Source organism: Choloepus didactylus, chromosome 9 (genome assembly GCF_015220235.1).
Source record: "Choloepus didactylus isolate mChoDid1 chromosome 9, mChoDid1.pri, whole genome shotgun sequence".
NCBI classification, from domain to species: Eukaryota; Metazoa; Chordata; class Mammalia; order Pilosa; family Megalonychidae; genus Choloepus; species Choloepus didactylus.
In genome coordinates, this window is record NC_051315.1 from 81689802 (window position 1) to 81978159 (window position 288358).

Here is a 288358-nt window from a genome sequence, read left to right on the forward strand (position 1 = left end):
ATCCAATTTTTAGTGGCTGGGCTGGACACAGATGGAGAATTATAGAGCATGTGTGAAAAGAAGTGAGAAGGCAACAAGGCAAAAGAAGTGAGAAGGCAACAAGGCAGGGGTGGGAGAAATAGGGGATATCATATCAGCAGGAATAGCTTCCCTAGGATATATAATGAGCCCCCCTTTCTGTACCTTCTCCCTTCACCTCTCTTTCCCTCTCCCCTAACATTCAAGAGAACCAAAACTGTGAGACAAAGTATCTCACAGTTTGGGGGCTTGGCTCAGTTCCATGTTGTGCATGATTATAGACAGCAGTGATGGTCACAGAAAACTCAAGTGCTAATAGTGACTATCCAGGTGGTAGTAAAGGAAAAGGCTACAGGACTCCCCTTAAATCATAACACATATCCATACACTAAGCCTGTCCCTTGGGTCCATCTCCAGGTATCTGACCTTTCTGGGGATTCTCTTTTACCAGCTTAAAGTAGGCAGGAGGGGTCTTCCCATGACCATGTTCCAAAAGAAACAGTCACACTCCTGGGGCACATGGGGAGAACCATCATTGACTGACCACTCCAGCCCTCACAGAGCTGCTTCATTTCCAAACTCCTACTACACCTACTGGTATGGCCTAGCCCTAATAGCTAGCATCTTGGATCACCATTCTGTTTTCATTAGGTATCATGGTTGAACTCCTGAGGGTAAGGGCCATATCTAATGCTTCCCTTCAGAGCTCTTAGGACAATATAGAGCTTACAGTAAAACCCTGATATAGTCTCTTACTCTTTGGTTAACTGGGAGGAGGGGAAACTCAATTATCACATTTTAAAGATTTCTTCTTTTACATCTATTCTCATGTTTCCCTTTCATACTACCTTTTCTTTCCTGTACCCCATCCCTCTTTCACAGGGCATTGTCTTCCAAAGGTCCTAATTACCCAGCTCAGCCAGAGGCACCATGTTAAGTGAAGTTTAGTGTAGCATGAGACAGATAGACAGAAACCTGCCCTGGAGAGACTGTGACACTGAGTGGACCCATGGTCAGAGAACAAAGAGATGAACGGAAGCAATAAACATAAATCCAGTCAGAGCTGTTATGGTCATAAAGTATGTTGTAACCACCCTCCAAATCAAGAGGAGCCCAGAACTAACAGAAACTCTGTGATTAACACCATAACCTTTACTTCCTAATTCCAGACATGAACAGCATAATCCTTCCCTGTCTGTCCTTTGGCCTAGTAAGAAATAAGAAAGGCAACTTAACCCTATTTCAGATTAAAATTGCTATTTTTCATGTTTACAAGTTTCATTTTACTGAGTTGTCAGTTGCTCAGGCTGAGAGAGTTTCAGACAAGCTGTTCTTTCAGCATCAACATGTGAAGCACATGTGGGGTCCAAGGAGTATGGATGAAGTCCCAGGTGATGAAGAATGTGATCTAAGAGCTGCAGCTAAGTGGTTATTCTGGGGAAATTGATCTGTCTGGTAGGACTATAAGCAAGAGAGGATTTCAGCAATTCTGGTCCCCATCTCAGAAAATGGCATCTTGTGTGTGTATGTGTGTGTTTTGTTTGTTTGTTTTTGGTGGGTTCAAGCCAAAACCTTGCAGAAAATTTGTTTCTCCTGTTACAACTAACATCCAATCCATCTGCACATCTTGCTGGTTTCATTGCAATTCCTCCAAAACATACCCAGTGGCTCCACTTACCACCACTCTGGTAACTCTCGCCTAGTCTCCGTCACCAGCAGCACCATTGGAGCTACAGCAACAGCCTCCCAACTGGTCTCCTTACTTCAACCCTTGCTGTCATCCCCTCGGTCTATTCTGCACACAGCAGCCAGAGTTATCATGGTAAAATCTAAGTCATGTCACTTGTATGATTTAAGGCAAAAGTATCTACTTTAATAATGACTTCCCCAAATTTGAGTAACATAAATTTTATTTCTCCCTCACCTCATAGTCCCATATAGGGATTCCTTATCAGTGCCAAGTGAGGACAGGGCAAAGTTCAGCCAACTTCCGTACATGGAGTCAGCATATAGCTGGTAGAGGTGGAAGAGAGAGGGAAGCAGGCCATTGAGTTCCTTCAATACCCCTGGTCAAAAGTGGTGCACAAATCACTTCTGCTCACATTCCAATGCTGAAAATTTATCTACAACTCCTTGGTGGCAATTGCCATCTGTTGAAATGTAAGGCAGACCTTACCCCTTGTCTGCTTTCCATCAACTGTCTAAGAGCTTTCCATCTAATTAAAGGAAAATCCAAAGTCTTATATCCTCATAATCTGGCCCCTTCTACCTCTCTAGTCTCACTATACTCTAGCTTCACTGGAAGGATCTTTCTGATCCTTGAACATCCAGGCTTATTCCCACCTCCACTGGATCTTCAAGTAACTAATTCCCTTTCATCATTCAAAGAGATATGGGTAGGACCTAGGAATCTGCACATTAATTGGGCACCCCAGATGACCCTAAGCAGACATCCATGGACCATACTTCAAGAAGCACCAAAATACTGAGTAATAGCATAGACTTTGGGAGCAGAGACACCTGATTTTAAATTCCATGAGGCACCAACTCAGTGTAAACCCTGGGCAACTTACTTGCCCTCTCAAAGGCTCAATTTCCTCATTCATGAAATAGGGATAATCACAGCAACTTCTTCATATGGCTGTTAGGTAAATGAGGTTGAATTATACTGATCATGCAGTCTGGCACAGGGACTGACTGAGTATAGGTGTGTCCTGCTGCTTTAGAAAAAGCAGGAATAGAACTGGACAAAATAGGACTTGAGCAAGTTAATCTTGAATGAGAAAATGATGTAACTCTTGGCAAACAGGTGGATGTGCTCCATGGGTTTATGGAGTGCCTCCACAGAGTTAAGGAGTGGGGTGGTATGTTGGATGAGTGGTTTTGAGATACTAGTGCTTGCAGTTAGAGAGTTAGTGGCCTCTCTCTCTAAGCCAACACTGCAGGTAAACTCGCTGCCCTCCCCGTATGTGTAACATGACTCACAGGGGTGTAAATCTCCCTGGCAACGTGGGACACGACTCCCAGGGATGAGCCTGGACCTGGCATTGTGGGATTGAGAAAGCCTTCTTGACCAAAAGGGGGAAGAGAAATGAAGCAAAATAAAGTTTCAGTGGCTGAGAGATCTCAAATAGAGTCAAGAGGTCATTCTGGAGGTTATTCTTATGCGTTATAGAGACATCCCTTTGTAGTTTTTACTGTATTGGAGTAGTTAGAAGGAAATACCTGAAACTATTGAACTGCAACCTAGTAGCTTTGATTCTTGAAGACGATTGTATAACTATATAGCTTACATGATGTGACTGTGTGATTGTGAAAACCTTGTGACTTCCACTCCTTTTATATAGTGTATGGACAGATGAGTAGAAAAATGGGGACAAAAATTAAATGAGTAATAGGGAGGGATGGGATGTCTTGGGTGTTCTTTTTACTTTAATTTTTATCCTTTTTTTTTTTGGAGTAATGAAAATTTTCAGAATTGATTGTGGTGATGAGTGCACAACTCTCATATGATGCTACTGTAAACAATTGACTGTACACTTTGGGTGATTGTATGGTATGTGAATATATCTCAATAAAGTTGAATTTTAAAAAAAGGAAGGTAAGTTTTGAAAGACGGACCCCTGACCATGAACACTCCAGATGAAAGAGGATTCCATTGTATGGAATGAACAGCAAGATGGACTATAGGAAAAAGAAAGCAGAAAGTTGTGCACATTGAAGTCTACACTATGACAATAGACAGAGGAGGAAAGTTTGAAAGGAAATATGTGTTATCTTATTATAGGCTGGACCTGACCTAATTGGACAGCACCGATTCCCAGATTATACCTAGGAGACAGATGACTAAGGCACCCCAAGAGACACAGAAAAAATAGTAAAATGAATCTCCAAAGCATACAATTCCATAGAAACCAGAGTTAGGAAGCCAACCTTTCTGAGGAAGTCACGGTAGTCATAACTGAAGGGAAAATGGATGAACTGATGATACATCAAGTCAAAGTCTGCAAATATAACATTAGAAATTGTCCTTTGTATTTTCCATGAAGTTGTCATTAATATCCTGTTTGAGGGTAGCAGCTTCTAGGATGTGTTTCAGTTTCCTGAGCTGCCAAAAAAATTTGCAATGGTTCAGCTTAAACAATGGGTATTTATTTGCTCATGGTTTTGAGGTTAGGAAAAATTCCAAATCAAGGTGTCATCAAGGCAATGCTTTCTTCCTGAAGCCTATGGAGTTCTGGAGCTGGCTGCTGGCAATCCTTGGTCCTTAGCTTGTCATATGGCAAAGCAAATGGTGGCATCTCCTGGTCTTTCCCTTCTCTTCTGGGTTCTGTTGATGCTCAGCTTCTGACTGCTCTCTCTGACTTTCTCTCTGTGTCTGTCTCAATTTCATTCTCTTATAAAGGATGCCATAATAGGATCAAAACCCGCCCTGATTGATGTGAGCCATACCCTCACTGAAATAACCTCATCAAAAAAGTCCTATATACAATGGGTTCACACACACAGGAATGGATTAAGTTTAAGAACATGTTTTTTTTTTTCCCCCCTGGGGTGCATCACTCTAAACCATCATAGGATGGGAGGTAGATAAGGGGGAAGGGAACAAAGTAAATTAAAGAGAGTCAAAGCTATAGGTGTGGTTAAGAGGTTGTGTGAAACAGCTACTCCAGCAAAAGACACTGTCTTAATCATAATCCACATTCCTGTGGGTATGACCCCATTTGTAAATAGGACTTTTAAAGATATTATTATTATGGTGGTCAAATTGAATCAGGGTGGGTCTTAATTTGTATTACTGGAAACCTTATAAAGAGAGGAAATTGAAACACAGTCAATCAGTAGAAACCCAAAGAAGCCAGATGCCATAGAATCCAGAACTCAGAGAAAGCCACTGAAGGAGACCATTTGATGGAGGCAAAGATCCAAGCCAAGGAACCCAAGGATTGGGGCAAGCCAGCACCAGAAAGCTACAGACCACGGGGAGAATGCATGGCCTATCAAGACCTTGATGTTGGACCTTAAAACCAGGAGACAATAAATGCTGTTGTTTAAGCCAACCCACTGTGAGGTGTTTGTCATAACAGCTCTGGCAAACCAAGACAGAGGTAGATACATCTAATATAAAGTGTGTGTTCCAGAAATGTGAATATGAAAAAAAGAAATGGAGCAAAATTTAGAGTGGCAAAGGATCAAGTTTGATTCCTTGATGTCCATTGGCTGATAGAAAGGAGTCATTCTTTCATCCACAGATAACATATACACATGTGCTGTTTTTCTCTCATGCACCAATTTCCTGTGTGTTCCCAAAGTCACATCTATGCCCTCACACCAAAGCCACCCATGCCACCGACACTTTAAACTGACTGCTGAAAAATAAAATAAAATAAAATAAAATAAAACAAAATAAAATAAAATAAAAATAAAAAAATAAACTGACTGCTGAGCTAGACTGGATGTAATTAGAATTCCATGGAGGTAGGGGTGGATCCAGGTTTTATGGTGGCTAACATTATTTAGTTGATCCTTTTTAAGGGAAGGAATATAAAATTACAAATATAAAATGAGGTACAAGAAGGACAATTTATTAAAGATAAGAAAATAAATTACAATAAATTACCAGAGCCTTTACAGTCCAGATCCCTCTCTTCTGACATCTCACTAGGCAATTTGCCAGAAATGCTGACATAGAAATGTAATCTGATTTTTCTTCCCACTTATAACATTCTACAACTTTCAGCAACTCCCAATGCTCACTGAAGCTCATACAAGTGTACAGCTCATAAACATAAGCTTCAATTGCTTCACAGTTGATCTGCCTCTCTGTTTAGGTGTTTCTTTCCTGTATTCAGCTTGTACCCTCAGCAACCTGGTTAAGTAAAGGTCTCATAACATGTCCTCCTTTTTGCAAAATCACTATGCACTGTCCCTGAAGGAAGGGACATCAGTAAAAAGCACTGTTGAGGGCTGTGATCTTGGCAGGCATGGGCTCAGAGCAGCTAGCAGATGGTTGAATCTTTTGCTTTCTTCCAGGATATCTAGCCTCATTCCCAATAGTAAAAATACTTCTTGAGTACCAATTGTACCATAGGGAGAAAAAATGTGATTTCTGTGGTATCTTCTATTAGCTCCTCCAGATTCTCTCTCCTGCTCCACCCTGCACCATGCCCAAGGAGGCTGCCCCATATAGGCATCAGCTGGCTCCCTTCATGTCCAACTTATGGTCAAGGTTGGCCATTGGGAGGCACCAGTGGGAGGAGAGTGAGGTTGGCTTATTTCTTCCCTTGGTTCTCTTGCTAGGCATTGGCTTTTACCCCTCCTAAAGGCCACAGCTCCTGTGTGCTAGTCCTCTCCATACAACCACTGCCTCCAGGCTCTGGAAACAGCTCCATTCTCTTAATCCTTCAGGCCTGGGGTGCTAATGGTCCCCTCAAGTCCTGGGGGACTTTTCCGTCCCATGCTGGTTTCCTTAAATATGGCCCTCACCTTTGTGAACAGTCTCTTTATTAAACTCTCCTTAAATTATCCACTTTCAGTGTTTGTCTATTTCCTGCTGGGACCCTAATTGATATCACATTATAATTAACAAAGAGGAAAGGACTTCTGGAAATTTTTGCTTGGGGGCCCAGAATTAATGATGATTGAGAAGTAGAAAGTGGTAGCTGACACCAAACATGCCAGCCAATGGATTGTGACAAAAGGATGCTCATAACCAATATGTCTGGCTTCCTTTCCTACTCCTGGCAGGGGGGCTGCCTGGAAAGCAGCCCTGGGATAAAAGGTCAGAGTGCACTATCATGGCTGTTATGATTGGAGCGCACTGTCTGGAAATCAAAGATTCCTCCAGCCAGAAATGACCTTACAAAGTGAAAGAAACCTACCAGTCAGTCAGGTTATTGAAATTCTCTGCTTCAGTACTTCGAAAGATAGGAAGAGCATTGCTTCACAACAGCTCATCCTGTTACAGAGGCATGTCTAATTTTTAGAATATTATACAGAGCAAAATCTGCCTCCCTCTAACTTTCCATGGGTCTATTTTTTTATTTTGAAAAATATAATCTTTCTTTCTTATGGAGGACCTACAGATATCTAAGGAAGGCTGTCACATCTCCGTAATTCTCTGTGCAGGTACAAATGACACACATGCCACCCTAGTGTCCTGAATGACCTCTGGTTCATCAATGTCCTTGTGAAAGTACGGTGTCAAAACGGGACATGATACCCCAAGTGAACTCTTCCTTGAAATAACCATATGACATTTAACCAGGTTTGCCTCACAATTCCTCCCTCACCCCTCAAAAAATATTTCTCTTAGTTCTGGGACATATTTAAAATGAGTTCTTTCCCTTCACGCCCATAGCTGCTACCTCCTTTAACTATACTAAAATTATCTTCTCCTCTCACATTTCCTATTTCAAATGCTCCCTTTGTTGCTACCCACGGATTTTTCTGTAAGATTCAAGTTTTTTGATTTTATTGTTATCACCTGACCCCAATCATTATTTTCACTGCTTCCTCAGTTTCTTCTTCTCCTTTCTGTTCTACAACTTGGTTCCCTGTCACCTCCACTGAATATACTACTGATTTCACAGTGAACTTTATGTTTGAAATATTCAGCCCATTTTCATCCTTTCCCCTTTTAGAAGTGCCTTTTATATAATCCTCTTGTGTTTGAAACTTAGAGAGAGGAAACTCAAAAACAAACAAAAAAATACAAATGATCTTCCCATCTTCAAAGTACACAAACATCCTTATTTCAGTGCCTTGATCACATTCTCTGAAATAGATACTGGTGTCAAGGATAAGCTGTTAAAATCAAAGTCATATCTTCCAATGGTTCATGAAAATGTGAAGCCCTTTATAATTATGCAAAACAGACAGAACTTGAAATAACATAAAAATAATACTTTGACATAGTATTGGTTGACAATTATTTCACCAAAAGATGCATCATATCAATCACACAAATTATATATAAACTCTCCTCATAATATTTGTCAGACGGAATTCACCTATATTTAGCTTTACTTCTCATTGTGAGGGAAGCCCACAGTTCAGGTCCCTGAGCTTTGGTGAAAATTTACCCCATGCCCTTGTTTTGAAGGATAGGATTGAACTACATACTTAGTACTGAGCAGTTTCTATATTTCCCTGTGTGTGCCTCTGTACACAAGCCAAGTTAAAAACCATCTAAACGGAGATACAAGAACTGATATACATCACAATGTTTGTCTACCAAAATTCCTTTGGGTATAATTGTACAACATTTTTATTGAAGGAGCTCAAAGTCCTCCAAAGATAGTATCTTTATAATCCTCATAACAGTCTCTTTAAGCAAGTAGAAACCAGAAGGTTTCTACTTTTTTGAAGAGCAACCCTTAAGTGGAGGCAGCAGGGTCTTACCCCTGGGGTCAATGTCCTTGACAGATTTATAACTTGCCTTGGGTCAAGGTCACACCTTAAGGTACTTCTGTGCTAAGAATAAATTCCTAGTTTAATGATCCACCTACAAGAGCTAGCTGACTTCCGTATGCACGAAGTTAGCCTTAAAACATACGCTTTGTCTATAAAAACTCACTGAGTTTTCTATGGAAATGTTCTGGAGGAAGAATCAAAACACAGAATGGTATATGAACGTTAGTAACATAGTAATGACCCCCAGGTCCCATCCTTTTTTGATCTCAAAATAGAGGACTACCTTCACCAGTAAACCCTGATGGATTTGCTCCCTTGTCCCAATCTACTTTTCAGTTCCTGCCCCAGATCCTGGCTCCGTTTTCATTGTTCCTAATAGGCAATTAGTTAGCCTGCTCCTATACTTCTCCTAGAATTAATGAGAAGTCATCAAATGTGCACACTAATAAACCTCTTATGTCCCACAAATCACTGTGGTTTGGAAACAGCCATGTTAGGCTATAATCTTATTGAGGAGCAGCCTTCCCCACCTACCCTGTTACTGCTGTGGGGAGGCTAAGCCACCTCTCTGGCAACTTCTGCCATGGGTTTCTGTGCACCAAGATCACAGGTACCCGAGAAGGGGTACTTTCCTTCTATGCATCATCTAACTGATGCTTCTTCCATTTCTATTTTTACCCATTTTTTAGTACCTAGGATCTAAGTCTTCCTCTTCATCTTCCTTCCTGTCCTGTTTCCATACAGATCCCTTTTTGCATGACTCCTCTACCTTTTCAGCTCTGGATTTCTTAATATGCCTTCCCATCTTTCCATCCCACAGACCTTGGAATTAGCCTCTCCTGGTCCTGTTATGGAGGGAACAGAGTAACCCAAATGCACATATTGGGGAATCTGTATGTCAGTGCCAGTCTACCAGACGTCAGTCTGAAAAGCTGAATCAAGTAAATCCTCTTTGATTTGCCCTCTTTGCCGGTTTGAATGTATTATGTATTATGTCCTGCAAAGCTCCATGTTCTTTAATGCAGTCTTGTGGAGACAGACGTATTAGTGTTGATTAAGTTGGAATCTTTGGATTAGGTTGTTTCCATGGAGATGGGACCCACCCAACTGTGGGTGATACCTTTGATTAGATTATTTCCATTGAGGTGTGGCTCTGACCATTCAGCCTGGGTCTTGATTAGTTTACCAGAATCCTATAAAAGCTCAGATAGAAAGACCTCAGTGCTGCTGCAGTTTAGAGAGACATTTTGAAGATGGCCGTTGAAAACTGATGCTGACATTTTGGAGAACACCATTTTGAAATGCAACCTGGGAACAAGCAGACGCCAGCCACATGTCTTCCTAGCTAACAGAGGTTTTCCAGATGCCATTGGCCTTTCTCCAGTGAAAGTCTACTCATGTTTATGTCTTGGTTTGGACATTTTCATGGCCTTCAGGCTGTGAATTTGTAACCAATTAAACCCCCTTTATAAAAGCAAATCCATTTCTGGTATTTTGCATTCTGGCAGCATTAGCAAACCAGAACACCCTCCAAGAACTTGCTCTGCAGGAAGAAGCAGTTTTCAGACACCTAAAGCAGTGTAAGAAACAATTAAATCAAAGTAGTCTAGGACAAGGGATTATCTGCTTTGTTTGTTTACTGACTTACAATAGAGGCCTAGAATGGAGAGAAGTCTCTTTCATAGGGAATAGAGGGGATATTTGATTCCTGTAAATGGAGGGATTCCTAAGACCATGAACAAAAGCCCAGGACAAGATAAAGGCTCAGAAAGGATGGAGAGGACCTTGAACTTTCATCTACAGCTGACATTTTGGTTGGAAGCCTAAATTCTGAAGAAGAGCACCAGCTAGCGCAGAGCCAATTTGCAGAGATTGTAAAAGGTGTCTTTTTGAGTTATTTTGTCTGTTTTTGTTAGATCCTGACACTCAAAAAAATCTCTGTCATATCACTAGCTGGACACACACTTAAGGAACAGACAGCTCAAGGACTACATGCCAGAGTTAATACATTAAAATATTAAAATGTAAAGTGTAAAACAAAAGACAACAAGTCAAAGAAATGGGAAATGACGATCCATTCAAAATTCAGAAAACACTAACAAAGAAGACTAAACTTTGTGGCTATACTAAAAGCTTTAAAAAATAATATTCCATATGCTCAAAGCATGTAGCACTTGAGAAAGAATATATATATTCTGCTCTTGTTGGATGGAGTGTTCAGGTCTGGTTGGTTTATGGGTTTTTCATGCCTTCTACTTCCTTACTGATCATCTGCCTACTTGTTCTATTTATCATTGAAAGTGGAGTACTGAAGTCTCTGTTTTAGTTTGGTAAAACTGACAAAATGCAGTATACCAGAAATAGGTTGGCTTTTACAATGGGGATTTATTAACTTACAAGTTTACAGTTCTGGGGCTTTGAAAAATGTCCAAATCAAGGCATCAACAGGACAATGCCTTCTTCCTGAAGAAAGGCTGCTGGCGATCCAGAACTCTTCTGTCACGTGGGAAGCCACATACCGGTGTCTGCTGGTCCTTTTCTCCCAGGTTTTGTTGCTTTCTCAGCTTCTGGCTATTCTGCCTCTCAGCTCTCTGGCTTTTCTCTCTCAGCTTCTCTGTGCCCTTTCTTTGTCTTCTTTTTCTCTTAGCTTCTCTTACAAAGGACTCTACTAAGAGGATTAAGAGCCATGCTGAATGAGGTGGGTCACATCCTAACTTAAGATCTTATTCATCAAAAGATCCTGCTTACAATGGGTCCACACCCACAAAAATGGATTAACTTTAAGAACATGATCTTTTCCGGTGTACATGCAGCTTCAAACCATCACAGTCTCCAACTCTTGTCGAATTGACTATTTCTCCCTTCAATTCTGCCAGTTTTTGGTCATATATTTTGGGACTCCATTATTAGATTCATATATATTTATAGTTGTTACAGCTTCCTGATGGACTGACACTTTTATCATTATAAAAAGTCTCTCTTTATATCCAGTAATATTTTTTGTTTTAAGGTCCATTCTGTCTGATATTAGAATAGGCACTCCAGCTCTCTTAATGGCAGCTGTTTACATGGTATATCTTTTTCTATGTTTCAGCTTATTTATATAATTGGATCTAAAACACTTCTCCTATAGACAGCATATAGTTGGGTTTTGTTTCTTCATCCAGGCTGATAATCTCTGCCTTTTAATTGGATTGTTTAATTCATGCACATTTAATAATATTATTGATATGTTTGGATTTACATCTGCCATTTTGCTTTTTCTTTTATTTCTCACATCTTTCTGTTTCTCTCTTCCTTCCTCTGCCTTCTTTGGTATTTAGTATATATTTTCTAGTGCAACATTTTAATTCCTTTTTTGATTTTTAAATTATATTTTTGAGTTTATTTTCTTAATGGTTGTTCTAGGGCTTACAATATATTTCTTAACTTAAAAAAACTACTTTAATTTATACTAACTTAATTCCAGTGAAATATGGAAACTTATTCCTATATACTTTCATACCCTCCCCCGTTTTTGTGCTATTGTTGCTGCATCTATATATGTCGCAAACCCAACAATACATTGTTCTAATTATTACTTAATATAATCTTATGTCTTTTAAAGAAACTGATAGAAGAAAGCAAGTATATATTTATAGAATTTGTTATATATAAACCTCCATTTTTTCCCCTGGATTTGAGTTACCATCTGGTGTCATTTCCTTACACCAATACAGCTTTGTTTCTGCTCACCAACTTTGTGCCATCATTGTCAAATACTTTATATCTCCATAAATTGAAGGCCCAACAATACTATTATGTGTGTATGTGTATATATATGTATCTTCAGGTATATTGATTTTTAAATCATTTGCCTTCTGACCTCCATTGTTTTGGTAAGAAGTCAGCTGTTAATCTTATTAGGGTTCTTTTCTATATGATGAGGGGTTTTTTTTGTTTGTTTGTTTTCTTACTTATTGCTTTCAAGATGTTCTCTTTATCTTTGACTTTCAACATTTTGATTATGATGTGTCTAGGTGTGGCTCTCTTTGCTTTTATCCTAATTGGAGTTTGTTGTGCTTCTTGGATGTGTAATGTTTTGTTTTGTTTTCAAATCAAATTTGGAAGTTTTCAACTAATTTCTTTCAATATTTTTCTGCCCCTTTCTCTCTCTCTCCTCTTCTTCTGGTACTCTTATTACACATATGTTAGTGCGCTTAATGGTATTCCACATTCCTCTGAATCTATGTTCACTTCCTTCATTCTTTTTTCTCTCTGTTCTTTAGATAGTATAATCTCTATTGATGTATGTTTATGTTCACTGTTTTGTGTTTCTGCCAACTCAAATCTACTGTTGGGATTTTCAGTTATTGTACTTTACAAAGCCAGAATTTACCATATTAACCTTTTCAAAGTGCACTATTCAGTAGGTTTTAGTACATTCCCAATTTTGTGCAACCAGTCTATGGATTTGCCTATTCTGGCCATCTCATATAAACGGAATCATGCAATATGTGGCTTTTTGTGTCTGGCTCTTTCACTTGATAGTGTAAGATTAAAAGGGATGTTCTCCCCCACCTTACCACAGACAACAACATAGGTGTGGCCCCCCAAGAGAAAGAGACTCTGGTGGGATGATGCAGAAGCAATGGTGTTGACTCATGGCGGAGGCAGCAGTTCCTGGAAGAGGAAAAGTAAGACCGGTGGATGTTATAGGTTACAGTTATAGGATGTTACAGGTAATAGGCTACAGTTACACCATGTTATTTACCTCCTTCCAGCTATTCCAACACCCCAGCATCTTTCATATTGAATATGAAAGTTTCAATATTCATAAACCTTTGTTAGGTCTTATCTATTTTGTTGCTATCCCTTCCTCTCACTTAATCTCCTTCTACATCTTCATGGGTGGCTAGGCAGGGACCACCCTAACTTGTTCATATTGAAAGGGTGTGTAGAGAGAATGGGGAAGGGGGTTACATATGATTATTGTTCTTAAAGAGGCTGTTGCCTCTGGGTTTTAGGACTTGTCTGGCATAGGAACCCTCTGGTGGATTTAAGTTTCTTAGAGATAAAACTTAGACAGTGAATCTTTTATAGAATCTCAGGTAGGACCTAGGTATCTGGGGACTATTTGGTAAAGGCATGGCATACTGTGGCCATTTGGGATGTCTAGCTGGAGCATGCATAAAAGAAGCCTCCAGGATAGCCTCTCGACTCTATTTGGGCTCTCTCAGCCACAGTGACCTCAGCTTGTTGCCTTGTCTGTAAAATGAAAGTGCTAGAATAGATAATCTCAAATGTCACTTTCAGCTCTAATATTATTTTGTTCTTTTTATCTAAATGCTGAATTTATTTTATTCAAGCCATATCATTTCTTCTCCAGTAATAAAACAAGACTGTTACTTCAAATGAATAAGAGAGTGGTTATATAACCCTGGAAAGAGGGCAGCAGTCCCTTAGCAAATGATAGTTTAGGGAGATATACTGTATCTTCTCCTACATTTGCTTTGTCCTTCTATTCTTTTATTGTGGCTGCTCCAGAGGCTGACATGATAACAGCCTCAGTCAAAGAGTTTCATGTATTAAGTTCATGGCACCAAACATAAACCAAGTCTGACTTCTAGAGAAATGGAAAAAGTTGCCTGATAGAGATTTCAGGATTTTCCTGAAGCCTTGGGAAGGTTTTGAGGGAAGAAGAGTGGAGAAGACTTAGGAGAGACAAAATAGCTAGCTGTTTGTAAGAATCCGTAGGAAACAGACATAATCTTTGCTGAAGTAAAGAATTAAGGCCAGTGGGTGGAATTTAGAGGCAGGCAGGTTTTAGGTCAATATAAAGAAGTGCTCTCTAAAATCAAAACTGTCCTGAATGGAACAGGCTGCTCCATTGTGAGACTGACAGCTCCCATCCCTGGAAAGGTCCCCATTGAAGCTGGCTGACCAGCCTTTGGGAATGCTGTGGATGGGACTCCTGTGTTGGTCAGAGGTGGGCCTAAGGAATACCTAAGACTCCCTCCATGCTTAGAGACCTGGGAGTCATCTTCGCCTTCTTCCTTATCATTAAACTCTACCTGCCACTCTACCTCCTCAACATCTCATACTGGATCCATTCCCATTTTTAGCTCCACTGCCACTGCCATGTTTAGGCCTTCCTCATCTCTTGTCATACTATTGCAGAGATAACCCATGCCTGAGTAATTTTTCTAAACTATGATTGTGCCATCTGCTTAAAGCCTTTCAGTGGCCCTGAAGCATTGAAGGGAACACAGAAGCAATGTTCTGAGTGTTAGAATGACTTAGAAGGCCCTCTGTCACTCTGTCATCCCCTGCTTACTTGGGTGCATTTTGCTTAGTGGTTAAGAGCTCCAGCCCTGGAGGCCTAGATGGGTTGGAATTTGCCAAGAGACCTTGGGCAAATTATTTAACTTGTCTAAGCCTTAGTTTGCTCTTCTGTAAAACAGGGATAATAGTAGTACCTGCCTCAAAGGCTTGTTCTGAGGATTAAATGAGATAATCAATGTAAAGCAAATAGCCCAGTACCTGGTACCTGCTAAATAATACATGGTAGTAAATTTTATTATCATTCTCCAGTCTCATCTCCTATCAATCCTCCATATAAACTCCATGCTTGAGGAAAATATATTTGAGTCATGTTACTGCTTCCTCCCTCCTTGTGAATTCCATTATTTCTCAACACAGCTCAAAATCTCCTCCTCAGGGAAGCCTTTCCTCACCCAGTCAACACAATCTTTCACTATCTTCTTTAACAAAACCTTGTACATACTTCCTTCCATAAAGCACTTACACTACATTGCAATTTTGTGTTTACACATCTGGCTCTCCTACTAGATGATAACGTCCTTCAGGGCAAAGATCATGCCTTAATCTTTATGTCACAGCACCTAGAAGAGTATTTCCTGTAGAAGTAACTCAGTAAATATTTAATAAGTAAATAAATCAATGAATGAGTCATTGGGGTCCTATATTTATATTAAGAGTTCTTACAAGTGCATGACACTTTTGGGGATGAGAATGGAGTGTTTTGGTGACTATGGCTGGGAATTTTATTTCTAAAGTAGTATTTCTCAGCTATTAAATTTTTCATTCCCCACCACTCCCCAAGGTGGTGAGTTTGCCATGGAATGACTAAAAGGAAGTATTGATTACAACAGTAAAGATGTAAAAATTATTGCAATGGGCTTTGGGCTCCCACAATGCCCTATGGATCTCATCCTATTGATGAGGAACAGAAGAAATCAGAAAGTAGAAAGGACATCTTTTGAAGGATGGAGGAAGAAGAGAGAAGCAGATGAAGAACACATAGGTGGAGGATTCAATCATCAGGGGACAGACAGAATGAGCTACAACGTTGGATTATACATACCAGTGCCATTTTCATGACACACTGATTAGGTGGCCCTACATAGAGGCCCCAACTGGAGCACAAAGGGGCATGGCACTGTTCATGGGAAGCTTTTGCGAAGATTGCACAGATGAAGATTAGCCTAGGGATGTGTGCTAAAGAAGGATGCCTTACTCCTTTTGTATCTGTGTCATGGGAGATAAATTTTGATTCACTTGGCAAGGATCAACCTGAGGGAAATTTGGGAAGTTGACAAAATTTAACATTTCTCCATTCCCTTTTTATAGCACCCCATTTCCTCCTCTTTACAGCCACTGCTATCATCTCTAGTTTTCCCTAATTCCCCACTGCTCCTGAATTTCACCTGATTATTCAGCCCTTTCCCCCATCTGTGGCATCCCACCAGGGCACACCAGCATTTCATTCTCTGAGTATTATTCTCTCCTAACACCCCCCCTGGTACCTCCCTGTGGTCTTCGCACCATGTCCATTCCCTGTGGCAAATCTGCTTGACCAATCTGTTTTAAATTGTTAATGACTGATAATGGCTTTTGTTTCTAGTGTGCTATTCTTCCCATAAATGCCTTCTGTCAGGGAATTTCAGCAGTTTAATTAAAAGATAGGGTAAATATCAAAAAATAAATAAAGGAAATCATTTGAAAAGCTGACCTATTTAAAATGGAGGTCTCACCCTTAAGGAGCTTGAGATCCTTATGAAATAGGTTTCATATATCATATTTCATTAGAATGAACAGGACACTTGGTACTTGAGATTTTCTTTTCACTCTAATGATTTTGACAGCAGCTGTTGTTATTTGGGAGGAGAATATTTGTCAAAGAAGTTAATCATCCTGTATTTTTAAAAAATTGGAATGTAAAGGAAATTTGGAAATCTGCCCAGCATGCTTTTTTGAGAATTGAATGACAATGGTTGACATTTCTGTTTAGTGCCTCTTCCTGACTGTCCCTCATGGGAACAAACCTTTTCTATTTTCAGGGGGAATCTAAAGACAGATTGTTGTCTCATTCTTTATTGACACAGGAATGTGTTGTCTCCAAACTACATTGAAGGAGAATCAAATGAGGCAGCCATACATTTTTAACTGCTGCTTTTATGAACCTGCTCCTCAAAAATGTAAGTGGTTACTTTTAATAGTGCCTGGAAACACTTTCTTTCTGTTGGGTGTGGGGGTGGGGCGGCGGGGGGAGACAAGAGGAAGAGAGGAAACGAGGGAGGGGTAAAAGGAGTGAAAGAAGACCCCAGCTCCTTCTGCTAAAGAATTCTGTATCTTTGAGATGTCAGCATTTTGAAATGGAAACTTCTTGGAAACCTTGTTTAGCAACACTTGTTCACTTTATTTCTCATATATATTATAATAGTTACTTACGTATTTCCATGTGGAGGCATCTGAAATATTTAAGGCAACTGTTTTTCCTCTCTCTTAGGACAGCTCCAATTCTTTTTTTGCCCTTACATACATTCTTTTGGCATTATTTTTAAAAACCAAACCTGATGGTGGATTTTGATGGGAATGAGCTGCAGAAATTGCTTAGTATTCAGCCCATGAACCAAATACAACCTGCTGTCTGGTTTTAAGTTGTATTGGAACACAGTCACGCCTATTTATTTACATACTGTCTATGGCTGCTTCTGTCTCCAATAGCAAAGTTGAATGGTTCTAACAGAGACTGTGTGGCTTGCAAAGCCAAAAATGTTTGCTATCTGGCCCTTTACAGAAAAAGATTTGCTGACCCCTAAGCCTTAGGTCATTGCTGCTGATAGCGTGGTTCACAGACTGCAGCTGGTCTAGGAACTATTTATTACCAGTTTGCAATGATGGGAGGAGCTTGCACCAGAACATAAATCAAGCAAGTCACAATGTTCAATAATTCAGCCAACATCTTTTTGCAGCAATACTTTTTTAAAAAAAAAATTCAGTTTTGAGATATATTCACATGCCATACAATCATCCACAGTGTACAATTAATTGTTCACAGTACCATCATATAGTTGTGCATTCATCACCAAAATCAATTTCTAAACATTTTCATTGCTCCAAAAAAAGATAAAAATGAGAATTAAAAAAAAGTATAAAAGAGCACTCAAAACATTCCATCCTCCATCCACCTCTATTTTTCATTTAACTTTTGTCCCCATCTGTCCATACACTGGATAAAGGAAGTGTAAGCCACAAGTTTTTCACAATCACAAAGTTGCACCATGTAAGCTACATAGTTATACAATTGTCTTCAAGAATCAAGGTTACTGGGCTGCAGTTCAACAGTTTCAGGTATTTCCTTCTAGCTATTCTGATACATTAAATACTAAAAAGGGATATCTATATATAGCACCTAAGAATAACCTCCAGAGTAACCTCTCAACTCCATTTGAAGTCTCTCAGCCACTGAAACTTTATTTTGTTTCATTTTCTCTTCCCCATTTTGGTCAAGAAGATTTTCTCAATCCCACAATGCCAGGTCCCGGCTTATCCCAGAGAGTCATGTCCCACATTGCCAGGGAGTTTTGCATGCCTGGGAGTCATGTCCAATGTAGCGGGGAGGGCAGTGAGTTTACGTGTCGAGTTGGCTTAGAGAGAGAAGCCACATCTGAGCAACAAAGAGGTTCTCTGGGGGTGACTCAGGCACAATTATAAGTAGGCTTAGGCTTTCCTTGCAGCAATACTTTCTTGATGAAGGAAGCAATGTGTAGATTTACATTCTGGTGCAAGCTCTTCGTCCCTCCATAGATGAGCACTTTAAGGAGCACTGGCTTAGGTAACATTATAAAACTTTAACTTACTTTGAGGAAAGTACTTACCTTATAACTTTTCTGGGGATACGTGTAGCTATCAGCTAGCTTCTGCTGTTTAGTAAACAACCTCCAAACTTTGTGACTTAAAAACTTATAGCTTGCTGGTTTGGGTCTGGACCAGGCTGAGCTGATCTTTCAGCTGGGTTTGCTTATGTATCTGTGGTCAGTTGGCAGGTCAGCTGGGGCTGGTTGGTCTGAGATGCTTCAACCAGAAGAGCTTTCTCCTGCACCTGGTCTCTCTTAATACTCGGGCTATCCCAGGCTGGAGTCATAAGAGCAGAAAGACAGGAAAAACTGTAAGGCCTCTTGAGGCCCTGCTTCAAAAACTCACAAAATGTGACTTCCATCATATTCTTGGCCAAAGCAAGTTACAAGAGCACCCTAGCTATTCCTGAAGGTTGAAGAAATAGACCCCACTTCTTGAGGGGAAGAGCTGCGACATCTCACAGCCATTTTTGCAATCTACCACAGGCAGGGAAGGAGAAGATTATTGGAGACAGAATATTGCTCCTCTTCACTCCCTCTTCTTTTCCAGACTTTGGTCAAGTTTCACTACATAAGTGACCGTTACAGTGCTATTCAATTAGCTGGACCCAGTTTCAGAGTTGTTGGTGAATTTTATGAAAGTTTCTTGTGTTCATACCTTTGATTTATAACAAGAGCAACAGAAACACAGCTGAGGTCTAGGAGTCTAGGCCCCTCTGCCACAGAATTTAGGCTTTATAGTACCTAAGGTTATGGCATTCTAAATTTCATACTAAACATTTCTATAGTTGCATCACCTTTAGCAGACTGACAGGGCTTATTAATCAATTAATCTATATACCCCCCAGTGTAGTTGCCTGCACATGGTGGAAGCACCAAACTTTAATGACATGAATCAAAAATGCTAAATAATTAATAGTATTCCTTTGGTGGTTCAATGAGTATCCTAGTCCTATAACCTGGGTAATGCCCTTTGCTTCGTGTTTATGATTGTATTTTTGTCTGTGGTATATTGGTTTCTGTGGTAATACTTGTTTGGGTATGTCAGTATTCTCACAAACCTTTGTTTAGGAGGAAGAAAAGAATTTTCAAGGGTTAGAGACTGTATATCTTAGCTTTTCTCATTTCTTTCGTACTTGGAAATCTCTTCATATCTCATCTGCATCAATGCAGCAAAATTTTTAGGGCTCCAGTGGGCAAGGACATGCTGGGATTTTTCCCCTCAAAATAAAGGACAAATTGCTGAATCTTGCATACTTTACCACAAAGTGGAAAGCATAGAGCTGGTAGGCCTCTTTGCCTGCTAGAGACAACACATTCAACACCTGGGAATATTGCTCTGGTGACATGAAATGTTGCCAGCATTGACTGGGATCCGGAGCAGAAAAGGGCTCTAATTGAGGTCCAGGCTGAGATGCAAGCCACCATGCTTCCTGGCCCATATGATCTGGCAAACCCTTTGATGTTGGATGTGGCAATGGGGGGGAGGGGTGTGCAATATGGCATTTATGGCAAGTCCCAATGGGAATATCACAATGTAGAACTCTGGGGTCATGGAGCCAGACCCTCATGTTGATTACCACAACTGCATCAGTCCCTTTTCCTCAGCTGCACCATATGATATGGAAGGTTTTGACTGACTAGCTGAAAGAGGAGGGAGAAGTCTGAGTTTGCCTAAGGTTGGGTTGGCTTGACACGTGAGAGCAAGCTGATAATAAATCAATGACAGCATTACAGCCACATTTGAAGTGGACCTGAAAAGCAGTGAAGAGGGAAATTTTTCCCAGTGGGCAGAGCTGTGAGCAGTGCACCTGACATCTGCTTGGTGTGGAATAAGAAGTGTCCCAAGGTAGAGATATATACAAATTCCTGACCAGTGGTTAATGGCCTGGTTTTCTGATCAGGGGTCTAGAAGGAAAAGCGTTGGAAGCTTAGAGATAAAGGGGTATGGAATGGAGGCATGTGAGCAAAAAAGTGGGAGTGGGTATGAAATCTGAAGATTTTTTGTATTGTACATTAATGCCCATCAAAAAGTATCTGCCATGAAGAAGTACTGAACAAAATGACTGAACAAAAAGTAGACAGCATAACTCAGCTAGCTTTTTGTGACTGTCACAATGGGTCCATGAATCAAGTAGCCATGGTGGCAGATACGGAGGCTATATATGGGACAAACAGCATGGACTGCCACATATCAAAGTTTATGTAGCTACTGCTATCTCTGAATGTCCTGCTTATCCAGAAACAGAGACCAATGCTGAGTCCCCAATAAGGCACTGTTCCTCAAGGAGAACAGTTGGGCACTTGGTGGGCTTGGTGGTAACTTGGCTGCATTAGGCCCCTTTCATCTTGGAAGGGCCAGTGGTTCATTCTTGTTGGGTAGATATCTATTCTAGGTTTGAGCTTGCCTTTCTTGCCCATGAAGCCTCAGCCAGAACCTCTATCTGGAGAAGAGGAAAAATGAGTGCCAGTTGCAGTGCTGGGATCTCCTGCAGCAATAGGGGCTGTAGTTTATCTTACTAACTTCTCTTCTTAGTTTCCCCCTAGGAAGAGAGGCCCGTGGTAATTATGGAGTTACCTGTATGGAAAAATGAATCTGTGTGTAGCAAAGTGGTAGACTGTAAAAGCCATGAAAATTTGCCTCTCATATCTCTAGCTTCAGAAAGCATAATTGACTGACAGCCCCAGCTGCTGTGCTCTGAAACCTAGTACTGCCTCTCCACTGAGATCACACTTCCCACGGGCTGTTCCCAGTCAATGACCAGGTGAGGCTGGTCCCAGAAGGCATGAGGTCACTCTGACAGGTGACTTTGGTTCAATGACTCCTGACAGTTTTGTGTAACTTAGAACCTCACACCACAGTCCAAGATGCTTCTACCTAAACTTCCTTCTTTCTCTTGCTTATTTATCTGGGGTCAGAACTTATTTATGGTCTGATGGCTCTTCTGGCCTTTTGTATCTCCCTCCGTAGCTTCCCTTTTAGGTTTTTCCTTTAATAAATTTAGTCATCTAATCTCATCATGTTATCTGCTTCTTAGAGGACATGACCTAATATACCTTCTATTGTTCAATCAGATTGCATTTAGAAGAACACATACACACACTCAGCTGAGCCAATAAGAAAAATTATATGAACAAGTCTTTCTTCACGCTACCTCTAATCCCCATAGGCTCTCAGCACAAAAGTGGACCCAGGTTCAAAAAAAAAAGGTGTTAATAAAAGTTCATTAAGACAAAGTAATCCAAGATGTAGAGTTGAGGACTTTAAAAGTGTCAAATCCAAAGTTCTCTTTCCCCTTTGTCCCTGCCTTCCATAAGGTATGTGTCACACCTTTTGTGAGATGGGAGCAGGTCAGAGGTGAGCTCATTGAAAAGTGCCAACCCCTGTTAGCTGCCTCATCCAGTCTTGAATGATTCAATATGCTAGCGGGAAGAAGAAAAAAAAATACCAAGAATTTCACACAGGGTTATTCACTTCAAGAAAAAATAACAAAGATAAAATATGGGCATTGCTTTTGAAAGAAGTGAAAAAATTAAACCAATAGGCCATTAAAGAATCCTAAAGCACAAGAAAAAAATTAAACCAAGTATAGAAAGATTAGGTTCTTAGGGAGTCAAAAGAAGAAGCTATGGCAGCAGCCACTGTGGCCTGAATGAATGAATGACTGAAAATACAAAAGAAGCTGCTATATGATCTAGCAATCCGGTTACTAGGTATATACTTGGAAGAACTGAAAGCAGGGACATGAATAGACATTTGCACACTGGTGTTTATGGTAGCCTTATTCACAATTGCCAAGTGATGGAGGTGGCCCAAGGGTACAATGAGTGAAAGGGCAAACTGTGTTGTATACATACAATGGAATATTGTGCAGCTGCAGAAAGGAATGAAGTTGTGAGGCATGCAATAAACTGAATGAAACTTGAGGACATTATGTTGAGTGAAATAAGCCAGAAATGAAATGACAAATATTGTATGGTCTCACTAATATAAACTAACTATAATGAGCAAACTCTGAGAATTAAATTCGAGACCATTGGTTATCAGGAGATAGAAAGTGAGCTGAGATTGAGCAATTGATGATTAAGGAGTGTAGGGTGTTCAATAAGGCTCATTGTAAAGTTTCCTAGATTGTAAGCTCTTACAGCAGCCACATTTATTCCTGAGTTTTAACTGTTATTTCTAAATTCTGAGATGCTGGGCTCTTTGTGTATAATCTACCAGATTCCCTGGAACTTTGAGTATCTGTGTGCCATGACACCTGAGACTCAGAGTTAGAGTTCTGCAGTTCTGAAAGTCAGCATTACTCCATACAGCAGCTGCTAAAGAAGCTGAATAAGAGATCAGGCTTCATTTAGAGATATGAATGAAGCTCATCTGGTTAAGACTAAGGTAAATAAGAATACAAGGTAAAGGCTGATATTGTCTGACTTTTAAAACTTTGAATTCTGTGTGAGACCGAAAGAAGAGATGTTTGTTTTGTCCAAAATCTAACTTTTTTGTAGCACACTATCTAATTTAACCTGTCTGGTCCATTTATTTAAACAACATAATTACATGGAACCTAGAAGAGGGAATGAGATATTGTTATTCTGTACAGGTTATTGTAAAATCATGATACATTCCAAAATATATTGGGCAGAAAATAAAGAAGTATTTTTTTCAAAGTCCCTTGAGGGACTAGAGAAAAATGCTGAACTATTAAACTTCCCCACCTGGGAAATTCCTGATATTCTCTCAAGCATTAGAGGCTCCCAATTTAATAAGCCAAAACCTCAATCTTGAGTCTTGCCCTTATGAAACTTATTTCTGCAATGACAAAGCTAAGCCTACTTGTGATTATGCCTAAGAGTCACCACCAGAGAACCTCTTTTTTTTTGCTCAGATGTGGCCTCTCTCTCTAAGCCAAACTCTGCAAATAAACTCACTATCCTCCCCACTACATGGGACACGACTCCAAGAGGTATAATTCTCTCTGGCAATGTGGGACATGACTCCCAGGGATGAGCCTGGCCCTGGCATCATGGGATTGACAATGCCTTCTTGACCAAAAAGGGGAAAAGAAATGAAACAAAATAAAGTTTCTGTGGCTCAAAGATTTCAGATAGAGTTGAGAGGTCATTCTGGAAGTTACTCTTAGGCAAGCTGCAGCCAGATATTACAAATTGCCACAGTATACCAAGTCCCAATCAACGGTATTCCTGAAAACCCTAAAGAATACCCTGAGCTCTAACTAGGACTCTATAAAAGTTTTACCTATTAAGTTTATTTTTTCAGAAACTTAAAGCCTCCAGATGACTCCTATGCCAGATAAGCCCTGAAACCCAGAGTTATCAATCTCTCCTAGAACATCAACCAGTTTCATTTCTGTATGCCGCAGTGTTGACGCCCCTTTTCAGAATGAAGAAGTTAGAATGGTCATTGCCCAGATATCTCTGAAGATTGAGAGAATGACCAAATGAAAAGGAGAAGTTATAATGGAGAAGTTAGGATGCAACAAACTATTGTGACTACTGACTCATTATATAGCTATTTCTTCTCAGTTTCTAGTATATTAGAATAGCCAGAAGGAAATATCTGACTGTTCAACTGTATTCCGGTAGCCTTGATCTTTGATAATGACTGTACAACTATATAGCTTTCATCTTGTGACTATGTGATTGTAAAATCCTTGTGACTGATACTCCCTTTATCCAGTGAATGGGTAGATGAGTATTAAAATAAATACATGCATGAAAAAAATAATAATAGGTTGGGAATATGGGGAAAAAATACCCCTAGGTAAACTATGGACAATGGTTAATAGCACTACTTTAATAATCTTTCATCAATAGTAACAAATGTAACTACTGTTAAAAATTAGTAGAATTACAAAAAAGAGTGCTATCATCAATTGTAATGAATTTTCCTCACCAATGCAAGTGTTGTTGGTGGGGAGGTGTATGGGAATCCTGTATTTTATGGATGGTTGTTCTGTAAACCCACAACTTCTCAAATAAAAATTTTTTTAGTAAAAAAAGAAGCTGCTGTAGAAAGAAAGCCATCTTTCAAAAAATGAGAAGTTTGCCTATCACAGAAGTGTGGGTGTGAAACGTATCAACTGACATTTAGTTGTCAAAAAAAAAAAAAGAATTCAAAAAGCACACTCAAGTATGTTGAGGGACTGAGAAGTCAATACTGAGTCTTTAAAATCACTAAATGGTAGAATCCAGTTTAAAATATTAAGCACAAAATTAATTAATGTCTTGCTTTAGTAAGAGATTAGGGAGATTCCCAAGTTCAAATTTTCATCTGAACAAAAAATATAGAGCTATTAGAGCAAAATTTTAATAGCACTTAGAACTTCTACAACTAGTAAACCATTTGTAGGATAAACTCTCTAAAAGCAGAAGTTTTTCCAAGATTCCATCCCTGCCTTTGAACCTCTTACCCAGAGCCAAAGCTAGCTCTTAGGGATCCTTTGTGAGAATTAGAAAAATGTGTCAACTCTGGAATTTCAACTTCCACTCATCTCTTTGCCTGGGACCCTCGTGAAAGGCACAGTTTTATTTCACTTACACATTCCCTTGGTAGATAAACTTATCATTTACCTCACATTGAAAACTGAGAAAAAGAGTTGTCCTCTACCTCAGATTTACCTTTCATCTTTGCACATTTGCACATTTCTCCTGTCTGCGGAAATACTCTTTCCAAGCTTACCCCTTCCTTTTGTACTTTCTCTTCTCCCCTTATCCTCCAGGTTCAGTTATACCTCATTTACATTCTCACATCTCTAGCCCTATGCTTTTTATGGTTTGTTTTCCTCAGCCTTCAAGTGGGCTCAAGTCTCCTTATTTAAAGAACAAAAACTTTTCTTCACTCATTTCCCCTCCAATGCCAAACTTTTTGAAAGAGCCCTATAAATATCCTCATTCTTCATCTCTTATTTGCTTCTCAGCTGTCTGCACTGTTGCATCTCAACTCACTGCTCCAGTCAGACATTCAAAAAGGTCACTCTTGACTCTTTAAACCATAATAATTTCTTTTTTTGTTTTTAGACATCACTGCATCATATGACTCTTGTCCTTGAAACTTTCTCCTCCAGTGGCTTCTTGGAGACTTCTACCCTCTGACTTCTCTTTCTCAGCTCAATATTCTTTTCTTGATTTTAAAAAAGGGGGGTGGGGACAGTCTAATCTCCATCTAAGCTTTATTTATAGAACCTACCATAAAGTATGAGATCATTAAGGGCTTACACAAACTCAACATATTGATAGAAAATATATTTCATTTCACTAAGGGGATATCATATCCAATTAATGTATTAGATTTGAAAGCAAAATTAAATATCTTGGTGAGAGCATAATAATTGTATTAATTTTTAGAAGTCTTTGATAAAATTCTGTACTAAAAACATTAAAACAAAAATCACCACGGGAAAACATTTTTGATAAAGAACTGCTTTAAAAGCACTAAACAAAGGGTATATGGCCACTTGCATGTGTAATCAGAGCACTGGACAAGCACAAACTTGTGATATAATCACAAAAAACTTTATTTTTCTTTCACATTGCCTGTTTAAATTTATTCAGTGGGTGTGGTTCTTCTTCTTTCCCTGGCTTTCTGTAAAAACTGAATTTTTCTTCTCACTCATACATAATGAGTTCATTCTGTTGGTTCACTTTAAGACTCCTGATCTGAGATCAAGGGGGAGATAGCACTCACTTCACAGCTCTGTCAAGAAAAATCAACTTTTCACACGCTTGATTTAAGATTATTGTAACCATTTTATTCATGTCAACTCTAAAATTCATAAATTCACAATTCACTTAAGTACCTGATCTCTTCCACTTTAGGATCTCAGCTGAAACTTCTACCTTAACATTCCATTACGCCTGAATAAAGAAAACTAAACAGCCGGTTAGACCAAGGATTGGCTCTAAGGCATTCTTATGAAACAGTTTGGTAAATGATTCAGAGGTAAGCATGTGCACACAACTTCCAAAGTGGCATCTGAGATGAAACTAGTTAGTAAAATGCCAAGTTAATAGGATAAACTGCAGGGAGATGACACCATGCTGGGTGAGTGGGCAGATAAGTGGCAGAAGAGTGTTCAAGGATGATACAGCAGATGATTTCAAGACAAAAAATCCAAACACCTTTCTCAGGAAAATGGTCTCCAGAAATGTCCAGGAAGCTGAAATTCCATTAGTCATGACCCTCTGGAAAAGATGGGCTTCAGAAATGAAGGTCTACACAAAACAAGTTTCCTATTTACGGTTCTCATGTCACTGGAGTCTTGCGCATGTTTGAACTAAGGTTCTTCACCTTCATTAAAGTCATTCCTCTTTTCAGGCAAAGACAGAGTACCTGAATTTCAAAGCACATCACAAATTTCAGGACTGCATTTTATATTAGTCCTTTACCTTTTGTCAATATGTCCATACATGTTTGTAATTGAGATATTTTTATACCTAAATTTACTATTTCACAAGGAACTACTTAGGAGGTCTTTATGATGAATGTGCTAATTTATTTTCCTTTTTGTTTCTATAAAGAAGTGTGCGCAAACAGTGAACCCTATTGAAAATGATGGACTATAGTTAATAGTTAATATTCTTTCATGAATTGTAACAAATGTAACACACTAATGCAAGGTGTTAATAATAGAGTGGTATATGGGAACTGTGTTTCATGCATGATTTTTCTGTAAACCTACAACTTCTCTAATAAAAAGCAAAGATGTGTGTTAATGTGCATGCACATTTGGCAATACAAATATGTAATTACTTGAGTTACGAATAAAAGTCTTCAGGAGATTCTCTCAAGATCTTTTTTTTCCCCCCATGGAGAAAGGGAGGCATCAGCAGACAGCTAGTACAATTTCTACTAATAAAAATGAATGCCCTTCAGACAGGACTTAGATAAGCAGCTTGTTTCTGCAAAAGTTGAACTGCGGCCAGTCTTATACAAACTCATTTCATAAATATTTCTCTCTTCAAAAAAATTGAAGAGATGGATGGATTCAAAATTTTCCAGGAAGGTACTGAGAATTCTGCTCACGATGATTTCAGGGGGCGCTTCCATCTGTTCTCTCAAATAGTTTCACTTCCTCTTCTTTGTTCTGTTTCTTAATCAGGACTTTGAAGTTTCTGCATGAGATCAATTATTTTCTCATTTCCCCCTTTTATTAAAATACCATATTTCTTTGAAGGATGATTGCCCTGCTATATTGCTTACAGTACTATTATAGGGTACAGAAAATATTTTGTCACACAGAAAGAAAGATATCAAGACATTTATATCTAATGTTTAAATATTTATATTTAAACATCTTGATTGACACTTTTTAAATTTTGGATGGTCTCAGTCTCCTATGATTTCTCTGCCTCTCTGATAAGCCTTTTTCAATCCCTGCCTACCTTCCTATTTAATCCTGCTCCCTGGCCCATGAAAGTCACCTTCAAAATAATATTACCTTTATGTAATGATCAAACTCAAAGCCTAACCATCACCTAAATGATTTCAATATGAAGCATGACAATAAATCAATGTGAGTGATTTTCAAGTGAACAGGCTTTGAAGACAGTTCAAGGAGAGGAACTCCAAAAGTCTTTTGAAGAATAGCAATAGCATTGGAATGAGTACATAACCTTTTCCAGTTCTGTTGAATATATAAGTGCTATGATATTTATTTACAAAATTGATCAAACTGTTTATAGTCTCATCTCATGCTTGGTATTAATATTCTATACAGTGTATTCTCTTAAATAAAACACTTTCTCACTTTAAAATTTATAGTAATACTCTCATAACAAAAGTGAGTAGATTTTGATTTTTAGTAATGCCTAGTTTTTTTCATTATATCTTCACATTTAAATATGAAAGATATGAAAGTAAATGTCTAGAAACTTACTTTATAAGGTTTTTTAATTAGAGGAATTTATTATATTTGTTTAAAAAAATTCTGGTATGGTAATTCATAGTTTTAAATTATTTGTTTGGAACGTTATGGACTTTTCCACTGCTTCAGTCTCTCATTTAAAATAAGATAAAGGAAGCAGAATGCATATAAAGGCATTCTCTACCCCCGGGTGAAAAGTGATATTTGGTAATAATTCTTTTTTGAAGGACCCTGTAATTTTCCATCACAAATTAGTATTCAAGCTCTTTCAAGCAGTCACATCTTTCATATGCTCCAAATACAGTGTTGACCTTGGGTGAGAATGGAAAGTAGCCCAAGTCACACTGTGCTCTCCCATTTCCTACTCCATTTTTATACGGTAACATAGGGTTAATCACCTTAAAGAAGAGAATGAGGAAGTACAAAAAAGCCACACCTAGCGAGGGGGGCCGGAAGTACAGAGGAGAGGAGCCAGTTCTACATGCCTGCCTTATCACCAAGGAGATGGCAGAAAGTGGACACACTGTATGCATGTCGAAACCCCTCCACCCCTGCGGGAGTTTGCTGAAGACATTGAAACCTTACAGCCCCCAGAGGTAGGTAAGATCATTATCTCCATTTGTTACAGATAAGAAAACTGTGTTTCAGGTCTTTTTTAGCACCAGTTAGGGAATTGGCCAACTGCCTCAGTGAGTCATGGGTCCAGATGCTCAATTCTGCAGCCATAGAGCTCATGACAATTACCCCATGTTTTTGACACTCTTTGTTTTAAGTGTGCCCAGTTCACACCCTGAATATTTGATTATATATGCTTAAAAAATAACTCCATGTTGTACCAATACCCATACAAATATCTGTGTGAATATATACTTTCAGTATTTGAATCACCAATTCTCTGGGCTGATTTCCATTTTGGCCATTTGTGCCAATACAGGAAAGCACTGGCCTGGATATTGGAAGTGGGCAATGTGCCCACCCAGCAGGACCATGTGCCTCACACAAATAAGCCAAACACCAAAATTTGCTATCGCCTTATCTCTTAAGATTAAAGCTAGACTTGAGGAAAGCTACCATCAGGGGGCAATAAATATCTTATCACATGGTCAGAACCAGAGATCACAAGTTGGTGACCAGCAGACATGTTTTGTTTGGTTCAAATGGTCTGTTGGCTACTTTGTTTTAAATTTGAGCCAACATTTAATAATCATAAGGGTAAATATAAAAATATGGATTTCCAGTTTTTCCTGAAAAATCAGAAGGTCTAACCATTACAAAATGAAGATCTCTACATTTCCTCAAGGCAACAGTTTGTTGTAGCTGAATGCCAGCTTCCCCATATGGATGGCCAGGTGCTCCAGCTCGTCATCATTCAAATAATACATGCCCAAGCACTTTTGCCCAAACTTCTTCAGGTTACCTGCCTGGTCTCTGCAGCATTTGAGTTTGAGAACCCTTCATCTAAGCAATCAGGCCATGGTAGGAAGTATGGTTACAAGCAAGATTATATTCATTAGCTTTCTAGACTTTTTAAGTAAAACTGTAGCTTTGTTATTAAAAAGCACCATCAAGGAATACAATACAGAGATCAAGATTTTTAAAAATAACCACATTTTAAGAATACTCTGATACATTTTTCACTAATGCTTAACTCCTTTATATCAGCTTGTTCTAACTCTGGTCTTGTTCTCTGAGCAAATTAGAAATTCGGAGTTTTCATCCTGAACCCACATTCTGGAGGAGCTGGGGTCCTCCTGGATATGCTAAATAATTTGTTACATCAAACAGATTTGCCAACTGGTCATTCCCTTAGTTGCAGGTAAGAGCAAGAATCCTCCAGCAGTCATAAGGAGCTTGCTTAGACAGCAGTTTCTTATCTTCTTACCTATCTCATTCTCTGCCTAGCAGGTGTAAGAAACTGCTGGAGGAGTTAATATAGAGCATCCTTTTCTTATTTTCCTTATCCTTGCCCTTCTGTGGGTTCACTCATAATCAGCAGGTGGAGAGAGCAAGTGATGATCTTCATAGTCCAGGATGGACTTTGCAGTGAGGATGATTCTCTCACAAGACTCCAAGACTGTCCTCACTGTTTCGGGTCAAACAACTTTCAGGTTTTATAGGGAAGTTACTGTTGGAATATAAAGGCAGTTTGGGATAGTTGACAGACTCTAGCTTTGAGTCAGAAGAGCTTGATTTGACTTAGTACTCTATAACTCCCCTACAAGTAACTTACCTATTCTGAAGCTCAATTTCCTTAATGGGGATAATACTATTTGTTCTTACTACTACCCCCATGTGATTGTAAAGAATCAAATTAAATAATATATATGATGAACATGAAATGCAGAGCACCGTATAAATATAAGATGTTATAATTTGTTATAATTTGGAAAATGCCTCAGAGGCAAGCTGGCCTGAGATGGACCCTTTTCTGGTCCTGAGGGTTTAGTAATTAGGATGCAAGTGAACCGGATGCTTATAGTGAAAGAGACTTTTATAGAAGAGTTAATAAGTCCCTAAAATTCTGCTAATTATCTGACTTAACTTTGTAGAAGGAAATAGACTCTGAGATGCACCAGCCCATAGGACTTCCTTGCCATATGGAATGTTTCACTGACCGGTAATTGAGTAAGCAAATTAAACCTTAGAAATATGGACTTATTTAAATACACTCTCCATGTGCTCAACCATAACTGGACTTGAAACTTGCATGTTGTATAGTGAAAGTGAATGTTTTATAATTATAAAAACTGGATAATAATCAGTTTTTCATGTTCAGAATACTTCTTAGTTAAAATTTTGATTCAATATAGCTTCTCTTGCATTGTATTTACCATGTCATCAGCAATTTAGGGATTTCAAAATAAAACCATAGCCCAACACTTTTTTTGTTGGCATTGTTGGGAATCACTTATCCACCCTCACATCCAACTACCTCCTTTTAAAAACATAAGGAATCTGAGCTACACCATCTCATAATTAGGTAAAATATGATGATGTGTCATAAACAAGCCACGATTGCAAAGACTGGTATCCGAAAGTTATTGCTGAGATATTTCGATACTGGTTTTTAGAATCTAGGAAGACTGCCAGCTTCTAAGAAAATGTATAAATTTAAATGGAAAGAATTAGGGAATAATATCTTTTTGGGAAAATCAAAATGTTAAAAAACTCTTTCATTGCAGTGAGGTATGGAAATGAGATAGGTGAACCAGTGGGTTGGAGGATTTGTCCCTATCTCTCTGGATCTGGCTTCTTCCTTGGAGCCAGCAAGGACTGAGTATAGGAGGGTCTGTCTTGCTCCATAGGCTTCACTGCAGGATGTCTAATTTAGTGCAGCCTTTTCTACCCTGCTTGAAATTGTCTCCTAGGGGATTACTCCTGTATAATAAATGGAATATAACATTTTGGCATTTAAAATGTGATTCATCTTTCTAATAGAACTATTTGAAACTATTAGAAACTATGAAACTGTTGTTTCATTAGTTGATCAAGTCTTTGAAATTGATTTGGATTTTTTCATTTATATTGTTCACCTTGATTCTTCCTTTCCCCCCATGCCTCATATCCAATCTTTTGGCAAGTCCTGGCTAAAGCTTCAAAATGTATCCAAGTCTGTCCACCTCTCACCATTTCCACCACTGACACTCTAGCCCAATCTACCATCATCTCTAGCCTGGACTTCTAACTAGTGTCCCTGATTCCACTTCCTGTCCTCCACTATGCTTTCTCCACCCAGCAGTCCCATGAGATCACATGACTGCACTTCTGAAAATTCTCCCTTTCATGACTCCTTACAGTGGCCTCTGCCTCTCTCTTCCTTGCTCACCATGCTCTGACCACACTGTCTTATTTCTGCTGAAATATGCAGAGTTTGTGATTGTCTTTTCACTTGCTATTCCCTTGCCTGGAGTGCTCTTTCTATGGGATGTCTTTCTGATATGTCATTCTAGGATTCACTTTAATGTTGCCATGTCAAAGAAACCTCTAGTTTCTCTCCAACATAATACTCCATACTCTACAACCCTAGTCACTCTCTCCCATCTCATGTTTGATTTTCTTCATTGTACTTACCATTCTCTGAAATTACTTTGTACATTTCTGTTTGCGTGTTTATGGATATTTCTTCCTCTGTGTGGCATGTGAGTGAGATATTTCTGTCTTTTCTATGGCTATTATTCCAGCACATAGGACAGTGCTGAACACCGTAGGGATTAACAATCATTTGTAGAATGAATAAATGAAAACCAAATTTTATTCTTTGGACAGGATTCCACTCTGTTTTCTACATGGATTATCTCTCAATTTCATCCAAAACTTGAAGGCCCAATGCCCCTAACTTCTCACTTTGTTCTATCAACCTTAGTTTAGATTTTTTTTTTAAAGCATTTTATGTTTCAAATTCTCTCTCCGGCCTGAGTTCCCAGTCCCAGGCTCTGCATAAATTTCTAAGCAACCGTCTTTTCTCCCTTTTTATTTTCAAACCTATAAAAAAAAGTTAAAAGAGAAATACAAGGAGTACCCATATAATCTTGACCTAGAGTCAACAACTGTTAACATTTTGCCACTTTTGCTTTCCCTCTCTCCCTCTTTCTCTTTCTCTCTCTCCACACACATACTTTTCTATATCAATTATTATAATAATCACTATAAAATGATAATTCTGTGTTTCTATCATTCCTCCTGTATTTATTAGCTGACTTTATTCATAACCAAGCACTTTTGGACTCTGGGGTATTTAGATGCACATTTGTATTAACAGTGAAGTAGATTCTGCAAAAAATATTGTAGTGATCCTTATAAATATCTGATTCAACCTCATTTGTACAGCCTCCAAACAGAAAAAAATTATGTTGGCCTCAAAGCCCTGAATATTGGCATTTGCCATTGTCAGAAAAATGAAATTCTGAAAGTCATGTCTCTTCTTTCAGTATAACAAATATAAAAGTTTCCCTACATTTTTGCTGTTGTTTATATCATTGGCCAATCTGGTCCTGTGTTTTAATACTTATCTTGTACAAAGTAAAAGCATGAAACTTTAAAAAAATATGATTTGGTAGAACAATGCCAATGCATAGCCATTAAGTTTTGAAGATGAGAAATAAATCATAGACTGTGGTAGACTAGGAGGCAAAATGAAAAATTGGGAACTTTTTGGGCACTCAAAGAATAACATAGATAGAGGAATGTTTAATTTTCCAGAAACAGTTGTAAGTTTTAATTACACTACAAAGGAAAGACATTGATGTGTTTGAGACACAAGAACATTTAAACTTTGACAAACTTTAAATTTAAATTTGTAAAACATTTGTAAATGGCCCAACAGAATTGGAGAGGAAAATTCAAGGTTAACATTTTATTATTGGCACTAATGCAATGAGGCAATAGCCCAGATATTCCCAACAGGCAGATAATTCTGATGTAATTTCTTTAGTTTTACAATATTAAGTAGTTATATTTTTTCACAGGTCAGTATTGAAGGGAGGTTGAAGTGTGGTTGGAAGGATCTCCAGGAGCAGTCAACATGGAATTTGAAATCTGCTACAAGTAATCTACAAGAAAAATAGTATAAAAATGACTACTTTCAGGCTTCATTACTGGCATTGCCACTAATCAAATGTTGTGAACTTGGATTGGCTTAACCAGAGATAATCTTGGAGTTCTAATAGTTCTAAAATGAATTTATCCATTCATAAAACATAAGTGGAGTTCCTCTACATGCCAGCTACTGACTAGAAATATGGGAATGCTAGGGTGAAATACCATGGTCCTGCCATTAAGTGGCCATCATTCCCCTCTGGCTCTAAAGCTGGATGGGGTGGAAGTGGGACAGTAAATCAGGATAGAAAGAGGGCAGAAAAAAGAATAGAAATGAGTCAAGGAGTGTAGGAAAATAAAAGGATTGACAGAGAATGCAGACTGACCATAACAGTGAGAAATATTGGACTATGAGATCCACAGACAGCTTTTTCAGTCTGAGCATTTGCAGTCTCCTGACTGAGCAGACAGGGAGACTGAAAGTAGAACCAAATTTCACTGATCAGATTCGTGCCCTGAGGGTAACTTTATCTGCCTCTACTAACAGGCATATTTTTCTAATTTGCAGTAAGGCACTGCATGGGCTATCTGTAGCCCTGGATCCAAGGAAGGTGTGCTTTTTTTTAAAATTCAATTTTATTGAGATTGTTCACATACCATACAATCATTCAAAGTGTACAATCAGTTGTTCACGGTACCATTATATAGTTGTGCATTCATCACCGCAGTAAATATTTTTTTCAATTTTTAGAACATTTTCATTACTCCAGAAAAGAAATAAAAACAAAAAAGAAAACGCAAATCCTCCCATACCCCTTACCACCCCCCTCCATTATTGATTCATAGTTTTGGTGTAGTACATTTGTTACTGTTGATAAATGAATATGGAAAATACTGCTAACTGTAGTACATAGTTTGCAACAGGTATATTTTTTCCCTGTATACCCCTCTATTATTAACTTCTAGTTATAGTATCACACATTTGTTCTAGTTTCACCCATCAGCCAGAAGACCTAGTCTTCTGGGCTTCCATTCCCAGGACACAGGCGTTTTCTGGCTCTCTAAGGTCAGCCATCTCTAAAAGCCTCTGTATTTTTTTATTTTATTTTATTTTTTTCCCTTCAGCCCCACCTCCTCTCCACTGGGAGAGACCTCCGGGTACCTTGCTGCTTGTTAGCAGTTTGTCTATGTTTGTTGCTTGTATTCAGCTCCACATTTGTTAATTAAAACCCCCGTTGGAGCTAGACTGAGTTATATTCACTTGCTCTGGGAATGCTGCTTCCTCCCACAGCGAGGTCCTGCAGCTCAGCCTGCCATGGTGGGAGGGGGCTCCTGGCACAGTTCCACAGTTTTTACTTACAGCTTTTATGCTGCAATCTCAGACATTCCACCCATTCCAGGTTGGTGTATGATATGTGAATGGTCACGGTTGTTCCCCAGCAGTTGTTCCAGATTATTTACTAGTTGTTCCTGGTTGTTCATTAGTTGCTCCAGGGGACTAACTAAATTCCACACCTCTGTATGCTGTCATCTTGGAAGGTGTGCTTTTAAAACTGAAAATAAATTTAGGGAGAGTGGCAGTTGATGGTACCAGTACTCTACACTCAACCAAGGGTCTTCTTAACAATTTTCAAGAATATATTACAAAATTCAAGAATATATTTCTAAGACTTCCAGGTGTATGTCTTGCATCTTATAATAACACTATAATAATAGGTTTTTAACATGTTGCTCAAGTTCTTTAGCTACTTTAATAGCTCAATATTTTGGATGTAATAAAACAACAAAATACCCTTGTCTGGTTTACTTTCGCATTTTATTAAGAATCACCTTGTTATTACTATTATATTATTTGAAAAAAACACTAAGTTCCAGTGTGTGCTGGTTTGAATGCATTATGTCCCCCAGAAAAAGCCATATTCTTTGATGCAATCTTGTGGGGCAGATGTATTAGTGGGGATTAAGTTGGAATGTTTGGATTAGGTTGTTTGCATGGAAATGTGCCCCACCCAACTGTAGGTGATAACTCTGATGAGATATTTCCATGGAGGCGTGGCCCCGCCCATTCAGGGTGGGCCTTGATCAGTGGAGCCATATTAATGAACTGACAAACAGAAGGAACTCAGTGCAGCTGTGAGTGATGTTTTGAAGAGGGGCTACAGCCAAGAGGGACACTTTGAAGAAAGCACAGGAGCCACAGATGAGAGACAGTTTGAAGACGGCTGTTGAAAGCAGACTCTTACTCCGGAGAAGCTGAGAAAGGACAAATATCCCAAGTGCAACTAAGAGTGACATTTTTGAGGAACTGCAGCCTAGAGAGGAACGTCCTGGGAGAAAGCCATTTTGAAACCAGAACTTTGGAGCAGACACCAACCGCGTGCCTTCCCAGCTAACAGGTTTTCCAGACACCATTGGCCATCTTCCAGTGAAGGTACTCGAAAGCTAATGTGTTACCTTGGACACTTTATGGCCTTAAGACTGTAACTGTGTAACCAAATAAACCCCCTTTTATAAAAGCCAATCCATCTCTGGTGTTTTGCATTCTGGCAGCATTAGCAAACTAGAACACAGTGTAATCCACAGTCATTTATTATTTGAACTAGATTTTTTTAATTCATGTTACTTTGAAACTTTAAATTTGTGGTACTTCATAAAATAGAGAAAATAGCCTAATCTTTTCAAATATAGAGTGCTGATTTGGAGTTTAAAGTCCATTACAGTTTTATCCAGTTTGAATTTCCTCTTAAACACCTGGAAGCATTTCTCAGGCTAAAGAAAACAGCTTGTGTGCTTGTGTTCACAAAATTTTACTGTGAACCTAAAATATTAAACAAACATTGTGTGGGTATGTATTTTATAAAACCTAGAATTGGGTAGCTTTTTGGAAACTGATCTAAGATACAGTATTTTGTAATTTTTAACAGTCAAAATTTATTGTGTTACAACAAAAAGACAAACAACCTAATTAAAAAATAGGCAGAAGACTTGAATAGACATTTCTTTAAAGAAGATATACAAATGGGCAAAAAGCACATGAAATGATACCAATATCGTTAGCCATTAAGGAAATGCAAATCAAAACCACAATGAGATACCATTTCACACCCACTAGAACGGCTGCTATTAAAAACAAAGAAAATAACAAGTATTGGAGAGGATGTGGAGAAATAGGGACACCTGTTCACTATTGGTAGGAATGTAAAATGGTACAGCCACTATAGAAACCAGTTTGGCAGTTCCTCAGAAACTGAAGTATAGAATTACCATATGATCTGGCAATCTACTTCTAGGGGGGAATTGAACACAGGGACTTTCACTGATATTTGCACACCAGTGTTCATAGTGATATCATTCACAATTGCCAAAAGATGGAAGCAACCCAAGTGTCCATCAATAGAAGAATGGATAAACAAAATGCAGTACATACAAACAGTGGAATATTATTCAGCCCTAGAAAGCAGTAGAAAGGAATGAAATTCTGACACATGTGACAACATGGTTGAACCTTGAAGACATCATATTGAGTGAAATAAGGCAGATCCAAAAGAACAGATATTGTATGATCTCACTGATATGAAATAATTAGAATAAGAAATTCATAGAGACAGAAACTAGAATACAAGTTATCAGGAGCCAAGGTGGGGGTAGGGAATGAGGAGTTAATGCTTAATTGGTATACAATTTCAGTTTGGGGTTGTGGAAAAGTTTTGGTAATGAATGCTGGTGATTGTAGCACAACATTGTGAATGTAACAATACCACTGAATTATTATGGTTGAATGTGGTTAAAAGGGGAAATATTAGGTTATATATGTTACTAGAATAAAAATTAAAAAGAACAACCATAACACTGAATAACCCAGTGAACCCTTCTATAAACTATGGACTATAGTTAATAGTACAATTATGATAACATTCTTTCATCAGTTATGACAAAGTTACCACACTAATGCAAGGTATTAACTTAGAGGGGAGTATATGGGAACTCTGTGTTTTCTGCATGATTTTTCTGTAAACCTAAAATTTCTCTAATAAAAAAATATTTTAAAAAACTATAGGAAGAAATCTTCTAAATAGAAAATGTATAAACTGATTTCATCAAAATAACAAATTTTGAGAGCAATATTCTTTTTTAATGCATTTTTAAATTGTGAGCAATATTCTTTTTAATGCAATGAACAGAAAAGCTCAGCCAGGATTTGTTAACCCAGGAGCTATGGAAATATTAAGTCAAATGTTCAATGTCTTTTTCCAGATTCTCGAATAGTTCCTTTACTCAGAAAAGCTTAAAACTCAAGTGATGCCATGTAGAGACACCAAACCACTGAGTTTAAATTGAAAACAAAATATGTCTGAAGATCCAAATACATTTACCACCCTGGAGGTGAGAGATGGAGGTGCCCGGAGTGGGGGTCAGAACACAAGGGTTCAAGTCCAACTTTGACCAAGGCAACTGGCTTCCCACATTAACTTTGCTGCAATTTCAGTTGCTTTATCTTGTAAGGGGTAATGTCAGAGATCACTAACAGTTCTAAAATTCTAGAATTTCATCAGAGGAATTAAAAACTTTCTAGGCAAAATCAGTTCAATGGAGGAAGGATAGCCCTTTCAACAAATGTTGCTGGATTAACTGGGTATCAATAGGCAAAAGAAAAATGAACCTCTACCTTAAGCTCATACCTTACACAAAAATAAGTCAAACTGGATCAGAATTTAAATGTGAAGTGTAAAACTACAAAAACTAAGACAAAATCTTCTGGACTTTAGGCATAGTGAAAAGCTTTTAGACATGACACCAAAAACATGATCAATCAAAGAAAAAATGGATAAATTGGACTTATCGAAATTTAAAGCTTTTGTTCTGTGAAAGACTCTGTTAGAAGAATGTAATGACAGACTGGGAGAAAATATTTGCAAACCACATATTACCTGGTATTTAGAGTATATAAGTACATTTAAAACTCAACATTAAAAACAAAACAAAACAAATCCATTTGGAAAACTTGCAAAATACGTGAGGTGACATTTCAATGAAGATGATATACCAATAAGCACATAAAAAGATGTTTAATATTACTAGCCATTAGGGAAATGCAAATGAAGACCATGATGAGCTAGCACTACATACTTATCAGAATAGCTAAAATAAAAAGTAGTGACACCACCAAATGCTGATGAAGACATGGAGAAACTGGATCTCTCATACAATGCTGATGGGCATGAAACTGGACTAGCCATTTTGAAAAATAGTTTGGCAGTTTCTTAAACACACTAAACACATCCTTATCATCTGACCCAGCAATTGCACTCCTGAGAATTTGTCCCAGAGAAACAAAACTTATATCCACACAAAAACTTGTACACAACCAAAATGTCCCTAAGTAGGTAAATGGTCCAACTGTGGTACATCCATACCTTGGAATGCTACTCCACGTTAAAAAGGAAAGGACTATTGATACATGCAACTTGGAGGATTTCAAGGGCATCATGATGAGTGAAAAAAAGACAATCTCAAAAGGTCATATACTGTATGATTCCATTTATATAGCATATGACAAAATTGCAGAGATGGAGAGCAGATAAGTGTTTGCCAGGGATTAAGGATGGTGGTGGTGATGGGTGGATTCTATAAAGGAATAACAGGAGAGAACTTTTGTGTTGATGGGATTGTTCTGTTTTTTGATTGTGGGGGCAGATACAAAAAAGTACACATGATAAAATAATATAGAACTATACATACACTGTATCAATGTCAGATTCCTGGTTTTGGTAGAGTATATAATTATGTATATTGAAACCATTGGGGGACCTCTCTACTATCTTTCTGATTTCTATGGAACTAAAACTATTTCAAAATAAAATGTTAAAAATTTATTGAGTGTTCATTGTGCAAAGTATTGTGGAATTAAACAGGTGAAAGAAAAAATACCGTTTCTGCCTTCAAAAGGATAAGTTTATTTTGACATTGAATTTTTTTCCAGAATGATTATAGCAGTGACTATATTGGTAGAATACGGGCAATATTGTGTGGCTCTCTTGTGTTTTGGTATCTTTTTTAGGAACCCACTAGCCTATCCTGACTGCTCAATGTCCCTCATGGCTCACCTCCAGAAGCTTTCCCCACTCCAATTCCTTTTTTCATTTAACCTTACATCAAAATCACTTGTTTGTAAACTACTTTTGGGGGGGACTGGTTGTCAGCATGACAGCTAGCTAATCTAGTTAATCAACCCAGGCTAAGGTACATTCTTGTTTTATCCCTTCAAATAGCATATTTATGTTTTAACTATCTTTTTAGAGACAAATCTTAATTCATAAGAGTGATTCTAATGGTGGGAAGTTACACATGTATGATGGGACTTTTGGTTTCTCTCAAATACATCATTTGAGGGGCTGCCAACTTTGTCTCCCTGTCCTGAAGTCTTAGCAGAAAAGAAATGGACTAAGTCTTTGCATCGCTCACCAAAACCCAAGAGGGACAGATGGATCCATCCATACCTTTCTAGAATCCTTTGCTTCAACCAGTCCAGCCCAGTTTTTTACAATTCCTACAGAGGAAAATATATCTCCTAATAAAGGTGTATTTATTGCCTTACCAAATGGCATCATAAAATGGCAGCGAATTTTAACATCCCTGGTCTCAACCCTCTAAATTCCAGTAGCATCTCCCCATCCCCATCCCACCTGCCCAGTCCTTGTGAGCACCTATCCCACCTACCCCAGCCACCCAACATGCCTTAAACACATTCTAAATGACCACAGAACAACCCTAGGTGAAAACTGCCACCAGATAACCCTTTCACAGCTTTCCCACGGGAAGCGCAACATACCCCATCAGTTATACCCTCAGTGGGTTTGAGTGGCCTTGGACCTCCAGTGATCATGTCTCAGTTCAGGAGTACAGTGTAGCGTGGGAGAAGGCAGACATGAAACTTCCCCTTCAGCATCCTTGAAATAGTTCCAGTTTACTGTTTTACCATGAGTCAGAAATTCAGGCTAATAGAAAGGGAAATTTTTCTGAAAGTGAAAGCTTTCTTTGGATGGTGGCTTAATGAGGAACAATTTGGTGGATTGACATTGATCTTTGTAATATTGTGACAGCCTCCCTTAAGGAAACTTTTCCCTTTGTGGGGAACATAACGTCAAATTTTTTCTAACTGAAGTTGGAGAGTCATGTTCTGGCTCATTCTTAAGATCATTTTTTAAAGGATCAGCGCAGGAAAAATTAGAATGGAAGAACCATGCCTCAAATGACATGTTAACACACTAAATTATTGGTTTTTTAAAATTGCTTGCTTGATATGATTTTTAGTGAGTCAATTTATATTAATTTTACCAATTTTTCACAGTCCTTGGATTAAATGTTTTAAAGATATGGGTAAGAATAAGAACTACATATCATCATCTTATAACAAAATGCGTTTCCAGTTTATAGTGGGTAAATCAAAGTTTCAGGTGCCATGAAGAGTTTCACTGGGGGAGTAAAGTCCTTTTGTTTTCTGTATGTAAGATATACATGTAGATGTCTTGTGAATTTCAATAATGCTGTTTTATTAAATATGTATTAGTTAGGATTCTCTAGGGAAACAGAATCAACAAGAGATATCTATAAATATAGGATTTATAAAAGTGTCTCACACAACTGCGGGTATGCATGAGTCCAAATTCTGTAGGGCAGGCAGCAAATTGGCAACTCCAATGAACGTATTTGATGAAATCCTCAGGAAACGCTTCTCTGGTCAGCCGAGGAAGAAGTGAAGGTCCTCTATCTGTCTCATTTAAAAGTCTTCAACTGATTGGATTAAATCCAGCCCATTGCATTCTCTCATTGTGGAAGATACGCCCTTCGTTGAGTCGTCAGTCACAGCTGCAGCCAATTGACTGATGATTTAATAAACCAGCCACAAATGTCCTTGCAGTAATGGTTAGGCCAGTGCTTGCTTGACCAGACACCTGGGTACCATCACCTGGCCAAGTTGACACATGAACCTAACCATCACAGAGTATAATGATGCTGATTTTATATGATATGGGTGGTTAAATTGCTAGTTATGTTGATAAGGAAGTAAATTATATCCTTCCCTAATGATCCATATGTTGATCAGATGAAAATGTAGGAAAAATCTCACTCTATAGTGAGTTCAGGAATGCAGGGTCCATTTTGATATTGCTCTCTCTATCCCCAATGCCCCAGGAGAGTGACGAACATGTAGCTGGCCTTCAAAGGCTTCTGGAGGGTGGAGTTGAAAAATACTTCTTTCTTCTAGTGTGACAATTACTGCCCTCGGTAATTCTCTCATACCCAACACAGCAAACTGTGATTGCTATTAATAACATCTCTTGTCATTGTACATTTATTTTGTGCCAGGCACATGATGACATTATTTCATTTAATTGTTAAATCAACCTCTTGGCATAAGTATTATTATCAACATTTTCAGATGAAGAAACTGAGTCTTAGGGAGATCAGTAACTTTCTCAGGATCACACACCATCAAAATGCAAATCTAGATCTCTAAGACCTCCATCTACTTATTGAGTGCCTATTATGAGCAGGATGCTGTGCTAGAGTGTGGGGTTAGAGACTTCCATAAGTCATATTTCTGCCAGGGAGAGCTCCATGTAAGCAAGTCATTCCATTCACTATTAAATGGATTATCATAGAGGAAGTAAAAGCACAGCAAGTAGCAGAACTTAAAGGAGGAGGGAGCAATTACCTGAATTTGGAGTTATTACTAATCCTATGAAGATAGAAAAATGATAGGATTTATATGTTGTTCTCTCTGGATTCCCAGAGGCAGGCAAGTTATACAGGGTGAGCAAAACATCTCATCTGGACGCCAAACAATCCTGTGCCTGGGTCCTAGCTCTTTTCAGGCAACTTTGCACTGCTCTGGTTCAGTGCTCTGCACTGTTCAATGCTGCTGAGCATCAAATATAATGCTTGTATGATAGCTGTACTTTGCACATCACTCCCACAGACTTGAAAGGTATCTCCCTGTTATTTCTAAGAGTCATGGAAGGGATCCTCGCATGCAGAGTCAAACCAAGCCCTTCCTCTCCCACTTGGGTTCTCTCTTACTGATGTCCACTGCCATTGAAGTTTCCTTAAGTATCTTACTGCCACCACTGATAAGGATGAGTCATCAGGCAGTCCATTATCCATTCCAAGGACGCCCACTTCTAATTCTGCCTAAGCTGCCCATACCCAGCAGAGCCGCAGTAGATGGTAAAAAAGCTCCCCTTTGCAGTCAACTGGGCTCTGAGACTTCACTGTTAGTACCCGATGTCTCAATAAACAGACTTTCCTCCCCGCTTTAAGCAAAAACTTTGCCAACAGGAATAAGAAGCAACAGTTTTCTGTGTGTTCCATCCCATTTATATATATACCCAAGAAAAATGTTTTCCTTCCCTACTGTTAAAATACAAGTAAACACACATACACACACTCACAAAACAGACTTGGGGACAGAAGTCTGGTTCAAGAGCTATGTTATGCGATCAGATATTTCCATTACCAAACCAGAATGCTTAGTACCTCATTCAGGTTACCAGTACTAGCCTCATATTTGCGTAACTGAAAGAAACCATTGTCGTGTTTTTTCCTAAAACAAAGAAACAGTTTACGTAAAAGTTGAATGAATATTTACTTGTAGAGACCAAAAACACATGCAAAAAAGTTCACAAGTTTTAAAGTTCAGTCTCAGTCAAGACACCCTTTTCACACAAGCAAAGAAACCAAAAGTCGGGAAGTTTAAGTTCCGAGATTAATATCCTACAGGTAGTAGCAGAGCCAGGGTTAGAATCTAGGTTTCCTGATTTCCAATCTAATGCTCTTTCTCTGGGTAGGGGCTGGGGAGATGTAGGGTGGAGACGGGTCAAGAGAGGTGTAGTTCAACACTTTTCCCCTCTGGGAAAAAGGAGAATGGATTTCTCTGTCCTGCTGTGGTGGTTTTTTGGTCATTTTCTAGGTACGTGCCATTTCTGGCACTTGCATTTTGAACACAGCATACTCCTGTACTGAGCTCAGCGTCTCTGTGGTTTTCTGGAATGTTCAAAATGAGCCTCATTCAAGGGGAGAGTTGGCTGCCTAAGCATGTGTGATGCTTTCTTCATTCCTAAAAATATGCTCTATGTTTTGGGTGAAATGGTTAAATTATTAAGGCTTATTTCAGTATCTGAATTCCTTTCATTGTTTTCCTTTTCAACGTCCTGCATTCTGGTCCATCTTTCCAACTTTATGTTTTTATCTTTGAACAGACTGACGATTATATGCTCCACATAGCTAGAATTATTTACTTATGCTCCCTAATAAATCAGTTTCTTCAGATTGGCATTTATGTTCAAATCTTTTCCCTGAGTGTGGTTGCCCAGCTATACTGCCAGAGAGCCTGGAATATGATTTCACCAGGGCCGAACGCAGGATTAATATTGTGCTTGTGCTCCCTCTCCCTGGTCCAGGAGTGGCTCCTTTTCTTCATCTTCATCAGGAACCAGAAACCTATGCATTTGCCAGCTTCAGAAATGCTCTTGGCCACTGCTTTGTGATGTAAATTAAAAAAAAAAAAATGTTGGGGGTAGGTCCAAAGCAGCTGTTTTACCACATTCCTGTGAAAATTCCTGCAAGCACAGACTGATCCTCTCAAGCGCAAAAAGGCCTTCTTCTGCTCTGGTAACTCTGGGGAGGAATTCCACCCATCTCCTTGGCTAGTTCCTGTTAGAAGGCAGGGTCTCAGGCTGATTAGTGCACATAAGAACCACCTGGGGATGCAGATCCCTGGAAAGCACTCCCAGGCCTTAGGATTCTCTCTATCCAGGGCAGAGCCCAAGGCCACTTTTGTAATTCTGATACTGGCTCTTGGCAGACTATTCTTTGAAAAATTCTGAAAAGGGTTTTAGAATTAAGCTCATTACCCTCTAAAAAATCTTTTTCTTAAAATTGTGCCTAGACGGCCAGTTTTGAAGAATGTTATGGAGGGGATAATCAAACAGATGGAAAAGTAGACCATTTTTCTCAAGTCCCTTTCTTTCCGTCTTGAAGATTCTGATTCTACACTTTTCTGGATTATATATAGTACGTCTGAATTCATGGAACTCAGGCTCGGTCTGGAGAGATTTCTTGGCATCTTTCTCTCCCTACTGAAGTTCCTGCAACATGAAGGATTATGCTAAAAATTAGAAAATGTAAGTATAGAAGCTTTGGTATTTTTATGGAGTTATTCTTTGTTAACTAAACAAAACCACAGTCTGCAGTCTCTGGTCCTTCCCCGTTCTTACCTTCCTGCACAGTTTGCTTGGTTTTACAAGATTAGGGCTGAAATGGGTAGTTTCTATAAATAGGGGAAGAGGAGGAATGTGCCCTGAGAATTGAGGTGAACCTTAGAACCAGAAGGGAAGGGTTTGGAACATCAGGACAGGGCAGTTCTCACTTATGGGTGGAGGAGGTAGATCTTGTGTAGTGTGACTTTATGGGAGACAAGGAGATTTTGTATGAAATTCCTTTACCTTAAAGTCTCCAGGAGAAGCGACAAATCCTCACTCTGTAAACATAAAACTTTAAAGATATGTGCCTGGAAGGTGGTTTCTTAAATTCACACTATTATGGGTAAAGGACTTCCATAAAAATTCCCAGTAAGCTGTTTTTAAAGGGGAGCAGGAATACTGCCATAGAAAGTAGGAGGGGGTGGTGGGATAATGCGAATAATCTAGGGAATATAAAAGTAGGCCTTTGGCACCATGATTGTACTTGTTATGTTTATCTTATTCGGGAAGTAAGATACACAATAGAATACTGGAGAAAAATACCTGAATATATAGTAACTTCATGTATACGGAGGGAGAGAAATTCTGAACAAGCTAAAAGCACAAGGCCTCAGCCGTGCCAAAACAGATGTTTCTATGTTATACTTCGGAGGGAGAACCTTGGGTCTGGCTGTGAAATGGCAAATACATGTTTAAACACAGACATGGAAAGCTCTCCAAAAACTTTCTTATGAGTTATCTTTCCATGTTTATAGAAATTGTGGACTTCTGAATGGGGGATATTTTAAAGAAGAATGTGAGAGCAGGTTAAAGAGAGGAACCTTTAAGAAAATCAAAGCCAGGTAGGAAGGAAGACTAGAAGTGGATAAGAAAATTCAGAAGAGACTCTAAAACTAGACATTCTACAAAGGCCAGACAGTGCAAAAGGAGTTGCACATAGCGCAGTGTAGGGACATTCCATAATAACTCATGGAAGGAAAGGAGGAAGGACAGGATTTCCTTGTAACAGTTTCCTAGGTTGTTGGAAAAGGGGTCTATCAAGTGAGCACTGTTGTGAACCTAGACCCCAAATAGAGATCCTTCAGAGACCAATGCTGAAGCATGACTAAGGCAGGTGGCTTAGCCCATCAATAAGCAACCCAAAGGCACATGTGAGATAGACTAGAAGCATGGCCCGAAGAAAAACCTGTCAGGATGCTTCCATTGAGAGCACAGGTAACTGAATGTCTTGATGCTGTACTTGTGGTTCATCTCTTTTGCTCATAGCTAGCTCCTCCTCACTGTACCCTTTCTCTTTAAATCCCTCTTTCCAGGTAAAGATTAGTTTTGCTCCAGAACCACCTGTATATGCTGAAGTGTAGTGGACAGGGTAGAAGAAAGGGAGTTAAAGAGGAAGCAGGAAAAGATCAGGATACAAAGGCAGTCTTTGATGGAGGCATTTTCTTTCTCCTTGGCTCTTAGACGTTGGTTTAAGATGGACCCTGTGAGTTTTTCATCATATTGGCTGGAGTAATAATCTCCAATTTTTCACAGGGGGTGAGGGCAGATCTTTTTCTATACCTTTGGGTGGACTTTATTGGTTAGTAAATCTTGAACTCCCGTGACAAACATTTCCTCAAGGCCTTCCCGATGCCAGAGGCAGCCACACTTTCCTTGTCCTTATGAAAATTCCAGCCCAGTTGGGAAGACAGACTCTAAATAAATAGCCACACAGGATTACTCACTGGCTTGGAAGGAAAGGATCGGGTGCTATGAGAGTTTGTAGCAAGAAAACATATTTGAAGTGCTGACATTTAAGCTAAGACCTGAAGAGTGAAGAAGAATTTTCCAGTAAACAGCATGTGCAAAAGCAGCAACAGTTACCAAAATTACAATTTAGGAGGGGCTTAAAAGCAAGAAACTGACTCTAAGTAGTGGAATAAAAGCTGTTTTTGCATAGTATGTTAAACCAGATTTATGAAATAACAATTACACATATTAAAGAAAGAATGGACTTGACGCATATTATAAGATGGGAGATGAAGCCTCCCAAATCTCCCCTTGTGCTGCTACCATGAGGAAGGCATAGGATAGGTCTGGCATATCTGGAGAACCGAAAGAAGGCAATTGTGGCTGGAGCATAGAATTTCAGTGGAAGAACAGCTGAAGAGGTAGCCAGAATTTAGGTAGAGCCAGATGGAGTCTAGGCAGTCATATTACAATTTTTAAAAAAAATTGTATCCTAAGTGTAATGGGAAGCCATGAAGGGTTTTAAGCTGGAGAATAGCATGATCCAACTTACAGTTTTAAGAAGATCACTCTGGCTCCGGATAGAAAAGGATTGCAAGGGACAAGGAGCTGACATCTGTTGTGCCTGTCCCTGAATGATACACATGCATTACTTCATTTAATTCTCATGATACCACTGAGAAGTGGGTACTATTACCCTCACTTTACAAGTGAGGAAACTGAGGCCCTTTGAGGTTATATAAACTGCTCCGTGTCTCACAGAGAGAAGCAAAGAAACAAGTACAGTTCCTTTTTCAGTATGCAATTAATGCAGGGGACATACTATGCATGCAAGAAAATCTCAGGGGCTGTGTTGTAAAATTCTGTAGGTAGGTGATGGTCATACACAGAATGCAATGACCAGGGAAGAGTTAATACATATTTTTGCAGCAAGGAAGCTCATGATCCTGGCTGCTCATCTGAGAGCTACTGGATATAGCCATGTATGATTGAAATTATTACAGGATTTTGCTCTTAAAACCTCTCTTATCATTGTTTGAAAGACGTCTTTTCACTGTTTTGATCTTTCTATCAGGCTGTTTTCCAGAAAGTGGTTGCTAGGAGTGAAAAGAATTTAATCATTTAGAGATAAGTGGAGCCTAGATACCCCATCCCCTTAAAAAGTACAAAACAAACAAGCAAACAAAACTATAGTAATTGACTTAAAAATTATTTTTGCAATACCATTAGCACCTGCTTTCTATTTACTTGCAGTTATCTCCATTCTCTAATGTCTCTCTGAAAGCATACACTAAGGTTTGCACCTAAACACTGTCTTGGAGACTGTCCGAGGAGTATGACTGCTAGGGCTTTCAGAGCTAACAGCTGTCTCTAATGACAGGGAGCACGTGCACTTTCAGTGACTACAGAGTCCCCTGTCATGCAGCCAGTGACTGCACACCAAATGAATTACCCTCAGATATAGCTGCCTTTATAGCTTGTTAATGTCTATCACTAGGGGGAAAATCCCACTGATGGTGGCAGATTGAAGTTGTGCCAACCAGGCTATAGAGACATTGTTCCACACTCTGGGACAAGTTCCTACCCAAGCCCTGAGGTTGTTGATGGTGATGGGCCCCTTGGCTGGGTACCGTTTTGCCCTTTCTCATAACAGTCCCTAAGAGAATCTTAGGTATTTACCATAAAAGTGTGTATACCCTTTATTGCTCTTGCAAAACTACCATATGCTAGGCTATTTATAGCTTTTGTCTTGTCTCTGCACTTAAAACATTCCAAAACATTCCTTAACTTTGTTTGGTATCTACAACGTGTCACCTGCAATTCCCATGGTATTTATTGGAAAAAAAAGAGACATGAGATTTCATCAGTAAGTGTCCAATAATCGCCATATCAAAGCTACGACTTCATGTAACCAGTGCCCAGAATCACAATCCAGACCTGGGTGGCACCTTTGAGATGTTCTAGGCCAGCTTGCATTTGTATAGACATGGGAACTGAGATATTAACGATCAAGGGACTTGCCCAGGTCAACCAATGAGGTAATGGCCAGGTGGAGCTAGAACTCTAGTCTTCTGAGTCCCCGTTAAAAAAGATTTTATGGAACTATATACAATATTAAGCATTTTAGTTAATAGAAATCTCCTCTTCAAAATTGGACTTAAAGATTATTTATTGGATTTCTCACTATATAAGGACTTGATTTTCCTCTTGGCATTCAGACAGACCCTAGCAAGTGCACATGCTTGAGACACTTCTCTTGGCCCACTCCACATATTTTCAAGGCAGTATGAAGGAGACCAAATTTGTCTCCAGAATTTCCAATTTCCATCTTTGTTACTAGTGCTCTCTTCTTTCTTGGATGTTCCTGATGTCTTAAGATATGCACCTTAATCTGTCCATAGGCCCTTGACCTTATGCATTTACACTTTAGGGCAACACTTATGCCTAGACCTTTCCCTCTCTCATTTCCTCCTCCACCTACATAGACTATCTACCCTGTATACAGTATCCTCTTAACTTCTACTCTCAGAATGTTAGCAAAGCTCATGTGCTAATCAACGTAAATGTCTCCCGTAATTGCCTATCATGGGATGTCATGTTCTTACTATTTCAGTCACTGTCTTAGAGTAAGACACTATTTCTAGAAACCCCTGTGAAAATACAATCAATATTAGCTGTGGGATAAAATCTTTAAAGGCAGTATTTTGTTAAGGCACCATTTCCTGCTGGAATTCAAATCTAAACCTGTCCTACTCCAAATTGTAAACATTTCCTTTATATTATACCTTCTGCAGTAAAACTGTAATAGCATCCTGTGTTCAATGCCAAGTCCAGCTAACATCCACAGAGTCTGCAGAAGCCTCTGGATACTTTTACTCGGTCTGGAACACATAGGTCAGTGACCATCATCACTGTCAGGTTAAATAAAGGGTGGACCATGAAGAAATCTTCTTGTTCTTAACTCAAATTACATTTGTCACTTTGAAGTTAGTTGTGGAAATAATAATAGCTAGTCAGAAACAGCATTCAATAGAAAAAGCATAAAATATATTTACTTAAATTCATTGATTCAAATATCTTGGTCACATACTTTTAGGTAAATGGCCATTTTGTGGGCTAACCACTTTGTATGCTGCTAAGAGGACTGGCTTCTCTAGGATATAATATTCTTTCCTACCCTCTTTTCTAATATACCAGATGGAACAGTCAGGATAAACTACATTCTGCTGTGATAACAAACAATCCCGTAATTGCAGAGGCTTAAAATAAAGAAGTTTCTTTTTCTGCACTCAGAGACTCAGGCAGACAAAGCAGCCATCATTTAAAGCACTGACAGTTATAGAGGCAGAGGGAAAGAGAAAGTAGAATATTGTGTATTGGCTTTTAAAGGTTATATATTTCCTGGGCCAAAGCAAGTTATATAGATAATCCAACTTCAAGGGGGCAGGGAAGTGCAATCCTACACAGGAGACTGGAAATATTTAGTGAACTGTGTTAATAAATACCATACTTGATTACTTGTAATTCCCTGAACATACCACATAATTTCACTCTTTTTTGTTCCTGAAAGGGTGCTCGTCACCCTTAAACACCTGGAATTGTACCTAACAAATGTCAGAAACCTCCTAGAATATTCCCCCATCTCCCTGATAGAAGTAATTTCTATCATTGATAACCAGTGAATATACATGTATGTGTAATGTTTGTAGGAGTTTATGTATCTGTCTCTCTTCTAACATCTCAAAGCCAGAGATCATGTCTTATTCATCCATGTAATCTTAGCTTCTAACATGGTACTTGGCAGAGATAGCTAAAAACAAGGTATCCAAGGTACCCATAAAATCCTTTTGCAGTTTGAATTTTTAGTAAATGTTCTCCTTTGTGAAATGCAATAGAGAGGGAATTTACTCAAGATTCAAAAAAAATTGAGAAAGATTCATTTTTTCAATCTTTTATTTCCCAGGCAATGAATTCCTGTGTTACATTAAATGATCTCAATTGTGTTATTTTTTGTATCTCAAATGATGGTAGAAATATTGAAAGCTAACATAGTCTACAATTAAATATAATAACAATTGAAACATTTTGAATGTTAGACTTCCTGAACACCCTGTATTTGCATTGCTTAATCATTTGCATGGTCAAAGTGTAGATCAGATCATTGTTCCCCTGATTTAAAAAACAATAATTCTCCTAGCAGAAGCGAAAAACTGGTTTATCCAATTTAGGTATCTTAATATAGTTCAGTATTTACTTCTCATAGGAAAAAAACCAAATTTTTTACCCTGGTCCTCCAGGCCCTACATGATCCATCCCTTGTCTGCCTCTCTGACCTCACCTTCTCCCATGCTCCCCCAGGCTTACCGTGTTCCATACATTTTGGTCTTCTTTCTGATACTCACCACTCCTGGGTGTCTTAGTTTGCCAAGCCCTATGACAAATACGACACTATGGGTTGGCTAAAATTAGTGGCTCGTGGTTCTGAGGTGAGTAGTCAAAAATCAAGTTATTGGCAAGGCTTGCTTTCTCCCCGAAACCTGTAGCATTCTGGTACTGGCTGCTGGCAATCCTTGGGATTCTTGGCTTGTATCTTCTTCCTTGGGGTTCCTTTGCTTTGCTTGTATATGCCTCCTGTCACATGGCCATGTCCTTTCCTTTCTTCTGCTTTTCCAGGTTTCTGTTGACTTCCCACTTCTGCTGACTTCCAGCTTCCACTGACTTCTAGTTTCTCCACCTAGCCTTCTCCAATTCCTCACTTCAGGTTTCTTTTCTTTATAAGGCTTCCAATAATATACATTAAGGCCCAGCCTCATTCAGCTGGGCCACATCTTAACTAAAAATAACATCTTCAAAAGTTCTGTTTACAATGGGTTCACACCAACAGGGACGCAGATTAGAATGAAGAATGTAGTTGTCGGGGCACATAATTCAACCTACCACACTGGGGTCTCTGCACATAGTATTCCCTCTTTCTGGCAATGCTGCTGCTATAAATTGTATAAGACTTTGTCTCTGACCTCAAGAAAAGTTATCTTTTTATAGTGATGTTAAGACCTGTACACATTTATTTATCCATTTAATAAATGTTTAAAAAAGAGTCTATATCTATACACAAGGTTCCTCTTAAGCTTTTTTCATCATTCTGGGACTCGGGTGACGAAGCAGTCCCAATCTGGGACATACCATTCTTGTCCCAGAAGGAAAAGAAAGATGGCAGAACCAAGCAGTGGCTCTTGAAAAAGTTTCAGTTAGCAGTGGCATACATCACTTCCTCTCACATTTAATTGAACAAATTAAGGCACAAGGCCATGCCCACCATCAACAAGGTGGGGAAGAAAGTCCTCTCAGTGGGAGGGGCAGATATTTTTCAGAACGGTAATACAAACTACCACAGATGTTATTTTCATTCCCAAATCTTTGTCTGACTTTTGGACTATGTATGTACAAAATTACTATTATTATTTTTTTAGGTTTTGCTAATATACAAACAAGACCTTCTTATCTCTGGCATGGGACTCAATCTGATTTATTTTTTATGTATAAAACCACAGAAAAAAAATGAAGATCACCTTGAAAAATTAATGACTATTTCATTTGTTTATTGAACATAAACAATATTAATTTGTAAATTCAACTAATTGGAATCTTTACCATACCAGCCTGAATAAAAGAAAATAAACTGATTACCACCCCCTACCTCCTGATTCCAGTCATTAGGGGACCTTCAAAAAGAACCTTGTAAGTTAATATTTTAAGCCAGACCATCTTAAATATGCTTCAAATTTGGTGAAAATTTAAGTTTCATAGACTGAAAATGATAGATTTTTAGATTTAATTGCACTGCACTGAGTTGGGGTATATGTGTATGATACATACACCCAGGCCTGCTTTTTTTTCCTAGCAAGTCTCCCTTCAGTACTTTTTTTTTGTTTAGTTATTTGTAAATAGCTGGTACATTGGGCACTGAGCCTAGCTTTGTTAGATCTGTCTTTGCATTACTCCCTTTCTATTTTAGGATGCTTTGGAAATTACTGGTTTGTTTTTGAAAAATGAAATAAGTAAATGATCTACTCATTTTGGGGACCTAGCTTCTCCTTAAATGATATTTAATGATTACATGGTTTAAAACAATTCTCATTTTAGCTTTTCAATAATAGAGGTGACAATTGGTGACACTGCACCACAAAACTGATGTACCTATGGGATAATTATAATAAGAGCTAACACTGAAGAGTGCTACTGGCATTGTTCTAAATGCTTTACATGCACTGTGACTCACTTAATCTTCACAACAAACCCCACAAGTACCAAAACCATCCCTGTTTTATAGATGATGGATTTGCAATACTTACTTGAATAAAGACCTAAATTCAGCATTGGAAAACTAAGTCATGGTTGGAAGATTTATCTATGAGGCTAGGAAGTTAGCCAGTTAAATCAGGAAACGAACAGAAGAAAGGGAAGTAGTAGCAGAAGCCTCCTGAAAAGTTTCGGCTGTTTCCTGAAACTTACTCTATTCTTTAAATAAAATAATTTGAAAAAAAAACTTAAACAACTCTTTTAAACCATTGGGCTGATCATAATGTTCCATTTAGCACTTGGTCAACAAAGTAATAATCTTTTTACTTTTGTGAAAGGCAAGATCTGGAACTTATATATAGGTTATTTTAAGATCTTGAAACATTAGCCTTTTCTAATCTTCAAAAGAACATGGAAGCTCAGGAACCATCCTTTCAGCTAGAATAGAAACAAAATACACAAATTCTGATTTTTCCTTTTTCTATTTGTAGATACTTTGGCGGACTATTGAATGTGTTTAAACTGTTTTTATAGTGATAGACGTCATTTTACATGGTGACATGATTTGATAAGTGAATAATTAACCTTAACTGAAATATTAAACTCCAATACATGGTTCCAAAGTTGTATTTGATTAAAACATCACTCAGGATAAAAATTAGCTAAGAAAGATGAAGAATCAAATAAAAGTATTGTGCCACATTTTTATTCTATTTATAATAATTTCAATTTGTTGACTATAACTTTTTCATTGTCCTTCTCAAAGAAGGGGTTAAATTTAATAGTATATTCTTCATTCTTCTAAATATTGGCATAACATCTGTCCATTCTTACTATCTCATCTCCTAAAGTATAAAGTCTAAAAAAAATAATCTCCTATTACTAGGTTTTCTTTCTATATTTGTTAAGTATACTATAAAGTGTTTAAATCTTTAAACATCACAAAGAATTTTCTTTGGAAAATTAGAGATACTAAGAAAAACTGGGAGGAGAACAATACCTGAACCTGGCAATAGTTGGGAGGTGGTTGAGAAAGAGGTTATCAAAATTGGTAACTAGTTGTATCCAGAAGACTGGACAATATCAGAGTTTACAGTTATTCATAAGTAAGACTGAAAAGGATAGGCAGGGGTAATATTTACCTTTCCCCAAAACCTGATGTTTCTTTCCTTGAATTTGACATTAATTTGATTATTAGCAACATTTTAGTGACAAAGACATGAAATGGTAACAATAAAAGCCCCCAAATAATAATTTAATGAATTACAGTTGTCTTAACTGCTCCCTTTTAAAAAAAAAAAAGGTAATTAAATGCATTACACATGGTAGATTTTTTCATGTTCTTCCGATTAAAACACAGAGAAAATTTAAACACAGCAAGGCTGTGACATGTCAAAGGTCACATAAACTGTAGGTATAGCCTGATTTCTTAGTTACTAATTGTTCTAGTTTGTTAATGCTGCCCAATTCAAAACACCAGAAATGGACTGACTTCTATAAAGGGGGTTTATTTGGTTACAAAGTTACAGTCTTAAGGCCATGAACGGTCCAAGGTAACACATCAACAATCGGGTACCTTCACTGGAAGATGGCAAACGGCGTCTGGAAAGGCACATGGCTGGCATCTGCTCCAAGTTCTGGTTTCAAAATGGCTTTCTCCCAGGACATTCCTCTGTAGGCTGCAGCTCCTCTTCAAAATGTCACTCTCAGTTGCTCTTGGGGCCTTTGTCCTCTCTTAGCTTCTCTGGAGCAAGAGTCTGCTTTCAATGGCCGTCTTCAAACTGTCTCTCATCTGCAGCTCTTCTCACAGCTCCTGGGCATTCTTCAGAGTGAACCTCTTGGCTGTAGCAAGTTCACTCTTTCTATCTGAGATTATATAGTGCTCCAGCAAACTAACCAAGGCCCATGCTGAATGGGTGGGGCCACACCTCCATGGAAATTATCCAATCAGAGTTATCACCCATAGTTGGGTAGGGCACATTTCCATGGAAACAACCTAATCCAAATGTTCCAACTTAATACCCACTAATATATCTTCCCCCACAAGATTGCATCAAAGAACATGGCTTTTTGTGGGGGAAATAATATATACAAACCAGCACACTAATCTAGCGCAATATTTTAAGATCCATTAAATTACCAAATGTGGTGATCAGTTAATAATGTACCCCCTTCCTGTTTCATAAAAATCATTCCAGTTAACCTTTGTGAATCTATGCATTTAAATTTAATTGTTTCAGGATATTATCTAAGAACATTTTTGTCCCAGAGTGGAGTATACATGTGGGCTCAGGAAATAACTCAGTTTCTCAAATCCTTGGCTCCTTTCCTACAGGACCTAAACGATATATGGATAAAGCGTTAATAGGTTGAAATGATTTAGGTAATCAGTATTTGGATGCCTATATTTTAAAATGAAGCAGCTTTTAAAGGAGAAAAGGATTTACGATTTTGTTTTCAAGCAAACTAATAATGTTAAGGGATTCACTGCCGTTCAAAAATATTTTTGAAGTGTAAGTGCACCTTTTTAAAAAATACCTTTATTTTTTTAAAAAAAGGAAGCGGCCGTATTGTGACTATTTTCCCCCTTCTCACAGCGTCCTCCCCATCCCCCGCCCCCACCATGGTCTTAAGTCACATAGCTGAAAGGATTTTGCTCATTTTTTCCAAAACACTCCACATCTGGGTAGTAGCCAACATGGAAAGTTTCAAGCAAACGTAACATTTGGGAAGAGATGGGGCTTCTTTGGGGCTGCCTTCGCGGGACTAGAGCCCTCGGAGGCGTCGCCACACGCCTTGTCCCGGGCACTGGGTGCCAGCAAGTTTGGAACAGCCTCGCGCCGACCGCCCGGCCAGGCGTCGGCCCCGGCCAGCCCTGCTGACCGCCAGCTCCGCTGCGGCAGCGGCTCTCGCCCATCAATCTACCCCACTAGTTCGAGACCCCAAGGTGCAGAGGAGGTCCCCCTGTCTTGTAAATGACGAGACCCATAAGCTCCCAGTTCGCAAACAGAAAAGCTTTGGGATCTGCGCGGCATGAGGAAAGAACACGGACCTGGCTACCCGGTTCCACACGTCAGTCTGATTCCTTTCCCCGCCTCCCCGCCTGTCCCCCTCCAGACTCTTGGCGTACTCGGTGCCGAGAGACATTTGACTGCTCTCGCTGCCAATCAGAAGAGAGGTCGAGAGTCTGAGCCAATCGGAGCGGGCGAAGGGGGCAGGGCGCCGGCGTCCTCCCGCCCCTGGCTGGGTGAGCGCGGAATGTCTCTGGCCCTCCCCTGCGCTATAGCTTCAGTGCGGAGTCTTCGGCGCTGTTAGGAGCAGCGGTCGCTGGCAGCTTCAGGAGTGGTAGCGGCGGCAGCCGGAACGGGAGCCGCACCCACACCCACACCCACGTCACTGTTCCTCTCCTGCTCTGTCCTCTCGCCGCCCTGCCGCGTTCCCCCTGGAGAGCGGCCGCCCACGCCCGAAGCATCCTCCCCTGGAGAGCGGGCGCTGACTGACCCGGCGGCATGATGCGACTGCGAGGTTCGGCGATGCTGCGGAATCTGCTCCTGCGGCCGTCCGCCGCCGCTAGCGCGGCGCTGAGGCGGGCGCAGCCTCTCGCCACCCTGTGTCGGCTATCCCGGGGCGGGAGGCGGCCGGCCGCGGGCCCGGCGCTCGCCGGACGGCTCTACCCGTGGTGGGGCGGGGGTGGCCGGCCGGCGAGGCCCCTGACTCGGGGCCTGTCCAGCTCCCCCTCGGAGATCCTGCAGGAGCTGGGCAAGGGGGGTGCACAGCCGCAGCCCGGGACGTCGCCGCCCGTGGCCCCGCCGGCGCCCGGTCCCAAGGACAGTCCGGGGGAGACGGACGCATTCGGCAACAGCGATGGCAAGGAGCTGGTGGCCGCAGGCGAAAAGTGAGTGTCTGCGAGGCGGAGGAGGCCTCGCTGTGCTTGGGGCCCGGGCCCGGGAGGAGCCTGCGGTGGGGCGGAATGGGAACGGAGGTTCGAGAAAGAGAAAAGAGATGCCGGGCGGCCTGCGTCGTCTGCGCCATGTGATTAGGCCCGGCCCCGCCCGCGCCTTCCCCGCCGGCGCCCCTCCACCCGGCCTCCACTTCCCCTTTCCTGCCCCCGGCGCAGGTCGCCCGGATGGGGCCGCCGGAGGGGCTCGTCTGGTTGTTTCCTTTCCCCTGCCGGCCGCTCCGCTTGCTCCGCAGAGCCCGGGTCCACGTTCTGCCTTGCGTAGCCCTTCATAGGTGATGCCCCACGAACATCTCCACCGATTGACTAAGAGTCGGGTTTGAGCAGAGGCTGAGCCTTCTTGATCCATCGCTTTTCCAGGCTCGAATTTCCGCTCTGCCTGCCTTCTCTCGGTGTCTGCCACCATTTCTTTGGAGGCTTGATGTGACGGAGTAGTGTTAATATTTCTGGGGTGGCTCCTTCAGGCATGTGTAGAGCCATCTGAGGCACCGGAAATAGTGTTTCAGAAACCAGATTAGGAAGAAAAGGGTCATGCGACAGAGAACATGGGGCAAGCACGCAATACAGACCACCTGTTTGCATTGGGGACCAGCTTTGACTTGTGTTCTCTTTTCCATGCGATGGACAGATTTTTAAAAATAAGAGTCAAAATAGCCAAGATGAAATATGGCATAAAAGACTAACTCATTGAAAAATCTGAGTTAAGGAGATTTTCTGACAAATTGTGATATGCTGTTGACTCATCTATACGTGTGTAGCAAGGTTAATCTCAAAATTGTAAGTCTTACACAGTATGTTTCAGGAAGCAGTTTCCTGAATGTTTGTTTTGTGTAATATAAATGAATACAAACTTTGTTTTCTCCATGTGGTAAAAATTTGCCTGCTTTCTTTCTACCTTACTATTTTTCTGACTTCGTACTGACAATATGTGACCTACTGTTTCCCCTTTTGCTTCTATTACCATCTCTAGTACTGAAAAAGAACTGAACTGAAAGTGTGATTTTTATAATTTCAGACTCAGGCCTGCTTAACTTGTTCTGTAATTGAAGTTTGCACCTTTCTAAAACATTCCGAGCTACAACTGTTTACCCTGACTAAAATTAAAAACAACAACAACAAAAAAAACTTAAGTGATGGGGCAAAATTCGTGATATTGTGTCGTGGTGGTTTTGTGTTTTGTGCCAAAAAGTAGTTTTATGACCATGCACAGGTCTTTTAACATGTTGGGTTAGGTGACTCAAACCCCTTCAAGTTCTACAAAGCTAGACTTTTTAAAAATTTGTGCCTCTAATATTTTAGAGACTATAACTTGTATGTTTAATCTCATCTAGGAGATTAAGCATCTGGTTTACCAGGCATGTAACAAGAGTTAAATACATGTACCCAGAGTAACAGAATTGCAGTATGCAGTGGCTAGCAATTAAAAGTGATCCTTGAAGGCTGCAGGAATGAAACTGCTTTCCGTTGAAAATATATTTTTGCTTCTGTCTTTGTGTCCCTCTTCTTTTTCTCTGGTAAGATAGGAAATTGAGCACCTTTTGTGGTTTACATATTTCCCAGAAACTTCTGGTTTCTTGATCTTAATAAAAAGCCATCTCTTAGCAATAACTTTCAAACACTATTTTGAGTAGTACGTATTGACAAGTCTACATGAAAAATACCTCCCACCCACACTTTACCCCCAAGGAAAAAAAAATTCTTGAGAAGAGCCTCAAGAATTTGCTCAGAAGCCCTGGGAGTTAGAATGACTAGTTAACACAACATTATTTACCTTAGTTCAAGGAAGAAAGTTTGTTTTTTGCCACCAAAGTTTAGAGTAATAGCTAAATTGGTTCAGGAGCAATCCAGATATACAATAATTCTGAGAGCTTTCAGTCAAGGATTTGGGTTCAAGTGAACCCCAGCTGTCTCTGCTTTAAATATACAGAAAAGAACGCTGACTTCAAGGGTGTGAAGAAAGAAAGCATTTTAATCTGGCGAAAGTCTCTGTTTAATTTCCTGAATGATCTGGCTTCCAAATGTAGCTTTCCTCTGGCTGCTTACATTTTATCTTTATATGATGAACATTTCTGTTATGGGAGATATGCTTCCAGTTAATGCTGTTAACCTTTCCAATGCTCATATTTCAAAGTGTTGGTCATCCCTCAGTCTTAGCCACCTGGAATGCCAGTACTCACACAGAACTCAGATTTTATAGAGGATTATTGATATAGAGTGAAAATTAACATAACATTTTGTAAAGGGCTTAGAACAATATTTGGCATATGTTAAGTGCTACATAAATGTTTATTAAATACAAAAATAAAGTTGATTCTTCATTTACTGTAAAACCTGTAAAGGACTTTGGCCTTTGAATTTTAGGCTCACACATGAGAAGTTTCTTTTTGTTTATTCTGGAAAAAGTTTCTGAGAAATTGTACCTTTTTCTTTCAAGGAACAATGTGATTTGCTCTGTTTACTTTTTTGCGCCACTTACCAGTAATCTCAGAGTGAATTTAATGCCTAACCACAGCAATTTTATTAGTTCACATGACTGGGATATTTGCTTTTCCTCCTTTCCTTGGTTCTGGTTTTCTCTTTTTATTTTATTAACTTACCATGTATTATATTCTGGAAGGAGGTAGGATGTGAAGAGGTTTATCTACTCATCTTTGTGCAGCTGTCTTTCAGCCAATACACGTCTAGGCTATCCCATCTATTTCAACCGACTTCAATCTGGTTTAAGCTCTTGGTGTAAGTTTGGATTCTGTTAAGATATTAAATATCTTATTTTAAAAATGTAATGATCTTTGCTCAATTTTCCCTGTAGTGGCCTTGTTTAATTTTGTTATCGTTATTCCATCATCTTGAAAACCACTTTGACTCTTAATTTTTAAAATTGTTATCCCTGCTTTCTATGCTCTTTTTAGGTTTCCTCACTGGTTAAACGCTGAGACTGAGTCTTTTGCTTCTTTTCCATTTATTTGCATTTCCATCATCATATCCCTTCTCTCAGCTTTGACTCTCAGCTTTATGTAGGTAATATTTCATCTCTTATTTCCAAACTCTGTTTCCACATATCTGATGACTTCAAATTTAAAATCTATATTCCCACTTATATATACCCGTTCTTTTCTCTAACTTCAATCTATTTAGGATTTTAATTTCAAAATTTCACTCTCCTAGAGAATCAGATTGGGAATGAGCATTGTATCAAAGTCACAAACTATGTTGTGGCATATAGGAACCTCAAAAAAAACCTGTATGCCAGTGTTTGTCTAACATGGACATTTTATCAGACTAGTGTCTTCTCTGTCAAACATGCCATGCTCAATTCTGTTAAGCCTAGAAGAGTTTATCTAGAAGGTCTAGGGAGGGTTGGTTAGGGGTGGGGATTAAGTTTTTATTTGGACATTTGGCTTTTTAATTAGAAAGGAAAAGAGATAAAACAGAGATTAGGCTTGAAAAATATCAGCACATGTATGCTTTTTAGAAAATAGGTAGTTAATATAGGCTCAATATTGAAAGTATTCCATTAAAACAAGATCATTTTTTTACTCTCAGATTGGCAGATGTTAAATCAAGTGATACAAAGTGTGTGGGAGATAAGAATTCTTACTTTGCTGGTAGAAGTATAAATTATTTCAGCTAGTGGAATGCATTTTGATAGTATCTTAAAAACTGATACTTAAGAGACAGGAATTGCACATTTGCAAGTCATGGCAGCATTTTTTTAAATGCTTACTTGCATAATTAAAAATATATTTAAAAAACAAATGTGTAAGTAAAAGTGATTTCTGCCAGCTTCAAATAGTGTGGCTTTATGTTTTGGTAGTTTATATTTATTTTTAGTAAATGGAGAGTGAAGGCCAAATAAATCATTACATTGTATACCATGAGAATTGAATTTCAAAATAAGATTATATATGCATTTCATTGAATTAGGACTGCACAACAGTACTGATGAAGTTGAGCCAGTATTTGGCAGATACAGATAATATATTTTGAAATTGAAAGACAACCTGCATTGAAATAGGTGGCAAATGCTTTAATGAGCCTTCAATATTGCATCTGCTTTTAATATGTAAAAATGAACATATTTATAGTTCACATAAACTAAAAGTATATTTAATTCTTTCTTTGGCTTCTCAATCAACCACACAGTAATTTATTTGTGATTTTGTTAATATAAACATTTTCTCTAGGTTATGATTATCAGTGAGCTTTAGTTTTGTTATGGCAGGTCAGAAAAATGCTAGTAACTGTGTGTCATAATTTTACTTTTGGCTGCCTTAAGTTTACATTGAGCCATGTGCATCTGTCTAGCCATTGATATATTAGTACATGATCTGTAATTAACAAACTGCTTGCTATTGATTTTATTAATATTTAGATGAAGTTCACTGAAAGAATGAATTAGATAATGTAGTTTAGTCTCCTTGAGTTTTAGCTTCTTGTTTCTAGGCTTTACTGTTTTACAGAGCAGTTTGCCTACCTCAAAAACAGCAAACTCAGGAAATGACTACCAAATAGAACGCAGTCTTTTCCAATGAGGCAATATACTGGCAAAAAAGAGGCACTATTATAGTTTGGAAAAGGTAAATGACACCTTGGAGAGAAATTTGTTGAAAATATTTGTGGGTTTCTTACAGTTATAAAAAATTATTTGAAAGACACCGGTACAAGACTGTACTACTTCCTTCTTGTGATATTGAGGTGAAGAAAAATTAAGGCTATAGAAACCGAAAGTCTAATTGTAGGATTTGCATTTTTTAAAGAGCTCAATCATATTAAATGCTATATGAACCAAGGCTGTATTTTATAGTTGCCTTTCTGTGCCTTTTCTAATTTTCAGTCGTTTGCCAGTAAGATGAATGCTACAGAAAGCTGGGTGAACAGATGTATTTATTAAAATACTTATTAATTATTGATATCTTTAAGTGAGGTAAATAGCTTTCAAATACAGACATTGTTACTACAATTTTACTGTGGAATCTGCTCATGTATAAAATTGGGTTCTGAAACACGGTGCACATGACTGATCACTGCAGTTGGTGATTTTTGACCACCTACAAAGTAAAAACCGAAAACAAATGTTAATTTATCTTGACTGACTTATCCATTGCTTAGTATGTAAAATTTCATTATTGCTTACTGATTTCTAAAGAAATGTCTATAGTGGAAATACTAATTTCAGAACATATTAGAACTCTTGATGTCATCTTGATGATATTTTGAGTGATATAGGCATTTCCTTAAATTCTTGATGGAAATTATAAAAATGGTACCAGTTTTCTGAAGAATGTTTTTTTAACTTACATGAAGTTTAAAAATATCTCCTTAGGAAACTAGGCCAAGAAAAGCTGAAATATAGAAGGATTTATACACTCAATTTTTGATACAGTTTTATGCTATTAGACAAAAGGGGAGAAAACTTGTGTTCAACCTTAGTGGAATAGTTAGGTAATTTATGGTATATGCATTTGATAGTCTCTTACTCAGCCATTTTTAGATGTATACAAACACTTTTTAGATATATAAGAAATATTTATAATGTTGAGCCAAAAGTTAGAATACAAAGTTTTTTATGCAGTGTGATATCAAGTGATCTCAAACATTTTTTAAAAGCTTAGAAAAGGTAGTGGAAGGAAATAAGCCGAAATGAAGTTAGCCATTATGGTTTGTGAAAATGGACCTTGTTTTTCTTGCCTCTTCATGGTTACTTTTAAGATTTCTCATTATGAGCATATATGAGTATATATAACTTCTGTAATCAGAGGAACACGCCTGTTAAATTTTTAACTTGTAAATCTCTACTTTGCTGTTCTAGACTGCTATCCTAATGTCCTTTTCCCCCATCTTCTGCGATACTCCCAAAAGGTTGTTATTCATATTTCTGCTGGAATACCTCCATGACAAGAGTTCACTCCCTTAGAAGTCAGCCCATTCCATTTTCAGAACTTGGTTTTATTTTTCCTTATGTGTAGCTCAAGTTTGTCTTTCATTAGCTTCTACTTATATGTTTAGTTATTCTGAATACTCATCTCTAGTGTGGTATCAAAGTAATCGCAGTAACAGAATTCACAAAATATCTGTATTTTACAAATAGAATGATTTATTAAAGGATTCTTGGCTGAAGGAGTACATGGTTGGAAGGACTAACAAAGTTGGGCATTAGGGACTTGCTCTGCCCAGGACCTAATTGCAGGACAGCAATGTAGTCATCTAACATTAAGTAATTCCCCTGTTAGCTTTTTGGTTAGAAAATTCTTCAGTATGTAGGGGAGCTAAATCTTTCATTCTGAATGAACTCCAGGTGTTCCTCTTAAGATGGGGTGCTAGCAACTGATGACTTGTCATTGTATACTAGGAAGAATTTGGGACTAGGAACAAAAGATCAGCCTTCTAGGACTAATTCTGGTCTAGCCACTAACGACTTGTGTGACATTGGACACATTTCTTGACCTTGAGACTCTGTCTGTGTCTGTAAATTGGGGACAGTTATACCGACCTTGCTTTCTTTACCTTATAGGGTTTTAAGTTAAAGTGACAGAAAGTGAAAGTTCTGTTTTTTTTTTTTAGAGCGGAAGCCTTAAAGGCTACATATTTTTGCTTTTTTAAATTCCACCAATAGTTAGCCTTGGGGCAGAATGCTTTGGAGAAGCAGAATGTGTTACTCTGTCAGACTTACATTCATTCCGATATTCTTATGGTATTATGTGGACAGCACCATCAATTCTACTTTTAGCCCAACAAGTTTTATCTACTAATTTGCTGATGTTGATGGACATTTGCTGTCAGTTAGATCACGCTTCAAAATGATAAACTGATTAAAGAAACAACTCCAAATATCTTTAAAGATTATTGTTTTAAATTAAGACATATAAATAAATGACCAAAGCATTTCTTTATATTCTGGGAGTAGGCCTTGCATTAAAAAAAAAAAAAATTCAGTTAAAAAAATTTAATAGTTTTTTTTTTCTGATGAGTTTACCATACTATACTATGTGTTTTAAGAGTTACGTGGGGTTGCAAAACAACAACAAAAAAGAAATAAAGACATTTTTCCAACCTTGAAGGTTTCTAGTTTGTGAGATCAAACATTAGGAAACATTATTGTTATTTAAAAATATAAGGCAGTACATTTGGTTTTGATTTTTTTTTCCTCTGCTCATTTTGCAGTTCTTAGTAGGGACTTACTATTCATTTTCCTCTTTTTATTTGATAGTAGAGTTTTGATTTATAAAATTTTGAGCCGATGAACATGAGTTTGCATTATTGCTCCTAATTACAAATTAAAAACTCTTTTCCTGATGTTCTGTGACCATCAAGGCAGAATTAAGTATTTCATTTGTACTTCCAGATATTTTTCTTATATTTCTACCATAGCACTTGCCATATTGCTATAGGCTTATCTCTTTATGTAGAAAGCAGTCTTCTCAAAGGTAGCAGCCTTACTTTATTCATTTTTGTATCCCCAGTGCTTGGCACATAATAGCCTATATAAGAAAAGTACAGAAATTATTTTATGCAGCCAGTGAGTACTAAAAAGAATATAGAGATTCTGTTTGAAAAGTCCTATGAAACAATTGGAATGATCATTGATACTTTAAAGGTTTAGGGAGAGGAAGACGAGAGATAGGAGGCACAGATATGTAAAAAATAAAGATGAAATAGCATGACTAGTTAATTATATAGGGAAATTATAGGTGAGAAGTTAAGAATAGATAGTATAAAACCAAATTATAGAGAACTGAGTACCAGACTGGAGTTTGAATTCTTTGATATTGGGAAACTAATTGGGTAGTAGAGCAAGCCCCATAAAGATGGTGTGTCTCTTCATGTTGTAAAAGTTGGCCCTGAATTTGTATTCTGTATGTGTGTTTTTTGGGTAGTCTTTTCATTTATTGGTTGGTTTATATATTTCTCTCTCAACCCTGAAAATTAGGTGTTATAACAGCTTATAGGTAGAAATAGGCACCTTAATTCATATATCCTGTGCTCTAGCTTTTGCTGTTCTTTGTATTTAGTGAATGGTTGCCTTCATCCCTTTGGTGATTTTATTTCCTTTGCCTGAAATCCCCTTCTGTTCCCTGCTTCCAGCTCTACCCATCTTTCAAGTCTTGCTAAACTTCCACCTCTTTTTAAAAAACTTCACTTTATTAGCCCACAGTGACGTAAGTTTCCAATGATCCAATGATCCCACAACTCCTTTCTTTAATTCCTCTTTATGTATTCCTCTTTTAATTCCTCCTTTCTATTTCCCCTTCTAGACCATAAGCAATGTCTAATATAATGCTGGACATGTAGTAGATGCCAGTTAAATACAGGGGATTTTTCTTTTTAATTTTTTTTTTTAAGTTACCATTTATTTTTTTATAGGCAGGTATTTTGTGAAGGTAAGGTAAAGTAGAAGACAATGGATAAAAGAAGGACCTATGTGAAGGTAAAAAGATCTTAAAAGCAGAAATTAGAGAGGAAATGAAGGAGAATAAAAAGGAAGGAATAAAAAGATGTGAAACAGAAATTTTTTTTTTTATTCACTTATCTTCCATTTTAGTTGCGAGTGTCATAACCATTTTATGTTTTTCGCTAGGAAATCTAGAGGGCTCATTTTGGGTTTATCAATAATTATAGATGCTACAATTTGAAATCCTGCTGTAATCTAATTTGAAATCCTGCTATAATCTATTTTTTGTCATTAAAACTTAAATACTTCTCAAGGATTTCCTGGTTACTATATAGTTGCTGAAAGCTAGAGTTTTTAGCTTTCCAAATTTTATAACACTATAAAATTTCCAAATTTTATAGCACTGCTGTAAAGCCATATGAAATTTGGGAAAATAAAATATGGCAAGGCATGAAGGATCTTAGGGATGTCTTACATTGTCTCTCCTGTGGATAAAATTAGTCTCTTGTCCAAAAGCAAATAAGTACTTACCATTTTTGTTTTTTTTTTTTGCTAGCTATGGCAATAACTTGGCCGTTTAATGTTTTTGCACTATGTACCATAAGCTAAAGAACTGTATATTTTGTATTATTGACATAGCTTTTAGGCAAAGCAAATACCATTTACTGGTGTGATAATACATAGAAGGCTTATTCTGCAGTTTTTTAAAGTGCTAAACTACCATTATCTGAAGTTTATTTGACAAATCATTTTCTGTAAGTAATTGGTATGTTATTATCCACTGATTTTTTGACAGCTGGTTCACTTTTTCTTTAAATATTAGTTTATCAGTATTGTTGAACTCAGTTTAATGGTATTAGATCAAGGTAAGTCCTAGAAAACTTGTTTGTACCTTATAAAGTTAATAACTAGCTAGTAAGTTTGAGAGCCAGTATAGTGTAGTGGTAAATAGTTTGGACTCTTGACCCAAAGAAATAGGGGTTCTAAACCCATCTCTGCCACTGTGCTTTCTTGAGAAGTTTCTTAGCCTCTCTGATCCTCTGTTTCCTCATCTGTGAAATGGGGATGGAGTCATTCATTTATTCAACAAATAATAAAGTTATTGAGCATCTACGTATGTACCAGAAACCATATTATATTTTGCATAATAGTACCTTCTCTCATAAGGAGATCATTGGAGGGATTAAATTTGAATGTGTGTGAAACACTTAGCCCAGTGTCTAGACCATAATAAGTGATCGATGAATTTTAGCTATTATTATCAAAATAGCCCGAGTATGTCTTTTAATGTTGCCTAAGAGCAAAAGTAGTTTCAGGGAGTAATTATATATCCATGGTATGTCACATTTTTTGATGCTAATCCTATGTGTGTTAGCTTTTCTCATTGATACAAATTCATATATTTTTAGGTTGACTTTAAAAACTAAATGTTGGTGCAACAGTTTTGAAAACAAGTTTAAATGATACTGATGCCAACATCAGTGTTTCCTTAGGGAAAGTTTTATATATGTATGTATAAACATACATGTTCAGTGAACCAACTCTATATTGTTGTCTTTTAAGATAGAAATATACAGACCACTAATAATTTTGAGAAGTAATTATGTTAGGAAATAATTACATATGGTCTTTTTAACTTTGGATAATCCAGGAGGAAATATATAGACATCGAGGAAAGCTCTTTTCAACAGTATAAAAACTATTTTAAACAAACTTATGCTTTGTGACAGTTTTCATTACAAAAGGTCTGTGTGTGATTTTCCTATGAAAGTTGCCACTATGCCTATAGTTAGTGCAGAATTGACTGCATTAAGTCCCAGTTTAAATTGAGAAAACAAGTGTTCCTTCCTCCTCTCTCTCTCTCTGTCTCATATTCTCTTTCCTCCAGAGTCCTTTTCCAGAATATTTTAAAAATGTATATTTTCCCCTCCCATTTTAATAAATAGTGATTGTGGATGATGGGTTTAGTTTGCCTTATCTGTAGCCCTTGTAGTATCACTACAATACTTCTGATAGTCACTAATATTCAGAATAATGAAATACATTATTTTCAGTTCCAGAGCCAAAAAGGGACATTTAATAGGTTCATCATAGTTAGTTTGCTTGAAAGTTTTTCAACGGATAAGAAAAAATTCTTTTTTTGTTTAAAAGTTTGGTTAATCATAGCATCTCATTGTACTAGTTTAGTTAAAATTGTAATGTATTTTTATGGCAAATTTTTTGTTCTAACAAGTCTTTATTGTAGATGTAAGCCTAGATTATTTGGAAATAATAACTACAGCTAACATCAATTGAGTACTTGTACAATAAGTTTAGAACACTGCCTGGCAAAGAACAATCAGTCAACTGAGCCTCACAACAATATTGTGAGGTAGGCACTATTATTTCCCTTTTTCAGATGAGAAAACTGAAGCACAGAAAGGTTAATTAATTTACCCAAGGTAACTCTGCTAGTAAGTATTATATCTGAGATTAAAAAACTTTATACTCATAATCTTAACTGCTGTCTAATACTTAATTGCTTTCTCTCCAGATTTTACAATCAGGTTAACTGTTTGAAAAATAAATATAGTCATATTTTTTTAAAAAAAGAACAAAGAATTGACTCTTAACCTGAATTTGCTAGCTCTGTAATTAATAATTGGGTGATTGTTCTTGGCTATTCAAGAACACATCATCACCATAGCAGATGGTTAGGCATTAGCACAAATGGTGTTGGTAATCAGGATTTCAAAACCTGGGATCTAAAAAAATATGTATTAATGAATTGTTTTTTACTGTGATCTCTAGTGGTACTGATTTGATTTTAGTAAATCAGCATTTATTGGAATGACAGACTTGAGTAAATCAGCTTAACTATATTTTGGTTCAATGATTATTTAATAATGGAATTAGCTAAAATCCTTTAGAATGTTCACACAAGGATTAATTTTGTTTTCTTTCTTCCCCTTTAGTAAAATAAAACAGGGTCTATTACCTAGCTTGGAAGATTTGCTGTTCTATACAATTGCGGAAGGACAAGAGAAAATACCTGTTCATAAATTTATTACAGTAAGTTTTTATGTTTTTCTCTCTTATTTTAAAAACCAGTAACACCAAATCAGTAATATGGTATTATTGAGGTCTAGTCTTAATGGTCTTCTAACGTGGAGATTCTGACTGATGTGTTTCTCTCATGTTTTCAAATTTTTATCTTGCTCATTTCAAGGTAATCAGTGAAAGAAAATGAAAGAAACAATAAGAAACTTGTCCAGAAGTTGGGAATAGTGACACTAAAATGCCAGATAAATGTTCAAGTCTTGGATAGAAGTTTTTATATATAGGAATAAAAATTTGTAGTTGGAATAAGCATATACATTATTTGTACTACATATTTACAAACTCTTATTTTTTTAAAAACAGGCACTCAAATCTACAGGATTGCGAACGTCTGATCCCAGGTTGAAAGAGTGTATGGATATGTTAAGATTAACTCTTCAAACAACGTCAGATGGTGTCATGCTAGACAAAGATCTTTTTAAAAAGTAAAAAATTCTGCCAAACCTTTAATGGTGATTTGCTATGTTATATGGTGGTTTTGCTTTTAAAACAAAATTGCATGTTTGAAGACTAGTGCTTCCTGTGTTACTGAAAGAAAATGGGATTTATAAATATCATTTGTTTGAACAACTTGGTATACGTTAAGGTTCTGTACTACATTGGGGCAAAGACTATACTTTCTTTAAATCTGTTCTGAGAAAGTCTAGCCACATGTTTCCAATTTGTAGTATTGGAGATTGCATTCAGTTTGAATAGAGCATAGTCTTTGTCCTGTCATTGCTTGTATTGATCCCTAATTCATGTGCGTGTCTTGCAGACTTTCTCAGCATGATCTCTAGTCTTTCCTATAAAATGATTCAGATGACGTCTTAAAATGAGAGGACAAGCTAAAGACCAGCCCTGTATTTCTCAGATTTTCATATTTGCATTGTCTGCGTCTCTCCTCTCTCCAGAGTATTAATACATAGGCTTTTGGTGATTTTCATTTCCCTCAAAACAATTCAGAACTAAAGAAAACTTTGGAAATTAATGCTTTGGTTTGATTGAATGAGAATATTTATTTTGACATTAGTATGTTTGCATTTCTGTTGATAATTGATTTTCATTAATGTGTCCTATTTAATTTGATTACTTAATGATCTGATAGACAGCAGGTCTGTAATGGATTCCAAAGAGTTAAATGATTTTTTTTTTTTTTTCCTTTTTAATTTTTATTGGGATTGTTCAGATACCATACAATTATCCAAAGATCCAAAGTGTACATTCAGTTGCCCCTGGTGCCCTCATACAGCTGTGCATCCATCACCGCACTTAATTTTTGTTCAGATTTTTAGAACCTTTTCATTACTTCAGACAAGAAATAAAGTGAAAGATGAAAAAAAGGAAAAAAAAAGAAAAGGAAACTCGAATCCTCCCATATCCCTAACCAACCCCCCTCAATTGTTGACTCGTAGTGTTGGTATAGAACATTTGTTACTGTTTGTGAAAGAATGTTGAACTACTGCTAACTGTAGTATATAGTTTGCAATAAGTATATATTTCTTCCCTATATGCCCCTCTATTATTAACTTCTAGTTGTATTGTCATACATTTGTTCTGGTTCATGGAAGAGTTGTCTAATATTTGTACAGTTAATCATGGACATTGCCCACCATAGGATTCAGTTTTATACATTCCCATCTTTTGACCTCCAGCTTTCCTTCTGGTGACATATATGACTCTGAGTTTCCCCTTTCCACCTCATTCGTGCACCATTCGGCACTGTTAGTTATTCCCACATCTTGCTACTGACACCTCTGTTCATTTCTGAACATTTAGGTTCATCCTTGTTGAACATTCTGCTCATACTAAGCAACCGCTCCCCATTCTTAAGCCTCGTCCTATATTTTGGTACCTTGTATTTCATGTCTATGAGTTTACACAGTATAATTAGTTCTTATCAGTGAGACCCTGCAATATTTGTCCTTATGTGTCTGGCTTATTTCACTCAGTATATTGCCCTTGAGGTTTGTCATCAACCCATTTTTTTTTTTTTAAAGATGGTTTTGTTCACACACTGTACATTCCATCCTAAGTAAACAATCGATCGTTGTATGGTCACATGTTTATGTGTTCAGCACCTTCACCACTATCTATATAAGGGCATCTGCATTTCTTCCACAAGGCAGGAGGGAGAGTCAAAGAAGGTAGAGAGGAGAAAGAAAGAGGAAAAAAAAATGACAGCTAGGAAGTAGCAAAAGGAAAAGTAACCTTAAATCAAAGTAAAGAGTCAGACAACACCACCAATGTCAAGTGTCTAACATGCCTCCCCTATCCCACTCTCTTATCTGCCTTTACCTTGGTATATCGCCTTTGTTACATTCAAGGAAGCATAATACAATGATTCTGTTACAGTCTCTAGTTTACGTTGACTGCATCCCTCCCCCAATGCCTCCCCATTTTTAACACCTTGCAAGGTTGACATTTGCTTGGTCTCCCTTGTAAAAGAACGTTTGTACGTTTTATCACAATTGTTGAACACTAGATTTCACCGAGTTACACAGTCCCATTCTTTATCTTTCCTCCTTTCTTCTGGTGCCTCACATGCTCCCAACCTTCTTCTCTCAACCCAATTCATAGTTATCTTTGTTCAGTGTACTTACATTGCTGTGCTACCATCTCCCAAAATTGTGTTTCAAACCACGCACTCCTGTCTTCTCCTATCACTCTGTAGTGCTCCCTCTAGTATTTCCTGTAGGGCGGGTATCTTGTTCACAAAGTCTCTCATTGTCTGTTTGTTGGAAAATATTTTGAACTCTCCCTCATATTTGAAGGACAGCTTTGCTGGATATAGGATTCTTGGTTGGTGGTTTTTCTCTTTCAGTATCTTAAATATATCACACCACTTCCCTCTTGCCTCCATGGTTTCTGCTGAGAGATCAGCACATAGTCTTATTAAGCTTCCTTGGTATGTGATGGATTGCTTTTCTCTTGCTGCTTTCAGGATTCTCTCTTTGTCTTTGACATTTGATAATCTGATTATTAAGTGTCTTGGCATAGGCCTATTCAGATCTATTCTGTTTGGAGTATGCTGCGCTTCTTGGATCTGTAATTTTATGTCTTTCATAAGAGATGGGAAATTTTTGTTGATTATTTCCGCTATTATTGCCTCTGCCCCTTTCCCTTCTTTTCTCTTTCTGGGACACCAATGATATGTACATTCTTGTACTTTGTTTCATTCTTAAATTCCTGGAGACATTGCTCATATTTTTTCATTCTTTTCTCCATCTGCTCCTTTGCTTGTAGGCTTTCAGGTGTTTTGTTCTCCAGTTCTTGAGTGTTTTCTTCTGCCTCTTGAGATCTGCTGTTGTATGTTTCCATTATGTCTTTCGTCTCTTGTGTTGTGCCTTTCATTTCCATAGATTCTACTAGTTGTTTTTTTGAACTTTTGATTTCTGCCTTATGTATGCCTGGTGTTTTCTTTACAGCCTCTATCTCTTTTGCGAAATATTCTCTAAACTTTTTGAATTGATTTAGCGTTAGTTGTTTAAATTCCTGTATCTCAGTTGATGTGTACGTTTGTTCCTTTGACTGGGCTATAGGTTCGTTTTTCTTAGTGTAGATTGTAGTTTTCTGTTGTCTAGGCATCTGACCTCCTAGGCCACCCCAATCAGGTTTTCCCAGACAAGAACAGGCTCAGGTCACAGAAGGAGGAAATATTCAGTATCTGGTTTCCGTGATGTTTTTTCTTAGCGGATTGACATGCCTGTGCTTTTGTGCCTGGCAGGTGTACCTGTCAGCCTGTTACTGGATGGTGTAAGAGGATGTGGCCTGTGCTCTCCTCCTCCAGGCTTTGGGGTCTGGTACTGGTGAAGGCAGGCAGTAGAGCTGGGCCCCTCCCTTTCCTCTTGGGAAGCTATGCCCCCTCCAGAGAGGTCACTGCATATCAATAAGTTCTTTGTTTCTCTGACTCTGCTGATCAAAGTGTTTTGATTTTAAAATGGCTGAGGCTGTCTTAACTGCAAAGCACTGTGGGCTAAAAACGGCTGAGGTTTTCTCCATAGAGAGAGAAAGGGACAGAAAAGTTCCCAGGTTCACCGGTCAGCCAGAAATAGCACCCGATCCTTTGGGCTCCCCGTCCTGAGACATATATGTCCCCTGACCCTCCCAAGGTCAGTTGTCAGCAGAAGCCTCTTTGTGCTTTTTGGGGATTCACTGTCTGTATTGAGCAGTTAACATTAAAACCCCAGTTGAAGCTCAGCTGAGAGAGTGCTGCTCTCTAGCACCGGGAGGCTTCTGTGAGGGAGGGGCTCTGGGCTCTCAGCACGAGTCTGCAGTTTTACTTACAGATTTTATGCTGCGATCTCGGGCATTCCCCCCAATTCAGGTTGGTGAATGATGAGTGGATGGTCAGGTTTGTCTCTGCAGTTATTCCAGGTTATTTACTAGTTTTTTGGTCATTTATGAATTGTTCCGGTGGGGTGGGGACTAACAGTCTTCTACTCCTCTCTATGCCGCCATCTTAGCTCCCTAAATGATTTTTTAAACTACTAATAGTGAAATGAAAACTAGTACAAAAATGTGAACACTATTATAGGACATCTGTTTTTTTTCCAGGGTATAGGACTAGTCATGCTAGACAAAGATCTTTTTAAAGAGTCAAATGTAAGTGTTAGAACTATTTTTAAAGTAATTTTATTGAGATATATTCATACACCATACAGTCCATCCAAAGTATACAATCACTGGTTCACAGTATCATAAATTTTCAAGGTAGATGCAGATCCGAAGAATTCCTGCATCTACCTTGAAAATTTATTTATTTGTATTTATTTTTGTTTTGTTTTATTTGAGGGGTTGGATGATTTGTTCTAGATGTTTCCAGGAAATATCCAGGGGTACTAAGTCCTCTAAAGGTATAAGTCCTCCAGTGTTTCCTGTCATGCTGTGCAGTACTATGGACAGTTTGGGATTCATGTCTGTTCACCAGGAGGTTCTTGGTTCTATTAATTTAGGTACCCGAAGGAATTGGTGTTAGGAACTTTGAGATTCCAGACCCCGTTTCTTTGTGGAGGGAAGGATATCATTTCTAGAGTTATTGATGCCTTCGCAGTAAGAATTATTTTGTTTTTAGTGTTCATGTACTATCTGTGCAAAGCACTCCGATTCTGGTGCTTTCTGGGAAGTTATTTTGGTGTATCCCTGAGTGAAGTTGCCAGAGAGATAGTAGGTAGATCTGTTGACAAGAGGTGTAGGGAATTGCTTTGGAATTTTAAGTGGAAGCAGTATTTTGTATGCTTTTAGAACAACTTAAAATTTTTTGTGCTTTAAAACCTATTGCTTTGTTTATGAGTTGAAAAGTAATATTTTAAATACATTATTTATGAAACCAGGAAACATAATCATAAATTTCCTAAGATAACTATATAAAAAAATAATAACCATCATTACTTTAAACATTAGTTGAATTTGTTTTTAATTAGGAAAAAAATTGCTGAGTATAATACAAGTAGTTCCCAACTTAAAGATTGCTTAGCTTATATATGAGAAGGCATCAGAAAAGTCCTAGTCTGTAGGCATAGTAATTTCTCTTCTCATCCCTGAATGAGGTGATCTAAAACCTCCCACTGTTAACCTTTTCAGATCACCTGGAAAGGTGACTGGTCCAGAGAAGTTCTTTCTCTCTTTTCAAATATAGAAGTTATCATGTTAGGGTTGCCAGAAATAAACTGTCTCAGCCTCAAGAAGCTGGGGAGGAGAGAGATGTTAAAACATGGAATTCATTTTCCCAGAGAAATAACTTATGAAGGTAGGTAGGTTTGGTTGAAGTCTATATGTAGATATTTTGTGTAAAATACATTGTGGGTTAATATATCTAGTCTTTGTGAGTAATCTTTCAGATATGACATTTTTTAAAGTGGAAAAATGAGTTATAAGCATACTCTTGAAGCATAATTAATTAGGAAGTTAGATCTTGCCTGTACCCATCTAGATAGTCAATTGTGTTAGAACTATTTTTTTTTTTTTTATTGAGATATATTCACATACCACGCAGTCATACAAAACAAATTGTACTTTCGATTGTTTACAGTACCATTACATAGTTGTACATTCATCACCTAAATCAATCCCTGACACCTTCATTAGCACACACACAAAAATAACAAGAATAATAATTAGAGTGAAAAAGAGCAATTGAAGTAAAAAAGAACACTGGGTACCTTTGTCTGTTTGTTTCCTTCCCCTACTTTTCTACACATCCATCCATAAACTAGACAAAGTGGTGTTTGGTCCTTATGGCTTTCCCAATCCCATTGTCACCCCTCATAAGCTACATTTTTATACAACTGTCTTCGAGATTCATGGGTTCTGGGTTGTAGTTTGATAGTTTCAGGTATCCACCACCAGCTACCCCAATTCTTTAGAACCTAAAAAGGGTTGTCTAAAGTGTGCATAAGAGTGCCCACCAGAGTGACCTCTCGGCTCCTTTTGGAATCTCTCTGCCACTGAAGCTTATTTCATTTCCTTTCACATCCCCCTTTTGGTCAAGAAGATGTAGAACTATTTTTAATGTAACTTTATTGAGATATATTCACACACCCTACAATCCACCCAAAGTATACAATCACTGGTTCACAGTATCATCACATATTTGTGTATTCATCACCATGATCATTTTTAGAACATTTGCATTACTCCAGAAAAGAAACGAAAGAAAAAAGAAGACCCCATACATCCCATACCTCTTACCTCTCCCTCTTATTGACCACTGATATTGCACTCTACTCAATTTTAAGACTTACAATTTTAAGACTTGTCAGAGATAGATAAATAGATCAGTGTAACGGAACAAAACATTCAGAAGCAGATCCATACAAACACAGGCAACTATTTTTTTTTTTTTTTTTTTTGCTATATAGTTATACAATCAATATCAAAGATCAGGGCTACTGGATTACAGTTCAACAACTTCAGGCATTTCCTTCTGGCTATTTTAAAACACTAGACAATAAAAAGAATTATCTGTATAATGAGTCAGTAGTCACAGTCATTTGTTAAATCCAGATTTCTCAGTTAAACCTCCTCCCTCCCATTTATCTTTATCTCAGTCATTAGGGATATCTGGGCAGTGACCATTTTAACTTCTTTGTGTGTGAAAGGAGTGTTGACCTTATGGAGTAGAGGAATGAAACTGGTTGATGTTCTTGGAGAGACTGGTACCCTCTGGGATTCAGGGCTTATCTGGCATAAGAACAATCTGGAGGCCTGAAGTTTCTGAAAAAATACACTAAGAAAAACTTTTTATAGAGACTTCGAGTCAAGGGTGCTCCATAGGGTTTTCAGGAATATGTTGGTTGTAGCTTTGCATACTGTGGTAGTTTGCAGTATCTGGCTAAAGCTTGCGTAAGAATAACTTCCAGAATGACCACTTGACTCTATTTGAAATCTCTTAGCCACTGAAATTTTATTTTGCTCCTTTTCTTTTCCTCCTTTTGGTCAAGAAGGCATTCTCAGTCCCATGATGCCAGGGCCAGGCTAATCTCTGGGAGTCATGTCCCATGTTGCCAGGGAGAATTACACTGCTGGGAGTCATGTCCTACATAGCGTGGAGTGTAGTGAATTTATTTGCAGACTTGGCTTAAATAGAGGGGCCACAACTGAGCAACAAAAGAGGCTCTCTGGGGGTGACTCGGGCATAATTACATGCAGGTCTAGCTTCGCCACTGGAGAAATAAGAAGTGTTAGAACTATTTTAATATGGTCATAATTTTTGGTTCTTTTCTTGGAGAAAATGAACAGCAGTTCTTTTCATTTGCATACTATCTGATTTTCTAAAAAAATTCACATCATCCTGTTATTTCACTAATGAAAAATTATATGAATTCATATAATTATATGAATATAATGAAAAATATTTTGTAAAAAATTGCTGTGCTTTACAGTTGCTAGTCATAAACACTTAACTGCCTTAACAGTAAAGAAGGAAAGAAAATGATTATTATTCCCAGTTTTCAGATGAGAAAATTGAACAAAACAGGGAAATTTGTGAATTGCTGAAAAGGATAAGCATCTCCTCCTTGGAGTTCATTTTCTTTGGTTTCTAATTTTCTAGTTAGATGCAAGATATCTCCATTATAATTCCCTAGAAAAACATTACTATTTGGAATACTCATTAGTATGCAGTTAAAATCTCTTCTGATTAGTAAGAAAGCCTTTATCAGACTATAGTAATTCATCAGCTAGGGCTTGGTTGCCACAGGCCATACCAGCACATTCTGATAGAGGAAAAAAAATCCCAATGTTTCACTGGCTGTATAATATTGTTAATTATAAACCATCTTTTTAAAAGTGCTGATTAATTTAAAATATAGTTAGTAGTAGGTTAATAATTTAAATTTGTTTGGCAGTCCTCATGTATTAGTTCTCATTTGTAACTTTTTAAAAAATGCAGAAATGGGTTGGATTTGATAGAGATACAAATAGTAATTTAAAATCAGGAATTGTCTTAATTTCTTTCTTCTGAGAAATGTGTTCTTTGTTACATGTTCTTTGCTACTCTGACATGTACAGGTTGAATTTTGAAAGCTATTTTAAATACTAAAGTTATGGAGAAATATAATATTTTTTAGATTAACCATGAAACACCGGAAAACCGTTTGTCAAAATTGATTGAAGTAGATATTGGTTCGAGCTCTGGGAGGGCAGTTGTTTCTACATCTAGCTTAATTATGGAAATCTGAACTATAATTTTTTCATGTTATAATAGGGGATATTATCACTGAAACAATAACTTTTTAAAATTAGGATTTAAAAAAAAATACCAATGTGTTAATTCTGTGTTGCCCATGTGAGTATATATTCTGAAGTTTTACTAATAGTTAAAATGTGAAATCTGGTTTTTAAATTTAATTTGATGTTTCATCTGGAACAAGCTTGAACTAAAATATCAAGATTTAAAAATTTCTTTCATTACGAACTTAGAAAAGAAATACCAAGAGTGCATACTTGTTCATTTCTCCAATTATGGTTAGTGCAAATCACTCAACCTTTCAGAGTCTCATTTTCTTATCTGTAAAGTGGGGAAATCATCCTTCTTTGAGCATTGATGCTTTGAGGATTCCACAGAATGAACAGTACTTGAAACTTAGTTACTTTAAAAAAAAATGCCAATTTTCTTTTTTTCCTCTTCCCCAAAGAAACTATTGATATAATATCACATGACTTACCTGTTATGAATTCAGTTACATAAATACCTTCCCAAAGTTACTGGTTTAATTTAAAAACTTCAGCCGTAAGCATTTGTTTATTGTCTGTTAAGGGCTTAGCCTTGAGATTTATTATAGTCAGTACTAGGCTGGACATTCATGACAAATATAGCAAGTCCTCCTTTATCATTTGTATATTCTAGTACTGAATTACTGAGATCATTTTAAGATGGTGAGTTCAGAGTTTATGATTGGCTGTATCCTATTTACAAAGCTCTTTAGTTTAAATTAATGTATTGATTTTCTGGCTTGAATCTTTTTAGAGTATTGATTCCAAATCATTAGATTTCATGCCCTCTCGTTCACATTTTGTAATGTCTGTGACTTCCTGTATTCTTTGAACAGTGAAATATTTTTATTCTACAGTGTAATACATATCTTTCATTATTCAGAATAATGCAGTTTAACCTTTTTTGATGACTCAAAATACAAAATCGATTACTGCTTTATAATATCATATTATTTTCAATTAGACCTTATTTTTACAAACATGTTAACAGATATTTAAGAAGTAAATTAATCTGACTAAAAAGTTGATGATTTTATCTCAATTTTTTAACTTAGAAAAGCAAATTTTCAAAATTAATTCAGGAAAAATATGTTAAAATACAAAATACTTGGTTTTTCAAAAAAATACTAGTAATAGTTATTGTGTAGGAACTAAGAGGTTTATTTCTGGGGTTACTTGATCAAAAATAAACAGATTTCAACCATGACATTGTAAAGTCTGGTTTTGTTAACTACTTGTCATGCTGAATGCTTATCGACTCTGGTAGGCTGAGGAACTGGTTTCACGTAGTCTAATACTTAACCTGGTGGAATGCTCTGTTAGCAATTTTTAAGCACATTTAATTTTTCTTTAACCTATTCAAAAGCTTTCAAGAGGAAATAAAACATGTGAAAAGAGTATAATTTGTAGAATTTAGTTTGTTGTATAAGAGATGCATTTATCTTTTGTTTAAATATTGGGATTAATGTCTTCCTAGTTAGTAGTATTGCTCATTACCAAGTATTACCCAGTCTATTAATTTTTTTCTCACATTCCACAGATGTGTTCAAAGCAACATTGTTTTGTTGACACAAGCTTTTAGAAGAAAGTTTGTCATTCCTGACTTCATGTCGTTTACCTCACACATCGATGAGTTATATGAAAGTGCTAAAAAGCAGTCTGGAGGAAAGGTAACTTTTTTGTTATGCATATTTTCATAACCCAGTCATGAATAAGTTAAGCTCAGTTTGAGGTACAGAGAGCAAAATTGTGTAGTTTTCTTGAATTTTGCTAATTAGAAATTTAGGTTAAATTAAATCATTGGATTTAGTGCTTTTAAAATAGTTTAAATATTTAACATTGTTATCCTAGGTAAAATAAATCTTATTTTAAGAATTCTTTTGATTTTCAAATGATTGGGATGGCTTTTAAAATGTTAGTCAATGAAATGTAAACTTGTGAATTTCTGCAGATCTGATATCCTTGAACATTAAATAAAATGTTTCCAGTTTTTAAAATCTCTTAAATAATACTAGGGGCTACTTTATTTAATTTCCATATTGAAGAAATTTTATTTTCTTTTGTTTTTCAAGGTTGTTGTGCTCTTAGCTTTTGAGGAATATTGTTAAAAGAGATAGATCACAAAGCCACTGAGTATTATAAAATAACTAGTCATTGATGGAAGCCAGATTGGAATAAGAAATTTTTGATAGAGGAAAATCGTATTTACCTGTATTATATCTGTTAATTCTTTTCCAATGTTTTGGATAGGTTGCCGATTATATTCCTCAACTGGCCAAATTCAGTCCTGATTTGTGGGGTGTGTCAGTTTGTACAGTAGATGGGCAGAGGTAAGTTTATTTTTTAAGTTCACAAGAATTGACTCTAAGTCTTAAATTTTGCGTAACAGTGAGCATGGGGTGGAGAGGACCATCTTCCATAATGGATATTAGCCCTAACATATTAAATTCAAGAAGGTAAGTGTGTTTAGATTTTATTTTAATTAAAAAAATTGAAGTTGTAATTTTATACTAAATTTGATGAGGCATTTAATTTATTTTATTCATAGTTGTAGTTTTTTTATTTGAGTATTTGTTATTCACGGACCTTCAATTGAATTTGTTTAGGAAAAGCAGACTTGTTAGAACATGAGATTAATCACTAATGAATTCACCACTAATAAAATTAGTCCCCATTTCTCAGCTTAATGTTGGTTACCCATCCTGTCAGTATCTTTAGGTAGCTCATATTCCTGATATAAGTAAAATGATAGACATTGCAGCATCACATATCCCATTATCCATCAGTCATTTGCAGAGTGAAAAATTAGTTGTGGAGCATAAAGAATGTAATGAAGTCCTTGAAAGTGTTATATGGGATACACTCACTTTGCATGTGAAGCTACTGACAAATGAAGATAGGACAGAATTATAAAAAGGATAATGTAATGGGGCTTCAAAGAGGATGATTTGGTGTAAACATGAAGCCTTTGGAAAAATGAAAGTTCTGGAATTTTTTCAAGAATTACCCTTTTTTATTATTGTGCTGGAAGTCAGACATAAAGATTTATTTATCCTATTGTAATTTAGTTTTGTCAGAAAAATTATGCCAAAAAAGAAAAATCAATATTTTTTATTCACTTGAAGGCTTAGCTCAGAGATGTGATTTTTTTTTTTATTAAGGTAGTTATTCCTTTTTAAAATTAAAATATAACTTACAGTAAGAAAAAAATATATGTATATATGCAGGCTGATGAATTTATCTTAGGGTTGTGATTTTATCCTAAATTTTGTTAAAACTACAATCTTTTTGCCTTATAATTTTAGTTTTTATTTAAGATAATTAAAGCTTTTTTCCCCGAATATGGAATTTTGACAAGGTACCTTAAGTACCTTCATTCTAAGTGATCTTCTTATCCTCGTCAGATGTTTACAATATAAAACATACGATTTAACCCATTCATTTTGAAGATGAATCTGATGCCCAGAGTTCACATATTGGCAATGGTGAAACTAGCACTTGGGTCTCTTAACTTTTAGTCCCTTGTTTTTTCATTATATCAGGCTTTTATACTTATCTGGGCTCCATAAAACGTAGTAAACACACACTGTGTATTGAATTAAATGTTGAGTACTATGAAAGGATACAAAAAAATGAGAAGACATCGTTTTGGTTTTATCTTCATGGAGCAAATTCCAGTAGGGATTGACAGTTCTGTGTTTGTATTCGGTGGGAAATCATTTATCATCATGTAATGCCTGCACATGGTTTTTCTCTTAAACATTGTCTATGTGGAAAGATGTTTTTTTTTTTTTTTCTTATCTTAATAATGTTAAAGTTGACTTTGGAACTTGAACGTAGTATTTTTAAATCCAAAGGTGATTATCATTTCTTAGAATGATTGTCAAGTTGGAGTAGTCTTAGTCTTAATTATGATTAAATTTGGTAGAAAAATTATTACATGCTTTGCTTTGTATATCTGTGTTAATATTCTATAATAGACTTAGAAGTGAGGTGGCCAATATGTTCCTCTTTGCCCTGACAGTCACTGTTTAACAACCCTGTTTGCCTGAGGTCATTATTAATAGTGCCCAGTTTCACTTTAAAAATTCATCCCTTAACTCAAAGTGGATCAAAGACCTCAATATAAGAGACAGTACCATAAAACTCCTAGAAGATAATGTAGGTGTATCTCTACATCTTTGAGACCTAGTATTAGGAGGTAGCTTCTTAGACCTTATACTCAAAGCACAAGCAACAAAAGAAAACTAGAAAAATGGGAGCTCCTCAAAATCAAAAGCTTCTGTACCTCAAAGGAATTTGTCAAAAAGGTGAAGAGTCAGCCAACACAATGTAAGAAAATATTTCGAAACCATGGATCTGAGACTGATATCTTGCACATATAAAGAAATCCTACAATTCAATGGCAATAGTACAAACAGCCCATATATAAAATGAGCAAAAAATATGAAAAGACATTTATCTGAAAAGAAAATTGAAATGACTGAAACACACGTGAAAAAATGTTCATCTTCACTAGCTATTAGGGAAATGCAAATCAAAACCACAATGAGATGTCATCTCATACCAATTAGAATGGCTGCCATTAAACAAACAGGGAACTACAAATGTTAGAGAGGATGTGGAGAAATTGGAACTCTTATTCATTGCTGGTGGGAATTTATAATGGTACAGCTGCTGTGGAAGGCAGTTTGGTGGTTCCTCTGAAAACCAGATACCAAGTTACTGTATGATGCAGTGATTCCACTTCTTGGCATATATCCAGAAGATCTGAATGCAGTGACACGAACAGACGTTTGCACATAGATGTTCATAGCAGCATTGTTCACAGTTGCCGAGAGATGGAAACAACCCGGATGTCCTTCAACAGATGAGTGGATAAAATGTGGTAAATACACAGGATGGAATACTATGCAGCAATAAGAAGGAACGAAGTCCTGAAACATATGACAACATGGATGAACCTTGAAAATGCTGAGTGAAATAAGTCAGACACAAAAGGAGAGATATTGTATGTTACCACTAATGTGAACTCCCTGAACAATATAAAATAAGTGTCTTGTAATGTAGAGTATAGGGGACCTAGAGATAGACGAAGCTAGTGAGGGGAGAATGAAAACCTGATATGTACAGACACTGAGGGCAAACTTAAAGGTATGGGAATGGACAGGGCTGATGATTGCTCGTTAATGGGATAATAAGTATCAGTGCTGAATTAAAGGTGAACATGTTCAGGAAAAACAATTTTTATCCCAGTTTGGTCAACAAATGTACATGGTCAGCCTCCTTACAGGTATTAGTAAATCAAAAGTGATACTCATTAGCTCTTTTTTTTTAAATATACTATATTCTCAGTTTGGTTTATCATATTAAACTTTATATTATTAGTGACTTAAATGTGTGTTGCAGTTAGAGCCCTGAATTTTTGAAAAATACTTCATAAGTACTGTGTTACTTCTTATAAAATCCTTGACAGTGTTTCTATGATATGTTATAAAAATCTTCTTGATTTATTGTTCACTTAGTCATTCATCATTCAGTATGCCTGTGATGTTTTGGGTATTTTTTGGGGAACTGGGGATTACATTAGTGAATAAAACAAAGATCCTTGCCCTTATGGAGCTTATGCTATAATGGAGTTGGTCACAGTTTTTTCATTCCCAAATCTATTCTCTACTTCATGTACCTTCTCATTTGGTAACTTATAAAGTTTTCTGTTTGTCGTGTTGTGATGATGACTGCCTAATGTAATTTTAGTGCTATCTCTATCAGGTTTATAAAATTAGGTATTTCTCCTAAGAAATTGGTTGGAATAGTGAGTGGATATGGTTCATAAGAAGAGACATTTATAGACAAGGTCTCAGAGAATGGTATTGAATCTAAACTGATCTCCTTTTAACTCAAACTATCCATGGGTTAGCCATGGCTGAAAGGTGTGAAAAGAAAATGGTGGATAATTTCTAAAAGGGCTAGTTCATTTTATGTGATTGAATACAGGTGGAAGGGAGGGGGAGGTACAATCCTGCCCTCAGAGAAAAGTTTTCATATTACTTAATTTATGATCCAATTTAGAATTATCTATTACCTGAGTACTTCTAAGCTTTTGCCTTTTTTTTTTTTTAATGGTGGTAGCATCTCTAAACATAAAACGTCTTCTTATATTTATTCTTTATTATCAAAGTCAACTTTTATCCTCCAATTGAGGAACAACCTTTGTCAATTAGAATTAATGTGTAAAATAACAAATATAATTATGCAATTGCATTTTTCCGGTTGATTTTACTTATTTTTTAAATCTACTTTTAAATAGGCATTCTACTGGAGATACCAAAGTTCCCTTTTGTTTGCAGTCCTGTGTGAAACCTTTGAAATATGCTATTGCGGTGAATGATCTTGGAACAGAATATGTCCATCGATATGTTGGGAAAGAGCCGAGTGGATTAAGATTCAACAAACTGTTTTTAAATGAAGATGGTAAGAATTACATAAAAGTTGGCTGGAAAAAGAACTATCTCATTTTCCTATGTAAATCTAAATCTAAGTAGTTCATTTTCATTTTTATTTTTTCAAAGAAGATTAAAAGCTTTTCATTTGTCCCGGGATTTCTGTGACATGAATAGAGAATCATCTACCTTTTAAAAGTTATTTTAGGCATTTCGTGCCACTAGGTAGGTAGTGGGGCTGGGGAGAAGATGGAGGTAGACAGCTAAGAGTTTCACTTTATAATTACTGATAGTAAATGACATAGTAAAATCTGATGGTAGTCTGGGATTTGCTTTAAATTAATTCAGTGGAAGGCAGCTGGAAATGTGGAATGTGGCATAGATGAAACAAGATTGCTACATGTTAATTATTGCAGTTAAATGATGGGTACATGGGTGTTTGTATACTGTTCTCTTTCAACTTTTGTATGTATTTGAAAACTTCCATAATACAAAGTTTTTATGGTGGCCCTGTTGAAAGAGTATTTTTGGATTTTTCTTTGTTGTAACATATAATATTTCAAAGAAATATCTTACATTCAGTAGTAGGATAACTAATAAGTTCTTATTATTTTAAAGTAATACAAAAGAAAAGGAGAGGACAAAGGTGCAGGTTTTAAATCTAAATACTATCTAGCTGAATGCAAATTAAGTTAAACTTGATTTACATGATTGGTTTCTGATTTTTCCATCTTTCAGCTTATGCTAGATTCTTGATTGGATAATGAGTTAAGAAATAGAATTGAAGAAAGAAATGAGTGAAGTAATTCAGTGGTTGCAGTAATGGCTGTGAGAAATACACTTGTATTTTTTTCCTTCCGCTGGATAGAAATTAAATGGACCTTACACTCATTACTATTTTATTAATTTTTTTTTTATGAGGTTAATGAGACTGGTATTTTGTTATGCTACTCTTCCTATTTATTTTGAGAGCAGGTGCACTTTTACTTATTATACCGTAATCTTTCTATCCTGATGCCAAATTTGATTTTATGATTACCATAGGCTAGCAACTTCAATAGGACATGGCACCTTATTTATTAGCCTCGTTGGCATCCGGATTTAATATGGAAAGAAGTAAGACTTTTATTCCAACAAATCTTAATATTTTATGAGAAGAATTAATACTTTCTTGTGAAAGGCCAAGTAGAATAATCTAGGTGGTTCTGGTGAATTGATTGATTTTGAGGGAGATTTTTAAAGAATAGAAGATAATAAATGTAGGAATTTGTGAAAAAGTATTTCAGAAACTGGATTTAACATTGCAAGTAGGAAATATTTTTGCCATTAACATTTATGATTTTAGCAATTATAATTTGACACTATAAGAAAAAAATCATGATAGGAACTCAGGAATTTAGCAAAGGTTTAGAATAAAATTGAAACAGAAAGTTTAACAAATTTTGACTTGATGTTCTTTGACTTTTTCCAAGCCTGAGCCAGCATCTGTAATCTTGGAAGTAATGATAAGATGAACCCCTCTACTATGAAATAAAATGAAGGCTTCACCATGCCACTACTTCCTGAGTTCTAAATAGGTTCTGTGCTCTAGAGTCTTGATGTTAGGCCAACCCCAGCAAAAACAGATTGTAGGTCTTTTTCATATTTAAATTTTCAAGGATAGATTTATGGTGAAACTATATACTTTGTGTATATGCATATGTATAACATTACATTTTTCTAAAATAAATATTAGTATTGTCCTAGCTTTGTAAGATTGTGTTGATAAATTAAAATTAATGTGAATATAATAAATAAAGGAATTATAGCAGTTACTCTTTTCATGTTAGTAAGTTTAAAATGATTTATAGCATAAAAAGTTTGGTCCTTGGCAGGGAGTTGGCTGATTTTTTTTTTTTTTTTTTAATTGTTATAGCCGATGGCAAATTACTTTATGGAGATGTCAATTTTGGAAACCACCAACCCCTAGTGAAGTCTTCTTTTTCTAGCTTACAGTGATCAGATCAATCAACATACCCCTTTGTGTAAAACCTTTGAGAAAGAAGAGTGGAATTAATTTACATGAGGAAGATAGGACTGGATTGTATAGAAAGGAAAAAGTTTGGGTCCTTGTCAAGAATGTGAGTGGGCACTCCAGGATTAAACCCAATATAGAATACATTGCAAACAAGTATGTAAAATTAAGCTGAACATTCTTTTTAGTACTTTTTAGTTAAGTGCTTTAATACTCTTTAGTATATGCATTAGCAAACTTTGATTTAGCCTCAATTATGAACCATAACTTTGTAGGTTCATAAGCTTAGTGGTTTGAAAAGCTTTTTCTAATCTAATGTGAAAGAACTCTTCATATGTTATTGCCTTGGGGAGAATAAATAGATGTTAAACTTGGTCAGTTTTGTGCATTTTAGTTAAAAACATGTCCATGAATTTCAGGTGTCACCCATGTCTGTTTTGTTGATATACCAAGCTAATATCTGCCATTGCTTCAAATAGTAGTAGCCTTTTAAAATTAGCTTGTACAGAAGTGTGTTACTTCTGCTGTTCATAAATATTTTTAAATTAAGTAACACTTCTGAAATGAACCTTCCATTCTTCTCTCCTACCAATAGCAGATGCAGGAAACAGATCTCATAGTCATAGGTCTTAGACTGAGAGTTTGTACTACAGTAAGGTTGATGTTATGTTATAATAATATTTCTGGTATATTTCCAGAACATTCAGATGTCTGACTTTTGAGCCAAAGGCAGAGTGAGCAGTTGCTTGCATCTGAAAATTGAGTTGTCATGTCATAGAATTATTTAGTTTTATATGCTCTTTGAAAATCTTCTTGAATATAACTTATGTAGTGTTTGCAGAATATTTATGACTTAAAAAATATTAAATGCCTACATTATGTAGTACTGTTTGGAAGTTTGGAAGTTTACACATTAGCTGCCTCCTTGGACCGAGAGTCTAAAACTTGATAATGTAAAAAATCCATGAAAGGAAAGATGCATGCATATCTACACAAATAACCGTTAATTTAACACAGCCTGAATTCTTTATTTTGCTTTTTTTCTATATGTGGTTTTTCTTTCAGGTGGATGTTTGGAACATTTTTGTTTCTTGGCTTCTTGCCATGTAGTATTTCTGGGACAGCAACTGCTCTCATTTCATGTGGTATCAGTGAAAGCAAACTTCTCCGAGTCGTGTCCAGCATAATTAGGAATAGGCAAATGTTGTTTATAATATTAGGATGTAGCACTAAAATTTTATTTTAACTTTTGGAGCTAGACATTATCATAGGGAACTCAAAATGTACAGTTTTTAAATCATAGCTACTAAATCACATTGTTGATCTTTATTGAGGGAAACTGGTGACTATAATTTACCTAATCACATTTTTGTTTTCTGTTTTAAATTTTTTAACTGCTTTATCGAGATATAATTCACATACCATACAATTCACCCATTTAAAGTGGCTCTTAGTATATTTGCAGAGTTGTGCAACCATCATCATAGTCAATTTAGGCCACTTTTGTCACCCCCAAATGAAATCTCATGTGCATTAGCAGTCACTCCCCATTTGGCCCCTACCCTAGTCCATGGCAGCTACTGATCTACTATAGATTTGGACATTTCATGTCAATGGAATCATATACTATTTGGTCTTTTGTGCCTGGATTATTTCACTTAACAATATTTCTGTGATTAATCTGTGTTTTAGCATGTATCAGTAATTTATTCCTTTTTATTGCCAAATAATATTCCATTTTATGGATAATGCCACATTTTGTATTCATCAGTTGATGGACTTTTGGTTTGTTTCCACTTTTTGGCTATTATGAATAATGCTGCTGTGTACATTCGTGTACAAGTTTTTGTGTGAATATATGTTTTCATTTCTCTTGGCTACATACCTAGGAGTGGAATTGCTGGGTCATAAAACTTTTTTTTTTAACATTTTGAGGAACTGCCAAACTATTTTTGAAAGCTCAAAGTTGTTTTGCTGGAGGCTCATCTCACAGAATGTAGCTTGTTTAAAATTCAGTGATACTAATAATGCAATAAAAACTTAATGCACTCTGCTAGATTTATGAAAACATGTTCCCAAAGAAATAAATAACTGTAGCAAACAGATAAATTAAGAAATATGCTTACAAGTAAAGGTTTTCATTGCTCTAAGAGTTTTGTGTTTGGCATTTGTGCCACACAGTGAATAAGAATGTAAATTTGAAATTCTGTGTAAGAATTAGAACAAAGAGGTAGGATTTTTGGATGAACTTAAAATTATAAGTAACTTTTAAAATTATAAGAGAATTACATCCTATTGTCAGGAAATATAGAAAGCATACAGGATACAATTTTAAATCCCCTGTAATCTTATTATCCTGTGAGTATCACCTGCTAATGTTGTATGCTTTCTTTTTTTTTATATGCTTGTGTACATATAGACACAGAAATAAAACACTTTAAAAAGCCCTGCTCTCTGTACCTCTTCATTTGCCTTTATGAATATTAGAGCAGCATCCTAGAAGTGAATTACTGGTTTGATATGTAACTCACCCAACTCCCCTGCCCCCCCACCCCCCCGCACCAAAAAAAACCAAACAACTATAGCAGTGACTTACATAAAAAAGAAAAATATGTTCATGGAAAGTATATATGCATTGAAGAAAATGGTATCAGATTTTGAAATAATGCTACTACTTTTATGTTTTACAGATAAACCACACAATCCTATGGTAAATGCTGGAGCAATTGTTGTGACTTCATTAATAAAGGTAAAATGTTGACATTTCTTTTTAACCTAGTAAATTTTTTTAATAACTAAGACTTAAAGATGAATCTTGGATTGTTTATATAGAATTTTGAAAAATTCTTCGTGTTAAAAAAATTAGTCATCTTATGGAGTTAGGAGTTTCATTTCAAAATAAATGATGTAATTTCAAGGGCAAAATCAAAAACATAACTCGTAAATTCCAACTGTTAGTTACTCTTAAGGATGGAAAAAATTCAAAACGATGTCTGCTGAACAATAGGCATAGAAATGTTTTTCTTCTTAAAGTTTTGATACGTTTTCCTTTCTCTTCATTTTGGCTCTTCTAGAATGAAGAGATGTAAATAGAACTAAAAGCATTTTACTGTATAATTTTTGTCATCAGCGTATGTAGGAACAAATGTTCTGGTACTTTGTGTTTAAGACAAAGTGCATTTAATCTTGAATATTCTCAAATCTTTAATACTCTCATAAGCTGGAATCACATTGTCATTTGAACTCGTTTCATTTGTTTTACTTAAATCATGTCATAAATAAGGCTTATTCCAATCATTAAGTTATATTATTTTCTTTATGCTTTGCAGTTTGCATTGTGTGGTTTTGATTTTTTTTTTAAGTGTTTAGTTTGCCTTAATAATTGAAAGAACTAATGTTGTTTTGAAATAAGTATTTGAAAATGGTTCCACTGTGTTTTGGTTTTTAATTTCTAATTATAAATTTCATTTATATTAAAATAAGTTCATTTGTACTTGGCACATTTCATGTTTTTCTTCAGTAAATCTGTGCCTATCTGTTCCAAGATAGAATAATACATAACTGCATGGCTTTGTGAGGATGGGGTACCCTGGTTACACAAAGGATGTTTGAGTATAAATTACATCCTTGGCCCAATTCACAAAATTTCAACTTATTTGTATGCTAGAAATCCTCTCTTAACTTCCATGAGTTTTATGTATTTATGAGGAAAGATTTTAAAACAGAAGACTACTTATCTTTAAAATAAAATATAGTTACTTAGTTCTTATTTTGTGTCAAGTGCTCCAGAAGCATTGGCCTACTTGATCCTTATAAACCCCAGTGAAGTAATTGTTATAGCCACCTATTATTTTTTTAATGAGACTAGTTTTAATATACTAAAGAAATTTTCGTTTTTCTCATTTTAACATCTAGTTGTTCATGACTGTTTTACGTAAGGGCAATGTCAGTTTGGGATGAAATTGTTTATTGTAGAAAAATACAGTGTAAATATGCTCTAGGCACAGTCTTACCTTCAGGTAGCTTACATCGTAGTTTGAAGTATATACAATAATGAGATTCAGTAAATGTTGCAGTAAGAGAAAAGTCTCACTAATCGTTCAGATTTGAAAAAGTAACTTAAATTAGAAGTAAGGAAAATTATTATAATTTTTTGGGTCTTCCCAGAAAAATGTTCACATACCATGATTTTATATGCATACCCTTTGAAGCTAATCCATGAACCCTAGTTTAAGAATTCTTTAATTGGAGAAAGATTAAAATGGCACACCAATAGTATTCTCAAGAAAGGGCATATGTAAATGATTAATAGAGGACTCTCTTAACTTCATGCAGTTAAAATCTTCCTTTGTTTAATGATTTGTGGATTTAATAGTCTACACTGAAATGCTGCATGTGGAAATTTCATGCGTTGTCACATCACACCATTGCTTCATTATTTTAACTTACTATGTCCAGTCATAACTCATAAACTCTACAGTTGAGCCACATTAATATGAACACTTAGAAACAGTTAAAAAACACACACACGTAATATATGCATGTTGAAATGTCCAAAAGTGCAAAAATTTAACTGTCATCTGATATTTACAAATTTGGTCCATGATTTTAATTGGGGTATAGTTCATATTTAAATTTTCTTTGAGTTTTTGTTTTATTTTGTTTTTAGAATGTGTTTCACAAGTGTTATTTTTTTTAATGAATACAAATCTTGGAGGGGGAAGTCTGATACTACTCTGTGTAAAACAGATTGCTCCAGAATGTAATACTTTTCTTAGGAGCTTCTTAAGAAAGACTTCAAAAGTCTTGTAAATGTCCATGTGCAATCTGCAAGTTGTATGATCGTCTACTATTTGTGAATTAGCAATTGTTTTGAAATTAAGATAATAAAATCATTTCCAAATGGGTATTCAGAAGTCGCCAAGTGCAGCCCTCTTACTTTATATAGCTGAAGAAACTAGACCGGTTAGGTTGTGACAGCATTAGAATTGGTCTTGAACTAAATCTACTAATTTTCTGTTTGCTATTCATTGGATTTCACTCTGCCATATTGAATGTAGGTATATGATGTTTCTCTTGGTGACCTCTTTGACTTTATCTAGCTTAGATATATTGTCTGAAAAGTGAAAATATTACTTTCCTAATTTTGACTTGTACAAAATATCAATTTATTTGTTTACAAGTCACCTGTCTTTTTTTCAGTGGATGTATATATAATCATTTTTTGGATATTTGTCAGTGCTACTATCGTTAAGGAACCAGACCCCTCCCCAAGGACCTTGCATTTGAGTACCCAAAACATGGGTATTTACTATGGCTACTAGATGTGAATTTTGTTTTTAGCCTTTCTCTTATTTGATTACTTTAAGGCTGTTTGTGATCCCCACCCCCTCCCCCCAATTCAGGACTTTATGGTGCCATTAACACATCTTCATGTTACTTCCTTCTCACCCCCAATTAAGTGGAGTCTTTAGTAAGACTCTTTATATCATAATTTTGTAGTACTGATATTTTTTCCTTGTAGGATTGGTGGTGATCCTCAGGAAATGGGGGAAGAGGCAAAGCAAATGTTCAAAAGGATTAGCAGATTGTGGAAAAAAGGAGGATTTGGACAGAAGGAACCTGTTGCATTAATTCTTAACTACTAAACTTATAGGAAAACTCCAGTATTTAAAATTTTAAACAAAGCTATATAGGTAAATACCTTTTTAAAAACAAATGTCATTTTATACTTAAAATAGACATCTTAAAAAAAAAAAAGGGTACCATAGTTCTCTTTTTCTATATGGTTAGCTACCATAACTTTATAAAGGAGTATTTTTTGATGTAGTCTAGTACAGTTTAAAAGTTAAGGTCTGGTAAGGGGTATGTGGGAAATTTTAGGGGTATGTGGGAAAATGTGGGCAACATATTGCAAAATAATTGCTATTTCTGCTTTTTTATTTTGGAGGTAGAGAATAAAGTAAACTGTCATCTATGTTTATGTTTCTTCTTTTTATTCTAGTGGTAGTTTCTAGTTTTTGTCATTTGAAGAAGCTAGATTTTTTTAAATTCAGAAGTATTTTTGAATTTAAAAACTTGGAGTTTCCTTTTTTCCTCCCTCCCTCCCCAGTGTAATCATGATCCATGAAAATCAGGGCAAGTGTAGTTTATCTATATGTAAAGGTTAATTTGGTTATGTTAGCAATAATCTGTTAGACTTGCTGATAAGCCACATTTTTAAGGTGGTGTGTGGCACTGTAGAGTAATGGGAAGAGACAGAATTATATTGATTTATTTACTTTCATGGGTTATATCAGTTGATATTTTTTTTTTTTAAAGTTTATTTTTTATGAAGAGTAGACAATTCACTGCCAGTGGAATTCATTTTTCTGTTACTTTATTAATGGGGTTGACCTATGAATATGCTAGTTCTAGAACAATGTTAATTTTTACCTGTTGTATCTTTTAATTTCCCAGTAATATTTAACTTTGAGGGCTTTTTCTATGGGAAGATTAAAGTAAGAGTATTTTATAAAATCATTTTCAGTTACCTTTTTTTGCCCTTTTCCTCTATGCTGTTTTCTTCTATGATCTCTAATTTTTAATTGGCTTTTACATCCCCTTACTTTATGAATGAAATCAAATACTTTACTTACAAAATAATTGATTAATGCATTGATTTTAATTAGCATTTTTGTATTTAACTTACAGGCAGTTGTCTCTTAACGGTAGTGTTTTCATTTGCATTATGATGCATAGTAGATTAATCAATTCATGAATGTATTATAAGACTATAAAATCACTCCACTATTGTTACATATTAATTATTTTAATAGCCAGTGTTAAAACTCTGTGCCTCTATCAAATTTTTTTTTCTTCAAATGAATGTAATTCTGTAGCTTGACAGATCTTTCTTTAGATAAATAGATTTGTATTATTTTCTATTATCAGAGTCTGATTATCTTTTTAAAACAAAGTGTGGTTTGCTTTTAAAAATTACTTGGTGAATGGATTAGAAATTTTGGTAAATATGTTTTGTCCACTTCAGTTTCTTTAAAAAGTTTTGCTTCTGTATTTACTACATAGCACTGTAACTTTTTCAAAATTAACATGATACCTAATAATGCTTGTCAGTGATCTTCAGACTGGGTTATGTAAATCTCATGGAGGGAAGCCTTTCCAAGGGTTAAAGAGGCACTTTAAGACAATTTCCATATCTCAGTTGCCATGTGTTCCCTTTCTTAAAACTGATCTGCCTTTGGTCCAGGTGTCATCCTGTTTTCCAGAAGAGATGCATACTTCTCATGAGCCCCAAATTTTACTATAGCGCACTGCTTCAAGTTGTAAAAACTTCTTGGGCACAAACAGAAGGGAACATTTTGAGATACTGGCGTCAGTGATGTTGAGGATGTGAATGACTATAATGACTTGGTAACAAATCCTCTTATATATACCAGATTGTTTCTATCTAGTATTTGGTTTGAAAAAAATTGAAAGAGAATCTATCTAATCAAGTTGTCAGTTAATAAGGACATTAAACATAATATTTGAGGATAGGTAACTGTGACTTTTGGCTGTAACAAGAGGTAGACATGTAAAGAACTCAGTGACATTGCCACAACAAAACTTTTTCTATTACCATCTATTTATATATTGTAAGCAAGGCTTCTCAGCTTATACATCTGTAAAAATTAAGAATTTTAAGAATTAAGAAAATTAAGAATAGGAAGAGAATTAAACTCCATCTCATTCAATTAATGAAGTAATTAAAATCAATTACTATTTCAAAGGAGAAGAAAAACAATTTTGCAAATTAGAGTGGAAAATGATTAGCAAATAAACATTTTTCCTTGAACTTTTTATTATGAAAAATTTCAAAACATATACGAGACAAGCAATATACAACAAGCCCCCATGTACCCATTGCCAGTTTCAATTTTTGTAATGTCTATTCCTCTGCCCCTCTGGACCCCACTACTCAATAATGATGATGGTTTCTCCAGTTTTTGGTGTTTTTTTTTTGGCGGGGGGGAGGGGTGGATTTACTCTAATGTGTTTTGTATGTGTATGTGTGTTTTTTCTAACAGCTTTGCAAATAAAATTTTTATGATAACTTTCAAAAGTAAACTGACATAAACTTAATAATGGTTAGTAAATAGTGGTTATTAGGTCTCATATATCCTTGGGGTACATAAAATCTTTCCAAGGGTACAGGGGCCAATATATTTATTGACTTAAGTTAAATGTCATTTCCAGGATAGATAATAAGAATGAGCATTAATCAAATGCCTTCGCATTTAAAGGTGAATTTTTGGCGGTGGGATTTTACTGAATTAACACACAATCATTCGAATATGTTTTTTTCCTTATTTACGAAGTCTGCCTAGGGATTTCACGTAGCTACCCAAAATGTTATATAATGATAGAATTGGCAAATATTGTTACATAATGAAAGACAAATGTTAAAAACAACATGGAAGCAAAATTTAATTGTGCTTTACTTTAATAAATTAAAAATAGACCAAGTATATGACCATAGTCTAGAGTTGAAATGGTTTTTATTTTTTCATGTTAAATATGACAGCTAAATAAGGAACATTTGTATTAGATTTGTAGGGCACAGTTTAGGTCAGAGGATGAAAGTTTAATATAACTTGCTTATTTTACATTGATTAACTGTATACCGTCAGTAATTATCCATGTGACATCCCAATGCAAATGCTGAGATCCTTTTCCAAAAGAGTTGTTTTTTTGTGTGTGTGCTTTTTCAAAGGTGAAAAAGGTTTTTGTGGTTTAAATGTTGTTACATATTTTACAGCATTAGGATCTATGGAATATTTTGACAACTGCAACAGTTCAATGAAGTTGGTAATTTCTTCTTTTAATTATTTTTCATTGAACAGCTTTGGAGTTACATTTCTACATTTTGATTTTTGGTTTAGTATAAGGAAAGGAAACTTAAAATATGTCAAAGGATGCTGTAACTTTGATAAAATAGTGTGGTATTCCTTCTAGCTACTGATTGTATATGTATGACTGCACATCCTTTCCTGAATAAATTGATTTGTAAGGTTTCACAGATTACCAGCTATGCCCTAATCCACTTGTAAAGTGGAGAACTGACCTGGCTTTATTCAATTAAATAATACTCTGGTACAGGTTTTCCCCCATAATAAAATTTTAAAGTGTAATGTTTTGGATTTTTTGAGGATAAAGTTAAAAAAATACATTTTTTATAACTTTAGTTGCCAAATTATTTTATTTTAAACTTGTTTTAAAAATTAGAGATGTATTGTTTCTGTTGGGTTCATATCAACAATTAATACGTTTGATTTCAGATCTACAACTTACTGCTTTGTAAACTTCGCCGAGGTAAAATAAAACCTACTTGAACTGATCTATGTTACATAGGTTTTTCCTATTGGCATTTTGCAGTAGCTAAGATGCCAGAAACAGAAGTGATGAAACAATACATCTTCCATACCCTGAATTGGCATAATGCTAAGTATAATTGTAACAAGTATTTGAGAGATTATAAAATATAAAATTTAATTGTTTTAGTTTAAGTATTGTAACAAGTGAGAGATATTAAGAGTAGAGCTTTCTCTACTCTAGCAAAATATACTCGGAATGTTTGCATATACTAAAATTTTAAAAATTAGTTTTACATCATAACTGACTTTTCTAACTCTGTTAGGTTAAGTTTTATATTTACATAAGTAGATATTTGAAAATCATAATTTATATATACTTAATTCTTTTCTAAGGGTGAAACTTTATTTTAAGTTTTTTAAATGTGAGATTAAATAAATAACATTCTAGCAGATTATGTGCTGTCATGAAAAAGAAGGGGATTTGGGTAACTTGTATTTAAAATTCTGTAACTTTGGGTTGGGTGGAGGTATTTAAAATTCTGTAACTTTGGGTTCGGTGGAGGTATACTTAAAATAAAGCATTCCCTTTGTAATTCATATCCATTCTCAATGGTGTTAGTGAAAGAACATGTAAAAGAGTTTAAGTGAATACTAAATAACTTTAGATGTATTTCCTAGACTTAAAAGTACTAATGCAGTATATTAATTATAATGGTAGCACTTTGAAAGTTTTGGTATTATATTAACTTAAAACTTAACTGTGGTGGTTCCTATCTTAACACATTTATGTCTCTTATTTCTTTGCAGCAAGGAGTAAATAATGCTGAAAAATTTGACTATGTAAGTGGAATATAGAATTCAGTTTTCATGCTACATTCTTTATATATTTGTCTTTTGATTACTAATATTTCCCACTTTTCTTTTATAGGTGATGCAGTTTTTGAATAAGATGGCTGGTAATGAATATGTTGGATTCAGTAATGCCACGTGAGTGATTTATGGCTAAGGTTTTTATAGAATAAGCCTCTATTTTAAAAAATCTAGATTCTGTACATTTTCTATTTCATTACTATTTATACTGTATTTAGAATTAACCTGCTTTCTCTTGTTGGTTCTAGGACTTAACTTCAGTGAATAAATAGATGTTTAAAATTTGGTCATTAAAGGGAAATGAATGATTTCTAAATTACCTAAGGAAAATACTTAAAAATGCTTTTAAGTAGTTTTGATAAACTTCTAGTGAATAATCCTAGAATCAGAAGAGTCTTCAACTTTACCTCAAAATACTGACACTTATTCAATTTTCTCTTTGCTTATAATACCTGTATTACCTCTCTTATCTTCCTTTGTCTGGCTAACTAGACTGTTACCCTGATTCTTTATTTTGAAATTTGCAAGTGTACAGAAGAGTTAAAAGAATAAACAATGAATATCTATAGATCTTTGACTTATATTCTCCAATTAATATTTTGTCTCATTTACTTTTTCTGAATCTTTCTTTAGGTAGATATATAAATATGTGTATGTACATACACATATATGTACTTATCCATAAATATATATGTACATAGATTTTTTTGCTGAACTATTTGAAATTAAGTTGTAAATATAACACTTCACTCTAATAACTCAGAGTGTATAGCCCTAGAATAAGGACATAAGGACATTCTTCTGTATAACCACAATACCATTAACACACTTGAGAAAATTAACATTAATTTTAAAATACCATGATATTAATGAATATGTGAATGTTACCAGTGGTCCCTAAATATCTTTCACAGCTTTTTTTTTTTTTTTTTTGCTTTAGGAACTAATCAGTGTTTAAGCATTAAATTTGTTTTGTCTCTCTAGTCTCTTTAAACTAGAACAATTCCCCTCCCCCACCACCCTTGCTTTTAAAAATTTTATTAAATGGCATTTTCTGAAGAGTGCAGACCAGTTGTCTTATAGAACAGGAATTGACAAACTTTTTCTTTGAATAGCCAGATAGAAAATATTTTAGGCTTTGTGGGTCATGTGGTCTCTGTCATAACTACTTACTTCTGCTGTTCTAGTACAAAAGCAGCCATAGATGATACGAAGCTGTGTTCCAGTAAAACTTATTTGTAAGAACTGGCAGCAGGCTGAATTAGTCTGTAGACTGTAGTGGATATATCCCCCATTTTGGATTTGTCTGATTGTTTCCTTGTGATTAGATAAACAGTTTTGGCATGTATAGTAACTAGATGATGTTTGTACTACTTGTTGCTTCGTATTTGGGGGTGGGAGGGGGAGCAAGAAAATGTCAGTTTATCTGCCTGACCAACTTTTATTTACCAGCTTAAGTATCTTTTCCAGGAAGTTTTCCATGAATCTCATATTGCCTTTCTTCTGTACTCTCATATTACAATGTTTCATTGAATTTTTTCTATGTCTCTCTTTGTCCCATCACCACTATTATATGTACTCTGACCTCCTTAAATTGTGTTAGAATGTCGTCTTCCAATTCATTTTAGTATCTCTGTTATTTGGCAGATAATGAACTGAATGAACTGTGTGTCCAGTACCATGGTCTTTGCTGAGTAGCCCTTATCTACACTGCATTGATGTTTTTTAAAAAGTTTGGCAGGTTGACCTTGAGTCCCAAGAACTTTTCCAAATCTGTTTTGATTTGTAAAGCTGCTGGAATGCAATATACCAGAAATAGGTTGGCTTTTACAATGGTAATTTAGTAGTTTATAAATTTATAGTTCTAAGGCCATGAATACATCCAAATTAAGACATCAACAGGATGATATCTTCTCTGAAAAAAGGCCTCTGGCATCTGTGGATCCCCTGTCAGATAGCAAGGCACATGGCCAGTGTCTGCTGGTCCTTCTCTCCTGGGTTTTGTTGCTTTCAGCTCCTGGCTTCAGTGGTTCTCTCAGTTTCTCCAGGGGCTTTCTTTTTCCTATGAGTTTTTCCTGATTTCATCTCTCTGATCCTCTCATAAAGGACTCCAGTAAAAGGATTAAGACCCACCTTGAATAGGCTGGGTCACATCTCAACTGAAAGAACCTAACCAAAATGTCCCACCCACAATAGGTCTCCACCTGTGTTAAAAGAATATTCTGGGGTACATAACAGCTTCAAACTACCACAATATCCAGTGTTGTTTTTCTGACCATGGAAATGTTGAAATGCACAGTTGAAAAGGGCTATCCTCCCCAGGGTATAAATTTAAAATGTGAAATTGTGATTAGTAATACAAAGAGTATCACCCATAGTTCCTCTTCTGTTAGCAGCCTTCAGGACACTTGTGTGTTGGTCTCTCAGATGCATTGCAAATTAAATCTGCCTAAATCAAAACTCATTCTCTTTCTTCCTAAACTGTTCTTTGCTCCAGGAATCCCTGTCTTAGTTAATTGCCATCTTCTTAGTAGGCCACATTAAAAATCCAGATCTTGTTCTAGATTTTACTCTCTTCTTTCTCGTCAGGTTGGAAGTCCCATCCATGTGCTTTCATGTTTGAGCACATCTCTCTTCCCACTTCTGTCACCACTGCCTAAGTTTTCCAGCTGTTATTATAGTACTTCCCTAATACATCACTCATCCTTTTTTCCCTGTTTTCCAAATGGATATCAGAGTCATCTTTCTAAAATGTAGATCTGATAAGATAATGTCCTTGTTAGGAAAGCCTTCATGCTTTTATTTTGTAGACAATAAGGAACCATTACATTCTTTAGCCTTTATTGGATTTGATAATTTTGTCCCAGTCTCCTTTTTTAGTTTCATGTTTCCGCTCTTCCCCATGAGCCCTGTTTCCCAGATACATCAGAATATTTGCCACTCTTCAATGAAGTCCTGTGTTTTGCCTTCCTAACTTTTGTTAATATTACTTAGGATTTGCCACCTTCTAGGCTCTCCCTTGAAATCTGTTAATCCAGTGAGTCTTGGAAGAACCAGTTTATATGTCTTTTTTTCTGAAATTCCATGGATTCTCTTGGTTGGAATTGATTGTTTATTGTTCTTTTGAGGGAGCTGGAGGATTCTGCAGTTTTTCAGCATATTTTAATGGTGGAATATGATCATTTAAAAATTAATTTCTTTGTTCACAAAATGTGAAGACTAGTAAGGACCTGAGGTCATTTCCCTCCTTTTATTGCTGAGAAAAGTAAGGTTGAAAGAATTGTTTCTTACACAACTTGCTCAGTGAACATTGCTGGCCTATTGTCAGAACTAGGACTGGAACCCAGCACTCCTGACTCTTAGTGTTCTTTATACTGTACTTTGCTATGCAGTTTAAAACGACAGAACAATGTCGCTTTTGCAGAAACTAAATAAATAAAGCAAATGTGTTTTTTTTTCCCCTCCAGGTTTCAGTCTGAAAGAGAAAGTGGAGATCGAAATTTTGCAATAGGATATTACTTAAAAGAAAAAAAGGTTTTTAAATTTCTGTTTCTAATTCAAGCCATTCTTTTATTAATAAAATATATGAAGATTTATGCTAAGAATTCAACAATAGCCATTAAGCAACTTCATGTTACTATTTAAGGTGCAGAAGTTTGGGGAAAGCACTCTTGAGTTGATGCTGTCAAATTATTTGTTATTATTAAATTGGTTTGTTTCCGGCAGTAAATTTCCAATATTTGACTAGTTATATTAATGCAAATTATGCTTGAGATTAAATCCATTTTTTTAAGTGTAATGCCTGACTACTGTTTATACTTGATTTTTATTTTAAGTGGTTGGACCAATAATTTGATATATGATTTAGGAATCAGTTTCTCATTGTTAATTAAACTGGTACCTGGAAATTAATATGGTGTGATGTAATTTTGCTTTATTTTTCTTAGTTATTTCAAGTTTACATCCTTTTATAGGTTATGTGCTCTTTTGTTCTCAATTTTATTTGCATTTTTTTCCCTATGTATGCCTGTGTTAAGTTTTAATTGCCTGTCTATTTTTTTCAGTGTTTTCCAGAAGGCACAGACATGGTTGGTATATTAGACTTCTATTTCCAGGTAATTTACTTTAGTTGTATGAACTCTGTGTATAAATTGGTGTGTCATATTTTGCAGAATATAGATGTCTCTGAAATCTGGGCTCTAGGCCAAGAGAAAATACATTCCCTTTGACTTTTCAAAAAATGTTCTCATGAAAGAGGACATATCTCCTAAAAATTCATGTCTCAGTGTAATAGAAAAAAAAGATTTCTGAAAAAACATTATATTTAACAAGTGTCAAAAATAATGTATGTTTCTGGAAATTGGCTTCCCCTGATTATAAACTGAGCTCTTGTTTTTTTTTAGCTATTAAATTTTATTTGAGAGAAGCTATTTGTTTCTTTATCAGAGAGCTCATATTCAACATTCAAAAGCGGCCGTTTCTCAGCTTACTTGATATCTTTTGTAAGTTCTTTGTTGCTCCTGTATCCTGACTTAACTGGTGCTATGAAAATAATTATTTAGTTCATTTCTGCAGTGTCACATAGTGGGTTTTCTTCTAAGTTATAGTATTTCTCTATTGGTGGGGTTTTGAAAGGGCCACTCACATAATCTACTGTGATGTTGAACTCAATTTAGGATGCTTTTCCTGGACACCTACCCTACCCCCATATTCTCAGTTCAACTTATTCTTACAGAATTAATACCATTGGTGTATCTGATGGGTCTATAATAGGAAGTTATGTTGTTTATTTCTAGTTTACCTTACATTTGCCTATGTCTCTCTACTTTTGAAGGTGCTTTAACTGTTTAGTTATAGAATATGTATAAGAGATTGATAATGAAGTAGATTGTGATAAAAGTTGAGGTCATAGTTTGTCATCTGCTACGACGGGTGAAACCAGAAAATCACCAAAGATATTTATCTCCTTATCCAGTGCCCCTTCTCCCAGATTATTTTAGATAGTAAAAGTGAGTAGATTAAATAATATATAAATCTATCCATGTTGTCAATGTAAAGAAATATGAATTGGGGCTCCGAAGTCTATCAATATAAAATTCTCCACTTACTAGCCGTGCGACCTAATTTCAGTTACTGAGCCTGTACCTGATGTAAGTTGACAGATTACATGGATGATAACATTAGATGATATGTGCAAAAGTACTTTGTAAACTATAAAGTGTTATATGGAGTATAGTATCATTTTTACTCCTTTATCCAATAGTCTTTATTTTTTTCCTAGCCCATGGTTTCTTTTCCCTTGATATACTTATTTAACTTTGTCTGGTAAAGCTTATTTGCTCCCTATTTACTATACTTCAGGGTAAAAATTTAAGACACAGCCTAGAAGCCATATTTACTATTTTTTTGAAAAGTAATTGAACCTCAGTCTGATCTAATTGAACCTCAATCAGGATATCAGGAAAGTACCCCTAAGCTGGGCTTTGTCAAATCAAAAGTATGTCACCTTATGTAAAACAAAATCCTAATTAATACTAAGTCTAAATTAGGAAGTGATCCTTGGAATTTATATCATATTTCTTTTACAAAGCCTCTCATGATTAAATCAACTGTATCATGTCTTTACTGTCTGGGACAACATACTAAGTAGATTCTGTATTTGGAGAATTAGAGAAGAGAATTTTAATATAAATGGGCAAAAGTGAAAGTTGATCAAAAGGGACTCCCAGTCAAACTTACACAGTTCTCACATTCACTGTAGTTAGTTTTCTTTGTTGCTATTTCCAAATACCTTTGTGCCTGTTGGAGATCTTGCAGTATGACTGAGGAAAGATTACAATTGAAGACACTCTTCTCCTTTTCATTTGGCTCTTCCTCCTTCATCTTCCCTACTTCTCTTTCTCATCTCCCTCCCTGACAAGCTTGGTTGCTGTTAATTAAAAATAAAATATGGAAGATATTTTAGTTTTATGGGTATATTTGGGATTTGTGGTAAGCAATTTCCAGAATTTTGATTACAGTTAAATGCAAAAATTTCATCCTCGAGAACCTAGGCTTTATCTTTTTTTAATCCAGCACCCATGGTTAGTTTCAAATAAATGTTTGTCTGTTAATAAATGGCTTAAAAGGTAACATTTTGGTATAGGCACACCGAGCATCGAGGCTACAGCTAGCCATGTTTTAGACTTTTCTTCCCCTTTGTCCTTTGCATGTTGCCATATTAATGAGGACACTGAGCTTTCTTATAGGCAAAATGTCAGGCATTTTAGCTTTTTTTTTCTCAAGTGGTAATTTCTCATGTAGACTCTATCTTAATACTGGTATAGTTTGCTTTTACCTTAAAAATATATCATGGCTCATTTTTCCCTGTTGAGATAAAAATATGTATGTTTTGTGTTCCATAGAAAGCACTAATATTTAAGCAAGTTTAAATATCACATGGGGCAAGTAAAAATCTTAGTGCTTAAGGGTTGGCTCTTCCTAACCTAGTTCTGCCATTAAAGGGCTGAGTAACTCTAGACAAATCAGGATAAACTTTAAAGGGACTAGAACTTCGGACAGTTGAAATCTCTGTAATGTCATAAAGTTAAATTAATCTCTTTGGAAGAAAGATTTCAGATCTGTATGAAATACTAGATAAATTATTTTAGAAGTCAACTTTAATACTGAAAGGTAATATAAGCCTGAATTTTCAGAATTCTGTTTTCTCTCTGTTTTAGCTATGCTCCATTGAAGTGACTTGTGAATCAGCTAGTGTGATGGCTGCAACCCTGGCTAATGGTGGTTTCTGCCCAATTACTGGTGAAAGAGTACTGAGCCCTGAAGCAGTTAGAAATACACTGAGTTTGATGCATTCCTGTGGCATGTATGATTTCTCAGGGCAGTTTGCTTTCCATGTAAGTAATTGTTTAATCTTAATTTTCTCTGGCAAGAAACTAGCCTGTTGGTTTTTCTAACAGTGCAATTTGAACTTTGCTTCTAAAGCTGTAGATTAATTTGAGAGAGACTTGTTTTCAAAGTTAATTTGTTACAGAATTGGTAAGTAATACCGTTGAACAGTCTCTCAGATGTTCTTAGGAACTTGAAGTTTAATTTATAGAACCTCATCTCCTCTACTTTTAAGGCATTCCAATGTACAAGGTTAGTGCAGACTTTCTTTACTTCTGGTTGTTAATTTTTAGCATTATGATGATTACATACCTCAAGAAATCCTCAAGTTCAGAAAGGGCACATAGATGGTTGTAACATTTTGGGTTATAACCATAGATGTTTTAAAGGACTTAAAGTATATTAGCGTTAAAACTTTTAAAAAATGTACATCTTTAAGTTCTGTTGTGCATTTGCCACTAGTGAAATAATATATGGATCTTTTCTTATTTCATTCTGTTTATATAATGCCCTGCTAAATTTTTTTTGAAATTTCAAACATACGAAAAATAGAATCCCGTGTACCCGTCATTCAGCTTCAGTAATTATCAATACATGGCCAAGTTTGTTTCATCTGTATGCACACCTACTTCTATCTTTGTCTTCTTTCACTATGTAATTCTAAATAAGGACTTTAAAAAAAAGTAACCACAGCGCCGTTACTACATATAAAAAAAATCTAAAAATATTTACTCTTCAACAACATAATAATATTTAATCAGTGTTCAGACTTTATGGGCATGATGTGCTGGTCCCCTCCTCTGGACAAGAATTCATTTTTATGAATTATTGTTATTCATTTTAAAGTTTGTTTGACATTGTGATTGATTGATAATGTTTTCCTTTTTTTTAATCTGTAGGTTTCCCATTGACCTCTTTTTCTTTTTTCTTGTTATTTTTGGTTGAAAAAAAAAGAGTCATTTATTTTGAACGGTTTCCCAGTCTAGATTTTGCTGATTGCATCTGTTCCATTGTCTCTTGTATTTCCTGTAATTTGGTAGATCCAACTCAGGTGTTTTGTTCTGTTTTGTGTCAGATTACTTCATTGATATACGTGTATCAAGAAGTACTCATTGTCTGAATGTTAGGAAGCCATTAATGAACGTAGCCCTAATGACATTAATTTTGTTTTTTAATTACAATGTTTTGTAAAATGTAAACTTAAAAATTTTTTTGAAGGGAGTTAATTTAGTTTACCATTTTATCTCTGTTCCCCAGATATTTCTTCAGTGGTATACTGCTGATAATCTTTTAGGAAGACATAATTTCTCATTGTTTCCTAGTTGTAAAATATTTTATTGAAAATAACTTTTACATTTAAAATAATACATGTTTGCAATAGAACAATCAGAAAATAAGTTAGAAATCAATAGCTGCACAATTTAGATATAATCTATAACTTCTTAGAGTGTTATCTTTCAAAATAGTTTTCTATATTTAAGTATATTCCAAACTATTTTGTTACTGTCTTTTTCATTTACTGTATTATAAACATATTGATAAATATTTATGTCTAATGTTTTTAATGTTGGAATTCTGTATGGATAGATACCATAACTTACCATTTCTCCTATTGTTGGACCTACTTTTCTTACTTTAAAATCTTAATATGAATGTTCCTTTTTTTCAAATTATTTTCAGGTTGGTCTTCCTGCAAAATCTGGAGTTGCTGGGGGCATTCTTTTAGTTGTCCCCAATGTTATGGGCATGATGTGCTGGTCCCCTCCTCTGGACAAGATGGGCAACAGTGTTAAGGGAATTCACTTTTGTCATGTAAGTTTATTTTCTTAGTGAAAATAATAATCAAATAAATTGAGTCATGCAGAGATTCTCTTTTTTACCCATTTCCATGGTTGTTTGATTCTTGGTGCTCGATATGTGTGCCAGTTACTGGGTAGTCAAGGGAGACATGCATGAGGAAGCTTCAAGTTGCCTTTCCCAGCCAGCTCTCATGTAATTATTCTTACAGAAAGTTATATTTTTTTGATGCCATTGTTTTAATTTTCATGGTTGTAATTAGTTTTCAGTTTTTAAAAAGTTCAGCAAAAAGTAGTAAACTTGGAGAAGTAATTTAAAATCTGGCATAATTAAGAATAATTGTGGTTTATTGTATCATCTTTAATCTGCATGGTTGAATATCTTTATTCATAAGTACCTTTATAAGTCTTTTTTTTTTAAATGAAATAAGCACTGCCTTTATACGCAGACCTCGAATTTAATTCTAAGTATTAGTTACAGGGTGAAAGAGAGGGCTATAATCAAAAGGAACTTTTTTTTTTTAAAAGCATGACTACTTTTGATGAGTTTACTCTTTTGTATTGTACCCATTCTTGCTAATTAACATTTCAGTATCTGGTTTTATTTACATTTACTACTTCCTGGAGTCTGGGTTGTGTACCATAATTTTTGCCTCAGACTTTCTCAATTAAAATTTTGATTTTTCAGTCTTCTTAAGTTTTACAAAAACAAGAGAATGACATTGGATTGTATATTAAGTAGATTATAATAGATTGTAACAAATATATGTATATTTTAATGGTGCTTTATGTAGTTATTTGACAGAAGAATTCGTTCATGTGTCTTGTTATTACAACCCCCATTTTACAGAAAATGAAAGTTAGACCAAGTGAGTGACTGAGCTCTAGGGTCATACTAGTAAGCAGTGTTCTTAAAAACCTGTATCTGTATGTTCTTACTCTGATTTCAGTCCTTTTCTGGATGCATTAAGCTGCTTTATTAACCTGCAATGGTGGTTTCCATGAGATAGTTAAGCTGGATAATGTTAGCACAATTGCTTGAAATATGAGTAAACAATAGTCACTGAATAACCATTTTTAAATACCTGCACTGTTTACAGGATCTGGTTTCTCTGTGCAATTTCCATAACTATGATAATTTGAGACACTTTGCAAAAAAACTTGATCCTCGAAGAGAAGGTGGTGATCAAAGGGTAAGCAAAATTTTTATTTATAACATTATGTAATTTTTTTTTAAGACAGAGAAAATGAGATTCACCTGTTTAAGTAAAACTTAGCTTAATTGTTTTAGTGGCCTCGTTTTTTGTTAATCACAAATGAATATAAAAATTGTTGACATCTTCATCCTGAACCAGTAGTGCAGAGATTTAAGTATTACTTTTTTTTAATTTAAATTAGAACTGGCTAGCCTAGCAGCAGGGTTTCCCCCTGTTTTTCTGCTATTTTAAGCAAGACTTTAGAATTAATTCTGTGTGAAGAAGACACATTGAAAGGTCTATGTTGCTATAAATGTAGTTGAAAAGAAAGCCTTGTTTTTACTCTTAGTATTTGTCCATTATAGTCCTGAAGTGAAGTTTGTTTTGACTCCTTGCCTACTGTGTGGATGGATATGTAAAAGGAGAAAGGGAAGTATTAGTGAGAGACTTTATGAAGCCTCATAAGTTTTGTAGGCCACTGTAAATATTTCCCTATAAAAAAGTGTTTATTGCAATATTCGTGATACTCTTATTTTAAAGTCATATATGTTTATTTTCAGTGTGCTTGGCTTCATATTATTGCACATACGTATTTCCCTTTTTGGAGCTAGTATTAAGAGTCAGGACTTAAAATTAGGGACAAGATTTTTTGGACTGTATAGTTATTCACCAAACCAAGGGACTTGTGCTGAGCATTTTAATTCAGTTATTTTGCATTCCATATGGAAAAATGTTTATAGTAAAATTACCTCGTTAGACTTGAAGACTGTATGAAGTGCTTGTAAATAGAAGATATTTCGGATACAAGATAAGTAAATTTTCCTGTCTTTAATTCCAAAATAACTTCTAATATATGAGAATTATGCAAAGCCTGACAGAATAGAAACCTCTTGGAAGTCGACATGAGTAACGTGGAATAAAATGTCAAATGGTGGTGGGCGAAAATGTTAACAGATTTAATAACATACATTGAAAAATACCGTTTTATAGCTTGGATCTTTCTTCACTCAAGTGCACTAATAAATTATGTATGTTGCTTGAACAACTAGCATTCCTTTGGACCATTGGACTATGAAAGTCTCCAACAAGAACTTGCTTTAAAAGAGACAGTGTGGAAAAAAGTGTCACCTGAGTCAAATGAGGACATCTCCACAACTGTAGTATATAGAATGGAAAATCTGGGAGAGAAAAGCTAAAGAAATGGGTTCTAGTTTCAGAATGTTTTTTGTTTAAATTTTCAAACATCTTTAGCTTTTTTGCATACTATATTTATTTGAGTTTTTTGTGTTCTCAGCCTTGGATACTGGAGCCATAAAGCTTTTTTTTTTCCTTTTAATCTTTGTGTAAAGGTAATAGATTAAAAAGTGGATTTGTTGGTCTTTACAAAGGTATTTATAAATAAATACAGCAAATTTACTTTATTTTAAAGAAAAAATACAAAAAGGAAATCTCCTTAAAATTTTTCTTGATGTAATTGAAATTTTAGACTCTGTAGTTAGATAATCCTATTTGGAGATAATATGAGAAAATTGTAATTTCTTAGTTCTAAAACCCCTACATTTAACTTATAAGTTTTGTTGCATTTTGTGTTTTCTTTTCCACTTTTAAATTGACATGTCTATAGTGCTATAGTGGCAATAGAAATTATTTTTATGCTGAATATAAAACTAAAAAGGCAAAATACTGAATCCCAAATTATTTTATTTGAAATAGCAGTAGATTAGAAAATTAGCTGAAGTTTACATTTATATCATTTTAAATGATAGGTTGGTTTTAAATTTTTTTAAATCCATTTAAAATTCTTTCAAACAACACTTGGTTACTTAACGCTATTAAATATAAGTCGTCTCTTTGCTTTTTAACTTTGAACTTCTATATTCATACTCTTTAAGAATTGTCATACATAGGAATGTCCTACATTATTCAAACATTCCAGCCAAAGAATTTCAGATGTAAGCCGATAACATATTTCTTGTTTAAAAGCTATAATGGTTAGTTACCTAGAAGGAAACAGTGAGTGTCATCAAAGTGAAATGTTCACCTGAACAATTTTATTTTCATATTATCCACTTAATTTTTTCTGTTAGACTTAAGTATGAATGGCAAATCTTGGTTTTTAGCTTTAAATAATTTCCTAAATGCTATTAAAAATTTGTTTTATGGTAAATTATAGTAACATTTCATCAAATTTGTTCTATTTGAACTCTTTTGGAGTACTTAGGAAGTCCAAAGATAGTAAGTATCCCACTAAAATATCTGTTAGATCTGAATTTTTTTGTTCAGTTATAAGAATGTAATATTGAGAATCAGAACCTGTTTTTATGAGAACTTTAGGTTCTCCACAGCCTGATTTCAAATAATTATTCACATTTAAAATCTATCTTGGCAAAGTGATTGTAAAATTCTTCAGGACCTATTTACACTTCCTCCCTCTACATACCTCCCTGGTTTGCACCACAGTTTTTTCAATTTTTTTTTTTTTTTTTTTTTTTTAATTTATTTTTAAACTTGTAAATTTTTACTCTGTGGGGGTGAAATTAGAGGGACTGGGTAGTTTCTTAGGATCATGGCATTTATGTGGTAGGGCAAAATCTGTAAAAATGTAAATACAGGGTAGCAAACAAGATTTTATTAGGTAATTTAGATACTAGTGTAAATATAAACATAGAACATCCTGATCATATGATGTCTTGAGTTAGGGACAGATGTTCCTTCCTGAAGATACTGGTCAGAAGAATTTGGGGCTAACTTAAGTATTAAATTTATGTATTTAAATACTTTTGTATTGAATTTTGGAAAATTTTACCATGGATTTTTATGGGTACTCGAATATTTCTCTGGGATACAAGATGCATTTCCTGACTGGCTGCTTCTGGTTTGGCCAGTTACAGGAAAGTGGTGTTTCTGCATGGCCTTACCACTGTTGGACCTTTGGACAGTATCACATTTGTGTTAATTCCACCAGGGTTATTGGTGGTTTGGGTAGGTGAGTGCCTTAACTGATAATTTGAAAGAGGCCTTTATTTTTTTCCCCATGCTCTAAATTTTTACATTTTACTATTTCATTTTGGATGTTGATTTTACTTTACTTTCAAAAAATGTGGTAAAACTGACACTCCGTTATTAAGACAGTAAAACATTGTCTGCTGAATAACAATTAGATTTAATGTTTTATATTGTGTACATATTTGTATAGATTTTTATTTAAAATTAGGTTGTTAATTGGCGACACTTACTAAGTAAGGCTTAAATGCCCGTTTGTAAATGAAATAGAGGTATCTAAGCTACCCTGTGTTTGTAGAATGCTGTTAAGGATAAAGATCCAGAAATAAAGTTTGTTTTGATTATCTTCCATTGGAGGAAGGTTTAAATGGAATAAGAGGGAAGATATTGTGAATAGGTCCCCAAACACTACTTTAAAAAAAAAGGAAAGAAATAAAAACTTTGCCAGATTTAAGACATTACTTTGATTCCTTCAGTATTTTTAATATCTTTTCAAATAAAATTCTTGAAAAGTACCCAGTATTGTTGGGTTTAATCTGTTTCATGTCATTACTGATTCTTGATATTCAAGTATTTAGAAGTTAGCATATTTGTTTTTCTTTTTTTGGCATCATTAACATTTCATTTGAAATGCAAATTCTTCCTGGAATACTTTGTTTTCAGCATAAATGTTGTGCATTTTATCTTAGTGTTTGGATTAAAACATTTGTGTTGTTTAACTTTCTTTTGTTTGCTTTGTATATTTAATAATGTACCTTTTATTTTCCAGTATGCCTGTTTTTTGTATTGTACAATAAATTTATGTTAAGCTGATTTTATTGTTTTTCTTTTCTTTTTTTTTATGATAGCAACTGCAGCATTTTAAGTACAAGTAATTGGGATTATAACTTAGAAAAAATTATCCTTTATGAAGATATTATTAAAATGTTTAATATTTTTAATTCTGAGGTTGCCATGAAGAGAAACTGGAAATACTCAAAAGGGTGTCATTTTGCTTTGTTTTGTTTTTTAATGCAGTATAGTGTTCATGGGTATTTTTTGAGGTGGTTTCCTTTTGGTTGTACTAGAAGCATTTATTTAAATAAAGATTTTTCTACCAATTTTTTGGTTGTATTTCCATTTGATAACTTATGAAAGCAGAATCCCATTTTCAGGTTCTTTCTGTTTTCTGAGGAAGAATATCGTTGATGTTATTCACTATTTAATTCTGGCTTTATCTTTTGTTGCCTAAAAAGTAGGAAAAGCATTGCTAAATTAAATGTAGAGTATCACAATATTGCTTTAGAATAGAACTGTCAATCCCATTGGAATTTATATTGAGCGGAATAACTGTAATATAGAAATTCACCTTAGCTACCTTAATGAATTTAATTTTCAGAAGGAACTTTAGTGTATTTCCACAGTGTGGTCCACATTTATAGTGAGGCTCTATCTGTTGTAGATCAAATGTAGGACTTAAAATTTTTCCATTTGATTAATTCTGCCATCCACATTCCAGGAAATTTTCTTAAATATATTGTAGAAGTTTTAAAACTATTTGAAAGGGGGAAATACCCTTCCTTCCATAAATTTGTATTACTCTATAAGAGTTTTTCATACGTTCTTTTAGGATTAGTTAATAAGGGTTCCACTGTAATGGTAGATTCAAAATATTTAACAGTTTATGACTCCTTTCTTTAAAAGATGCATTTAGGTTTGGGTATTTTGTTTTTTTGTTTTTTTCTCTTTTTTTCTTTTAACTCATTTGAAACAAAGGGAGAGGAAACTTAAAGTACTTTGTGATCTTGGTCTGAAATTTTAGCATTTTGTATACATACAGGTCAAAAGAACTGTTGATATATACTGATGACAGTATAGATCTTGATAATATGTGTGTGTGTATCGATGTATATATGTTTTTGTTTGTGTAAATATATCTCTGTTTATGTATCTACTGAAAAGGAGCATCAGTTCTTTACATATAGTATATTATGTATAAATTGTTCATTGATTTGCTATATTGCTATTCTATGCTTCATAAAGGAGCTCCTTAACATTTTTGCTGCTTCAGAATTTATAAAATATAACATATTTTGTTCAATTTGACTTTAAGGATTTGTGGTTTCTGTTGTTGCTCCCATTCATTACCATGCATTAATATCTAGGAACTCCAGAAATGGGCAAACAGGAACATCAAATTTTATGTGGAATTTGACTTTAAAGTGGTTTCCAAAATGCATTTATTATATAGAAGGATTGTATTAGACTTACAATAAGTAATATACTTCTCAGTTTGAACAGTTTTCTTTATGGAATCCTTTTATTTAGCTCACCTTGCATACTTTTTAGTTTTAAGAATCAGCTTTACTATTATTCATTTGTAAAAATTTTGACCCTTCTCCAAGATGCTCTAAAAATACTGGAATGCATTTTTTAAAAAGTAACATGTGAATTGTTCTCAATTTCTTCTCTACTATTTTATAATGAATGTAATGTATGCATTTTATAATGAAACCAAAACCAGATGTTGGAGATGGCAGTATGTAATAGAAAGTTTGTTAGACTGCATTGTGTCCTCCCAGATTTTCATATAGTGTTATTCAGAATGGACTTTACCTCAGTCAGTCCATTTTCTGTCATTATGGAGTTCAAAGGAAAAATATATATATATTCAAGTTCAATAATTTTATTTCACATTTCAAATTGTAACAGTTAAAATTTGTAATTCTTACTTTGCTTCGAAATGGAAGTAATTTGATGGGAGAGGTTCTCTTATCCCTCTCCTCCTTTCTCCTCCCTCCTCCCCAATAGTTATTAATGTGAATACCATAAATACACATGACTTGAAGGAATTTAGAAATTATCCCTTCTCAGTCTGTACTTCTGTTTTAAAAATTAGTGTGAGAGCATATGGGGCAAAATTGATCCAACTCTAAAACAGAGCTGGCAAAACTTGATGTCCCTTAGAATCTTTATCTTCATAAATGGTAGTAGAAAACATATTTATTTTGAAACAAAAAATTAAATAGACCATAAGTCTGCATATTTATTTAGTGAAATGATTCTACTACTGTGGTCTTCAAACTTGGTTTTCTGTTTATATTTTGTAAGTATAAAAAAGGAAGGAAATTTATTTTAAGATTAACTTTACTGTTTCAATTTTATAGATTGTAGAACCAATTTAGTAGTTCTTATAAGTTGTATTTACAAAGATTTTTATATAGAGATTGTAAAGATTATATATATAGAGCCTATATTGATTAAAACTTCTATAATGGCATCTTAATCCATTAACCCTTAACTAAAATGAATAGTATGCTGATTAGCACTTAAGTGCTATTTAATTTCATTTAATAATAAATCCCAAAGCATTTGTTGTGAACTGGACAAAATTGATTAAATAAAAATAATGCACAAGTTGTGATCCTCACCTGCAAAAGGCCCATAATAGAAGAGGGGAACTGGTGCTGTGTACTGTGATGTACTGTAAGTGTAGAGGCTCACAGGAGACGGTAATGAAATGACACATTTGGCAGTTGATTTCATAACATTCTCTTTACACTTTTAACTCTAAATTTCATTTACTAATTCTGAAATATTTTGGTGAAAATTCTGCAGACCAGATTATATAGGCAAAGAACAATTTGGTACACTTTGGTAACAGCTGAAATACTTTCAATCGTACTAACTTAGATGATTGAAATTATCTGTGGGGGAAGGACCTAGCTTTTGAAAGGAAAAATTTTTACCTGAAGTAATTTTAAAATTTAAAATATTAAATGTTTTCATATTGCATCCCTGGTGATTTTTGTTTATATAATGAAACTCTTCCCTGCCCGGCAAATCCACTTGGAACCTTGAGCTGTAATTTAATTTATATTTTGTGAACTGCTGAAGGATTTGTTTTATTTTTAAAACAGTTCAGCCTTTCCAGGTTTTTGATGTGCTTTCATTTACCATAAATCTTGTATTTTTTTTTTTTTTTTAGAATCATAGTATTGAACTAGAAAGTAATCTTAGAGTTTAACTGGCGCAGGCTTCTACCCTCCTTCCACCCCCCCCCCCCTTTTTTTTTGTTAAAGACAAATTTCCCATTGTAGCTTAGTTCTAGATATAGGACTCTAGCACCATGCTTTCTGTGTTAGCATCTTTACAGTGTTTTGTTTTTGTTTTTGTTTTTGTTTTTTTTGCCTTTCTTTTTGATGGAGTTTTTTTTTTTTTTTTTGTGGGGGGAGACTTTTTTTTTTTACAAGAAGCATAATTGGTAGTAGTTAATGTGACTACAAGTTGGCAAATTGTCTCATCCATGTTTTTTAAAGCTACTTAATTACATTTTCTAGTAAGCAGCCTTATGCCACAGTTATTAAAAACTAATAAAGTTAGAAATACATGTTACAGTTATATAGTGGCTCTAAAAATAAAACATTATACTGGAACCTTTGAAAAAAAAGTGTAGCAGAAATGTGACTAAAAATAAATGTTGCACCACTGGCTTTTAAAAGTAAAGTCCTTTGGGATTAGGTTGAATATATTAGTAAAAAGATTTAAATAAACAAAAGTCTATTCATTCTAAATAAATGTTTTCTAAAGAAAATAATTTTTTTTTCTTTCCATGTTAGCTTCCCCAGACCCTTAACCTGTGCAAATTATCCAGCAATTTCCCTTGTTTTTATTTTAGATTTTTATATCTGTGAGTGGCCTCAGAACAAGGCTCCTGGTTTCTCTGTCACTCTTTCTATAGTGCATGCTGTCTTCAGTATCAATCTGTATTGCACATAGTTTTGGGATATTTTTAAAATTTTTTGTCCTTGACTTTTGAATCATTAAATAAATTTAGAAAGGAAAATGTATATCGCTGTTCTTTAAATGCATTAATTTAAAAAACCTTTGTTGACTTATAAAATGTTAGGACTTTTAAATATTGTTACTCTCAGAGTGTTGGTTTCTTAATTCTCAAAACCTAAACTTACCTAGGTGGTTCTTCTCCCCCATAAGTTTATATAGGTGAGAACCCGAACTTTTAAGAGACTTATTCAATATAAACTCTGCTTGTTTTTTACATTATGTACACTAAAATTAGAACGATGCTGAAACATTAGCATCAATTGTGGAAGTATAGCTACTCATATTTGGACTTCCAGTATAAAATACAAATTAAAATCATCATCTTCAGCCTCTTAAACTTCTCTTTAGCCCTAGGTTAGAATTACTAGTTTTCATTATTTTGTGTATGTATATTTGCATATATCTTCACTGAGGGACAATTGAGAAAGTGTCTTTTGAAAGGATAGCACAAAACTTAAGCTTTAAATCTTGACCTTCCATTAAATGAAATGAATGGTATTGTATAAAACCATGATATATAAATTATTAATTGAACTCTGTCCAAAATCTGTTGTATTGTTCTTTCTCACAGTCACTCAAAATTAAAGATCTTAATTAAAAATCTCAAAATGTATCATCTTAATTTCAAATATTCTAGTTTCTTTTTTCATCCTTTTATAGCATTTCATTTTGGGGTGAATATTAGATCATTTAAAAAATTGTATCAAAGTTATTCATGAAATGGGTTTTTATTTACGAATCTCCATATTATTGATATGTTTACTTCCAGATCTTTTAATATTGTTGACATTTGCCATTCTAGTTTTATTTTGTTAAGAGAGTTTTTGAAAACATGTAATGTCAAAGTCCAACCTTCTTTTCTTCAGTATAACATAGCCTATTGTTGACATCTTTTTTTTATTTTATATTGAGCTTTGAGTACATGCAATGTGGATCTAGATCTTTACCCAAGATTTGTAATTTAAATAAAGAAATGAACTAAATAATGTTGTTTCTACTTTGAGGTGAGATGAATAAAGATTACATTTTCTGCACAATGAAACTTCATTGACATCTCTTGACTGGAATTACAGGACAAGTGTTAATTTTTGTTATAATTCTGTGGTGACTAATACTATTAACCCTCTTTAATCATACCAATAAAATATTCCTGTCTTAATGTCTTTTCTTTTACCAGAAAGAGAAAGTTTAGAGAATGGTTTTAAGTAATAGGGGAAGCAGATCTTAACTTTCCATTTATGTGTTTGCAGAGTTTTTCAACTAAAATGTTCTATTTCAACATAGAGAATTCGCCTGAAGGAGAAACAAAGGGGAAAGAAATCTAGTTTGTTGCTCTGTTTTTACCTAAGTAATAAAATTTGAGAAGCTTTTAATTTTTTAGTCTATATTGTACAGTTTTATTTTACAGCCACCATATTTATTTGCCACAGAACTAGCACTGTTGTATTTGGTGTCCCTTAGATGTTGTGTTTTATCATAAAATGGTCTACTTTTACTCATGTATTGGCACATTTACCTTTTACTTGGGGACTCTGGCTAGTGGGCTGCTGCTGTATTTACATATTGTGTTCTGTCATTCTTACTTTGCAAAAAATGCTTTTTTGGTGCCATTGTGAGGTTTGGATATTTTTGTCACTGTTTAAGAACTTGGGATCTTCCGGAGAAGCTCTTTTGATCTTAAGGCTTTCAGTTAACCTCGTGCTTTGGGTGGGTGGGCAGGCATAGGATCTGAGTAAGTAGCCCCGTGTGATATACCATGAGCATGAGCCTCCCAAGTCCTGTTTTCACCTGAAAAAATCCAGGTAAATTTTATTCTACTTTGTAATACCTGTTATAATATTTTCAAAACATGATATTAGTATTTACTAGTTTTACAGCTAGACTTTCCTTTTCCCAAAGTCTTTGAGTAAAATTGGCTTGAGGAAGGTAATGCCACATTTATTATTATGCTTCTTATTCATTCTGGCATAGGACAGCAAACCATAGTAGTCAGTCCATAAGCAATCTTAATCCCAGGTTTGATGACCAGAAGGTATCTGAAATGGCATACAGACCTAAAATTGGCTGTGATTTAAAATGGGAAAGAATGTCCCATCCATGCCTATTGCCTGTGCCAAATTTTGGAAGCCTATAGTACTTTTGTCATCCCTGATCACAAGATGTTTAGCAGTGTGCAAAGTAGAACTGAGTAAACAGTGGTTAGTCCTCAAAGGTATGGGCTTCAACCCAGGTAACTGGGGTGAGTACAGTTTGCTAATGTGGAAGATCCTGTGGTTTTCTATAGATTTCCCCTTTTGCTTCCGATGTTAATTTTAGTAACCTCTAGCAAAAAGGCATGCACAATACACTACCAGCATAAACCTCCTTATGTAAAAATTTGAATAGCACAACTTTTAGGATTGATTATAAACAGCCAACATTTATTGTGACATAACTATGAGTCATCCACCAATGTAAATTACATTTTTGGCAAATATTTAATCCTTTTAAAAACTATAAGGTTACTACTATTATTACCTCTGTAGATTCTGTTTGCTCATATAAATTCCCAAAGGTCACATAAGCTTTTAGTTGTGAAGAGCCAGGATTTGAGCCCAGGCAGATTCAATTCCAGAGCCCATTTTCTTAACCACAGACCATACTATTTCCCATTGCAAAATATACTTGGGACAATTTATTTCTCCCTGTTAATAAAATTGAGATATTCCATGAAAATTAAAGGATGACCGTGCGAATAATTTTAAAGTACTTCCTTAGACTAAGAATTCAGATAAATTTTATAATTAAATATGGTTATCCTGTGATGAGTTCATTTTTCATTCTAACAGTTATATAATGTGGACAATGTCTTATTTCCCGTATCAACAATATCCTGTGATTTTAATACATTCATGTAGAAAAGACATTTTCTATTTCCAGATTCTTTTCCTACAGAAAAATATGTATGATGGGAAGCCATTGGAGATTTTCAGCATAAGTGATCAGATTTACATTCTCAAGTGTTGATCTATTGGGGGAAAGTAACTGCAATCTTACTTGCCTGTAGAAGGTAAAAAGTTAGCATATTCCTTAGTTCTGTTACAGATGTGTTTCAGAGTGCTTTTCATTACTTAACATTTTTCTTTTATAGCCCTATAACAGTGTAAGTTAGTATGATAGCACTAAAAGCTGATGCTTATTTATAACTCTTAAGACGTGTTTTAGAAGATACATTTAAAAATCATGTTGTTGCCTCCTCTTAGTGTCTATCAGCTAACCTCAATTTATTAAAATCATTATAAACCTTGACCCCTTAGAGTCTTTCACAGAACTTAAAGTAGGTGTTTTCATTTGTCCTATTTAAACAAACCAGTTCTTTGTTATGGTCTGGAACTTACTATCCAATGCTGCCCTTGTTTTTAGGATGAATTTCTTTTGGAAGCCAATAAAATTAGAATGATTCAGTGATGTGAAGATGAAATTTTCTATCCTCTTCTAGAACCTTGTATGGTTGTCCTTGTGTATGTTTTTGATTTTGAACTTAATGACATTAAATATAAGCACAACCACAATACAGCGATACGCCATGTATACGGGACTATGAAGAAACAATTCTGCTGTTAAAGTGTATCTAAAAAATGACTTCTACCTATCCCAGTGATCTTACTGGGCAGATTTCTCTGGAAAATTGGCAGTTTATTGTAAATACACCCACTTACCATTTAATTTTCTTTTTCTAATATTGCTATTATAATGATGTAGTATGGTACAAGAGTGCACAAATAGCTCATTCCTTTTATGAAATTGTTTTCCCACCTATATGGCTATATAAGCAAGTGGCTGAAGGCCAGTACTCTTCTGGTTTCCTGGTTTCTATTTTAATATTCTTAATCTCTGTTTTGCTTGTTACCAAACAATTTTTCATACCTTCTCTGTAGCAGGAATTTTATTTTATTAAATTTTAGTTGTCTTTTCACTTCTGGTAGTTTATCTTTGTCTCCTGCTAAAATTCAAGGTTGGATCCTTTTATATAAATGAGATTGCATAATCTTTAAAAAATATTTTTTGTATTTCCTTTTTCTTAAGGTTTCTTTCTATTAAGTAAAAACCAAAAAGGGTTTATCCTTATCCCAGCATTTCATTAGTTTTTGTTTAAACAGTCCACAAAAAACGCTAATTCAAGAGAGTCAATTTAATTTGATGGAATTTAATGTAATATTTATTTATTGCTTTTTATGTGCCAGAAATTACAAGGTGCTTAGGATATTCAGAGGTGAATGAAACAGACAATTATGCTCCAGCTTGTGGTGTTTGCAATCTAGAAGAAGATGCAGTTATTGAATTAATAATTACTAAAATAGTTAAAATAGTGATGTGGTTTAATCATACTTATACATGTTGATCTAGTTCATGTAACTGCTCTAGAGAAAGTGAATATCAAAATGATACATATGAGGCCATTTTTATACATATATAACAGACTTTTATGAGACACAAATGAAAAACAGTTAAAGTGTAAGAGCATGTGCTCCAGTCTTCAGATAAAGCCTACTTCTGGGAAGAATGGACACAGTAGGAATAGTTCACTATATCTTTAATGTTCTGTTTCTTTAGAAAAATATTTGAACAAATTCAGTTATAATAAATGATAGAAAAGCACAGAGTGCTGAAAGACGGTATAACAAGAAGATGTTCAATCTGTATGGTTAGGTATGGTTGGTTTTCCCTGAAATGTAACATTTAAGTTTTGAAGGAGTAAGGGGAAGAGTGGAATACAATTGATAAGAGTAATCTGGCCTGAAGACCCCAGGACAGAAAAGATTCAGCACATTGAAGTATATGAAAGAAGGCAAGATACGAGGAAAGGCAGATGGAGACTGGTCCTGGATGAATCTTGGAGATAGGACCATTTCATGTAGGGTAGGCATTCTCATATTTTAATGTGTATCAGAATTGTTAAGGTGTCAGTTTTTAAGTGTAGATTCCTGAGGCCCAACACCACAGATTGATTCAAGAGTCTGCCTTTTTAATAAGTACCCCAGGTAATTCTGCATGTAGTCTTCTCAACACAGTTTGGGGAACATTTATGCAGGATCTTACATGCCACGTTAAGTTTTGTACTTCATTGAAGTGCAATGGGAAACTTGAAGATTTTTACAAAGAGAGTGACCTAATTTGGTTTTAAAAAACTGATTGCTCTTTGTAGAATGGATTAGAGAGAGGAAAAAAGTCGAAGTTATGAGACGAAATGTAATGGCTTGGAGGAGGGTAATAGAAGTGAGAGGTAGACAGATGTGAGATGTGTTTAGGAGATGGAGTTGGCACCACTTGTTAATAGTAGTTGGTGGGTGAAAAGGAATGAGGTGTCAAGTTGACTACTAGGTGTTTAATATGAGCAACTGGGCAAATACCTCTGCATTTACTAAGATAGAAAAGCAAAAATTGGGAGTATGGGAAGAAATTAGTTTTATTTTGGCTGCTAAAACAATTAAGGATCTGTTTGGCTACAGATATCAAAAGGGTTTAAACAAATAGGGGTTTAGTTTTCAAATAAAGTCTGGGGTAGATAATCTGAGACTAGTGCCATCAGTGTTCCACCAACCTTAGCATGTTCTTTATAGTTACAAGATAACTACTCCACCTTTAGCCTCACTTGTATGATCAAAGTAGGAAGAGACAGGCGAGAAAAGAATGATACCTAAATTAAGGAAATGGAAGCTTTCCCAGAAAACCATTGGACACTCTAGCTGCAAGGAAATCTAGGGAAATATTTTTATTTTAGTTGGGCACACTGCTACCCCTAACAAAATAGAGATTTTTTTTAATATGGAAGAAGGGTGGGGAGTGGATAATGGGTAGGCACGTAGCAGTATGTGAAAGCTTACTGCTGTTTGAGGTATTTGTATATTTGTGAGATATCCAGAGTAGTGATGTTTTGTAAGCTGTTGGATACGGTCCTAAAATGTAGGAGAGTGGTCTGAACTAGAGATAGAGTTTAGTGGATGGTCAGCATGGATATAGTAGAATATGAAACTGAGTGCATGAGATTGTGCAATGAAACAGTAAAAATGAGAAGGAAAGGGGACCTAAGACAGAACTTGTATTTTAATGATAGGATGGAGTAGATGGGGTCCCCGCCAGGGGAAAGTGACCAGAGAGGAGAAAATTCAGGGTAGTGTAGTATTAGAAGTCAAGGGATAGAGTATTTCAAGAAGTTTGGAGCAGTCAACTGTACCAAAGCTGGTGAGTGTCAAGATAAGGGCTACCCATTTACATGATGTTCTTCTTAGTGTGTTTATGTGTTTGTGTTAAAATATCCTTTCATTTAGAAGATGTGATAGTAAATGGTATGGTTTTATTTTTTGTGCATGGGGAAAAAATTGACAGTCCGCATTAGTAACTCCCACCCTCACTTTTTGTTTCTTTTCTTTTTTTTAAAAAAATTATTGACTTAGAGATCTAAAAGGTGATTGTTGGACTAGAACAGGTTTGACTGCTGATAGAAAAGATCCAGTAAAGAATGGGAGATTGGAGGTACAAGAGAGGCAATGGCCAACAGAGTGAGGTCCTTGAAAAGAGATGGGGCACAAGTGGAGGGTTAGCTTTAGTGGAAGGAAGAGCACTTTCTCTAAAAAAAAATAGGACATAGAGAGGCAGGTAGGTTTGCAGACAAGCTGGGGGGAGGTCGAGGGAGTTTCTGTCCATCGGCTTCCATTTCCCCGAGGAGTACAAAGAAAGGCTTTCTGCTGAGAATGAGTTGTTAGAGACAGGCTGCAGGGTGTTAGGGGCATAGAGAAGATAAGAAATAGTTGTTCCTAGAGAGTGGGAGAGGGAGCTGAGTAGGGAAACAAGGCAATGTTGTTAGAATAGATGGCAATGTGCCCTCCCTGCCGCCACTGTCTCATGGCTGCATCCAGGGTTTGGGTTTGGGTTTAAGTGGGTAGGAGCTGTAGAACAGGTGGGCAAGAGATTTTAGGGCATTTACTGGAAAGTGATTTTAATGACAGACTTTGGAATCTACTTTAGACCCTCCCTACATAGAAGACATGTTTTTAGAGTTAGTTTCTTTTCTTAGTCTTTGATTCTACTTAAAAATTTTCCAACTAATGTAGATTACACTAACAAGTGTATAATTGTGCCATGGCCAGCCTCTTTGCTTCACAAAATAAAACATTACTGATGACAAGAAATAGAAGGTAAAATAAAGATCATTGCTTAACAGTCTCATGATAAGGTGCCTGAGAACGGTGCTGGAGTAATTTTTTTTTTCCTATTTTTTCTCAAATTTTACTTTGCTTTCTTTTTGATGATCTTAAAAATATCCCTATTCCCCAGTAACATCCTGTATTATATGCTGGAGAAACCTGTTATCTTAATTTGAATCGTGATTTGATTGAAATGGCTGTCCAAGCACTTGTAAAGTATACACTATAGAAACAGATATTGCTGTTGTACCTGTTCTGTTTGTATGACCCACAAAGTACAGATGTTGGAATTTTCACAGAACTGTGAAATAAACATTAAAGAATATAGACTTAATTATAATCTTCTGGAACCAATGAAAAGGAAGGATGTCTTTTTAAAATCAAAACAACCAGTAAGGGGGAGACGAAAGATGATGGGAGCATAGAGAGGAGTGAAGCTAGTTTGTCCCGCTGGAACAACTAATAAACAATCAGGAACAACTAGTAAATAATCTGGAATAACTGCAGGGGGACAAATGTGGCTGTCCACTCATCATACACCAACCTGAATTGGGAGGAATGCCCGAGATGGCAGCATAAAATCCGTAAGTAAAAACTGTGGATCCAAGCCGAGACCTCCCTCCCCCAATGGCCCAAATTGCAAAGCCTCACAGTGCTAGAGAGTAGCACTCTTCCAGCAAGCGAATATAGCTCAGCTGAGCCCCAACGGGGGTTTTAATTAACAAGTGTGGACTGCTCAATACAAGCTACAAATTCCCAGCAAGCAGAGGCTTTTGATGACGACTGACCTTGGAGAGCCAGAGGGTGGCCGCGGACTGGCCCTAAAGGGGGCTTTCTGTCCCTTTTTCAGCTCAGTGGAGAAAGTGTCAGCCTTTTTCTGTTCCCAGTGCTCTGACCCAGACAAGGGTGGAGGTATCACAGGCGGAGAGACTATTCAAATACTAATGCCCTCTCCCTGGGTGGGGGGGGGTATCTTCCCTAAGAGGAAAGAGGTGGGGCCCACCTCTACTACCCACCTTCCATTCAGAATGGGACCGCAGAGCCTGGAGGAAAACAGCCATGGGCCACACCTCCTTACACCAGTATGAAGCTACAGGCTGACAAGTGCCACCTGCTAGGTGGAAAAGCACACTGGCTTGAGGCCTCACAGGGTGTACCAATCTTCTAAGACACTCTCAGGGAAACCAGATACTATTGCGTCCTTCCAAGACCTGAGCCCGTTCTGGTCTGGGAAAACCTGACTGGGGTAACCAAGGAAACCAGATGCCTAGACAACAGATAACTACAACCTTTGCTAAGAAAAACAAAGTTATGGCCCAGGGAAGGGAAGAAACTTGCATTTCAACTGTGATACAGGAATTTAAACAACTAATACTGAATCCAAAAAGTTTAGGGAAGATATGGCAAAAGAGATGAAGGGTATAATGAAAACACTGGGTGTACATAAGGTAGAAATCGAAAGTTCAAAAAAACAACTGGCAGGATCTATGGAAATGAAAGGCACAACATGAGATGAAAGACACAATGGAACCATACAACAGCAGATCTCAAGAGGCAGAAGAAAACACTCAGGAACTGGAGAACAAGGCACCTGAAAGCCTATACACAAAAGAACAGATAGAGAAAAGAATGGAAAAATGTGAGCAACATCTCCGGGAACTTAAGGACAAAATGAAATGCAAGAGTGTACATGTCATTGTTGTCCCAGAAGAAGGGAAAAGGGGCAGAAGCAATAATAATAATTTCCCATCTTTTATGAAAGACATAAAATTACAGATCCAAGAAGCACAGCATACCCCAAACAGAATAGATCTGAGTAGGCCTATGCCAAGACACTTAATAATCAGATTATCAAACATCAAAGATAAAGACAGAATCCTGAAAGCAGCAAGAGAAAAGCGATCAATCACATGCAAAGGAAGCTTGATAAGACTATGTGCGGATTTCTCAATAAAAACCGTGGAGGCAAGAAGGAAGTGGGGTGATATACATTTAAGATACTGAAAGATAAAAACCACCAATTGAGAATCCTATATCTGGCAAAACTGTCCTTCAAGTATGAGGGAGAACTTAAAATATTCTCTGACAAACAGACAATGACAGAGTTTGTGAACAAGATACCTGCTCTACAGGAACACTAAAGGAAGCACTGAAGACAGAAAGGAAGACAGGAGTGAGAGGTTTGGAGCACAGTATTGGGTGATGGTAGCAGAGCAATGTAAGTACACTGAACAAAGATGACTGTGAGCATGGTTGAAAGAGGAAGGTTAGGACCATGTGGGACACCAGAACGAAAGACGGAAGATAAAGACTGGGACTGTATAACTCAGTGAAACCTAGGGTGCTCAAAGATTGTAATAAAAGGTACAAATATGTTTTTACATGAGGTAGAACAAATGAATGTTAATATTGCAAGGTGTTAAAAATAGGCTGGGATTGGGGGGAAAAGACAATGCAAACTAGAGACTATAATTAACAGAAACATTGTATTATGCTTCCTTTAATCTAACAAAGGCAATATAGCAAAGCTAAATGCATATGGGGGGTGGAGGGGAGGACATAGGGGAAGGGTATGGGACTCCTGGCATTGTTGATGTTGTCTGACTTTTTATTCCACTTTAGTTTAATGCTATCTTTCCTTTTGTTGCTTCCTAGCTGTAATGTTTGTTTTTTTCTCTCTCTCTCTTTCTTTTTTCTTTTTCTTTCATCCCTCTACCTTCTTTGACTCTTCCTCCTTTATGGAAGAAATGGAGATGTCCTTATATAGATAGTGGCGATGGTGCTGAATACATAAATATGTGACTATACAGGGAACCAACTATTGTTTGCTTAGCACCGAATGTATGGTGTGTGAACACAACTGTCTTAAAAAAAAAATGGGTTGATGAAAACAACCAGTAAGGATGGATTATGATTGGAATAACTGTAGAAAACTCATGTCCATGTGTTTTTTTTAATTACAGTAGCAGTATTTAGGGCATGCTAGGGAGAGGTGGATCCTTTAAATTGAGACCATAATTCTGCCTATATTGCTGCCAAAACGTTCCTCCTTGTTTTTATTATTTGTTTGTTTGTTTTAAATTTACACCAGTGTTTTTGTAAGAATCTGATTTCGATGGCCCTGATTTATTTATTTTGAAGTGTATGTATAAGTATTTGGCAATCAATTTCTTCTCTCCCTGTCTTATTCATCTGTGCTTTTAGGTTCTTTTACTCTTGGAGGTTTTGATGTACTTACTTTTTTAGTTATAATAAACAATTTTAAATAAACATGATACATTATCATGCTGGAAGTGTAGCACTTTGCTTTCTATATGAACACAGTAATGTAAACTAACCTTCATGGAATTTTACAAATGTTTGTATAAGAGAGGAGGAAGATCAGGAAGATAGTAAATGAGAAACTCTGATAGTTGTTAGTACAATACAAATACTCTTAGGTCTGACACATAGAAAATGCAGTTTTCTTCTTCAAAGGAATAAATAGCTGTCTTTAGCCTTGCTTATTTCTTTCTTTTTTTTTTTTTTTTAATTTGTTGCTTGCTTCTTAATTAGGGATGCTGTTTGCCAGACCACACAAAAATATTTTGTTAGCTACTTTTATAATCTGGTTGAAAAAAAAAAGGAGGGATACTTATGAGCTCATTGCTATCCTTTAGACCATTCATTGGCACTTATTGGAATATGAGCCACTGAGATAAGTTGTTTATTTGCTGCCAGTTCTATAGTAGTCATATTTGCCCTTTTTCACATTAACCCAGAACTCACGTTTTGTTTTTAGAGATTTAAATGCAAAGAATAAAGATAATATCTCTTAAATATTTTTCCAGTTGTTGTCATTGATACACCAAACTGAATTATATGCTAGGTTCCCTTATTTTCTCTCCATAAAGAAAACAAAACAAAACAAAACAAAAAACTTTGCTTAGCACCTCAATAGACAATTAGTTTTTATGACTTCCCAATAAACTATTTCTTAGTTGCTTCTTTCCTGATTTCCCATTATGACATATTTTTGCATTGGTATCATACTGCTGAGGAAGTCTCAGGTTTTGTTAGGAAATCTCTTGACCCAGCAGGAAATCTCTTGACCCAGCAGATACGGGGTAGTGGTTAAGAGCACTGACCCTTAACATCAGGCAGATGGCTTGAGTCCTCACTCTGTGACTTACCTACCAGCTTTTTTAGCTGGCTCAATTTATTTAAATGCTCTGGCCTTCAGTGTCCTTTCTTTTGAATAATAATAGTAGAGATAATAATACTCAAAGCACTTATGGGCAAGTAGGTGCTCAATAAATAATAGTTATTATTGCTATAAATAATAATATATAATCCTAATTTTTTTGTCTTCATGGTTTGTCATATTTCTTTGATATGATTATGATGTCTTAGCTTAAAAAGAAATGATTTCAGTTTAATCTGCTCCTTGGGAAGTTTTGAAAATTGTATGCTTAAGAGAGTTGCTTACTTAGTCAATCAAAAGCTGCCATTTGAGGTTGCATTTTTAAGTGAATTTCTATAAAAATGTTAGTTCTCTAGAGCAAAATTTACTGTTTAATTTGCTCCTCTCTTTTAAAATTATCACAGAACCTTCTGTGTTTGTGTAAAAATTTGAAAATTTGGCCGTGAAATTGTTGTATTGCTATTAACATAAAGGATTTCTTTAATTCTCCAACCATATCAGTTTAGATTAGTTTTGTCTATTTATAGTATACTAATAACTGTACCTGAATAAGTCATTGGAAAGCTTAGGAGCATGTGGCCTCATTCTAATCTTAGACTGGATAAACATAAAAGTATTACAATTTTGTTTTACACATCCATGTGAATATTAAATAAGCTCAGTAGTAAAGAGGGAATATCTTTGATCATATATAAATTGTATAGGTTTGCTTTTCTACCTCTGTCAGCTGAGGCAATTAATTACATTTGCTTGCAACTTGAAATTTTTCTTCAGCTACACTATTATAGGTTCATATTTTTTAACCTGACCTTAAGAAAAATATTTATGAAAGAAGGCTGAATGCTTCTTTTCATTTAAAGGCTATAAAAGACCAAGTTGGATTGGAGCTTTAAAAACAAAATTGGATCTGGAGTGTTGATGGTTTATTTAACAGATGAAGAAAAGTATCCATTCCACGTAAACAGATACTACAGTGAACTGGAAACAAGAGAGCAGTTTACATAAAACTGGAGGTGGTAGAAACAGAAAGATGATTTTTCACTTAGCTGCTTTTTTTCATGAAAGTCTTTCCCCAAAAGGCTGAATTTGTCTTTGTATTAAGACAGAAACTAAAGATGGAAAACAAGGGAAACCATAGTTTTGCAGTTGGAAATAGAGTTGGGAATTAAATTGTTGGAGCAAAATGGAATTAAAGCTGATGAATCCATCAATCCATCCTCCCTCCAAACCCCTCTCCTTTCCATCTTCTCCTTTTTTCCCCTCCCTCAGTTTCTTTAACTATTAGGCAAAGGACTTTTCTGGACTATAGTTAAATTGCTGTTTATTCCCTTGATTTTCTTCTGTCCCTTGGATAACATTCTGAGATCTATTAAGGACTTGCAGTTTGTGGTCTACTTGGACAGAACTGGGAATCCAGATGCCTGAATTCTATCCCAACTACATCACTAATTAAAGTGTTATGTGACCTTAAGCCAAGGCACTTATCTTAGTGGTAATAATAAATAAAATGTATCTGCAAACATATTTTACTACTAGCCTGTCAGGGCTGTTTAAAAACAGTTATAACTATTTAAAGTGTTGAATTCTTCAGAGTCAGCCCTTATGTAAACATAAAGTGTTGAGATCGTGTGATTCTAATATTTGCTACTCATTCATACAGAATTTTCAGGGCATTTGGGAGGAATTAAAAGAGATGGTCACACCATTCAATTTTTAAAAAGTTATAAAAAGAATAGGAGAATGATAAGATTAGAACTTAGGAATTTTGTGTTTTAAACTTATAAAATTGACAATCTGCAGCTGCTTCTACCTCTTTTGGAAAAAAAGTGATATTTTCATATGCTAAACATGGACTCAACAGGGTTAAATGAACTCATGTGAACTGTAATATTTTTGTCCTACTGTTGTCATGACCTTGTACAAATAAAGTAAGATAAGTTGTCTGGTTCTGCCAAAGAGATTTGATAAGGAAAATATAGTAGTACTGGAAAATCTGCATTATATAGGGAAAACTGTTAGCATTTGATTTATAAATTTTTATTGGCTATTTGTCCAAGTGGAATTTCTCCTTACTCTGGGAAGGCATAAACTAAACATTAGAGCCCTTAATTTATGTAGTCTATTGTTACTTCTGTTTATGGGCTGTTTCTTTGTACTGAGGAATGATTCCTTCTGAGTGATTCATCAAAACACAGGTTCCATGCCTCTCCCAGTCAATGTTAACTCGTTATTTTCTGGACCTTGGCTTTCTTGTCAGGTATTTTAAAATTAGCTCAAGTATCCTTTGGGGAATTAGGGGAATGAGCTTTGTTTAAGGGTTAGCACACCTACATACTGTGCAAGAATTGGCTTGGGATTGTGTGGGCCATTTTATAGGGTGCCCCTCTCCTTTAACTTGCTGGCTATCATAGTCATTCCAGAGGGCATGCCAGTTTAGTTGGGAACATTTGTGGAACTCGCTTAGACCAGGAAGTAGACTGTCCCTAAATGAAATAATACTATTTTGTCTCAAAACTGTTAAACCAGTTTCATTTTCTTTCCTTTTACCCATACCTCATTTCATGTTTTATGCAAACCTTAAAAATACAGGTGGCTGTTTGCTGAAGTAAAGAGGCATTTGTGATTTTAATTTTAAATGGTGCCTGTGCATGTGCTGTCTCCTAGTGTTTTTCTATCTTGGAGAGAATGGCATTCATTTTGTGATCAAGCTTCTCTGATCTTCCGATTTAGATGAAATTTAGCTCTGCACCTGGCCTTTGGTTTTCATGGGAAGAATACCAAGATGCCATGCTACCCTTTGATAATTTTCTTTTTAAGGCAAGCTAATGTTTTCCGCCCTGATTAGTCACAAAACCTTTGTACATTAAAGTTTTCTGTTTTATTTTTATTTTATATTTAACTCTCTGAGCTGAAACATGCTTGTTGATAAAGTATTAGTACACACTCAATAAACCGATTATGTTCTCAGATCAGACTTTCTTGGGCTGTACTTGTCATTAATAAGAAATTTTCTTTTAGAACTTCAGAAATATTGAATAATCAGCGACTAAACTGATAGACACAATATAATGAAATTTCTGTTCAGACTAGCTTGGTCTAATTCAGAATTTTAAAAAGGAATTAGTTCATGCATACAGTCACTAAAACAGGTCAAGGATTTATTGCTTAAAAGGACTAATAAAAAGAATAAGAACTATGTGTGATTAACATTAATGGTATGTGCATTAGAATCCTGGATTTCCCTTAAGTAGTGGGGAAGATAAGATACACACAAGTTAATAAATATACCATGTAGTCATGTGCAATAGTGCCCTTAAGTGAGGCAAATGTAGGAGAAAGAGATTCCTTCAGGTTTAAGAGATGGAGGTCGAGTTGACAGAGGAGGGGGCAAGAATAACATTTCAGTGAGAAGTGGGTGGAGAAAAGATACTTTCAGGGAATAAGTAATATGAACTGGGGCTAAGTAGGAGCAGGACACACATTCAGGGTTGTAATGGGAGATGTGGCATCTAACTGATGACTCTTTCCCTGGCACTATGTGGGCAACTGGCAACCAGCTACGTGGATGCTGTGGTCAGATAGCCTGGGGAAGTGTGGCAGTGAAGAAGGGCTGTTTTAACTAGTGCTTGAGGGAAGGAAAGGATTTGATTAGGAATCTAGATGTTCTCAAAAGGAGAGAAAAGAGCATACACACTAATTCACAGACAAGGACAGTAAGACCAGTTTTGCTCTGTTGAGGTTGAGAAAGATAGGTTAGCTGTATGAAGTGCCTTGAATTCCAGGCTAAAGAATTTAAATTTTATCAGAAATGATTTGGGGGTTCTTTGATATCCCCTACTTAGAATTAAGGCTTTAGTGATCAAAGCAGTTTTTTGAGAAGCTGATTAGAGGTATTTGGAAGAATTATGGAGGATGGAAGAAAGACTAGAAGCAGAGGTACCACTTAGGAGAATTGAATAAATTTGGTAATGACATTTGAAGATGTAAAAGTTAAAGGGAGTGGAAGAATTAATAATGATTACAGTTGAATCTACCAATGGCGGTAAAAACTGGCATATTTGATGCTTTGGGGGAGAATAATGATTTAGTCAACTGATATTTACCAACACCTGTAATGTATGCTAGGCACAAGGGTTACAGTGGGGAACACAAGATAAGGATTCTACCTTCATGGAGCTTCCATTTAATGGGGGAAAGAGAAAAGAAGTAAGTACGATATATATGTGTGTAAATGTGTGCGTATATATATGTAATATATATGTAATGTCAGGTAGAGAAAGCAAGCTAAGGGATAAGGAGTGATGAAAAGAGAGGGAATGTTTGAGTCTGAGAGCTAACATTTTAGTAGAGACCTGAATGAAATTAGGGAGGGAGCCTCACTACCTGGGATAAGAGCATCCCTGGCAGTGGGATAGCAAGTGAAGGTTCTGAGTGGGATTGCACTTGGGGCAATAAGACCAGCAAGAAGGTCTTGTGGCTGGAGTAAAACGGCAAGAGGAAGAGATGTTGGGAATGAGAAGCAAAATAACCAGGGAGCAGAGCATTAGGGTCTTGAAAGCTGTGGTAGAAAGTTTTAATTTTATTCTAGGTATGATGGAAAGTCACGAGAGTGACGTGGCCTGTGTTTTAAAAGGTCCCTGTGGTAGTGGAGTCAAGCCCCTGAGTACAATTAGGAGGCTGGTGTAAATAAGGTGGTGGTGCAGATGAAGCCTAGGGCCTCACAAATTGAGGTGGGATGAACTGGTGAGATCCCAAACATATTTTGGAGATTGAACTAATAGGATCTGTTGAGCTAGATGTTGGGTGTGAGGGAAAGAAGAAAATTAAGGAATATTCTCAGGGATTTGTATGAATTAGTAAAAGCTAATTCCACTTCTGGGAGGAAGCAGATCCTCTCAGCACCTTTGTGTGAAAAAGGCTCCCTTTCTCCCTGCAATGTACCTGGATGTTAGGAAAGCACCATTACTTGGTGAGAGGAGCATGGTTGGGTACTCCTACTCGGCCCTGGGGCCTGACATCCTTGTGAAGGACTCAACCTGTACAATTAAACCCATACAATCCATTAACCCTACATGACTCCTAAATTGTTTTTTTAAATTCAATTTTATTGAGATATATTCACATACCATAGAGTCATCCAAAGTGTACAGTTTTTCACAGTACCATCATATAGTTGTGCATTCATCACCCCTATTTTTTGAACATTTTCCTTATTCACCAGAAAAAGTGAAAATAAGAATAAAAAATAAAAGTTAAAAAGAACACCCAAATCATCCCCCCCCTCCGTTTTTCATTTAGTTTTTGTCCCCATTTTTATACTCATCCATTCATACAGTGGATAAAGGGAGTGTGATCCACAGGCTTTCATAATCACAGTCCCCTCTTATAAGCTACATTGCTATACAATCATCTTCAGGAGTCAAGGCTACTGGGTTGCAGTTTGATAGTTTCAGGTATTTACTTCTAGCTATTCCAATGCATTAAAACCTAAAAACGGTTATCTATGTAGTGCATAAGAATGCCCACCAGAGTGACTCTGGACTCCATTTGAAATCTCTCAGCCATGGAAACTTTATTTCGTTTCATTTCGCATCCCCCTTTTGGTCAAGATGTTCTCAATCCCATGATGTCGAGTCCAGATTCATCCCTGGGAATGACTCCTGAGTTTTTGACCAGGGCATCTGGGTGGACTGTAGTGTCATCCCCAATTGGGGAGACTGGAAGAGGAGGCCCGGAGAGGTGGTGGAAAGCGAGTTTTCTTTTGGGCATGGTAAGTCCGAGATGCCCGTTAATCATCCCGGAGACAATGTCATGTAGGCCAATAGATACAGATGTCAGGAGCTGGAGTGGGGGAGTGGTCAGGACTGCAGAGAGGTTTGCTGTTTTTTGAGTTTGAAATAATAGCTTGATAATCAAGTGGAACTGTAGGCCTAGGACCTGGGAACATGATTTTGATTAAAGATGTAGATGGAGAAGTTGTCCTGCCCAGAGGAATGTATGAAGCCTTTGAGGGGAGTTACGTTGAAAAACAAAAAGGATGAAGACTTTATTTTAGAGTATACTACACAGAGGAAATTGGAAATGTATCTGCAAAGCCACACAAACAGGAGGAAAATCAGGGTAATGCAGCATCATGGAAGGTAAGGCATGAGAGGGTGGGGAATGTTAGGAGAGATGAGAAAGAATCAGGGCTCAACAGGCTGCTGGACTTAGGCTTTTGAAAGTACTGTTTAGAGGTAATAGTGAGTGGTAAAGTAAGTTGCAAGGAATTAAAATATAAACCACTTTTATATATTATATATTTTATATTATATATTAAGAAAATATGCCTCAAAAGGGGGAAACAATAGGGTCAAGCGTTAGGTTTTCAAAACAGGACGAAGTTGTGTCTGTGTGAAGGCAGAAAAAAGGGAACTAGTGAAGAAGGGGAAAGTTGACGATGCCAGAAACAAAGGGAGAAAGTGAGGGAGAAGGTTAGCAGGTCAGGAGGATAAATTGTGAGGGAAGTTAGTCACAGAAATGATATTTTTTGCTTTGGGACTTGAAGGGAAAAAAGAATAGCTCTTAGAAACAGGTATTCAGCATAAGAGTATGGGGAGAGATAAGAACAGATTTTATTTTCTTAGTAAAGTTGTGGGTCAGGTGTCTGTTTCAGGGATTGCCATTGGCATTTTTTTATGTGTGAAAAGGAACCAGTAAGGTTTTTTTTTTTTTTAATTATCAAGCAGTGATGAAGGACCAGTTAGAAACACTGAGGATAATTCGTAATCGCCCATTAGTATGCTGCAGCTTCTGTGGCCCAAGAGCACAAAGGGAAGAACTGTGGATTCAAAATTGATCTGATGTAACATGGAAAAAGTTAAGGTACCTGGAACAGTGGTTCATAACCAAAAAGGGTGCATATTGAAATCACCTGGGGAGTTTTTTCAAAACACTATGTATTTGCCTCTTTTCCTTACAATGTATCAAACTGAGGAATAGGAGTAAAACTGAAAGTGGGAGGAAGTGTGTGTGTGTGTGTGTGTACACATATAAAAAAACATTTTGGGTGATTTTGTCAATCTTCCCCTTAGCCTCATTGAGAAAACTGTTGCAGTCTGTTGAGGTTAGCAGGCAGATCGCAGAAGGGAAGTTGCTAATGGACTGAAAGAATGAGGGTAAGGTGTTTGAAACGTGCTCCTCAGGAGTTTAATTGGTGTCATAGCCAATATCAACAACAATAGCAAGTAGTAGTAGTAATACTTTGGGGGTGTGCTTTGCTAAACAGTTTCCAGCACTGCAGAAATTTACAGAGCCATTCATCTGCTCATGAACTCTCCAAGAAGGGATTCAGCATTTTAATAACATACCTGACCACAGTACCCTTATTTTCATGAAGCATCTTGTGGACTAGTTTCTGCAGACTCATTTTGAGAATGCTGAATTAGAGGAGTCAGCAGTGGTCAGTTCCAGTTAGATTTAAAAGTTCCCAGGCTGCAGGAAAGGGCAAGCTATAGTGGAAATGGGGTGGGGGTGGGGTTGTCATGTTTAAGATCTTGAAAGCAGAGCTCCAGGCTGTGATTCTATTGGTGGAGAGCTGGGTTACTTGCTAGTCCTCCAATTAAATTTATTCTGTTTTCCAACATTGAGTCCAGTATTAGTTGGATCATCAGTATAAATGTTGAAGTTGCAAAGTATGAGACAAAAATGGGAATTACAAAGTATTTAGAAACAGTGATCAGTAGCTTAGTTTTTCATAAACAGTGTTGGATAAAGTCTTTATGAAAGCACATCAAACTCCATTGACCTTCAGGATAAACTTTTCCTTAACTGTAAGAACAGGAAAGCAGATAATTGTCAAAAGTAGATGTATTTTGAAGCTTTGGAGCACTAAACTACAAGCAGTAACTTAATATTTGGGGAGTTTATCCCCTTTTGAGCAGAGGTAATATCATAGGTGCTGAGAATGCCTCAATTTGTACAGCTTGGGCATGGAACCGAAGACAGTCTTGGCAGTGAAGTATAGCTCTATTCCTAAGTTAAACATGATAATTAATACTGAATGTTTTGTCTCTTAAGATTTCCAAAGAAGTCAGTGATGGATTAGGACAGTGATTACTGGCAGGAACTAGACATTTATATAGTATGATTTAGTTCTTAGTGATGTGATGTGAGATATTGTTAGTATCTGAGCCTGCTCTTAGTATTGAAAGACACTAAGTGGGAAATGTTCTGAACAATTTTCAATTCCTCCAACCATGTGAGTTTCACAGGTCGCAAGTTTCCATTATTTTGGGCCAACTGACATCATCATTCCATTCCTTCCCTCATGTATCTTACCCTTGTTGAATTTTCCCTCACAGTTCTCTGTTTAAAGAAGAAACATATTATCACACGTGAATTCTTTTGGTTATAAAAGTATGCTTGTGATAACTTTTTGTGTGTGATCCAGCTGAAGTGATCAAAGCGCATGGAAAATCATTTACCAGTGATATATGTACCTTGTACATTCTATATATTTATTTTTCCCAGTGGATGCCTGAACTTTCTTTTCTTCACAGGTAAAGTCAGTGATAAACCTTTTGTTTGCTGCATATACTGGAGATGTATCTGCACTCCGAAGGTATGTTAACACAGTGGAGTAGCATATGATTTACAGATGTTTATTAAGCGTGCTTCTTGGAAAGTAGTTGTTTTTTAGGCTATCTAAGGTCTCACGTCTCTTTATTAAAAGTGACCCAAATAAAATATACATTAAATCCTCACTTCCAGTCTCTTAGGACTGCTGTCTAGTCTTGTCCTTTTCTACCTCCTGTAAAAGCCCAGCCCTGTTTTCCCCAATGGTAACTATCTGGCTAATTAGTATTACTGTTTTATTGGAATTAGATAATTCCTTCTCAATCCCCATCTACCCTCCACTCCCCATTTTCTTTTTGTGTGTGTGTGTGTGGGGTGGTGGTGGCACAAAATAGGGGCATTTGGTATTCTGCAGCTCTCCAGGTTTAGAAAGACCATATAGTACTGTATATTTAACATAAAATCTCTTATATAGAGTTGCATCTGATCTTTAAATTGGAAAAATGTCTATGCTTAATTTCTATCTTTGTTATTAAATCTGATTAGTACTTCTTGTAAACTGTAGACTATAAAATGTTAGTTTAAAGAAAGTGAGTTTTAGTGAAAGCATGTAACTTTGGTATGCATTTCTTGCCCTTCTGAGGCATAAAACCTTTGGTATAACTGTATCACTTATTCTTGAGTTTTGCACAATAACATCATGAAGCTCAGTTCTGTGAACAATGTTTTCTTCCCTCCCTACCCCCAGCCACCCCCCCAAAAAAACAAGCTAAGGAAGAGAGGTGATGTGGCATTTATCCTAGATGCCAGTGTACTAAGTGAACAGTGTCTCAAGTTCTCATGAGTGAGCCTTGTGAAGGATTGCACCTGGCAGGCCCTTAGGGTGAACTAATACAGTAAATATTACAAGTGTGAATTAAATTTTATATATATATAATGAATAGCTGTGCTTCCAAATTTTCAGATTTGCTTTGTCAGCCATGGACATGGAACAACGAGACTATGACTCTAGAACAGCACTCCACGTAGCTGCTGCAGAAGGTAATACGTGAACCACTCATCTGTTTACTTTCCCACACTTCGTTTCCACTCCATACTGAAATCTGCTTGTTTTTGTTTTGGATATAGGTCATGTTGAAGTTGTTAAATTTTTGCTGGAAGCCTGCAAAGTAAATCCGTTCCCCAAGGACAGGTAAGCACTCACATAGTTACCTTCTAACATATAACTGGCAAGTCAGTACTTTATTATACAGAGTTATAATATTCAAGCGATGGTATATTTAAATCCATTATGTATGCATTGGAGACATTCTTGAATTTGCTGTGGTGGTTTGTAAAGGCAACAAACAAAACTTTGTTTCTGCTGGATAGATTCTTATCTAAGAATGGTTTCTTATGTAGAATATTTCAGGTTAGTATGACTATCAGTCATGCACTGTATGAAGAAGACAATGCTTTTTGTTTGGAAAGAGAAAATAGGAATTTTTGTCCTCATGGAGTTTTTTTAACCGCAAAGAGTAGATAAGATAAACATTTATAGAAGCATATTAAAAATGTACAAGGAAATTACTGTCCCAGGACTCTAAGTATATTGGAGTTTGTTAAAATTCCTGGATTTGGGTGGGATCAGTCTTAGAAAGCTTCATGGAAGTTGAATTTTAATCAGTGCTTTGGAAGAGAGACAAGATTTGAAGGCACAGAAGGAAGAGAAGGGGACTCTATATTGGGAGAAATCTGCTTGGAATATATTCTGCCCTCTGTTCTTCTTTTTGGTCAACATAGGAAGCTGCTATTCATCCTGCAGTAAATGCTATATACCCAAAGTGAGCAGTTCAAGGGGATACAAGAATGCAGCTTACTTATATACATATATATTTAAGTAAACGCTATATTTATATATCAAATTATATAACTGGAGGGGAGTGGAGTGAGTAATGAGAAATAAAGATTTAGAAGAATGGAAAGAAAAAAATACTTGATGGAGAGGCTTGCTATCTATGCCTGAGAGTTGGGGTTTGATATCTGAGAACTGGGAGCTCTATTAAGTAACTTTGGAACAGCTGATTTCTGTCTAACTATTAGGCTTTTCTGCTTACTAAAGCTTTCACTTTTTAATTTTAATTAGAGGTTTGGGTTTTATAATTCAGCTTGCAAGAGATGCAGAGAAGTTATGAAGTCAGTGTCTGAAAATGGTTAGCAATTTTCTAAGTGTTTTAACACTTTGGTTATTTAACTTTATTCCTATAGCTGTTAAAAATCACTATGCTTTATTGGCAGTATTCCAAAACTTCATGTTAGGGTGACAGTCCATCCTTTTATCTCAAATGTAATGCCCATTATCAGCTCTTTCTAGAGCAAGAAACTGAAAAGATACCCCCATCCCTGTTAAGCCCAGCTAAAACCACTATTTAACACGTTGGAAATACGCTTTATTTAAGGGTTGAATTAAAAAAAAATTTTTTCCTTAAATTGGTCTCTAGGAATGTGGAAGTATAGGTACCCATCTGATATGCAAAAGTTAGCTACCTTGGTAACTGGGTATTCAGCTATTCTAGAATGGAAGCAAGAGACCCAAGACAATTCTTTTCTCTATTTCATAGAATCAGCATCACCTAGAATTATAAAATCGGCTTGAGAAAAATTAGTGTACTCTTTAAAGTTGATATTTTGCATTATTTCATGGAAGAAGAGTGGTAAAAAATGTAACTTGTAGTTTACATTCAATTTTTCTAAAAGGAAATTTAAGACAAATAAGTACATGCTACAGGGGATGATTGAAAAGTTAGTCCCATCTTACTTCCCCACCCCCTCCAAGTTTAGGGCCACTGACTCCCCAAAACAACTAAGTTCAGCTGTCTTTGGAAACATAAAGGTATACGTAAAGCATTACTTACCTGATTTTAAAAATTAAGAAAAGGCTACCAAACTTTATCCAAAAAGATTTTTAAAATAAGACTATTTTAAAAGTCTCTTGGTTCTATACTGTGGCCTTATTAAAAGGGTAGGTGGTTAAAAACAGATGAAAAGGAATAATGCTCAGAAAACCCAGAAGGTGATAAAAGTGACACATGAAAAAATGAAGAGTGACTGGTGGCTATGGAGAAGTTAAATGACCTAAGTGAAGAGAGGGAGAGAGTGGGAAGAGAGGCTTAATAGTTTGTGGAGTATTGGGGAACTAATTACCATACCCTGCCCTCTCTTTGGCTTGGCCTGTGAGTTTTATAGTGCTGTCTCCTCTTACTGATGTCTTTCTCAAGCTATAATTAGCTGATTAACCACTGTTGGCAATGCTTCATTAATCTTCTTTATCCTCAAATCTTCAGTACATCACTCTGAATAGCACAGCCCTAGAAGGTTACTGTAATAAGGTTAGCTGTTACTCTGGTTGTGTAATAGTCTGACTGAGATTCTGGCTTTCCAGTCCTTATCAGAAATGATTAAAACATCCTTTCCTTCAGTGTTGATCTCGCTCCTCCAATGTATGGTTGAGCCCAAATGAGGTCATGGTTATTTCTAGATTTCTGAGACTTATTGTGATTTTGAAGTGACTGCAACACAAATTTTCTGTCAAAGGCAAGGATGATGGATGTTATATGCATGAATTGTCTTTGAACATTTTATTTAAAAACATATACTTTAAGCTCTTCATGAATTTAAAATTCATGAATACTAAAGGATCTAATATATCTGCCAACATCAGAACTTCCCTTAGAAAGTTCCTCTCCATATACACAGACATGTAAATAAGATCCTTTCGTGGAAGATATTTTTCTTTTCTTCCCCATATCCCAACATGTCGGAAACCACTTTTTGAATTCTAAATCTCTCTCTGTGTTTGTACTAGTAATTTTTACTTGCAGTATTGCTAAAAAGAGTACAATTTGAATGGTCATTTAATCTGCATTTAAAATCTAAGAATGCTGGATTATCATCTTTGTACATAAATTACCTAACGACCCAGTCCCTGCTGTGCTACTTGTTTAGGTGGAACAACACCCCTATGGATGAAGCGCTGCACTTTGGACACCATGATGTATTTAAAATCCTCCAGGAGTACCAAGTCCAGTACACACCTCAAGGAGATTCCGACAACGGAAAGGAAAACCAAACTGTCCATAAGAATCTTGATGGATTATTATAATTATCTTAATCCCAAAATTTAAATCACTTACCTATTTAATTGTGGAAAATGATTATGAAGAACATGTGTATTTCTATGTGGTAGTGATGTATATTTTACATTTGTCATTTCAGTGTTATTGGAGTTTTCTTTATTTTATGCACAGGACAAATACGATCTCTTTGGAAAAAAATAGAAATAAAACAATCTCCCTCCATAATGTGAGCAATATTTACCTTGTGGCATTGTATAATTTGATGCAAAAGAAATAGTTACCAGTTCTAGCTTAACTATGTGATCTTCTTGATTTATTTTTGTGTTTTGTGAATTTTCAGTTAATGATGATATCTGCTGACATGCATTGATAAATTAAGCACTATGGTACAGTCTGTCCAAATGCATCAAGGCTGCCTTTAGAAGCAAATAGTGTGGTTTCAAGACTTCAAATATAGATTTAGCTTGAGTGTTTGAACAACTATATGCACTTAGGGTCATGTGTTTCAAATGTCTTCCATCACTCTCACTTCATGATGTGACTCTTTAAAGAGTCTATTATTTAACACCTGTTGGTAGAATAGACCAATTTTGATTAGACTTTATCAGGGAATCTGTTTAAGATATGTTGGCGGCCAAAACGTGTGTGAATGTAGTTATAATACTTTTGAAAAGTTTTCCTCCTTTTTCTATATCCCCTTAGCCCAGCCTCTCTTCCCAGACATTTATCTTCTATTTGCCTCTGTCCTTTAGCTGGGAAAATGGGTGCTGGCATACTATGCAGTTTTCATGTTTTCAACAATAAGTCAGAAAATGCCTCATATTTCTGGCATCAGAGCTATGTTATCTGTGTACAGAAGATGAACCAGAGACAAATTACTAGTCAAAATTCATCAGTCTAAAACGTGAAGGGATGTGCTAATATGGCTCTTTAAGAAGATATTTTTCAGTATCTAGAATGAGTTCAGAAATGTTCTAAACTACCAAAGTTATCTGATATTATGGGAACTGCTATAAATAACATTTGTTTTTAAACCTGTCGTTAAAAGCCTGCATCAAGATATTTTTCTCTTTGGGGTACCACTAGATCTCCAGTTTTCTTCCAGTTCTCTATTGTGTAACATTGGTGGGCTTCTATAGTTTAATCAGAAGAAAAGACCATTGAGACTCATCATTAACTCATGATTAATTGGGAAAATAGGTTAAAAGGACTGTAAAAGTGAAAGAACAGTATATGCTAGGAATTGCACACATACTTTATCTTATACCTCAAAGGGATGAAGGAGTATGTTAATGAGGACCTCTGATATTAAGCACACACACACAAATGGACTTCTTTGAAGCCGTGTTTAGTGAAATGAACAGAATCCTCAATTACATGAATGCCAGTGATTACCACATTAATATAGCCATTTCCTTCTCTTTTTTTTCTATTAGCATTCACTGCTGCTTCCAAGCTTTATTATGCCTGATGGCACCTTATCCACTTCAGCCAGCTTCCAAGTGCTTTGATTTTTACTTCCAATCTAAGTCAGTGACTTCACCCATCACCTCCCGTTATCTAGACAGCACCTCCTTTCGTGAACCGTGGCCAGTATTCCTAACCTGAATGGTGTCAGGCATGAAGCCCGTTCCAGAGTGCATGCTTTTGTGGGAAGGATGGTGGGTGGGCAGCCAGCTGGGCTGCTGCTGTCTTGCTCCACAGATCTAGCAAGCCATGTAGAGAGGTAGTACTTGCAAAATGTTCTGTAGGAGGCATAAATCTTTCCCCCAATGATATTATGCAATAGATGGTTTTTATTGAAATTAATTGAAATAACTTTGCTCAAACAGCAGCTTGCTTTACGATATTAAAATGAAAAATTAAGATGGTTCAATTGTGTGGCTTGAAGATTACCACTGATTTGAGGCTTTAATAAAAGAGGTTCTAACTATTATTTGGGAACAAGGAGTTTTTATATTTTCTCAGAACAAAACTATTTTGTAAAACCCTTGTGGTTTAGTTAAACGTGCCCTTACCCATGATGTTATTTATAACTATACACTGATTCCTGCTCTGGATGTTTGCTATTGGCTGGTAGTTATGAGTGCATTTGGTTTAAATGCTTGTGAACTGTGCTGTTAACTGCTGCCACCAATATATTCCAAAGATCTTTTTAGTTTTAGGCACATATGTGCTTTTTACGTCTCTTGAGAATTCTGTATGTTCATGTTAATTTAAAGCTTTGTACACATTTTTGTTTTCGCTGGTCTCAGTTTCAGTGATCTCATCTTTGGGCGTAACATGCCATTCCCCACTACTGTCTACACTGCTCTTTGGCTGTAGAGCTGGATTAGCTATCAACCATTTGAAACTGTTGTCTGGCAGTGTCTGAATGACCTGACGATGGATTTAGCTTCTTCCTGGGAATTATACAGCTATGAATGTAATTGCTTCCAGAATCTCCCATAAGTGAATCTAATGTTAAAATTATAAGTTGTAAGTATTCTGAAATTGGGAAATGCTTCTTTAAATGAAATCAGTTAGTGTTGTTTTTTTACAGTGTAATAAATACATGTATCAAAAAAACTGTGAAAAATTAATTTTCTTAAAACAACTAAGGTTTTCTCTTACATCATTGGGTTGGGAACTCTGTTGGCACATAGGAACTATGTCTGGTTGAAATCAAGAAACCATTTCTAATGTGTACTACAGTGCAAGGTGAGGGGTCCACAAGTTCATCCATGAAGGTGAGGAACAGGGAAGCATGTCTCTAGTCTGCCAGAAGTTAACACTGTCCTTTTTGCAGTTAGGACATGCTCAGTGAATAGTTGTGGAATTGAATAACTAAACATGTCCTTCCATAGGAGGATTTCTAGCCTCCTTAATGGGAGGAGAGGCTATTTTTACAGTCTTGAAATCTCTTTGAGAAGTTGAATCTAGTGCTACCACCCTAGGATTTAAGTTGGCCCAACTGTCAAAACTCAGCCCCCAAATGAGTCATTTATATATAGGAATGGCATTCACTTCCAGTGCCAGAAACCCCTGTTCTCAGAGTACTGCCCACGCTTTCCTTTCAGGTTGAGTGTTAGTGTGTATGGTTTTCTAACCATCAATAAGGTAGATGAACACCACGGCTGTTCCATTTTTGTCTACCAAAGTTGTCTCTGCTATAAAGCAAATCTGCTTTGCTATAGGAATCAAACGGTGTTACATGTCTGCATTACTGACATTTTAGAACCTGGAAGAGAACTCAGAATTTCTCTAATCAATTTCTACTCATTTTTATAAATGAAGCTGAGACCCAAGAGTGGCCTGTGATACAGAACTTGGTCCCATGCTCTTTGCTTACATCCTGCAACACTGACTCTTTCCTTTATGAATACAATATCCACCAACATGCATATTAGCAAAGACCTTATTTCTGCAGAGTTTTAAGGTCAAGTACAAACACTACAATGTGAGTCTTGAAACAAAGTCAACTTCAGTTATACATATAGACATCCACAAATAAAGCATGGCAGTGCAAGGGAACCAAATGTATGAAAAATCCCAAGTAGTGAAAAATTAAGATGTATTTATTCCACATACAGGATCATTATTTTTTGTGGGACTTTTTAGGGGGTGGGGCTATTTTTCCCATTACATGTGCTAATTCTTAAAATAAAATGATTAAATGCATAGATCGTAGACCAGATGGTACAGGGAAGCAGCCCATGAGTGTGTTAGGTGGTACTTGGTAAGGTTTTCGAGTGTTATAATAGCATTACAAAGTATTAGAGAGGAATTCATAGAATTTGATGCTTTGTGTGTGACAGCTTTCTCCCTTTAAGGTACCTTTATTTTCCTGATACACCTAAAATAAATTTAATTTAAAAACTGCTTAAGTATGGTTTTGTTTTCTTCTTTTCAACTAGGCAAGAAGAGTATTTAATTTCTCAGTGAGTATAGCAAGCACATAACCCTGAATTAGTTCACCAAAACTTGGAAGCTGTGTATTATTCAGTTGGCATCATTTAAAAGTTATAAAGAAGATTCTAAAAATAGGTACTGATTATCTATGGCCTTCCTAAATTGCATTTAAATGCCATTTTGTGAAATTGTGTATATTTTTATATAATATTTAAATTATTTATAGCTTTTGGCTATGTATGCTTCACAAATCTTAACTTTTAATAAGGTGATTGCTTTACAGCATCTGAAAACATTACTGCTGTTTCCCAAACATCTAGAATAGTGCCTGGCTCATAGCAAGGGCTCAGTATACATTTGATGAATGAATGAATGAAGGAATCTATCTTAACTAACCAAAAGAAGCCACATGAAGAAATACCCCTCACTTTAGGAACAGCATCCCAGTTCAAAAGGTAGGTACAAGAGTTTTCAAAACACTTTCTAGCTTTTCCGCCCCTTTCTCTGGGACAGTAATAAGATGTTACAGCAGGACTGTTTTGTTCATTAAGACTTGCCCTCACAGTCCACTTTAGCTTAAAGACAACAAACAGATTTTGCTCACTTAATCCTACCACAGAACTCTCTCTGATTAACGAGAAGAGATGTGTCCCCAGTGATTCATATAAGCTCTCGGCTTATACAACAACCTACAAACCATACCAGAAAATACGCAACCCTCTCTAAGCTAGGATCTATTTAGTTACTACTTATGATGATATAATAGGAATTTAATACACAAACTGTGCTAGCTAGCCAGGACATATCTCCTTTAATTTCTGGAGATACACAGCTCTCAGTGTTCATAATTTTGTTTCCTAGATGCAAATACTGTAGATATGAAGATGAGAATGATTGTATTTATGACACCAGATTTCAAGCCTATACCACTATTCCCTTATAATTCTTCAAATAGTTAAGTCTAACTTGCCAGTCCCTTTTTGATGATTATGTCTTTTCTTATAGAATTATTTTTCATCACACAGTGCTTTTTACTTTGAGAAGGGCATGGCTTTCTAGCTTATGACATCTTTGGAGAAAAATGGTACCTTTTTTGTGTGAGTGCAATAATTCCTCAATAGAACTCATCTAATCATGGATTTTAGATCACTGGACCGGAGACAAGAGTCCCACTTTTCATGTACTTAAAAAATATCTTAGTGCCTAAATAAATTTAAAAGCAAATGTCATATTATTTGTGCATTTGGAGGCAGCTGTAGTCATGAAGACCAAAGTGTTTTTTTTTTTAATATGCTTTTGATGGCACCCCTTACAGGTTGCTCCAATGTTTGTTCTCCGATCTCTTCCACTGATCTATCTTAATATGTTATAGCAATTCTGATTACAAGCAGGGTAGGAAAGGGCAACACTTAGGAAAATGGTATTATTAATCTTTTAAAATAAGGACTTATATATTTTTATATTTAATCATAACTATACATAATGCCAGTAACTTTTTAAAATCTTTACACCAAATGCTATTAATAAGAGACTAACATTAGAAGTTTAAAACTTCTTAAATATAAACTCTTGGCTAGTGCAGTAAAATGAAACCAAGCCAAATTAATCATTCTCAAAGGGCAAAAATATAACAAATAGTTAAATACCAGCAATTAGAAACAAAATTTTAAAAAAACATTGTTTTCTTTGTTCCTTCATCATTACAACTTAAAAAGGCAACCCAAACCCAGTCAGATTCATGACATCTTATGTAAAAACTGAGAGGAGGCCTTCATTTGTGTGCAATACCAAGAAAGTATCATGTGTATATTGCAGTTAAAGATATAATGTTAGTTTTAGTTTTAAAATAGATGTAAAGAAAACTTTATCCCCATCAAAGAAAAATACAGCATTCATATTGTGGAGGTGACAGTGGAAATACAAGGTGCAGCCACAAAGACAGCAATCTGAAAATTATCTGGGAGGACCCTGTCAAACCCATCCCCCAAACCACTTTTTTGCATCAGTAAGAAGGTAAGTAACACACAACACTTCACAAAAGAGCACCCATTCACAACAGTATCTGGAAAAAGCATAGGAGAGATAATGGAACCATTATGTATTTGTGAGAAAAAACACATTTAACAGTGAAAAATATGCAGTTCTTGATGTAATTACATAGGGCATGGGTTTTAAAATTATTTAATTCTCATATTATCGCTGCTTAATGATTTGAGGTGTCATTTCCTTTTTTTTTTTCCCAATTCGAAAATTGCGAAACTACATTTTATGACTAATATACTAACAAGAGAGACCAATGAACTCATTTAAGAAACATGAATTGAATTTCTGAGTTTATCTGCATCTATTGTTAATTTTAACTTCAAAAAAATAATGTGTTTTGCCTTGAGAGAACTATTGTTAGTAGCCTGGCTGCCTTGATGGAACTGCAAAGACAATTTAATTTCATCTACTAGTGGCCACAATGAAGGCAAAACATATTCAGCTTTGGATATTCAAGTTTAAACAGAAACACTACTCATCACTTTGGAAAATGTACTTCCTTCTACTGATATTAGCCAGTATCTTATAACCATAACAAACAATTCTTCCAACAAAGCTAATTTTCCCAAGAGAGAATCTGTCTTTAGTTTTAAATAGCCATGTGGAAGATGTAATAAAATTAAAGAACGTAACCTTCTCCCCCTGCCCAGATGAGCAATGACTACCTTTGATAAGCAGTTTATATAATTTTATATAAACTTTGAACTATTTCAGAGATAGACCACTGGAAAACTTCCAGCCATATTTAAGTTAGAACAATTTTGATATCATAAAATAAGAATTCTTCAGAACAGAGATTTACCGTTCCTACATCAGAAGTTCCCTAAATAACAGTGTGATCTAGCTAACAATGTGTAGCAGCTGGGTCTCGACCCTATGCACAGTATTTGCTAGATGTTGCTAAACTCAGGTATCCCAAAGGACTCTCATTCTAGTCCTGATGCTTTGGGTCTGTTTGGATGTTTTCCATTTGCAAAACCCACACTGTGGGAGAGTACCTTTAAATTTTACCTTCAGTAAGATTCATGAAGTCCTTCAGAGTAACAGATGGTTCTGAATTGGGAAAATTCCACTTGCTATCAACAGGTTGCAGCAAATTTGTTAGCCTTTCATTTTCCTAGAAACATAGGATGTGAATGAACAGAGTAGCAGGAGGGAATCACACATGGGAAGGAAAAATGTCTCCAGAGAAGATGAGAATTCATACTCTATACTGCATTCATCTGTAAAAAGATAAAATGTGAGTAAATTTATTACACCAATCTTCAATATGCAGATTCACATATTTAACATTATTTGTCCATTCTAGAATGGAGTAGTAGGATGCCATCTCCAACAGCAGATTACAACCATGGAATTAGAGGGCCTTCAGCCTGTACGATCCATTTTCCTGGACTAATCCATAACCTTTTGTGTCACCTAGGCTAATGGATTATTACTCTGAAGCCTGCTGGCTTAACTTTGTGACCTCATCCTGACTGCTAAACCTTTTTGCTGTTATGCAAGTCTGGGGACAGAGCAACGTGGCAGATCTGTTCATGTAAAACAACGGTGAGGTAATGCTGAACTATATGCCAGAAGGAGAGAGGGAGGAAAGAAGAAATGATGAATTTTCTTTAATGGTAATTCAGTAGGTATAATAAATGAATGTGGTACAGGTACAGACTGGAGAAGTAGAATTATAGAAAACCCTTTCACCTTTTCCCAGCAGTGCCTTCTGCCTAACAGCCTTGAATAGAACAACTTGTAGTCAGCAAATTGCTCATCCAAACACCAGCCTGCCACTGCCTTCCCGTCTGGCTTCATACTGGTTTTTTCCATTAGATGAGTGGTTCTCAGCCAGAGGCGATTCTGTCCCCAGGAGACATCAGGAAATGTCTGGAGAACATTTTTTATTTCATGATCTAGTGGGAGAGTCATGTTCTACAGGCATCTCATGGGTTCAGGCCAGGGATGCTGAAAAACGTTCTGCAATGCACAGGACAGTCTCTGAAAACAAAGAAGTGCCTGGTCCCAGATGTTAACAGTGCCAAGACTGAGAAGCCCTGCACCAGGCCGTAAGCCTCTCGAAAACTGAGTCAACTTTTAAAATTTCTTTTTTATTTCATGCTCAATAGTGGGTGGTACATAGTGGGCTCTTAGGAAAATTATTTTGAATTTAAAAGCACAATGATGGTTTTGCCTTTCTGTTTCAGTTTGGCTAATAGTGCAAATGTGTCATTCGGACTGTGGGCTTTGGAGAGCAAAAGCCTGGATTCAAATTTCGTCTGCCTCTGTCTAGCTGTGTGACCTTGACATGTTACTTAACCTCTCTAAACCTCAAGGTCCTCATCTATTGAAAGAGGCTAATAATAACTAGAAATAGGTTTTTTGAAAAGATTAAATTAGTCAGCAAATGTTAAAATGCTTAATATAGCAGATGGAGAATAGTAGGCACTTCATATTCCTATTATTAGTTCTTATTATGACCTTTAGTCTAAGGCCTCTAAGAGAGTAGACTGGTTCTCATGTTGTCCCAGTCTACAGGGAAAAGTTTACTGTAGGGGAAACCAAGACTACACTGAACACCCACATCATGTAATAGAAAACAATGGTGCTCTGGTTGTCTTGGACAATCTCCTTGGGAGCCTGCAGCCCTCTTGCTCCTGAAGCTGCACCAGGCATAAGCCCCAGTGCCACACTAGTCCAGAGCTGCAATCTCCAGACTTGGCAGAAACCAACTAGCTCCAGGAAATGTCATTCTATTTCAGAGCATATGCCCTAATTCCAAGAGAAGACATGGCCAAGGCTGGGGACAGGCAAACCATGATGAGTCTACCCAACTTAGAGACTAAATGACCTTTTATTTTGTCTAACTAATGCTGTATTACAGCCTCTTCTAGCTCTTTACATCTTCGTGGGTTTATCTGGAGATTTCAGTGTTGTGTGTATGTGTGTGTGTGTGCAGGTAACAGATTTATTTTAGTCCACAAATCAAATAAATGAAATCATCTGCAATGGAATGGCTATAGGGGCTAGTTGGAGACTAAACATCCATTTCCTGGCATTTATTTAGAATATTTATTCAGAATATTTATTCTAAATATTTAGACTATTTAAGTTGCTTTCACAGTATTATTCTGAGAGCACAGAGAAAGCAGTCACACTGATTATGCAGATGGAAGGAATTAATCTATATTATTTTCTGAGGGTCACAGGGAAATAATGGCAAACAAGGTTGGAACTAAGATTTCCAAATCCCAAACACAGGACATCCACCTAAGGGCCACACTGCCATCTTCTACATAAAACAGAATAAAACAAACTTGGTCCTGTGCAAACAGCTCCTTGGGTTTCATATTCTAAATGAACTAAGAATTAGCTTTCTGTAGGAGGCAGTCTAGGAGAGTGGACAAGAGCACACACTTGGAGACACACTGAGTGGGTTCAAATACTACTTCTATCATTTACTAACTGCTAGATTTTAAGTTCCTTGATTTTGGGGGACCTCTGTTTCCACATCTGCAAAAATGGAGATAACAGTAACATCTAACTCAGAAAGTTGTTGTGAGGACTGAATAGATTAATACTTGTGAAGTGTCTAGTACATAGTAAGTGCTTAATAAATGTCATCTATTATGGTGGTGGTGGTGATGGTGATGATGATGATGGTGATGATATAACTTGCTCAGGAACATCAAAGGAAGCATAAAAGAAGATTGCCCTGTTTTTGGGGTCCATCGATACACCCTACATTTTATGAATAGAACTTTTTATTTACTTCATTTCTGTATGAAGCTATAAGGCACTTTTACAGCAGAGCTGGGAGCTACATTCTGCTACCTTACTCAACTAAAAGGTTCATTTTACACCTGCGAATAGGAGCTGAACTATTTTTCTATTACACTAACCAGGCATTTTTCTAAGTGACCTTTCTCATCCTCAGCAATAAGGAGGAGTAAGAAAGTACAGTCTCAAGAGATTTTAGGCAGTGCTTCTTCTGAAGGTAAGGAAAAAGGATGGAGAAAAAAGTTACACCTCAGAAACTTGAATCTAAGCAGATATTACTGATACCTGATACCATACAGACAATCTTCCTGAACACATGGCCATATGACCCAGAATGTTTGAAGAGTGCTCCCCTTCTCTCATATTTTCCCACCATTCCTTTTTCCCTCATTAGTGAATACATATTCTTTATCAAGCATTAGTATTAAAGAGTATTTTTTAAAGCATTAAACAAATTAAAAACAACAAACAAACTGGAATAGCTTCATGTGGAAAAGAGCTTAAAATTAACAACTTCAGCAAAAATCCAGTCAACCGAGCAAAATCTTTAAAAGGAAGCATTTCAGGCAGAAAGGCAAACAATACTATTTGCTATGTTGAAAAACATTCTCCCAGAGGAAGAATCTCTCTTTTGATGACAATCATAGTGCTATTCCTACTAGTACGCTCATTAACTATTCACTTCTTGAACATCTCACATTTGGCAAGCCCTTCATCACTCCAGGTACTAGCAGTACAAATTAGTTCTCCAATATAAAGCAGGAGAATTATTGCTGCCAGGCTAAATAATTATTGTAACTCCCAAGCATTAGTCCCCTCCTATCCTAAAAAAAAAAAAAACACTCCTTCACCTAGACAAGGTGCTTAAAGTCTCAGCCAAAGGCAAATATTTTTTATCAAAGAAATCTTAGAGCCTTAATACAAGAAATTTCTACATGGACCACAACAAAGGGCACAGGGAGAATTTTTAAATATTTGAAATATCTTTTTTTTTTTTTTTAAGGTTCTGAATGCCAGGAATAAAAATCCTGGTGATTATGTAGCTTTTTAAAGCACTGCAGGCTCCAACTTGTCATGGCTAATCTGAAAAATGCCCTTTCTGGGCTGTGCCAGAGGATTCCTCCGATATCTCCTAGAGAGGGCTGGAATCTGCCGGGAGCCTTCGCTGCCTCAGGGCAAGAACATCCCTGCCCCGGACTTACCATAGTGTCGAATTCTACAGACCCCACTAGCTGAGACACCTCGTGAGATACCTCGTCAAACTCCTCGGGAGACATGGGGAGGAGGTTGTCCGTAGTCTGCAGTCTAGAAGGGTGTCTAAAATGGGGAGAGAAAGGAAAATGAAATTTTAACATCCAAATTATGACAGCAGTGGTACAAACATAGATGTCTCATCTTTTGCCTGAGAGTGAATTATCACTGTACTATATTTTTTATTTCTGGTAAGTCAATACACTTGTAAAACACATTTGATGAAAATGCATGGATCGTGGGAGGTTTCTGTCCCCAGCCCAGCCCTTGGGGAACTTATTGGATTCTAGAGGTGTGAGTAAGCAACAGCCAGATGGGACCCTGCGCCACCTCTGCCTGGTTAAATCTAGATGTGACATGTGCAGCCGTGTCGCCCTGAGACAGTAACGCCTCTTGGCTTATCCTGGACAGAGAAGCACCAGAGAAACGTCTGGGGAGTGCCTCATCCCTACCTTGAGGTTTGTATGCAGATAAAGCTGCTCCACAGAGTGTTTTTACATGAAGGCTACATCCATTCACCCCAAGACAGTGCTGCAGGCCAAATAACTGACAATGACTTTTCCAAAATTTTTGCTACCTTTTATGAAATGAAACAACAAAATAAAAGCAAGCGGAGAAAATGTATCTCAATCATTATTTTGGCCTTTTCTAGATTGAAAAGAACTACTTTCCCACTCTGATCAATTTTTGTTCATTTTATTTATACTTGTTCAAAGTTATCAGTTTTGGGAGAAATTATAGACCTTAAATACAACTTTGGATTTTTTTTAAGGCAATAAAATGCTGATTGGCAGTGACACTGGGATCTCTAATTAGGATCTTTCCAAAAAGTCCGACTATGATGGCAGCAGCAATTACAATGGAAAAGCAAAAGGCAAGCATCTTCAACAGGCCCCAGCCAGGATCGAGGCTGGCATGAGGTGTTTAAACATGGCACTCTTCGGTTTTCACTTACACTTCAGACACAGAAATCAATTCAGTCTTGATGTATCCAGTTCCTTTAGGGCCATCAAGTTCCATTGGTTCTGGGGCTAGAAGCAAACACACCAAGTAAACTTTCCATTAGCAGAGATTCTACAAGAACAGAACAATTAACTCTCTTTGATTAAAAATTTGCTGTATTTTTTGACAGTGAGGTTAGAGTCCTTTAACTTTAAGAGGTTATGACCTTCCTGCTTTGGTTACCTGAAATTCTGGTGGAATGCAGAAGCAACTAGAAGTAAAGGGAATGGGATTTCAGTTCAGGAATCAAGCTGGGAGGTTTCTCCTTCCGAGACCTGAAATCCTACAAGAAGCTGTAGCTCCAAATATGCAAAGTTATATCTGGTTTAGTGGTACTCTCTTGGCTGTCAAGGTAAGCTGGGAGCATCTTCACTCCCAAGTAATTGTCCTAATACTGAGGTTTCTGATACAGAAAAATAATTAACTTTGTTGGCATGTTCCAAACCAATGGATCTAACTTGAACTTTCTCATATTCAATTCAGTGAAGACTGAGATGCAGGAGACCTGTGTTCTGAGCCTAGGCCTACTCTTAATAATCATTACTAATAAGAATGTGATCTAATAATCAACCTGGTCGCCCCTGGATGAACTGCTTTACTTCTCCCAGGCCTCAGTTTCCTCAGTTTTAATATGAGCAGCCTGGCAAAAATCAGTTGGCCATGCATGGTCTTCCTACCCTTTACCCCTCTCCATGTGGAAAAAGTAGTAAAGTCACAGAGCCAAAAAAACAGAAGTGAACTTTCCCAATACCCCACAAAAAAAGTATTTATTCATTTCTTAGCAGCTCAGGCCAAATAATGTGTTCCGTTTCAAGTGTGCTGTGTTTGTACCATCTTTTGAAACCCTGGTATTACCAATTCAAAAGAAGGTGGTGGATTAATGACATAACAATGCGGGAGCCTGAGCTGGCACCCTGCACCTATAAGGCAAGGGCAAGTTTGTGTTATTAAGCCCTTGAGTTTAGAAAACCTTTGGACAATAACAAAACAAGAAGACTCAATTGTGAGTAATGACTGCCATAAGTTATTTACTACTCATCAGGGCAATGATTGCTTGCTCTCCCCACTCACCTTCCTTTGGCCTGGAGTAATACTTTCCAAAGGCATGGTCTTTATCTATATTTGGATACAGATACTTCAGGGGATTCTCTGGAATATTTTCGGCAGCCATGACTTTGTAATTGCGAATGATATCAGGGAAAGTAACAGCAGAGAGTTCTTTCTTCGTGTAGGGTTCAACGGCATGGAAGTAAGGTTCTAAAAAGAAAAAAAACGGAGTGAGTCCCACGGAATGGCCCAAAACAAGAGGAGAGAAAGAAAGCACTGTAGGGTTGATAGATCTGAGCGAACCTGGTAAGAACCAATCACAGTCTAGGAATGACAACAGATAGTGTACTGCTTTCGTTATGTCTAAATAAATTATAATCCTTTCTTAAAAAGAGGAAATATAATGACAGTCATTACTCTTTTGTCATTATATGCTTAGATTTGCAAATCTGGCCAAAAGAGGATTATTAAGCAGCTTTAAAAGCCTGTATCTTCAACAACATGCTACCCCTGGGCAAATAAGTAATTACTAACTGGGTCATATTGGATGGAGCCATGGATAAAATTACAAAAAGTTAAGCTTGCTTTCTGTTGGTTTTTCTTTTCATATTGAAAAAACATAATTTTTCATTTAAACAAAGATGATACATGAAAAATAACTTAAAAACAGATTCTATTTGCTACTTCTCCATCTAATCCTTAATATAACACAGCACAGCTTAATTCACTCCTGCTCTGATTTTCAGACTTAACTAGAATCCTCTTTCCTAAGTTGTCCAGAATCCTCCCTCTTAGGGGTGCACATTACAGAGGCTGCAGGGCAGGTGCTCTGGGGACTCTGCTCTAGAACCTCAGGCTACGTTGGCAGCCCAAGTCCTAGTAGCTGGTGCTGCCCTGGTTAAACAGCTCTGCTCGCCAAGGGTTCTTCTTTGTCTTTGATTGGTTTGTTAGCACATTCTCTCCATCTCTCAGCTTGTTCAGGAAGGAAACTACCAGGGAAGAAGAGAAAAGGGCAGTCTCTAACATCTACTGCCTACCCCAGACTCTGATCCCAGTTTCCTGCCCTTTCGTCAGAAGAAAAAATTAAAAGAACAAGAAAAGTATCCCATCTTGTTGCATTTTCCCACTGAAAGCATTAAAGTCACTGGAACAAATCAGTTTTCCTCTAATCCTTCAAATACAGTCAACTATAAGCAACAATGAAAAGTAATCACTTTCTCTTTATCGTTTTTTTCATCTCAGCTGTTCAGCCTTATCCCTAGAAACCTATTTTATGATGCCAAGGATTTCAAAGTCTTTTAGCCAGGGACTCATTTGGTTAAGTAGAAACTCAATACACAACAAAGATAAACTTGCAGCTGCTCCATCTGAAGGCAGTGTGGAGGGCTGCAGCTCATCCTGGCAGCCCCTGCACCCAATCCCCTGCTAAAGGGCTGCATGGAGATTACCGATGACAAAGCTTCTCACAAAACCTGTCCCTACCTGACCACCTAATCCTCATGGGGAGAAAAGAGCTGTATTTTGATAAGAGGGACAAATTATTTTTAAGAAATTTAAGAGAAAAAAATAGAGTAACATATTTCCAACCAGAATTAAAAACTGTCAAGAGGCTTCTATGATTTTTAGTGGAAGACAACAGATTTATTTACATCAAAGAGAACCAGAGCTTTTAAGGCAGTAGTTCTCAACGATGGCTGCTCACCAGAATTACCTAAAATCCTAGTGCCAGGCCTCCAACAAATTAGATCAGAATCTAGGGATGGGGACCCAGTGTCAACATTTTTAAAGCTCCCAGGTGACTTGAATGTGTGGCTAAAGTTGATAGCTGCTGTTTTAAAGTCTTTGAAAACCCAAATGTGTTCCAGTCTCTAAAGAATGAACCTTTTATTGATGAAATTTCAGAGCTATAGGGGTAGCTACCTGGGGCAGAAAATGCCTTCCACGTTCCTCTCAAGTCCACCCAGACACCCAAGAACCACTTCCTCAACTGATGCACAAAGCAGTCTGCAGTGGTCTCAGTACTTGCTCCACCACTTACTGAACACCTGACTGGCAAAGAAGGTTCCCTCAGCAGCCTACAGAGGTTCCAAGTCTCCAGTTGTAAATTTAAGCTTTTATCATTTTTAGACAATCAATTTAGAAAGAAAATTATTTCACCTCCTTTCTGTAAAGCAACACATCCGTGTATTTCAACGTGGGATTACCGTTGAGTCTGGAAGTTTGTGCCCATGGAAAATGTTTCCCTCCAGAAATTATCGGTTATACTGACTCAGATCCTGGATCTACTGATAACAAACCTGGCAACCAGGAGAGAACTTGGCCTTGTCTTTTAGAAGCCATCTTTTCCACAATATGTTCCAGGCAATGAGTCACAAATACTCATGGTGATTTATTAAGTCCTGCCTGGGAGCCTCAGCTGGGGCTGAGTGCATGTAGGATCTGCAATTTTGTGGCAAAGGCTCAATATCTGGGTGAGCTGATTTGCAAAGAGGAAGAAGGAATTTCACAAACACACTGCGACCGGCAGGTGTGCAGGGGTGTGTGTGCCCGACCGCCCTGGCTTACCGCCTCCGTTCTGGGACCTCTCCACCCAGGTGAACGTGATGGCGCCTTCCCGGCAGCTCTCACTAAACCGCAGCAGGAATGTCCCGGGCTGCTGGTCCTTCAGCAAAGCCCGCTCTCGCTCCTTGCTGATGAAGCCCATGATGCACCTGGACATTGAGAGGAGGTACAGAGGTACTCTGTAGTTCAATCACAACTTTAATTCCCACATAACTCATAAATTTAGAAGACTGAAACTCGACAAAAGAACATATGATAAAAATGTATAGACTATTTTAGGTGCTTTAAAATCTATTTAACCAACACTTTAGGAAACGTTTCGTTTACAAGTATGTATGCTGAAGTCCAAAAAAAACCAAAACAAAACCTTAACATGCTGTCAGTAGGATGCTATAGATGCTCAATAAATATTTGCTATATTTATAACCATTTTATTTTCACATGCTGATTTTAAAGGTCATGAAAATGCATGAGTTTCATGCATTTTTTATACTGGAGAGGAAGGCCCAGACATTATATTTTCATATTCTGACACTTCTTCCAATCTAGTGTTCACATATCAACTTTTGCTGACATACCAACTGATTTAAATAGAAACAATTTATCAAGTTGAAAAGTTTTGTTTTTTCCTCCCTGTAGACAATACTGTAGATGCTCAAGAAATTCTTGTTGAATGAACACATGCATGGATGCCACTGTTTCATTTTTTTCTTTAACTTAGCTTTGAAAATACAAATACATATACCATGAAAGGATAAGTTTAATCTCATGATGTCTTGAAGGGACAGCCTCTGCGGGTGTCTTGTCAGATAATGAAGCCCAGATCAGGCCTGTCTCAGCCTTGCAGTTGGGGAGCGTGAGCTAAGAGTATGTTTCAAAAATACACCAAAAAGGCCCTTACCCATCATTCCAGAGACACAGCAAGTGCTTTTTAATGAGTTCAAGGATGCTTTCAATCCAAAGCCAGAAAGAAAAATTTTTATCATTTATATTTTCCTGCAAGTATATAAAGGCACATATTAGGAACAAAGAAATCCCAAACAGTGACTTCCCACCCCGTCCCCATCAGATATTAGTTTGCGAAGACTTCCAGCAGCCAGGGCTGGAAGGGCTGAAGAGAGCAACTGGCGGTTCCTCTGCAGGAGTGTTGTCATCTCCACAGGAACCACAGTCCCTCTGTTCTTATCAGCACTCAGACACCCAGATCTCTGTTTCCCTTGGCCCGGCTCTGCTTCCCTATCTGCTTCCCTATCCAAACAGTAGCGAACCAGCCAGGGAATGGCCTCCTGGGTGGATCGTGGAAACAGAAGCTCCCCCCGGGCTAGTAAGCTCTGCATGCAGTGGTCATCAGCACTGTCTGGGGACCTCAGTGGGGTCTCACTTTTCCCTCCACTGGTCCGTTGGCTTGAGCAGTCTTGTCAACACGCACCCAGGCGGGCAGCCTGTCCACGCAGGAACAGCGCACACGCCACAGGGATGCGGTCAGAATGCTGCCAGGCAAGGGCAGCGGGAGGGAACGGGAGACTCATTTTGGATATGAAAGAATGTTATCAGGCAGGCAGGTGCTTCCTGTCCAACCCACACTTGGATATACCAACCTCCCAGCCTGAGGGAAAGTAAACAACTTGGCCCAGGGGTTCCTTGGGTGAGAGGTGCACAAGCCAAAGTAAGCAAATGGTTAAGTAGGGATGCCAGTGAGAAATAGGAGAACCTCTACAACCCGAGAAAACAACTCAGACAGGTATAAAACCCACCTGGTACTCACCTTACAAAACCTTGTCCACGGAATGAGACCATCGGGGCCAGCATTCGGACCTAAACAATAAAAACAAGCTTTATCAGTAAACAGAAACTGTTTTTGGTTAGATGGGTGGCTCTTGCATTTATTCTCAAAGAAAAGAGCCAACACCCAAAAAAGGAAGACTGGATGTACATGTTTGATATTCTCATCTATACTAATGCTAAATTAATTGAGCAATGATCATACATGCTATGAAAGGACATAATTAAAACAGTCTAAAAATATGTACATGTGTTTGATTTTAATGGCACAAATGAATGGATGGCATATCTTTTCCTTTCTTAGGGAAGGAGGAAGCACTGCAAAGCCTCAACACCTGCTCCCTCCCTCTCCTCTGAAAAGAGAACACTCTTCTTAAAATCCCTCTTCAAGTTACTCTCCTTACCAAGACCATCAACCAACCATACCTTCTGCGTTAAATCTAAGCCTGCCCACTAGGCTTCCTAAAGAAGCCTTGACGGGGTCCCTCTCTACCCGATATTATTTCCCACTGCTTCTCCTTTACTTTGCTCCCAATGACCAAGTCTCCCAACCTTTCCAAGTTCAAACTAAGACTAAGATCACCCCTAATTACACAGTAAAACTTGACGTTACAAGCTTATTTTGGACATTAGTGAGGCATTTCTCCTGGCCCTCCTCCAAATAGGACATGCTGGGAGAGAAAGTTTGATCCAAATCTAAAGCCAGGTGAGAGGAAGGAGAGAGAGGAAGCACAGACACCATCATCCATGAAAACTACAGCAGCCCAGGCTATGAGAGGTGGTGAGCCCATTTTCTTTCTTCTAAAAGAACCACAAATAAGCCATTACAAGCAGAAGAGATAACTCTCTTAACTCTCACCAAATAAGGAGATGGAATACAGTGATTTTACACATCTTAATAAATGGCACAGCCGCCCACTGCAGCAACACAGCTGAGAGAAGGCCCTGGTGAGCACCTTCTGGTCGGGAGGGGCCTGGGGTTCTCGCAGTGCAGAGGGAAGGCGCCGCCGAACCCTACTCCTACCCCGTCGGGGACTTTCCTTTCTCTCCCCAAGGTTTGTAAGACTTCCTCTTCCTTGTCAAGGAACTTATTTTGGCCACAAGTAATATATTTTACTTAATTAAAAAAAAATCCTTCTCAGAAATGTTATTAGCATTTGACAATAGGGGAAATGATTCATTTAACTTGTTTATCACGTCTGTATCTCTTTCCAAGGTGAGGTATAATTCTCACTTAGCTACAATAAACTGCAGCTTGAAAAAACAGCAGATCTTAACATTCTTCTACCTTTAACAAAAGAGAGAGCAAGGAGGGAAAAAGAGCAAGTACAGATATCTTAATGAATGTCAATTTTTATATACATAAAAAAATTAACATGCTCATACCAAGAAGCTTCTCTCCCAACATGTTCAGCTGGTCCACATTGAGACCTCTTTTGGTGACAGAAGAAAACTGCCAACTCAGCACCTCTGAAAGCTGAGACCATCGTGCACAAGGCGGGTTCAGGAAGAAGGACAGATTCTAAAGAGAAAACACCCAGAAGCTTAAGGGCTATTGAGGAGCCATCAGTCACAAGCTAGGCACTAAAACTTGGACCTGTCTGTCCCAAAGTTCAATTCTAGTTTATGTGACAGACAGAAGTTTTCATATAGGAGAAGAGAAATAATTAATCAACAGGAGCATTTTTATAGGTTTCCGCTGAGTATTCAAACACTAAAACTTGAGCATGCTTGTTTAATAGATGTATACATTAAATAAAAGGAAAGACAGTAAAGGAACTCTTTCACAATAAATATTATATGAAAGTATCTATTGCCTGAGCTTATTCACACAGAAGGGAAATCATAATTCTCATTTCTAACACATCTAACACATACACAGGCTTCACTTTTCCAGAATTGCTTACGACCCTTAGCAATGCCGGGTGAGTCAGGTCATTTTTCCCTCAGCATCTGGCTGGCTGGGGCTATATCAGATGCACAGAAGCTGGAGCCCAGGGTCCCTGGTTAACCCCTGGTAAGAAAGCAGCTGTGTTTCCCATACCCTGGGTTCTGTCACCAGCATGTTGTACCACAGGATGGAGGCCCAGCCGCTCGGGAGCTGGCTGACGTTGGAGATCACCACGACGGGGAGGGAGGTCGTCTGAAAGATGGAGAGACCTTGAGATTGTCTGAGTCATGGAAACAGGGGCTCCAGACAACTCTGCAGCCTCAGAAATTAAGCAGCGGATTATTCGTAAATGTGCAGATAGATTACACTTGAAAACTAAAAATGTAAAGTTATATCCTTTTGTTCGTAGTTCAGTTTATCTGTGACATAGTTTTCAATTAAAAAATAAGTCTCAGAGGAGGATCCAAGATGGCTCATTAGGGAGAGGCTGGGCTCACTTCTCTCCCAGAAAAACACCTAGTGGTCAGGGAGACACCATCAGCAACAATGAATCCAGGGCTCTGGAGATGGGGGGATGTGCTCTACAACCCCCAGGAAAGTGCAGGACAAAGAGACAGAGACGCTGTGGTGAGAGATCCCGAGAAACCCCCTTCAGTCCCAGTACCTGGCACCCATCTCCCACTCTCAGGGCAGAAAGTGTCCAGTTCACCAGTCTCTGGAGGGCAGGCAGCTCCAGACTGAAAGGGCAGCAGAAGTCCACTCTCCCAAGAACAGGGCAGGACACAATCTAGCACTGTGCAAGCTTCTGGGCAGTGAATTTGCACTGCTGGAAGCACCTGCAGTTTAAACCTTTCTGGCCTAGCTCAGCTATGCCACTGTCTGGAGTGGGCAGGGAGCTGGCTAGAAGAAGAGCCCTCCTTCTGAGGGCTGAGGGGAACAGGTTGCCGAAGAGTGCCATCTGCTGGCAGGCAAGGAAGTGCACCTCTGGGAAGACATCTAAAAGGCTTTTGGACAAAGAGGGGCGTATGCCAGACAGGTCAGGAAAGTGCACCCTTGGTGAGTAAAATTAAAAGTTTTTAGGCATCTTTACCCTGACCTTCTCCCTGGGGCCCTGTGGAGCTAGTGTGCACCCCTTTCGTTGGATCCTGGTCCAGGCCTGGTTAGTAACTCTGACAAACTAAGTGTCAAGGAAGAACATTAACAGAAATCCATTCAACAACAAAAGCTTTAACAAGAGAGATAATCCAAACCTCAGAGTAAACCCACCAAGATAATCCCATGCCCATACACCAGCAAAAGATGATAAGTTGTATTAATAAACAGGAAGGTATGGCCCAGGCAAAGGAGCAAATAAAAAAGTCAGAGGAGATAGAGAATCCGGAACTAATCAAAGATGTTCAAACAAATCTCCTAAACAAATTCAATGAGATAGCTAAAGAGATAAAGGATATTAAGCAGACACTGAGTGAGCATAAAGAAGAATTTGAAAACATGCAAAGAAAAATAACACATCTATGGGAATGAAAGGCACAACAGATGAAATAAAAAATAAACTAGAAGCACACAGCAGCAGATTTGAACAAGCAAAAGAAAGGATCAGTGAGCTAGAAGACAGACCATCCAAATTCGGACAAAAGAAAGACAGAGAAAAGAATGGGAAAAATTGAGCAGGGCTCTGGGAACTGATTGACAACTCAAAGCACATGAACACTTGCATTATGGGTGTCTCAGAAGGAGAAGGGAAAACAAGAGGAATGAATATTTGAGGAAATAATGGTCAAGAACTTCCCAACTCTTAAGAAAGGCATTGAGATTCAGATCCAAGAAGTGCAATGTACCCCAAACTGAATAAACCTGAACAGACCTACCCCAAGACACATACTAATCAGAATGTCAAATGCCAAAGATAAAGAGAGAATTCTGAAAGCAGCAAGAGAAAAGCAATTCATAACATAGAATGGATGCCCAATAAGACTAAGTGCCAATTTCTCAACAAGAAGGAAGTGGTATGATATATTCAAGAAACTGAAAGAGAAAAATTACCAGCCAAGAGTTCTCTATCCAGCAAAGCTGTCCTTCAGAAATGAGGGAGACTTTAAAATATACACAGATAAGCAGAAGTTGAGAGAGTTCATTAACAAGAGACCTGCCCAACAAGAAATACTAAAGGGAATCCTGTAGGCTGAGAGGAAAGGACAGGAGAGAGACGCATGGATGGGAGTGTAGAAATGCAGATTATCAGTAACAGTAACTAAAAGGATAAAAGAGAGACAAGACAAAAATATGATATGACAAACAAAAACTGAAGGATAAAATGGTTGAAGTAAATACTGCCTTTACAGTAATAACATTGAATGTTGATGGACTAAACTCTCCAATTAAAAGACATAGACTGGAAGGAAGAAGATGGCGGCATAGAGAGGAGTGGAAGCTAGTGTTCCCCCAGAACAACCAATAAACAACCAAGAACAACAAGTAAATAATCTGGAATAACTGTGGGGAGAAAAACGTGACTGTCCACTGAATTCGGAGGAATGCCCAATACTGCAGCATAAAATCCATAAGTAAAAACTGTGGATCCAAGCTGGGAGCCTCCTCCCCCTTGAGAGCAGCACTCTCCCAGCAAGTGAATATAGCTCAGCTGAGCTCCAACTGGGGTTTTAATTAACAGCATGGACTGCTCACTACAAGCTACAAATCCCCAACAACCAGAAAGAGGCTTTTGGTGACGACTGATCTTGGAGAGCTGGAGGGTAGCCACGGACTGGCCCTGAAGGGGGCTTTCTGTTCCTTTTTTGGCTCAGTGGAGAAAGCCATTTTCAGTTCCCAGTGCTCTGGCCCAGACAAGGGTGGAGATAGCACAGGCAGAGAGACTATTCAAATACTAATGACCTCTCCCTGGATGGGGGGTGGTATCTTCCCTAAGAGGAAAGAGGTGGGGCCCAGTTCTACTATCCACTCTCCATTCAGAACTGGACCCCAGAGCCTGGGAGAAAACAGCCACGGGCCACACCTCCTTACACCAGTTTGGAGCCATAGGCTGACAGGCGCCACCTGCTGGGCAGAAAAAGCACAGTGACTTGAGGCCTCACAGGGTGCCCCAATCTTTTAAGACATACCCTCAGGGAGATGTGATACTATTGCCTTCTTCTAAACCTGAGCCCGTCTGGTCTGGGAAAACCTGATTGGGGTAACCAAGGAAACCAGATGCCTAGACAACAGAAGACTACAACCTACACTAAGAAAAACAAAGTTATGGCCCAGTCAAAGGAACAAACTTACAGTTCATCTGAGATACAAGAATTGAAACAACTGATAATAAATCAATTCAAAAAGTTTACGGAAGATATGGTAAAAGAGATGAGTAAAATGAAAACACTGGGCATACACAAGGTAGAAATTGAAAGTTTGAAAAAACAACTGGCAGAATCTATGGAAATGAAAGGCACAACACAAGAGATGAAGACACAATGGAGACATAAAACAGCAGATCTCAAGAGGCAGAAGAAAACATTCAGGAACTGGAGAACAAGGCATCTGAAAGCCTACACACAAAAGAATAGATAGAGAAAAGAATGGAAAAATATGAGCAACGTCTCCGGAAACCTAAGGACAAAATGAAAAGCAGGAATGTACATGTCATTGGTGTCCCAGAAGGAGAAGAGAAGGGAAAAGGGGCAGAAGCAGTAATATGGGAAATGATCGATGAAAATTTCCCATCTCTTATGAAAGACATAAAATTACAGATCCAAGAAGCACAGTGTACCCCAGACAGAACAGATCTCAATAGGCCTATGCCAAGACACTTAGTAATCACATCATCAAATGTCAAATATAAAGAGAGAATCCTGAAAGCAGCAAGAGACAAGCAATCCATCACATAAAAAGGAAGCTTGATAAGACTATGTGTGGATTTCTCAATAGAAACCATGGAGGCTAGAAGGAAGTGGGGTGATATATTTAAGATACTGAAAGAAAAAAACCACCAACCATGGATCCTATATCCAGCAAAACTGCCCTTCAAATATAAGGGAGAGCTTAAAATATTCTCTGACAAACAGACAATGAGAGAGTTTATGAACAAGATACCTGCTCTACAGGAAACACTAAAGGAAGCACTGCAGACAGAAAGGAAAAGACAGGAGTGAGAGGTTTGGAAAACAATTTTGGGAGATAGTAGCACAACAATGTAAGTACACTGAACAAAGATGACTGTGAGCATGGTTGAAAGAGGAAGGTTAGGACCATGTGGGACACCAGAACAAAAGACGAAAAATAAAGACTAGGACTTTATAACTCAGTGAAACCTAGGGTACTCAACGATTGTAATAAAAGGTACAAATATGTTTTTACGTGAGGTAGAGCAAATGAATGTTAACATTGCAAGGTGTTAAAAACAGGGTGGGATTGGGGGGAAAATACAATCAATGCAAACTAGAGACTACAATTAACAGAAACATTGTATTATGCTTCCTTTAATAAAACAAAGGCAATATACCAAAGCTCGATGCATGGGGGGTGGGGGGGACATAGGGGAAGGGTATGGGATTCCTGGCATTGCTGATGTTGTCTGACTCTTTATTCTACTTTAGTTTAATGCTATCTTTCCTTTTGTTGCTTTCTAGCTGTCATGTTTTGTTTTTTTCTCTCTGTCTCTTTTTTCTTTTTTCTTTTTTGTCCCTCTACCTTCTTTGACTCTTTCTCCTCCTTTGTGGAAGAAATGGAGATGTCCTTATATAGATAGTGGTGATAGTGATGAACACATAAATATGTGACTATACAGGGAACCAATGATTGTTTAGTTAGGATGGAACGTATGGTGTGTGAACAAAACTGTCTTTAAAAAATGGGTTGATGAAGAAAACTTGAGGGCACTATATTGAGTGAAATAAGACAGACAAATAAGGACAAATATTGCAGGGTATCACTGATATGAACTATTTATAACACATAAATTCATAGACATGAAATACAAGTTACCAGGATATAGAATGAGGCTAAAGAATGGGAAGCGGTTGCTTATTATGAGCAGAATGTTCAACTAGGGTGAACTTAAACATGTGGAAATGGACAGAGGTGATAGCACATTATGAGAATAACTAATCGTGCTGAGTGATGTGTGAAGGTGGTGGAAAGGGTAAGCTCAGAGTCACCTATGTCACCAGAAGGAAACTTGGAGGTTAAAAGATGGGAATGTATAAAACAGTGAATCTTGTGGTGGACAATGTCCATGATTAACTGTACAAATATTAGAAATCTCTCTCATGAACTAGAACAAATGTATGACACTATAACTAGAAGTTAATAATAGAGGGGCATATAGGAAAAAAAAATATATCTATTGCAAACTATATATTACAATCAGTAGTATTTTAGCATTCTTTCATTGACAGTAACGAATGTACTATACCAAAACTATGAATCAATAATGGAGGGGGGTAGTGGTTAGGGGTATGGGAGGATTTGAGTTTCCTCTTTTTGTCTTTATTTCTTTTCTGGAGTAATGGAAATGTTCTAAAAATTGAAAAAAAATTAATTGTGGTGATGATGCATAGCTGTGTGATGGTACCATGGGCAATGGATTGTACACTTTGGATCTTTGGATAATTGTATGGTTTGTGAACAATTTCAATTAAAAAAGATTGAAAAAAAAGACATAGACTGGCAGAATGGATTAAAAAAAATATAAGCCATCTATACGCTATCTACAAGAGACTCACATCAGAACCAAGGACACAAACGGTTGAAAGTGAAAGGCTGGAAAAAGATATTCCATGCAAACAGTACCCAAAAAGAAGCTGGGGTAGCTATACTAACACCAGACAAAACAGACTTCAAATGCAAAGCTGTTGTAAGAAACAAAGGACACTATATATTAATAAAAAGGGTAATCCACCAAGAAGAAATAACAATCATAAATATATATGCACCTAACCAGGGTGCCCCAAAATACATGGGGCAAATACTATTAAAACTGAAGGGAGAAACAGACACATCTACAATTAACAGTTGGAAACTTCAATACACAACCCAAATCAGTAGATAAAACATCTACAGACAGAAGATCAATAAGGAAAACGGAACTTCAATAATTTGATAAATGAATTAGACCTAACAGACATATACAGAACATTGCACCCCAAGACAGCAGGATATACACTCTTCTCAAGTGCTCATGGATCATTCTCTAGGATAGACCAGATGCTGAGTCAGAAAAAAGGCCTTAAAAAATTTAAAAAGATCAAAATTATACAAAGCACTTTCTCTGATCATAATGGAATGAAGCTGGAAGTCAACAACAGGTGGAGGAACTGGAAAATGCACAAATTTATGGAGGTTAAGGAACACACTCTTAAACAATCAGTGGGTCAAAGAAGAAATTTCAAGAAGAATAAGTAAATATCTTGAGATGAATGAAAACAAGAATACAACATATCAAAACTTATGGGATGCAGCAAAGGCAGTCTTGAGAGGGAAATTTATAGCCCTAAATGCCTACACTGAAAAGGTAAAAAGAACTAAAATCAAAGACCTAACTACACACCTGGAGGAACTACAAAAAGAACAGCAAACTAATCCCAAAGCAAGCAGAAAGAAAGAAATAACAAAGACTAGAGCAGACATGAATGAATGAAATTGAGAACAACAACAAAAAACAACAGAGAGACTCAACAAAACCAAAATTTGGTTCTTTGAGAAGATCAATAAAATTGACAAGCCCTTAGCTGGACTAATAAAGAAAAAGAGAGAGAAGATGCAAATAAATAAAATAAAAAATGACAGAGGGACATTACTACTGACGCCACAGAAATAAAAAAGACCATAAGAGGATACTACGAACAACTGTATGGCAACAAACTAGAAAATGTAGATGAAATAGACAATTTTCTAGAAACACACAAACAACCCACACTAAAACTCCAGAAAAAATAGAAGATATCAACAAACCAATCACAAGTAAAGAAAATGAAACAGTCATCAAATTCCTCCCAGGAAAGAGAAGCCCAGCACCAGATGGGTGCACAGGTGAACTCTACCAATCATTCCAAGAAGAATTAGTACCAGGCCTGTTTACACTCTTCTAACAAACTGAAGAGGAGAGAACACTACCTAATTCATTCTATGAAGCAAACATCACCCTGATACCAAAACCAGATAAAGATACTACAAGAAAGGAAAATTACAGCCAATCTCTCTAAAGAATATACATGCAAAAATCCTCAACAAAATACTTGCAAATTGAATCCAACAGCACACTAAAAGAATTATACACTATGATCAAGTGGGTTTTATCACAGATATGCAAGAGTGGTTCAACAAAAGAAAATCAATCAATGTAATACACCACATTAGCAAACTGAAGGAGAAGAACCACATGATCATGTTAATTAATACTGAAAAGGCATTTGACAAAATCCAGCATCCCTTCTTGTTAAAAACACTTTGAAAAATAGGAATAGAAGGAAACTTTCTCAAAATGATAAACAGCAAAAATGAAAAACCCATAGCTAACATTGTACTCAATGGTGAAAGACTGAAAATTTTCTCACTGAAACTGGGAACAAGACAAGGATACCCACTGTCACCACTGCTATTCAACACTGTGCTAGAAATTGTAGCTAGAGAATTTAGGCAAGTAAAAAAAAAAAAAGGCATCCAAAACAGAAAGGAATAAGTAAAACTTTCACTATTTGCAGATGATATGATCTCATACATAGAAAGTCCTGAAAAATCTACCACAAAGCTACTAGACCTAATAAAGGAATTCAGCAAAGTGGGAAGATACAAGATTAACAAAACTCAGTAGTGCTTCTATACTCTGATAATGAGTAATCAGAGAAGGAAATCAGGGGGAAAAATTCCATTTATAATAGCAACTAAAAGAATCAAATGCGTAGGAATAAACTTAACCAAGGATGTCAAGGACCTGTATTCAGAAAACTACAGAGCATTGCTAAAAGAAATCAAAGAAGACCTAAATAAATGGAAGGTTATTCGTGTTCATGGACTGGAAGACTAAATATTGTTAAGACGTCAATTCTCTCCAAATTGGTTTACAGATTCAACACAATCCAAATCAAAATTCCAATAGCCTACTTTGCAGAACTGGAAAATCCAATTACTAAATTATTTGGAATAGTAAGGGGATTCGAATAGCAAAAAACATTCCAAAACAGAAGAATGAAGCTGGAGGATTCACACTTCCTGACTTGAAAGCATACTACAAAGTTACATGATAAAAACAGAATGGTATTGGCAAAAATGGAATTGACCAATGGAATTGAATTGAGAATTCAAAAATAGACCCTATCATCTATGGTCACTCGATTTTTGACAAGATGGCCAAGTCCACCCAACTGGGATGGAGCAGTCTCTTCAACAGACGGTGCTGGGAGAACTTGGTATCTATATCCAAAAGAATGACAGAGGACCCCTATCTTATATCTGATACAAAAATTAACTCAAAATAGATCAAAGACCTAAATATAAAATCCAGAACCATAAAACTCCTAGAAGAAAATGTAGGGAAGCATCTTCAAGATCTGGTGGTAGGAGGTGGTTTCCAAAGCACAAGCAACAAAAGAAAAAAAGAGATAAATGGGACCTCCTCAAAATTGAACACTTTTGTGCTTCAAGGGACTTTGTCAAAATGGTGAAAAAGCGGCCTACTCAGTGGGAGAAAATATTTTGAAACCACATATCTGATAAGGGTTGAATATCCAGGATATATAAAGAGATCCTACAACTCAGTGATAAAAAGACAACTCAATTTAAAAATGGGCAAAAGATATGAATAGACATTTTTCCAAAGAGGATATCAAATGGTTAAAAAGCACATGAAAAGATGTTCAACATCATTAGCTATTGGGAAATGCAAATTAAAACCAAAATGAGATACTTTTTATACCTACTAGAATGGCCACTATTAAAAAAAACAGAAAACTCCAACTGTTGGAAAGGATGTAGAGAAACAGGAACATTTATTTACTGTTGGTGGGAATGTCGAATTGCGTGGCCACTATGGAGGACAGTTTGGTGGTTCCGCAGGAACCTAAGTATAGAACTGCCATATGATTCAGCAATCCTGCTACTAGGTATTTACTTAGAAGAACTAGAAGCAGGGATGCGAACAGACATTTGCACACCGATGTTCACAGCAGCATTATTTACAATTGCCAAAAGATGGAAACAACTCAGGTGTCCATCAACCAATGAATGGATTAAAAAAGTGGTATATACATATGATGTAATATTATGCAGCTGTGAGAAGAAATTAAGTAATGACGCATGTGATTACATGGATGAAACTTGAGGACATTATTTGAGTGAAATAAGTCACACACAAAAGGACAAATATTGTATGACCTCATTAATAAGAACTAACTATTACTAGCAAACTCATGGTGTTATGATCTAGAATATAGGTCACCAGAAGATGGAATGAGGGCGGAGAATGGGGAGTTGATGCTTAATTCATGCAGAATATGTAATATGGTTGATTGCAAATGTTTGGAAATGGATGGAAGTGATGGGAGCATGTTCTACTGATTGTAACTGATAGCGACAATATGTGGGTGCGACTGTGGTTGAAAGAGAAAGGTTAGGGTTGTGTATGTCACTATAGAGAAAGCCAGAGGATGAAACATGGGACTGTATAACATAGTGAGCCCTCTTCAGGGTGAAAAAGTTCTAGAATTTACTGTAGTGATGTATGCACAACTCGGTGAATATACTAGAAGACAGTGATTATACATTTTAGATGGATTGTATGTTAAGTAAATTTATATCAATAAAACTGCTTTTAAAAAATAAGTCTCTATGCTTAATATTAAAAATTAGCACAGGATATCTCCACTCAAACATTTAGCTTATAGACTTTGAAGGTTAATTCAATTTTCCAGCTTCCTGAACCATTAAATTAAGTTCAAGATAGTATTAACTAGAAAAGATAATCTTTTTTAGCAATTAGGTAAGTATCTCTGAAACTAAGAAATAAAAATATATGTAGCAATTAAAAGTAAAAAAAATAAAAATAAAGCTTTCTACTTCTGGACCATGTGAGTCTTACCTCGAGGTCAATTACCAAACCAGGCTGGCACAACTGGGTTTCAAAACTAAGGGAGTGAAGCTCTTCAGTAACAATGAGAGGGCCCTTAAAATAGAAAAGGAAAAAAAAAAAGGAATAAAACAATTCATTCACAGTCCTTGTAAGATTTGAAAGCTTAATAAATACTGCAGGAGATCGTAGAGATCTTGAACTCAATCAATGTCAATTCAGAATGAGTCTCCAATTTTCTATAATCTACTCCGGATTTAATTGTTGTGGATACTTCTGAAATTATGAGAGGAAAAATCGTCAATATGAAAATAGCTTCCTATGAGTTTATTCATGACTGGAGGCTTCCCAGCCCTCAGCCCACAAACGGCCCCAACTGCTGAGGTTGCACACTTCACACGGATGGGGGATGGAAAGTGCATGCGTGTTTCAGGTGTGATTCTCTACTGGAAGGGCCAGTTTGCATAAGCTCATCAGGTCATAAAGTGCCTTAATTTGGGTAGAAATGCTTGGCTTTCAAAATGCCTCCATATACATTCTAAATTTAGAATTAGGGTGATGCAGCTGTTTACAGGCGAGGAAACTAAATCCCAGGGAGGTTAAGTGAGGTGTCAACGTCACAAAGACAGTTAAGGTCCCAACCTGGGAAAGGGCATCCTTGCACTCCCAAGGCCAGAGTTTGTCCCACCACTCCACGCAGCCTCCACTGGTAAGTGGGGTGGAAGGAGGGCAGGCAGTGTGTACACATGCAAAGGACGAAAATGTTCCAAACCAAAACAACTCCAGATGCTTCTGTCCTTTGTCCATATTTCATTTTTTAATTCATCACAAACATAACTCCTCAAGCTTGTAAAAAAAGTGATGAAGGGAAGAAGATGCCATTGGGGAAGGGATGCAATGGCAGGAAAACTCTCAGCACAATTAGGTTTTTAGCATAGTCAACTGGCCTCTGGTTACAGCTCTGACAGTAGTTCCCTGTGAACTCTTAGTTTCCTGAGACTCAATTTCCTCACTTGTAAGATGTGAATCATACAAAAGCCCACAAGACCCACTCCACTACCCAAAGTCCCAAACTCATTTGCTGCTGTGTGAGGTGTCCCCAGCCACTGTCCAGGGCCCTGACCTGCCCTCATGAACACATCTGCCTGGTTAGGGCCCATTCACAAGATAAGACTCTCACCTCATTAGTTCTGGTGCCAGCATTCTTCTGTTCTTTCAGTTGCTATAAAACAAGAAACCATCCTTGTCAAAGGCATGTTCATCAGAGTTGCTGTTTTCATTTACAAACCAGCCCAAGGTTAGTACTGGAAATAAGGAGGACATGAAACCATGTTCACAATGCAGGGCAAGAGACAAAATCATTCTGGTGTGGGTTCATGAGCAGGTGTGCCTTTTCCCAGCAGCCTGACACCATGCAAACTCCACAGGTCTGGAGGGATTCCAGGGAATCACATCCTGCTCCCTTCTCCCCTGCAAACTTTTCCTGAATGATTCCCCAATTCCCCTCATTAGTGTTTCATGTCACTTAGGACTCAGAAGACAGCTTCTCTTCCTTCCCCTTTCTTTCTGCACAGTCTTCCAGGTTAGGCCGAGGGACCCCTCGAAAGGACTTCAATCCCTGAGATTTCAGAGGAGAAACTGGGGGCTCCCAGGGCAGCTCTGAACTCCATGAGAATGCCTGTTTTTAGATCAAGGCTCTCACACAATGGCTAACTCCCTAGCTAGGGGGTTTGTTGGTTTCTGAGCTGGTCTTTAATGGAAAACTTCTCTGCATGCTCAGGGCCCAAGGAAGGCACCTGGCTCACCACCAGCACATCTTCAGAACAGCCAGTGGGCCCCATATTTTCATGGAGGCTGCAAGTAGACACCTCCCCACTAAAAACACTCTTTCTGGATTTCTACAGTCTGGTGGAATGGCTCCTACTTCTCTGGAGACAAAGCAGTAACAGCCAGGCTGCAGCAGAGACAATAGTTGTGGGCAAGACCGAGGGGGCCGAGGAGACAACCTTGGGGTACAGCCACACGTGGAGGGCAGGAGAAGGAATGATCAGAGGTATGGAAGCAATAACCTTTACGGAAATCACAAGAGTCTAGAGAGTGGTCATTGCGATTGTGGAGGCGGCAAGAGTGGATTGTTTATGTGCACTCCAAAAGGAGTGTCTCCAGGAGAAAGAATGGGAGAAAGCAGAGTCAAAAGTCCTGGGATAAAGAGGAGGAACAACGATTCCCCCAAGCGGTGGTGCTGAGAAGTCAGAAGTCAGTCACCAGCCGCAAGCGCTGGAGAGTCTTCCGAGGGGCACCCTCCCATCAGGTGGGTTCACAGGCGTGTTGCCCTACTGTAAAAAGTCCTAATAAACCAGAGACAACACAAAAGGAGGAGGAAATTTATCTCCCTACCAGGTGTCGAAACTCGGCGGCCAGACTTCCGTTGGTGGACTCCTCCATGTTCATCACTTTCGTATGTGTGCCCAGTATGTTGAACTTTCTAAATCTATACAACACAGGACAGAAGGATTTAAAAGGCTTTGAACTACTAAACACAAACAAGCAAAAAAAGGATAGCAAAATGTAGTGCCAAGTACTTCACATACCCCTTTACTGTATTCCTCTCATTCACATCTCTGCCAAAAAAAAAAAAAAAAAAAGCTTTAATTAATATATAAAAAGGCGTGTGTAAAAGGAGAGGCTAAACCAGTTTATAATTGTGCCTAAGAAGCTCCCCCCAAGTGTCTCTATGTTGCTCAGATGTGGCCCTCTCTCCAGCTAAGCCACCTTGGCAGGTGAACTCACAGCCCTCCCCTCTACGTGGGACCTGACTCCCAGGGGTGTCAATCTCCCTGGCAACACACAATATGACTCCCAGGGATGAGCCTGAACCCGGCATCGTGGGATTGAGAACACCTTCTTGACCCAAAGGGGGATGCGAGATGAAATGAAGTGAAGCTTCGGTGGCTGAGAGATTTCAAGTGGAGTCGAGAGGTCACTCTGGTGGACATTCTTACACACTATATAGATAACTCTCTTTAGGTTTTAATGCACTGGAATAGCTAGAAGTAAATACCTGAAACTATCAAACGGCAACCCAGCAGCCTTGACTCTTGAAGATGATTGTGTAACAATGTAGCTTACAAGGGGTAACAGTGTGATTGTGAAAACCTTGTGGATTGCACTCCCTTATGGATGAGTAGAAAAATGGGGACAAAAACTAAATGAAAAATAGGGTGGGATGGGGGAGAATGATTTGGGTGTTCTTTCTTATTTTATTTTTTATTCTTATTCTGATTCTTTCTGGTGTAAGAAAAATGTTCAGAAATAGGTTGGGGTGATGAATGCATAACTATATGATGGTACTGTGAACAGCTGACTGTACACCATGGATGATTGTATGGTATGTGAATATATCTCAATAAAACTGAATTTTTAAAAAAATGCATGTGTAAGTAAAAGATAAATAAAGAATACTTTTATACCTGTGGGTTTTCTGGCCCTTTCATTCACTCACTTCCTCCCTCAGTCAATCACCACTAACTCTGCCAAGTTTTGCTGAGTGGCCTTGGGCAAATAAATTGTCTGGGTGTCATGTTTCTCATTTGTACAATGTGCTAACAGTGGCAACCCTACAGGATATTGGGAGGAGTAAACTAGCTAATGGGTACAAAAAGAACACAGGAAACCCCCAATAAAAGTAAGCTGGCGTTATTTATTGAACACCTACTTTGTGCCAGGCACTATGGATTCTGTAGGGAACACCGCTCTGCGATCACAGGACTCAGAGGACCAGCTTAATATTCTTATTTTTGTTCTCTACCGTCCTTAGTGATCTCATGGAAGTTTCAGAAGAGTCAATTATTCAGGAGATTTCACAAGTTCAAATTTTAAATTAAAGGTTTAAAATCTTGAGGCTTTGTCTCTTCATATATAAATTCAGTGATTACTTTGGTCAGTGTTCTGGCCAAATAACGTATCTTTTAGTGATGTAGGTGTAGATTAGAAATTATTAGCCCATTCACACTTAAATGAGTTAGCTACCCTTCCTTCTGTACCACAATTAGAAGTTCAATGTTTTTGTACATGACAAACACCATTACCTGCAGGTAGAAATATTCTTACAGGAGTGGGAAGAAACAAAAAGCCAGAGGAAAATTATTTGGATTATCATAAATGGTTTTCAAACCTGCTGAACTGATATGTGACCACAAGCCAACAAAACCATTAAATATATCAGAGAGCCGGGGGGTGGGGGTGGTGGGGTGCATCTTGCTCCTTAATGTAAGTGGCTAGGTTAAGTGTCAGTCCACGTCTAGAGTCCATGGGTAAAATGGGATGGGCCTGTCCATTTGGACCCCCATGAGAGACCCTGAGTCCCTGAGTCCTTACTGCCCAGAAGAGACAAGGCTGAATCTAGCAGGCTCTATGCAGTGCTCCCAGAATGCTGCTGACCTCACTCCAGAAAGAACCCCACAACCAGCCACCAAATAAAGGCAGCCAAGAGACCATTAGCCTTGTGTTTGATCAAGAATTCTCCTCTGGGGTTTCCCTAGGAGGAAGGGCTGGTGTACCAAGTCTATCTGTTTCAGGACTTGATAATTACAATCCCATATGCATAAAATACACCAATTCTTTAGTTCATTTATAATGTACAAGGACACATGCATGTTTATATCAACTCTAGGGAAGTTCCCAACATCCAGAAAAAAAGCTCTCGATTTCAATCTGCTAGGATCATTTGCAATGGCCCTTATGGATCCAACTAAGAGCCTCTGCTCACCCACGGCAGTGCCAGGATCCTGGGCACAGACTTAGGTCCCCAATGTTACAAATTTCCTCTCAGTGTAGCCAAGAAAGCCACTTGCTGGAGAGTTGGCTAGTCTGCTCCTTTAAGGGAGGAGTCGGTGTTTGGTTAACAAAAACAGTATTTCAACAGTACATGCATTTTAGATAATGGTAAAGATATCTTACTTATCAAATAAGACTTTGACTTTTAAATTATAATTCAGCTCCTGTAATTTCACCAGCAGTCTGGAAAGAAAAATAAAAATCATTACTTTAAAAAATTATTTATTACAATTTATTTATTATGTCAATTTCCTATCTATGGACATTTAGCTATCTGCTCTCCACCTCCTGTTTTTGGTTATTACAAACAATCTTGGATTTGACAGCCTCATACATCTCTCTCAGCATATTTTTAAAGTGTATTTATAATATAAATTCTGAGCTTTGGAAATGCTGAGGCAAACTGCAACATTAAATCCTGTTAGAAAGCAGCACTGATTTACATTCTCACCAAAAGTTGGTGGGGGTACCTGTTTCCTTATATAACTTTGCCAACACTGGGTTTTATCCAAATTTATACTCTTTGCCATTGATTTATGGATAAAAAATAGTGAACATTACTTTTTACTAAAACTCATATCTAACGTATGTCCTTTTGGGAGAAAATAAGAACTCTTATCCATAATCAAGAAAATGAGAGTCATGTCTATAATCAGTAGAGAGTGTGGAAGAATTGAAGGAGGAAGCACTATAAAACTGGCAGCCAGGGAAAGCAACACCTGTGGACCTAAATCAGCAGCACCCCATAAAAAAAGGATTAGGGCTAATGCTGTAGGCAAGTCCAGCTCTTCAGAGTCCAGCTGCACATCAAGAGGAGTGGTTAAATGAATGCAGCCATTCAACAGAATAAAGTTTAAGGCCGTATGTTCTCACGTGGAAACATTTCTACAATGTCAAGGAGAAAAAGTAAGCCAGCTGCAAAACAATACTGTAGCATTACCCCAGATTTTTAAAAATGAAACATTTTATGTGTATATTTGTGTGTGTATGTAGATGTGTGCAAGTATATTTGTTTAGATTAGACAAATTCTGGAACGACAGACACTTGACTGTTTACTGTGGTTGTCTATAGATGTTTAGATCACAAACAACTTTGAAATCTGATGAAAGCTATGAATCCACTTACCAGAAACACATGTCATAAATCCACATCCACACACATGGAGTCGATTTTTAGGGATTCATTCAGGACTCATGCTTCAGAGGGGATGTGGCTGCCAGGAACTACTACTCTCTACTAAATATATTTCTGCTGTGTTTGAATTCCTTTTTTACAATTGGAGAAAATCAAGTGTATGTGAATATACATTACATCTGGTATATTTTTATTTTGAATATAAAAGACTCTTGGATGCTTTAAAGAAGAATTCATATTAAAATGACTACTGCAAAAGTATTTCATCTAAGCCATTCTTTATCACAGTTCTGTGAAAGGAAATCAGGAATGCAAACATGTAGCATGTAGAATTACAATTACATTTTTTCGTTATTACCTCAACTTCACGGTGAATTGTACCCCAGTTTTCAGGACCAAGGGCCTCTGAGGATGAGTTGGCATGCAAGGCTGTCTTTCCACCACAAATGAGCTGTAAATACCCAGGAAATTGTAGATAAATTAACATTTCCATTAAGGTTGAGGCAAATAATGATTTTCTCTTGAGTAAAGGCAGTCAGAGGGCACACCTCAAACATACTTTGAAAGATTCTGGCAAGGTAGATGAATAAGGTGATGTTTTCCAGTCAATCAGTAAAGAAATTCTAAAATCTAATTTATACTCAACAAAACCAGAGTAATTGTAATGACCCATGATACTCTTCAACAATGAAAACCCTGTATTCGATTATATTCATATACAAATCTGCATTAAGAATCATATTTGCACTAAAAAACCCAAGTAAATGTCCCAAAATATTTTAAAATCCAACATACAGGCAGGCATTACGGTTTGGATAATGGCCACAGGAAACATAAGACAGTTTTATTACTTTAAGTTAGCATAAAAAACACTTGCAGGGGAGAGAAGATGGCGGCTAGCTGAGACAGGGCGAAAAAAACGCCTCTGTGAAAAACACTAGCTAAAAACCAGAAAGTGACCTAGAATACCGGTTACAGCAATGCACCAACTGGATGAGGGCTCCTAGTTCCAGAGGGGCCGTATACTTGGTGAAACCGGGAGTCCGCATTCTGAAACGAGTGACTAAGCTGGCTGGAAGACCCGCAGCCACGCGGTGGGCTGGGGAAGCCAGGGTTCAGCATATGGAGACCAGCTGACTGTTTAAAAAAAAAAAAAGGAGAGGCTCCAGCAGCAATTGCGGGAACCACGCAGAAAAACACAGCTAGAGGGGGCTGGGCTGGCCTCTTGCTGTCTGGCCGGGAAGACAGCCCGCAACAGATGCCTTTGGGCTCGGGGGGAACGGAGGGGAGAGCCGGAAGCAGAAAGAAACCCCGAGGCTAGCAGCTAGCCCCCGGAGGGCTGGATAAACTCCTGCCTGGGGCCGTGCCCACAGCCCAAAGCCCCGCCAGTTGTCCCGGAGCTGGGAAGGAGGAACGGTGCGAGGAGGAGGGGGCTGAGACGCCCCGCTCTGCCATTTTTGCTTCGGACGCGCCCCACAGCCCGGTGGCCCAGGGCTTCCCTTGTGGGACCGCGCGCACTGATGACCTAGCACAGCGTTCCCTCGGCTGAGAGAGAGAGAGAGAGAGAGAGAGAGAGAGAGAGAGAGAGAGAGAGAGAGAGAGAGAGAGAGGGGCTGGGGCTGAACTGAAATGAAGGCTTAGACTTTTGTGGCGGCCTTGAATCTCTGGGATCCTGGGGGATTTGAACATTAGAACTGCCCTTCTCCCTGGCTACCCGTACACACGCCCCACATTCTGGGCGGACAGCTCCAGCAACACACCCAAACTGAGTTCTCCAACTGAACCCACAAGAATCATTTCCCCACACAAAGCGGAAAAAAGGTTGAGAATGGACTCGAAGGATATAGGTGACTCACAGACGCCATCTGCTGGTTAGTTAGAGAAAGTGTACATCACCAAACTGTGCTCCTGAAAAATTAGATTGATATCCCTTTTTCTTTACAACTTGAAAGAGCCCTATCAAGCAAAACAAATGTCAAGAGGCCAAAAACAACAGAAAATCTTAATGCATATGATAAAACCAGAAGATATGGAGAACGCAACTCCAAACACACAAACCAAAATATTGGAAGATACAGTATACCTCGCAAAGTTAATCAAAGATCTACAATCGAGGAACGAAAACATGGCAAAGGATTTAAAGGACATCAAGAAGACCATGGCCCAGGATATAAGCTACATACAGAAGACCCTAGAAGAGCATAAAGAAGACATAGCAAGAGTAAATAAAAAAATAGAAGATCTTATGGAAATAAAAGAAACTGTTGGCCAAATTAAAAAAGACTCTGTTGGTGTTTATTTTTTTTTTAATTTTTTCATTTTTATTGAGATTGTTCAGATACCATACAATTATCCAAAGATCCAAAGTGTACAATCACTTGCCCCTGGGTACCCTCATACAGCTGTGCATCCATCACACTTAATTTTTGTTCAATTTTCAGAAACTTTTCATTACTCCAGAAAAGAAATAAAGTGAAAGATGAAAAAAGAAAAAAAGAAAAGTAAACTCGAATCCTCCCCTATCCCTAACCAACCCCCCTCAACTGCTGACTCATAGTATTGATATAGTACATTTGTTACTGTTTATGAAAAAATGTCAAAATACTACCAACTGTAGTATATAGTTTGTAATAGGTATATAGTTCTTCCCTATATGCCCCTCTATTATTAACTTCTAATTGTATTGTCATACATTTGTTCTGGTTCATGGAAGCGATTTCTAGTATTTGTACAGTTGATCATGGACATTGCCCACCATAGGATTCAGTTTTATACATTCCCATCTTTTGACCTCCAACTTTCCTTCTGGTGACATATATGACTCTGAGCTTCCCCTTTCCACCTCATTCACACACCATTCGGCGCTGTTAGTTATTCTCACATCTTGCTACCAACACCCCTGTTCATTTCTAAACATTTAAGTTCATCCTAATTGAACATTCTGCTCATACTAAGCAACCACTCCCCATTCTTAAGCCTTGTCCTATATCTTGGTACCTTATATTTCACGTCTATGAGTATACATATTATAATTAATTCCTATCAGTGAGACCCTGCAATAATTGTCCTTATGTGTCTGGCTTATTTCACTCAGTATATTGCCCTCGAGGTTTTGTCATCAACCCATTTTTTTTTAATATGGTTTTGTTCACTCACCATACATTCCATCCCAAGTAAATAATCGACGGTTCTCTGCCTGGTCATACATTTATGTGTTCACCACCTTCACCACTATCTATATAAGGGCATCTACATTTCTTCCACAAGGCAGGAGGGAGAGTCAAAGAAGGTAGAGAGGCAAGAGAAAGAGGAAAAAAAAAAAAGAGAGCTAGGAAGCAGCAAAAGGAAAAATAACCTTAAATCAAGGTAGAGTAAAGAATCAGACAATACCACCAATGTCAAGTGTCTAACATGCCTCCCCTATCCCCCCCTCTTATCTGCATTTACCTTGGTATATCCCCTTTGTTACATTAAAGGAAGCATGATACAATGATTCTATTAGTTACAGTCTCTAGTTTATGCTGATTGCATCCCCCCCAATGCCTCCCCATTTTTAACACCTTGCAAGGTTGACATTTGCTTGTTCTCCCTTGTAAAAGAACATATTTGTACATTTTATCACAATTGTTGAATACTCTAAATTTCACCAAGTTACACAGTCCCAGTCTTTATCTTTCCTCCTTTCTTGTGGTGTCTCACATGCTCCCCACCTTCCTCTCTCAACCGTATTCATAGTTACCTTTGTTCAGTGTACTTACATTGCTGTGCTTCCATCTCCAAAAATTGTGTTCCAAACCACACACTCCTGTCTTCTATCACCCTGTAGTGCTCCCTTTAGTATTTCCTGTAGGGCGGGTGTCTTGTTCACAAAGTCTCTCATTGTTTGTCAGAAAATATTTTGAGCTCTCCCTCATATTTGAAGGACAGCTTTGCTGGATATAGGATTCTTGGTTGGTGGTTTTTCTCTTTCAGTATCTTAAATATATCACACCATTTCCTTCTTGCCTTCATGGTTTCTGCTGAGAGATCCGCATAGTCTTATTAAGCTTCCTTTGTATGTAATGGATCGCTTTTCTCTTGCTGCTTTCAGGATTCTCTCTTTGTCTTTGACATTTGATAATCTGATTATTAAGTGTCTTGGCGTAGGCCTATTCAGATCTCTTCTGTTTGGAGTACGCTGCAATTCTTGCATCTGTAATTTTATGTCTTTCATAAGAGATGGGAAATTTTCATTAATTATTTCCTCTATGATTGCTTCTGCCCTCTTTCCCTTCTCTTCTCCTTCTGGGACACCAATGATACGTACATTATTGTACTTTGTTTCATCCTTGAGTTCCCGGAGACGTTGCTCATATTTTTTCATTCTTTTCTCCATCTGCTCCTTTGCGTGTAGGCTTTCAGGTGTTTTGTTCTTCAGTTCCTGAGTGTTTTCTTCTGCCTCTTGAGATCTGCTGTTGTATGTTTCCATTGTGTCTTTCATCTCTTGTGTTGTGCCTTTCATTTCCATAGATTCTACTAGTTGTTTTTTGAACTTTGATTTCTGCCGTATATATGCCCAGTGTTTCCTTTACAGCCTCTATCTCTTTTGCAATATCTTCTCTAAACTTTTTGATTTGATTTAGCATTAGTTGTTTAAATTCCTGTATCTCAGTTGAAGTGTATGTTTGTTCCTTCGAATGGGCCATAACTTTGTTTTCCTTAGTGTAGGTTGTAATTTTCTGTTGTCTAGGCGTGGTTTCCTTGGTTATACAAATCAGGTTTTCCCAGACCAGAACAGGCTCAGGTCCCAGAGGGAAGAAATATCCAGTATCTGGTTTCCCTGCGGGTGTGTCTTAGAAAATTGCTCTACCCTTTGATGCCTCAGGTCACCATGCTTTTCTGCCCAGCAGGTGACGCCTGTTAGCCTATAATTCTTGACTGGTGTGAGGAGGTGTGGCTGTGTTCCCCCAGGCTCTGGGGTCTGGTTCTGAATGGAAAGGGCCCCACCCCTTTCCTCCTAGAGAAGACAGACCCCCCAGGTGGAGGTCATTAGCATTTCAATGGTCTCACTCTCTGCTTGTGCTGTCTCCACCCTTCCCAGAGTCACAGCCCTGGAAACTGAATATGACTGGGGCTTTCTCCACTGAGCCGAAAAAGAAACAGATAGTCCCCTTCAGACCCAGTCCAAAGTGACCCTCCAGTTCTCCAAGGTCAGTCGTCACCCAAAGCCTCTGTCTGTTTTTTGGGGATGCGTACCTGTAGTGAGCAGTTCACACTCGCTACTTAAAACCCCAGTTGGAGCTCAGCTGAGCTGTATTCGCTTGCTGGGAGAGAGCTTCTCCCTGGCACCACGAGGCTTTGCAGCTCGGGCTATGGGGGAGGGGGTCTCACAACTTGGATCTGCAGGTTTTACTTACAGATTTTACGCTGTGATCTTGGGCATTCCTCTCAATTCAGGTTGGTGTATGATGAGTGGATGGTCTCGTTTGTCCCCCCGCAGTTATTCTGGATTATTTACTAGTTGTTTCTGTTTTTTTGTAGTTGTTCTAGGGGGACTACTTAGCTTCCACTCCTCTCTATGACGCCATCTTGCCCCGCCTCCTCTCTAAAAAGACTCTGGATATTCACAATACAAGACTAGAGGAAGCCAAACAACATCTCAGTGTCCTAGAAGCCCACAGAACAGAAAATGAAAGAACAAAAGAAAGAATGGAGAAAAAAATCATAAAAATCGAAATGGATCTCAGGGATACGATAGATAAAATAAAACGTCCAAACTTAAGACTCATTGGTGTCCTAGAAGGGGAAGAGAAGGGTAAAGGTCTAGAAAGAGTACTCAAAGAAATTGCTGGGGAAAACTTCCCCAACCTTCTACACAATATAAATACACAAAGCATAAATGCCCAGCGAACTCCAAATAGAATAAATCCAAATAAACCCACTCCAAGACATATTCTGATCAGACTCTCAAATACTGAAGAGAAGGAGCAAGTTCTGAAAGCTGCAAGAGAAAAGCAATTTACCACATACAAAGGAAACAACATAAGATTAAGTAGTGACTACTCAGCAGCAACAATGGAGGTGAGAAGGCAGTGGCATGACATATTTAAAACTCTGAGAGAGAAAAATTTCCAACCAAGAATATTTTATCCAGCAAAACTCTGCTCCAAATTTGAGGGAGAGCTTAAATTTTTCACAGGCAAACAAATGCTGAGAGACCTTGCCGATGAAAGACCTGCCCTACTTCAGATTCTAAGGGGAGCCCTGCTGGAGGAGAGACAGGGAAAGGAGAAAGAGATATAGAGAATTTTAACAGACATATATAGTACCTTACATCCCAAATCACCAGGACACTCACTTTTCTCTAGTGATCAGAGATCTTTCTCGAGAAGGGACCATAAGCTGGGACATAAAACAAGCCTCAAGAAATTTAAAAAAAAAACATTGAATATACTCAAAGCACATTCTCCAACCACAATGAAATACAAATAGAAGTCAATAATTTTTGAACTGTAATTCCACTAGTTACTTCCTACATGATATAAAATACACAAACTCTAAGGACAAATCAGTGGTTTTGAACTCAACGTAAAATATGTAATTTTAGACAACTATATAAAGGTGGGGGAATGAAGGAGTATAGGAACATAGTTTATGTGTCCTATTGAAGTGAAGGTGGTATCAAAGAAAAACAAGATTGATATGGATTTAAGAGGTTAATTTTAAGCCACACAGTAAACACAAAGAAATTATCAGAGAATATAACCATAGAGATGAAAAGCAGAGTTTGGGTTAACAGAAATGGGGGAAGGGGTAATGGGGAGTTAAGAAATGAGTGTAGGGTTGCTGTTTGAGGTGAAGGGAAATTTCTAGTAATGGACGGTGGGAAAGAGCATTACAACATTCTAAACGTGATTAATCCCACTAATGAAAGGCTAGGGAGGGAGTGGAATGGGAAGATTTAGGCTGCATATATGTTTCCACAACTGAAAAAAAAAAAAAAAAGTCAGTCTAACTAGATGACAATTGAATACTAAGGATGAACCTGGATGGGACAGGAAGATAGAGGACAGTTGGCTCAAAGGGACACAGTTGAGACATAAGGAAAAGGAAATACAGAATGCAAGCTTTTTATCATTGTTGAATCTATTGCACCTCTTAGCTGCGCTTAATGGGATTGCATGAAAGAATGTTCTTGTTCATGGGAAGTGTGTATGTGAATTATAGTGAATGCTCAAGGATGTGTGCAGCTAACTCTCATATGTTCAGACAACAGAGCAATAGATGATGGATGATAGGGAGGGAGGGAAAGAAATAGCAATGTGACAGCAAGTTAAAGTTGGTGGACTGAGCTACCAGGGGAGGGGGGTCAGGGTATGATGGAATTCTGTGTATGGGGCTAGTATTGTTTTTGCAACTGTTCATAAAACTTTGAATTTATTTCAAAATAAAAAAAAAAACAACAACAAAAAACACTTGCAGTAAGTACTCTCCCGCAGTCAGTGACATTTATCAATCTATAAGAATGTTCGGAACACCTACTGCGGGCAAAGCTCTGTGCTGGGCCCTGCTGGGGGAGAAAGGCTGACAAGGGCATGTTTATGTCCTCCAGTACCTTCCAATTTACAGCAAGATAACACAAACACACAAACAGCTATATAATAAAAGGCAAAGTGGGAGAGGTACAAAAAGTGAACTATGTAAACCTGGAAGGGAGATAACACCTGTTTGGAGACTCTGGAAATTGAAATTTTTCTGAAGATGATCTGTGAGCTGAAACTTTCAGGATGATACAATTTCAAAAGAAGGTAGAAGAGTAGAAGGCTTTGAGGAGGGGAAAATGTCAGAAGAGGCTCAGAGAAGGAAATGTATAGGATGGGCCTAGAACAGCAAGATGTCATATTTGCCAGGGAAATAGAGTGCACTGGTTTGGATATATTATGTCCCTCAGACAAGCCGTGTTCTTTAATGCAATCTTGTGGGGCAGATTTATTAATCGTTTTGATTAGGGTATGACCTCTTAATTGAATGTCTCCCTGGAGATTTGACCCCGCCCTTTAAGGGTAGGTCTTGATTAGTTTACCAGAATCCTTTAAAGGGAGCTCACACAGAGAGCAGAGACATGAAAATGCCCCAGGATATGCTAAGCCAGGAGACCCAGATGCTTGATGATGCTTTGAGATGCTAGCCCAGAGTTTGCTCCGGAGAAGCTAAGAAAGAACCCAGATGCTTAGATGCACAGGATCTGAAGAAGCTAAGACAGACCCAGAGACATTTTGGAGAATGCCACTTTGAAATGCATCCTGGGAGCAAAGGACCAGCAGAACTGCCAGCCTTGTGCCTTCCCAGCTGATAGAGGTATTCCAGATTCCATCAGCCATTCTTCAGTGAAGGTATCCTCTTGTTGATCCCTTAGTTTGGACACTTTTATGGCCTCAGAACTGTAAATCTGTAACCAAATAAACCCCCTTTATAAAAGCCAACCCATTTCTAGTATTTTGCATAATGGCAGCATCAGCAAACTGGAACATGGGAGGTGTGGACGCTAAGTACGCAGCAGCCAGCTGGGGTGTGACTGTGGGGGAGAGGCCATGGATGTCCAGCGGAGGGGCTCTGGATTAGTGTTGGGGATTGAATCATGTCCCCCACAGAGAAGTATTCAAGTTCTAACCCCAGTATTGTGGGTATGGACTCATTTGTAAACAGGATCTTCAAAAATCCTATTTGGATGAGGTCAAATTGAATCAGAGTGGGCCTTAATCTGGTATGACTGGTTTCCTTACAATGAAAAGAAATTAGGACATGAAAGCACAAGCTGCAGGCGGAGACCAAGGAGACAGATCATCATGTGACAGAGGCAGCGACTGACAGGCAGTAAGCCACCGCCAGAAAACTTGATTTCAGAGAAGGCATGGCCTGCCAACACCTTGATTGTGCACTTCCAGCCTTCAAGCTATGAGCCAATAAATTCCTGCCGCTTAAGCCAACTAGTCAGTGGTATTTCGTTACAGGAGCCCTGGCAAACTAAGACAGCAGGTGACGAAGAACCAAACTGGAACTCTGTTTTGGGACAGCACCTGAATAAGAGGGACTAAAGAGGAAGAGACTGAGAAGGAGGACAAGTTGGGAGGCCTCTATGTAAGAAAAGGAGATCTGAGGGTCTGAAACGTGATGAGGCCACGTTATATAAAGGAGAGGACAAATATCAAGAGGTTATGCCAATAGGTCTTGGCACAGACTAGCCACAGGGGAAGGAGGAAAAGTAAAAAGCTGCTACAGTTACCAGCCTAGGTGGCTGAAAGAACGAAGGGCCATAGGTGTAAACAAGGACTTTAGGAGGAGGGCTGGATTTCTGGGAAAATTCTGGGGAATTTTTTTGCATAAAATTTTATATAAGAATTAAACTCTTTTCAATAGTCTGAATTACCGTAAAAATTTTCCTCTGGGTAAAATAACCACACAAGGTGCAAATAAATTTCCCTCAAGTTACCTCTGAATGAGTTGCTGGAAAAGACTGAAGGTGCGGTCCCACAGCACTTGCTTGTTTTTCGTGATAGGGTCGTGCTCGTAAGTGTATTTCTGTTCCAGCTCCTCAAGTTTTTTAAGCTGCTGACGAACCTGCTGCAGACTCTCTGCAACTATGGTGAACCTGGGAAAGTATGAAACACAGGTATCTCAATCAGAGACAGTCTCTAAACAGCCTGAATTAGCGAGACTCGCAGTCAGTGGATCCTGGACACCAAGTGGTCACAGGCAACACTGGACATTATCTCCCTCATGGCACTGGTCACTGCAGAGACAACAAGGGAGAACAGTGAGGTTCTGACACCAAGGAGATTAGTTATTTGGGGAGAAAAAACTAACATGCACTGAACACTTACAGCCCAGATCAAAAATCTCTGCCCTACTACTGAATTCTAAATATGGAGACTTGGGTGAGGGCAGGGATTCTAGGTAATATGTGACTTTGATTGACCTTTAAAAATAACTAGGATTTAAAAGGGGCAATGCACACAATGAGATATCACTTCACCCCCGTTAGGATGGCTATTATTAAAAAAAAAAAAGAAAAGAAAAGAACAAGTGTTAGCAAGGATTTGGAGAAACTGAAACGCTTATACATTACTGGTAGGAACGTAAAATGTCACCATTACTGTGGAAAACTGTTCAGCAGTTCCTCAGAAAGTTCAACATAGAATTACCACATGACCCGGCAATCCCACTTCTAGGTGTGCACCCAAAAGAACTGAAAATGGACTCGAATGGATATCTGTATACCAGTGCTCACAGAGGCAATATCCACTATTGCCAAAAGGTGGAAGCAACCCAAGTGTCCTTCAACAGGGGAATGGATAAACAAAATGTGGTATATATGCTTCATGGAATATTATTCAGCCATAAAAAAGAATGAAGCTTTGATACATGCCACTACATGGCTGAACCTTGATGACATCACGTTGAGTGAAATAAGCCAGACACAAAAAGACAAATATTGTATAATTTCACTGATATGAAATAATTAGAATAAGCAAATTCATAGACTCAGAAACTAGAATACAGGTTACTGGGGACCAGGGGCTTAGGGGAATGGGGAGTTATTGCTTAATGGGTGTCGAGTTTCTGTTTGAGGGGATGAAAAAGTTTGGATAGTGGATGTTGGTCATGGTAATTAATACCACTGAATGGTACACTTGAAAATGGTTAGAATATGAAATTCTGAGTTGTATATATATTACTACAATAAAAAGTTAAAAGAAAATAGAGGGTAGTAGAGAAAAGAGGGTGCAGGCAGAAAGGCAGGGGAACCAGGAGGACACGTGCATACAGAGGTGATGCAGGAGGCAGTAAGGAGCCACTGGAGGTTTTGTGTTAAGAGAGTGATGTGACCAAGTGGTACCTCAGTGATGCTGTGCAGAAGGGCATGAGGACAGCAGCCTCTGAGTTGTGGGAGCCATTCATATAGGTTAGGGTAGGATGTAAGGGAAGGAACAAAGATTATTTTTTCATGGAACTGAAAGGGGATGATATGCTTAATCTAGATGCTAAAAATAGACACATAAAGCCATTGAGTAAACCCAGTGGTTACTTTTATGTCCTTCCTTCCTTATAGTAAACCAACTGCTAATAGTGACATAGGCTCTGAGGCAAATCCTGCTGTGGACGTGCCACATTATTCACCTGGAGTAATGATGGAAGACAATCTTCTTTTAAAAACATCTCCCCAATTTAAAACATCTACTTCACATTGTGGTTTCAATCCTTGAGTTCAAGGCATGCATTAAGTTCCTGAGGGAGCAACCCTCTGCTACAAAAAGAGAAGGCAGGATAACGGTGGTTGGATGAGGTTCCATCCAATTGCATTCCAGAGGAGACTCTAACCCTGGGCTTCCAACTTTGTTTGGGCTGTGGCACATGGAGAAAATAACACTTGTTCAGCACAGTGGGGAACACTGGAGTGCATTTGTGTCACCAGAGGATGCTCACTGTGGCCTGAAGTGACCACTGGGGGGCTCCAGACACTCCAGGGACCCCTCATCACCTGGAAGGCTTAGGGCTCAGTATCTCCAGGCTCAGGGAACACACCGAGCTGGAAAGTTCTGCTCTACCACCCAAGAAACTTGGGATATGTACAGGCAATTCACAGAAATGAATGCTCATTGTTAAGTTTTTTAAATCAGCAATTCACAAGATCTCTGGACCCTGGGCCCTTGGCAATTGTTCTAGACCCCCGCCTTCTCATATCTGCTCTGTGACAAAGGCCTGAGGATTCCGCCTCTTTCATCCTCTTTGTTCGATCAGAGTTCAGCTCCTGTGCCCTGGATAAAGTTCCCAGTCCCTAGCACAGTATCTCTCACCAGCTCCGCTTTTCTTCATGCCCTTCCCTGGTACCCGTCTCTCCAGGCATCCAGAACAGTGCTTACAGGCCCCCACCTGTGCCAGGCATCCTCACCCCTATGCCTCTGCACATGCTGTTTTCTCTGCTGGAATGAACACCTCCTCCAAGGTCTCCACAGAGTACACCTATTCACTCTTAAGAGTCAGTACAAGTACCACGTCCTCTGTGATTCCTTTCCTGGTGACTTCTTCATTTGTCCTCCATGGAACTATGGATGCTCCTTGATTAGGACAACTGTAACCCTTTACTGCATAGAATTATTACCACATCTCTCTTCCCCCTCCATACTTAAGATTTCCTTACTGCAAGAACCAAGAATCATTCATCCTTGTATCCCCAAGTCCTAGCACAGTGGCTGGCACACAGTAAGCATGTTATAAATATTTCCTGGATGGATGACTGAGTGAAGTCCTCATGACAAACTTTATTTCATGTAAGCCAAGCAAATTCCTCGAACTATTCTCTTTTAAATGAAACATTAGGATTCAAGTTGTTAATGTGTTATATGATGACCATGCCACTAATGTTTTGTTCCGGTCAAGCGATACCTCTGCTAGCACATGTATACCAGGGAGAGGCGTGTGCCTACCCAAGCAGAATGTGGCTGAACATGGCGACTGCCATGAACAACGCACAGCTTTCCAAGAGGCTGTTTCCAGGATAAGAAGAAGATGGGCAACATCAAACTCTAAACCAAGGTCTTGGCAGGGTCTACTCAACTAACATAGCTTGCAGGTGCACTTCACAAGTTTATGTGGCTTGCCAGTCAGCTGCTAGCTTTCTGCTTTGAAACATCTTACCAGTTCTGCAGCTGGTCGAGACAAGCATTGGGCGGTCCTCCAATACAGGCACTCTGCTGTCTCCGCTTCCATTCCACGAGCTCATCATTAATCAGGGCATTCTGGGTAAGTTCGGTGATGTTCAACAACTCTGCTATTTTGAGAACTACTTCCTGAAGGGTGAGGAAGAAACACAATGAAATAAATTCATTTTTAATCAATGAATTTTTAAGGATTTTTTTTTTAAAGCAAAGCAAATATGTTCTCATTCTCAACTGGGGCTCTATGCCAAGTGTTACAAACATCACATTTGCTCTATTCTAAACTTCAAGCCCATTGTTTACAGTCTGACAAAAGCAGAAAATTATTTCAGAAAGTAAATCACTACCTTTCTCTTATTGTCAAGCATTAGATACATCTTCTGGAGTAACATCTGTTCTTGTTTCTGATCATTCTTTGCCACACCATTGGCATCATGTTCTGTGAATTGAGAGAGACAGTAGAAAATATTGAAACATAAGAAGATAAAAACAAAACTCACATAAATTTAGGAAGAATGTAATACAGACAGTGGGAATGCTAAGTGATATTAGGCCAAAATTTGATCTTCAATTTTTATTGAATAAAACAAGAAAAAATTCCTATGTACAAAACCTGGATACACTGAAACAAAATTTTTATTTTCTGTGGCCCATCTAAATTGGAAACAGCACTGTGTCTGGTACTTAAGTTATGGTCAGAATATTACCTAAATGAGTATGCAACAAAATTCAAAACCTTAGATAAAAATTTATACAAAGCACATCTGTAACTCTGAAAGAGAAGTGGATGATTAGGAAGTAATAATTGGGGTTCCTTTCTCTCTTACTTTTTAACCAATTCATATTGATACTCTCTCCATATTAACTGTGGTCTCCTCCAAATGATTACTGGGGTTACAGCAGAACCTACATGTTCTACATACTTTGGGGTTATTTTCAGTTGCTGCTATCAATAAAAACAAGCAACAGCAACAAAAAACAACAGAGAGAGTGAAACTGCTTTAAAACCTGAGAAAAATGTTGAGCTGACTGTAGAATATACATGTGGAACTAGGATGTTTGAAGGAATTTTAGGTGTTGGGGCAGGGGAACCCCATACACCGAGCACTGATGTCGATCAGTGGGCGAGGCAAAAGAAACCAAGTGAATAACACAAGTCAGTAGTTCTCAACTGGGGTGATTTTGTCCCACAGGTGTCATTTGGCATTGACTGTGAACAGCTTTGGTTGTTACAGTTTGGGGGGTGTTATCCTACTGGCATCTGGTGGGCAGAGGCCAGGAATGCTGCTCAACACCCTACTATGCACAGGACAGCTCTCCACAACAAAGGATTATCTGGCCCCAACTGTCAGCAATGCCAGGCTGAGAACACTGGCCTGGGTCATCAAGAAGCCAACAGGAGCAATTCAAAGTCATAAAGTACTCGGCAAAGATGAAGGAGTACTTGCTGTCTTTATCTAAGGTAGGTAGGAAAAATTATAGCCTTTGGGCACTGCTTCAAATGTTAACTCTTACCTCTGTTCTGCAAAGTTTTGCATTTAAAGTCATATTCATCTTGTAAATCTTCTAGGGTCTTGATTTCATGCTCTATACACTACGAAGAAAAACATAAAAACATTTTATGCTGATCAGCCTTCAAAGACTTTAGGAAACAGATTGTTGCTTCTATAGGACCCAGAAAGACATGGAAACAATTTCTATTTCATTAGTAAGTAGGTAATAACATTAAACAAGGAAGAAGAAAATAAACACCAATTTCAATTTCCTAAACTGATTTTCATGCCATCACCAGATTGCAGGGCCCAAAGTTTGATTCTTCCTCAACATTTTTGAGATTACCTCTGAGATATGATTTAATAAGTTTAACTTGAAGCACATAACAGGAAAACATAAGATCACAGAAAATCCCCTCACTCTTTACTAATCAGTAGGGGGGGCCATATGTCCCTGTTTAACCAGGACAGTTCTAGTTTGACACCTTTGTCCTGGTGTAATTATTAACGGATCCCTCTTATTCACTCCAACACATCTCCATCTGGACAATAAGTTGTATGGGCAACCTAAAAATAAGCTTCATCTTTTTGGGATTTGGTCACATGTCTACGTATTTTTCTCTGGAGTTTCATGGCTACTTCTGGGCTAGACCCACTTGGTTTCTACTTTAATGAGGTGTTTCATTTGGGAACTGCAGCATAAAGTTGTTCCAAAGAAACTGGAGTTTGGAACGAAGCTAAGCACCAAGACAAGGCCATGTCAGTGTGACCCAGAGGCCCACAGGAGGCCTACACCCCTAGGCTGGAAGGCCTGTCCTACAGATACAGGCCTCTTCTGAAGCAGAATTCCCCAACTCTTCCCACAAAATACTCCTAGCAGCAGGGGGCAGTGAACATGTGCCACGAAGGGCACTGAAGCAGACTGCTACTTCCATAAATGTTCTTGGCCGTTTTATCTTAAAACTGCTCTGGATGTTTTATTCTAATCAGAAATGTATCAGAATGTCTTTTAGTGAAATGTGTTTTGTTTCCCTTCCAGATTTTGCTTGAGGAAGATGGGCCATGTTTATCCTGGGGCCCTGTGTAACCCCAGGAATAATGTGATTTGAGAGGTGTGGACATAAAGAGCTATTTAGAGCAGCAACATCTAGTTCATTGAGTGACAGGGCAAAGTCGACGTTTACTGCTCAATGTTTAAAAGTCATAATAGGGGCCATAAAAAGTCTATCTGCTCTTTGGTTTTACCAATTTATTTACTTATGCTTTGGAACTACAGCAAAACTTTTCTTTCTCAGTTACTTGAAAGAACAAAATCAGTTATTAGGTTTACACTCAGTGATTTACCCCCCCTACACACAGAATACTTACAGAATAAATGTACATACGATTTACTCAATACTCACCATAACTTTGTCCTTCACATTTCTGACTTTGCTGTCAAGCTCCTTCTGTTTGTCTAACATCACAGTGCTCTGAATAGTCCCCGACTGAGTCTGTAATGGGAAGTGCATAGTTAATAGCCATCATTTTCTCCAGTGTGTTTCCCTGCTGACTACACTCCGAAGTCAAGCCCATACCCTGTGGCCCACCCAAACCTTCCAAAGTTTAGTACAGGTTTCCCACATGTGTGGTCAACAAGAAACAGCTCAGTTCCAAGGCCCTGGAACAAGCTGGCAAACTGTGAACAGGCTACAGAAAGACTAGGTTCATTTCATGCTTAAAGTAAAAAAAACAAATTTCTTGAAGTTTCCATTTGTTCAAATGGCTGCATGCTACCGCATAGCAATTTATTTCAGGACTTCTCAAATTCTGAACTTATTTGTATTAAAGCTGTGGGATTCAAAGTGTGGACCCAAAACCAACAGTACTTTATCACATGGGAGCTTGCTGGATACGTGGAATCCCAGGTCCTCACCAACTACTGAATCATAATCTCATTTTAACAAGATCCCAGGTGAGTCACAGGTGTATCAAAATTGAAAAGCACTGCTATAATGGACTTCACTGATGATCTACTACCATAAAGTCAATAATGAATATAAATCCACTCTCCTGGGAGTAGTCAGTCCTCATCCTTATAACTCAGACATGACAGTTTTGAAGTAATAGTTTCACCATGCCAGTAGTAGGGTATTTTTAAATGATGTGATGGTTTATATTGAGTATTAGCAAGAATTGCTTAAATATTCAAATGCAATGAGTTTCATTAGTTACAAAAATACTGTTTTTTGTTTTTGTATTAGTGAGCTAGGCACTGAGTTTGCTGTTTGAAGTGTGTGCTGGCAGAAATTATTGCCCCACCCCAATTTTTATTTTGAAAAATTTCAAACTTATAGAAAAGTTGTGAGTTTAGTACAACAACCATAAAACCATCCACATAAAGCAAATATGGCAAACATGGAAAATTTTTAAATCTGTTTTTCCATATACATCTAGAACTACATGCTGAACCATGTAAGAGTTACTTGCAGACATGGGGACCCTTACTCCCAAATACTCCACCCTATATCTAAGAACAGGAGTGTTCTTCCATGAAACCACAATAAAACTACCAAACTCAGGAAATTCGGACAATATTACCAAATATACAGACGAGATTCAAATTTTCCCAAGTGTCTCAATAACTTTTGCTTCTCAGTCTAGGATCCAATCAAGGATCACACATTGCATGTAGTGGTCTTGTCTCCAGTCTTCTTCAATCTGGAACATTTCACCATCTTTTTTGCCTCTCATGATACTCATATTTTTAAGAGTGCAGGCCACTTTGTTTCACTTGTTTGTTGCAGAATTTCCTTCAGTTTGGATTTGCCTGATTGTTCCTTCACGATACGGGTCAGACATTTTTTGCAAGATATTATATAGACAATGCTCTGCCTTTTTTGGTTCATCCCAGCAAAACTTGCATGCTACCAGTTTTCCCCATCTTTGGTTATTTAAGTTGGCTCATTGGTTAAGGCTGTGTAGGCAAGATATTTCAATTGTAAAGGTATATATTCCTCTGTTACGGGCTGATACTATGAGACTATGTGAATATCCAGTTCCCCTAAAGGTCTTTCACCCACTAGTTTTAGCATCTACTGGTGAATCAATTTACTACTACAGTAATTCTAAAATGGTAACTTTCATTCCTTCTTTTATAAGTTGGCATTCTTCCAGAAAGAACTTTCCTTTCCTTCCCTTTTTATTGAGAATCATAGGGAATTATGGATTCTTTTCTTAATGTTTTTAGATCTAGCCCTGTCATTTATTTCGATGTTCATGTCCCAAATTTGGCTTGTGGGTATTCCTTCAAGCTGGCTCCTGTGTCCTTCTGACATGTTCCTATCAGTTTTTAAGAATTTCCTTATGTTCTGGCTCAACAAGTGTTTGTTCTAGGTTCAATGTTCATGTTCTTAGCTCAGCCCTGGAATCTGCTATTTCTCAAGGAGTCATAGTTGCTTTTATGGGATCAGTATTTAGGAACCAAGATTTCTGCACTACAGGTGTACTCACTGCTACAAGAGTGACATTGCTTCTAAGCTCTTTCAGTGGTCAGAGCCAGTGTGTGAGTGTGTGTGTGTTTGCATATTTATATATATATTTTATTATTTATATGCATATATATATATATTTTTACACCAATACCACTAATTTCAATCCATCACTACACGGTTTTTCCTCTCCTTGCTTCCTTCTGTTTTTGTATTTCCTTTCTCCCATAATAAAAATCTTGGTTACCAACATCAAAATATTTTCTCATTTGTTCTGTATTACAATACACACACACACACACATGCACACACATACATAAAACTACTACCAACAACAAACCTACCAAGTAAAGTTCAAGTTTCTTTGCAGTACTCTTCAATAAGGATAAAACAAAACAAAACAAAACAAAACCTAAGTTCAAAAGCTACTTAGATCAATTCTTTTAAAAGTCTCTTCTCTATGGTTATGTGTCTGATATACAGTTAGGATCATTTGTTTCTTTTTTATTCTTTTTATAGTAATCCACTGTGTGCACGTATCAAATTTAATTCAATCAATCTCATATATATGGTCAATTAGTTTGTTTCCAATATTTTACAATTATTTGAATAAACAGTGCTCAAATGAACAACTTTGGGCAAATGCTTTTTAAAAGTTCAGCGTAAATTCTTAGAAGTGGGATAGCTGAATCAAAGAGTAAACGCTATGTAATTTTGTTAGATGTTACCAAATTCCTTTCCACGTGGCACTGTACCATTTTGCCCAGCCTCCAGCAATATACAAGGGTGCCTTGTTTCCCCATAGCTTCACCAACAGAGTATGCGGTCAAGATTTTGAACTGCCAATTTGACAGGTGAGAAATTGTTTCTCAGGGTAGTTTTAATTTGCATTTCTCTCATTAAAAGTGAAAATGAGCATTTTTTTCATGTTTTAGGGTCATTAAACTATTTTTTTGTGATCTGTCTGTCATTTCCTTTGCATTTTTCTAACAAAGTTCTGATCTTATTTTTTCCTTTCAAATTTTAAGACTTCTTTATATATTAAGAATTTTAGCTCCTTTTCTGTGATATATACTGCAAATATTTTCTTCCAGTATCTCAAAATTCTTTTGAGTTTATTTACAGGTAGTCATATTTTTTGGCCATGTAAATAATCTTTAAAAAATTTTTACATTTCCAAATTTATCAGTCTTTTTTTTTCTTCATAGTTAGAAAGCTTTTCCAATTCCCACATTACAAAGTAGTTAGCCCATTTTTTTTTCCTAGCATTTGCAAGGTTTCATGTTTTTTACTTTTAGATCCCTGATCCATCAGAAGTTTATTCTTGTTTTTAGTATAAATGATGGATCTAATTTTAAATTTTCTCCAATTGGCTATTCATTTTTCTTAACAACGTTTACTGAAAAGTCTGTATTTTCTCTGGTACTTTCTGACAAACTGGGAGCATTTAAACCACAGGAAAATCCAAGATCAATGTTGGAAGGGACTTTCCATCATCTAATCCTATGTTCTCCTTTTGCAGCTGCACATCTAACGACCCTGTGTTGGGGATTTCAGCTGGGACTCAGATACTCACAGACCCTGGAACAAAGAAAAATTTTCTGCTCAAGAAGCGTCTCTTCAACTGAGGAACAGCTGTCCAAGGAGATGTAAGTGAGGGGCCACCTATGGACTCTCAGGGTGACAGAGGCCCCAGACAGAGCTCCCTCAGATCCCATCTCACGAACTTAGAAACCTTAGAAAACTAGAAGGGAGAGTGAGTGACTTCTCCAATGATTGGGTTTTAGAGTCAGTCAACCCGAGTCTAAATTCCAAATCTGCTCCCTGTTAGCTCTGGCACCTTGAGCAAATTATATGACATCTAGATGTCAGTTTTCTTATCTGTAAAATGGGCACAAAAATACCTACCTTCAGTGATAGTTCTGAAAGCATTTATTCAAATGGAAATAATGTTTATAAAGTACTGAGGACAGGGTCTGAAGCATTCAGCATACTATAACTTCATGAAGAGCAAGAAGCTGGAATAGTAAAAGGGATTCTAGAACCCACTTCACAGTTCCCCCTCCAACCTGAAGGAAAGGATCACTCCCTGTGGATCCTATGATCCTAAATTCTGCCCACAAATACAATTAATTCACTTTCTTATCACAAAAAGAAAGAGAAAAAAAGCTTAGCATGCTATAACAGCAAAAGACAAAACATAATATCTATTAAAGAGTATCCATGTATTGTAATATAATGTAACAGCCTTTTCAAACTTATTTTCTAAACACTTTTCTATTAAAACAAAAATTTTTGGGAACAATACCTTCCTATCCCAGAATATCTATAGAAGCCTGTGTCCTTTAAAAGCTCTGCACTAATTTGGAGTTTTTCATGTTTTTAAACTCACTGAGTTCATAAATTTTTATTATTGAAAAACTTAAATACACACAAAGGAGAGAGAAAAGCACAATGAACTCCCATGTACCCATCACCCAGCTTCAACAATTATCAATTCATGGGCAATCATGTTTCATCTATATTCCCCTCACCCCCTTGCTTCCCAAACTGGGTTATTTTGAAGCAAATACCAGACATCACATATCCATCTATAAATACTTCAATATGCATAGAAGATATATTATTAAAATGCAGTTATTTCAATAAGTGGGGGAAACGGCAAATAAATATTTCTGAATTGCCCAGCTAGGAGAAGGCTGGGTAACTCTGGAAAGCAGGCACCCTACAGTGCCGTTTCCCTTTCTCCGACACCCCTAGACATCCGGGACCTTCCCTCCTGCTTTGAGAAGGAATTGCTGCTCTAGCTCTCAGCTGGGGAGCCAGCTAAACCTCCTCAAAGGGGTTCACTGAGAGGCATCAAACAAACCTCTCCCCAGATTACCTACACGTTTAAAGGAGAGCTCAAAAAGCCTTCAAGATCCAAAGAAAACACAGGAGTTCAAGCTGATTTGGGACAGCAGCGATCACCTTCTCTGCCTCCTAATGCTGACTCTGCGCTGAGGGTCCCAGAGAAGCTGCAGTTTCCCAAGGACTGGGGCAAATGCTCAAACGCTCAGGAAGTGCTCAGAGGATGGTACTCACCAACGCTACTTAAACCCTCTCCCTTTCCCCGGTGCTCAGTTCATTTTGTGAGTTATTTGTTAGTGAAATGTGCATAGGACACATTCCTCTGCATCCTCTGGCATTTCTCCTGTCAGACTGGAATGGTCTCAGCCAGAACACTCCATACGAGAGACAGAGGTGTCACAAAGAGGAGGCAGGTGTTCTCACCACCCCATCAGTCAAGAAAGGAAATGAACAAATGTCATGGCAACTTCAAAAAAACGGCTGAACCCAGATCTCTAGGAAGATTTGTATTATGATTAGTAAAACCATGATAAAAAAAATCTTGGTATTAGTACAAGTCTGACCCACTCACTGTTTGGATGTGTTGATTATTTAACAGGTATCTCAATCTTGTTCAAAATGAAGCCCTTGCTTTTCCCATCAACCGGTTCTTCTCCCCTAAAACCTAATCTGCTCTGCAAAACTCCTACTCCTACCCCCTTCTCTGTCTTCCAGAGCTCATTAGACAGCATCACCATTTTCTCCCAGTGGCTCAAGTCTCAAACCGTAGATTTATCCTTGAATCTTCCCTTTCTCTTACCTCCTACGCCTGGCCCCTCAGTATAAGCCCTACTGGCACTACATCCAAAGCATAACCTGGGTCTGTGCACTTCTTCCCACTTCCATCAATTCTACCAAGTGCAAGCTTCCACCTCCTCACCGGTGGACTGTTCCAACAGTCCTCTGTCTGCCTCTGTCCCTGCCACAGCACGTCAGAGAAGCTTCTCCTGACACCAATTTAAAGAAACCGCCCATTCGCCAGCTACACCACTGCGGCCTACCATAGTATCCTGCTTTATTATCTTCACAGTACTCATCAATATCTGGAAGTATCTTGTTTATTTGTTGTCTCTTTCACTAGAACACAATTCCGTGGGATTAGGGTCCTCTTCTAAAAGCCTGGTTCTATAAAAATCTCTAAACATGAAATTTCACTACTTACCATGGCTATAAAATAAGAGGGGTGATAACCACTGCCTTGAAGAGGGACTCAGTATTTCTTGAATGAACAAATGAATTTTTATTTTTTTTCATAATTGTAATTGCTCAATCAGAAAACAGTACCTGACTGAATCTCTGGGCATTTTCCAAGATCTTCCTTTCTTCTTTTAGACAGCTACAGATGATCATAGACATTTGTACTGGGTCTTCCTGAAAATTATCCTAGATATGAGTTGTTAGAATAAAAATAAATTAAAATTCAGAATGTTTAAACCACTGTATAAGTTTATATGAATTTGTTCATATCCACTGAGACATCTCATTTCACATTTATTAAATTGTACATAAACTATTTTTGTTAAAAACAAAATAGTCCTTTCACAAATTATGAGAAGTTAACTTTCCAATTAAGTGCATGTACCTAAAGTACCTCCTGATTAAAAAATAAAACATTTTCATATATGGTTCAGATAATATGTTTACTTTGCTGTCTTTCCATTTTTCTGGAGGCCACTTATTTTGTTAGAGTACCAAAATAGTGCAAATGATAGAAAAATTACCCTTGATAGTCCTCAATTAATATATGTTAGTCTCTGCTCTGAATTAGACCAAAGATATTCTCAGTTTTTCCTGTCCCATTGTCAAAGTTAGTTCGCAAAATAGTGACAACTGTGGCTCTTTATAACAGGTACACTGAAACAAAGCTGTAGTAGGGCAAATCTCTGTAAAGTTAATCTGATTTCCCCACTCCACTGGTATTATAAAATCACAGATATATTCACAAAGAACAAAAAGTTTCCAATTACCAAAGTTGAAAAGTTTAGCTGAACATATGAAACAAGAATACAAAGGCTCTCATCTCCATAAAAACAAAAAAGTTCCATTACTACAGAAATAAATATGGTAGCCAGGCCTGGGGCAAACTCCTAAAACTTTGTAGCACATTCTCTCGGGACTTTTACCTTCTCCTCCAGGGGAGGGTAATGTATCATTGGAAGCAAAGCAAGATGGAGTGTAGTTCCAATTCACTAAATCACTATTGGGCCTCAGGGAAGTTAAACTCTTCTGGACTTATTCCTCATCTGTATGCAGGAGGATTTAGCTGATCACTAAAGTTTCTTTGAGCTTTAACATGACACTAGAGCTCACTGCTCTTAAAATGTATCCCTTTTTCTTTAATTTGAATATTGAAGATTTTTAGTAAAATAAAATTATGTCATCACATTTCTCTTAGAATTAGTGACACCTAACAGATAATACACTTGAACCTGAAAATTCCTTACGAGTTTATCAAATGAATTGCAATTTTATTCATTTTATAAAATATCAGCTGCATAAAGTGAATTTCTTTATAGTCTCTAAGCTCCCCGCCACCCAACAAATGAGTGTGTGTTTAAAAGTATTTGTTGAATGAGAAAAAAACTTGCTTATGTGAACATGGGAGTATTTCAACAAACACAAAAACCAGATCACACCTGAAGGTTACGCTTGCTTTTCCTTATGTTATGCTGCAACAAAAAATTGTTCTCCAAAGAAAAGCGACTGTACTGATCATCCAACTGTGATAAGAGGTCATGAAAACGGGTGGTGGCAAACGAAACATCGTTGGCGGCATGCTCCCTGGGAGAATTAAAATTTAAACATTTAATTCTAGATCACATTTAAAATACACAAAACAAAGATTGCTTTCATCATAGAAATTGCTGGAAATAATTTTAAATTTTTTCTTAGGTTTTATTTTCTTTTTAAAAAATTTTTTATACAGTGACATATATACAACACAAAATTTATTATGTCCTTCCATTTTTTAAACTAACATTGCTTTTAGCAGTACTTTGTATATTTCTATCAGTAATAATTATAAATATATAATTAATATGAAAAATTGTAGAATTCCAATAGATAGTGCACAAAATTGTTAATGGTGATTATCTCTAGAGATAGGGAAGGGAGATTATCTCTGGAAGGGAGAAATTAACAAGGAGCTTCACTTTCTATGTCAAACATTGTCAGAACATTTGAAATTTCTGCAATGAGCAAAAGGTACATTTTGAAACAGAATACATACCAGTTTTAAAAGATATCACTTAAATGTATAACCTTATTCATATATATTTATTTTTAATACTGTTTAAGTCTATATAATGGCGTGTCTCACGGAAGACAGAACACCGGAATAGGTTAGACTTTCTTGCTATAGCAAGGGGAAATTGTGTTAGACAATTTGCCACAGAGTGTTGCTTGCATTCTTCATATTTCTAATCAATGTTTTCCCATAATTTGGCTTTAATCTTTTTCTTTTAACTTACTTCTTTCTATAGTCTGGATCCTGACTTACAAAATAAATGGTGTCAGTATTATTTAACCTAATCCAAAGCATTTAGGAGTACATGCCATGATTAAATTTGACAGAACTAGAGAAAAGTGCTTAATGACTAATGCATTCAGCTTTGTGGAGACAGATGCTATTTTTTAAATCAACACACACTTTTCTGCAATAGATAATCTCAATGGCCACTGATAAGAGTCATCTTAATCAGCGTGGCTCCAAGTCACTTAATCAACAAGCATTTTTAAAGCATGGATAAACTTCTGTCAAGTGAGTTTTCCTTACCAGTCTTGCTTTTCCAGCCACTGTGCCAGGTATTGCCTGATTTCCATGGGAAAACTGTCATCATAAAGCTGGTGAACCTGCTCCAGGAATTTGGAGTCAAGCTGCTGAAGCTCATACCACTGAGACATCCTATGGGGAGAAAGACCATACATACATCAGGAATGGAAGACTACAGATCTGAAGAAAGCTTATCTAGCACCATGCTTCTTTTAAATACCTTACTCAATCTAAAACATGATTTGCCTTTGAAATATACTATTTAAATGGGTGTCTATACTCTAAAGCCTGTTTTTTCTTGAGTTTGGTGGGGGGACGGTATGTGACAGCAGTAGTCAATTTTTTTTCTTCTCCGGAAACAAATCTTCAAGTCTTTGCTCAAATGTCATTATATTGGGAAAGCCTTCTCCGGTCACCTTATTTAATTGTAACCAACCTCTCATCCTGGAAAACACTATCCCTCTTCCCTGATTTATTTTTCTCCGTAGCACTTATTATTATATGACCTACCATATTTTCTTTTCTATTTTGACTTCTCAGCGTATGAGGGGAAGGGATGGGAGGGAGGGGGTTTGTTCACTGCTGTATCCCCAGAACAATGTCAGACACAGAGTGGATGCTCAATTAATATGCCTTTAAAATGAAGCTTTGCTTTAATTAAATAAAGCGATGGAAAATATTAATTAGTAGATTTTCTTTGGGAAAAATGACAAGAACACTCCAAAAATTGCTCTCCTACAAATTACATCAAAGGTACATTTGTAGTTTAACTCAAAGGATTTTAAACTGGTATTCCACATTTTATGATTCCATATGATAAAATTAACTACTTTTGATAATATATCTTTTAAAGAGATATATTTTTCTTCTCGGTCTACAGCAAACAACAAATCTGGCACACAAAAAGTATTAAACCTCAGTAATGATTTTAAAGATTGAAGCAACACAAATATAATTTGAAACAAGAGTAAGTTGATTATTAACCAGCAGTTCTAAAGATTAAAAAACAAAAACTTGATTGAAGGAAGTCCTAAGATGGGTGAGAAAATGAAGAGCTTCCCATCACCACTGTTACAATCAAAGATTTCTATCAGTGCATGGTTGGCCACATTCAGAGAGCACAGAAGTGAATCTTGTCCTGCCAGGCCTCTGAGCAGAGGTCTGGATTTTCAAGTAGAGCATGGGAGAGTGTGTGTATGCATGCAGGCAGGACTAAATAATACTAGAAATGGACCCAAGCCCACCTCCTTAGCACACCTACCATAGCAATTTGATTTCTCACTTCAGATTTATTTTACCTGAGCAGAAGGCTCCACATCTGCAGTTCTCTCCCTCCCCACTAGTTGTCTAATAAGAATGTACCTAAAGCAAACATGCTGGCCTAAGTAAAAGCCAGTCAAGGCTGCAATACCTCTTACTAGCCAGATGACCTCAGGTGAGTCACTCTCCTATCACAGAGCAGGCAATCAATAAGCAAATGCTAACACATCCAGAATACATCTTTTTCTCACAAAACCTGTTACTTCCCAGGGGGTTGCATCACCACCCGGTCACCTGGCTCAAACCCCAAATAGAGCATTAACTCCTTTCCCAGTCCCAGGATCTGCTGACTCCCTGTCTCCAACACTCTCTCTTCCCACTCCAGCCTCTCGCTGCACACCTGTTGGACATCACTCTCTGTTCAAAAGTGCTTGGGCTTGTACATACCCAGGCTGTTTGCCACCTCACCCCATTTTTATCCATCAGCAAAGCAACCGCAGTCACCACAGTATCTACTGTGCCCAACATTTCTGCTTTGCTCCAGTTGTCAGCCACACCTGAAAACAGCCTCTCCACAAAATTCTGTCTCTCCAAATCCTACCAATATTCATATAACATCCATAAAGCTGCCTGAGACTTACTCACCCAGAGACCATTAAACTTTAACTTGTGCATCACTGCATTCTGTGTCCCTATATTAGAGCATCGGTCCCAGTCTTCCTGTAAAGCTCTGTGATGTCTCCCTTACCTGATGTTAAGTTCCAGAGCTGCAGGATCCATATCTTATTTTCTTTACATCCACTGAACCTAGGTCAGTGCCCTGCACATAGTATGTGCTCAGTAACAGTTTGCTGAACTGAAACCTAAAATACTTTTTTATTTCAGAATGAATTAGAAAGTAAACAATAAACGACATTATGGTTCAACAAGTTTGGATCAGCATCCTCTTTAAGCAAGGGTTACACACTGGATTGTGCTGGAGGTTTAAGACTTAATTTCTATCGCATAAAAAAAAATTCCCTCCCCAATCTATACATACAACATCCAAAGCACAATCAAAACACATCTACCCCACACATACACCCCAAAACGTTTCCGAACTGGTCGGAATTCCTTTAAAAGAGTAGTTCTCTGGGAGTTGGGGGAGGCGTTGCAGGAACTAAATATCGCTCTTAAATTCCAGGAAGACATTTAAAGTCCTTCATCTTTAAACATATATACAGAATTGAGATTCTAAATTCATGTATTCATTCATTCGTTTTCACGAATATTTACTGAACCCTGTGCCAGACATGGTGCTGGGGGGCTGGGGAATCCAACCAGAGCAGCAGCTACACGGAGCCAAGATTGTCGGCTTTGCATGCACAGGGTGCGAGCGTCAAACTAGATAGCTCCGGAGGATGACACCCGGCAAAGAAAAACTTTCTGCAAAAAAGAAGAAAATGGCCAGCTGCACAGCTCCGACGGCCCATGTCCCGTCCTGTCCCGGCACCTCAGGCCCACTCACTCGGCGCTGGAGTCAGGCAGGGGTGGGCGTGGACGCTCGCGGCCGCGGCAGCGGAGATGTGGGGGTGCTGCCTCTCCCGGGAGCGCCGGCTTGCTTCTTCTCCGTCGGGGGTCGAACAGGTGCTGTACCCGGTGTGGTACCCGGGTGTGGCTGAGCCTCTCCGCAGACTGCGCAGGAAAGCGAAAGTACGAGGCTGGAGAAAAGGCAGCGCCGGGCGCCCGGCCTCCTTCCTCCTCCACCAATCACCGGCTGCCGCGCTCGGCCAATCGCATGCGGCTGTTCCGCGGGCGCCGCCGCCTCCCCGCCGGCCGGCGCATCGTTCCCTAACCGTCTGCGGAGGCTCCCGGCTCTAATGACCTAAATGTCAACTCTGTGTTGCAACTTGGCTGACGAGAGGTTCTCTTTACAAATTTGAGAAAACAGCCAAAAGGAAGTTCTATGTTTGCCAAGGCCCATACTTGGAAATCCCTGCATTGGCTCCGTTCTGAAAACGTGAGGCAGAAGTCAGGGTTGGGGACCTCTCCAATCCAGCAACTGAGTTTAGCAACTGACCTCCTTGTTGCTCAAACTAGGGTGCGCCTTCTTTTCCTCACACTTGGCCTCTCAGAAACAGACACAGTTGACGTGAAACACCTTTTTCCTTGACAGTGATGACATATCCTTCTTGCGTCTCCTTCTCTGGCATTCTTTTGCCATTTCCTGCTGCCTCCGCCACCACTGCCAAACCGTTAAATGTTAAGCTAAGGGCCCGGACCTTGGTCTGCTTCCCTTCAAACTGTCCCGCGGTGGCCTCACCCTAGCTTCAATTGCTTTCTAGATATGGCCTCCCCTATGTATCCTGTCCACAAGTCTCCTTTGCGCTAGCCCCGCACCATGTACAGTCTCCCAGTTGACTTTCCACTAGGATGTACCACAAGCTCTGCAAACTCATGTTCAGAACCGAACTCACCATCTTTCTCCTCAAGCCTGCTCTTTTTTCCAGAGATAGCACATGCCAGAAATCTGCAAGTCGTTTTTGACTTTTTCTTCTTCCTCACCCCTCATACCTCATCCTCAGGCCTTGTTGATTCTTCCTCCTAAATAATTCTCTAATCTCATTCACTTCTCTCATCTCTTCTGCCACCCTTCTCATTTTTCATTTGACTCCATTCTCCATACAGCAGAGGTTTGAGTGATGTTTTTTTTTTTTTTTTTTTTTTTAAATTGCAACGCAGGGCATGTCATTTGTGAACCTGAAAATCCTATGATGGCTTTTCTTTGCCCTTCTAATAAATCTAAATTTCTTAATATAGTCTGTAAAGCCCTGGTTTCTCTATCACTTTCTCTGACTCTGGCTTCCCTTTGCTTACTTCAGCCTTTTTGCTCTTCAAATAAGCCATGCTCTTCCTCCCCCCACCCCCCAAAAGAGGACCTTTCCCATCAAAAAAGGATTGCAGGGCCTTCTCACCAGCAGGTCTCTGTATTTGGAAAGCCCCTTGAGCCAAGTCCTTCCCTCCCCCAATTTCTTTGCTGGCTAAGTCATATTTCAGGTTTCAGCTTAAAATCTCAGTTTAAATGTCACTTCCCAGGGAAGGCATCACTGAGGCCAGACTAGAGTAGGTTTCCCCAGATGGTGTGCCCATAAAACCAATTGGTTCCTTCAAGTGCTAAAGACTTGAATTAAGCCTTGACAAATAAGGCAACTTTGGGTAGAAGAGGTTGTCTTCTCCTTCAGGATTTAAGTAATTCATCAGGAATTTGCATATCAGTGTCTATTATAGTATTTTACTATTCCCACATCTATAATACTTTGTTTTATGCAACCAATATGTTCCAAGGCTCTTTGTGTAAGTTGAAAATCACACATAATAGCTAAACCTGTTATTTAATAAGTATTTCTTATATGAACATACCTATCACACACTTTCCAAATAAGGCAAATAAACATTCTAGTAACAATGAACAAAATTGATCATAGAAATAATTTTTAAAAATTTTAATTCTCTCCTTCTCTGCCTTTATTTATTTATTTATTTTTTGATTGCCAATTGCATATAACTGAATTTGTGTATCTTGAGCTTGTGTAAAATGAGGTCCTATTGTACTCCATCTTCTTGTCACACCTGCACCCTCACAAAACCAGTACTGAACTGGTGATAGCAATGTTCTTGGTATCGAAGTAGTGGTGAACCAGTCATCTATACAGAAAGATTCCAGGTTCCAAAAAGGGCTGCAGACAATCAGAAAACCCCTTCACATCCTGCTCACCTATATTTAGGGCCCAGGCAATGTTTTATTGTTCTCTGAGAAAAGCTGACCCTGGGATGGGTTGATAACTTGTTAAAAAATGTTTTCTGGTACTATTAAACTTACACAGAGAATACCTTCAGTGTTGGTGTGGGAATTAAACTACCTTAACATCTGCAAATTGGACATGTCTCTTTGGCTTTCCACATCCTGATTGTCTTTGAGTTCTATGGATGCTTCCCTCCCTATGTCTTTGTCTTTCTTTGTTTTACTGTCATTAGCAATATCCTACTATAAACCCTCATCATTTTAGAACTGGAATGCTATGATAGACTCTAGGTACACTACCTTCTTCCTGCCTTTTTCTCCTCAAGTATATATTTGCCAAACATTGATAAAGTTATTTGGTATAAAAACCCTTAATAACTCTTTACTGCCTTTATGATAAATTCATACTTTGTCTACTAGTTTGGATCCTCCTGAAAATGTCCCTACCTTTCTTTCCCACCTGTCTCCCATTGTCCCTGTATCCAGCTGAACTCATCTATCTCCTTCCCTCCCCTAATGTTTTTAGTATTCTCATTTCTGCCCCTTTGCATACTATTTCTCTCAAATGGCAAGTCTTACCCCTTACCCTTTTCACTTGTCAAAATCCTATCCAACTCTTAAGACTCAGCCCAAATCCTATATTCCCTCCTAGAACCACCTCAACCTGTGGTGATTGTTCTGGTCTCTGAAATAATATATGTGAGTGTCTACTTATTTCGACAAACACCACACACTCTCTTATGTTATGTTTTTTGAAATGTCAAAGTCTTATCTCTCCAAGACTGTAAGTTCCTGGAGGGAAAACTGCATGTCTCTTTGAATGTGACCAACATATTGACTGCTTAAAAATCAACCAACAAACCAAACAAAAAAACCCAAAGCTGGAAATCTGGAAATTGACAGACCCAAATGCATGATGGCCCCCTTAGAACAGTCAGCTTGGAAAGCTATATCTCTATATCAACAATATCAAATTTGTGGAAGACACAAATCTGGAAAAATAGCTAATCCAATGTGTGGTAGATTGTATTAATTTTTAAATTTCATCTTTCTCTCTCCCTTGCCGTGGCTCCTGAGGGTGGAGTGTGCTTCCCTGTGTGCTGCCTCTGGCTTTGGCTGGGTGACCTGCTCTGGTTAATGGGATGTGAGTAGATATGGTGCACACCCAACTGACCAGAGGCTTTTCATGTTCCAAGTGATTGACTTGTCCTCATGTGCTCCTCCCCTGCACCAGGAGATGGCAGGATTCAGGTAGCTACTGCGCCTTCAGCCTGGGTCCTGGAAGAAGAGATGTGTAGAGCAGACCAAACCTGCTGCCAGATTGGGACTCCACAGCCCACCCCCAGAACCATGAGTGAGATGTGTTCATTGCTCTTGTAAGTCATTTAGATTTGGAGATTGTTTATTGCCACTGAAATTGCTGACTAATACATGGATGACATAGTCAAAATTCCAAATTATCTTAACAGGCTAGAATGCTGCTGGGCTGAAACCAGTTGGACAAAATTTAATGCAATAAATGTAAAGTCCTGCATATACATTAAACAATTGAAACAGCAATGAATGACAGGGCACTCTTTGCTGCCATAATACAGCCTCAGAATCCTTCTCAACACTCCATCCAGTCAGTCACTAGCAATTGGTCAGAGATAGCACCTGTAATAAAATACTATTTGCTATCCCTGAATTGGTGTACATTCAGAGGAGAGTCAAAGACAGTCAGGGGTCTAGAAACCACATCTTGTGATGGGTGATATGAGTTACTGGAGTAACTTATAAATTTACATGATGTTATAGTTGAAAGACTTTCAGAAACTGACCCAGACATCCCCTTTAGAGGAAATTTAAGTTTTTGCTTGGAGAGGGGAAGACAGTGTCACTACTATTCTTCATTCACTCCTTCTTTTATTCCCCAATCACCCAGTTGTATTTATTTAATTAGTTATACCTGCCTTATTCTGCAAAGCATTTAAACACTTTAAAACAAAAATATTTACAATAACTAGAAATTTAAAGCGTACAATGCAGCCTACAAGGTGCAACATAATTGTCTCTGTGTTTCCAGTTAACCAAGGCAAAAAGTAGATATCGTCTACCCAATTCTCATTATAAGAAATGAGGAAGGATTTTGTGGAGGATTGTCTTCAATAATGGCCACAATATTCTTCTCCCTGTGTCCACACCCTTTGCAATGTGACTCTGTAGCTCCTCCCAGCACAAGATAAGGACTCTGTCCCCATCTCTTGAATTTGGTCTGGCTTGCAACTTGCTTTGACGGTATGTTGCAGCAGATGTGACATTGTGTCATTCTGTGTCACATGCTCTGCTTGCTCCTGGAACCCTGCCCGGCCTCCATGAGAACAAGCCAGGCCAGCCTGTGGGAGGATGAGAGACCAGCAAACCACTGCTGAGTCAGATTGGTCATCTGAGCTGAGGCCTCAGACATGTGAGAGAATCAGGTAGGATCAAATGGGCCTGTCTGACCCAGAGGACCAGAACCGCCCAGCCTACCTTAGGCTCAAGAACAATGACAAATGGCTGTTGTTTATAGAGTTCAGGGTAGTTTGGTTTGTTATGCACCAATAGAACACTGACACAGATATCATGGCAGGGGGTGGGTGGGTGGGGTGGGAGCTGGGGGTTTGAGGGTTATTGGATGGGGTAGGGGAGATGCAAAGCATCTTACTACTGAATTCTAAAACAAAATTTCTCAAGTGTACAGGCCCTTGCCCTCCCCTCAGCACGAGTATTTTCCCAGGGGTCTCTCATCCCCAAGTAGTATCCTATCCTGTGTGTCCTTGCCACATCCCCATGGAAAATTTATTAGCTCTATGCTCTTTCTTTAAGGCCTTCATCCATTTCAAAACAGTAGCTAAAAAATCTGATGAACAAATCCATAGCAATATGTTTAGATACTTTCCCTCACCTCCCAGCTACCATACTGCATTTTAGCCATATGTTTCTGATGTTGGTTGTAATGTGGTAACCCAAATATCTAATATCAGGAATTTCTAAAAATGTGTCAGTGCTTCCTTACCTTTTCTCCTTTCCAGTTGTTAGCCCTGCTACTTTGTAACCCTGAGAATGTCACTTAATTAGCATAAACCCAATTTGTTAACTTAATCTTAATGCACTGATACAGAAGGTTTCTAAAATTCCTTCCAGTTCTCTGGATTTGGATTTTGTACAGTCACTTGCTGTCTTGGTGTTTGTATTTTCTTTCCAGAAGCCACAGGAGTCCTCATACATAGCAGAAAATAGGTGCACATCAGGGCTTGAACAGAATTACAATATCTACTTGACCTGATAGACAGGGAAGCTGGGAGTACTTTGGGGAAAACCACCAAATGCAAGCAAACCACGTTCTTTTCATTAACTGAAAACGGCCACATCCACCAGAATTCTTTTGAAAGCTATAATGTAAAGAACACAATCCTTTATTATAAGTTTTTACAGTATTCTTGGACTTACAGAAATCTACTATAAAGATTTGGGGGAAAGATTTATGCACAGTTATTCACTGCAGCTTTATTTATAATGGTGAAAAAGCAGAAATAACCTACTTTCCAACAGCCAGATTAAAGCATAATTCTTATGATAGAATATCAAAGTCATGCTTTCAAAGACGTTCTTAACATTGGAAAATATGTAAGAAATTAAGTGAAAATGCACAACAGAAAGCCTAGATAGTATTATCCTATGTATGTATGTCCTATATCTTATATATATATCCTAGTATTACTCTATATTATATATATATCCTATATCTTTTATGTATCTATCTATATATATCCTATATCCTATATTTTAAAAAAATTCTTGTTTCCATTTGAGAACAAGCACTCAGGCAGCGAGACAGAGAGAACCCAAAAATGTTAATGTTTTAGGGTGGTGGATTACTTCTTTATAATTTTCTTTCTTTTTCAATGAGAACTATTATATTTGTAGTTAAAAAACACCACCACCACCACCACCAAAAACCTCATGCACACTTTTTGAAGTCCGTTCTCTTGGGAACCCGGGAAAGCAACCCTATGCATTCCAGGACTGGAGCACTTAGGAAGGTACTGGTTGCGAGGCGGCTGTGGGAAGGTTTCCAAAACAGGCAGCCCGGCGCGCGGAGGGAGGGACGCCGCTGCTCGGAAGAGCCGGCCCACGTGCTTTCGGGGAAATCGCTCCGGAGCGAGAAGGAGTAGGATTGAGAGGAAACCGAAAAGCGAAAGTCAGAGTCTGAGGGAGCAGTACGCAGGCGCGGGACCGGGGATTTTTCCGGCTTGTTTCGCGTCCCTCCTGTGGTTCCCTCTGGCTGGGCCTGACAGGCACGTGCGCCGTGGGGCGGCCAGGATCTGCTGGTGGCCCTCCTTGCTGAGCAGTAGTCGGAGAAAGGCGGCGCCCCATGCGAGGGTGTTAGCCCTGAACAGGACCAAAGACGGTGGGGTGCTTTAAAGGGAGGGAGGGGAATATTTCCTTTAGCCTGGAAACGTCCCTTTTTCTCCCTCACTTCTGTAGCTACACATTCTGCAGACGTGCTCAAATCTTGCCGAGCTTTTGAGCTCTGACTCATCCAGCTTGGGCGGCTGTCCTGAAACCAGGGATATGGGGGTGGGCCTGGGGCCGACCATGGCTGACCCTTCGTCTGTGCCCTTTGCTATATCTGCGAGGGAGGTTTCTTTTCTCTCCTGGAGACTTCTCGTCCCCTCACTTCCCAGTTCTGATGATTATACCAGAAGCGATGTGGGAGAAGTATAATGGAAGGAATAGCTAAGTCACTGGACGAGGATTTCGAAAGTTTGGCAAGCCCTGGCAAAGTCGTTTTGCCCTGTCAGCTGGCAGTGTGAATTATTGAATGGTTCTGGAAGACAATGGACCCGGGTGTCTCCCAGCTCTGGTAAACTACTCTTAAGGGACTCTGTATACATAAGGTGAACTAGGGACCAACCTAGGGCCTCTAGTGTGCAGGGGATTTACCTTCCTGGGCCACATCCTCCAGCCTCTTGTGAGAATGGGCAGTAGCCCCTCATCCCATCACTGCATACAGACACTGCCCTCCTAATGCAGTTTACACAAGTCTCACGCAAGTGGATGTTTGTTTTCATTAGAAAGAGAGGACAGGACAGGTTACATAATCTGCAGGACCCACTGCAAAATAAAAACTTGTTCAAAAGTTATTAAGCGTTTCAAGACTGTGTCAGCCCTTCTGAGTGCCAGGCTCTGTGTGATGGTGCAGGTTGTGTGCCCCTGATTCCCACTCTGCGAAGGGAATTTAGGGACATTTCTTCTGTAGAAACCTTAGTAGATGTTTCCTTAAAACAAGTGAACACTTAAATATAAAACAGAAACAAATGTTATAACCCCAGCCCCCTGTTCAAAAGCCTTTACTGGCTTCCTATAGCATATAGAACAAAATCCAAAGCCCTTTGTTTTCCCCATAAAGCCCTACATGATTTGCTCTTGCCTACCTCTCTTACATTCTTATTCCTCTCTGCCCCTACTTCATGAGGCCTCCTCCCCTTGACTCCTCATCCTCAAATGCCCCAAGCTTTTACCTGCCTCAGTCCTTCCTGTGTAATTTTCTTTTGAAATACTGTTCCCTTGCCTCTTTTCATGGGCTGATTCCTTCTCATTCTTTTGAGCAAGGCTCAAATGTGACCTTCTCAGAAACACCTTCACTGACCACCACTTCCAGTTTCTCTTGATCACATATTTGCTTGTCCATTTTCATCTCTCATGATCAGACTGTAAGTTCACAGCAAGGGACCTTGTGCTGATAGAATTTTTCTCCTCATCGATTCCATGAGAGGACTAAAGCAAATGTACCTAATCAATTAACTTCTCTCTTAAATGTCTGGAATATACAATCCTTGGGAAATTGAGAAAATAGTCAAACAAATCACTGGGTTCTGTGGATTAAATGAGGAGCCCTGATTGAGAAAGGTAAAGCCTGGTACATAGTAAGCCTCAAAAATATTTTTTGGATAAATTAATAATTGCACATCACTGACCAACATTGGAATCAGAAATCACAGGTTATTCAACCACTAAGACCTTAGCACTGGCCCTAGACCTATTGAACCAGCTTTGAGGTGGAGGAAGGTAAAGAACATGTGTATCCTGCAAAACTTCCCTAGAGGACTTTAACCCCTTCACACCCCTTCCAACCTCTCTCTGCTTTAGAACGTCTTGTCTGAATGACCTCTAGGGTTCTTTCCATCTGCAGCAGTTTGTGAGTCATCTAAATGGATGACTGTAAGACTAATGTAACAAGAGTATTGCATAGGACTTTTTCCAGGATCAAGGAGTAGTAATGGCCCTGAGTTAAATAAAAGGTGCATTAATGGGAAATTTCAGGAACATTTGGTTCATCTGTGGGTAGGCAGATGTTTGGGATGTCAGGCACACATGAGAAAATAACTAAATCAAAGGGAAGTTAGTATAATTCTAGAGCATTTCTATCGAGCTTGGAAGTTAAGGGTGAGGAGGTGAAATAAAGGGGCAGTCCTATGTTGTGTGTCCAAAAGTAAGCTTCTTTTGATTAATTGGATAAAAATATAATATTGGGAACTGTTGCATGATTTGAGTTTGAAGGCATTATAATGGAAATTCTTGCTTAGTCTTGCCTGCAGATCCAGGAGCAAAGGAAGGGAAAGAACTAACTATTTGCTGTTCTCTATGTGTTCAAACACAAAATCACGAACAAATACTATGCTAGATTCTAAGAATATAATTGTGAACAACGCCATCTTGGTCCTTGTACATACAAAGCTTGCTTAGAGCCAAATGAGGAAGACAGATGATATACACTTACCAGGAAGGTGATTAACACTTTACTGGGGCTCTGGAGGATGTTACAGAGAAGGCATGACACATATATGTGTGGAGGATAGGGTGGATGTGGCTGGAAGGTTTTCCAGAGCTTGTAGGTTGTGTGACAGTTATCTAGGTGGGGGTAGATGGGATGGGTTGGAGAACTGAGAGGATACAGCCAAGGGAGATAAGAGTGTACGTCATCAAAGAACTGAAAGGAGTTCTGTCTTGTGTTTGTTTTGGAGAATAAGAAGCCATTGGGGAGGACTGATAAGAGATGAAGGGACTAAAGAATATATGATTTTGGAAAGATCTGTTGAGAATTATGGTCTTTATCTAGAGCTTGGATTCTTAACTATTTTATGTGTCATGGAACCCTCAGGCAGTCTGATGAAACCCATGGACTCCCCAGAATAATGGTTTTAGTTGAATCCAATACATTCATAAGGTTAAACAGAAAACCAATTCTATTGAAGTACAGATATCAAAATATTAATGATTGTGATATATGTGCTTCTTTATTCATATCATTAAATAACAAAGTCTAGCAATAGGTCTGATTAATGTAATTTCAAAGTTGTGCTGCACATAAACAATATTTTGAAATAACGGCAACAACTGTAATGTGATATAAACGTAATTTCAGTTGGTTTGGGTTGTGGTTTGTTGCTGTTATTCATAACTGAAGGAAAGTCTAAATTTCATTTAGAAGTTAATGGGCATTAAACGGTAACTTTTGCCGTACACATTCTTGAACACCCTGAATTCTGCCCATACCCTTCAGGTAAGAACTCGTAATCATCATGAGTTATTCAAATATTTTAAGCAGGGAGTGCTCTGATCTGACTTTAAAGTGAGCCCTCTGTCTACATACATAGCTTCGTGGAATTACCATTGTATTTACTGTCGGGATGTTGCAGAGACTGTCCTTTGCCATGTTATCTGTGTCCTCCTGGAGAGGACTGTTAGAAATATTCCGTGTCTTACGGTGGTGATTACACAACTGTATGGGTTTGTCAGAATTCATAAACCAATACAACTTCAATAAGCCTGACTTAAAAATATGTGATCAAATGAATAAATGGTCATGGAAGTTGTGAAAAACTCTTCTCTACACTGTGTCAGAAATTGGAGCTTTGAGCATGAGGGCTGGTTTGCTAGGTCTGCAGTGTACAATTATCTACTGCTGGAGTAGTGTTAAGATGGTTTGATCCTAATTCTGTACCTTTTCCAGCAGTGGGTGCATGGGCCTCCTGATGCATGTGAGATAAAGAGAAATTTCTTGGTTTTGTCAGAGGTATACTCATTCTTTAAGGTTCTTTGGGGCTTTCCTTGCTACCTTAGACTTGGAAGAAATTCACCAGCCAGCTGCCCTCTTCTGGCATTTACACCACATAAATAAGGGCTTTCATATTCAGTACAATTGACCAAAGTGATGGTTTATATTACATTACATTAATACATCAGAATATTTTTATTTTCAGAAGCTATGTGTATTATAAATTTAAAATAAGCCCAATATTTTTGTCAATAAATGAATTCCAGCAAAAACATGATATCTCTTAGGTTGCCTAAATAGAGTCTGCAATCAGATAACTAAAAACAAGAGTTTGATGTATGTTTCAAGCATTTTGCTTTGTAAAGGGTTTAGCAAAATGGACATCTATGATTGGCCTGGGATGGGTGAGGGGAAAAGTAAAATATAATTGATTTTTAAAAAACATTATTTTATTTCTATTAAATGTTGCTTATTCACTGACAGTTGGCAGAAAAAATATTCTGGGGCAAAATTTGGTTGAAATGTGGTTTAAATTTCCTTCCCATTGCATTTCTGTCTCATGTGGCACAAGTTATACTGGACAAGACAGGTATCCCCAGGAATCCTCTGACAAAATTCCATTAGCCCACAAAGACGATTTCTGGAGTATAAAACTCACATTCTTGGAAATAATTTTACACTGGGTCAAGAATTTGATTTTTATTTTCTGAATCTAAACAGAAATATCCACTTACCAAACTCTTACAATTTGGCCTCTAACTCTATTACAGAGAGCAAACTACAGACATCCCTCTGTTTTCTGCCTCCAGATAACAATGATGGTTGTGATCACATATGAAATCTTGATGTTCTGCTACTAGGTTCTATATTGACAAACTTGTAAAACTTCAGCTGAGTAATGAGTCCAGCCTACTTTTAATAAATTCCAGGGGGGAAAAAAGCTTTTACAACCTTCTTTGGTATCAAAATCCAATTGTTCATGGATTAATTTAGGTGATGAATGTACAACTATGTAATGGTACTGTGAACAATCGAATGTACGATTTGTTTTGTATGACTGCATGGTATGTGAATATATCTCAATAAAATGAAGATAAAAAAACTGAATAAAAAAAAAACAGGGGCAAGACAAAAATTTTGAAAGATCCAACTCTGTTAAAACATGCTTAGCATAAGACTCTAAGGAAACATTCTAAAATATTAACAGTGATAATCTCTGGATGTGGAATAATGGATGATTTTTAAACCTACTTTTCTGTTCTGTGCAGTTCTGTACTATGCAATTCATGCTTTAAGTCTCAAAAAAATTAATAAAATATTGCAAAACTGAAAAAAAAATCCAATTGTTTGAGAGTACTTCCTGGTAGGCAATAACCTCTTTAAAGATAAAACTAATAATCACACCCAGTTTTAAATTATTTCCTCCAATTCTGCTGCTGATTGATATCTTTGCCTTGGGCAAATTTCAGAACACAGGGCTTGTGGAGGGAAGTAGAGACTGGGAGAATCCTCTAAGAGGATATCTGTGTGATCCATAAACAGGCAACATCACCCTAAGAGTACTGTCAAGTGCTTGTGAGGGAGTAAGGAAACTGGTCCTAGGGCAGGTGGAGTGTTTGCCCCTATAGGAAAAACCTAGGCTCCAGTAAGGCACGTGAAGGTGGGTATAAAGGACAAGACTGATAGGATGAAATCTAAGGGAGAGATTTTTATATTTTTAAAATATTGTTTTTTCTTTGAGCTCCTTTCCATGAAACATTAGCTTTAGCCTGTTCAGCTTGCCTGTGGGACAGAAGATGGGTGGAAGAAGTTGAAGAGAAGACTGCAGTCAGTGCGCGCCTTGGAAACCAGCCTCAGGTTCTCATGCAGCTTGTCATGGCCTCGGTAGCATGACTTCCTCACCAGGCCTAGGACATGGCACACATGGAGAGTTCCCCAGGTCTTGGGCATTGGAGGGTCCCACACCATTTGTGGTAGTTTGGAGCTGTTATGTACCCCAGAAAAGGCCATGTTCTTTTTTCTTTTTCCCATGCACTTTAATTTTTTTAAAAAGTGAAAGAAGAGGAAAAACTCTTACAAAGGGTAAGGTTTAGTGATGGGAGCAATGACTTCTCTAGTGGCTGCGGAACCAGTGACAACCGTTCCCTTCCTGCCAGACCGCCAGGGACCCCAGGCAAAGCCACCCCTAAGCTCTGTGACAACCTAAGGTGTCACCTTCTGGCATCCTAGGCTTGACTCTCAAGTTGAAGGTAGGCCGTGTTCCTTTAATCCATTCCTGTGGGTGCAGACCTATAATGGATGGGACCTTTATTTCCATTGAGATGTAGGTCCCATCCTTTTCACTGGAGTCCTTTATCAGAAGATAAAGGACAGAGAAACATCCAGAGAAGTTTGGAGAGAAGAAGCCCCCAGAAGACCTGTGAGACCAAGCCACTGAAGCCAGAAACTGAGCAATGAAACCTGGGAGCGAAGGACCAGCAGGTGCAGGCATGTGCCTTCCCCTGTGACAGAGGTGTCCCAGATGCCAGCAGCCTGTCTTCAGAGAAGGTATCATCCTGTTGATGCTTTAATTTGGACATTTTCATGGCCTTAGAACTGTAAATTTGTAAGTTAATAAATCCCCATTGTAAAAGCCAACCAATTTCTGGCATGTTGCATTCCAGCAGCTTTAGCAAACCAAAACACCATTACCAAGGGAAGCCACTGGGCAGTGGCACCACTAAGCAACCAGTTAAGGGGAGGAAAGACCAAAACACCCGCAGCTTATATATATACATTACCATCCAGTAAACAGCGTACCCCTCCCCTCCTCACCAGAGAAATCTGTAGGGATGAGACTTCTCATCTTAAACCCCTCTCCCTAAGCTCAGGTTGGATTCTTGGGATCAGAGACTATTAGAACAGGAAAGGAACAGAGAGCCTTCCTGGTTCAACCCCTTCTAAACATGAAGAATGTGCGACCCAGAGATGAAATCATTCACCCAAGGCCATAGTTGCTATCCTATTCCCATTCCTCATTTCCATGAGATTTTTTACCCATGCATCTTTTTTCAATGCCCATAATAGTGTGATTTGCCTAAGATAGCACCAAGGAAGAATCTGGATCCTTCCACCGTAATGAGAAAGGTGACCCTGATAGTGGCACCAGGAACTATGAATCCTGAAGTGTTTGGTTGGCGCAATGTTGACATGACAATCAAGAGGCTTCTTAGTACACCCCTGGACACTCTGGGATCCGCTGCTGTTGCCACCCCATCATTCCTTCCACTGTTGATCTAGAGTGATGACCTTTACCTTCTAGAACTCAGGACACTGGCTTGTTTGCCTTTTCCCTCAGGCCATCCTGCCGGTTTTCGAATAATGAAGGTTTGGCTTTGTTATTCCCGACCCATCCTGAAGTCTTAACAGAAACCCAAATCATAAGTAATACCTGAGAAACAAAATCAGAGGTGAAACAAATACGTGCAAATGAGATGCCTATGGATAGTTATATTGACATTAACACTGGTTTCTTAACGTTGCCTTCTCTCACAAGTGTATCTGAAGCTTTGGTTTTTAACATTCCAACCGTGGGGCTCCCAACTGGGGTGCCATGTTAGTGAGAGGTGAGCTTCAGGCTTCAACCATTTTCTGGAAACTGTTTTGTACAAAGCTGAAGAAATCAGATTTAATTGCTGGCAAAGATCAGTCTTTAAACTTTTTATTCGTTTCCTTGTTTTGGGTGTCACAGTTCATCCTGTCATTCAGCAGAATATGGAGACTTCATCTAAAATTGAAAAATGAAAATGATCTTTGAGGAAACTACTGTTTTGAAAATGAAACGTTATTTCATATGTCAGTAAACATCCTCTTTATCTATTCAGTACTCCATAATTTTTCTACCAATTAACTCTAAGAATTCACAAAAATATTTGGGGCCGACCAGTCCAAAATAAAAGGGAACTTGTTCTTATTGGGGAATAATTCTTATTCCCCAATAAGAACAAATACAATGCATCCTCTATAAAATTATCAGATTTAAAATTATGATCCGGTTCTCAGTAAGAGTATATTATGCTGCTATTGATTGTCATTCATATACTAGGCTTGGAGAGGTTCCAGGGACTAATAATGCAAGTGACAATTAATCAAGAAAAACTGGATTTTTTTGGTGCTTGGACTACTAAAATAAATATTAAGCTAGGTTCATAGTGACAAATATGCATTGTGGCAGACTGAATTATATACCCTTTTTAGCCATGTTCTTAATCTTAAGCCACATTCTTGTGGGTGTGTAACTAGGATTTCTTGAAGATGTTATTTTAAGTTAAGGTGTAGACCAAATGAATGAGTTTGAGACTTGATCTGGATTATTGGAGGCATTAAAAAAAAAAAAAAAGAATCTGGAAACCAGAGTCAGAGGCCAGAGGGAGAAGCCAGAAGTCAACAGGAACTGGAAGAGGAAGGAGAAGACATAGCCATGAGATGGGAAAGCAAAGAACCCAAGGGTTGCTGGCCAGCCAGATCACTACCAAACCTGGGAGGAAACAACCCTTCTAGCTTCAAAACGGTGAGCCAATAAATTTCCGTTGTTTAAGCCAACCCATTGTGTAGCATTTTTCATAGCAGCCTTTCAAACGGAGGCCTGTGTTGTTTGCTAAAATGGAGGGAATGGTGGGGTCAATGGTGGAGGTAGGGATGATGTGTGCTTGAGTTGGTGTGGTAACATTTGCCCTCTGGTGGCTTTTGATGGAAAGAACTTCAAGCAGTTTAAGTAAGAAAAGGCTCATATTATCAGCAATGACCAGGACTCTGCAGACCCCCTTTGTGTTATGCTTATGAATTTGTTCCAATAAATTTGTTTTCCCATTGCCCAAGCAGAACTTCGGTCCCCTCATTTCACACATGACCTTTGCTTCATTGGAATGCCTTTCAGCGGCAATGGAAAAAAAAAAAAAAAAAAAAAAAAGGAACATACTGCAGTTTCAATTGTTGTGGGACTTAGGTTTTCTCTCAGCACTGCATAAACACCTGGAGACATGGGCAGAAGGTCTGATGGAGAATGTGGCTCGGTTGAATCACTTCGGCTTAAAGAGATAACAAGGAAAATATAGAAAAGGATTAAACACTAATAGCTCATTGGTCCTTAATGTATCAGGAACACATTCCTTTTTTTGTGACAGTTGATATACCTGATTCAGCATTTGATATCAGAGTATTCAACCTGTTATCTAATACATGGCATACATTTATAAATCTAGCCAGGATCAACTGCAGTCAGTGTGGCCCTGAAGACTACCTATAAGTGTTAAAGGGAATGGGACATTGACCATTAAATTGCTTTATTCTCAGTTACATGTACTTGGCTCTACCCTCAAATTTCCCACAGGAAAGCAATTTTTGTTGTTGTAAATTCAAAAATAAATATTTTACAGAGGCTAAGATTACTCACATTGTGGAGATGGGGATAAAAACAGAAGGAACATAACCTTTGTCACCCCTTTCTGTTGGTCTTGAAACTGGAAAGGAAAGGCACAATATCGTGAAAAAATTGTTAACAATATTATTGGTAAAGTTAGGGGAAACAAGAGCCTAGCAAAATATAAGTAATGCTAAAAGGAAGAGAGATGATACAGTTGTTTAGTGATTCACAAAAATTTTTAGTTGAATAGATGCAACAGTCTTCTAAAGGAGCATAAAATGTGAAGAAAGAGAAATGTAAATCTCTTGACAGGCCTAATCTGACTTCTTTGCATATTAATGTCTCTAAGGTGTGTGAGAAAAATTGAGAATCAATTCTATTACCTGTCTTTTATTTTGCATTTAAGTTTCATTAAAGGACTGATTTATTCATATATTAGGGAGATTTATGGTAACTCAGCTCTTTTCATTAAAACTGACATCTGTCATAGCCTTATAATTACACAAAGTTTTGAAGAACAGCCATCAAACAAAATTGCTAAATGTATCACTGTACTGTAGTAGAGACGGTGTGCAAACTTCATCTTGGAAACTGTCTCCAATCTCTATAAATCATGTTCACCTGGTGCTTGGCCCAATTTTCTGACTCTAATTTATTACATTGGTATTTGTTACTTCATTCAATCAGAAGTAGAGTCACTTAATAGCCACAGTTCGCTACACTTGTCAGTTGTGTTTTCTGTTTCAGAGGGAATGAAGTAGGGTGGAGTCAAGTCACTACCTGTGAGTGAAACTTAGGGATATTCCACAAGATGGTGCTCCTAAATTTAGCTGCTATGGGTGAAGATATTTTATAGACTTTCATTAAGGAAACAGAATGGTGGACTTTTATTAAAATTATCATAGCTATGGCATGAACTTCCTTTCATGTGTTCAACAAGTATTATTTCGGTCAGGCAGTGTTCTAGGACCTGAGGATACAGCCAGAAAAGACAGGCATGTCAGGATTTTGTATTGGTAGGCTAGGAAGTCGGGGGTGAAGCACAGACCCCATGTCCTCTCCCTGAGTTCTGAAACTACTTAGGTAAAACATAAAACTTATAAACCCTTAACTTCCTTTGCAGGGAAAAAAAAAACCAAACAAAAAAAAAACATTGCCTTACTTTTAAAAGCTTTCTTTATTTTCCTCTCCCCCAGTCATATAAGTGAAGTCAGCACCATCCCTATTTCACAAAGGAGAAAACTGAAGCTCTTCAAGAGGCTATGAGAGGCTGCCCTAGACACCGAAGTTTTGGTTACAGCTGCTGATTATTCCTCTGCTAGTTTTAGGACACCCCCAGGAGTCCCTTCCCAGGAACTGCTGATAAACCCCTTCACTTCTATGGCTTTGGCCTCCACATGCCCCTTAGAGCTTATAAAAACCAAAGTAAATATAAAAAGAGGACCTTTGCTTACTTTGCTCCAACAAGAGGTTATTTTCCAAAATATTAAGAAAAAAGGAAACAGGAAGAACCTAACCTTCACATGGCTGGGAGCTGTAGTGTTTACCGAAGGCTTTGTCTTTGGGAATGTCAGGATATAGATACTTCAGGGGGTTTTCAGGAATGTTTTCAGCCATAATAACCTTGTAGTCTCGAAGGATATCGGCAAATGGCAGAGCAGACAACCGGCCTTTATTGTAAGGTTCTACAGAGTGGAATCTCACTTCTCCTGGAAAACAGAAAGCAGGGGAATATCCACATTCTTGCAGGCATTCTTTGCGGCCATTCTTCCTGTCCACGTTATCTTCATGTCCCTGTCTTAAACAATGCCAGGCTTTCTGCAGCCTGGACAGCACAGATAGTGCGTGTCATAGAGGGCACCCACACAGGCTGTTATAAATTCATGGGTCCCCTATTTTGGGACAACTGCAACAACTAATATTCAAATCACTGAACACATAAAAAACAGAACACACTGCACACCTTTGAAAACTCAAATCCCAATAACCAAACACAAGAATACTAAATTCATGTGAATAACTCGTAGCGAGCACATACCATTTTCGGAATGGTCCACCCAGGTGAAAGTTATTCCTCCAAGGTGACTTTCACTGAATCTTAATAAAAAGGTTCCAGGCATTTTATCCTTTAGCAACAGCCGTTCCTTCTCTTTGCTAACAAAGCCCATGATATACCTAAAAATAAAACAATGCACAGTTTTACCTGATCAAAGACTGTAGTTTATTGCATCTGCATTTATTAAATTCACAAAGAACAGACAAACCATGTTTTTAGTATAGTCAAATGTCAATAGTACCTGAAATACTCTTACATAGATTAATGTAAATATCAATACTCTAGGAAGAATGCAAGAAAACTGCAACTATTTTTTTTTTCTTATGACACTAAACATTCTTAAAAGAAAAAGAAAGGAAAGAAACCCACCAACAATGAAGTTAAGAACCTAATTTATTCATATGGAAAATATAGCCTGAAGCTCACCCATCAATCCAAAGGGGAAGAATGTGTTTTTTAATTAGATCCAATATTGCTTCAAGCCATGTCCAAAAGGTAAAAGATTTGCCTGGTAAGTGTTCCTGTTGAAATAAACAAACAAGCCAGGACAATGATTATTTCAGTAGTAATGGTGATATAATAATTTAAGTTCCTCTTTCAAAGAAATAGTTCCTTTAAACAGGATAACACATTTAAGTTTCTTTTTGAAATATCCTTATCCAGGAAATCTTCATACCCCAGATTATAAAATGAAGGCTTAGAAAGGGGAACTACCTTTAAAAAAAGAAAGAAAAAAAAAAAAGAGTATTTAAATGTTCCCCTGCCACCTCTCCCCCCATTCCCATTTTTACCTTGCAGAACTTGGCCCAGGTGAGGTGTCCATCACTGTAGCTAGCTTGGACTGAAATAAAAGAATGGGATTTTTATTAAACAATCAGACTCTTCAACTTTGTGCTCAATTTAAATACTTTCAAGCATTTCTTAAGCATCTGCTTTAGGTTTACGGTGTACTTAGCGCCAGGTACGGTAAAAAAATGTTATCTTTGCTCTTAAAAAATTCATTGTCAAGCAAAGAATCCTTTTCAATGGATGGATAAGATATAAATTGTCAAAGGAGAGGGAGAACACTCAGGACGCAAGAATATGTACGACAGGAGGAGAACCTAAGAAGGTGGCTAGGTGAGACAGGGCAAAAAACCACCTCCATGAAAAATACTAGATAAAAGCCAGAAAGTGACCCAGAACACCAGTTCCAGCGATGCACCAGCTGGACAAGGTCTGCTAAATCCACAGGGACCGTGCACTTGGTGAAACCAGGAGTCTGCGTTCTGAAACGAGTGAGTAAGCCAGCTGAATATACGGCAGCCATGCTGCGGTGTGGGGAAACCGTGGGTTGGCGTTTGGAGGTGGACTAGTTCTTTTTTTAAAAAACCCAAAAGTGACTGCAGATAAGGCAGCGAGAACTGCACAGTGAAGCGCGGCAGGAATAGGCTGTGGGTACGCCTCAATATCTGCCATGGAAGATAGACTTTCGCGCACCCGCTGCTAATTGTCTCAGAGTGAGGAGCCAAAAGGGGAAAAATAACCATGCCTCTAGCAGCCATCTTCCTGGCAGGCTGGGAACGCTCCTGCCCAGTGCCAGCCATCACCACAGCCCAGAGCCGCACCAAAAAACAAAACAAAAAACAAAAAAAACACCAGTGTGACAGGAAGTGTTTCCAGCATCAAGCACACATGCCACAATATCGGGTGTGGACGGTAGCCTTTTGCGCACCCACAGCTAATTGTCCTGGAGTGGGGAAGGTGGAGTTGTGCTAAAAGCGGGAAATTAACACACCCCATATAGCCATCCTTACAGCAGGCTGGGAACGCCCCTACACGGCCCAGTGGCTCAGAACTTCCCTTGGGGGACAGCACGCACTTGTGATGTAGCACAAGCTTCTCTCAGCAGAGGCCCTAGAAGGGCACGGCTGGGAAGAGGGACCCACTCGGAAATCCCAGGGACCATACGCCAATACCAAGGACTTGTGGGTCAGCGGCAGAGACAATCTGTGGCAAGACTGAAATGAAGGTTTAGACTCTTGCAACAGCCTTAAATCTCCAGAAACACCTGGGAGGTTTGATTATTAAAGCTGCCCTCCCTCCCTAACTGCTCAGACACACACACCACATTCAGGATGGACAGCACCAAAAACACACCCAAACTTGGTGCACCAATTAGACCCCACAAGAATCAGACCCCCACACACCACAAAGACAAAGTTGGGGAGAACTGACTTGAGGGGGATAGGTGACTCATGGACACCATCTGCTGGTTAGTTAAAGTGCATGTCACCAAGCTGTAGATCTCATAAATTAGAGATTAGTCTTTGAATAATCCTATATATCCTAAAAGAACCCTATCAAGTAAAGCAAATGTCAAGAGGCCAAAAACAACGGAAAGTTTTAAAGCATATGAAAAAACCAGACGATATGGATAACCCAAACACAAACACCCAAATCAAAAGATCAGAGGAGACATGGTACTTGGAGCAATTAATCAAAGAACTAAAGACAATGAGAGTATGGCACAGGATATAAAGGACATGAAGAAGACCCTAGAAGAGCATAAAGAAGAAATTGCAAGAGTAAATAAAAAAATAGATGATCTTATGGAAATAAAAGAAACTGTTGACCAAATTAAAAAGATTCTGGATACTCATAATACAAGACTAGAGGAAGCTAAACAATGAATCAGTGGCCTCGAGGGCCACAGAACGGAAAATGAAAGAACAAAAGAAAGAATGGGAAAAAAATCGAAAAAATCGAAATGGACCTCAGGGATATGATAGATAAAATAAAACGTCCAAATATAAGACTCATTGGTGTCCCAGAAGAGGAAGAGAAGGGTAAAGGTCTAGAAAGAGTACTCAAAGACATTGTTGGGGAAAACTTCCCAAACCTTCTACACAATATAAATACACAAAGCATAAATGCCCAGTGAACTCCAAATAGAATAAATCCAAATAAACCCACTCCAAGACATATTCTGATCAAACTCAAATACTGAAGAGAAGGAGCAAGTTCTGAAAGCAGCAAGAGAAAAGCAATTTACCACATACAAAGGAAACAGCGTAAGACTAAGTAGTGACTACTCAGCGGCTACCATGGAGGTGAGAAGGCAGTGGCATGACATATTTAAAATTCTAAGAGAGAACAATTTCCAACCAAGAATACTTTATCCAGCAAAGCTCTCCTTCAAACTTGAGGGAAAGCTTAAATTTTTCACAGACAAACAAATGCTGAGAGATTTTGCTAATAAAAGACCTGCCCTACTTCAGATACTAAAGGGAGCCTTACAGACAGAGAAACAAGGAAAGAAAAGAGAGATTTGGAGAAAGTTTCAGTACTAAAGAGATTCAATATTGGTTCATTAAAGGACAAAAAGAGAGAGAGGGAAAAAAATATATCTGACAAACATAAATAAAAGGATAGGATGGCCGATTCAAGAAATGCCTTCACAGTAATAACGTTGAATGTAAATGGATTAAACTTCCCAATTAAAAGATATAGATTGTCAGAATAGATAAAAAAATATGAACCATCAATATGTTGCATAGAAGAGACTCATCTTAGACACAGGGACACAAAGAAATTGAAAGTGAAAGCATGGAAAAAATATTTCAAGCAAGCTACAGCCAAAAGAAAGCAGGAGTAGCAATACTAATCTCAGATAAAATAGACTTTAAATGCAAGGATGTTATGAGAGACAAAGGCCACTACATACTAATAAAAGGGGCAATTCAACAAGAAGAAATAGCAATCATAAATGTTTATGCACCCAATCATGGTGCCACAAAATACATGAGAGAAACACTGGCGAAACTAAGGGAAGCAATTGATGTTTCCACAATAATTGTGGGAGACTTCAACACATCACTCTCTCCTATAGACAGATCAACCAGACAGAAGACCAATAAGGAAAATGAAAACCTTAACAATTGGATACATGAATTTGATTTAACAGACATATATAGAACATCACATCCCAAATCACCAGGATACACATTCTTCTCTAGCGATCACGGAACTTTCTCCAAAATAGACCACATGCTGGGACATAAAACAAGCCTCAATAAATTTAAGAAAATTGAAATTATTCAAAGCACATTCTCTGACCACAATGGAATACAATTAGAAGTCAATAAGCATCAGAGACTTAGAAAATACCAAATACCTGGAAGTTTAACAACACACTCCTAAAATAAATGGTTTTATAATGTAGAATGTAGGGGAATTAGTGATGGAGAGCAATTAATGAAGGGGGAACAATAACCCAATAAGAACAGATAAGCTATTGTGGGTAAATTTACTGTTCTGGGAATGCCCAGGAATGACTATGGTTGTTAATTTCTGCTGGGTATGGTAGGAACAAGTTCACAGAAATGTTGCTATATTAGGTTATTTTCTTGGGGTAGAGTAGGAACATGTCGGATTCCCTTGTTGTGGTTTGTCTGAAATGTTTTTTTTTTATTGTATGTTTTAAAAATTTTTTTTTTTGTTATTGTGATTTAAAAAAAGGGTTAATTAAAAAAAAAGAATATGTAGAACAAAGCATGGTGGAAATGAACATGGCTTATATAGGAGAGAGTAAGAGCAGCCTAATGTTAGTGAATAAATATTATGAAATAAATTTGTATAAATTATGCATAGCCAGATTATAGCAGTCTTGACTATTAAGACAGAAAGAATGGACTAGAGTTCCATTAGTCAAGAGAAGACATTGATTGTTTTGATGCAGGGCAGTTAAATGATATAAAAATTTCTATCTAAAAAGTTTTAAGGAAGTTATACTCATTATAAGGATAATTCAAAATAAAGATCAGAAAATATGTGGCTGTTATCTATACTACACATTTAAAGATTTATTCACTGAATAACAAATATTTATTGATACCTACTACTATGATTTATGAATTAAATAAGGCTCAAAAAGGATACTTGTATTAAGTAAATTTTGTAACATTTCCCAAAGCCCTGATTTATTTAATTACCTATTGGTCAGATGGTAGATCCAAGTGGCAACCTAGCATAACACGTGAGTCAAAATTAAACAAATCACACACAATTCTACTCTGTTGCTCAAATGCGTCTTTGGCCCTAGTTTAACTAGAAACGCATATAGACCCAATTTTAATTCTCTTTTGGTGCTAAATGTGTTCATCCTAGACCTATCAAAAAATGATTATCTTTTAAAATTCTTTTAGTGGAAGGTTAGACTAGAGTTAGTACATGCAGTACCAATGACTATTTTGCAAAGTTTAGAAATATCAGTCAAACCCAAAACTTTCTTGATATGCAGACTTAAGTATCACCTGGGTGATTTTTAATTACTACTAAATTTCCTGGATCTGGTGAAGGAATCAACTAGTTTCTAGTTGGTTAGAGTCAGTTTCTACATTAATATGAAAGAACAAGTTACCACTAAATGTTTCATAGCACATTCAGTGGAAATGACATAAGGATACACTTCAGACTGGAGTGTGGAATGGAAAAGAAAGGGCTTAGAATTAGACAGACCTGGGCCCATGCCTTGGCTGTGTTCTGCACTGGCCATGCAGCTATGGCAAGTCACTTAACCTCTGAGCCTCAGTATTTTTGTCTATTAGATGGGTAGAATAATGTCTGCCTTGAACTTTTGTGAGAATTAGAAATAATATAACACTTAGCCCTGTGTCTGGCAATATAATAGGCACTAAATAAATTCTGGCAAGCATTATTAATGGTACTAATATTATTCTGGTCCTTTAAAATATCTGAGTACCAAAAACAGAGGCAAATCCTCCATATCTACCAGCTCTTACCTGTAAGCTTCTCTGCCAGCATATTGAGTTGGTCTGAATTAAGGCCACGACCGACATATGATGAAAACTGCCAGCTCATCACTTCCAGAAGTTGACTCAAAGTGACAGATGGAGGATTATTAAAGAAAACCAAGTTCTGAAATAGAGTTGTGACGACAATTACATTTGTTAAATCATACTGAAAACACTGTAATTCAATATATAGGATTCCCAATTTAAACACTTTTGACTAACCTAAGTTGACAGTAGTCTCACCTCTGTTGTGCTTTTTAAGACTGATTTTGTCTTTTCCTGAAGGGTTCTTTGTTCCTTAAGTCTAATTTAATGCAGGCTCCATCTTTTCTTTGAAAGACTTATTTGGCATCTCTTTGTTTAGCTTTCACTGAATTATTGATTGTCAATCAACTCATTTGAGGACTTAACATGGACTCTAAGCAAGGGCTTGGGAAGATGATGGAGTGGTGAGGTGTGGAATCTAGTCACTCCTCTAGGGCAGCTGGTAAATAGCTGGAACTGTATGGAACAGCTGTTTCAGGGATTCTGTGACTGGTAACGCATCATACACCGACGTGGAACAGGTGGAACAGCTGAGATTGTAGCAAAAAACTGTAAGTTTCTCTGGCCAAGGGGCTGCCCCTCCCACCCCCCCAGGCATGGCAGACTGTCTTGGAGCTGGTTCCCAGAAAGGAAAAGAAACAATCTGTGCTGGGAGCAAAGAGGGGGCTCAACTGAGCCCCAATTGCAGAATTAATAAACAATTTTGGACTGTTGAATAAAAGTCCAAGCACAGATAAACCAGAAAGGGGAACAAAAGGAGCCAGGAGGAATCCATCCAGCAGAGAGGAGGTGGGGCTGGCAACAACAACAACAAAACAAAAACTTTTGGAGTTGGAGGTGTTCAGAATACTGGAAAAAGGGCTGGGCCCCAAGAAAAAGGGGTACATAGAGATTGTACAAACTCGGGCTCTGGGTTTTTTTTTTTCCTTCTTCTTTTCCTCTTGCTCTCTGACTCTTTATCTTTTTACTTTTCAATAACCCATCATAGCTCCTGCTTCAGCACTGTCCCAGGCAAGAGCAGAATTAAGAATTAAAGTAGTCTGAGAGTGACTATTCAGGTGAAAGAGATAATAGCCTAAAGGGCTTATCTTTAAACAGTCCATACTGGGACTGACAAAACTTGGGGGCTGGGGAAATCCCTTGAAAAGGGATTTTTTTCCTTTTTTTGGAATAACTATTCTAAGTAGCTCATTACAGAAAGCCTCAGATATTTGCAATTTGTCGCTGGACCCAGGTAAGGGTGGAACTAAGATTGGTCTGAGAGACAAAGCAATGAGTCTAGTGAGGGAGAAAATTCCCTAAAGGGTATAATTTTCCCCAAGACAGGGGGGTGGGGCCCAGCTTAAGTGGCAGCTCTCCTTCAGAGAACTCAGAACCCAGGGGTTGGAAAAAAGAAACCAGCTTGACAGCAATGCCCCTGGCAGGGATAGGGTCTGCAGAGTTAAGGCATCTGTGGCACCTCTTTACACTGGTGGGGAGCTTTGGGCTGACAAGCACCACCTGCTGGACAGGAAAGGAAAAGCACAGAGTCTAGAGGCTTCACAGGAGGGTTGAAAATCTGCGGGGTTTCATTCTCAGGGTAACTCCATACTGTCCTCCTAAGACCTGGGCCTGTCTGGACTGGGAAAATCTGATCGGGGTCAATCATATCTGGGGAGACCCTCTCACAAAAAGGTTACAGAGGCAGGGAAAGAACCAGAAAAACAAGAGGTAAAAAATTCTGATCAACTAAATAGAAGCTATATTAGACTTCTAGAATAAGTTGAACAGAATGCCACAGGATAAAGAACAAAGCCAACTAACAAGAAAACCCTAGGTAAAAGAGTGAAAATGAGCTCCAGAATAAACTAACCAAGAAAATCAGATGCCTAGACAGCTAAAAATAACAAGCCATAGTAGGAAACACAAAAATACGGATTAACCAAAGGAAAAAACTAACGCTTCAACTTATTATTAACTTATTATTAACTTATTATTAAGTTATTATTGAATTGAAACAATAAGTTAATAATCAGACAAATCTCCTAAATCAATTCAAAAATCAAATCAATAAGCTGAGGAAAGATATGGCAAGAGATGAAGGATATAAAGAAGACATGGGTGAACATAAGGAGGAACACGAAAGTCTGAAAAAACAAATGGCAGAACTTTGGGAATGAAAGGCAAAATAGAAGAGATGAAAAACACAATGGAGAACTTACAACAGCAGATTTGAAGAGGCAGCAGAAAGGATTAGTGAACTTGTCCTATACACAAAGTGAAATCCTACACACAAAGGAACAGGTAGGGAAAAGAAAGGAAAAATATGAGCAGGGTCTTAGGGAACTGAATGTCAACATGAAGTGTACAAATATACATGTTATGGGTGTCACAGAAGGAGAAGAGAAGGGAAAGGGGGCAGAAAGAATAACAGAATAAATTATCACTGAAAATTTCCCAACTCTTATGAAAGACATAAAATTACAGATTCAAGAAGTGCAGCTTACCTCAAACAGAACAGATCCCAATAGACCTACTCCAAGACACTAATTGATCAGATTGTCCAATGTCAAAGACAAAGAGAGAATTCTGAAAGCAGCAAGAGAAATGCAATCCATCACATACAAGGGAAGCTTGATAAGACTATGTACAGACTTCTCTGCAGAAACCATGGAGGCAAGAAGTCAGTGGTATGATAATTTAAGATACTGAAAGAGAAAACTGCCAACCAAGAATTCTATATCTGGCAAAACTGTCTTTCAAAAATGAGGGAGAAATTAAAATATTTTCAGGCAAACAGACACTGAGAGAGCTTGTGAATAAGAGATCTGTACTTCAAGAAATGCTAAAGGGAGTGCTACAGGCTGATAGGAAAAGGTAGAAGAGAGAGATTTGGAGAAGAGTGTAGAAATGAAGACTATCAGAAAGGGTAAAAGGAGAGAGAGAGAAAAAAAAATAAGATATGACATATAAAATCCAAGAGACAAAATGGTAGAAGAAAGTACTGCCCTTACAGTAATAACACTAAATGTTAGTGGATTAAACTCCCCAATAAAAAGACACACTGGCAAAAAGGATTAAAAAACAAGACCCATCTATATGCTGTCTACAAGAAACTCAGTTTAGACACAAGTACAAAAATAGGCTGAAAGTGAAAGGTTGGAAAAAGATATTGCATGCAAACAACAACCAGAAAAACGTGGGAGTAGCTATATTAATACCAGAGAAATTAAACTTCAAATGTAAAACAACAGAGAAAAAGAAGGACACTAGATATTAAAAAAAGGGATGATTCATCGAGAAAACTTAACAATCATAAATATATTTGCACTGAGCCAGAGTGCCCCAAAATACTTGAGGCAAATACTGACAAAACTGAAGGGAGAAGTAGATACCTCTACAATAATAGCTGGAGACTTCAATACACCACTCTCATCAAAGGATAGAACATCTAGACAGAGGATTAATAAGGAAACAGAGATGCTGAATTGTACAATAAATGAACTAGACTTGACAGACTTTATAGAACACCCCCCCCCCCCCAAGAGCAGGATACACATTTTTCTCAAGGGCTCATGGATCATTCTCTAGGATAGGCCACATGTTAGGTCACAAAGCAAGTCTCAACAAATTTTAAGAAAATTGATATTATACACAAAACTTCTTGAATCATAATTGAATGAAGTTTGAAATCAATAACAGGCAGAATGTTGGAAAACTCACAAAAATATGGAGGCTAAGTAACACACTGTTAGACCAGGAAGAAATTAGAAGAGAAAGTAGTAAATACCTTGATGAAAATGAAAATGAAAACACAACATATCAAACTTTATGGGATGCAGCAAAGGTAGTGCTGAGAGGGAAACTTATTGCCCTAAACACCTATATTAAAAGAGAAGAAAGAGAAAAAATTGAGGAATTAACTGTCCACCTGGAGGAGATAGAGAAAGAACAGCAAACTAACCCCAAAACAAACAGAAGGAAAGAAATAACAAAGACTAAAGCAGAAATAAATGAAACTGAGAACAGGAAAACAATAGAACCAACAAAACCAAAAGTTGGTTCTTGAGAAAATCAATAAAATTGATGGACCCTTAGCGAGGCTAACAAAAAAAAAAAAAAAAAAATGAGCAGATGTAAATGCAAATAAAAACAATCAGAAATGGGAAAGGGGACATAACTACTGACTCTGCAAAAATAAAGGAGATAGTGAGAGGATACTATTAGCAACTATATGCTAATAAACTAGACAACTTAGACAAAATGGACAACTTCCTAGAAAAGCATGACTTGAGAAGACTTGAGAAGAAACAGACTACCTCAACAAACCAATCACAAGTAAAGAGTCATCAAAAAGCTCCCCCAAAAGAAAAGCCCAGGACCAGATGGCTTCAATTCTATCATGAATTCAAGAAAGAATTAGTACCAATCCTGCTCAAACTCTTCAAAACAATTGAAGAGGAGGGAAAGTTACCTAACTCATTCTATGAAGCCAACATCACCCTAATATTAAAGTCAGACAAAGATGCTACAAAAAAAAAAAAAAAAAGAAAATTATGTATCGGTCTTTTAATGAATATAGATGCGGAAGTCCTCAACAAAATACTTGCAAATCGAACCTAGCAGCACATTAAAAGAATTATACACCATGACCAAGAGGGATTTATTCCAGTTATGCAAGGCTGGTTCATCATAAGAAAATCAATTAATGTAATACATTACATCAATAAATCAAAGCAGAAGAACCACACGATCATCTCAACTGATACAGAAGGGGTGTCTGACAAAATTGAACATCCTTTCTTGATGAAAACACTTCAAAGGATAGGAATAGAAGGGAACTTTCTCAATATGATAAAGGCAATATATGAAAAACCCACAGCTAATTTCATACTCAACGGGGAAAGTCTGAAAGCTTTCCTTCTAAGATCAGGAAAAGACAGGGATGCCCATTGTCACCATTGTTATTCAACATTGTGCTGGAAGTTCTAGCTAGAGCAATTAGGCAAGAAAAAGAAATAAAAGGCATCCAAATTGGAGAGAAAGAAGTAAAACTTTCACTGTTTGCAGATGACATGATCCTATATGTAGAAAATCCTGAAAAATCTACAGCAAAGCTAGTAGAGCTAATCAATGAATACAGCAAAGTGGCAGGCTACAAGATCAACATGCGGAAATCAGTAGTGTTTCTATACAGAAGTAATGAGCAACAGGAGGAGGAAATCAAGGAAAAAAATCCATTTACAATAGCAACCAAAAGAATCAAGTATTTGGGAACAAACTTAACCAAGGCCACAAAAGACCCATATACAGAAAACTACAAGAAACTGCTAAAAGAAATCAAACAGGACCTAAAAAAATGGAAGAACATACTGTGTTCATGAATTGGAAGACTAAATATAGTTAAGATGTCAATTCTACCTAAACTAATTTATAGACTCACTGCAATATCAATTAAAATCCCAACAACTTACTTTGCAGAAATAGAAAAACCAAAAACCAAATTCATTTGGAAGGGCAGGGTGCCCCAAATAGTCAAAAATATCTTGAAAAAGAGGAATGAGTGGGAAGCCTCACACTATCTGACTTTAAAGCATACTACAAAGCTACAGTGGTCAAAACAGCATGGTACTGGCATAAAGACAGATATACCGACCAATGGAATCGAAATGAGTGTTCAGAAATAGACCCTGTCATCTACGGACAATTGATCTTTGATAAGGCAGTCAAGCCAAAGCAACTGGGACAGAGCAGCCTGTTCAATAAATGATGTTTGGAGAACTGGATATCCATTTCTAAAACAATGAAAGAGGATCCCTATCTCACACCTTGTACAAAAGTTAACTCAAAATGGATCAAAGACCTAAACATTAGCACTAAGACCCTAAGACTTCTAGAAGAAAACATAGGGAAATATCTTAAAGATCTTGTGAGAGGGGCTGGTTTCCTAGACCTTATACCCAAAGCATGAGCAATGAGAGAAAAAATAGATAAATGGGATCTCCTCAAAATTAAACACTTTTGTGCATCAAAGGACTTCGTCAGAAAAGTAAAAAGGTAGCCTACACAATGGGAGACAATATTTGGAAACCACGTATCAGATAAGGGTTTAATATCCAGAATATATAAAGAGATCCCACAATTCAACAACAAAAACACAAACAACCCAATTTAAAAAATGGGGAAAAGACATGGACAGATACTTTTCTGAAGAGGAAATTCAAATGGCTCAAAAACATATGAAAATATGCTCAACTTCATTGGCTATTAGGGAAATGCAAATCAAACCACAATAAGATATCATCTCACACCTCTTAGAATCATTATCAAAAAACCCCAGAAAACTACAAAAGTGCTGGAGAGGATGTGGAGAAACAGGCACACTTATTCACTGTTGGTGGGAATGTAGAATGGTGCAACCACTCTGGAAGGCAGTGTGGTGGTTCCTCAGGAAGCTAAGTATAGAACTGCCATATAATCCAGCAATTCCATTACTAGGTATATAGTCAGAGGAATTAAAAGCTAAGACATGAATGGACATTTGTAAACTGATGTTTATAGCGGCATTACACACAGTTGCCAAGAGATGGAAACAGCCCAATGTCTATCAACAGATAAGTGGATAAAAATGCTGTAGTATATACAATACATACGATGGAACATCACACAGCTGTAAGACAGAAAAAAGTCATGGAGTATATAACAATGTAGATGAACCTTGAGGACGTTATGTTGAGTGTAGTAAGCCAGAAACAAAAGGACAAATACTGTGCAGTCTCACTAATATGAACTAACATTAATGAGCAAATTAGCATTCAAGCTGGGAACACAGGTTATCAGAGGAGAGAAAGAGGGTAGAGATCAGGCATTTGGTGCTGAAGGAATATAGAATGTTCAATTGATTGTAGATCCAGAAATGGATAGCATAGTATGTGTGATGGTAGCACAATATTGTAAGTACACTGAACAAAGATGTCTGTGAGTAAAACTGACAGAGGTGGGACTGGGGCATGTATGACACCAGAGGTAAAGATAAATTATAAAGACTGGGACTGTATAGCTTAGTGAAACCTAGAGTGGTTGATGATGGTGACTAAATGTACAAATATAAAAATGTGGGAGAACAAATGAATGTCAACTTTGCAAAGTACTGAAAAAGGAATGGTATTGAGGAAAAATATAATCAATGCGAATGTAGTCTATGGTTAACAGTAACATCGTAATATGCTTGCATTAAATGTAACAAAGGCAATATGCCAAAGTTAAATGTCTATGAGAGGGAGATATAAGAGAGGGGTTTGTGATTTTTGGTAGTGGTATTGTTGTCTGACCTTGTTGTTGTACTTTATTTTATTTTTATTTTCTCTTTTTTATTATTTAAAAAAATTTGAGTAATGAATATGTTCAAGTGCTGATTGCAGTGATAAAAAAGAGAAAAAGAACTTAATACTGACTAATAAATTATTGGGCAGATACTTTTTTTTCCAAAATAGTATTCTTTTTTAAAAAAAACCTATATCATGTTCTTTTGGTTTATTATGACTTGGTACAAGTTGTACCTTGATCAGGTCAAGCTTCCAAAGTGTAAAAACAGTTAAGTCTCAGGCTAAGAAAAGTGACCTTACAATATGAATTTATGATTTACCTTGAACTCTTGTTTTATTAGTAAGTCATCTTTTCTTTTTTTTAGCTCTGGACAAGAGATATCTTCTGTGTGATCAACTGCAAACAAGTTTGTGCCAGAAACTGGGTCAACAAGAAAAGAACAGAAGACTTAGTCCCAGATTGCTGGAAAGCAGAGAGTGTTCTAAGCAAAGGCAGCTGCTCTAAGATGAAATAGAAGGAGGAGAAGAATAGAGAAATCTAGAGCAGTACCTGGAGAAGGTCGTTGATGAACTTGACCTTTGCTGGCAGCCAAATGGGAACTACTCAAGAGATTTCTGAAGGTGGGAACAAAAAAGAATATAGCACACAACAAGAAGTGGAGGTAAGAAGGGGAAGAAGGGAGAGAAAGAATTTCTAAGGAGGCAGTTTTCTTGAACCTGAGAATTATTTCCAGATAAATGACCAGAAAGCATAGAATATAATCAAAGTCAAGGAGCTTAGATTTTGAATCTAGATAGAATTAAGAAGACAAAGCAGATGTCATTGTTAAGCTGGGCTCTGTAAGTGCTGTGTGTGGAAGAGCTGTATGTGGTCTATATCTCAAGACCCTTCATCCTGGAGCAGAACAGAATCTGGTACCTTAAGTGATGGTTAGATCTGAAGATTTTGGTGGCTTTCTTACAGAAGAAGGCTGCTTAGGAGAGCTAACATGCAGCACTGTGCTCTGAGCCCAGAGGACAGCAAAGTGCCCACTTTCCACTCTTTAACACCCTGGAGTTGGGTGACGAGCTCTGAATATATATAGCTCCTTCTGGGGATTGACATTTAATCTCAGGGGTACTGGCTGTTCTTGGCCTTTAAGATCAGGAGACTTACTCCTCTAATGAGTCCTGTTTTCTCCTCTCTAGGGTCTGAGAGGAAGCAAGTCACCAGAGCTCTCCATGCAGCCTTCCTCTCTGCAGTTAATCTGCCTCTGATGCCAGAGGATGAGAAGGAACAAGACTGAGTCATTGCCCATTGAATCAAAGGGAAAGAACACAGTGCCTTGCTCTTATTGCTGGGGAGTAAATTAAAAGAATTCTTCCTTTTCAAAGGAGAGTTTGCTTTCGATTAAGAAGAGATGCTGTTACTTACGTTTGACCTATTTTCTCTAGACCTTGGTGATTTCCAGCACAACACTGGAAATCACCAAGGTTGCGCACCACCTTCTGACTCATCTTTTTTTGCCCCTCCCTTCCCTGGTGTCTTTTAAGAAGAAAATCTATTCTCTGCTTGCTGAGACTTGAGCTCAATTTTTGGTCAGTGTCTCAAATAACCACTAGATGGCATTAAAACCCAATTTGAGCCTAGGACGGATTATATCTATAATCAATTCTTGAAAATTTGTGCTGTCAGAGTGTAGTTAGGCAACATTGCTGAATATTCTAGTCACTTATTTGTGAATCAATTTTCTACCTTTGTACAGGAGGAGGTAAACCCTGCAGTCAGATATCAAATTTTGGCACAAGGAGTCTCCCTGTCCCCCAATTAGCAGAACCATAGAATGGCCATAGAACTGTCTGTGATGCATGTAGCTGGGAGAAGACCAGTCCCTCAGAAATAAAAAAAATACTTGCCTATCACTTTTGCTACTCATAACTCTCTCTGAGTCATGTTGATAAGAACATACTACTTTAAATATCTTTAAAGAGGAATCATACAACATTGAAATTCAGGAATAAAATAACCCACAAAGACATGCCAAAATAAATAATAGCTCTTTTGTCCCAGATGGGTTTTGTTGACACAAAAACAGGATGGAATAGAATAAAAGGAGGAAATACAGAAGTGGAGACCCTACCTGGGAATCATTGGTTGACACATTGTACCAAATGATGGATGCCCAAGCATTAGGTAACTGACTGACATTGGAAATCATCACCACAGGTAATGAGCTGGTCTGTTAAAAAAAAAAATAGGCATGGTTATTACAAGTAGCCCTATCTTACATTGATCTTGCACTTGACCCTCTCCTCTAAAAGGCAGTTTTAAGCCATCCCCATCCCTCCACAATGATGTCCACAATGCCTTGCTCACTGAGACAACTGTGAAGGCACTTGGAACTTTCTGAGCATCTATGCATGGGTCAGTGTGTAGGAAGAAAAGAAGTTATGAAGAACAGGAATCCCTTTCAGAGTGCTCAGTCAGCATCAGCTTCCCCAAAATATCTTCCCTGACTTGCTTAAATATTTATATTTTATTACATCACAGACTGCCTATAATGCAACTAATTGGAAATTGAATTGACTTACCAACTCTCCTCTTTAAAAGTTACATTAAAAGAACTAATTTTAAATTTAGCTCTGTGCTGAATCAACATATTCAAATCATGATCTAACATCTAATTAATGTTAGTAGTACTGGAAATGACAGTTTTAATTGTAGATGGTGGAGAGGTAAGCAATTTTGAAACACAAAGCATTTGGGAAATAAAACCCTCTGGTCCATTGTTGCAGAACTCAATTGGTACAAACTATAGTTTCCTATCTGTTGGAAGAAATAGGCTTTCACAGACTAGCCTGGAAAACCAATCCAATTTACAGTAGTCTCTTCCTAATATCAAGGCTTAGATTCCTATAGACAGTAAAATATTCAGTTGAGACACCTACTTGGTCATGGAAACATAGGTTTAGGAAAAACAGAAGAAGAAGAAGGAACCTATGAAAGCTTTTGTAAATATATTTAATCATTAAGATAAAAGAGTAAAAGCAGTATTCTAAAACAATATGCTTCACAAAAGGATCATATTCAGAGTGTATGAAACTGCCCGTTCCTTCATGCATTTACTTGTTCATTTAGTAAACAAATATTGAGCATCAACTATGTGGCAGGAATTGTGCTACGCACCGGTACTAGAGCGGCAAATGAGACAGGCTGTCCTGCCCTCAAGGAGCAAATAGTCAACCAGGTTCAATTTAATTCCAAAAGTTTCTTTATTCCTTCTTCAAGTTTAATGGTTATAAAAGGTTCAAAGCAATGCACCATTAATGTTCCTATCATTTGTCTTTGCTCATTATATTAAAAAAGTCTCCCATCTGAGATATTTATCCCCTCCTAATATAACAGAGGACTTATAAATTGAAAATAAATCACTACATGATGTGATTCAAGGATGGTCATTTCTCTTTAGGCTTTCCAGTATGAATCCATGACTCAGTAAATACCAGAAAAAACCGCAACCTAGACAACAGATTATATACATACAGAATTCATAAGATCCATGAGATTTTATCATCTATAATAATTTAACCAGAATAGTATGTTGACTATTTAGTGAATATTTGAAATATTGCTTTTCTAAATGAGAACAAAAATAATAAACAAGGAGTGTACTAAAACTTAGAAAAGACTGACCTTTCATCTACAAATGCTTACTAATTCTTGCTAATAACATTTAGTAAACAGATGTTCCTTGAAACACCTACCTCCAAATCTATTGTTAGGCCATAAAGGCAGATCTGTGTCTCAAAAGTTATGGAATGAAGCTCTTCAGTCACCATGTGAGAGCCCTAAGGGAGAAAGAAATAATCATCTTACAAATACAAGTCATTTTCTATTATAATTAGGCCTGTTTCTATGAAAATGGATAAGCCCTTAAAGACTCCATACATTCCCTGTTATTGAATGTGATGGTTAATTTCATGTGTCAACTTGGCTATGTTATGGTTCCCAGTTGTTTTGGCCAAGCAGCTGATTGTTATTTCAAAGGTATTTTGTAGATGGATATACATCATTAGTCAGTTGATTGCATCTATGGCTGATTGCTTCTATAATCAACAAACGAGATTGCTCTCAGCAATGAGGGGACTCTCCTCAGCCAATCAGTTGGAGGTCTTAAAGTGAGAATTAAGGATTTCAGAAAACTTTCTGCCTCTTCTTCAGCCAGCCAGCTTCTCTTGGGAAATACAACTTTACCTTCACTGGAGTTTCTAGCTTGCCTCCTGCCCCACAGGGTTTGGATGTGACTGATTTTGGAATCAACTTTTTGAAGTTGTTCTATGGAATTTGGATTTGCCCATCCTACCCCCAACATGTGAGCCAATTTGTACAAAAATATCTCTCAATTTTAGTATATTTATGTCCTGTCAGTTCTGTTTCTCTGGAGAACTCTAATACAATGAATATTCCCTCTTATTGTTTTAAAAGTTAGAATACATACAGAGTTTGAAAAATCTTCATTTCCATAAACAGCATGATTTTATGTCTCAAAAACAAGATAATCTCTGGCTTTTAAAATTCCATCATATTTTTGTCAGTTGAAATTTAGACAAGTTGTTATTTTTTTACTTCTTGAAAAGTAGTTCTTTTGATTTTCCCAGTATTAATTAAAGCAAGTCATATATGTATAGCTATAACAGAAACAAGACTTGGTGTCATAATGATTTTGTTCAAAAGAAACCAAGATTTCCTTCTGTTAAACATGGTAGGTGGAATACATGCATTTCCCTCTGCTACTTCCAGAAACTCCAATAAAGTAACAGCTGGTGTTTTATTTACTTTCCAATAAAGTAAATTGTAATATAGAACATGAGTGAGAGGTGGGAGAGTGAGGGTGAGGGTGGCAATAAGAGGCCCAGATGCCTCAGAACCCAGTGGTTGGAAGCACTGAATGGCTCTGAGGCTAGAAAGCAGAAGAGGGCTGACCATGGGGGCCTTGGTGGGCAGTCTATATGAGGACCAGTGAAGACTCCAGTTCATGCAATGAGCCTCCACTCCTCCCCAACCCTGGCGAGGGACAAGAGGCTTACACTTGAGCTGATAATCTGGAGGAACTAGAGAGGTTCTGCATTCTGGGGCCCAAGGCCAAGCTGAGGGCAGAGTGAGGTGCTGTGCTGTAAAGAGGGGATGCTCCTGTGAAAGTCCATGGGGAGGCCCTGCCCCTTTCCCTGATTTGCATCTAGAATGCACATAGCCAGGCTTGAAATCCCCAGGAAAGATATCTGGGAAGTGGACCAGACAAAGATAAAGAAACTAAAGATACTTCTTTTCAGGGGTCCCCCAATGAAATTAGTCACTCTAATAATCACCCAAGTCTATAATCCCCACCGTGGATAGAGAACTTACAGGCAGCTTTTTGATGCCCTTCTCTTAATTATAAACAACATGTGGGACAAGATGGTGACATAGAGAGGTGTGGAATTTAGTTAGTTCCCTAGAGCAACTATTAAATAGCCAGGAATAACTAGAAAATAGTCTGGAAGAGCTGATGGGGGGGACATCTGTAACCGTACATCATACACCAGTCAGGAATGGGTGGAACAGCTGAGGTCACGGAAGAGAACTGTAAGTAAAGCTCCCCAAACTGCAGAGCTGGGGCCCCTCCCCAACTGGCACAGCAAGCTGAGTTGTGAAACTGCATGGGAAAAAAGAGCAGTCCTTTTGGAGTAAGGGTATGTAGCTCAACCAAGCTCCAATTGTGGTTTAAATGAAAAAATTTGGACTACTGAATACATGCTACAAACACAGATAAACCCAGAGCAAGCAGGAAAGGAACCCAGATGTTTATCTTGGCAGAGAGTAGGGAAGGCTGACAGAAAAAAAATACATAAATAAAAGCAGAGGCTTTTGGAGTCCACTGAACTCAGAATACTGGAAAAGGACTGTGTCCTAAAAAAGGGGGCACACAGAACCAGGAATCAACTCCAGTTCTTGCCTAGTGAACTGGAGGGCTGGGAACTGGCTCTGAAAAGGGGACTTCTTGCTTTCCCCCCCTTTTTTTCCCCTCTCATTCTAAGTAGCTCATTAGAGAAAACCTCAGGCATTTTCAATTGTCAGCATTGACCCAGGCAAGAGTGGAGTTAGGATAGTGAGGGTCAAAGGAAAAACTCAAATGTAGGAGACAATTCCCTAAAGGACTTATCTTCCCTAAGAAAAGGGGGGGAGGCCCAGCTCCATGGTGGCCCTTCTTCAGAGAACTCAGACCCCAGGGCCTGGGAAAAAAAAAAAAGGAAAAACAGAAACAGCTTAAACTTGGCTTCTGACACCCTCAGTCCCTGGCCAGGACAGGGTCCACTGAGAATCAAATACACCACACTTCTTTATGCTGGTGGGGAGCTTCGGGCCGACAAGCACCACTGCTGGGCAGGATAGGAAAAGCACGGAGTCTAGAGGCCCCAGAGGAAAGTCTGACAATCTGCTGGTTCTCACCCTCAGGGAAATCTGATACTGAATACAGCCTCTTCTTAAGACCTGGGCTCATCTGTTCTGGGAAAATCTGATTGGGGTAATCAAGGAAACCAGATGCCTAGACAACAAAAAATTACAAATCACACTAGGAATAATGAAGATATGGCCCAGTCAAAAGAAAAAACTTACACTTCTACTGAGATACAGGAATTGAAACAACTAATCATTAATCAAACAAATCTCCTAAATCAATTAAAAATCAAATGAACAAGTTAAGGGAAGATATGGCAAAAGAGATGAAGGATACAAAAAAGACATTGGGCAAACATAAAGAAGAACTTGGAAGTTTGAAAAAACAATTGGCAGAACTTATGAAAATGAAAGGCACAATACTAGAGATGAAAAACACAGTAGAGACATATACCAGCAGATTTCAAGAGGCAGAAGAAAGGATTCATGAACTGGAGGACAAGATATCTGAAATCCTACACACAAAAGGGCAGATAGGGAAAATACTGGAAAAATATGAGCAGGTTCTCAAGGAACTGAATGACAACATGAAGCACATGAATATACATGTCATGGGTGTGCCAGAAGGAGAAGGGAAAAGGGGCAGAAAGAATAATGGAGGAAATAATCACTGAAAATTTCACATCTGTTATGACAGACATAAAATTACAGATCCAACAAGTGCAGCATACCCCAAACAGAATACATCTGAGTAGACTGACTCTAAGACACTTAATAATCAGATTTTCAAATATCAGAGACAAAGAGAGCATTCTGAAAGCAGCAAGAGAAAAGCGATCCATCACATACAAAGGAAGCTTGATAAGACTATGTGCAGATTTCTCAGTAGAGACCATGGAGGTGAGAAGGCAGTGGTATGATATATGAACTGCCAACCAAGAATTCTATATCTGGCAAAACTGTCCTTCAAAAAATGAGGAAGAGTTTAAAACATTTTCAGACAAACAGACATTGAGAGAGTTTGTGAACAATATACCTGCTTAAAAGAAATACTAAAGGGAGCACTATGGGCAGATAGGAAAAGACAGGAGGGAGAGGTTTGGAGAAGAGTGTAGAAATGAAGACTAGCATTAAGGGTAAAAAGAGAGAGAAGAAAAAATAAAATAGGGTATGACATATAAAACCCAAAAGACAAAATGGTAGACAGTACACATTACTTTGAGTGAAATTAGCCAGAAACAAAAGGACAGATACTGTCTGGTCTCACTGATATGGACTCATATTGATGAGTGAAATTTGAGAGTTGAGAACATAGGTTATCAGGAGATAGAGATTGGAAGATAGATAGAGCTTGGGCATTTGATGCTGAAGGAATATAGAAGGTTCAACAGGATTGATTGTATAGATCCAGAAATGGAATATATAGCATAATAGTGTGTGATGGTAACACAATATTGTAAGTACTCTGAACTAAGATGAGTGTGACTACAGTTGAAAGAGGAAGGCTAAGGTGTGTATGACACCAGAAGGAAAGATAGAAGATAAAGACTGGGATTGTATAACTTAGCGAAACCTAGGGTGGTCAATGACGGTGATTAAATGTACAAATATAAGAATGTTTTTAATGAGGGAGAACAAATGAATGTCAACACTGCAAGGTATTGAAAATTAGATAGTATAGGGGAAAAGTACACTCAATGAAATAAGAGTATGTAATTAACAATAACAATGTAAGATGCTTCCATTAATTATAACATAGGCAATATACCAAAGCTAAATATCTATCAGAGGGGGACATAGGGAGTGATATAAGATTCTTGGTGGTGGTGATGTTGTCTAACCTTTTCATTGTATTTTATTTTTATTTTTCTTCTATCTTTTGTATTTTTATTCTTCATTTTTTTCCCCTCTCCTTTTCTTCTTTCTTTGGGGGAAGAGATGGAAATGTCCTCATAAAGATTGTGGTGGTGAATGCATAACTATGTGATTATACTGGGAATCATTGTTTACTTAGGGTGGATTCTATGGTGTGTGAATAAAACTATTAAAAAAAAATAAACAGAGGGATACAAGTGCTGCAGAAAATGTGGAGAGCAAGATGTACCTATTCCCTGTTGGTAGGGAAGTAGTATGGTGCAGCCCAGCTGGAGGGCAGTGTGGTGGTTCCACAGGAAGCTAACTATGGGGTTGCCATATGGTCTTGCATCCCCGTTATTGGGTATATACTTGGAAGAACTGAGAGCGTGGACATGAGTGGACATTGCACACTGGTGTTTATGGCAGTCATGTTCATGACTTGCAACGGACGGAGGTGGCCTAAGGGTACATCAACTGATATATGGAATGGTGAACTGTGGTGTATACATACAATGGAATACTAAGTGGTGGTGACAAGAAGAAATGAAGTTGTGAGGTATGCACCTAGGTGAATGGAACTTGAGAATGTTGAGTGAAATAAGCCAGAATTGAAAAGACAAACATTATAATGCCTCACTAATATGGACTAACTATAATGTGCAAACTCTGAGAATTGAGTCTGAGAGCATAGTCTATCAGGGGAAGGCTTATGATAAAGGTTCCTGGATTGTAAGCTCTTATAGCAGTTACATCTATTCATGAGTTCTCATGGTTATCTCTGAATTCTGAGATGCTGAGTGGTTTGTGTATAACCTGGTCAGTCTCTGTAACTTCAGATATCTGTGTGATACCTGAGACTCAGAGTCAAAGTTCAGCAGCTATGAATGTCAGCAGTACCCCATATAGCAACTGTTAAAAAAGCTGAAAAAGAGATCAGACTTCAATTATAGATATGAATGAAATGGACTTGATTAGAACTAAGGTAAACCAGTCTAAAGGGAAAAGGATGATATTGACTGTGTTTTAAAACCTCAACTTCTGTGTGAGATCAAAGGAAGAGATGTTTATTTGGTGCAAAATCTATACTTTCTGTAGCATGCTATACAATTTAACTTGTATGGTCAGTTTATTCAAACACCGTAATTACATGGAACTTGAATAGGGGCGAGACCTGGTTGATTTGTACAGGATAGTGTGAAACCCCAATACATCCCACAGTAATTTGGGCAGAGAATAAAAAGTATTTGCAAACCCCTTTAGGGCCTGGGGGAAAATGAAGAAACATTAAACTTCCCCACCTGGGGAATTCTTGATATTTTTGCAGGCATTGGGGACTACTATTGTAGTAGGCTAAGTCCTTGATCTTGGGGCTTGCCCTTCTGAAGCTTGTTAGTGCAAAGGAGAGGCTAAGCCTCCCTTTTTAGTTTTTAGTGTACTAGACTAGTTAGAAAGAAATACCTGAAACTGCTGAACTGCAATCCAGAATCCTTGACTCTTGAAGATGATCATATAACTATATAGCTAATATGGTGTGACTGTGTGATTGTGAAAACCTTGTGGCTCACACTCCCTTTAACCAGTGTATGGACAAATGAGTAGAAAAAAGGGGGACAAAAAGCAAATGAATAATAGGGGGGAAAAAGAGTATGAGATGTTTTCGGTGTTCTTTTTTTACTTTTATTGTTATTTTTATTCTTATTCTTATTTTCTGGAGTAATGAAAATTTTCAAAAAACAATTATTGTGGTGATGAATGCACAACTATGTGATGATACTGTGAACAACTGATTGTACACTTTGGATGATTGTATGGTATGTGAATATATCGCAATAAAATTGCATAATAAAACCAACAACAAGCTAATGATCATCAGACACTTGGAAAAGCCTCTTCTCTACACAATACAGATAAATGACCAGAGGAAAGAATTCAGAAGAAAAGAGGTAATTTAAAAGGCAAAAGAAGTGCTTAAAAAACTATGTTAATAACTTCAGAGATGTAATAACATTAGTGAAACAAGAATAGAATGCTTAAAAGAAACATTCAGAAAAGAATAATGAACAATTAAACATTTAAAACATAGTAAGAGAAATAGACAATTTAGTAGAAGGATTGAAAGTAAATTTCATAGAATGTAAAACAAAACAAAACAAAAAAACAATGAGAAATGAAAAACAGGATAGAAAAGATAGAGAATTAATACAGGAACTCCAACAATGAACTAACACAAGTTATAGGAAGAGAATAGAGTGAATGGGATAGAGGAAATATCAAAGACATAATCCACTGGTAACTCTTGTGCACCACCAATGGGAGTTGGTACGATCACTTTGGAGAACAATTTCTCGATATCTAGCAAAGTAGAGGATGCATGTACCCCATACCCAGAAACTCTTGTCTTATATAGGTCAAAGAATTTCTTGCACTCATGCACAAAAAGACATGTAGAAGAATGCTAATTGGAGAAAAATATCTATAGCAGCATTGTTTATAATGCTGAAACTGTCCATTAGCAAGAGAATTACTAAATACATAGTGTATTATTTATAAAGTAATATAATACACAACAGTTCAAATGAATGATCTAGAGTTACACAAAGGGGCTCTTGGATAGGGATGTATCTTGGAAAGTATTTTGGTGAGCAAACGAAGCAAGTTGCAATAGCTGAAAAAGAATACATATATATTCATACCATTTATATAAAATTTAAAATTGTAATAAAATAATATAAAGTATTTAGGAACATATTAATTCATAGCACAAATATAAAGGCATTCTTGGAAATAATCAACATGAAAATGTAGGGCAATGATTTCTTTGCATGGGAAGTAGGTGGGTATGGATGAGTAAAGAATTAAGAAGAAATACCCAGTATCCTCAAATATATTTGCAAAATTAAAATTTTTAAGCTGGTGGGTGGTTTCCACTCTTTTATTCTTTATATTTTTATATGTTCTGAACGTTCTATTAAAATAAATAAGAAAATTTCTCAACTCTAAAGGACATGAGTATTCGGATCGGAAGACCCCGCAGAATGTCTAGCACAATGAGCCAATAAAGACCCACAAAAAAGTACATCATTGCAAATTTCAGAAAGCCAGGGATAAAAGGAAAAGTTCCAGGAGTGGGTGGGTGGGGGTAGGGTGAAGTTCCTTTTCAAATGATAGAATCAGAATGGTGTTGGGCTTCTTAGTCATAACATAAGTAGAAGGCAATGGAATAGTTTTTTAAAAATTCTAAGAGAAAATGATTTCTAACCTAGAATTCTATACCCAGAGTAACTATCAGTGTAGTGTAAAATAAAGACTTTTTCAGGCATGAAAGCTTTCAAGAAATTTGCCTTACAAGCACCCTTTCTCTGGAAACTACTGGTGGAGTCTCTCTCATAAAAAAAGACGAAACAAACTAAGAATGAGGAAGACATGGACCCAGACAGGAGAAAAGGGAGGGATTCCCTAGGATGATGTGAAAGGAAGTTTTGAAAAAATTGTGCAACAGGATCAGAGGGCAACTAGTCCAGAGTGGAGCAGTAGGATGGAGGGTGGCAGGGGGGTTGGTGGGAATATTACTAAGGTAAAAAGAGAAAGAAACTCATAGATTGTTGACATGTTTGACTATGTTGTGAGGAGTTGTGTAGTTCTGATGGAAAGTCTGGGGCTACATTAGTGACAGGTACATAAAAAAAAAAATAATTGAATGAAAATTTAAGGCAACTATTAAATCCAGGGAAAACTAAAAGTGATTGAAATGCAATCATAGAATGGGAAGGCAATAATAGTAAGCTATGTGGCTTTAATGTTAACAATTTTTATATAATCATAGTGATGTAAACATTGACTATGTTTATAATGATATTGTGAAGATGGGAAGAAATTTCCTTGTTGAAAAGCTGTTATAAATGAGCCATAGCCTTATCTTTTATAGAGAGAATTCAGGAGGTAAATGTCTAAGTAAAAATAAAAATCAATTATCACCTCTGGAAAGTGGGACTTGGATGGGAAGGTGTAGGACAGGCACTGTGTTTTTTTCCCGATGAAATCTTGCAGGATCTTGCTATTTAGAGTGTGGCCCAGTAGAAAAAATCTTGGTAGAAAAAAAGGACTCTCTGGCCTCGTTCCAGGCCTCCTGAATCCGATTCTTCATTTTAACAAGATCCCAGGTGGAATTTGGGAGGAAATTATACTCAATGTAGTATATCCATTCTATGTTTAATCTCAAAAGGGATGTGAAGAATTTGGAGATAATATGGAAAGCTTAAACAAGTTTAAAAAAACCATCCCCGTGGGAATAAGTGAATGGAAGTGGAAATATCTAGACTGGAAAAGTCAAGATGAGGGTTGGGTTAGCGGTGGCAGGATAGGCTCTGGGAGAAAGGGAGAACTAATATTTAATATGGATTTATGAATAATTTTATGAGGAAGACTATTGATAATGTAGTATGCTAAACTTAAGGTCTGTTACTGAGGTGATACCTTACCTTGCCTGCAGGTAGTTTAGATTGACTAAAGCAGAATCCAGGGCTGGTAGAAAGTCACATACAATGAAAATTCCCCTTGAAAATCACTCTTAAAAGTACTCCCAGCAAAGACAAATTTAAATTTAAGTGAGAGATGAAGGCTTGGACACTATCAGAGCTTGATGGCAAATGTCAGGGGAAAAGAACTTGGGCTCATTATTAAAAAAAAAAAAGTAATCCCAGTACCGCCAATACACCGAACGGCCAGTTCCCAGTGCCCTGCTCCCCACCCCAGTGTGGAGACAGATTGCTGTTTCTTTGGTTACTCATAAACTGGAGTAGTTTGCTTGTATTTACGTATCAAGTTGAACAAAATGCTTTTAAAAACAATTGAGGTATCACCACTCTATTGGAAAGCGGGGCTCTCACCACCCAAGGCACTGAGACCACCTGAGGAACCCACAGCTTCCCTAACCCATTCTCCAGTGGGCACCTTTCACATTCTGAGTATAGCAGCAGCAGGATACAGGCCTCTGCTGAACAATTGTGGAGCCTGAGGCAAGTGCACAGATGGAGACCCATGTACCATATGTCTAAATATTTAAACATTATAAATCAAGCTAATGAACTATTACAATATGGCCTACCCTCCTGCCTTGACATGTAAGCCTTCAAATGGCCTAAGTGGCAAGGTTTTAGCTTCTTAGAGTTCCACTGTAACATGGTGGTGTGGGCAGGGGTCTTGGGTGGGGAGCTGGCTCCTGAACAATTGCCCATGCCCCTCTCTTCCACCTCTGTGAGGGGCCTCGCTGCCTTGCTCCATGTGGCCTCTTGGCTTCTGTCCTAGTGCTTGGGATGCTCACATTGATGGTGCCACCTGTGCGTGGCAGAGTACACCTGGGGAAGAGGCCCCCACTGGCCCTGGAGGTGGACTGTGGGTGAACTCTTGGTAAGCACATCACTTGGACCCCATAGACCTTTTTCTTTGTAGGAAGGGGCAGAGTTGGAGGATGGCCAAAGGGAGTCTTTTTGAGTATGAGGTCTCAACCCTCCTCCATTCCAGCCTCTGTGGTATAATTTACATGATTAAATGTGTGTATATGATCTCATTATGGATAACTTCCTCAGGTCTTTGAGTTATAGCACCTGTCTGCTCACCATCCAAACTTTTCATTCAAGTTGAAAAGTGTGAAAAACCAAGACCCCACATACAGAGCAACGGCCGTCAAGGTTGTCTATAAACTTTGGAAGAAAACTTCATGCTGTAGATATTATCTTAGGGAACTGAAATGTAGATGGTGAGAGGGTTTCCCAGTGATTCAAACTATAATGGAAACCGATTTCTAATATTACTTAAAACTCCTGACAGAATTGTGAGGCACATTTAGAAAGAAATCCAGCAAGGAAGCTGACATACAATACACAAGACCAGGGAAAACAAGCTTCTGACAAAAGCAGGCATCATTAATTTTCAGAGCTTGCATGGCCATCAATAATAGTCTTCATTATTCTATCAGGGCAGTTCAATTTTACACTCCCAGAGTCCATTCCCTACAGACTGGGGAAATGTCATAGACAAGATGTAACATTAATGGCTACATGAAAAGCCATTCTTATCATCTGAGATGATTACAGATTTAAAGTGTCTATATTTATAATATTTATATGGTACTGAATGTTATAACAGGATTGATTGCATTATACTTCTAAAGAAAAGCACCTGTTAGGTAATCTGCTAAGAAACTGGAAAACTGACTAAGCAACCTGACCGGGGCTCCACCAGGAAAAAAACATGCAACCTAATGACAGGAAGGTCCAGAAGTCACCATATTCTTTGGATTTCCTCTGCTCAGTGCCTCACAGTACAGCCTGAAATCCTAGAAAATATTAAAATGATTATGGCTTTTGGACTTGAAAGAAAACCTTTGCTAAGAAAAATGTGACTGGGGTAGGAATGATTTTCATCCAAATTTCTTGTTCATCTCTTAAAAGCCATAATCCATGTTAACAGTGCCCATGGAAAGCTAGGTGATATAGAAAACAATTAAAGTAAACCAGTCATTTCATGAATATTTATTGAGTACCTATCATGTACTAGGTACTGGGTTAGATGCTGGGAAACAGTGGTAAGAAGGGAAAAAGGACCTTAATCACAGAATCGTTAAAAAAGGTATGTAATATTACAACTAGGCTCAGCCCATGGATGACATCGCAGTCTAAGTTTTTGGTGTTATTCTTGTACTAATATCTCCCTTTTAAAAAGTGTTGCAACTACTTAAATCAGTTCATAAGGAACTCAACTTTCTGTGAAAATGCTAGGGCTAGTTGGGGTGTGAATAGTGTATCTGTGTTTGAGTATACTGAACCTTGAAAGAACATCTGTTTGACTATTTTGTTAAATGAAACTCAAGCCATCCAAACTTTACTAATAGCGTCTTTGTGCTTCATGACTTTCCACCACATAAACAAAATTACCTAACACTTCAGTCTGCGGCTAAAGCAGTTATTTATCAGTTAAAGCCTACTGACAAAGAGCAAACTCAAGAGACTGAAATTCAAGCTTCCCTATTCCAACAGTTTTCACATTTCAATAATCACTCTCTAGTCAGCTTCCTGCCAAATAAGGGCCTCCAGGGAAAAGTTGTTTCCTGGGAATGTTTACTTTACAGAACCCAGACTGATGGCCCCAAAGTTTGGCCACTTGCTAGGTGATAGAATCATTTCTTCACTGTGACTCTTCCAAGGAAAGAACAAAGGTTGACAGTAATTTCCAACTTTGACTTTGTGACCACGTCCCTTCAGTTTCCTCGAGGGGTGTTGTGAAATTCCAAAGCAAAATCTTAAATAAAATTCATTAAAAACACTGTTTAGACCCTGTCCTATCTTGCTTTTCTGAGGATTATAGAACCCTAGCTAAAGGAGCCTCAGAGATGGTCTATCCAATGGTTTTCAAGTGTTTTTTCACTTTGGAACACATCCTTAAGTAAATTTCCCATCTGTGTTCCAATATGTAAAATACATAAAATAGAGCTGCCAGGATTGGAACAGGGGTTGGGGATCCAGATCTCCCCCTCCCCTCAAGCCCCATCCAGAGGAAGCTCCTGAGACACCTCTTTCTTCTCTCTGGACCTTCTGGAAACAGGAAGGGCCTGGTGCCATGTCCTCCCCACACCCATCCCTGGAGCCAGGAGCCCCTGTACATTCTGGCAAGTCATCTGTTCTCAAACAACCCTAGAGTCAAATAACCACAGGGTGCTGCCTTTCTAAGGAGGTTTGGAATAGCCACCTTTAGGAATCTGCTCATTCATGACATCTTGGTATGTTTTTGATCATTTAAAATCTATCCCATCCAAGCTCTCAGAACCACAAAAACAAAGTTGTGTGTCTGTGTGTGGCAGGGTGGTTAAGAACAGGAGATGTGAAATCCCACAAAGGGACACACATAAATGTTGGGCTGAAGTTTCAGGGACCTAGGAGGGAAGTGCTCAGGGACCCTTGAAATGGGGCATGTCTCCAACTGAGCACTTGGCGGGTGGGCAGAGAAGGATGAGGGTAAGCAGTTTGCCTGAGCTCAGGTACCACCTGTAGAGTCCAGTTTGCTCACCTGGTAAATACCTGCTCTTTGTGGAGTGGGCGTGATGGACGGCTGGTCAGTAAGAACCACAGCAAACACATCGCGCACACAGTGCAGCACAGAGCAGCACAGGGGCCTCTCACACCCCAGCCCATTTGATCCTCACAATCATCCCATAAAGTGTCAATTAACACTATCCTGTTCATAGGTAAGGAAATTGGGAGTTTACGTGGCTTGTGCAAGGTCACACTGCCTAGAAGAGGCAGAGCCCAACACACTGCTGTTCCCACTGCCCCACCGAGGCACACGAGAAATGCAAAAGGAAACCCGGCAGATAAGGGAGAGGTTGGCAACATTTTCTGAGGAAACGTGATTTTAAAGTCTTTCTAAACTTTCAAATAATTCTTGTGAGAGGTACTATGGGATTTCTGAGACGGCAGGCAAATGTGAACAGTATCAGTCGGAGCTGGAGCAGAGGGGCACTACCCAACTGCCTCCCTCGTAGGAATCCCTGCAAATGAAAGGCGTGGGAGTGGTGGGAGGGGGTCAAAGAGGAGTGCCAGCCCCTCAGCCCCCTCCAGGGAAGGAGAGCCTAGAAGCCAGAAGCATGGGCACCAGAGCCAGACTGCCATGGCTTGAATCTTGGCCCTGCCACTTACTGCCCTGACCCCACCCTGTGCCTCAGTTTCCCTAATTGTGGAATAAGCATAACACTAATAGTACCCACTTCACAGCATGGACCCAAGAGTTACGTTAATCAGTATTAGTGACGCTCTTAGAACAGTGCCTGGTATATAGTTAAGTGCTACACAACGGTTTGTTTGTTAAAGAATTTCTTATGTGGTTGTGAATTTCTGCCATCGGTGTTCACAGATAAGCAATGGTAACTCCGAAGCTTGAAAATGAGGCTATAATGTCCTCGCTTCCTGTTTTCCTCACATTTTTGTTACCACAATCCCTGGACTTTTGATGTTACAAAGCCCACGTCATGGCCACTTCTTTCTCCATTCTTTCCTGGATTTCCTCTTGTTACCCCTCCTTGGTGGCTGAGCCCCTGATTCCCCGGCTCATCTTCTGGAGCCCACTTCACATATTCTGTGACTTTTCAACTATGCAGCCTGTGATTCCTTTTAAATGTACCTAGGAGTCATATTAAAATTCTGTCAACAGGGGGAGCTCAAAGAATAGCTTAAAGTAAAATTATCCTGATTTAATAAATCAGAAAAAAAAAAAAATAAAATCATTCTGATTTGGCTGCAAGATTTTGCTATTAATCTGAAAATAAGTGGAAATAGATTCAAAGTAATAAAAATCAATAATATTAAGATGGCGGTTGATTATTTTACAGTTGAAGATGATTTACTTCGATTTCAATCTCTGGGGAAAGCCAAGTAAAGATTATGATTTTACATTCATAAAGAAGACAATGTACTGAGGGGTTGAGATATTTAGATTTATTCCATTTGACTTGTTTTACTTAAGAAAATGTCAGAATTGTGCTTAATCTATTCAGACCTAGTCATATTTAGAGATGTCAAGCTGAATGAAATGTTGCAACTCTGGCCAAAATTCCAGTGAGCTGGTAAAATGGGTATTTATAATGTGCTAATATTTTACCTAGGAAGTTCAGAAAATCTTGATGGGTTTCTACAGGATGGGAGAAATAGCTTCCACTTATTTGTTTTATTAGAATTCAGTGTGATTACTTGGGCTTTAGAACCCTGCTTGCAACCCTACCCTAAACTGAGGTTCTGCTCTAGAAAGAAGGCTTAGTTTGTCTCTTGCAGGGCTATGATATTTGGCAAATGATCTTTAAGACAGATTAAGGGAATGAAGAATTCTTCGGGGGGAAATGATAGGATTTTAAACCTTTTGTATGAATTTTTGTGGTTTTGTGGGGTGTGACAGATTGATAGCAGTTGAATGTTAAATCTATAAAGTGCTTTTCTTCCAAATAATTAAAACATTTTTCACATAGGAGCTGTGACTATAAAGATTGAATTCATACAAATGACATCAGAAATAAGCCTCGCTGCTTTATAATTGCTTCTCGTAGATGGTCTTATATAAATGCAGCATCTCTGAGCTGGGAAAGTTGGGTATTACTATCCCAGTCTCTTAGAGGGAAAAACTGCAGTAGTTCTCCATCAGATCATCTGTCAAGAATCACATTTTCTGTCACTGTCAGAGCATGGACTCAAACCCGGGATTCTAAATTCCAAACACGTAGAGCATAGTGGACGTTCTGGTTTCTAGGCCAACTATGCAGATGCTCTCCAAGGTCCCTTCCAATCCAGGGTTCCATCAGTCTATTACTGGCTTGAATGCAGGCACTCAGACCATATCAGTTTGTTTTTTTAATCAATTTATCCTATGAAATAGAAAGCTTAAACACAAGAACAGGGCAATCAATACCACAAAGTAATAGGGTTGTTTTTGACCTGTGATTTTTTCATATGACGTGTCATGATTTTTGAGCCTAAAATGAGTGATTTTAAGACATTTTATTGGAGAACTGACTAAAGAAATCATGGCACATATGTAAAATGCAATATAGTGCAACCACTTTAAATCATGTTCTATAAGAATGTTTAAGGTCATGGAAAGCTGTTCACTATACATTGCTATGTGAAAAAAGCAGGTTATAAAACAATGGTTATCATGTATTTTTAATGTATATGTATACATGTGTGATATATATGTGTATTTAACATAAAAATGTATATATATGTGATATATGTGCATATGTGTGTATATATGTGTATGTATATGTACGTGTGTATATATTTATAAACCGAAATGGATGTGTACTATAATATTAGTAGTCATTTTTCTTTGGAGGGTGTTAAAATATTCAATTTTTATTTCTTCCTTTAAAAAAATTTCTCACACTATCTATAATTGTTGAGCTACTTTTGTAATAAGAAAAAAAATAAAAGGCAGTTAAGAGCTTTGTAAAACTAAGATATTATAGGCTTGTTTCCTACCTCATTTCCTTTGCTTCCAGCACTGGACTTCATTTCCTTAGGTTGCTTTGTAAAAGAAAACAACAGTGTTTAGATGGAGAAGCATTACCGGTTAAATAGCAAGTGGTCGTATCTATTGTACTGATTTTTTTGGTCACAATTTTGACTCCTAAGAACAGTGACCCAGAAGTCTTCTAACAGTTTGAAAGGTGATATAGCTTCCTGTTTCACCGGTGTCACTTTAGAAACTTTGAGATAAGTGAGACAAATTGGCATATCATTAAGACAGTATTTTTCAGTGAACATTTTGGAAAGAGGAAACCATATTGGGATCCTCTAAAATCTATTCAGTATTCCCTTGTATCTGGAAAGCATCATCTGAGCTAATATGTGCATGATGATTCACAATGGTTCCCAATCCCTGCAAAATCAAGTCTAACACAGAGCACAGGGAGCAGAACTATGAGGCAGTCTCCACATGGCACATTAAGCTATCAAATGGCATTATAGCAGAAGACCTACTGATACACAAATGCTTGTGATATAGATTACTGAATGGAAAAAAAAGGCAGAAAGCAAATTATATAGTGTGTACAATGTGATCTCACTTTTAAAAAGAAAAATAACTATTTTAGAAAAAAGAATGAAAGCAAAGGAAGTTAAGTGTTACCTTGAGGTGGTGGGAATATAGAAGATGTTTAATTTTTAACAGTTTGCTTCTCTGATTATCTACATTTACTTTTATATTAAATAGTGTTTAAAGTTATTATGCAAAAGATAACATGTGAAAATGCTTTGCAACAAAAGCACAGTAAAAACTAAGGTTTTGTCGTTTTATACATTAGACCTGTTGGAATAAGGACTTAATCACTTTCTGGTGTGTCCCCTGTCTTTCCTTTTCCACATGACATTTCCAAGTTAAGGGCTTCTTGCTGCTCCCCTTAATATCAAACATTGGTCCATTATTGAAAGTTCCTTGAGAATAGGAATTGAGCCTTACCAAAAAGAGTGCTCGTTACAAAGTTGTGAAATACAAGGCTCCTCAATACATTTTATTATTTAGCAGCCTCATATGGGAGGGATTCAATGAAAAAAAGAATAAGTGCTCTTCAAAACTGAAGACTAAATAAAAACAAAAAGAAGCATGTGGCAGGCACTATGTAACTTGTATATGCAGGTATCTTTCTTCTAATCTGGATTTCATCTTTTAGGCAGTAGATCTTTCAAGGCTGATGTCCATGGTACCCAAACACACAGGCTAGGTTACCTCCTAAATGTCAATAAACCAGGTAAGTTGCATGATTCTGGCAAGAAAAGGAGTAGGGTTTTAGGAATCTAAGACCTCACAAAGCATAAGAAAGAAGGCAGGAAGAGAACTCTAGGTTAAGAGGAAGTGGTAAAAACAAGAAGCAACAGGATGGGCTGAGTCAGAAGCTTTCTAGACATGTCAAGGCAAACTTGTGTGCAGCAATCACACCCAGGAACATCATATTTCCCCAAACTATTCTCCTAAAATCGAAGTGCTTTTAGCTGGACGTGTTTTATTGGTTATCACTCCTTTGGAAGATTGAAAATCAAAACCAGGTATGCCTATCCATTTTAAGACAGAGTATATCTACCATCAACATTAAAAACATATTGACCAGCTACTACATGATAATTAGGCACTACAGCACATTGCTAAGAACTCACACCTTCTGACTTCAAGTTCAGTGCTCTTTCTACCATTTGAATTCTTCAATAATGCATGTTTTGTTTCTCAGTATGGCCCTTGATTGCATATAGGAAGCAATAAAGAACAAAATGCGCTGAATTATAAGGCCTATGAATTTAGATGTGTCTGATTTTGGAAAAAAAAGTTAGTGTAATTTTACTGCCAAACTCACCAAATGTCGAAACTCTACTGAGAGGCTGCCATTGGAAGATTCTTCAATTGACATGGCTTTGACATGAGTTCCACAAAGGACAAATCTCCGATTGCTAGAGAGGAAATCTCAGCTATTTACATGGTCCCTGGTCAAATATATTTACTAGAACAGCGAAAAAAATTCTACTAAGTAAATGGCTTACCTTAGAGTTGAAACATTCCTGTAAAAATGAGAAGATTCTTTACAATGACCAATTTAATAGACGGTAAAAAAATAACTTTCTACACTCTTTAGAGGATAGTATATAAAATTTCATTCCAAATTTTTATAGGAAATTTTTTAAAACTAAGTTGTCATTGAAGTTCTATTAAATTATTTGAATTTTAAAGTCAAATATTTAAAGTACATTGATATGTACTTTAATTAAATTATTTTTTATTGTTTATTGCTATTATTAATTAAAAAGTTCAAAATTATTCTATCAAATAAGGGCAATTAATTTTAAAAAGTTGGCATTTCACATTTCAAAGTGAAATTAGAAACTTACTTGTCAATCGAAGCTTTAACCTTTACCTGATAGTTTAGCTCTGGCAATTTTATTAGTAGTCTGGAAAGAGACATCAAGAAAGAATCAAAGATCAAATGTAAAGTGTTTTTAAAAGCCTTTTTTTTTCATTTGAAGATTTAAATATATTCATGGCATGTACATATAAATCAAACTTACATTATCCACATTCATGTGTCAGTTTGCTTTCAAAATGTGCAATTGTTCTATAGTTTGCCATGTTGCTAATTAATGTTGACATCAGTCACTTAACATCATTTCTTACAAACATTTGGAAAATGTTTCCACATTGCTTCAGTTGATGTGTGCTGGATAATATATTGGCAGGTCAGAAAAATAGCTGTGTGTTTTGGCCAAAACCCAAATGTGGGCTAAATGTATACATATTGGAAAAAGTTATTTGCAAATCTATTAAAATGATTCAATTTTATACCCATATAATGAAAAGCAATAACTTGTAAGCTTCATAAAACTGTTTTGATGGTAACTGTTTATGGAGAAAATACCGAGGAAGAGTAGACCTCTATTTTTACATAGCAGGATACGTAAAATCCCAATTCAAATGCATTTGTAATCTTTAAACACACTAGGTTCAAACTAAATGTTCAGCCAAAATGTTCATAACTAAAAAAGTCCTAACTTCAAACCATCAAGTGACTGCAGTTCAGAGTAACAGTTCCCTTAATCCCTTTCTCTGGTGTCAGCCCCCCCTTTACTCTTCTGCTTCCCCAGCTGCTCAGAGCTGTGGCCTCTGATGTGTCCTATCTGTGGTTTCAGTCCAGATTTAGAGATATTCATTCAACCTATTCAAGACAGCAGGCAATAGTGTATGGAGAAGGATGGTGGTCTAATAGTCAGAGGGAAGGGGGAGGACAGAACCCCCAAATCAGGGACTAATGGTCTATGCCCTGACAAGCAGTTCAAATAGCACGCGAGGCGGTGCCAGTGCAGGGACCTCTTCCACCCAGAATTCTTTGCTGAGCAATCCCTGGCTATCCTCCTTTTGATCCCAGGGAGTGTCCTAGGTTTACCATGTCATCTATGGGGGTGTCTCAAGGAAAAGCAGGATGTTCGCTACCTCTCACCCTATTTCCCTTCATTGTTATTACCTTCTGGGCTATATAGAGACGTGGGGATGAGCAATGAAAAACTTTAGAAAAGAGTTAAACTTTTAGAAAGGAACCTTGCCTCTCTCTACCTTGGTTTTTGGTTAAGTCTTGGAGAAAATTCACACAAAGAAAGAAATTTAATTAAGGATTCTGAAATGCAAATTGAGGACTAATGCCTTCCCTTAAAAAATGGAGCCCTTACCACAATATGTGACCAGAGACTCTCACAGGACCCCTAAACCACTTTCTACATGACATAGCCCCCTCTTAATGCATGCGTTTGGAATTTCAGTTTCTAATGGCTTTGGGCCTTGGGGACAAGGCACAATGGAAATCTTTGAAAGTTAGAACTCAGTGTCTTAAGTGTCAATAGGGAACACTACAAGCTTAGGTTGCTCATGCTAATGGAAAGGATCAATAGATAAAGCAAAGCAACACAAAAGTCATGCGTCTTCGAATTAGGAACATAATAAGGATATACTGAAAATTGTGTTGAGAATTTGGGTGGAAAATACAAGCCAGTTTCTGAGTAATCACTAGGGAAGAATATGTCATTATACTCTATATTCCCTGGATAGGATATTCAAGGTCTCCCGTAATCTGTCTTCGGTCTATTTTCTCAATTCCCTCTCTCCCTGCTCCACAGTATTACAAAACAGACCCAGGAAACATTTATTTCTGTTGCCTGACTCTTCTACAATCCTCCTCCCCTTCCCTCAAGGCCTGTCTCTCTCAGCGACCGCAAGGCCTTCTCCAATCTCTCCAGCCTTCTCCCAAGTCAGCCTTTTCAGCAACTAATCCTATATTGCCCAATACCGTGGGAGCATACTTTCACCCTGATATCCCTCATCTCCTTATCTACTTTGTCAAGCTGCTGACAAGCACAGCTCTTACCTTAACACTTCTGCGAGTATTTACCAAAGCCCAGTGCTGAGCACACAGGAGATGCTCAATAAAGAATAGGTGAGCAATTGGCTCAATGAGAGAAATTAGCCTCGATTATATAGTGGCTGTGGCTCCATCAACATGTGAAAACAAGAGAATGCATTCTGCCTACCTTAATTTTACGGTGAACTGAATGAGGGTTTTAAGCACCATTGGCCTCTGAGGGTGAGTTGGCATGCATGGTTGTCGTTCAACCACAAATGAGCTACATTAAAAGGAAATAAAAGTTGTCATTTGAAAACAATGAAAATATTGATAGACTGAAAACCACAGAGGAACAGGATGCTGTCCTCTCAAAAAGACCAAATTTTCTTCACTTAGAAGAGGTTTAAACCCACCCCCCTCAGGTTAAGCTCCAATCTTTCACACCAACTACCTCTCATAAATAATTGCCATGAGATAGGAAAATGCCTAAAACAGTAAGTAATTCTTAATCGTTCTATTTTGAATCATGAATAAAAGCCCCATTCCATTTTTATCAGACTAAATATGAAGTAGGAAGTTAATTTCATGCCATCTCTGAACTAAATATTAGGATTTCTAGAACATACAAGTATATTTTTTCTTTAGATGAGCTTTTAAATGTAAAAATGTTCTCCACCCTTCATTTCTGAAATATTCATTTAAGAAGAAACCCTTGAAATCTTCTTTTCTAAAATGTGAAAACTGAGTTGTAGGCGGTGATATCGCTTTGCTTATGGAAAACTGAGTCAGTTCGTGGGAGAAGTGTTGCTGAATAAATAGCAAGAGTGGAAATGTAGTTTCTGGACTTTCTGGAGGATCTAGTTCCTTGACCCTGAGGGTCATTGTGTAACATATCCCTGCTGCTCCTTCACCTAGACACAAAAACCCCAGGCAGCGTGTCCTCATGGTACCTCAGGACTGAGATGCCATGAAGCTTGAGGATGAAAACACCTCACTTACTTCCGGAAAAGGTTGTAGATCAAGAAGGTGGCTCTTTCTAGCAGGGGTGTTCTTTGCAGTGGGATGGGGTCACCCTCATAGGTCATTTTGGTAGATTGCTCCTCTAATTTCTCCAATTGCCTTCTGAGTTGGAAAAGACTTTCTGCCAACAGTGTAAAGCTATTGAATAGCAAATGAAGATTGGAGATAGTTTTGCACTTAACAGTTGACCATCTTAATAAGTACTTGACCATATTTAACAAACATGAAATTAAGTGTTAAGTTAATTAAGTTAATCAATTCCATTAAGGTTAAAGTTTATTTTTATTTTCCTAATCCACCTTTTCTCTAATATGCATGATATATGTTAAATGTTTTCTAATTTATATCTTCAGTTATAGATAAGAAATCACATGAAAATTTTGTCAACACCTGCAACTGAAACCTTTTTAATTGCCCTTTGTCTCAAAGAAAGAAAAATTTTAAAACTAAAATACATGATATGAAGAACATTATCTATAAGAACACTGAAGAAAACAAAAATATGAAACTGTTCCTACTCCAATATATGTTTTTAAAAGCCCTAAGTATATTAGCCAAAAATTATCAAGAAATTTCTCCAGAGAAAGTATATTTAGAAATGCTTGCTCCTGGAATCTGCTTGGAGTTTTACTTACTATGTGGTGATCTCATCTCTGAAATGGAAGTGGTAGCAGGGGACAGAAATCTAGGGAAAAGGGAGATTGAAATAGACACCCAGGGGGGGCCTCCAGCTACAGAGAAGGCAGAAGGTCTCACTGGACTTGAGAAGTCCATCTGGCTCTGACAGCAGCTGTTTTTGCTTACAGCTTATTCCCCACATTGCATTGTGGAAAGAGCTGTCAAATCCATGTAGCAGTTAGGTGCTGATTTTTGGTATGAGTACCATTATCCACTAAGTTCTTTATTGTCCCCTTTGTTGTTTATTTTGTTTTCACAACAATAGAGTAAAAGGAGTTTAGAGAATCCAAGTATTTCCTGAAGGACAATCAATATGCTTTAAAATGAGTTCAATGCCTTGTTTCTCTTAAGAAGTAAGCCTGACAGGGCAGAGCTTTTAGTGAACACAACTGACTTACTACATATTTCTATTGTATTAAATTGCACTTTTAGAATATAATATCAGATATCAACTGAACTTTTTCTTCTTTTTCATTATATTTTCGAATTGTTCTTTCAATCAGAGTTATTTTTGCATTTTTGTCCTCTAGTGCAAAGGAGAGTAGTATGTATTAACATTTGAATATATGTATACATATACAGAGGATGCCGTATTGTATTAAACATTTGAGCTTTTTCACTTAAATTAAAGAATAAATCACTGTGTTGAAAACACAAAACCAATATTTAACTTTGATATCTTAAGATACACATATAAAAACTGAGGTATCTTTCTTTAAGCTTTTGAAGCTAGAACTTCATCATGTCCTTAAAGAAAGTGTAATTGTTGGTTTCAAAAACTAGTCTGAGTCTTTTAAGGTTTACAACTTACATGTGAAAATCAAGCAATTCTTCTGCATTCTATGGGTGCTTCATCCCCCCCCCCAGCAAAGGAATAAAAATTAAAACAGTTATACTACTACATTTGTTTGTTTTCAACTCGAGAGTTCCCAGCTACTAATAAACCATCAATAAGCTGAATGAATTGAGTTCTGGTTTAAGCCTGCAGTTCTCTGGCTGAGTGACATCGAAGTTTTGTACTTCCTGTGGTTTTCACTAGAAACTAAAGTCAATTCGTTTTACCAGTTCTGAAGCTGGTCGAGCCCATTATGGAGTGGACCTCCGATGCAGGCGATTTGCTGCCGCCTCTTCCAGTCTTGCAGCTCTTCTATTAGCATGTTGTTCATTAACAAGTCTGTTTCATTTACTATTTGTGTCATCTTACTGAGGGCTTCCTAAAAGAAATGGTGATGACTGAGAAGATTTTCATGAGAAGCAACCAGAAGTCACCTACAATTCAACTGTAAAACAATTTGTCTGACAACTGTAAAACAATTTGGGATAAAGGCTTGGTTGAAATTTTTATCAAATATTAGCCTCAGTTTACCATAGCACTGCCTTTTCAAACAATTAAATTATTGCAATTAAATAATGTCCTGAGCAAAAAACACGGCCACTGTTTAACACTGTCATAGTATCTTTAGTATAAACATGCTGAATTTGTAACCCTGTGACAACAGTATTGAATTCTGTAAGTCTTAAAACGTTATGTCCGTTTTTTAAAAGGATGTGTATAAATTTAATTTATATTCTTATCATTATGTTCATACATTTATTTTTAAATGTACTTCGACTAAATTTGAGCCTTTATGGATTGATTTTTTATTAGGATTTTATCTGGGATGTCGGAGGCACAGTGACATATAACTATCAAAGGGATAAGAATTAAAAGATGTGAATTCTTGCCTTGATTTTGCCACTAGTTGCATGTATTTGGACAAACCATTTAACCTTGCTGGGATTTGATCTTCTCATCCATATAATCAGGTGAATGGACTGAATTATTTCTAGGTTCCTTCTCTCTCTAAAATCCTATTTCTAAGTAGAATAAGATGGCACACATAAAATGTATGGTGTAAATTTATTATGCAAAATGCATTAAGTTTTATCTTGGATCAACTATTTGCATACATAAAATATGATATATAACTGTTGAAGTTTATGATTAATTTAGGGTGAAAATAAATTACACATTTCTTTTTACTCATACAAATTCCTAAACAAAAAAAATGGAGATGAACTTTTAGAAATGAAATATTGATTTATCCATGACTCTGGTTAAATTTCAATTGCATTTACTTTCAAGGAGAAATAGTAAAATGAATTAGCAATGTTTTTCCTTCTTTAAAATACTTCATTGACCAAAATCTTTCCCCCTTCTTGGAGGGAGGTTACATTGAACATGTTCACTTGCCATTGAATCATCCTGAAATTTGAAAAATTATTTGGCAGAATGCTATTTTTCAGAGTAGAAACTGGAGCACTAATTTTTCCAATAAAATTTGAGTGTTTATCAAGTAATATTTTAATTATACATGTGTAGTAGAACCTATCTCCTCATATTAAGTACAGAAACTAAAATAGCTCTTACTGAAATAGTGATAAATAAAATGTACAGTAAATGACAATGTACAGTAAATGTACCATATAAGCAAACTGAATAGATTCTAGAGAGGGCAGTTCTGTAAACTTAGGAAGAGGAGCATGGCAAACAGCATGGTACTTCTCTTAGAAACAGGGTAAATGGAATTGATAAAATCCAAGAACTTGATTCTTTTCAGTAGGACTAGGTTTAGGAAAAGGAGAGCAATAGGCAAAAGGGCAACCAAATTCCTCACAAACCTTTCTCTTGAAGTCGAGGCTGTTTAGCATCTCTTGAAGTGTCAAAACTTCCTGGTTCAGCAGGGCACTGTTCTTGTCTCCCTGATCTGCAAAGGAAAACAGATCAGATCTAGAGTCCCCTCCAAGGCAAAGCTTCTGTGCCCCTGAAGGCCAAGGCTGCTGCACTCTGCCATCCTAAACCAGCCTGGGACAGGAGTGGGGGCCTAATGGGGCAAGGACCGAAAGGGGCCCCTGGAAGGGAGCTGGGAATTAGTCCTTGTCTGCTTATTTTGCCAGGAAGCACTGCATCCAAGTGTGCCAGAGAGGAGCTCTTTATCTTACAGACCATGAAGGAAGACCATCCTACTTTAATAACAACCTTGGTTGCTTGGGACAAGTCAGAAAGTGTGGGGAACCCCTTTGTGCCCATAATTAAGTCGTACGGGACTCCTTCTGTCTTTACCTTCCACGCTCTGCTCCATTTTTTTTTTTTTTTTTAATCATCATTTTATTGAGATATATTCACATACCACGCAGTCATACAAAACAAATTGTACTTTCGATTGTTTACAGTACCATTACATAGTTGTACATTCATCACCTAAATCAATCCCTGACACCTTCATTAGCACACACACAAAAATAACAAGAATAATAATTAGAGTGAAAAAGAGCAATTGAAGTAAAAAAGAACACTGGGTACCTTTGTCTGTTTGTTTGCTTCCCCTACTTTTCTACACATCCATCCATAAACTAGACAAAGTGGAGTTTGGTCCTTATGGCATTCCCAATCCCACTGTCACCCCTCATAAGCTACATTTTTATACAACTGTCTTCGAGATTCATGGGTTCTGGGTTGTAGTTTAATAGTTTCAGGTATCCACCACCAGCTACCCCAATTCTTTAGAACCTAAAAAAGGTTGTCTAAAGTGTGCGTAAGAGTGCCCACCAGAGTGATCTCTCGGCTCGTTTTGGAATCTCTCTGCCACTGAAGCTTATTTCATTTCCTTTCACATCCCCCTTTTGGTCAAGAAGATGTTCTCCATCCCACGATGCCGGGTCTACATTCCTCCCCGGGAGTCATATTCCACGTTGCCAGGGAGATTCACTTCCCTGGGTGTCTGATCCCACGTGGGGGGAGGGCAGTGATTTCACCTTTCAAGTTGGCTTAGCCAGAGAGACAGGGCCACATCTGAGCAACAAAGAGGCATTCAGGAGGAGACTCTTAGGCACAAATACAGGGAGGCCTAGCCTCTCCTTTGTAGCAACCGTCTTCCCAAGGGTAAAACTTATGGTAGAGGGCTCAACCCATCAAACCACCAGTCCCCTATCTCTGTGGTCATGTTAGCAACCATGGAGGTGGGGTAGGCGAATACCCCTGCATTCTCCACAGGCTCCTCAAGGGGTCTGCTCCATTTTTTACCCAGGAGTTTTGGGAAAGTGCCTTGTAGAGTTATAGTTTTATTCACATACTCTCATGATCTAATAAGGACTAAATCCTTTGCTTTCCCCCTTTTCTTTGCAAAATGGGCTAATGCCCTGGTAAATCTAAGGGAATGGAAAGGAGTTGCAAATTAACTTAAGAAAAATATCTGACTGAAATAAAACCTGATTTATCTTCTTAAGTGAAGAGATATGCAATATACAAACATTATATTATTTAATTTGATGTTACATTTCATTGTTAGATAGTAAATGATTGTTCATAGCAACCACTCCTGTCTATGAAAAACGAGGGTAGGGACTGCTGACCTGACTTGTGAAATTGTGGAAAAAGGAGGCCCCTGGACAATGGTCTGGTGAATTTCCTGACAAAATAGCATTAATTTCTGGGAACTCATCCCTGGTTGTAATAATTTCAAAATCCATTAACTTCTAAATCCCATTAGTAGCAAAATCTTCCTTATGTAGCATTTTATCACCTTGAAAATTTATTAGCTAATACTTTCCAGTCTTCACCAGTAAGGATACAACTTGTTTCCCATGTATCTTTCATTTCACTTATAGCAAGGTGGGACAAGGTAAATAAATATTTGTTGATTTAAGTGATAAAATGATTTTCATTCTTCATAATGTACACGAAGCACTGAAAGATATTAAAGGGACTCAGATCATAATATATTAAGTTCAAAATAGTTTTATGGTTTAGCGTATTTTGTTATGTTTGAATTCTGAAAGTTGGTAATTTTTATATGACATTTGGGTTAAAGCTGCCTTTAATGAACTGTAATGCTTGATTAAATATACATTTGTTCTAAACCTTTTTAGAATTATGGACCCCTTTGATGATCTGATGGAACCCATGTTTGTGTCATTACTTTTTGAACGGGAAAATTTGTATGTACAGCCAATCATAAATATTTTGTATAACATTTTATAGAGGGTCAAGGCATCTTGAAGATCCCAAGAGAAGAACACAAAACACCTCAGCTGTCACCTGTGCCAGGGAAAAACCATTGTGTAGTATCAACCCTTTTAATCTTAATTGAAAACTAAACATTTGATCACAATCCTCCATACTTCCTTCAAGATGCATTTTAAGCTGACAAGATGATTTTTGTATTCCAAAATGAATGGTTTGTATCTGATTTACTTTTAAAATTATTTAGAAATAATTTTAGAATTAAGGAAAGTTGCAAAAATAGTAGAGAGTTCCCCTATACCCTTCACCAAGATTCCCTTAAGGTTAATATCTTACACAACATAGTACAATTATCAAAACCAATAAATTAACACTGGTACAATCCTATTAACTAGCAATACCTAATTCAAATTTCACCAGTTGTCCCACTAATTGCCTCACACTTTAAACCATCACTCCATCATTACTTGTAAATCATAGATCTTGAAAATATTCTCTTTATCTCCCTTCATTTCTTAAAAAACATCTAATTGTAAACAACTTCAATGTTTAACCACAGAAGACAGTCAAATAAATTGCAGCATCCTTACATCTTAACATTTATAAAATTATGTTTCTGAAGACTTTTATGATATGGGGAGATATTTAAGAATAAAACTTTAATTAAAAATATACACAAAGCTATATACAAAATAATCTCAATTTTGTGAAAAAAATATGCATTTAAACATACAGGGAAAAGACTGGAAAGAAATACAACTAACATTTTGACTGGGTTTATCTGTGGATACTGGGGTTTTGAATGATTTAAATTTTTTAATGCTTTTTATTTTCTGAATTTTCTACTATGAAGCACATTTTAACTTTATAATGTGAAAAAATATTAAAAAAAACAACAAACAACTCACCAAGGAATGATGTCAGTAATTCCCTGATAATTTAAAGCAATTATTTTTACTTTTGTCAGTTGTGGTAATGGTATTTTGATTCTATAGCATAATGTTATTTTTTTGGAGATGCATGATGAGGTGTGCATGTCTCATAGGTTGTTAATTTGCTTTGAATTGATTAAAAAATTTAAGGAAGAAGGGGGAGAGAGAGAGTGCTAAATGAATAAAATATTCCTTTCCCACAAGCAATCTCCAAAAAAAAAGTTAATCAAATTTATTTATCGATTACACCAATAAAGAAGAAACCCTAATCATGTTGCTTTTATGTCCCTATGTGATTATGATAAAACAAAACTTACCCATTGTCTGAATTGTTTTATACCTGTAGTCAAATTCATCTTGCAGGTCTTCTAAGTATTTGGTGTCTTGTTCTGTCATCTTTTTATAAAAGAAAACACAATTAATTACATGTTACAAATAAGCATGTCAATGAAACAGCATCACAAGTATTTAAAATTCCAGTGTTTGGCACTTCCAATCTCCAAGAGCATCCAAAGACTAACTATTTTGAACCTACATTTCTGAAAAGCTAAGTATATGAAAGTTAGCTAATGCTAGAAGAACCAGATTAAATTTGCTCTTCCAACTATTTACTCTTCCTGCCTGGAAGTAGTTCAGCATTTTACCTCTCATTTTTCAATTAGTTCCAAATGTTACTAATGCAGTCTTTTTTTACCTGAAAATATGAACATGTTTTCCCTCTTAGTTCCATACAACTTTATATTAATGTACTAAAATTATCTCCTTTCACTTGGAGTGTCCATTCTAATCTGCTGGAGTTTATGACAATTCAGTTTAAACAATTTTTTGTCTCTTAACCTCTTTGGAAAAAAAAATCTATGCTTCCTCTGTCTTGTCTGTTTCTGCCTTTGAGATTTTACCTTACTATTCTCCAAAACTGATGATGTTTTTCTGCTCAGACATAACAGGTATTAAGTGTCAAGGTCTGGGCTAAAAGCTTTTCATAGATTATCTCATTTAATCCTTGAAAAATTCCTAGGAAGTAGGAATTTTTGCTTTTACAGATGAAGAAATAGAGGCTTATGATATGAAATAACTTACTTGCCTGAGGTCACGTTGCTTCTGGAGATAGTCTGACATGAAGCCTGGCAGCTGGGCACTAACCTCCACCCTCAACCAAAACTAGGCCCCTGCTTCTTGGATTTCAGACTACTCTCATCTTAGAAACCCGAGCTTTCCGTCTGCCTACCTATTCCAAGAAATCTTTGAGGAAACATACTCCTTTCCACAGCATCTCTTTCTCTTCGAATTCCAAAGTTTAAACAGCTAAATTATTGACTAAGAAAAGTATCACAGCTTCCTCTCTGCACTCAGACTACTTAGGTACAAATCCTCACCCTCAGGAGAATTAGATAACATCTCTATTCTCAGTCGTCCTCTCTCTAAATTGGGAATACTGATTGTACCTATCTCATGACATTGTTGTAAGGATAAAATGAGTGACATCTTTTAGAATACTGCCCAACACATGGTAAGAAATAAAAATGTCAGACATTACAGCTTTTGTTGTGTTTGTGCTATGAAATGAAGTCTCTATCAAATGTAGCAAATATGGGTTCTGCTTCTATAAATTTGTCTTTGCTTTGAATATATTTGAAAGTTATTCACACTGGGTAAAGCTGACCTCTTTATAGCTATATATTAATATTTGGTAAAGAAAATAAAATATGTCATCCAATTAACAAAAAAAAGAAAAGAAAGTGATCAAATATGGGGTCAAATAGTTTGAATTTGTATCCCAAGTCTGCAATTTACTGTCTCTGTAAACTTGAACAAATATCCTTGCATTTCAGCTTCTCCATCTGTAAAATGGGATGAAGCAGGAGGGGGAGGAGCAGGTAACAACAGTATAGTATCTCATAAAATGTTGTTTTAAGGATCACATAAGACAAATTAAACTGCTTAAAACAGTGCCTGGTACTGAGTACATACTTAATGTACACTAACTCTGACTACTCTCTTCATTTCTTCTTGTTATCTTCCGTTGTCTCTGAGTCATTCTCTAAAAAGTTCTCTTGATGTTTATAAACCTTAGAAAATAAAAGAAGTAGCAACTATTGACTACAAAGTATATTGTCTACCCACCCATAATAATAACAGCTACCAATTTTTGAGTAACTGTGCTATGCCAGCAACTTATACTTGCATTGTCCTTTCAGTAACCTGCAGAGTAAATTATTTCATTTTTCACATGAAGAAACTGAAGCTTGAAGTCATTTAGAATTCCAACTCAGACTAAGTTAGCTTCAAAGCCTTTGTTCTTTCTTTTCATGACACCATAATATCACTTGTAGCATTTCCCTTAAAATATTAAGTTTCTGAAGAGCAAAGATCTGTGGAGAGCTATGAGCTCTTAGAAGGCAGAGAACCCATATGCATAATAAAATAAAATAAAATCATTTTAAAGCAGAAATATACAGGGGTTTCATCTTCTGAGATAAAAATTAATTAAAAGTTAAAAGAAGGTGATATCTTACTGAATCTTTTTTTGTACAAAAAAGCATACATTAAACTAATGCCATAACCTTAAAAAGTCAGTGGTAGAGTAAGTTATTAAAAGGCTTTCAGATATTTTAATCAGTAATTGCAAAATGTGAATGCCCAGCTGTAACTTCGAGAGTTCTCTCAATGGGGTGAGAATCCTTTCAGAAGGGCCACGACGATGTCAGTGGAGAAAGTGCACTGATCAAAAGGCATGGTTTTTGCATCTATATCAGGTCAGGTTTCCTGGAATCAGAGCCTGGCACAGCAATCACGAGCACATGACTTATTGAAGGGGTGCTCTCAGGAGAAAGGACAAGCAGGGAGGGGGATAGGCAGAAGGAACTGAGCAAGGATGTGGTCTTAGCTAGCTTTTGTCTGATCCCACAAGGAGCTCTGGAGCATGACCTGCACCACAGAGTTAAACCTCCCTTGAGACAAAGGTCTGGCCTTTTTTACGCCCCTGCCACTCGGTGATTGTCTGCAGGCAGCTGGCAACAGCTGGTCTGGCAAGGGGAACTGGCTGGGGTGTCAAAAGGTAGGCCTCAACTACACCATATATCTCAGGAATTAAAAAAGAATTTGTCCTGGACACAAAACCCATCTGCATATTTAATTAATATGTTTAAGTATTCTTACTATAATAAAGGAATCATCTCCTGAGTTTACATGTGTGGAGCTCTTGGTTTGAACATTGTAGTGTGCCGAGGTGTTTTGTCCTGCATGGATCCGAGAACCTGATTCGGTGTAAGCACCGACATTTGCTTGCATGCTTTACTTGCTATGGAGGATGACTAAATCAGAAGTCTGAAAATAAATGCTCAGAAATAAGGATCAGTTTGCCCTTAAACATCTACAGTTTATTTAATTTTAGAGAATTATTATTTTTGTAAAAACAAGGAAATGAATGCTATTTAAGTTTTGGAAAAGAAAATTAGCATTCTATTTTATATACAAAATAAAGGAAAGTTGGTCTCATTTACGAAATCTTCTCTAGATCAAACAAATTGATAAACCTCTAGCCAGACTGATCATGAATAATAAAGAGAAAATGCAAATAAGAAAAGTTGAATGTGATAGCTACCTCACTACAGATTCTATAGACGTTAAAAAGGTAATTAAGGAATATTATGAACTTTTGCTGATGAAAAGACAACTTAGGTGAAACGGACAAATCTCTTGAAAAAAATTGCCAAAGCTCATACAATGTAGTATTATTCTGCTGTAAAAAGGAATGTAGTTGTGATACATACAATAACACAGATGAACTTTGAAAGCATTGTGTTGTCGTGAAATAAGCCAGATGCACAAGGACAAATATTGTATGATTCCACTTATAAAATATCTAAAATAAATAGGTCAATAGAGACAAAGAGTAGATTCAGGGTTACCAGGGGCCAGCAGGAGGAGAGAATGGGGAATTGCTAAATAGGTATAGAGTTGCTGTTTAGAGTCACGAAAAGTCTTGGTAATGGCTGGTGGTGATGGTACACAGCAATGACATTATAAACGAGTCCACTGAAGCATACACTTCAGAATGGTTAAGATGGGAAATTCTGTATTATGTCTATATTACTGCAATAAAAAATAAATAAAATGAAAAAGGAGAAATAGACAACCTGAATAGCTCTGGTGGGGCTTGAATTACGTCTTCCACGAAAGGCATATTCAGGTCCCAATCCCTAGTCCTGTGGGTGTGGACCCATTTATAGATGGAACCTTTGGAGATGTTATGAGTTGAGGTATACCTAAACTGAATGAGGGTGGGCCTCAACCCAATACGGCTGAAGTCCTTTTAAGCAAAGGAAATTGGACACAGAAAGGGAAGCAATAGGGAGCTGGAAGTCAACAGAACCCAGAAGAGAAGGAAGATGCTGCTACATGCATTGCCATGTGACAGAAAAGTCAAGGAGTCCCAACGATTGCAGACCAGCCAGAAGATACGACCCCAGGATCTGAAACCGCAAGCCCATAAATTCCTGTTGTTAAGCCAACCCATTGTGTGGTATTAATTTTAGCAATTGAGAAACTAAAACAAGCCCTACATCAGAGAAATTGGCATTGTAGTTTAAAACATGCCACAAAAAATCTTCTCACTTATGAATATACTGGATGAGAGATAATTGCAAATTTCCCTGTGATTTCTGTACATTCTAACTTGGGCACATAGGAGAAAGATGCACAGTTGGGACCCTTCGCAGCTATAAGTTCACTCACCTGCACACTGTTTTTAATGGCAGCCACTTTGTGCTCCACATTCCTCTGTCTTTCTGAAACTGATGAACTTTGTAAGGATTTCTCCAAGGGTCCCTGGAAAAAGAATGTCTTGAAAGTTTATTGATGTTGATAAAACAGGTCTATGATGGATGCAGTATATGAGAGTAAGTTTGAACTGAGGTTTGGATCAATATGGTATGGATTACTCTACAGCCATTAAAAATCATGCTGTGGAAGAATATTTAATGACATGTAAGCAGAGTTAAATTGCTAAAGGATAGATAAGATTACAAAAACAGTATATTTTTATGATCTCAATTGTCCATATATGTATATAGGTATATATATTTGGAAATATATGGATATATGTACAGGCAAGAATACTTAAGTACATATGATTGGAAGAACACACACACAATTTATCAGTTTGTTATTTCTGAATAGAGGGATTACATTGTTTTATGATTTAAAAAAATTACTAATATTCTATAACAATATAAAACTAGTACATGTCATTTAAAAATTAGTATAGTGAAAACAACATTAATTTGGACTCAAATTTAGAACTGGGGATGTTGAATCTGATGGGATTTATTTTTACACTAGAACAAAAGGGAATTTACTAAAGAAAATGTAAAAATGTTAGCTAGTTAAGCACAAAAGCTTATCAGCTTCTCCAAGCACTATTTCTTGGCAACTCTAATAATCCAATATTGAGTGTACTCATTAGAAATATAGTTACATGGATTTACAGAGATGAGCGTTAGAGATGTAACAACCTCTTCACCTTACAGTTAGGGGTGAGAAGTCATGGTTAGAAGATTGATGGGTAAGATTCACAGCAAACCAGTGATGTAACCTGTTTCCCTGACTCCCATCAAGTATTCCTTTAGGTTCACCACATTCTTAAGTCTGGTAAAGCCCTTCTAAAATTCCCCAAGACTACATTTGCTCCCTCTTTTGTTACAGCCTCCATTATTTGTCTACCTACTGGAAATTTAAAAACCAGTGCTTCTTTTGTGTTAGCCTGTGGTACTGGCTGATTATTTTCAAGGTGGCTTTGATGGGCATGTACTCATAAATAAACAAATGTTTTGATTTGACTATTTGACACTTGGAGACCACACACACACACATACACACACACACACACTAATGCACTAGAGATGAGAAGGGATAGCTAAGAAAGGAATTTTTAGTTTATCATATATTAGTAATAGCCCATTAATTTTACCCCCAAAACACTGAGTCAAACTATATTTACTTTAGAAACTTCTTATATTTTATATTTTAAATTAAGTAAAACTATATCATCCCTCTTCTTCCCCTCAAAACAAGAAGGGTAAAAAAGGGGACAAGAAAGGTAAATTGTTAAAACTTTATACTTCTTTAAAATCAATCATAATCTATTGATAACTAAACCAAGAATTTTAAAAAGTTGACAAAATATTTTCCTTAGAACTTCAAAAATAAATATAGTGGTATGATGTACTAACTTATAGAGCACGTAATTTGGAAAATTGATTATTTATACTCTTTCCTTTTTCAGAAGATTAACTGAAAAACTATTCCTTAAGGACTTCATTGGTAGCTCATTTTTTTTGATGGGAACTCTAAATTCATTTAGAATGTTGGGATAAAATATAATAAAAAATATAGCAGAGCAAAATATATTTAAGCAACCAACAAGTAACTATTTATGGGGTCTGTAAGACAAAGTTCCTGCTTGTGCTGTAGTTTTGATGGTGGGGTAGGAAATAGGGAACTACAGAAGAATTTTGAGCAAGACTGGTCTTGAGAATAAATGTTCTGAAGGACACAGAGTCCCAATGGTAGTTAGGAACCCAGCCAGGAGGTGGTTAGACACTGCACAAAAGCATGGTCACAGTAACAGAAAAGAAGGCATAGATAAAACAGACTTTTAGCAATAAACACTGGAAAGTCTTGATATTTATCTCAATATGGAGGCAGAGACAAGGAACAAGTCAAAGATAGCCCGAAGGCTATGATTCCAAGGGACTGAAAGGATGGTGGCACATTAACGTAGATAGAAGCTGGTTCAGAAAAAGATAAGAAATTCTATTGCTTCTTAAATTAAAATTAAATTCAAGGTGTGTGATGGATTGGACTGCATACCCCCATAAGATATGCTGTCCTAGTCCCCAGTGCCTCAGGATGTGACCTTATTTGGAAATAGGGTTGTTACAGATGGAATTAGGCGAGTTAAAAAGAGGTCATACTGGAGTAGGTGTGGCCCCTTCATCCCATGTGACTGGTGACTTTATAAGAAGAGGAAATCAGCCATAGACAGACAGACAGACAAGAAGAGCGCACACCATGGATTGCTGACCAGCCTCAGCCAGCAACCAGCAGAGAGAGGCATGGAACAGATTCTTCCTGCAGACTTCAGAGAAAGCATGCCTGCCAAGACACTGATTTAGGATTTCTAGCCTCCACTACTGAAAGACAATAAATTTCTGTTGTTTCCAGCCAAGCCACCCGGTGTGTGGACCTTGTTATTGCAGTCCTGGGATCACAGATTTCAGAAATATTACCTGGACAGGCATGTTGGCTGCAGCCAATATTCTCCTTTCTTCCCTTAAACAATTTGAAATAACCACAGCTACGTGCATTGGATTTCCATGAAATTTTCCCTGAAAAGAGTGAGCAAAACCAGTTAGGATAGAAGTATAAATATATGCACCATAAAGAAACATCGCTGCATACAAATCAACAGTAATCTTATCTCACTAACCACTCCCAATAAATATGTGAAATTATTTGAAATTTGTTCCAGCAATTTATTCTACTATAAAGTAACAGAAGCTCATCTATTGTGACTGTAGATTCCCATTTGACAGATTGCTCTCTTTGTTTTCAAAAACCATTTTTATTAATAAAAAAATTGTTATTGGCTCTGTAGGATAGGCCATGCACACACGCTCAGGAGAGTTATTTTACTTCAGGCTTAAGATGGGATTTAGATTAAAAGAGCTCCTTCCCTACAAATTATTATGAACCAGGGTGGTCCAGCTGTTCAACCACTAACTCTGTGCTTCACGGTGTGGTTAAAGTTCTTCTTTTAGTCCTTGTTTGGTGTTCATGTTGACTAGCTTATAACTATATTAATATATGAGAGTGAAACAATATTATATATTTCAGCAGCAATATTTTTGTGACATCTAAGCATATACATCTTTGATAACAGTGCGGATATTGCAAACGGGCAGCCTGTGGGCCTGATTCAGCCATCAGGCATGTTGTTTAAGGTAAAATATTGCATCCTTTCAGAGGAAGCATGTTGTATCCAGGTTTATCACCGCGCCCATCAGTGAGCAACCCAAGAACTCATTTACCTTACTTGTTGGGCTCCTGTGGATGTCTGAGTTTTCTAACCTTGGCTTACAGGACTAATTTGAATGACACCTCCATTTTAGTCAATAATGTTAAACTTCTTTGTTACTGAACTTTTCCCAAGGTAGGAATATCAGGAAGCACAATAGAAAAATGCACGTATTCAGTTTGCCCTGCGCCCTCCTCTCTGAGGGAGGTGCTAATGATCCACGATATGGCTAAAAGATCAATGGCAGAAAAAATAAAATAATAATCCACAAAGTAGAAAATTAACTATTAATCAAAACCAGACTATATTGGCATTCTGTGTTCACGGATTGGAAAACTAAATGGTGTTCAGAATTCAATTCTACCCAAAAGTGATTTACAGATTCAATGCAATCCCAACCGAAACTCTACCAGCCTTCTTTGCAGAAATGGAAAGGCCAATCATCAAACTTATATGGAAGGGTAAGGGACCTTGAATAGCCAAAACCATCTTGAAAAGAAAGAACAAAGTTAGAGGACTCACATGTTCCATTTTAAAATGTATTACAAAGATACAGTAATCAATTAGCAGGTACAGGCACAAGGACAGACATAGAGACCAAAGGAATTGAATTAAGAGTTCAGAAACAAACCCTCACATCTATGGCCAATTGATTTTTGACAAGGCTGCCAAGTCCTCTCCATTGGGAAAGAATGTTCTCTTCAATAAATGGTGCTGGGAAAACTGGAGATCCATATGCAGGACAATGAAGGCAGGCCCCTATCTCATACGATATAAAAATTTAATTCAAAATGGATCAAAGAACTTAACATAAGAACCAACACTATGAAACTCCTAGAAGAAAATATAGGGAAGCACCTTCAGGACCTTGTGCTAGGCAATGGTTCCTTAGACTTTACACCAAAAACACAAGCAACAAAATAAAAAAATAGATAAATGGAACCTCATCAAAGAAAGAAACAAAAACTTTTTATGTATCAAAGGGCTTTATCAATGAGAGTAAAAAGACAATCTATAGAATGGGAGAAAATATTTGCAAACCATAAACCCTGATAAGGGTTTAACATCCAGAATATATAATGAAATCCTACAACTCAACAACAAAAAGAAGATCATCCCAATTTTTAAAATGGGCAAAAGACCTGAATAGATATTTCTCTAAAGAAGATATATAAATGGCCAAGAAGCACATGAAAAGATGCTCAATATCATTAGTCATCAGGGAAATGCAAATCAAAACCATAATGAGATGCCATTTCATACCCAGGAGAATGGTTACTATTAAAAAACAGAAAAATAACAAGTGTTACAGAGGATGTGGAGAAATAGGAACACTTGGTTCACTGTTGGTGGGAATATAAAATTGTGCAGCCACTGTGGAAAACAGTTTGGCAGTTCCTCAGAAAGTATAGAATTACCATATTATCCAGCAATCCCACTTCTGGGCATATACCCCACAGAATTGAAAATAAGGACTCAGACAGATATTTTCACACTGATGTTCATAGCAGCATTATTCACAATTGCCGAAAGATGGAAGCAACTCAAGTGTCCATCAACCGATGAACGGATAAACAAAATGTGGCATATATGCAAAATAGAATATTATTTAGATGTAAAAAGGAATGAAGTTCTGACACATGCTACAACATGGATAAACCTTGAAGACATCATGTTGAGTGAAATAAGCCAGACCCCCAAAGGACAAATATTGTATGATATTCATTCACTGCTATGAAATAATTAGAATACACAAATTCATAGAGTAAGACACTAGAATACAAGTTGCCAGGGGCCAGGGGTGGGGGTAGGGAAATGGGGAGTTAACGTTTTACTGGTACAGAGTTTCTGTTTGGGGTGAAGGAAAAGTTTTGTGAAAGTAATCAACGCCAATGATTTATATATTTGAAAATGATTGAAGTGGGAAATTTTAGATTGTATTTATGTTACTAGAATAAATTTTTTTAAAAAAACATAGCACTATACATGACAAAGAATGAACCCTAATGCAAACTACAGACTATAGTTAATAGTACAGTTGTAATGATATTATTTCATCAGTTGTAACAAAGGTACCACACTAATGTAAAATGCTAACAATAGGGAACACTGTGGGTGTAAGGAGGTATTAAAAAAAGTAGATGTTATACAGACTAGTAAGTCAAAGGATATTTTAAGAAAAGAGGTTATTGATTATAACCAATTTTATGTTTACTGCTGCTACAATTTCATAACATGATGTGTGTTATTGAACATTTCTGTCTGTAAAACTAGGATAAACACTGAGCATCTGGATTCCTGACCCTCCTCATTCTACAGCTTTCAAGACTTTTTTTTTTTGTCCTTTAAATCAGAGAGCTCCAAAAGGAAAAGAACAAAAATGAATGTGACCCAAACTCAGAAGGTAATGAAATTAAAGTGATCTTATTTATTAAGCAGGGAATCCAAATTTCTGATTTCTACATGTCGGCACTTTCAAATCCTCTTAGGTCAGAATTTGTTCCCATAGTTAATTTCCTCTTTGATTAATTTTTTGGTATATGTCACATTCAGCTCCCCAAGGAAAGTGATGTTTTCTCATTTTGCCTTTAATATTTTCTAAAAGTATTTTACTGTTAAAAATAAAGCCTGCTTCTAGGGTCAACCTTTGGAGGTTCTGTTGTTTATGTAAAAGTGAAGACTCATTTCTTCCAAGTTCAGGAGTTCTGCTAAGAATCTGGGAATCACCATTTTTTGTCTTTGTTTTTCTCACTGTAATAGGAATATTTTGTTGTTTATCATTCACACAGTATCTTTCACCTTTTCTCTGCTCCACTGTATACTTTCTCATTTTCCTTTCCTACTTGAACTTCTCTTACCTTCTCTTTCAGATGTAGTCCTCCCCAGAAATTCATCTTTTGAGGTTAAATTACTCATTTTTTTCTCCTCTGTTTAGAGCAGGGAATCACTGTTGTTTTCATCTAGGCTATATTTTCAGTTTCCGTTTCCATTTTTCCTAACTTAGCCCCTTACTTAAAATCTATGAGCCAAAACATTTTATGAAAAAATGATCACTGTAGATTCAATCCCAAATTAGCATTATTTTTGTTAAGTAGACATGTTTACCTTTCAGTAGTTACCAATATATGAACCTCAAAAAAACAAGTGAACCCTTAAGTGTTTGTTGGTAGGAGGAGCAAAGAAAATGAAAGCCAGAGAAAGAGAAACTGCCAATTTTCTATTGTGTTTCTATTTCTCATGTATGTGTACTGCAAGTACATATCTTCTACTCTGTGGCTTGTCTTCCCATTCTCTTATGGTGCAGTGAATAAAAGATTTTAATTTTAATGAAGTCAAATTTATTAATCTTTTCCTTTATGCTTAGTGCTTTTTATGACTTCACAAATCTTTTCATTACCTACAGGTCCTGGAAAACTTTTCCTATATTATCCTGTTAAGTCTTTATAGTTTTTCCTTTAGCTGTAATTCAGTTAGATTTTGTCAATATTGAGAGGTGCCTTTCATTTTTTCTGCATACAGATACCCAGTTCCAGCAATATTTATTGAGAAGCCTATTCCCCAGTGCTCTGCTGAGGCAACTCGGTCATAAATCAAGTGTCCGAATGTGTACGGGGTTGTTTCTGTACTCATGCCATCTTATGGTTCTGTCTATCCCTCCTCCATCAGTGGGATGTCTTAATTATTAGAATGTTACAATCTCTTGCTATCAAACAGAATGTTTTCTTTTCATTTCCATGTAAATTTTAGAATCACCTTGTCAGAACTGCACTAAATCTATAACTAAATTTAGAGAGACTTGGCATGTTTATAATAGAGGCTTATAATCCATTTGCTTACATCTTCTTTAATGTCTCTCTATTAATATAATTCTCCACATAGCAATTGTTCACATCTTTTATTAGATTTATTGTTATGTACTTGGTATTTTTTGCTATTGGAATATGTGGTGTCTTTCTTTCCTAAATTTCTTTTGCTGGTATATAGAAATGTAATTGATTTTTGTAAATATTGATATTGAATTGAGCAATTTTGACAAACTCATTAATTCTAATAATTCATTTGTAATATCAGTTGTCAATTCTAAAATTTTAGCTACAGATTCTTTTGGAGTTTCTATATACACCAATCCTATCTTCTGTGAATAATAGTTTTTTTTTTTTTCTTTCCAGTAATCCTACTTTAAAAAAAAATCTTTTCATTTAAGTTAGTGTGATGGATAGAACTTATAGCAAAATAATGAGAAAGAAATGATAGCAGGGAGCTTTATCTTGTTCTTGATTTCAAAAGGAAAATTTTGAAGATTTCACCACCTAGTATGATATTTGCTGTAGGAAGGTCTTTTTCTTTCTATAGTTTTATAGTTTAAAATTAAATATGGTGCCAACTTCAGCAATTGGCAATTAGGCATAATAGAGTGATTTGCTTTTCATACTCTAAATTCATAATCTTGATCTCTTTAAGATCCTCTTGCATTGACAGTATAATTTTATGACATGTCAAAGAAAACCATTACCCTACCCTCAGCATATTTATTTGATTAAACACATATTTTCATTTTTCCTCAATGGCATCAAGCTGGAAGTTAAGTGCATTCTGTCAAAGTCAGCAGAAAGTTTCTGATCAATTGATGTTGTACATGTTAGCGATAATCCTGTGCAACACATGATTCATTCATGCCAGCCTCCTATTATGCTAATATTTCTTCTTTCATCTATTTCTTTTGCTGCTGTTGCTTTGTGTGTGCTAGACAATCCTTGTGCGTGAATCTCAGTAATAAAACATAATACAGATCCATCTTCTTGTTAGGATCTTCCCTTTTTTATGTCCTGTAAAGCACTTGATTGTTGCTTTCCAAGAAAATATGGAATTTATAGGCATTCATCCAGTGCAAATATTTGCTTAACAAATATCAAATATGTACCCTGCTGATCTGTTTCCATTGCCTTCTGCATATATGAAAACTGTTTCAATCCTAAATCATAGTGTTTTTTGATGACATTTTAAACAGCAATTAAACTCAACATGTGTTGTGCCAACAGTGCATGTAAGTCGACTGAAGTGATAACAATGTCAATAGCTATGAGCCAGTTTCACATCACAGGCAATGACAAATACATTTTGACTGCCACCTGAGAACAGCAATTAAGAAATGTTCTTGATTGTAAAATGCATTCTGATTTTAGAGACGTTAAATATGGAAAAAATGTATGTTAAAAATCAATGAAATATGTTGGTTTTTATTTATTTATTTGTTTGTTTATTTATTTATTTAGGCTACTTTAAGCTAAATTCTTTGGCTTTTCTTCAAATTCCCCTTCCACCTCATTTCTCAATGTGGCTTGTCATTAGAGTAGCTAGTTCATCTGCCCAGTGGCCTGAGCAGTGCCAGAGTGAGGGGTAATGGATACGAGGAGATCTGTCCCCAAACAATCTCCTCCATGGTGGCAGAGCCTGAGATTTCACAAGTAGACACTGACTCCTTTGAGTTCTTTTCCAAAAGATACCCATTAAAATGCAAACATATTTGAAAGAGTTGAAAGTACATTTAACCAATTTCCTTTGCATTGTGGGCTGTTCTCTGACTGCAGTCACCGGGATGAGAATAATGGGTCCCAAGGCCAATGAAGGGGGAGGTTTCAGGCCAGCCCTCACAGAGAGAGGCAAATAGCGACCAAAGGGAATGTGAAATTTTGAAAAGACACATAGCCCATATGATGCTTAGCTTGAGTTTCTCTGGAAGCCGACCATGAGACAAGGATTCCAGTGTCAATAGTTGACTTGGGAGTTGATCCCAGGAAGTACAGTTAGGGGAGTGGGTAATCAAGGTAAAGAAGAGAAGGCAGCTGATAAAGGGTCTGCTATCAAACCATTTGGTACAATGGGCTAGGAACCCTGGGAGCCAGTGAAGAACATGCCCCATAGAACAAACATGGAATATACTCCCTACCTAGATATCCAGAGTCAGCAACTGTTGGCATTTTGCCACATTTGTTGTATCATTCATCTATCTATCTATCTATTTATCTATCTATTTATCTATCTATCCACCCATCCATCCATTTGAGGGTAGGTTGCATATTTCATGCATTCCAACACTTAACATATCCACGTACATTTCCTAAGGACAAGGACACTCACGTAGCTGCAATCAATAGAACTGGAATATTTTTACAACAGCTCTTGTCAGTCCATCATCTTTAGCCCCGAAGCAAAAAGATGCAGATTCTAAACAGTTGGCAGTCCACTAGCATGAACTAAAACGATAAGAGCCAAGGAGACATGGGTAGGGTACACTCTATCTGCTACACTAGCCCTCTTCTAACCTCAATTGAAAAAATTTTGACTTCTCATATTTTTAACTGCCTGCTGTCATGCTGCCCTCACATGTTGCTATTTCTTTGTGTAGTATCTCTGGAATTTGAAGTATTTGTACCCAATTACAAAGTAAAATGCTTCTCATTTTTTTAACTGAAATCTGCAATCTACTGTACATTTGTGATTACCAACTAGCTTTGTCCTCTTTTATCATCCCAAGTACAACTTTTGAATCATTTTTTCCCTTGTCCCTATCAGTGTCAAACATGCTACATCATAGCATGGTTTTGGTTTTGGCCTCATTATTTCTCTTTCTTTGCTCTGAGCACTTGTTTTCTTTTTACTGACTTCTACTTAATCCCTCCTCGCCAGACTCAGAAGGATCTCTCTACAGTAAAATAAACCCCAATGTATTGAAGAAAAGCTGACCTAGTTGTTTTAAGGATGATTTAGATGTAGAATGGTTAGTCTAATAGATTTTAAAAATAATCGTCTTACTGAAGCACAGTCCTCACATACCCCCATGCCATCTCACATGCAAGTAATGAACGAATTCAAATGAATGAAGTTACCTGCCTCTCACTCAAAATTAGCCTTCAGTTCTATGGTCACCAGAAGGTTTTCTTGATAAAAGAGAAGTGAGGTCCAGATTCCAGTATATAAATTATTACTGCACTATTATTATTGATGTTAATAATAGTATATCCATCTTAAGCTGTAGCTAAAAACTGCAGGTATTAGCACTTGTCTTAGCTTTTTTTTTTTTTAATTAAATATTTCTAAAATGCATCAAGTAGGTCTTCTGTAGATTTTGAGTATGTTCTCTGCACAGTTTCTGTGTCTGTAAAGGCTCACCACGTCCTGGACAATTCCAGCAAATTGCTCTGCAAAGCAGCCAGAGTTCTCTATATAAACTCAGAGGATCTGGGTTTGTGGCTCAGTTAATAGCTGTGTTACCTTAGGCAAGTCACTCCTTAACCTTCATTACTTTAATTGCCCTATTATTCAAATGGACTAATAATACTTGTCCTTCAATCACAGGGTCGTTATGAAGAGCATGCGTGACAATTGAGAGCTTTCTAACCTGTAGTGCAGTCCATAAATGTGGGGATTTTTCCAAATTGCTTCATAGGGACGTTAGGAGAGTTAAAGCTTATAAATGATAAGTCAATAAAAAACAGAAGATAAAAATTTTCCAATTAGTTTTACAGAAATGACCAAAAGTGATTATAAAGTCAATGAAATGAGATTGTATCGTGTTCCAGGAAATATATTTACATGAATATAAAAAGAAACTCCTGACAAAGGAGAGCCATGTATTTGGGGTTTTCAAAACACTAGACAGGAGAGATTTTCCTTACATACACACACACAAATACACTAAAAGCTGCTTTAAATAAAATATTAACTGTATTAACCAGCACAAGCTAGCAATCCAAAATAATACAGTGCTCTTCTCTGCGCATAATTTATCATAATCTTTGTAAGAAAATCACTAACATTATACTATCTATGAGAGATAAAAGCCTGGGAAGAAATACACCAAACTCATCCCTGGGGAATGGGATTGGGCAATGACCTTTCAATTTTACGTCAATTCTTTGGTATTGTTAGAATTTTTAAAATAAGCATGTGTTACTTTTATGATTAAAACTAAACAAGAAGTGATAAATTACATAAATAATCCATTTCATAGCTTTCTCTTCACTTGATTTATACAGGGATTTTTGTAAAAGATGAATGCAGGCTTTGAAAGTTTGTGCTTCAGGTGAAAAGAGAAGAAAGAGAGCTAAAGCCCAGTTAGACCATGATGATGATGACGACTAGAATTCAGTGCTCTTAGGGAATTCATAGCCTTGTAATTAAGAGATAAATGAAGTGCTTTATTCAAAATGACAGGTAGAGAACAAGGACCTTTCTATGAGGAAGTAAATTTCATGTAGTTGAAGACTTAAAAGAAAAATGTTAGAATAAAATTGGGGAAATCATATATATAATCTAAAGATTTGAGAGACCTTTTTAACCACACAGGACCCCAGAAGATAATTAAAAAGAGATGGAATTTAGACTACATTAAAATTTTTTTGTGTGTGGAAAAAAATGTCACAAGCCAAGCTAAAAGACATATGATAGATTGAGGAAAATATAGTAACTCATATGAAAGTTGTTACATGAATTATATATAGTAATATCTTTAATATATAAAGGGCTCTTTGATAAGAGAATGACAGCACAATAGAAGAAAGTGAATGGGAAATTCACAAGAGAGCACATCCAAATGACCAATAAATGCTAGAAATTATGCTCACAATAATCAGAGAAAAGCAAATTTGGAGTAAAAAGAGGTATGTTTTTCTCAATGATCAGGTTGGCAAAAACAAAAAAGAATGATAATATCCACTCTTAATGGAGATATGGAGAAGAGGGTCCTCTTACACTTTGCTAATGGAAATGTGAATTTTACAACCTCTTTGGAAAGCAATCTGGCAATATCTATTAAAATTTAAAATACACCCATTGACTAGTAAAACTCCATTCCTAGAAATCTATCCCATCAAAATAAAAGCACCAACCCATAAGAATGTATGTACAGGGTTGTTTGTTGCAGCGTTGGTTATGGTGGAGAAAAACTGGAAGCAAAGTAATGCTCATCTGAAGGGAATGGAATGTCATCAGGGACCTTCAAGCTATCATTAAAAAAGAAGGGATTTCTATGACGTAAAATTTGGAAAGCAGAAAAATGTGAGTAATAAAATTTCATTTTTATACAAAGAATAAACAGATTTCATGGAGACAGGTAGTGGATTATGGGTTACCAGAGATGGGCATGTGTTTGGGGGGCAGGAATGTGGGAAGTTATTGCTTAAGGGCGCAGAGTCTGAGATGATGAAGATGTGGTAATAGATGTTGGTGATGGTAGCACAATATTGTGAATGTAATTAATACCACTGAATTGTATACTTGAAAGTGGTTAAAATGGGAAATTTTGAGAAGTGTATATATGTGTGTATATACATATACACACACACACACACACACACACATATGGCTACAATAAAAAGTTTAAAAATTTTTCATTTTTGTAAATGGAAAAATCCTGGGCTCCTTCATTTACTAAACTCCATTACGTACGTGGGGATAAATCATATTTCTGTACTTTTATTTACATAAACACAATATACATATGGAAGGATGCACATTCATTTGTTAACACTGATGTCTTTGGGGGTGATGATATGGATGCAGGTAAGGAGAAAAGAAGTAAAAACAAATGGAGTTTGTGAAAAAAACAGCAGGTATGACATGATCTCATTTATCAAAAATTATATTTGCATGCTTATGCACTGAAAGCACAAAAACATGGTAACCAAAGTGTTAATGGTGGTTATTTTATTGTGGTGGAATTTTAGGGGATTTTTACTTGCTTTTTAGACTTTTCATTATTGTTTGAATTTCTACAACGATTTGCATTATTTAAACAATTGGAAATATTAAAAAGCTATTTTCATCATAACAAAATTTCCCTTAGCAAAAAAAATATATGTTAATTTACCTGATGTGAAAAGTCAGAAAATTAGACATCCCAAAGCAAGAAGTGGAAAAATCTTTCCAATCTGAAGAAATAAAGCAATTCTCTGAAGATTGTTGACATTTACGAAGCAACCCTCCAAATCTCCCTGTACATTTTCCATGGAACAAAAAGTCTGAAATTTATTTAAATTGTAGCAGAAGCATTAATGCCACTCAACTACTGAGAGAAAAGGAAACTGAAGGGATTGGTAATAGCTCATAAATAATGCAAGTTGAGAGCAGCTGGGCCTAAATGACCTATAACTCAATTGGAACACAAGAACAGGTCCCAGAACTACTTCTAAAGCTGTCAGTTCTGCAGTTGGCTTACGGACTCTGGAGTGTGCATTTGGAGTTGGTCTAAAATGCAAGTGACAATAGCATGTTTATCTTTAAAGTGACTTTTGCTCTTGGGGCCACTCTAGAGAATATGCTAAACCAGGTGAAATTTGTCCCTCAGGTGCCAGAATCTTTTAAGCTGACTCTGGCTTCAGGAATATTTTTGCTTTCAGCTTTCATCCAAATGTGCTTGTCTCTTTCCTCAGTTCCTTGCTAATTTAGAGCTAACTAATCAGATGTAGTCACCTCTTTCCTCTATCATCTTGGATGAGAAGTCACATTAAGCGTTATAGGTTTATATATCTTATTTTCTCAGAGGCTTGCCAATGGACTGGATACCCTGAACCAACTACGTCTGAATAAGGCCTTTGTGGTGAACCCAGAAGAATGCACTGGAAAGTCCTCAGGATTTGAGGTCAGAAGTCAAGGGCTTTAGACCCAGCCCTGCTGTCGTTAACTATGACATTAAAAAGAAGAGCCACTCTACCTCACTGAGCCCTGATTTCCTCCCCTGTAAAATCCCTACCCTGACTTTATCTTGAGTTGTGAGAATCAAGTGGGATGTTCATTAAGATCACAGTCAGTTGTTAACCAAAGGTCAATTATGTTTTTCTCTGATTGCAGAGGTACAGATCTTCTTTGGAGAAAAGTTTTAAAATGTAAAAATCACTAAGAAGAAAATAAAAGCACACGCATAATCACAAGGGCTGGAGATAATGGATGTTAACATTTTGATATGTGCCCATTTAGTTTATTTTCTCTGTGTGCATATTTATATATATTTACACATATTTAAAAAAATACAATTCAGGTCATACTCTATCTGTTTTTCCATTTAATTTACAATTAATATTACAATGCCATGAAAACTCTTCTCAATATCATTTTTAATCTCTGTTAAAATATTAATTTTAACCCTAGTCTGGTTTATATGATAAATTCTCTTCCATTTGCATTGAGACTATAATTTTCTGCTATTAAAATGCTGTGGTATATTCTTGGTTAATGAATTTCATTAAATTACAGTATTTAGATCTTGTTAATTTATGTTTTTGCCTACTTGATGTATCAGAAACTGAGAAAATCTTCCCACTACTACTTAGTTTCTAATTTTTACTTGTGTTTAAAATTTTTTAAAATTTTTACTTTATATGCTGATTTAATATTATTTGGTGCATATTGATCCAAAAATATTGTACGTTCATTTGAAAAGATCTCTGATAGTAATACAAAATTATGTTTGTCCGGATTATTACTTCTTTGGGCTGTAATTAGACATTGTCTAACCACCTTATAGAGTTACCATGAGGATTAAATGAGATATTACACATAGTGTCCTTTGTCCTCAATGTCAGTGATTACACCTATTATTACTTTATTATGTTTTTATAACATAATACACAGTGACAATGCTTTCTTTTTGTCTAATACATCTTTGACCAATCTCTTATTTTGATTCTTCTAATATCTCATAGTTGCATTATGTTTTTTGATTCTAAGTGAGAAAATTTATTTTTAACAAGAGAACTTAATCCATTTGCATTAATTGCCATATTCAAAATAATTGGTTTTACTTTATCATCTGGTTTTCTATTTCCTTTGCTTATCTTTTGCTCTAAAGTCTATACCTTTTTTTATTTTATCGTCACTATTTTGGTAAATGTACTTACAGTTTCTCATGTTTCTAGAATTGCCTTTAATTTATCAAAAGTATATTTTTCATCCAGTGGTTCACAAGATTGCTTCCACTACAACTGCCTGGTGCATAACCTCTCAGTCACTACATCCCATACTTGCCTCAATGTGGGCTGCTGTATAATTAGAATGGGTTCTAGATTATACACAATTCCAGGTTGTACCATCAGTAATTCTGCCATTTTCACTGGCACAATCACAATAGACCATGCCTGCCACTGCCATTGAAAACCTAATTGTTAGTGTCTGGAGTACAAGTTAAGCTTTTGAAATTCCCATATCAAGATAAGGAATTTGGCATACTTTCATTAAATCTCTCAAATCTACACCCATGTGTTTCTTTGTCAACCCAGGAAAGTATTCCTCAAGAATATATTTTTGGTTGTCACTTTTGTTCCATTTGTTTTGGTCTTTTCACCAATTATCTGTGTTTTGGCTCTTTTTACCATTTCTTTCACATCTCTACACACTTTATATGCTTCAAGTGTGGCTCCTACATCACCTATTTATTTTCCTTGGTATCAATTCTATTCTTTCCTGCCTCCAACATGGATTTTGGTTCTACTCCTCTTTTTGGTGTTTTTTTTCCTGCTCCTTAGAATTCTATCCTATCCTATTCACCATCTCCCTCTTTTCATATCATCCTTTTGCTCTTTTTTTTTCATTTCAACCTATTTGCTTCTCTTAGATCTCTGCTCCTATTTTATACACATGGTTTCCTGAAAACTTCTTCCATATTGTGGAATAGATCATTTTTTAGAGGTATGCTGTTCAACTAATACTTCAGTCTCTTACTAAGTGGAATTTTTTCATAGGTCCCAGACATGTATCTTTAGGCAATGTTTCATAGATGAAAATGGGGATGGTTTTCTTGATTTAGTTTCCTTTGCCTGATATTGGTATACATTTCATTCATGTTCTCACATTTGATAGGCCAGTCATCTTAGTTTTTAATGTTGTGTGTTTGTCTTTTTATTTGTCCTCTTATGAATTGTATCTGTAAGCTTGGGGAGACTTTTAGACACAGTTGTAAACCTGAAGTCCTTTCTTTATCAGAATTAAGGGCATGAATTTCAGACACTGTGGCCAACTGAAAAAGGATATGTTTCGATAACTACATCTGCTATCAGTATCCCTAAAAGCAAAAATAGAAAACTGATATGGTTGGTCCTATTTCAAACTAAAACACAATTTGATCTTCGAAAAATCATAGTCACCATGAAGTTTACCCAGGGGAAAAAAATCATTAAATTATAAAATATAATGTCTTTCCCATTCTCCTGAAATAGAATTAAATGAAAATAATCCACAAGTATTTTTTTCTCATTTCAAAATATTTCAACACTTCCCTGTTTTCATATCCCTAAGTCCTTTTTCCACATCATTTCCATTCTTTTGACTTGAAGAAAGTCTCATTAAGATGCTAGTATACCTTAATATCTACGAATCGCCATTTTAAACTTGAAGGAAATTCTCCAGACAGTGGGGCATCTATAGATTTTCCTTAGCTTGCCTACATTATGTACCACCCCAGTTTAAAAATATTTGTATTTTCCATTTCACATTTCTGGTGAGCAATGAAGGTCTATGAGTGATGGGTTGCTAAGTTTTCTAGGTGCCAAAGCCTTTGCAATAATTTTTGATGTAATATACCAAAGAAACAAACATATATAATCTCTTTTTTTTTTTGAAAAATTACATGTATCAATTTATATGCACTTAAAGACAAGAAGAAATATTCTAAAATATTGACAGTGTTTATAAATCCAGATGGTAGGATTGTGGATAATTATTATTTTCTTCTGTGTGTCTTTATTTGCTAAATTTTCTACAATTAATATGCATTGCTTATATAATCAAAGAAAAAGCCCACTAAGCTCTAACTGAACAAAGCTTTGATGTTAAGGGGATTAAACCACTAAATTATGTTTTTCCCATGTTCAGTTCTAACTAATATACTTTATGGGGGAGGATGATACAAAGTTTTTTGATATTTTGATATTAGTTCTAAAACTTTGATACAAAGAACTAATGGCCATTTTTTATTCAGTTACCAAAACACATTACATAATTATAGGCACATGTGAATAACATTTTGCCACACAGACTAACACTGTGTTTTCCAGACTTGGGATGTCAAGGACCATCAAATTACAATAGGAGTTTCTGAGACTGATGTAAAGTTGAACTTTTATTTTTTCCTAAATAAGTATGTATTACAGAAATCCCCACAACCACCACCATCTATTCCATCATTGTTTCATAAAATACAGAACATTCCAACCCCAAATGATTGGAAAGGATATATATTGTCTCAGAAATGTATAAAGGAATAATTTTGACTTCACAAAAACCCTCTTTATTGTTCTTGTCTTACTTTGCTGAAGACTGGTGAAAACTTTAAGGATGGGCTCTGGCTTGTGTTTGAGACCCTTGGACTAAGACTTGTTTGTCCTGGTGATTGGGTGAAGAGAAGTTCCTAAGGCCCATCTTACCTGGCTCTACAGAGACCTGGTAACTCTTGGTTTAGTGCCAGGTGTTTGAGAAGGAAAGGTCAAATCAAATGTGGTATTATTTTCTGGGAGGAGGGCATATCCAGTACTTTTTAGATTTATCACAGGTTCTATTGATAAAATATATATAAAAAGATCTGTTTAAATCTCCACATAATAAAGACTAGGCTGTGGGAAAACAGTTTTCAAATTCTATCATTGTAGTGGATAACCAGTTGGAATCCAATCCCTTCTCATCACCTTTATCACTACCATCCTGGTTTAGCCTGGCTTGTTAGGATCTTCTTCAAACTCATCCCTGCCTTTGCCCTTGCTCCACCAAGTGTATTTTCAACATGGCAGCCTGAGTGATCCCATTAAAATCTAAGTCAGATCATGTGACTCCTCTATCTAAAGCCTTCCAATGATTTCTCATTTCAGAGTAAAAGCCACTGTCCTACCCATGTCAAACTCCTGAGTGGATGATACATATGCTATGCATCAAATTCCTGCTTACAGCTACCAGCTCCTCTCTCCTTGTTGGTTATGAGTACACTGGATTGTTATATAGCATTGTACATCTTTCAGATTACAAAGACAATACATATCCACTGGATGAATATGTAAGACACAGAAAAAATATAAATAGAAAAATGAAAATCATCCCTAATTGCATCAACTGAAGATAATCATTGGTAACATTTTGATATATGTCCTTGCATTTTTTAAAAATTGTTTTTTTCCTAATATATATGTATGATATAAAATTGGGATGCAGGTTTTTATTCCATATTTTTTATGAATCAGTAAATAATCTTCTAAAACATGATTTGAAATGAATGCATGCTACTGAATTATGTCGTTAGGCCATAATCTATGGAACCTGTTACGGACATTTAGGTTGGTCCTAATTTCTAAATATAATATGCAGTTATCCTTGCCAATGGATATGAACAGAAAATAAATAACTCCCAACTTCTGACATGGGACAGTGTTGGCATCTGTGAAGGGAGCTTGTGGATGGACTGATGTTGTGGGTGTATTACTGGAATTTGCTGAGAAGACTGCAGGAGAGAGAGCAGGGGCTGGGGAATGACTTTAGACAGGCTTTTTTGTTACTGAGGAAATTTGCTCAGATCGTATGGCCTCAACTGAATCACCAGCAACATTAAGGGATGGATTAAATGCCTTTAGAATTCCAGCACTCCTAATTTTTCTATTTAGCTGTCAACCTGTCGCAAGCCAGACATAATTAGCCATCCACCAGAACCCGTAACCCCTGGGGTCTCATTTGTTCTTTTGTGGCTTTGTTGGCAAATAAATCACTTGACGCTGGGAACTTTTCCAACTTGGCAGAACAGAAGACAAATCAAAACACATGCCCGATTCTGTTTACGTTTCATGGTGTAGTGGCTGTTTAGAAAAAAAAAATTAAAATGTGTCTAATTTAAGGAGTTCTGAAAAAAAGTATGAGTTAAGAAATAATTTTAGGAAAAGCAAACATACACTCTTCAGGGTCAGAACAAGACTGCATCTCTGTGCCTGGAAATAGAATTAGCTGGATACTGTCATTAGGAATATTATGGCATGTAGAGGAACTCCATTTTTATGAGAGCACATTCCTGGAATCCCCTAGATGAGAAAAATTGTAAAGCAGACTGAGCAAGGATGTTGCCTTCTGGGGAGATGACATGTTCAGTGCTTGGTGACACACCTAGATCGTCAGTCGAGTGATATTTGGACTTGACATTATGTATTGAATTCAAGTACCACTGTGCATTTAACATCATCAGTAGAAACTTTTGATAGCATGAAATGAAAGAGGTATTTCTAATGCAGTGTCCAGTGAAGTCAGTAAAAAGAAAAATGGATAAAAGCAGGGCTGTCAACTTTAGAGATTAGTCTTCTTGCTCTGTGAGGTTTTCTGTGTTGTATTCATCATTTTATTCCCAGAGTCAAGCCTCATGCAAGGACCTCAATATGTACTCAGAGCATGTTCCTTGGCTGGAACTTATCAGACCAACCCTATTTCTTCTTTATAATTTTTCTGCCTGTTACCAATGTTGGAAAAATATGTCATTTATACTCAGTTCTAGGTATAATGTTTATAAGACGACATTAATTTATGCTCACTGAGTGCCAGGTACCATGCTAGGCTCATCAAATGTATTATTATGTCTTCTGGTCCTCACAACAGCCTTATGCTAGTGGACACAGAACCATTACTATCCCCATTTTACAGGATAGTAAAGGATTCCCAGGTGCAGAGGGGTTAAGTAACTTGCCACAAGTCACGCAGCTAGTAAATCAGGGCCAAGATTTGAACCCAGGCAGGCTGATTCCTGAACACATGTGCACTTAATTATGCTACTACTTTAAAATGCTCTTTCCACTTTTTGAAAATGAGTGTTTTTAAGGTCAATGAGTGTGTCTTCAGCTTACCAGGCCAAGTACAAATATTCAGAGCATAATTTCTTTACTCTTTTTTTCAACCTGGATTATTACCATCCCCTCCTGCTACTCTTATGTATGATCACAGGAAGAGAATTCAATGATAACTCTACTTTTTCAGCAAGTATTTATTATGTGGGGAGGCTCCCAAATTTCCATAGGCTGGAGGGCCCAAAATTTCTCTAGATTGTTCCTTTTGTGATTAATGCGTAATTAAAAAAAAGTAATTTGCACAATCTTTGAAAACTATTACTATAATTAGTTAAGCCCACTAAAGATGAAATAAGGAGATTATCCTCAATTTATAGAGACACAACAGAAAATAAGAGAACTTACTCAGAATAAAGCAAAATAGCCGTAACTATAAATTTAATGATGGTCACAGTTCTGTTCTATATAGATTATCCTTTTGGAAAAATACTTGCTCAATGAGCATACAATGATGCTTTGAGAAACAGATTGAGAAACTGACTGGAGTGTTCAGGAGGTATAAGTCAAATAGGAAACTAAGAGAGGAGGCAGTGGGGGAAGAAGAAAAGGCACAGGTGAAATATTACTTATTTCACTGCATCAACTCATGCGTGCAAAGCTTAAAAGCAGATGATCTTGTTTTACTTGGAAAAAGAAACCTTTTGGTCAGCATCAGCAAAACAGGGGTAATGAATAGGTTAAAGGGAGAAAACAAGTACCTTGGGGCCTTGATTCTGTGGTTGGGCCTGACAGGTTTAAACCAGCCAAAAGGTCACAGCCCAAACGAGAAGTATTCAGTAATGGAAACACCCCCCACCCCCACCCCTCAATTTTCTAAAACACTGGGTACGTACCCTTAAAAATTTGAGAGAGATTCACCAACAAAATTGCTTTTCTTAATTGAATTTTCCGTGTCTACTAAACTACCTGAAAAATAAAACTGCTTTGCATGACAAATCTTTTCCCATTTGGC

The 288358-nt window shown here is 37.3% G+C and overlaps 3 protein-coding genes, 1 long non-coding RNA gene and 1 other non-coding gene across 9 annotated transcripts in view; 2 read left to right on the forward strand and 3 right to left on the reverse strand.

Moving 5' to 3' along the window:
- The first annotated feature begins 56570 nt into the window (after nt 1-56570).
- On the forward strand, nt 56571-141712 carry GLS (glutaminase). 4 transcript variants are annotated; one of them, XM_037848486.1, is made up of 18 exons: nt 56571-57178; nt 68585-68681; nt 69033-69154; nt 78964-79093; nt 79674-79753; nt 83734-83897; nt 88571-88629; nt 96044-96076; nt 96165-96223; nt 99574-99640; nt 100171-100221; nt 102826-103002; nt 104675-104806; nt 105891-105983; nt 133721-133782; nt 134701-134777; nt 134865-134928; nt 137721-141712. In XM_037848486.1, the coding sequence occupies exons 1-18, from the start codon at nt 56793-56795 to the stop codon at nt 137875-137877; spliced, it is 2010 nt and encodes a 669-aa protein (XP_037704414.1). In that variant the 5' UTR covers nt 56571-56792; the 3' UTR covers nt 137878-141712. The 4 variants fall into 4 exon arrangements, with proteins under 4 accessions (XP_037704414.1, XP_037704415.1, XP_037704417.1 ...); XM_037848487.1 differs by lacking the exons at nt 133721-133782; nt 134701-134777; nt 134865-134928; nt 137721-141712 and adding an exon at nt 107036-112089; XM_037848489.1 differs by lacking the exons at nt 56571-57178; nt 68585-68681; nt 69033-69154; ... (1 more) ...; nt 79674-79753; nt 83734-83897 and adding an exon at nt 95201-95234 and having other exon boundaries at nt 88585-88629.
- Nucleotides 131845-200391, reverse strand: STAT1 (signal transducer and activator of transcription 1). The gene is made up of 24 exons (XM_037848485.1): nt 200203-200391; nt 197439-197567; nt 196300-196444; nt 194948-195046; nt 188708-188797; nt 187327-187405; nt 186159-186250; nt 185792-185943; nt 182586-182744; nt 173475-173567; nt 172105-172164; nt 169737-169766; nt 169543-169636; nt 168326-168367; nt 167158-167241; nt 157242-157340; nt 156584-156719; nt 155181-155230; nt 154317-154411; nt 153419-153564; nt 150878-151063; nt 149760-149835; nt 148756-148870; nt 131845-145008 (listed from the first exon to the last, which is right to left on the reverse strand). Exons 2-24 carry the CDS (start codon nt 197564-197566, stop codon nt 144994-144996), a joined length of 2265 nt encoding a protein of 754 aa, XP_037704413.1. The 5' UTR covers nt 197567; nt 200203-200391; the 3' UTR covers nt 131845-144993.
- On the reverse strand, nt 196951-197067 carry LOC119545029. Its single transcript, XR_005219011.1, has one exon. It is a non-coding gene; the product is annotated as a small nucleolar RNA SNORA28 (small nucleolar RNA).
- Nucleotides 200392-204817: 4426 nt separating the features above from the next.
- On the forward strand, nt 204818-233335 carry LOC119544432. The gene is made up of 3 exons (XR_005218837.1): nt 204818-204935; nt 231526-231822; nt 232349-233335. It is a non-coding gene; the product is annotated as an uncharacterized LOC119544432 (long non-coding RNA).
- The window catches only part of STAT4 (signal transducer and activator of transcription 4), a 108070-nt gene continuing 32853 nt past the window's right edge, over nt 213142-288358 (reverse strand). The window contains exons 4-24 of one of the 2 annotated variants that reach the window (XM_037849926.1): nt 269766-269864; nt 267211-267303; nt 262791-262869; nt 259201-259286; nt 257602-257753; nt 255841-255999; nt 255029-255121; nt 252845-252904; nt 252500-252517; nt 252316-252409; nt 250451-250495; nt 234905-234988; nt 233281-233379; nt 223800-223935; nt 218808-218857; nt 218443-218537; nt 217999-218135; nt 217584-217669; nt 215991-216057; nt 215517-215625; nt 213142-214325 (exon numbers count right to left, since the gene is read on the reverse strand). In XM_037849926.1, coding sequence (XP_037705854.1) covers nt 215552-215625; nt 215991-216057; nt 217584-217669; nt 217999-218135; nt 218443-218537; nt 218808-218857; nt 223800-223935; nt 233281-233379; nt 234905-234988; nt 250451-250495; nt 252316-252409; nt 252500-252517; nt 252845-252904; nt 255029-255121; nt 255841-255999; nt 257602-257753; nt 259201-259286; nt 262791-262869; nt 267211-267303; nt 269766-269864 — 1806 coding nt within the window. In that variant the 3' untranslated portion in view covers nt 213142-214325; nt 215517-215551. Of the gene's footprint in view, nt 214326-215516; nt 215626-215990; nt 216058-217477; nt 217670-217998; nt 218136-218442; nt 218538-218807; nt 218858-223799; nt 223936-233280; nt 233380-234904; nt 234989-250450; nt 250496-252315; nt 252410-252499; nt 252518-252844; nt 252905-255028; nt 255122-255840; nt 256000-257601; nt 257754-259200; nt 259287-262790; nt 262870-267210; nt 267304-269765; nt 269865-288358 lie in introns of both variants that reach the window. The other variant, XM_037849925.1, reaches the window with a different exon arrangement.

Bases quoted from the DNA above. Each gene is read 5' to 3' on its own strand.
- GLS (XM_037848486.1), top strand. From the start codon at position 56,793: ATGATGCGACTGCGAGGTTCGGCGATGCTGCGGAATCTGCTCCTGCGG. The intron at 79,094-79,673 runs GTAACTTTTTTG...TGTTTTGGATAG, and splicing joins AAAAGCAGTCTGGAGGAAAG to GTTGCCGATTATATTCCTCA. The intron at 133,783-134,700 runs GTATGTTAACAC...CCAAATTTTCAG, and splicing joins GATGTATCTGCACTCCGAAG to ATTTGCTTTGTCAGCCATGG.
- STAT1 (XM_037848485.1), bottom strand. From the start codon at position 197,566: ATGTCTCAGTGGTATGAGCTTCAGCAGCTTGACTCCAAATTCCTGGAG. The intron at 187,406-188,707 runs GTGAGTATTGAG...TTTTCTTCGTAG, and splicing joins ATGTGAAGGACAAAGTTATG to TGTATAGAGCATGAAATCAA. The intron at 156,720-157,241 runs GTATGGGAAACA...TTTTCTCTTTAG, and splicing joins TGCTGGTGACAGAACCCAGG to AATCTGTCCTTCTTCCTGAA.